The 243,793-nt window shown below is 46.4% G+C and overlaps 1 protein-coding gene and 1 pseudogene across 3 annotated transcripts; both read right to left on the minus strand.

Moving 5' to 3' along the window:
* Positions 1-34,399: 34,399 nt before the first annotated feature.
* LOC127053888 (histone H2B 5-like) lies at positions 34,400-39,510 on the minus strand (annotated as a pseudogene).
* Positions 39,511-108,456: 68,946 nt separating this feature from the next.
* Positions 108,457-243,471, minus strand: FRMPD2 (FERM and PDZ domain containing 2). Of its 3 annotated transcripts, XM_050960056.1 has the most exons (48): positions 243,314-243,471; positions 212,669-212,797; positions 212,263-212,420; positions 210,099-210,164; positions 208,509-208,694; positions 206,633-206,750; positions 204,996-205,121; positions 200,224-200,308; positions 197,543-197,693; positions 196,204-196,275; positions 195,313-195,487; positions 194,422-194,572; positions 194,187-194,325; positions 192,641-192,793; positions 186,832-187,017; positions 185,407-185,563; positions 181,309-181,519; positions 179,490-179,593; positions 177,961-178,059; positions 175,281-175,388; positions 175,052-175,168; positions 173,393-173,628; positions 171,753-171,857; positions 169,989-170,082; positions 169,431-169,516; positions 169,113-169,260; positions 167,240-167,454; positions 163,974-164,072; positions 161,856-162,223; positions 156,953-157,238; positions 156,507-156,665; positions 155,550-155,724; positions 154,425-154,635; positions 149,291-149,328; positions 141,225-141,311; positions 140,700-140,764; positions 138,820-138,981; positions 137,031-137,199; positions 135,982-136,070; positions 134,741-134,770; positions 133,570-133,643; positions 131,732-131,850; positions 123,488-123,636; positions 118,908-118,998; positions 116,559-116,893; positions 111,908-112,123; positions 111,594-111,656; positions 108,457-110,672 (listed from the first exon to the last, which is right to left on the minus strand). In XM_050960056.1, the coding sequence occupies exons 1-48, from the start codon at positions 243,339-243,341 to the stop codon at positions 110,592-110,594; spliced, it is 6,669 nt and encodes a 2,222-aa protein (XP_050816013.1). In that variant the 5' UTR covers positions 243,342-243,471; the 3' UTR covers positions 108,457-110,591. The 3 variants fall into 3 exon arrangements, with proteins under 3 accessions (XP_050816013.1, XP_050816011.1, XP_050816012.1); XM_050960054.1 differs by lacking the exons at positions 134,741-134,770; positions 169,431-169,516; positions 169,989-170,082; ... (21 more) ...; positions 212,669-212,797; positions 243,314-243,471 and having other exon boundaries at positions 169,113-169,203; XM_050960055.1 differs by lacking the exons at positions 123,488-123,636; positions 134,741-134,770; positions 135,982-136,070; ... (36 more) ...; positions 212,669-212,797; positions 243,314-243,471.
* Between the last annotated feature and the right edge of the window lie 322 nt (positions 243,472-243,793).

Genomic DNA, 243,793 nt, shown 5'->3' on the forward strand with positions numbered 1-243,793 from the left:
AGAGGAGAGAGTCAAGCCATAGAACGTCAAAGACACAAGCACGGAAGCACTGCTATTGTGACCCTGAGAGACAGATGAGGATAGAGCTTTTGGGCTAAGTGCTGCTTAGAAAGGGGATTGGAACTGTGAGTGAAGAAACTGTCTCCTGTCTGATTCCTGCTGTGTTCAGAGAAATAGGCCTTCATATATTTTTGGTAAATAAACAGGATTGCACCAAAGAAATACCTGGCTCCATCATTAATTTCTCTTCATTGGAACTACCTGTTAGAGCCTGGAGTTTGGCTAATTGCTCATGTAGTGAAGGAGTAACACTATTACGAGCTGCATTTTACAAATGGCCCAACAGAGTCATGGTGGGATTACCTGTCGAGCCCAGAACCAGGCACCCGCAGAGCTGGGAAAGGGGCCGAGGGATTCTGACAGCCAGTGCATTGTTCTAACCAACAGACTATCTCACAACCCCGCCCCACCCTCCGACAGCAGAGAGCCGAGGGGCTTTTTTCTCTGTGAGTCTGAGCTTAGTGTAGAAGGATGGGTTCTTCCCAGCAATGAACTGAATCGAGAAGCACTGATCAGTTCGCACTGGGGAAGTGGAGCTGTGCAGCGCCCCAGCACTGCCACCATATGGGGAACATGGGCTAGGCAGATTTCCGGTTACCTGGTGGCCTGATCTGGGCCTGAATGAATTCGATCAGTGGTTCCCAAAGTGTGGGGCACACCCCCACCCCAAGAGGCGCATGGAGGAACATTCGGGGGGGGGCACATAGAAGGGTCAGGGTCAGCCTCCATCGGGGGTGGGGAGGGAGTGCCACACTTCCAGCCCCGCTCCACCCCCAGACCAGCTCCATTCCCAGTCCTGTTCAGTCCCCAGTCCTGCTCCACCTCCAGGCCTAGCACCACTCTCATTCCCTCTTTCCCCACCCCCGCCAGGCCAGCTCTGCCTCTAGCCCCGGCTCCTCCTCCATCCCCAGCTCTGCCTTCAGCCCAAGCTCTGCTGCTAAGGAAGCCTTGGCTCTGTGGTCACGGAAAGGGCACATGGATAGATGCCATTACTGGTAAGGGTGGGCACAACTGGAAAAGTTTGAGCACCACTGAATTAGATAACACCAGTGAGTTAGGGACATACGGGCCAGGGGAGGCATTGTGTGAGACCTACAAGGAACTTTCAAAGTTGCAGAGCCAGGGCAAGCTAAAATAGAAGTGACAACTAGCAGCCAAGGCACAATCCTCTGCTATACACACAGCTTGGGTGTGTCATTGTTTGCAGAGCACTATGGAAGGGCTCAGGGGATTTCTCCAGCCATGCGAATGCCAGTGCTTTCAGCTAGGGGCTCACTCACTGGTCAGGCTCATCACTCACAAGCACCAGGAAAGTGAATGATCACATCACTTACACAGATTGCAAATCTCCTAGGGCCAGAGCCTGGCTCTTTCTGCACATGACCTGCCAGGAGCCCTGTCCCACTTGTCCACCTACTTGGGGACATCAGTGCAGGAGCTAGAGAAGTCAGTGGTACTAGATATCCCAAAGGAGAGGGACAGGCTGGAATGGGGCATTGTCCTGGCCCCTCCCCCTTCTCCACAGTCTGCTGAATCAGGATGGGGTGGATAGAGTGCTGGATGGAGCAGTAGAAGCCAATCCTCAGTGTGTTTCCTTTAGCCCCCGCCCGAGGTTTTTCAGGATGTCTCACCAGCTGCCATCCTCATCCAGCTAAACATGGCAGTGGCTTAAGTTGTAAGCCCACAGTGCCTACACTGGCTTGGCACACATTTACGCAGTGTATACCAGGCAGCAATTTAGACCCAGGCTGAGATTTCCAAACCCACCTAGAGGATTTAGACACACAACTCCTGTGAATTACACTGAGAATGAGGCAACCAGACCCCTTAGGCATTGTTGAAAATCTCAAGCCTTAAACCAGACATGGTTGGAATTCATCCCTCCACCCAGAGCATATAAACATTTTCCATGCACCGTACAGTGCATTCCACTAGCTCACACCATACAACACTGCGTCCCAGAACAATGAGTCTCCTTTGGGCAGTGCCAGCGCCCGCCCCGATCTGACCTTTCAACCTCCCTCCTATTCCTCAGCTCTGGCAGCCAAGGTAATGCCGAGTAAGAGACATGGAAAAAAATAAATAAGACATCCTGACCCAGAAAAGCACACTTGGCTCTGACAGTGCGAGTCCTGGCGAAGGGGAAAGTATGTACAAAGCGCGGCCTTTGTTTATAGGGCTTAGTAACTGGAACAGGCCCGAAAGGGAAAGTTGCAAGGAGCAGTTCTAACTACAAGAAAAACAAACGGAGTCCCTTTGCCTCGTTCCAATCTGAAGTGAGATTTCAGTGAGAAGGACAGACCCATGCTCACTTTCCTGACTGAGACCGGCTAAAAGCTATGTAACAAGCAAAAATAAATCAAAGGAGCAGAGGAGGGTCAAGGGTTAGAGACTCAGATTTCTGCCCTCTGTGAGCCTATTCTGTTAGCCCTGTCACTGTCTGAAGTTGCTACAGCTACTGGATCATGAGGCAATGAACTCATAAATGCAGTCAGTGCCAAGGAAGCAGGATTGTTCCATGCTATTAGAGGGAAATCTGCCTGTTGTCATCCATGATGAGAACTTACCAGCATTCCTTGCAGTATTGTTCTGAGAAATGCCTATGGATCTACACACATCCACCCAGACGCAGTCCTCCCATACGTGCTCACATTGCTATGTCAATACATCTTCCTCACTCCCAGTATGCATGCATGCACACGCGCGCACAGACACACACACACACATATTCGTACAATCCTGAGGAAAAAAAAACCCTACTTGAGTAGATCTTCCTTTGGTGTAAATTGAATAGTTCTATGGAAGTCAAAGCGCTAATTTCCACCAGCTCCACTTACAAGATGGGGGATCTTTCTAAAGACCTGCTCCAGCTCAGCAGATGTTATGGGCTTGATTCAGGAATCACTGGATGAGGTTCTGTGGCCTAGATGAGGAGTTCTCAAACTGGGGGTCGGGACCCCTCAGGGGGTCATAAGGTTTTTACATGGGGGGGGTCGCGAACTGTCAGCCTCCACCTCAACTCCCCCTTTGCCTCCAGCATTTATAATGGTGTTAAATATATAAAAAAGTGTTTTTAATTTATAAGGGGGGGTCTCACTCAGAGACTTGCTATGTGAAAGGGGTCACCAGTACAAAAGTTTGAGAACTACTGGCCTAGATGATCATCATAGACTAGAGGTTCATAACAGTCCTTCTGGCCTTAAAATCTATGGGTGAAATCCTGGCTCCACTTGAAGTTTTGTCATTTACTTCACTGGGGCCAGAATTTCATCCTATGAATCCATGAACTTTAAGCTAAGGTTGGAAATGTTTAGTTTGGATAAACAATGAATATTCATTCTCACCCCCTCCGAGTTCATTGGTAAATGTTGCAGTAGCAAACGCAGTCTGAGTAATGGGAACATAGCTCAGCCTTTCTGCATTTTAATTGTTTTGTGGAGAGGCTGGCTGCAGCTCCATAATTAAAGCCTGAGCTGAGGTTTGGGAACACACGGTTAAGGCACCGAGATGACCTTAACTCTGCCCCGTAGCACTGCCATGAAGAAAGAGATAAAAAATCTGAACTCTCTTTAAAAATCAGTTTAATCTCATCTGGGACCACAAACATTAAAATGCCTTAATTGTAACCATATGTTATTGTGTGGCATAACTACAGGGCAGAGTTGAGGTCATTGAGTGCCCTATCTCTGCACTGCTATCCCTTAATATGCCTGGATTTCTTTTAAGTTTACCCATAACTCTATTTTCCTGAGTTTAGTTTGGTTTGAGGATCCCTGTAATGGATTTTACCTTTAATTATGGACATGGACACCGAATTTTAACTTCAGTTTAAACATACTTTTTGTCTGGGAAGAGTATATCTATAGATTCATAGCTTCCAAGGTCAGAAGGCACCATTGTGATCATGTAGCTGGAGCTTCTGGTCTGACCCCCTGCATAACACAGGCCAGAGAACTTCCCCACAATAATTCCTAGAGCAGAGCTTTTAGAAAAACATCCAGTCCTGATTTCAAAATTGTAAGTGATGGAGAATCCGCCATGACCTTTGGTAAGTTGTTCCAAATGGTTAATTTACACTTTATTTCCAATTTGATTTGTCTAGCTTCAACTTCCAGCCATTGGATCATGTTACACCTTTTTCTACTATATTGAAGAGCCAATTATCAAATATTTGTTCCCTGTGTCAGGTACTTATAGACTGTGATCATGTCACCCCTTAATCTTCTCTTTGTTACGCTTAAATAGACTGAGCTCCTTGAGTCTATGTCTATAAGGCATGTTTCTAACAGTTTAATCATTCTCAAGGCTCTTCTTTAAACCTTCTCCAATTTATCAACATCCTTCTTGAATCGTGGGCACCAGAACTGGACACAGTATTCCAGCAGCAGTCGCACCAGCACCAAATATGAAGGTACAATAACCTCTCTGGATCTGGGCCTCTTTGCTTTACTCAAATCTGTTGCTGAGAAATGTTTGGGTATAAGGGTGTTTCTTGGTGGAGTTAAGGCTTCATTTTTATGAGACGTTGGTATTAGTACATTTACCATTTGACTATAAATTAATGAGAATTAATATTTATTTTCAGCACCCTTAGCTGAGAATTTCCAAACATTTGCATGCTCAAATTTTGTAATTATTCCAAACCAAAAACATTTCTTTCCAGAAACTAATTAAAAATATACGTGATGACAACAGTGTCATTCCCTCCACCAATGACTGGGTTACGTATTACAGCATTTTAATGACGACCTTTGCATCCATACCCTCTAGGAACCTCTCCCACATAGATTTGCAGAAAACAGTCATGAAATCTTTCACCCTGCAGCTATTCACCTTGGCCCAGTCAGTTAGCACAGAAACCACTAATGACTTTCTGGGTTTAGACCAGTTCTGTTCAAAACTGCCCCATACACCGATTTCTCTGGTAGAAATAGAGCATTAGAAGTTTGAATTTATAAATTCAAGCCATTTTCTAATAATAATATTCAGTCCATACCTAGTGGAAAAGATCATTCTTTCACTGCTGAACTGGCTGATCCAGCCCATGAGTTTACCCATATCCAGCTTTTCTCCAATGACAGGCTGAAAAGTTAGGCAGAGAGTCACACAAGTGCATCTCATAGAAAAGGGAGCAGTGTGACCTTCTAGCCTGAGCACTGGACCAGTACATAGGAGACCTGGGTTCAATTCCTGCTTCTGCAACAGGCTTTCTGAGTGTTGTTGGGCAAGTCACTTCACTGCCCCATGCCTCAGTTTCCCCTTCTGGAAAATGGGGATACAGCTCCTGACCTCCTTGGTAAAGCACTTTGAGGTCTATGGATGATAAACACTGTAAGAGCCTGAGGTATTGTTATAATAGCCAATATCTATTGCTAATTGGTTCACAATGTCTCCACCTCCTCTTTAACTTTGCAAACACTCAGAGTGTTGCTTTGGATATGTTTATATGCTTCCCAGGGATGGTAGGTGCAGTCAGATGGCTCCCCCCAGCCTGAGCATACCTTCCTCTGAGAGCTGATCCCCTTTCCTGACAGGCTGATTGCCTTTATGCATCACTAGTGCTCTGGCTTCTGCAAAGCCCTGAGCTCTGGATGCACATAAGAAGCATCTCCTCTTCCCTCTACTGCTGCCACTGGGCTCCTCTGCAGCTGTGTGGGGAAATGCCATGGAATCCTTCACATCTCCAAGTACCCAGGACACTGCTGCTGGTAGTACCATCTATAAAGTCAATGCCGTGCCCCTGACACCTTGCTGGGGGTCATGGGTTCCATTCTGACCCTATGGAACCCTGTCCCCCTCACCATTTCCTTCAGCAATCTGGGATTTGTTGGAGTGAGTGGATACAAGTACTGACCCCACTTAGTTTAACAGATGTGTTGAATCTGCAGAGCAGAGACAGGGTCTGTGTGTCTGTGAGACACTGGCTTGTCTAGTTTTTATTTTGAGCACAGGGCACTCCTCTTATAGGCCTGCAGACCTGGGTTCTTGCCGTTCACTTTACAGCATGGGAAATCACATATTTAATTTGTAAAAACACTTGTGACACCAGCTCCTGGACAGATTCCCAGGTGCAACCCAGATATACAGCTCCACCAAACCAGGCTATTGTTCCGATGCTAGACTGTACAAACCAGACTTAAGAAGACAGCTCAGCGCAGTGGTGACTGCTCAGAGTGGGAAGGACGGCACTGTCCCTTCAGTGGCTTATTTCTGTAGCAAACTACCACACGTCCTGCGATAGCTCTGCTGTTCCAGCCAGCAACTGTATGGGGAAGGGAAGAGGGTGGAGCCAAACCTGTGCCCGTTCCCTGCCCACTTTTTATCAGGAGGGAGGAAACAGGCCGGTAGGCCCACTGAGAACCCAGAGCCAAAGCCACATACATTCTTTTCCCTCTTCTTACTCCCTTGTGTGGATGTCTAGTCCAAGTCACAATCCAGTCCTCTGTGCATAAGGCTCACTTTGCCTTCTGCTGCAAAACCACCCACTCTGGGGTAGAATGGAGCCGCAACAACTACATGACAAGATATTTCCAGCAGGAAATGAAGAGGGATAATGTCTCCAGTTGAAATGCAGGGTCAGGTAGCAGGGCAGCAGGCAATTTTCGGGGTTGGAATTCTTCCAATTCACAGTGGCTGTAACTGGAGCCGGGGGAACTTTTTTGTCAACCAAAAAAAAAAAATGATATGCAGATTTGAGTCAGTCAATCAAAACATTTTGTGATTTTGTGTTGAATTTGCTGAATTATTTCAGCCAAGAACGCCCCCCCAATAGAAAATAATCCCCACAACTCAAAATCTTTTGACCTTTCTAAATCAAACATTTCAACTTGTCAATTTGAAATGATTTTTCCCTTCAAATTCTATGTCAGTTCTATTCTCAGAATGTAAAAGGTGAATGCCTCAGAAATGAAACCAAATCTTTCCTTCAACCCAGACGAAATCTTTTTGGTTCACCTTAAAATTCCACAAATGTTGGTTCCAGGTCGTTGAAAAGTGACTTTTGTTTTCAGTTCCCTTCAGCAGAAGAATCAGTTATTCACACTGTAACTGTAATTCGGCAGATGTAATTTGGTACAGGGTCCATGAGCCAAGTCATCCCTGGTGTAACTCAGCAGAGCTCCATTGGCTTAATGGAGCTATAGATCGCAGATTTATACTGGCTGAGGAACAGGTCCAGTATCTTGGTTTTATGTCTTATCCAAAAGACATACCACCAAGTAGCACAGTGCCTCCTAACAGCATTGTCAGGATAGCTCTGGGCCCAGGCAACTATAAAAGGATGACCCCCACTGGAGAGTTTTTGGAGCCCTCAGATGGCCACATGTATCTAAAGGAAGGGGCTGGGCTCCCAAAGGTTGGGTGGAAGGTGTGGTGGCATCTTCAGAGCTGGAGCTCTGGCCCTTTTGTTTTTCTGTGCATTTTAAACCTGAGCTGCTTCCAGTGCCTCAACCCCGCTGTGCTTTGCCACAGAATCTGTACTAATTCAGAGGGATGAGCGCCACCTATTGAATCACTGACAGCATTTCCTGCAGCAGCGAGGGCTTTCCCTGGAGGTCCCCTCTCCACTGATGGACCCAACTGGGTCATGCCTGCGGAGCGCAGATGCAGCTTTGTGCACTTTCATGGTTGTTTCTCAACAAAAATATTTCAGAGCCAAGGAGCTGGAGGATGAGGTGGTTACTATGATTCTGTCCTCAGACAAAGGGAAAATTGAGGTGCAGCCAAGTGAAGTAACGTACCTAGGGTCCCCCGGCAGCCCAGTGGCACAGACAGGAATAGACCTCTTGATTCCCAGTGCAGTGCACTAGCTACTAGGACACACTGCCCCTGAACATGTATTTACTATATACATGAAATAATAATTAGTAATAATGGATGAATAAAGTAATTTCTGTAGAATGTACCAAAGAAATGATTGGTGTTGAAAAAAAAAAAAGCAAACAAAACCCCATATCGTTCTAACTTGGGGAGAAAGTTTAAAATACAGACCCAAAGGCATCCGTCTCCTGAGTTCAAAGGAGTGACACCAAGGGTGAATTTGGCCCAGTATTTTATTCAATTTGTCCACGATTTGTCAAGCTCATTACTTTCCTCCTGCTTCCTTCCCTGTTAGCCCAGGAACAACAGTTCTTTTGCAACAGACATTGGAAGCAGGAAATCTCTGAGTATGTTTCTAATTGTCAGACTTTTTTCCTCCCCTTCTGCTGTTCCTCTTCTTAAGGCAGCACGAGGGGGCTGAATAAGGTGCCACTGGGGAAGGAAAATCAAGGGCAAAGGAAAAACCACACAAGAAGCAAGAAGAGAAGCTTGCAGATAGGTTCACGACCTTAACATTTCTTCTGATTGTCCAGGAAAGGAAGGGAGGGAGAGAGATAGGAAGTTAATATTGGAGCAGATGTGTTCAGAACTCCTGACAAAAACCATCAGAGAACTATGAGGGATGGACTGCATCAGCTACCACATTTTAGGGTTTGTACCTCTCATCATCTGGGGAATACCCCAGCAATGTGTCTGTTATTTGTTCCCAGACAGCTGGGGTAATTCCACCAGGTAAGGGCAGACCATTCAAAGCCCGGCTTCCCAAAAAGATTCACACAACAGAGAAGCCTTGAAAAATGTTTGGTAATGCAAAACAATTTTGTAAGCAAAAACACCACCATTCAGATAAGAGCTCCTGATCACTTATGGTCATTAAAGATCCCAGGACACTTTTCATAACAGTAGACAGGTTAGTAACCGTTGGGTCTTGTCCAGATTTGAATTTGGGTAATCCTATTTTTTTTCCCTAATTCCTCTCCTCCTATCGTCTTACTGGGACAAAGTAATCTACATTTGCTGCTCCCTTTGGATGTAGAAAGTGGCCGGGCCTCTATTTAGATACAGAAAATGTTGATGAATCAATCAGTATGTGGCATACTTCTCCCAAAGTCAGTATTTATCCGGTGCTCTGACATGGAGGAGCAATCTTTCTGGAGACTTAATGCTCCTGACAACTTGTCATTTTATACATTCAACAAGACCAGTGTTATTATTAACGGTGGTGCCTTGGCTAAATTCCAGGTTGAATGATACATTCTTGGCTAGTTAAAAACAAACAAACAAAAAAGCTTCAGTGAACTTTAAATTGGTACTAGATTCTTTTATTTTGGTCCTGTGACAGAGTGCTGGGAACCAGTAGCTGAACCAGCACTCTGATCACTTAAATACCAATTAATTCTGCCCAGTGTGGCTCTGACTGTGCTTAATTAGCAGATTAGAATGGACTGGGGTGGACTAAAGAGCTAATTAGTACACTAGCATGGAGGGTAGGAGGGAAAGAAAGGATGTGCTTGGAAGAGACAGGCTAGTGGAAGAATCTTTAGGTGCAGAGGTTTTGTCTCACTCCTCGGCAGAAGGTTGAGGAGGAACAAGTGTTATAAACTACAGGGTGGTGTTTAGCACCCAAAGATCTCTAGATAGTCTGTGTAGAAAGAGCAGGACCTTGCCCTGTCATACAGCCCAATCCCTATTTCAATTCACTCTGAACTGCGGATGCGCTGCATCACACAGGATTGAGCCCTTTATTTTCATAAAACGTTTAGTGTTGCTGTGCACTGTTGACCAATTCCACACCAGAGGTGACTCCATTTCAGTGGCAAAGTGATCCCCACATGATTGTGGCTCCCAGAATTTGGCCCATAGTTTCTACAATCTCTTTACAAAGTACTTTAAGAGCTTTATTGACAGATGCCACATAGATGTAATATTATGGGAGCTGGTTAAAAAAAAAAAAGCAGGAAAAATATTTCATGGAAGTTTTTTCATCATTTCCCCTTTTTAACTTGGAAATTTGAATTTTGGAATATCATCAAAATTTGAAAAATTTCAGACAGTTGTAATCATCATGGTTGTTTTTTGCATATTAAAAATGCTAAGAGAATTCCTCGGAATGCAAGATGCGTTAACATGACCCACAAATCCCATTTCAAATGGAGGGCAGACAAGAATTTCAAGGCTCAAACCGTATCCCTGATGTGTGCTGTCATGGCAGCAGAGCTCTGCATAATAGCGTGTTCAATCTCATTTTGATACAAGATCACAAAAGATGGTGGCATCTCCGACTGTGATCTGTGGACCCCAGAGATCAATGGAGCCTTCTCAGGTGGCCTCCAGAATGAAATATTGTACACATTGTGCAGTGGGCCTCTGGGAGGTTGGAAGAGAAGATGAGTCTGTGAGTGAACATTCATCTTCCTGAGTGCATCACTGTATAAAAGTCAATGTGCTGCTAGCTTAAGAAGTATTTTCCATCCCTCCATAACCTCACCCACTGCCCAGTCACCTGGATTGCCCTGGGGCAGCAGAATCTGTGCAATTTACAGATTCTCCTTAGTCTAGGCAAATACACTAAGAAGCTATGCAATGCACTTCAACTAAGTAAAAAAATATTCTGAGAGACATGTTGACTCTGTAAATTATAAAGACTTAATTTTTCCAACCACAACTAGCAGAAAATGACTGTGTGAAATGATAAATGGAAAGAAACATTAATATATTTATGGTCTGGCTACCAGTAGCTGTACATCTTCCAGCTTACCCTGCATGCAGCAGAGATGCACCAGGATTCAATGAGCCACGCAGGAACCCCATGGGAGAGGTTTCTAATGCTTGAAATAAATACAACTCAGCTGTTACCCAAATCAGGTACCTGCAACAGGCTCCCCAGTGAAAGAACAGGGTGAGGGAATCAGGGAGGAAAGGAGAGAGTCCAAAGATGTGCTATTCTGTAAAATGATAGTTGGTCATTAGCCAAAAGCAAACATTTCCTGGAATTTTTGAAAATATTTTCGTTTACCAGTTTTTGAAAAGAACTTGTTTGGAAGATGTTCGTTGAATTTTACACTGAAAATTATTTTAAAAAAATGCATTAGTGGGTATTTCTTTTTTTCCCTTTCCCCTCCCTTTTCTCTATTTGCTAGAGGGGGCTAGGTAGCAGAGGAGAAAAGGGAAAGTGGGGGGTGGGGAGGGAAAAAAAATCAAAGAAAGAAAACCAAAAAGTAAAGACAAAAAATGAAAAATATGGAAACCAGAATTTTTCATTTTCTAAAATAGGCACTTTGAAAACTTTCAAATTAAACTTTTTCTTTGAAGTTCGTTCTTTCCATAATGTCTCTCAGTCCATTTCTAGAGGTCTTCCACAATCAGGGCCGGCTCCAGACACCAACGCACCAAGCAGGTGGTTGGGGTGGCCAATGAGAAGGGGCAGCACGTCCGGCTCTTCAGCAGCAATTTGGCGGCGGATCCCTCGGTCCCTCTTGGAGGGCAGGACCTGTCACCGAATTGCAGCTGAATAATGAAGAGGTGGCAGTAAAGCTGCCGCCTAAGTGCTGAGCGCGACTTTTCCGCCCCGCCCCCACTTCGGATGGCAAAAACGCTGGAGCCGGCCCTGTCCACAATGCTAATGAGCTCACCTTTCTGCTGAGCCCAGACAGCCACAGAGTGTAGCTTGTACACAAAGCCTTTAGTTCTTTCCTCTTTTTATGGGTTAAGACCATTCTGCCCATCCAATGAGGAAGCCCAGAAGAAGGGGCCAGAGGGAATTGAGTGAGAGCAAGAAGGCATCAGAGGTCAAGGAAAACACCCAAATGAACATTTCCCACACTGCAACCAAGATCCTTTGCAAGTGGGATGCAAGATGTCTAACCTGGTTGGCTGGGAGAGAGGCTCTGGTGACTCTGTAGCTGGTATTTACATTAGCTGTAGGTCAGCACAGAAGCATGCATTATCCACCATTTCCCAAGTGGGACAGAGGCAGAGCAAGAAGGGGAAATTACAGTGGGACTCTCACCTGCACTGAACATGGAATTAATTCAGGGAAATCCTAGGACCCATGGAAGCCAGCAGAAAGACTCCCACTGGGTTTGGACCAGGCCCTCTGTCCTTCATACCTACAATTCTATCCTTTGATTAAAAGTCCATTTGCTTGCATTTTTTTTTATATACTGCTGCCCATGATCTGCATGGAGGGCATCATATGGCCCCTTCTCCAGAAGCCATTGAGAATTTAAATTAAATAGTTCCAGGTGAACTTGATTGAGAATGTAGCTGACGCCCAGCTGGGAAAGACTGAACTGGAAACATACAGAGTTAGATGGAGAGGAAGATGGTTGTTTCCGGAGGAGTTTACATTCCTGGGCATCAGAGAGGGAGAAAATCTTCTCCACAAAAACATCATGAGAGTAAGAACACAAGTTCAAATACACAGAAACTCAGGGAATTCTGAAAACATAGGATCATACAAATGTAGGACTGGAAGGGATCTCCAGAGGTCACCTAGTCCTGTGCCTGGAACATTGCCCAGCATTGCTGACAACAGCTCAGCTCAGCAGTGCTAGAAATGGTAGGAGCTCTTGTGTAGACAAATTGACCGATGGTTTAAGACCCATGTCATGTAAACCTACTTCAAGCAGGTCTCACCAACAGCAGCAGCCAACAGCCCATCAACACTGGGTCTTCCACTCAGAACCTGGTGGAGCTGAGCTGGTGTTAGCAATGATAGAGAGAAGGCTAGAGAGGGAGTCTTAGACTAGGGGAATATGAGTTAAGTCTTCTCCGTTTTAGCTCCTGCTGCTTCCATTGACTTGCTGTGTGACCTTGAATATGTCCCTCGGGGTCTGCAAGGTGATTTTCTTGTGATGTTTTAATGCTGATGAAAGTTACTATATTGACAGTCCTGGAGACCAAAGTCTTCTGCTTACTCACTGAAAGGATTCAGCATAAGAAATGCCAGTTCCCCAAAGACTGCCAGTGAGACTCAACCCTGGCCTGGAAGGACTGTCTCTAGGATAGAGACACTAGCTTCACCTCCATTGCCTGTTTACTAACTGGCATCTTGGCTGAGAACTGTGAGCAATACAGCCATTGTGATGATGCTTTTTGGGAATGTGGACACTTGTCTTCTAGGAACTGGACTGAGACCACAAACTCATCTCATATGGTCTACTCTATAGTCATAAGATGGTAGTGCTTTTGGTCACTACCAGCCTGGAATGCACTCTGTATTCCATTGACAACTCCTTGAGCCATCTGGTCACCCATAACATTGAAATTTGATATGCAGGCAAAAGCTCAGATATTTAGTATTGTCACAAACTAGGTGTAGTGGGGCATTAGTATTTAATTCATAGAAGGAAACCTAAGGGTCAAGTTTTACTCCCCCTGAAGGCCAGGAGATTTTTGCCATAGACTTGACTAAGAGTAAGATTTGACCACGAGTTACTATTCAACACAAGAGAAATGGTGTTAAGGGTCTGATGACGGTCAACAATTCACCTCAGCAAAATCCATCCAGATTTCTATTTAATTCGGGAATTAATCGAAGCTGTGAAAACACCTAGCATCAATCTAAATGTTTCCACAATATCAAACTGGAATAAACTTCACATCAAAGGACATTACAGTTAAACTCATAACAGTGAGAAAATACAATGAGACCATTGGAAAGACAGGAAGCTGAATGACAAAAACATATCTCCAGACCAAGTGTCTAACGAAAGCTTAAAAATAAGACTCATAATATCTGAGTCAAGATGAAGAAGGCCCATGTGCTAGCTTTGCCAGTAGATCGTTTCACAGAAGACTTTCTTAGCAAGACCTATTTCAAGGAAGTTTCCCCCTTTCCCATAGCAAGGCCTATCTCAACAAACGGAAAGAGCAACCAGCACAAGGCACTTTAGGGAGGGAGGTTTTACATATATTCCATGTAGAATGTATGATTGATCTCAAAGAGCTTCCCGCACTTCTACACTGCAAGCAGATCGACCCAGAAGCTTCTCTTCCACACACCATATAGGCATAACATCTTCATTCTGGTCACATAAACAAGACCCTTCCAAGCTCACATTAGTACCGTCTCTGGAATTTGGACATCCCCACAAAGGTCAGGTGTTACACAATATTGAATGCAAGATCTGGGTATGCATATCAATTGATGTGTATGTGCATTTATCTCTCGGGGTATATGTATAGGAAAATGGAAGGTTTGGGTACATGTACCACAGACTTCTACTAGATGAAATGTCTCAGAACTGCCCCAAAATGGATTACAAGACAGAACTGATGGTTCCATAATTAAGAATGCAACTGCGGGTATGTCTGCACTTCATGTCTGGGGTGCGATTCCCAGCTTGAGGAGGCATACTTGTGCTAGCTCTGACCAACCAGGGGTGGCAGGAGGCGCTAGATACATACCAGGGGAAGGTAGCCCCTTGCACTGCCACAGCTACGCTCTATTTTAGTGACTAGTGACAGGTACATCTTCTCCAGCTGGAAACTACACCCTCAGCTCACACTGTACATATACCATGAGTTTTCATTTTAAGTCCAATTCTGCTCCCTCACCTAAAATCCATTAAAAAATGGTTAATTTGTTGTGAAATCCTTCATGGCATCTCTAGTTACAGGACCTCGCTTCCCAGTGCATTGATTTCTTCTTTTTTTGCTGCCACTGGCCTTTCTTCCCTGTGGGGAATTTAACTTCTTCTCTCCTTCAAAAACCTTTTTCATGTAACCGAAGGCCTGAAGTTTCAAACCTCAGTTATTCAGGCCTTAGATCCATTTGCGCAGTTTTCTCTGGAGGTGAGTACTGGCTACTGTTGTGGAATGCACCAAACTGAGTGAGGTCTACACTGGATGATTCACAAAACCTTCACTGATCATGATAAATGATACACTGGCTCCCCGAGGTGCACAAGCTTGGGAAATCCAATGCAATGGAAGCTCTCCTTAATTAAAGACATTCAGAAGCCTATGGACATTTTTTGTTCAAGTTGATGGAGAGATCTCAAAGGAAAGAGAACAGGAGAGAAAGTGTGGGCACAGTGCTCAACATTTTAGAACAGGTCAGTGAACATCAAACAGCATGAGAGCCTGTGTCTGATTTCCACCAGGTGTCAATGAGGAGTAAAGCCAATGAAGTCACTGGGGTTATAGCAGTGTAAATCACATCAGACCCAAGCCCTGGATGGGTCTCAGAACTGTGGACCCATTCTTCCCACTTGTTCCTTACTCACACAAGTATTCCAATTGACACCCATTACTCATACACAGGAGGGTTTGCGGGATCAGGCTTTGCAGGTTAAATCCTGCAGGCACTGAAATCAAACAGTAAAACTTCTGTTGACTTTGTAGGAGCAGGACTGGCCCTACTTGGAACCTCTAGGAAAGTAGGCTTGAAATTGCACAAGGTTGGGTTTCCTCACTAGGTTGCTGCTGCTCCCATCAGATGTCTCATGAGAACAGCCTTCCTTTCTGTATTTCAGCACTTCCTTTGCCAGAAGGAGGGCACAGAGCCATGCGCAAGGGGAAACCAAAAGTCAACTCCGAATGTGGTTTGGGTTCACAGCAACCTTTGGGGTGAGCTTCAGGGTTTATTTCCAAACTGACTCAGCCATCCCAAGCGTATGAATCTTGACTGGGAAACATTTCTCTTTCTCGTCCTTCTCAAATTAGCTTCTAAATGCAGCCAACTAGGGTTGCCAATTTTGGTTGGATGTATTCCTGGAGGTTTCATCACATGGCATCATCTTTAATTAAAGATTAACCTTTAATTCCTGAAGACTCCAGGACAATCCTGGAGGGTTGGCAACCTTACAGCCAACATTAAACCAGTGTGGGGGCTGGTCTACACTACGGGGGAAAATCGATCTTAGATATGCAACTTCAGCTACGTGAATAACGTAGCTGAAGTCAAAGTATCTAAGATCGAATTACTCACCGTTCTCACGGGGTGAGATCGATGTCCGCGGCTTCCCCTGTCGATTCCACAACTCCGTTCGGGTTGGTGGAGTTATGGAATCGATATAAGAGCATTTGGGGATCGATATATCGCATCTAGATGAGAGGCGATATATCGATCCCCAAGCAATCGATTGCTACCCGCCGATACTGAGACCCTCAGTCTCCGCCCTCCTCTAGTGGCTGGACCTCATAAAAAAGATCTTCACAAGCCTGCTACTGCCCACAAGCTAATGGATCTGGTTCTTTAGCTCCAGGTGCAGAGTCTCATGTGCTTAGATCCAGATCAAGTGGGCTTGTAACAACAGTCCTAGTTGGGTCTCCTGCAGGGATTGAATCCAGAGCCTCTGGACCCAAAAGCATGGGCCTGAGCATGGAAGGAGGCTCCAGTAGTTCAGGCCCTAACTTGGGAATTCTGTGCTCTGCTGCAGACCCCTGGGTGATCTTAGGCAAGGTCTGTCCAGCCATCTGTGAAGGATGATGCTTCCCTGCCTTTCTGGGGTGTTGTGAGGATATACACATGAGAGAGGGGCTCAGATACTACGGTGACTAGGGCTTCCCCCTTCTCCATCAGCCCCTCTGTGTGTGCAGACACATTTATTATATAAATCACTCACACAGGTGGCTGGGCCCTGACACTTGGGGGGTTTGGTTTCCAGAACACTGGCCTCTGGTAGAAAATCCCATTAGCTACTAGTAAGTGGGCATCAGCACCCAGAAACACACAAACCAAGCTAGCGTTCAACAGAGCACGGGGAGTGGTGCTGAAAGGCCCTCGGACTGCAGGGAAATCAATGGAATAAATGGACCATGATTTCAGTGGAAGCAGTAGCAAGGTAATTAGGACTAGATTACTGCTTTGTTTTCTGTACAGCGATTGGCTTGGGGCTGTCTGACAACAGAGGCCTCATGCATTGTTTAAATACAGGACATTCCAATTATTTACTCAAACAGTGATCTGGTGCTGTCCCAGCTGCTTGCTCCATGCTTTAGGGAGTCAGTGGCTACCTGCTCTCCCACTCATTTCATTAACCGCTCCAAATGGCTCCTTGGGGGCTCTTCAGACTTGACTGAAAGGTGAATCGCAGAGCTTCCAAACAGTGTTTTCCCGTTACAACTTCAGATCTCAAATCAGGAACAGAACACAGAATGTGTGGAAGTTCACCCACAGGACTAACACATGTGCTTAAAAATAACAGAAACCGCCTGTGTCATGGCCCACGCAGCTGGCTGGCAACGCCCTTCTCTGGGGAGCAAACAAAGGGGAATCCTAGCTTTCATTGGTGGTCTTCTTTGTTTCCTGATTACCCAGAATTCTTTATATTAAAGGGAGATGGAAAAGTAGAGTTCATTATTGCAACAATTTTGAGTCTGCATCACTTTTATTGCCTCTTCCTTTATCCATCATCCTACTTTCTCTCCAGGTCCTGTCCTCCTAGACATAGCTCTTAGAGGCCTTCTCATTCTCCATAACCTTTTTATTGGGTATTAACTGATTTTTTGTTCCCCTTTATCTCTTTCCCATAAACTCGGACTCACTACATACTCTAGTTTGGCTACCTCTCCATATTCCCATTGCCACTGGAGACCATTGCGTGATCCATTGTGAAGCTGCGGGCTCCATGTGGCTAGCTCATGTTTAAAGCTTTACGAGGCTGCTTCTGCCCTTTAACTACTAGCTCTGTTCATTTAGCTGACTCTCCCTAGACGATCTTACCAAAGGCCTCATTACTCCAGTTGGTTGGAAAATGATTTTGCCCCCCTACAATCAGTTGACAAAACAAAAATGTTTTTCATTTTTGTCAAAAGTTTCCTTTGAAATTTTTCCATTTTTTATTGAAAAAACAAAAAATGTTGTAATTGATGATAACCAAAACATCTTCTGCTTTGGGGCAAATCCTGGAGATTTTCAATGAAAATAGATTTATTTATTTATCGGCTGGGGAAACATCTGTGTAGCTGAAAAGCCGCTTTCCATCAAAAAATGTTTTGATGGAAAATTTACAACCATCTCTAGTCATTTCATGTGCTCCTATTTTTCTGGGTAATTGTGTTTGTGTTTTTATTGTAATGTCTTTTTTATGATTCACCAATTAAGATTCATCTCCAAGTCTGGATCAGAACCTCTAAGCCTAAATGTGAAACCACTACTCATGGGAGGCAGACAGTCTCACTGATGTACTTAGTATCTCATAGGAATGTTCACATTGGATCACACCAGGTGTATCTAGTACAGCATCCCTGCAGCACACAGCAGTTACAGGCAGAATCTGTGAGCTCCCTTGGTTCACGCTTGATGTCTCCTATCTCAGTGCTAATGGTCTAACTCCTCTCACTGCCTGTCTGTTGCATATCCTCAGCAAAGCATCTGGCTCCTCCCCGTGCATCCAGCTTCCCCAGGCAATGTGATCAGTAGTTACCTGGATTTGCTCCCAAGTTCACAGAACCTGACCATTCGGACCTCAGTTCTGCTGCAACTGCTGTTATCACAGGCTCCACAATGCTAAGGAAATAGCAATGTCCCAAGTTGTTGCCCAGGAGAACACAAAGCTGTGAGCTCCACCCTTGGTAGGGGCAGGTGGAGGCAGCGTGTGTTGGAAGGAGGAGTATCTAGAAGAGCACCGAGCACAAAAATTGGGCATGGCTGTGGGACATAATGAAGAAGATAGGGCAAGTTGATTATGAAGAGGTCAGAAGTCCAGGAGAAAGAAACATGCTGCAGTAGAGAAAGTCCTCATGGTCACTGGGGCTTCCTCCAGAGGGGTTTGACAACACAGGAAGAGGAGCAGAGGAACTGGCTCTTGGAAATGGAGTGGGAGGGACTCTCAGGTGGGACAGAAGACCAGGAAGTCACAGGTGAAGGAGGAGGGGACCCTGGAGCCTGCTGAGGGGAGGGCTCAGAAAGCTGGGAGCAGGTGAGTGGGAGAAAGGATTGGAAATGATGAATGGAAGATCTGGAAGATGGGAATTGCTTGGTCGACCATGTAGCGCAGGGCAATATTAACATGCCTTATGCTCTTGGTAGCTAATGACTGAAGTTTGCTAGCATCTGTTTGCTTACGGTGGCCTGTGTGAAATGAATTGGTGGCTGCAGGCCAGTTCTGAGTGGTCAGCAGGGCTGGCGCTTCCATTTAGGCGACCACTAGGATGCTAGGATTTGGGAGGGAGGCAGAGTGCTCCGGTGGACCTCCCGCAGGCGTGTCTGCGGACTGTCCGCTGGTCCCATGGCTCCGGTGGAGCATCCGCAGGCACACCGGCAGTAGGTCCACCAGAGCCGCAGGACCGGCAAGCTGGCCCTGCGCCTACAGTGCCAAAAGCCCTTGCGCCGCTCCTGGTGGTCAGTGTCCAGATCACCCCAAACCCAGCCTCCCAACTGGCACTAATTGGTCCCCTGGGTTGGCACTCTCACTAGAGAGACCACAGACTGAGCTGGCCTGCCTGTCACCCTTGGAGGTGGTCCCTGCGGCTTGGAGTGGAGGCGTCCTAGAAGGGCTGCGTGTGTGGCAGAGACACTTGCTTGTGTTGCGCCTATTCTACAGACACAGGACCACTTTCTGTAGGGTTGTCAGTCTGGTATTCACTAAAAGAAACGTGAGAAAGGGAGAGTCTATTTTGCCATTGCTGTTTATTTTAATCATACAATGAAAACGACAATTTTTATGTAGAAGCCATTAAGGAGGCAGGACACGTTGGCGCCTAGCCCTGGGGTTCTCTCTTTTTGCTGGGCTGTGGCAATGCAAACACGGCCCATCATGATATTTATACCTTTAGATCTCCCATTCAGTGCATTACTAACACGCTGGTGGGCCCCTTGTTCTTGGTTTGTCTATTTCCTTAAACTTTCTGCCCCCTTTTTTATTTTTATTATTTTTTCTGTCATGTGCACGGTTCCCAAAGGTCAATCAGACTTCACGGATAGAGCCATTCTGTTCAGGGGCTCGCAAGCAGCTTGCTTATGAATGAAGAAGGCTTTGTGAACTTCCAGGGACCTGCTGAGTTTTTCTAAAAAACTACCAGTGAGACAAGAAGCTTGGGAAAGCGAAGGCCTCTTACGGAAACAGAAGACAGAGGTGCACTGCCAATAAACTCGAGCTGACATTCCGGTTTGTCAGACTCATGTCCAAGTAACAAGCCTCTAGGAAACAAATGGAGTAGCTATGTGGCCGAGATTGAGCCTTCTGTGCATGTGCACTCAGTGCAGTACGTGTACTGCCACAGCGAGTGGTTACGTCAACAGTCGAGCATAAAGAGTCCATAAGATAAACAGAATAAAGATCAGGGCTTCATGGAATAGAAAAATGAAAGGATGTGACTTAAAATGAAGCCATTCTGAGACAATGCCTGGAATGTAGGCAGCGCAGATACATACCTGGCCCAATTCAGTTTTACAAGGGTGAAACTCCAATTAACCCTCATATACACAAGTGTCAGAGAAAAACCAGGAACCACTGTGCTTATTACCAGACACCCCTCCCCTCCTCCCCAAAAAAATCTTTGCTACATTACAGATAAGCTTGCTAAAAGCAATTCAAGAGATGATGTATCATTAAATACATCCACAAACCTCTCCTGTAAACATTAAAAAGTATGGAAATCACAAGCTAAGGATAGATTTTTCCACATAACCTTAACTCCGCGCCAGTAGTGCTATTAATCACTTTGATACTTTTCTCATATTACATCTGGAGGATTCAGTATATTTCTATATTTTCCAGATGGGGCTGAAAATGAGGTTTTGGTGGCCATGCTAAGCAATTTTAGACACTCCAGCTGAACATAGTGGTTTGAAAGTGACTAAGGTGATAAAAGATTTGATTTGGGAATAATCAGAAGGGCTGGGGGCATCCCTGCTTTTTGTAAAACTGGCTATTCTGCACTGACCATGAGTCACCACTGCGTTACTTTACTTCTAAACTGGTGTCATCACTCAGACTGAATTCACTGGAGTGGCACGAATGGAGAGAATTGAATTAACCCAAGAACCTGGAACTGAAGTATCCAGTTGGGCCCATTCACTTTTCTACCACCTTCATTTTGATTCAAGCAGATAAGATGCATAACTTATCATTTTCACCTGGTTCCTACTCACCCCATTGTGATGGTGTAGACATGCCGACTCACGCCTGCAGCACCTCCTGCTGGTTGCCCTCAGGAATTAGCTCCTTCTCCAGCCAGGAGCACCTTCTGCAGGCAGGTGATCTGCCTGTCCTCCCTGGACCCCGGTGCCTTTTGACTGGGGTGCTGCCCCCTGGCAGTAACCCCTCAGTCTTAGGGTCTCCCCTCCCCAAGGAACCCCCACCCACTATTCCCACCTCACTTTACCTCAGTATAAGGCTACTGCCAGTCATCATCTAACCCCACGCCCTGGGGCAGACTGCAGTAGCAGCCTACTTATCACTGGCAAGGAGGGTTTGGACCTGCTGCCTTGGCCTACCCCTGGGCTGCACTCTGCCCCTCCCAGTACCTGTTAGCCCAATGCTAGGCCGCAGCCTGGGGCTTTCCAGGCTGGAGCTCCCCAGCTTCTCTGCCTTTCCCCAGCCCTGCTCCACTCAGGTACCCTGTCTCTAGCTCCCTGCAGCCAGGCCCATCTCCCTCTACAAACAGAGAGATACTCTTGAGCTCCTGGCTCCCATCCTCTTTATACAGGCCTGATTGGAGCATGGTGCAACTGCAACCACTTCCCAGTCAGCCCAGTTTAGCAGCTCCCAGCCACAACCTTCCCCCAGGGCTGTTTTAAGTCCTTCAGGGCAGGAGCAGGGTAAGCACCCTGCTACAGATGACAACTATCCCCAGCTCCGTGTGCAGGTGGCGGAGTCCCCCACGGTGTGCCAGAGGTTGGTCCTGGCGGAAGCTACCAGGGTCGGGGACCTCCTGGACTACGACCGGGGGGACTGGCTGGATCCCCTGACGCTGGCTTAACGCTTGGGGCTCTCCAGACCTTGTACTCTCCGGTGCGTACTCCAGGAGGTGGAGGCCGCTTTGCCGCCCGCTGCTCGGGCGCACCTCGACCGGGTCCTGCGGGAGGGCATGCCCCGCTCACCCCCCACCCCAAGCCCTCCGGACCTTTATATCGGGCCTCTGCCCCGTAGGCCCGACCAGCCCCCCTGCCCCTTCTCCGCAAGCCGGCTGCACGACCTGCAGCCGGTCCGTTTCCAAACCACGCCAAGGAAACAGCTCTACACTCTCGTGCTCCACACCCTTCACTTCCTCACCCTCGTGCCCTGCCCCGATACGAAGTGGTGGGACATCCTGCCATCTCTGGAGGGTGAGGAGCCCCGGTGGGCCAGCCTCTACTCCACCCTGGTCCCAAGGCCCCCTGGGGATATCAGTTGGCGGATCCTCCATGGGGCCGTGAGCACGGGCGTGTACTTGGCGCGGTTTACCCCTGTCTCGGACACCTGCCCCTTCTGCGGCGTGAGGGAGATCTTGGCGCACATTTACTTAGAGTGTGCCAGGCTGCAGCCCCTACACCGGCTCCTCATTACCATCCTATTACGTTTTTGGTTGCACTTTTCCCCTCACTTCCTTCTGTACGCACTCCCTATCCGTGGCCCCACGAAGTCCCGGGACCTCCTGGTCAACCTCCTCCTCGCCCTGGCAAAAAAGGCCATCCACGCGACCAGGGAGGAGAGGTTGGCCGATGGAGACTCCGGTGACTGTGGGGCTTGTTTCTGATCCATGGTCCGATCACGCATCCGGGCGGAGTTCCTCTGGGCGGCGTCCACTGGCTCCCTTGATGCCTTCGAGGAGCAGTGGGCGCTGTCCGGGGTTCTCTGCTCGGTGTCCCCGTCAGGTTCCCTTCTTCTGACCCTTTGACCTCACTGCTGTCCCTGTTCTTTTCTTAGTTGTCCTCCAAACTCAGTGGGTTCTGTGGCCCTGTGGTTCCTCCCCTTAGGCTGGGGGAGGATCCTTTAGCAGGGGGCGGGCTTCACCCGCCCACTTCCCAGACACCCAATAGATACAGATGACAACTATCCCCAGCTCCGTGTGCAGGTGGCGGAGTCCCCCACGGTGTGCCAGAGGTTGGTCCTGGCAGAAGCTACCAGGGTCGGGGACCTCCTGGACTACGACCGGGGGGACTGGCTGGATCCCCTGACGCTTGCTCAATGCATGGGGCTTTCCAGACCTTGTACTCCCCGGTGCGTACTCCAGGAGGTGGAGGCCGCTTTGCCACCCGCTGCTTGGGCGCACCTCGACCGGGTCCTGCGGGAGGGCACGCCCCGCCCACCCCCCACCCCAAGCCCTCCGGACCTTTATATCGGGCCTCTGCCCCGTAGACCCGACCGGCCCCCCCGCCCCTTCTCCGCAGGCCGGCTGCACGATCTGCAGCCTGTCCGTTTTCAAACCGCGCCAAGGAAACAACTCTACACACTCGTGCGCCACATTCTTCACTTCCTCACTCTCGTGTCCCGCCCCGATACAAAGTGGTGGGACCTCCTGCCATCTCTGGAGAGTGAGGAGCCCCGGTGGGCCAGCCTATACTCTACCCTGGTCCCGAGGCCTGCCGAGGATATCAGTTGGTGGCTCCTTCATGAGGCCATAAGCACAGGCGTGTACTTGGCGCGGTTTACCCCTGTCCCGGACACCTGCCCTTTCTGCGGCATGAGAGAGACCTTGGCACACGTTTACTTAGAGTGCACCAGGTTGCAGCCCCTATACCGGCTCCTCACTAACATCCTCTTACGTTTCTGGCTGCACTTTTCCCCTCACCTCCTTCTCTATGCACTCCTATCCGTGGCCCCACGAAGTCCCGGGACCTCCTGGTCAAGCTCCTCCTCGCCCTGGCAAAAAAGGCCATCTACACGACCAGGGAGAGGAGGTTGGCCGATGGAGGCTCCGGTGACTGTGGGGCTTGTTTCCAATCCATGGTCCGTTCACGTATCCGGGCGGAGTTCCTTTGGGCGGCGTCCACTGGCTCCCTTGACGCCTTCGAGGAGCAGAGGGCGCTGTCCGGGGTTCTCTGCTCAGTGTCCCCGTCAGGTTCCGTTCTTATGACCCTTTGACCGCACTCCTGTCCCTGTTCTTTTATTAGTTATCCCCTGTAATCAGTGGGTTCTGTGGTCCTCTGGGTCCTCCCCTTAGGCTAGGGGGGGGGGATTCTTTAGCAGTGAGCGGGCTTCGCCCGTCCACTTCCCAGACACCCAATAGTACAGATGACAACAATGGAGGAAGTAGAAAGATTCTACTGGCATCTCATAGGTTCTGCTGGCCTCTTTTGGATTCATCTGGTGGACCAGAAGCCATAGGACCCAGTAGCCATGGGAAACGGTAAAGTCCTTTAGCTAGTCTGAATTTCCACTGCTCTGTTCTGAAACCTATCTGCCAACTCAGCTGCTGAAATTTTTGTACTGGAATTTCCACTGGCATGGTGGTTACACTGGCCACTGAGCTTTTAGGGCTAGTGTCCTCCGTGGAAACAGATGGATGTGAGCAAGAGGGCCAGCAGAAGGGCTGTGCAAGACCCAAGGCTCTCATCTGCAACACTAGCTGATCCACTCATTCAAAACTGATGCCTGTCCCGCGGAAGGGGTATTAAACCTTTTTAACCCTGACCTATGTCATGTGACATCTTGTCCATGTATTCAGACTTTAATTATAGTCTCTGAACTGAACTAAATCTGTTGCAAAAATGGAGAACACAAAGCTGCCTGAATTCCTCAGGCTAGAAGGAACTTGGCAGAGGCATGCTCTAGTGGTTAGAGGCCCTTCTGCCCCATTCCCCGCAAGCCAGAATCCTTCACCTCTTCCCCCTCCAGTCCATCCTTATCCTGTCTCTTCCTTCATACACACCCAGCTCCTCATCCTAGTCCCAGTCTCTCCACAGCTTCTCATCCAATCTCTTTCTTCCCCTATCCTACTGGCTGCCAGCACTAGTTTCCATCTCCTCTCAAAATTGCTTCCAGTCCTTCCCTCGCTGGCTTCTTGGCCTAATGCCCTCCTTTCACTAGCCACCCCCCATCAGATCCTATTCTTGTCCCCTCTGCATCCAAGTCAGGCTTCCTTCTCCTTCATGCTGCCTGGTGTATTACAGCATAGGAGAGAGAGAGAATTGTGGAGCCCACTGCAACAGCAGCCCCCTGCTTCCTTCAGCTGGAACATGCTTGGTGAAGACAATCTTCAGAGACTTTAGCTGCCAAACTCTAAGAAATCTCTACTGAGCATGTGCAAAACCGTCTTTCAAAGGCCTATAACTTGGCTAAATTTGAGTAGGTGTCCCTCCGACCACTCTGGAAAATCAAATGGCACATTCCTGATACCAGGGCCAACCCACTGCTGAATTTCATGTTCTCTACTCCAAAGTAGGAGAGTGCTAGAACTTCTCAGTGAAATGATTGCAAGAATTTTTGAACATGGGCAAACCAACTGATATTTGTGAATCTTGTTCTTAGAAACAGCTGAAATATTTTTTACTGAAACTTTCCAAAAAATTAATTGTAAGGCAGGTAACTGGCATGGAAAATTTCAGCCCTAGCAGTTTAAGTTTGTTAAGTTGTAAGTAGACTTTGAAGGACTAGATTTTTTCAGGAAATGTCAGTAAACATCAATTTCACTTTCCTCAGAAATGAGTGAACAAAATATTTCCATTGATAATAATCAAAATTTACAAAGGCTAAATAAGAAAAATGTTGCTTGAGAACATAGGGTTTGATTTAAATATATTTACTTTGTATATATTGACAGGTGATGTTAGCTATTTGTATTTTAATAGTTATAAAGCTTTTTGAATCTACCATCATTAAATAATTATTGTCTGACATCCCCCTAGTTTAATCCCCCCATAATATTCTGCAATTGTGAAAAATTAAATTGATACAAATAAAAAATGCTTAAAATAAACATCAATATTATCCATTGAAACTGTAAAAAAATAAAAATCGAATTCTACCAAGCCTTGTTATAAGCAACTGAAAACAGTCTTACAATGAGAAGCACTGGGCAACCTTAACTATAGACATTACTAGTAAAGCTGGGTGAAATTTTTCAACCAAAACCTTTTTTTCGGTGAAAAATGCAGTTAGGAAACATTGGAGTATTTTGCAAATCCACGCTGATTTTGTTCAGTTGAAAAAATCAAAGGAAATTCCAAAAATTGTGAAATGTTTAGTTTTGACTTTTTTAATGAAACATTTTGAATTTTTGTTTGAAATGACTTTTTTCCCAAAAATTCCTTTACTTATAAAAAATTAAAATGTTAAAAATGCTTAAAAGCAGAAGAAAGCATTTAGTTCTGCCCAAAGCATTTAACTTATTTATTTATTACTTTTCAGTTTGCCAAACATTTCAAAAAACTTTGTTTTCAGGTCAGCCTGAAATGATTTTTCTCCAATGTTTTGGCATTTCCAGTGAACTGATAAATCTGCTATTTGCCCAGCTGCAATTGCTATCTCTGCCACGTGTAACTTATCAGCAGATGATCATTATCAATCATCTTGCATTGCTGCAGGGGTGCCAGCATTATAATAAAATTTGGTCTTTTCTCTGAGGATCTCACAGCACGTTAGAAACATTAATTAAGCCTCCCTCCCTCCTTGCAGTGTAGGTGTTACATCAGTGTTTCTCAAACTGGGGTCACCGCTTGTGTAGGGAAAGCCTCTGGCGGGCCAGGCCAGTTTGTCTACCTGCTCCGTCCGCAGGTCCGGCTGATTGCAGTGCTCACTGGCTGCGGTTCACTGATCCAGGCCAATGGGGGTTGCTGGGAGTGGCGGCCAATAAGTCCCTTAGCCCACGCTGCTTCTAGCAGCTCCCATTGGCCTGGAGCAGCGATCCACGGCCAGTGGGAGCTGCAGTCAGCCAGACCTGCAGACGGGGCAAGTAAATAAACCAGCCTGGCCCACTAGGGGCTTTCCTTACACAAGCAGCTACCCCAGTTTGAGAAACATTGATCCGGTGGTTAGCAGGAGCCGGTTTGCGCCAGTTCGCAGGAACCAGTTGTTAAATTTAGAAGCCCTTTTAGAACCGGTTCTCTCACGCAGGACAACTGGTTCAAAAAGGGCTTTTAAATTTAACAACTGGTAAAGCTCCAGCTCCCAGCCCCTGGCCCCAGCTCACCTCTGCTTCCTCAGCTCCTCCCCTGAATGCTCTGCTCCCCTTCTCCTCCCCCACCCCTGCTTCCCGCGAATCAGATGTTCGCGCGGGAAGCCTGGGAGGGTTCAGAAACAAGCAGTGGCTTCGCAAGGTAAGCTGGGGCAGTGGGGGTGCGAGGAGGGCTCCAGGGAGGGCGGCCCAGCCCAGTCCTGCTCCAGCCAAGCAGCTCCAGCCCAGCACCCTGGCCCCGGTGGAGAGACTTCGGCCTGGCCCCAGCTCCGGCTCCAGCCGAGTGGCTCCAGCCCAGGCCAGCTGAGCGCCCTGGCTCCGGCCAAGAGACTTCGACCCAGCACAGACTCCAACCGAGCACCCCTGCTTCAGCTCCAGCCTGGGCCTGGCCAAGCAGCTTCGGCCCCAGTGGAGAGACTTCGGCCCGGCTCCAGCCAAGAAACTTTGGCCCAGCCCCAGCTCTGGCCAAGCGGCTCCGGCCAAGCGCCCCTGCTTCGGCTCCGGCCCAGGCCCAGGCCCAGCCGAGCAGCTCTGGCCCCAGCTCCGGCCCAGGCTGAGCAGCTTCAGCCCAGCCCTGGCTGAGTGCCCCTGGCCCAGCCTCCAGCGCAGTAAGGGGGCAGGAAGCAGGGAGGGGGTGTTGGAAGAAGGCAGGGGAGTTTGGGGGGGTGGATAGGGGTCAGGGCAGTCAGAGAGCAGGGAACAGGGGGATTGCATGGGGGCAAGGGTCCTGGGGGGGCAGTCAGGAATGAGAACAGGGGTTGGATGGGGCAGCAGGGGGCAGTTAGGGGACAGGGAAGGGAGGTGGATGGGGCAGGGGTCCCGGGGTGGGCGTCAAGGAACATGGGAGGTTGAATGGAGTAAGAGTCCGGGGGGGCGGGCAGGGCCACAACCCCCTCCTGGGGTGAGGAGGAGGGAACCGGTTGTTAATTTTTTCACAGCTCATCACTGCATTGATCTACATAGTACACATTGTAGCCCATGGTACAAAATTGAGGAAGCACAAAGCGGTTAAACAACTTACACAAAGGCACTTACTAAGTGGAAATGTCAGGACTAGAATTCAGGACCCAGAACTCCATGCTCTGTGTTCTAACCACCAATCCACCCTTCCTTGTTTGTTAGAACAAACCTCTATTGTAAAAGTCCAGACGGGTAGCTTTGCTGCTAAGAATTCCCTCTGCACTGAAGTTTGCCATATAAGGGCTCTATAAAAGGAGCAGATTTTGAGTTGTGCCAACATCTATTTTGCTGTTTGGAAGTTATTTGAAATGTAACAGGCACTAATTGATTCAATATTTTGACTGAGGATGTCAGAGTAGCCAAGGCCTTTTCAAAATGGCTTCATAAAACAAAGGCCACAGCACAGCTTGTTCTGTGCATTCAGCTCCTGGCTTTGCAATGTATTGGCTTGGCATATGCCATTCAAACGACACCTTCCTCCTCTGCTTACCTTCTGGGAATGTGCACGCTCCTAACAGTCACTGCTGCAAATTGCACCTTCTCCTCAGGACACCTGTAGCTCACCCTCAGGCACTGGGGTTGCTTTAGCTTTCAAGTCCTCTTGCCTAGTGAGCTGCAGTTATCCCCATGCTCACCCCTTATAGCTGCCAGAGCAGGAAACCCAGCTCTAGTACAGCTACAGGCCTTCAGTGCAGTATTTAGGGAAACCTGAGTTCTCCCTAGCTACAGACACCAGGCTTCCTAGAGCCAGATTGTGCAACTGGTGTGTGTTGTGAGTAAGGGACAACACTCCAGGTAGCTGAGGGAACGCCTTGTGACAAGGATGCCTGGCGCTGAGCCCAAACCCTGCAGCACAGTTGATCAGGCCGTTAAAAGTCCAGTTGGCAGAGCTGGCAGGCTCCCTTCCTGGCTCCGCGTGGCTCCCCGGAAGCTGCGACGTGTCCCTTGGCTCCTAAGTGTAGGGCAGTCAGGGGGCTTCATGCGCAGCCCCAACCCTGAGTGCCAGCTCCACAGCTCCCATTAGCCAGGAACCGTAGCCAATGGAAGCTGCAGGGGTGGCGCCTATGGATGGAGGCAGCATGCAGAGCCCCCTTGCTGCCCTCCACGTAGGAGCTGGAAGGACTTGTCGCCGCTTCCAGGGAACTACCCGATATCAGCACTGCCCAGAGCCTACACCCCTCACCCCTCCCACATCCCAGCCCCCTGGCCCATTCCTGAGCTCCTTTCTGCACCCAAACTCCCTCCCAGAGCCCACACCCCCTCCCATGCCCTAACCCTCTGCCCCAGCCCAGGGCCCCCTCTTGCACCCCAACCACTGCCCCCAGCTTACAGCGTCCCCCAACTGCACTCCAAACCCCTTGGCCTCAGCCTGGAACCCCCTCTTGAACCCCAAATCCCTCATCCTGGTCCCACCCCAGAGTGCACACCTCCAGCCCCTACCCCAACCCCCTGTCTCAGCCAGGAGCCCCTTCCCACACTCCAAACTCCTCGGCCCTACTCCCCAGACTGGAGCCCCCCCTTGCACCAAGAACTCCTCATTTCTGGCCCCACCCTGGAGCCTGCACCCCCAGGTACAGCCCTCATTCTCTCCCACAAAGCCCCTGCTCCATCTCTGAGGCCCTCTCCCACACCCAAATGCCCTCCCAGAGACTGCACCCGAGCCCACACTCCAGCCCCTGTCCCAGCCCTGAGCTTCCTCCCGCACCCAAATGCCATCCCAGAGCTTGCACCCCAAACTCCCTCTTGCACCCCAACCCCATCCCAGCCCCATGAAAATGAGTGAGGGTGGGGCAGAGTGAGCGACAGAGGGAGGAGGGATGGAGTGAGTGGGGGTGGGGCCTCAGAGAAGGGGTGGGGGTGGTGCATGGCCTCGGCAGGGGGCAGGGCAAGAGTGTTCGGTTTTGTACAATTGGAAAGTGGGCAACCCTGTGGAGCATGTGAGTGAGTGGGGTGTGAAGTGTGGCTGCTGCCCTCACCACCTTCATGGATTTTTCGGAAAGACGTCACCAGACTTTCTTGCTCCCACCCTGCCGCAGCGAGAAATTCTCCAGCCTTGCAGCTGCGACTGGCTACACAATCTGAGTCTTTAATCTTTTGATTCCCAGCAGCACCAAACAGCACCCAGGCACTCCCTGCAGCGCCGAGCTCAGGTCAGGCGAATCCCCTTTTCCCCTGGCTCTGGCTCTCCCTTTCACTAACCTGTTAGCTCAAATCCAGGCTGACAAAAAAGAGCTCAGCTAAAATTAACCAACCCAAGCCACACTGGGCTGCAGTGTACAGAGCTGAGCTCAGCACTGCAGGGAGCTAAGAAAATCTACTAGCCAGATCCCTTCCTAATCCCTCTCACTTCCAGGGTTTGATTTCTGAAAAGAGCTGGACAGCTAACCCCAGGCCAAACCCAGGGAAGCAGTAAAGGGGAGTCAAAATCAAGCTAGCTCGACCTTTGATCCTGTAGTAAGGGCTTTGTTCCTGAAGGCACAATGCCCCCTGCCCAATTGGGACACATGGCCCTGTCTCATACCATCCCACCTTCCATTTGTGCAGCTCTCCTCGCTGGCTAACCTGCCTCTCCCACCCAGCCCGCTTCATTAGCCATCTTTCCCTGCATCACAGGGTGTACTACCTACTATGGAGGGGCAAGAAAGAACATGGTTGGGTAAAAACAAGCCCTGGCTAATGTGCTGCTCTCTCCAAAGTGCACATGGCTTTAGCAAAGTGTTGAATTAGCCTCCACAAACTTCTTTTCCTCGCCTGCAGATTATAGTGATCTCAGCCCAAGAAGCCCTGGAATGCGATTCCTTCCGAGGACATGCTCAGTTGAGATGTAATGACATTGACTTGGTGTGCAACAGAATGTAGTAAGAAGAGCATGGAATGAATTAACACTATTGAGCTGCTTGTGAATGATGTTGTGATTATAGATACTGGTGACTTCTTTCCCTGAATGTCACTGTAATTGGCAGTGAAAGTCACTAGATTTGTCACAAGTTCACTTTGACACTTATTTTCTCGCTAAGGAAACCAAAAAGTCACTAAATCTAGTGAGAGAGTAGCTAAGCTGGCAACACTCACACGCAGGCCGTGGCCGTGTCCTCTCCTTCCTCCTCTGTACGCAGGCCAGGCTTCTACCCCTACTTGCACGTGGGCTTTTGCCCCATCCCAGCCCCTTTCAAATGCAGGCCACACCACACCAGATTCCCCTTTGTGTGTGGCCCACAGCTTGTCTTGCTCCCCCTGGTATGTGGGACTTTGCCTATCCCACTCTTTGCTCGTCCCACACAGGGCCAACAACGGAGTCGGGGGGGGAAGCCGGTACAAATTACTGGGGACCAGTGGTCCAGAAGGAGGCCTGGGGCCCGGGGCCTGGTTTCCCCGGCTTCGTCGGCGCTGTTTAACCGGTCCGCCCTTGATGGGGGCCGGAAAAATTTTTTTCACTACAGGTCGAACCCGCTCTCGGCGGCCCTGGTCCCACACACCTAACATTTGTCCCCACAGACAGTCATTCCCTTGCTGGTGTGGGAGCTTTCTCCGCTACAGCTCCAGAACTCTGTAAGTCTTCCTCTGTATCTCCTTCTCTCTGTGCTCCTGAGGGTCTCTCTCCTCCTCCATTTGTCTCTTGCAGAGCTGGGCTAGGAATTCACAACAAATCACTGATGCAGCCATTTTTGCTTCTTTTTCAGTTCATCAGCTGTCCACAAATAAATCACAAATATGATTATAGGGCTAGGGTGACTCTCGCATGAGACTGAAAAAATATGGACTCTTTAGTTTAGAGAAGGTTTGAGGAAGTAGGGACATGACAGCAGTCTACAAACTGATGAATGGTTTAGGGAAGGTAAAATGGGCACTCCTATTAACCCTGACTCATAGGACAAGGAAGAGGAGACTGAAAGGCAATATTTTTAAAAGAGAATAAAGGAAAATTTATATAGTTGTAACCCTTCTGCCAGGCCGAATTGATAGCAGCAAGGGCCGGGTTCAATACATAGGGGTCCCTTCCCTACAATGTAATGCAAAACCAGCTTGAGCCCCCACCCAGTGACCTGGAAAAATCTTACACACACCCCTGGGCGCTTTGAAGAGGCAATGCTTCCCCTCTCACAAGCACAGAGGCTCGGTGTAGCAGAAAAGGTTTAATTACATGAGATAAACAACAAGCACTAAATTGGGAAAACACCTCAACTAGAGTTCCTAGACCAAACCATGAGCAAAGATCCACCCCAGGAAATTGGGCCATGTCCTTTTCCCTGGGCTCTTGAGTCCAGCAACCCCCAAATCACCCCAAGACTCCAAAGTCCAATACCCCAAATGTCCGTAGAGTCCAGCAACCCAAAGATCACCCACAGTACCAAAAGTCCCACAATCCAAAAGTCTCTGTCCCAGGTCAGTGCAGCCCCAGAGTTCGAGAGTCTATCTGCAGAGGTTTCTCCCCCCACCCCCCTGCCATAGCCTGGGTAGAAAGGGGCACCTTACATGGTCCGGGGCCAAATGCCCTGCCTCTCCGTGGGGTTCTGCTTCTGCCTTCTCCACAAACTGCTCCGCTCTACCAGCCACTCCACTCTGCTCCTCCAGCCGTCCTCACAAACTGCTCTGCTCTGCCAGCTGCTCTGCTCTGCTCCACCAGCCGTCCCGTGATCCGCTCCAGACGTCCCCGCAAACTGCTCAGCTCCGCTCACTCCATGGGCCGCTCCACCCATCCCACAGCTGCTCCGCTCTGCCAGCTGCTCTGCTCCACCAGCCGTCCCCACAAACTGCTCGGCTTCACAAACTGCTCCACTCCGTTCTGCCAGCTGCTCCGCAGTATAGCTTCAGGCTCCCCACTAGTTAGCACAGTACTCAGTGCTCTCAGCTCAGCAATTCCAGCTCTTTAGTGATTTCAGCTCACAGTAGGGGAGCCCCAGTGCTAGTGCACCATTAGCCCATAGTGAGTTCAGCTCAGTAACCTGTATCAAGATTCTTAAGCGAATCAAAAACCAACTCTGATATTCCACAGTGGAGAGAGTAGGTGGAACTGGTGCTTCTGGCTCACACAAGGCATCTACACCACCAGATCCAGATACCCATCCCCAGCCTCTCTCAATTCACTGGCTTTTGGAACCAATGTCCTTTGTCTAGCAAGTGCTATTTAGTTGATAGTGAAACCCTTTATCATAAAACAGTTTCGTAGTTCCTCATTTACTTAATCAGGGTGACAACACTTTATTCCTCCTGTCCCAATAACAAAGAAATTGAGGATCCCACAGCTGTGAAAATAACCATTTTAGGCTGCCATGGGCTATGTTAGGCGGAGTGGGTGTGCCTATGCAAACCCACTGAAAATTCTTTTCCACACTCGCCATAATTCACCACCAGATGTCAGGGTAGAGCTCATCCTGACTCTGTTTACATAGTGAATAAACAACCTGTGGAACTCACTGCCACAAGATGTGGTGGAGAGTAAAAGTTTACTAGAATTAAAAAAAGACACATATTTATAAGAATAATGAGAACATCCAGGGGAAATTATGAGGGATATAGACCCTCATACTTTAGGGACTGAGCCAACTCCAATACAGAATTCTCTTCAATTTACAATTGCCCTTTGCTTTACAACAAAGTTGTCTATTTATCACCCTGATCATTCCCTTCCTACGTTCTTTCTTTCTTTCTTCCATATGTTACTATAAGCAACACTGGAAAAATCTGTGAAGTGCTTTAGCTCAAGTTTCACAGGTTCATACATTTTAAGACTAGAAGAGACCATTATGATAATCTAGATTGACCTCTTGTGTAACACAGGACAGAGAATCTCCCCCAGCAATACCTACCTCATAACTTCTTTATAATAATATTTTTGCCTAACCTTTTTTGTAGTCCTCTAGTCCAGTATTTCAAGAGTTTTTTAAGTCAGCATTAATGATTCAGATTTTGTCGGCCAATTCGTTTGATACTCTTGGGTCCTGCACATTTAAAAAGTTTTAACTTCAATAGCTGCTGCTTACCAGCCTCCCTAGTTACTGATGTAGTGGAAAGTAGTTTGTTATCATGGCAAGATACGAATACACCATCCTGCTTCTTTCTGAATGCAGAACAAAACTACGTATTGCAATGTTTCTCAAACTGGGGTCACCACTTGTGTAGGGAAAGCCCCTGATGGAACGGGCCTGTTTGTTTACCTGCCCCGTCCACAGGTCCGGCCGATGGCGGCTCCTACTGGCTGCGGTTCACCGCTGCAGGCCAATGGAGGCTGCTGGAAGCGGCAGCCAGTAAGTCCCTCAGCCCAGCTTCCAGCAGCTCTCATTGGCCTGGAGCAGCAAACCACTGCCAGTGGGAGCCGCGATCGGCCAGACCTGCGGAGGGGACAGGTAAACAAACCGGCCCAGCCCGCCGGGGCTTTCCCTACACAAGCGGCGACCACAGTTTGAGAAACACTGATGTATTGAATAGTACTGCCTCTTCTGCATCACGATTGACAATTTTACCATCCTCATCTGATAGCAGACCTCTACCATTGCTAGGCTTTCATTTGTTCCTGGTATGTTTATAGAGTTCCTTCTTATTGTTCGTAACACTACTAGCCATGGGCTTCTGGTTACCTGGAGCTCGTGAACTTGATGATGGCCTTGGTGGCCTTGGGTATGACTAGCTTGGCTAGCAACCCAGGCGGCAGCAGCAGCAGATGCACGTTGTGTGGTTCACCCGGAGAAGCAGTTGTCGAGCAATTGTTGAAAAGCATCAGAGGGGACGTCTCCTTGCTGATGTGCTCAAAACCATCCCTGACAAAAGCAATCATGATGCCTGTGGTGTTGGCACAGGTGCCAATGTTGGGGGAACCTGCTTCAGCACCTTGCATATAGAGATGGAGTAACTCTCCTTCCTGCTCCTGCTCCTTATCCCCCTTCTTTTGGATCTTGGACACCACTTCCTTGGAGCCCTTCTTGGGGGCAGAAGTGGACTTGGCTGGCGCAGGTCTCCTGAAAGCTGGTTACTCCCTGCTGCCCAGAATTGGTCCTCTCAGCTGCACGTGCATTGGCTCTGTCTGACTCCCAGATTCAGGCCCAGCATGGGCACTCCCTCCAATGCCTCTGTGTTTTAAACTGGAATTTTCAAAGGAGGTCATGGGTGATAGGTATCCAAATCCCACTGAAATTAAAGGGGAGCTAGGTCCCCAAAATCTCAAAAGTATTTAGGCATCTACATTGATTCCTATGGGGGTTAGGCACCTAAATACCCTCAGGATCTGGGCCTACCTCCCTTAACTCCTTTTGAAAACTCCAGCTTAAAAAGGACAAACATATGTCATAGCCAAACCCGTGCAAGATGCTATGGGGCCTTTGTGATCTCATGTAGCAAGAGCACACCTGTTGAGTAACAACTACAATCCCGGCTTAGACAGAAGTAATTCAGAATGGCAGACAGACTCACGGTCCCTGTCTCGTCAAAGGAGGCACTCCAAGCCCAACGGGCTCTTATTGTTTTTCATCCCCAAATCTCCCTCTTTATAGATCTCAGATGAGAGCAGGTATATTGGCCGTAACTCAGGGTCTGCCCTGGAGGGGCAAACAGGGAGAAGCAGGTACAGGGAACTTGCTCCTCCTCCTTTCAGACCTATGCAGGGGAACTAAAAACCCAGCTGTGTTAGCCATGGCTGCAGCTGTGTAGCCCCACCACCCCTAGAGGGGGACAGAGTGTAATCCTGAGTGGGTTACAGAAATGCCCGCACTGACCACCACTTAGCACCAAGGGTCTGGGCCTATAGCTGTGGGACTGCGCCCAGTGTAGCTTGGGGAAATACAGGCTGCACACCTGGAAAGGAGACGTAAGAGCTCTGCCCTAGCCTCAGAAGAGGCATTGTGCTTGCCTGTGTCTTCTGCAAGCAGGCAGCCTCCAGGGACTGGCTCTGGAGAGCTTTGCCTCTGCATCTAAATGACATGAGATCTAAACTATTGCCAAATAGGGACCACAAGTGCCTAGTGTTTTCAGACACCATATCAAGGAGCCCTGTTGATCTTGTGGGTTCTCCAAAGGCTCAGGAGCAATACAGAAGCACACCTGGGTCCTGCCAGCCTTGCTACAGAAATTTGAATGGCCCAAAATAGCCCCTCGCTCTGCTACACAGATGCAAACTGTATCCAAACATATAAAACATGTCCCACATCCAGACCGTGACTTCCCTGCCATGATCAGGAACCTCACAGAAGCAGAAGATTGTATTGCTTATAGCAATCATATCCTAGTCCCATCATCCCTGTAGGATGATATATTGGACAGGAAACACTAAGGACACCAAGGCCTCACAAGATGCTGGGAGTGGGCCTTAATTCTGATACATCTGAAAGCTTCTCTAATATGAAGGTCCTCTTCAGTGCTTTTTTCCTAAGCAAAACTCCCATTGACTTCAGGCCAAGTCACTGGGAGATTCGCTTGGTTGTGACATTAGCAGAGGGCTCTGAGAAAGTTGGGTTTGCTGCTCTTCTATCTACGCTGGATCAAGTGCTATTTTCGACAGTGACTCTTTGGCATCCTGCATGCACCAAGCATTGTTATTCTCTTTCGCTCATTTGGCGTTGATTAAAGAGTCACTGCTGGCATCAGCCAGGCATGAGATTGAAGTTTATGGGGTTCAGCAGGTTATTAACAGAAAAAAATACGGAGCATCAAGAAATAATTCGGGTTTTTTCTGACAGGAGAAACACCCAGAAGCGGAGCCCCTCATTGGATGAAACATTCCCTTCTTGTTGCCTACACAACGTTTCTGTAATTGACAAAACTGACTGTCATCGTTTGAGTGTGTTTGGCTCTCTGGCGGTGGCTTTTATATGATTGAGAATTGACTGGAAAGAAAAGCAGTGACTTTCCCAAGTCACTGTTTCATTCACACACCCCGAGCTGTAGGTATGAGATTACGAGGAGCTGACATGAATGGGGCTCCTTCTTTCTCAGACCTGCTGGAAAACAAAACACATACCGGCATATATTTGAGCAACTGTGAGTTGACTTTGGAGAGGGCTGGTATTTTTACACGATAACAGTCCATTGGATTCCCTCATAAGTCTTTCAGTTCTTCATTACATAAGGACTTTTCCTGAGCTGCAGGGCAATGAGCAGCATGTATGTAATCCCTGTTTCACATTAATGCATCACATGTGCTTCGGATTTCAAACGTCAATATTTTCAGGAGCATACAGTAGGGTTCTTTTCTGTAAGTGGGGTTTGGATTATGGCTCTGACTGCCCTGCACAGACTCTTTATAACTCACTGAGTGTAGGTTTTGCTTTGCTTTCTGTACATTTTTATGTTTGAAAAATGTTAACTTTATATTTTAAAAAAAGTACTACAGTGTTCTCCAGTAACAATCCAAAGCACTACCCTTTCCCACAGTGATACTGCAGCATTTGCAGCTAGGAGTAGTGGTGTGTTTTTTTAAAATGCATCACCAGGCAACCTTAACTTTCTTTTCACATTGTTGTTTTGATTGAACTGGATAGGCCAGGTCCTTATCTATTGTAAATCCACACAGCTCCATTGACTTCAATGGGGCCACTCATCTACACCAGTTAAGGATCTGCCTGCTGATGAATACTAATCTGGCTTCTTTGAGGGAAGCCTATAACTTGGTAATTGTAGTTATATCTTTTCATCAGGCTTGGTTAAGTGTCATCGTTCTCATTTCATAGATTCTAAAGCCAGGATCATCTAGTCTGTCCTCCTGTGTAACATTGGTCATAGAACTTCCATACAATAATTCCTAAAGCAGATCTTTTAGAAAAAACATCCAACCTTGGTTTAAAAATGATCAGTGATGGAGAATCCACCATGACCTTTGGTAAGTCGTTCCTATGGTTAATTACGCTCAGTGTTAAAAAAAATCCACATTATTTCCGGTCTGATGTGTCTAGCTTCAACTTCCAGCCATTGCATCATGCTAGACATTTTTCTGCTAGACTAAAGAGCTATTACTGAAAATCCAGGCTCAGAGTCTTGTGGCGAAGGGAGTGAGCTGGGATCCCAGCCAGAGGGCTCATTCTGGAGTCTCTCAGAGACTTCCTGTGTGAGCTTGGCCCAGCCACTTCATCCCTCTGTGCCTCAGGTCCCCATCTGTAAAGTGGAGATAACCCTCTACAGCTGCCAGACTGCCTTGACACAATCAGAAATGTCTAGGGCACTGAGATGCTTGTTGATTTCACAGAGTTTAAGATCAGAAGGGACCATTAGATCATCCACTCTGACTTCCTGTGTAACCCAGGCCCTTACATTTCACCCAGACACCCCTCTGCTAAGCCAAATGACAAAGCATTTTAGCCCTTAGGTGACTAAACTGTGAGCCACAGGCAGAGATGGCAGAGAACAAGGTACCATCAGTGCCTGAAGCCCCTACAATGGCAGGGAATTCATCAGGCGGGATATGCTCACATGATCTGCACCCCCTGCTGCAGAAGAAGGCGTGTAATGTGAGTTTGATCTATGTTGCTCAGTTTGTATTATGCCAAAGGTATTCCCATCCCACGGGGCTCCACCAGGCAAGGGCTTGGGTGCAGATTTAAGGGCTGACCCATGGGCCAGGCTGCTTAGTTCCTCATGTTGCAATGAGGGGAAGGCTGTGCACCCGGATGGAACTGTCTTTGATGCCCTGTATCCATGTGTGTGTCAGACATTCATGTGCATGGGCATACCCCTCGCCCCGACTCCCCCTTTCTCCTAGGAGCAGTGTGACAGTATGGTTGTGGGAGGGCGCTACTCTTGGGAGGACAGGCAGGAAAGAGCCCTGTTTGCCCTGTTTTCCTTTTTCCTAGTGCAAGTAGTGCAGTAGCATGCTCCTGTTAATTGAGTTGAGGGGAGTGGGGAGAAGTGAGGTGACATGAGCTGTCCGCCATACCTAATCCATACTAGGGTTGCATGGTCTTCGTCTCCTTCAAGTGACTGCTCCACATAAACTGTTAGCGAGTCTCCTACATCTTCTACCTAGAGGAGTTAGGGGGGAATTAGCATGTCGTCCTTACACCTTTAGCTCATCTTATAGCACACGAGATCCTGCATTCAAACCTCACTGATATCCCAAGTGGGCGCAGTTACATACACATGGGCAAAATTCTGGCCTCAGATACACCCGAGCAAACCTAATGACATAAACAAGATCGGAGGGCAGATTTTGGCCCTATTCATCTCAATTATTTCACCTTCTGCGGTGCCAGACCTCAAGGAGCTCAGCGTAAAAAGCATCATGTTTCTAAAGACACTTCCCCACCATTAATGTGCAAGGAAATAATCCGACACAGAAGGTTGTATTTTCTGAGCTAGCCACCCTTCTTTTTCTGCAGTGTGCTCACAACGAAATCCTTGTGAGTGCTCAGCCCAGCAGACGGCTTCTGTTAGCTGCATTTCGCCTGCTGAGCTCAACAAAGGAAAATGTTAATGGTCAGAGCTTGTCAGCAGTGCACTGCCATTCACAGTTAGTTACACTTCACTATTGTTTTGTGTAGTTGTTAGGATACGGATATTTCCACAGCAGAGGAGACATTTCCTGGGCCGAGAGAGCCTGCTGAAAACTGTGATATTCCATCTCAGGCAAACAAAACAACCAACCCCAGAACCTCAACAGAGCAACTTCCAAACAAATACATCCAGGGACAATGTGAGAAATGTCTGTCACTTTTGACTTACCATCTCAGTGTAAAAGCTGCTGTGCCTTTTATAAATGCACATGGTTTATGTGCTTGCACTGTAGTGAAAAATAACAGTACCACATACTTTCCTAGTGCCCTTCATCTTGGGAGCTAAACAGGATTGATGTAGGAAGAAGGATGGCTTTATGGGTAAGGAGATCCAGGACTGGGACTCGAGCAATCTGAGTTTAATTCCGGGTGCTACAGCAGACTTCAGTGACGATGGGTAATCCATTCAGCCTTTTTGAGGGCTTGGCTACACTTGAAACTTCAAAGCACTGCTGTGGGAGCGCTTTGAAGTATGAGTGTGGTCCCAGCGCCGCAGGTACTCCACCTCCTCGTGGGGATTAGCTCCCACTGTTTACACTGGCGCTTTACAGCTCTGTATCTTGCAGCGCTCAGGGGGGTGTTTTTTCACACCCCTGAGCGAGAAAGTTGCAGCGCTGTAAAGTGCCAGTGTAGCCAAGGCCTGAGTCTCCATCCACCTCTATTTTGATTGTAAGACCTTTGGAGCAGAGACTGTCCCTTGCTATGTGCAGGACTCAGTCTAGCACAATGGGACCTTGATCTCAGCTGGAACCACTAGACACCACTGTATTGTGTGTGTGTGTGTGTGTGTGTGTGTGTGTGTGTGAGGGCTGTCAAACAATAAAAAAAAATTGCGATTAATCATGAAATTAAAAAAATATTCATGATTAATCACAGTTTTAATCGCACTGTTAAACAATAATAGAAGACCAGTGCCCCAGCGCCTGTGAGTTCTCCCATCCATCACCCCTGGCCAGTATGGGCTCCCCAGCCTCGCCAACCCTCCATCACCCCCAGCTCCCACTGCCTTCTCCCAGTGCTTAATTTGTATCAAAAGAGGGGGCAGGGCTCAGCCCTGGCACAAATTAAACACTGGACATCTCATGCTGGTTGAGCCCCAGCTCTGAAGGCAGTGCTGCCGCCAGCAGCAGCACAGAAGGAAAGGTGGCATGGTACATGGTGTATTGCTACTCTTGCTTCTGCACTGCTGCTGCAGCTTGTGGTACCTGGAGCTCGGTCTGTGACTCAAGGTGGGCTCCGTGCTATTGCATGGGGGCTGCATCTTGCCAGAGCCCATGGCCCAGCTGCAGCCCTTTCCTTGCTCAGTGGGGCACCATTTCAGTTTTTCATTTGGTTTGAGAAAGTGTGTGTGTGTTGGGGGCAGCCGGGGGGGAGCACTTTCTCTTTAAGCAGAAGACTCAGGAGCCTGAACGCTTATTCAGACAGTAGCAGCTGCTGTTGGCAGCGTTCACTCCTGAGCCAGCAGCAACAACTCAGCAGCAGACAGGGTCCCTCTGTTCCCAGAGCCGGTGCAAGGATATTTTGTGCTCTAGGCCAAACTTCCACCTTGCACCCCCAATCCCTGCACATCGGTTCATTGAGGAGCAAATCCCAATGAGCCTTTATAGGCCCCCAGGGCCAGCCTTCCCAGGGGCTGGCCATGCCCAGGGGCTGCTCCTCAGACCAGGTTCCCCCTCCCTGCCAGAACTCCCCTGGAGGGTGCACAGGTCCCCCGCGAGCCCTCCCCACCACACCCCGGCAGCCCCCACCCTGAGTCCACTCACTGGCTTTGCTGGGCTTGGGCCGCTGCAGCAGCTCAGCAGGGAAGAGCCGCCTTCTGGAGGCACTGGAGAGCCAGAGCATCCTGCTTGCGGCAGCTGTGAGCCCCAGCCATGGAGGAGCCGGCGCGGTGCAGGGGGACAGCAGCCCTGCAAAGGCAGCAGCGCCACTAAAAGGGAGCAGCTGCACCACCTCCCCACCCCTCCTGCCCAGGCTGTGGCCAGGTGTGCTCCCTCCCCCCCGGGGTTCCTGCAGCGGACGCATGCAGGTGGTGGCTCCCATGTGCCCCCCAGCTCCCACCTCACCGCACTCAGGCTCTGTGGCTCCCGGGAGTGTGAGCCACCACTGCCTCTCCCAGAGCAGCTCAGGGTCCCTTGCCCCAGAGGTGGCTCACATGACCGGGAGCTGCAGAGCCCGAGCGTGGGAGGGTGGAGCTGCGGGACACTCGGGGGCCTCTGCCCGCATGCATCCGCTGCAGCCTGCAGGAGCCCCTGGGGGGGCGCCAGGCTGCAGCCTGGGCAGGAGGGGCAGAGGGTGCATCTGCTCCCCCCCAGCGGCACCGCCGCCTTTGCAAGGCTCCTGTCCCCCTGTACCATGCTGGTTCCTCCATGGCTGGGGCTCGCTGCCCCCACAAGCTAACACTCTGGCTCTCCAGTGCCTCTGGAAGGCAGCTCCTCCCTGCCGAGCCAAGGCACCGATTTTTGGCACCCTCAGGGCCGTCCTTAGGATTTATGGGGCCCTATGCAATATTATTAAACTGGTGCCCCTATGCCCAACAGCAACCTGAGCCTGCAGCCTGGCAGGGGTGGAAGGACAAGGCAGAAAAAATAACAAGATGCCTGACCTGTCTCACGATGACAGAGAGTCACAGTTCCCGCAGAGACTCCTGTACCCTCTCCCTCACGCAGAATGGACATGCAGAAGGCACTAACCTTGGGAATAAAAAATGTTAGTCAGAGGTCTTCTGATATGCCCCAAAGTTTGTCAGACATATATTTGCAAAAACTTTGTAGTAAGGGTGAGTAAGCTGTCTTGCTGAATACAACATTAAATATTATGGAACACATGATGCAGCTCTTCTCTGTTTTACATTTTCTTAATCAGTATTTCTAAGCTGATTTTATGTTTTAAATGTACTCTTAAGCCTTCATAAAGTAATCATTCTGGATTACTACATATTTAACTCACTGAAACAGACATTTTAAATTAATCAGTCACAGAGGTTTAGTGTGTTCATAACAATGTTCATTGCTTTTAGAAAAAGGGAACACTAATTTACTGTGTGTAATCTCCATAAGAATACACGTTTATGAAATTTCACCAACTTTAAAAAATATGTTTCCAAAGATTTTAGGCATAACAAAGGATTTTCTATCTTACTAAGGTACTGATTTTGCTGGAGGGTTCTCTTAAAACTAGTTAATCAGATATTCAGAAGTAAAGAAAGGTAAACTCTAGCTATCTGGAAGAAAAGGGCTGTTGCCCTTTAAGGGCTCTCTTCAATGTGGCGAGGAGAGGGAGTGAAGGGAGAAATGGATGGACAGAAAGGACAGGAAGACTTTGGAAGCAAGTTTTTTTTTACTATAGTAATTAAAATGTGTATTTTAGATAAGGGTGGTCTTTCGAAGGATATATTTAAAAAACTATACATCTGACAATCCAAGCATTTAAGGCTAAAGATGATTGTGCATCTAAAAATCTGTGCAAGGATTTTTCAGAGATGTGATTTTATGTTCTTCACCAACTCACTAATGAAATATTTTTACAGTAAATTTTAAACTAAGGTCCTGTAGACTGACATGTCCTGAGTAAATATTACAGTCACGCACAACTGTTTTTGTCAGAAAATTCAGAAACTCACAGTGTATACCTGGGGGGTGGCAAATGCCTGTTAAATGGCTTCATTACCCCTTGAATGGCTCTTTAACAGTTTCAGTGTTGTGCTAATAGGCCTGGCAGGCTGGAGGCTTTTTCTTTTTTAACTACTGGAGCAGCTTGGCCAGGGGTGGTGTGGCGGGTTGGACCCCCCCTTAAGGTGCCACCTGATGTACTGAGTTACCACTGAGCTCGCTTGTTCTGCCCGCCTGGGCCCCCTTTACCCTGTCTTGCTGAGCCAGGCTCTTAAGCCTCCTCTAGCACACACACAGGCAGGCCCACACCCAGCTGCAGAAAGCCACAGACCCTGAGATCAGCTCTGGGAAGACTCAGCTTAAGGGACCTGCCCCAGCACTCAGGTGCCCATCTCCCTGGGAGAGCAGACCCAAGGGTATATTGTCTGGCGCTGTATAAAAAAATCTGCACAGCACAAGCTCATAAAAATTCACCCTCTCCCTCAATGTGAAGAGAGATATGCACAACTGCTTGCCCACCCCACAGTTAGAAATTGCACAAACAGGATTTAATAATAAACAAAACAAATATATTAACTATAAAAGGCAGATTTTAAGTGATTATAAGAGATAGCAAATAGAACAAACAAATTACTGAGCAAATAAAAGAAAACATGAGACTAAACTTAATACACTAAAGAAATTGGCTACAAATGGTAATTTCTCACTCTAAATATTGTTTCAGGCAGATTGCAAAGATTCTTGAAAGCCAGCTGCATTGGCCTGCAGCTTGAAACTTCAGATATTGTTACTCACAGGCTAGATACCTTTTCAGCCTGGGCTCAGCTCTTCTCCCCCGAGTTCACTTCTTGTTTCCAGGTGTTTCCCAGTGTCCCTGTGGGCAGGGAGGCAGAGGAGAACCTCGATGGTGTCACTCCCCTGACTAATATAGCTCTTGTGCATGGTGGGAACCATTTGTTTTCAGTGGAAAAACACTGGTATTCCAAGACGGGGGTCCAGTACCAGGTGACTCAGTCACATGCCTCTGCAAGGTCATAGCAGCCATTACTCGCAGGCTGTTTGGTGCATCAACGGGAAGACTAAGCTGTTTCGCAGTCCATTGTCTTCACTGATGGGCCATCAGCCCTGTCTGGCTTTTTCATGGGTGTACCTGAAAGGCTAGTTGTGGGTGTCACCCAAAGTAGCACATTTGAAATACAGATACATGGTCAATATTCCTAGCTTCAGATACAGAAATGACACATGCATACAAATTGGATAATCACATTCAATAAATCATAACCTTTCCAATGATATCTTACATGAGTCATCTTGCATAAAGTACTTCTTAGTAATGCCATATTCATATCATAACCATCGTTCTATTAAGAATATGGGGTGAAGCGTCACAGGCAGCTCCTTGGGGGGAGGAGGCAAGAGCAGCAGTGGAGCAGGGTGGCAGGAGGAGGGACTCCCCTGCCCCAGAGGCACACAGCAGTGCCCCCCTGAGCATGGTGCATTGGGCAGTGGCTCCCTTGCTCACTCTTCAGGCCGGCCCTGTCCAGCTGGGAGGGGATTGTGCAGGTGGTTGGGGGTGGACTCCTTTCCCCCCCAGAAGGTGTTTAACTGGCTCTCCCAAATTGCCAGAGATCATGTCTCCCTCCCTGCCTGACCACCACTGAGTCCTATCTCCAGAGGTGTGCAATTAATGCTTGTTAAAAAAAATAACAAACACGTTAATAACTCAAAGAGCTTGGTTTGTTTAGCCTAACCAAAAGAAGGCTGAGGGGAGATATGATTGCTTTCTATAAATATATTGGAGGGATAAATACCAGGGAGGGAGAGGAATAATTTAAGCTCAGTACTAATGTGGGGCACAGGTCACTTGTTGGAGAATTCTCTGCACCTTGAAGTCTTTAAACCAGGATTTGAGGACTTCAATAGCTCAGACATGGGTTAGAGGTTTGTTACGGGAGTGGGTGGGTGAGATTCTGCGGCCAGTATTGTGCGGGAGGTCAGACTAGACAAACTTAATGGTCCCTTCTGATCTTAAAGTCTATGATTCTATGACATGCGTTTTTGGCGATTAATTGACAGCCCCTATATATATAAATTTGTGTGCTTTTGGGGCTCAGAGGGGTACATGCAAATCTTCACTGAAAATGATTATGAAAGACTGACCGGAAACCTCTCTAAACTCCCAGGTTATACCCCCATTTCCTTTTCATTAGACATGCATTATGAAGCAGAATGAGCCACACCCTAGCTGAAGATGAGACTTGCTTTCCAATGTAAATCCAGTTTTGCCTTCTTCTCCTCTAATCCCTCTCCTCCCTCCATGGAGTTTCAGATTTGGCATATGTGGCCCATAGCCAGCTGATAATATCTGACCAAATTTGAAGTTATTAAAACAAGTGGTTTCAAAGTCACAGGACGATGGGGAGAAAAACAGATATTTAGGAAGTCCTTCTGTGTTTTTTTGCTACGGCCTTACTACATAACAGATTGAACTAGAGACTTTAAATGAGATTTATATGAAAGAACTTGGTGAAACATGGTCCACAGGTGCCTGATAGCTGTTGTAAAGCACCTTGAAACGTGTTTGATGTCAAGTTAGGAATGTCAGAATCACACATGTGAATCCAGCAAGTTTCCAGAGGGGTCAGCTGTTGTGGTGATCCTTAGCAAATTCACTAGACATTCAACCACAATGTGGAGACAAAAAGAACAGGAGTACTTGTGGCACCTTAGAGACTAACAAATTTATTGTAGCATAAGCTTTCATGGGCTAAAACCCACTTCGTCAGATGCATGCACTGGAAAATACAGTAGAAAGACAAATATACACAGAGAACATGAAAAATGGGTGTTGCCATACCAACTATAACAAGAGTAATCAATTAAGGTGGGCTATTATCAGCAGGAGAAAAAAACATTTGTAGTGATAATCAGGATGGCCCATTTCCAACAGTTGACAAGAAGGTGTGAGTAACAGTAAGGGGAATCCAGATGAGCTCTCCCAGCACTCTCAGAGGCAATGGGCTTGTAACAATCCCTATGGGAACAGCTGGTGGGGTGCAGCCCATCCTCACTCCTTCCACCCTAAAGCAGGCAGTGGCTTTCCCTCTGTTATGATTCTCCCTCAACTTGAAGCATCCCCTGGTGGCGTAGCACAATAATGCCAAGGTTACTGCCTCAGTTTCCCCTCTCAGGCTCCTCAAAGACTCCACCACAAGTCCTCCTGGAATCCAATATTACCCCTACCCGGGGCCAGTTTATTATCCCACAAAGTGCAAGCTGTCCTTGAAAGCCCCAAACCCCCTCCAGGTATCCCCCCCACCCACACACACACAGTGTCTGTAGAAGTACCAAAATAAAGTCCAGTGACACACTTTATACCCCAGCTTCGGTGTCTTTTGCCACTCCCAGCTCTCTGTTGTTCCCCATCTGATCTTCTATCAGACCAGCCAACCCAGCCCTTCCAGCAGGAGTCTTTGCCAGACTTTGGAGCTTCCAAGCTTCTGCCTGGGAATGCTCAGCACCTCTTCCCACTGCAGTCCACCTAAGACCTCTTCAGTCTCCCAGCCCTGGCTGTCTGGCTCAGGAAGGTCTCCTCACCGATCAGAGCTGTCTTCCTCTCATTTATTAGCCCCAGCTGCTGCCCCAGCCTCTTAATCAAATCCACTTGGAATGCACCTGTGCCAGCAAGGGGAGCTGAACTCACTTCCCTTAAAGGACCCAGCCACCCGTGTCCTCCCTCTAGGTCTGTCTGATAAAAAAAAGCTCTTTGATATGGGAAATTTTTCCTTGTCCTTCATATCAGCAGCAGAGGCCTGTGACAGAGGAGCCCCTTTAAGCCCCAAGTACGCATTGAGTCTCAGGGGTGAAATACTACATTCTAATGGTCTTGGCATGTGTTGGACCATGCAGTGATGGTGGGGGTGAGTGGTACCTACACTCACACAGCAGTAATACCACGTTCCAGGCCCTGCTTAATGTTTCCCTGCAAACACACACACATTCTGAGTACGCTCCATCACTGTGTCATGGCCATACTGTGCTGCTCCGCTGGCGGAATCTAGCCCTACAGCTGGAGTATCTGGCCCCAGCAATTCTCCTCCGACTCCAGGCTCATCTGGTGGTAGAGCAGCTTTTACACCATGCCTCCCTCCCAGCATATAATGTGGGACAGAAGCAAATGAAGCATGACCAGGGCTCCCCTATATTCCTCCCATCCCTGACTGTCCTTTCAGTCCCCTGCAGCCATTAGCCACCCGCATGAGCTACAACAGTCCTCAAGCTGCTCTAATTTGTGCCAGGGACCAGAGCACCACACAGAAACCCCAGGATGGGACAGGCACAGAGGTAGTCTCGCACTGCCTCAGTGCAAACACCTCACCCTATTTGGACTGCGGGCTCCTAACCTACGTCATAGCCCAGGAACAGATCCTTTATCCATATCCCATCCTGGCAGGTTCCAAACAGTGTGAAAAGTTCGGCTGTTTCTATAAAATGTGTCATTCATCTCTGTGCTACTGAGTTCAAACAGGGACCCGAAGGGCTTGAAATCTTTGCAGAGCCAATAATTTGCAACAAATCACTTCAGCAAGTGGCTTTGCCTCTTTTCCCCTGCACAGAATATCCAGGAAAAAGTCATGATTTTACAGGTGCATTCCCTGTTCAGGTATGCGTTTGTTCACCTGTTTCAGTCACTCCCTGGCTTGCTACTTAAAATTTGGAATCTGAAACTCAAGCTGAGTTGCTTTGTTGCGATTGGTCACTGAAATCACATGGTATTGTTTCTCTCCCCGGATTGGATGAATGTAGGTCTTGTATCAAATTTCTGGTGAGGCCAGCTCACTTGCACCTTGGTACAAAAGCTTTATGAGATGAGAGTGTGTGCCCTCATTGCATTAGAGAGCCCCTTTGTCTTTTTACTGCTCTATTTCTATCTCCTCACCAAGCCTCCAATATCGTCCTTCTCTCTCACACTTACAGCCCTGGCATGGCCCACCACTATGGTTGTGAAGAACAACTATTGCTGGGGTTCCAGCCATGATAAGCAAAAACAATTCTTACGTTATAGTCTCGCATTTAGTATTTAAGACTCAGGACTCATGGCAGAGAGCCAACAGAGCATGAGCTCCCACTGTGAAATTGTAGCTAAAAAGGTGAAGGCACAGATGTATAAACAGTGTAATATCAAGCGAAAATAAGGAGAGGTTATCACCTCCATACATGGGATTCATGAGGCCATTCCTGGAACACTGTGTCCAGTTCTGGTGTTCACCCTTCAAAACGGAGGCTGGCAAACTGGAAAGGGTTCAGAAAAGACCTACAAGAGTGACCTGAAGTATGCAAAACATCCTTACAAGAGATTTAGAGATTCCTAGATTCCAAGGCCAGAAGGGACCATTGTGATCATCTAGTCTGACCTCCTGCCTAACACAGGCTGTAGATCTTCCCCAAATAATTCCTAGAGCATAAACGAAGAAGCTTAAACTATTTAGTTCATCCAAGAGAAGGTTAAAAGGTGACTTGATCATGGTCTACAAGTACTTACATGGGGAAGAGATTTCTGATAGTAGACAGCACTTGAACTTAACAGACAAAGGCATAAAAAGATCCAGTGGCTGGAAGCTGAAACTGAACAAATTCAGACTATAAATAAGGAACAACATTTTTAACGGTGAGGGTAATTAACCACTGGAACAACTTAACTAGGGATGTGGTGGATTCAATACCATTGGAAGTCTTTGTCAAAGATTTGCTATGGCTCAGACAGGAAGTTCCGAGCTGGATGCAGAATTACAGGGTGAGGTTCTCCAGCCTGGGTATACAGGAGGTCAGGCTTGATAACTGCAATGGTCCTGTGATAGGCAGGGCCCTTCTCAGGAGTCACGCTCAGGCACCTTCAGAGTCCATCCCCCTTTCAAAGGTCTTTTGGGGTTTTGGTTTGTCTTTGTGAACAGCGGAGGCTTGTCAGTTGTTCCCTCTCAGCTGTGCTCTAACAAGAGTCAGCTGCTACCAAGGCACAGCAGCTTTCCTCTCAGTTTGTTTCCCCTTCCTGTGGCCAGCTCTTCTTTTTAAGCTTGCTTCCTCCAGCAGGCTCTGCAGGTGTGTCTATTTGGTAGGGATTAAGCCCAGAGACGCTCATTAGCCTTCTCCTGATTGAGCTGAGAGCATGTCCCATCGCAGGTCCCTTCTGCTTTTAAAGCCTATTCATCTATTAATCTACTTAGAGAACATAGGGCCAGGCACTGTGAAGGGTGCAGGTCTGTGGCAGGATTCGAAATTGGTGGTGGTGAGAGTGCTGATCGTGCCAGAATACAATCTCAAGAGGACAGAACAGGCAGAGACTTCTTCACTGAAGCCCCATGACTCTAGTATGCTTTTGCCATGGATGGATGGATCTTTGCCTGGGCAAAGATCAAGACTTCTTGCTTTCCTCTTTAGTTAATATTTTAGCTTATTTGTTTAGATTTCTGAAGCGCACCCAGTTGTGGAAGTCAGGATGCACATACATTATTTAATAGTACAGGTTCTATGGAGAGAAGGATTGGTAGGGTTTGCTCTTGTGTTGCTTCTAGTATCGTCTTCTGCATCGACCATGTAGCTTGCTCCACTTGGGCCATAAGTAGGGTTTGACCCTGGGACCTATAGAACAAAAGCCATTCAAGCTGTGAGGGAAATGGTTTAGGCATCCTGGGGACACTTTTGAGATTTAAAAAAAAACCTTTCCCAAGCTGAAACAAGACAAAAAGTTGAAGTCTCAAAACATTTAGCAAACCAGCAATCCAAAAATAAATAAATAAAACAGACCAGTTCCATCAGCATGTTTTGTTTTGACGTTTTTGAAATGTTTCATTCTGATTTCAACCTTCTGCATTTTTTACAAAACATTTTTACTGTAATTAAGCTGAAATTTCTTAATGTAAAGCGGTTTTGAACCAAAAAATGGATTTTTTTTGTTTTAAAAATGTCAAATCAGTATGTTTTGATAATTTTGAAACTATTTCTTCCAAACTTTTTTTAAAACATGAAATTTCTGAAAACTTACTGTTTCCTGCAGTTTGTTTTGATGAATCATCATTTTCTCATTTAAAAAAGTCAATGAAAAATTTCCAAACATCTAAAAACAATGAGCTGTTACTACTTGAGGAAAAGGACTAAATCAGTTATCTGGAAGCAGTAACAGACTGATAAAGTATTACATGGAGAAGCCACTAGACGGGGACAAAGAGCCACATTTGCTTAGGATGGGTTAAAAAAGCTAAGCCACAAAATTCAGATCCAGATTCTACATACTCCAGCATTTGGGATTATTTAGATCTGGGATTTTATTGCATCCTATTAGAAAGAGTCATTTACAAAATGTGACTCCAGAATCAGGATTTTTAACAGCCCCGCAGTTTGGAAGTGCTGAAACCAGACTTTGGGGCTGAGTTTTTCTCTCCTTTTTTGGTACATCTTTTCTTGCTGTGCTTTTTTATTTTGGGATTATTTGGTGCTCAGTGGAGACTTTTGATGTCTGAGCATCTAGAAAGTAACTTTTATTGCTAGTCATATTGTGAGCGGTACTCTAGACTTCCTGTTAAATGAAAAGCTACCTCCTTCTGCCTTCCTGACAGAGAGTAGCTGTGCCAAGCCACAATCTCCAACTCTTTGGCTCCCCTGAGGCATGCGGCCACGTGATCATCTCACCAGCACTGACAGATGAAGGTCAACACTTTGGGATAAGCAAGTCTAATGCTCCTTATTTGCACACCTATGAAAAATCAAAGTCGGTCATTCATCTCTTCTGTTGGATAAACACTGAGACTAGCTAAACGCTGCACTCAGTTCTCCAGGGGGTTGTTTTCACAAGACTTCATGTGAGGATTTTTGTTGCTGATTTTGAAAACTTTTCGAGTTTGACTTGCCAATGCGATGTCCTCATTTACAGCCTTTCCTGCATCATAAATCAAGAGATCTGTAATTAAATTGAACAGATAGTCAGGCTCTTGACTAAGCTGTTTATTGAGTCCTGGAAGGAGAAGGAGAGTTGTGGTTTCACAAAGGTCTAATATTAAGTTCCACATAAGTCAAGGAGTTCTCAAGGCTCAGCCCTGCTGGTATTAATGCATGATAACAGCTAGAACAGTACATTAGCTAATAATGATGAATGCTTTACTTGGAAGACAATTCCACAGCTTTGTGGGGTGGGAACACATTTACCTAACCGAGAAATTGTAAAATGCTCCATAGGGAACAATTCTGTGCTGTCAGAGAGATGAACTAGAGGGTCTTTTCCATCTCTTGTTTCTGGGATACTCTGGATGATGTGGTATTTCTTTTTCCCCTCAGTATAACTCCTGTCAAGTGTTTTAGGATGTTTTAAATACTTTTAACCTATTCATCAGTATGACTGTCTTTTTTAACTGCTGCTTCTAGGAGGAGTGAAGTCAAACCAAGCCAGCTGCACAATACAAGGTAACTGGCAGATAGTTGCCCCATGACTGCACTTTTGCTTGTCTTAGCAGCATTTGGCTGGGGCCCCTGTATTGTGGCCCAGCTCTGTCTGGCAGGTAGTCAGTTCAGTATAAGCTCAGGGAGTGTTGGTCTTTCTGCTCTGCATCCTCCCTTAGGAGCTGGAGGGGCTCCACAGATGGACTCATCTAGAGATTTTGCATCCCATGAAAAATTCTCTGAGATTTTTCGCAAAACAATTTCCCCCTCCAAAAATGTCATGGCAGGTCAATCCAGGTGCTTCCTTCCAGTACATTCACAATGCATTGTTGCAATGTTGAACCTTTGTATTTTTATGTTCTTTTTAAATAGAAAACAAGGTACATTTCAAAAAGGAAAAGAATCTTAATTTTTGTTCTGATTTTTGTCAGAACCTAAACTTTGAAATCAATGCAGTTCTGTGAAAAAATTCAGTTTAGCCAAAGCACCATTTTCTGCCAGAAAACTGGCTTGAAAATTGCCTAGGGAACATCCAGAGAGTGTGCCTGGGCCAGGCTAGTGTTAACTGCAGAGTCCTGGGACACCAGATGCCCTGAGGCCGCACCGAGCTCTCTCAGCTCTTGTCTGACCATTCACCTCCTCGCCTTGTCTCAAGCCTGGGTTGTTTGGGGAAGGCTATTGAGAAGGGGATAGTATGGCAATCAAATTTCTGCCTAGGTCCCTGTCAGCCTACGGTTGTATCAGTTCCTCTGGTTCGTCAGCCTCATGCAATGATGTGTGAAGGTCAAGTCAGGTGCTAGAGTAGGCCAGCAGGAAGATGCCATGCCAAGGCTCATTGCATTGCACTGGTTTCCTGTCTGCTTCTGCCTGGAGTTCAAGAGGTTAGTTTTAACCTGCAAAGCGGGAAAAGGTTTGGGAGCTGGCTGTCGGCAGGCCTAGTATCCGCTCTGGATACCACAATGATACTACAGACCAGCTGAGGCAGTCCCAGATGACTGGGTGGCCTGACATTAAAACTACCTCTGGTGATCCCCCCCGGAGCCCACGCTTGCTAGCCTTTCAGGGTTTGTCTAAGCTGCAGTTAAATACCCATGGCTGGCCAAGATCAGCTGACTCAGGATCACAGGGCTCAGGCTAGGAGGCTGTTTTATTGTGGTGTAGACATTCAGGGTCAGGCTAGGGGGCGGTGCTTTTGGACTCTCCCTCCTCATGTCCCAGAGGTTGAACATCTACACTGCAATTAAGCAGCTCCATAGCCCAATCCTACATGCTCAAGTCAGCTGACAGGAGCCAGCCATGGCTGTTTCACTGCAGTGCAGACATTCCCTCAGAGCACGTTATATGGCTTAAATCTTTTCTAGCATAAGACTTCTCTTTCCTTCTCTTTCCATGTTTGCCCTTGATCTGCTGAGCTGTACTCCATCTAGGTGCCAGTGAGATGGGCTCATTATACATTTATTAAAAGAAAAGCAATAAACAAAGCAACAGGTACTCCTGGGTTCTATTCCTGAGTCTGCCACAGCCTCTCCATGTGTCACTTCATCTCCCTAGGCCTTGGCTTGCTTCTGTGAAGGGTCAAGAGACTGGCGTTCTCCTGCCACATGAGCCTGTTACGAGCACAATCCATTAACCCCCTGGGAACTCATCCCAGGATGGGCACAATCAATGCCCCCCTGCTGCAGCAAAGTTCGTACACAGGTGCTTACATTTCAGCATGCACTCACATGCTTTGCTGCACAAAGGTGGATTTAAGCCCATGCTTAAAACCTTGTAGATCTGGGGCCTCAGTTCCGGGCTCTGTACTACTGGAAAGATTGACCAACAGTAGGAGCTTCAGGGAACCCCATGCTCTGCATGTCCCTAAGGCTCTGATTGCCAGATGCTGGGAGTGGATGACAGGAGATGGATCACTCCATAAACTGCCATTCTGTTCACTCCCTCTGAAACATCTGGCACTGACCACTGTCAGAGGACAGGCTACTGACCTAGATGGACCATAGGACTGACCCAGTATGGCTGTTCTTATGCAGGGAAGAGCAGCCAATCATCCAGGGGCTGGAGGCTGGTATTGACTTATGGGAAAATATTGCAAGTGGTAAATAGCTTGGGTAAGTATCACTTGAGTCTATACATACTGAAAAGGTGTCAGTATCAAAGTGGGTGGGGAGCCAGCGCTCATGGACTAACATTAAGAAAGTGAGAACTATTAGGCCATGGAGGAGTTTCTGAAGGGAAGCAAAGGGACTTTGGCAAGCACTCTGCCCAGTCTAGTGTTAAATGGGCCATAGGGAGCGATCGTGTGCAGGCAAGGAAAAGGGCTGAAGAATCTATCGAATGGGGATTTTCCATCTCAGACTTCTCTGACATGTGTCAAGTTGATACATTTCTCACTTGTGATTTGTTGTCTTTGAACGGCTTCTTGAGACTTTGGGTAACTGCTCGGAAACTTTGTGCAGCCTGCCCAAATTTCTGTTTTCCTTTGGCTCACAGGAGAGGAGGAGGAGGAGCTGGGCTGCCCAGGGAACCTACGGAGAATCTTCGGGCTCAGCTCTGATCTCATGTACACCAGTGAAACTCTACTGACTTTGCAAGAGTTACTCCCAATTTACACTGGCACAAGAGCAGAATCTGGCTCATAGATTCTAAGGATTCAGTTCCTTTTGTTGCCCTTTTTTCATACCCTGTTTGAAGCAGTTATGCCAGAAAAGTACTATTATTAGAAAAACTTGAATAAACCTAGTTTAATTTGCATTAATTGTGAGGCGTTTGGGTCTCTTCTGTTCACCTCTGGTGTTGGGGAAGTGCGGAGCCAGGAGAGACATGTTCAAAGGAGGCTGGTGATGTAGGGTGACAGAGATGGAGGGGGTGTGGCAGGTGCTCAGATGGGCCACAGAAAGGAGCCCTAAATAGCCAGTGGCATGTGGCTCCTATTGAGTTCAGGGCTTGTGGAGACAAGGATCTGGAGTTAGGAAGTTAATCTCCAGATTGATTCCAGTTTGTCACAGATCAAAGCATGATATCTTGGATGCATCCTCAGCTCTAGGGAGCCAAGGTCCCTCCACCAGGGACACCCACTCCCTGTATCAGCTGGGACGTGCCTGTGGAGTGCAGCTGTCACATGGGTATGCACAGAGAGGCATTCAGTAAAATAGGTAGCTCATTGAGAGGTTTAACAATAGGCCCAGTACCTTGAAGAGGGTCTTCAGCCTGTCAATGTGCAGCATGGAGCACGTGCGCAATGTTATCTGGAGGAAGCAGATTGTTTTGTATTTTTGACCATCTGGAGCTGCTGGGTGGTCTGTGCAGGTAGAGTGCTGCAGTAGCCTAGATTAAACCCTGTATTATTGTCCTAGGCTGGTGGCCAAGGGGAAAAGGTATGTCTTTCCGGCCAATGGAAGAGAGATAAAATATATTTCTGGTCACTGCGGCTACTTTGGTGCCAGGGGCACGACAGGGAGTTCAAGAGGACAACATCTCGTCAATTTGAAGGCAGATGTCCTCCAATGAGGGTGATGTCATGGCAGATGTCATGGCTTCAACTAGTTCCCTGAAGTGCTTTCCCTTTCCCTTCTGCCTTATTTTGATCCAACTGCTTTCCATCCAGGCCTTTATATCTACCAGGCAACGGGATAGTGGCATCATCTGTGCTAAATGTTGCAAAGTGGGTAGACAGGGCTGGGTGTTCTAAGCAGACTGCTGGAAGCCAATTCTATGTGTCTCTAGTGGACTGATCTGTGGAATATGTTAAATAGGAGAGGGGACAGGAGTGACTTGTCACATAGTCAAGGAGAAAACCTTACAGTAAGATTTTGTTTTTGTAATTCACAATAAGACCCACCATGGCCAGTGAAACATTTAACCTCAGATCATAGTGCCCTGCTAAATAAACAGGTCTTTAGGCTCTTTTCAAAAGGTCAGATCTAGAGAACGTCATAGACCAGGGACCAGACGCAAAGCCCTGGACTCCAAAACTTCTACACCAGTTGGCTCTCTGAACCAAAAAGCCCCACTCAGGGGGCTCCCAAAGCACCTGCAAACTGTATGGCAGGTAGAGCTGAGCAAACTTTTTTTCAGATGAAACTTTTTTCCCCAGCAAAAAATGCTAATTCAGGCCAATGGAAACATAGTGTTGATTTGGCCATATTGTTTCAATAAACAAACAAACAAAACCCCTAAAAAAAATTTCCAATTATCAAAATGTTTCATTTCAATATTTTTCAAAATGGCCCATTTTAATTTGTTCCTTTTTTCTTTAGAAATTTCCTCCAATTTTATTTTAAAATTGTTAAAAAGTTACATTTAAAAAGCTCAAATTCTAAATGAAACTTTTTGAGTTGAACAAAATGTTTCATTCGACCTGAATAAACGTTTTTCGATGTTTTGTTTTGCCAGGTTTATTTAGAAAAAATGCCAGTTCAGGTTGAATGGTAGCAGGTGACAGCACAACAGAAGCAGGGACTAAAGTATGATTTGTATCATGCCACGTGCGATAGGTGTACACAGAGATTCACAGATAGCTCCCTGCCCCCGAAGACATTTCAGCCATTGGTTCCCGATCCTACAAAGCAATGTATCTAGATCGACCCACGTGCCCGTGTGGAATCCGATATAAAGTCCATACTGCTTCACCAGGCCTGTCCCCACTCCCTCTGAGCCTAAAGGGTTAGATAAGCATTTCCCAAACATTTTTGTCCTCAGAACACTTTTTAGCCTATTACGGAACACTTATAATATTATTCTGTAGTCTTCTTTTGTTTTCAAATAAAAAATTGTGTTATTTATGCAAATATCTTGTATTTTATAAAACAAAGCAAAAATACAAATTTAAAATAACTTGAACTAACAATTTCTAACTGGAACGTGTGTATAAAGTAGTACAAAAATCAAGTGCAAGAGTCAAAATCAAAAACAGTGTTCTACTTAAAAAAACTTGTTTTTATGTACACACAAACACCAAACAAATTAGATTTTTACTAGGAAAATCTATTTTTATAAACAGAAATTCAAATTTGGACTTAATGGGATTGGTGTTTCTGTGTTTTTCTATCACAAATTCGCTTAATATTAGGAATAATTCTGGAAAGTTGAATCCTCATGTCAGGCACAGCATCAAGTCTATTCTTGTATTTGGTTTTTGTTGCAGTATAATACGAAAATCCCGTCTCACACAAATAAGTTGTAGCAAAAGGAAGGAGCACTCGAACTGCATGTTTAGCCACATTAGGGTACTCTATTAGACTGCCCCCAAAAGTATTCAGCAGAAGATCCTTAAATTTTTGTTTCAAATCAGGAGTCAGAAATTAAGTCAATTAGGCTTTCATAATCATGCACAGTAAAGCCGACTGGTTTGGCTGTAATTACAAACGGATTTTGAACCCAAGCATCATCATCAGTAGTTGTAGGAAAATATTCTAATAAAAAGGCCTGCAAGTCACGTATGTGCTGTAAAATGGTGCAGGAAACTTGTTCATAGACTGTAGAATTTATTTCAGTCAGAAATTCATGTACCGTAGGGAAGGGGTCGAAGTTATTCTGTTCTACAGAAGATGCCCAGAATTCCAGTTTCTTTTTTAAACGATTAAATTTTATCCACTGTAGTAAAAATGGTCACATTCTTTCCTTGCAGCAACAGATTAATTTCATTTAAATTTGCAGAAATATCTGCAAGATACGCAAGTCTCATTAGCCACGAGGAATTTGTCAGACAGTCATTACATTTTCATCCGGAATTATCTGAAGTGAAGAATACCAGTAGTTCACTAAGAAGCTCGAAAAGCCTCACAAACACTTCTCCTCTGGATAGCCACCTCACTTCCGTATGTAAAAGAGGCGTTTTGTGCTGACTACCCATTTCCTCGCACAAAATTTTAAATAACCTGGATTGAAGTGGTCGAGATTTGACAAAATTGATAATTTGTACTGCTTCATCGAGCACAATTTTCCGATATGCTGGTATTTTTTTTAACTGCAAGTGCTTGTCTGCATAGAACACAATGGCTCTTAGTGCTTTTTGGTGTCACACTTATAATTTGCGTTACAGCTCCCTTCATCTTCCCGATCATTGCCTGAGCACCATCAGTACATACATCAATACATTTTCCCCAACTAATGTCATGCTTTCTGATAAAATTGTTGTTGCAGTTGAATATTTCTTCTCCAGTCAAGATGCTTTGCACAGATTCACATAAGAGCAGATCCTCTTCAGTAATATTATTAAATCTATATCAGACAAATACGAGTAGCACAGCAAGTCCTGAAACGTCAGTGGACTCATCTAGCTGCAATGAATACTCATGGCAAATTTTCAGTCAGCAAACTAGCTCTTTTTCCTCTGTCATCGGCAAGATCTGTAATATGGCATGCAACAGTATTATTTGACAACTGTTCAGCATCAATTTTTTTACCACACTGCTCGCTCAACATGCACGTTACAATATCTTTCACGCAAGGCTTGATAAGTGTTTCTCCAATAGCGTGAGCTTCTCCGGCAAGCGCTATATGGTAACTTACTCAATAAGATGCCTCTGATGCACTTTCGTTGTCTGTTTTAGCAATTTTAATCATCAAAAGTTTACAATTTTCCAAGTGAGTCACACTGCCTCTTGGAAAAAAACTTATATCTTTGTCTTTGTATTCATCCTGCTTGGTTTCCAAATGCCTACAAAGTTTAGCAGGAGCCAATAAACTGTTTGCTAGTATTTTGCAGCACACGACGCACTGCGCATCAGGAACATCTTTATTTCCAACAAACGTAAAACCAAAAGACAAATAACTTTCATCATACTTTCATCTTGATCTTTTAAACACCTGCTTCTTCTTGGTTTTTGATATACTTCGGTGGAAATTCTTTCACCTTGGATAACTCACTAGTACTAACAGATTTTTCAGCAACAAAAGACTGCGATTGTTCATCCGCACTTTGAAGTGTCGCAATATTTTGCTCATTTATTTCAGCCACAGTTGGAGTACCAGAAGAATTTGCTTTTTGTTTCAAAATTCCTTCTTTTAGCCACAAATCCATGCTGATTAGGTTTAGTAACAATATTTAGAAATACTGATTGTCAAATTTTGTTACAAATATTTATATTGTTTTGAGCAAAGCTTGTTTAGTTGTGCTTATCACACACATGGCAAAGGCCCACAGGTTTGAAACGTGTTGAGTGAATATGTTATAATCAACATGGCGTAAAGAGAATGGTGTGTGCATACCGCTGCAGTTCGCGCAGCCTCGAACGGAAGGGGTACAACGTCACTAACTGAAACTTGCCCGAAAGGAGCAAACATCAACATGCTTGAGTGCCGCGTTCTCTTGAAGCCATGATATTCAATACAAGATCTATCAATAACCAGAAAAAGAGTTTTAGGTTAATTATAGTTATTCAAAAAGAGTTGTAAACTATGCCTAATTTAAAATAAAAAAATATATAAAGACCCTTTTTTTTAAAATTACAATTCTTTCACGGAACACCTATTCACATCGTGCGGAACACCAGTGTTCCATGGAACACAGCTTGCGAAACACTGGGTTAGATGATTGTGTATAGGTGCAAGGAGCTCAGTAAGGTAATGAGGACTCAGACGGTACAGGTTCCTGCTGTGAATGGGCACGGTACAGCAAGACACTGGAATCTCTCCTTCCACTCAGGTAGGGCCTCCCAGATTCAAAACCTGAGGTTTAAAGGGTCTCTGGAAGTATTTACAAGGCACACTCGTCTTTCATCTCCTCTCATATACTTTCACAAGAGGCTCTCGGGCCCTTACCCCCTCTAGTGTGTCTGTCAGCTCTTGAAGAGGCAGCAAAACCAAACGAAATTAAAACATCAAAGCAACAGGAAGGCCAAGACCCAAAGTCAAACTTTCCCTTGGGAGGTTTTTGCTCTCTCGTCTTTAATTCTAGAGGGTCGCACACTACGTTGCTTCTGCAAGCCAAGCACATTCCATACCCCAGCAGCTCCTTGCCTTCCTTCAGTCCCCCCACAAGCTCCCTATGGGCAGCCCTCCCATCCCTCTCTATTCCAGGCACTCTGCAGTGCCCCACCCCCTCATGTCAGGGGCTCTGGGTGTCCCCTTTTCCCATGTCCCCCATTCCCTTTACCCTTACCCCAAAGCCAGAGGTGTTTGCTGATCACAATCGCAAAGTGAAGGAAGTTCACTTCAAGCACTTGGTCTTTCTCAAAATTAGTTTGCTAGCAGCCTAAGAAAGGCGCTGTTTGTTAAAGTAGAGACTCCCAGCCTTTTCTAGACAGCAACACCAACCCCTCTGTACAACAGAAAACAGTTCTGAGCTGGCCCCTCCCAAAGTTTCATGTTCTCCTCCAGCTAGCCATAATGAAACTATGGGTAGCTGCAATGCCCCTGGATCTGGTAGTGTCTCCCTATGGGGGAGGGGAGCACTACCCTGACACTGAGTACTCCTGGTCTGGAAAACAAACCACCAGTAGGACACAGGCTGTCTCTGCACAGCAGTCTGCCGTTTTCCACCCCATGAGGTGCCAGACAGCTCCAGGAAGTGCTGGGCGCTATCAGGTCCCACTGAGGGGAGGCCGCTCAGGACTTCTAACAGTTGCGCCTTATAAGATGGAGCCCTCGGAGCTAAAGCAACATCTTGCTCCATTCACTCATTCGAGGGTTAAACTTCATCAGAAATCGCATGCTAATTTCCACCCTTAAGATATTATTAGTCTAAACCATCCGGGGAGTAGTAGAATTGATTCTTCCGTCAAAGAGAATGATTGATAAACTCCATTATATCCACGCAGTTAAATACCTACACTTCAAGCCATTTGACTTCTATCCCATGCTCAGCTGGAGAAACGGCTCCCCCTACCGAACCTGCCAAAGCTATTCTGATTATACTAGCCTGCCTAAAGGCTGTTGGCCAGAGCCTGGTTTCGTGGGTAATCTTCAAGCAAACAAAATGTGGGCCAGATGAGTTGGTGCACGTGTGTCAGGATGGCATGTTGTGTACCCGCTTCCACTATATCCCAGCTGTTGGCCAGAGGATGCCCGGTTTGCAATGCACCATCATTAGTCTCTCTCATTAGTTTCATGCTGCAGGTCACAACAGTCATCCAAAAACAAATGTTTTCACTTACAGGCTGAGAAGCTGACTGTTTTTTTCCCCCTTTCTGTTACTACTATTGTATAAGATAATGGTGAAATGTGACAGATTACATCTTAGAGACTGAAACCACTCAGGGTAGGAAAGTTGGTGGCCTGGGTTCAATATCTGGGTCAGTTGCAGATTCCGTGTGTGTTCTTAGGCAAATCTCTCTGTAAAATGGGGATAATATTCCCTGGCTTCACATCTGTACAGTGAGGTAATGCCAGTAGTGAGCATGAGCTGCTATGGTGAAGAGGGCCATGTGGTATCCACATCGATAGATCAGGAGCACACAGTCTAATCCTATGTCTCAGTGGAAAAACTGCCATGATTTCAGTAGGGCTGGCACAGGCCCTAAGGTTAGAGTTGTCCTGTTACTTCTTTCTTTATCACCGAATTCCTATGGGCGGTCAGTGAAGGGTGTACGAGGGCAGGCATGCGTTTGCAATGATTAATATACTGTATCCTCTGGGATATACCAATACTTAAACTGAAGATTGCACATCACGTCACAGGCCCAACACCCCATCCACTGGGAACACACATAGGATAAGTTAAAAAAAAAACACACACACACACACACAGGAAGAGGAAAAGTGTCCTAGCTGCTCCCTGCAGCCAAAGAAGCTTGTTACAATTTGTTGACTGAGCTCCTTTCAGCTTTGGTTCACAGGCACCCTCGTGGTCTGCTCATTCTTCCTGTTATTCTACAGCAGGCGAAATCAGCCGAGCTGGCAGCCCCAAGGCTTGTACATCAGAGAGCTGGTGGCTTGGCCCCAGTTGACTGACCTCCCGGCACATGGTAAAGCCTTTTGGGGAAGTGACTGGGGCACTGAACGGGGAGAGCCATGGCGTTGGGGGAGCACTGAACAGGGAGAGCCATGGCGTTGGGGGAGCGAGAGAGGGGCACTGAACAGGGAGAGCCGTGGCGTTGGGGAGGGGGCACTGCCAGTGTGGGTGTTGGGCTTTGATTTCGGTGCAGGTGGTGTACTAGGGAGACTGACAAAAGAAAATAAGAGCCACAAACCAGCCCTCTCCCTGCCCCCGGACTAACCCCACACTCCCATGGGGGTTTCATGAGGACTGGGAAATCACGCACATTGTGCACTGGACTTGCAACTGGAGCTGGTTGGATGCTTAAGGGAGTTGAAAGCAGGAGCAAGACAGGGCAGCACGTCTTGTCCCCCCAGTTTTCAGCCCAGAGGGACAACGTGGCCTTTTGTGCCACACTGGGGGGGGGGGGGGTCAAGGGGTCCAACATCCTGAAGCTGCTGCTTATCAGAGCCTTTCACCCCGGTTCCAGCTCAGATCAGCCAGGGCTGAAGATGTGTCACTCTAGCAAGGGAGGGACAGGGCCGCAGAGAACAGCATGGGGAATTCTGGTGGGGTCACCGCCCTACCAGCCTGGCAATCCATCTGTCAGAGTACCCACCCCACCATCATGCAGGAGCGAGGGAGAGACCAATCCCACCAACTCCCCATCCCCCAGCCTGGAGCAGCAGGAGAAGGGAGGCCGAGAGCCCAGAAGGGAGGGGGAAATGCCTTGGCATAGGGGGAGAGCACAGAGAGGGGATTGAGGACTCATGGACAAAGGGGGCAGCAACAGAATGGGCATGACCGAGGGGCAAAAGGCACTGGCAGGGAACCACAGGGAGACAGGGGATAAAGAGGTACATGGTGGAGTGTCGGGAGGAACCTGTGGGAAGCGGAAGGGGAGCAAGAGACTGGAGGCTGGGGGGAGTGCAGAAGAGAGGGACAGGAGACAGAGGCTTCTGGGGGACAATGTGAGAGCAGAAGGCAGGGGAGAGTAAGGGAATCAGAGGTTTGGGGAGAGGAGAAAGATGAAACACAAAAGGGGAGAGGAGAGTATGACTGGAGAGGCAGCGTGGCCTACTGGATAGGGCAGTGGACTGGGACTCAGAAGACCTGGGGTCTGCTCCAGCAGCTGCCTCTGACCTTGGATCTTTGGGGCAGGTCTTCTTGCTATCTTCACTGCACTGTTAGCCCAGTGATCGGCACCAGGCCAGCCTTGCCCAGGTGTGAGCAGCCACCCTGCAAAGCCCAAGTGACCATGTCCTTACTAGTGCTGCACTGTCCTGTATTTGGTGCTAGGACATCTGGGGGCACATCCCAGGGATCTTAGCCCTGCCATGAGCTGAACCACTCTGACAGTTTCCCAGCAATGTGTGGTAGAACTTGTCTGTCCCTGTAGGCATGGGAGAGAATTGTGGGAAGGCACAGGAGGACTACCAGCAATCAAGTAGTTTAGCCAATGTCCTCACTACAAAGTGAGCAGGTTACCAGCCCCAGTGTGAGTAGCAGCTGGGCTTTAGCCTATAGCCCAGCCAGAGCATTCACTACAGCTATCTCCTTTGCATCCCCCCACTCAAACCCACACTTGTAGCACACACCATACAGGTGACAGGGAGAGACAAATCACGTCACTCGCTGCTTCAACCTCCACATCCAAACAGCAGTGCCTGAAAGGAGGCGATTTTACCCAGGAGAGACTTTAAGGGAACAAAACCTAGTTTTGTTGCATGTGCATCTCTGGGGACAATTCAGTTTTTAGGGGAAGAGAAATTTACTGACATTTGACACTGCCAGGATCTGGGGACAGCCTGGAGGCAGGGTATATAACAGACGCACCAGGGGTACAGTGCACAGCTGGGTGGGGTGTGAGCGACAGTTAGGCTGCGGGAATTTTACAAGATGTTCTAGTGTTTTACTAGATTGACTCAGGCAGAGTTAAATTTATGGCGCAAGGCTCTGAAATGGAAACTGTTTGCACAGTCCAGATCAGCCTATTTCGAGCATGGCTTAGCCCTAGCAAGAGGCGCCGCCTCGGAAGCTCAAAGTGGCTCCGGACACAACGCAAGAAATAGGCAGAATTGGTAAATGCCAACTTTTTTGGTTTCACTAACACAAAGAGACTTGAGACCACGGACATGGCTCCCAAGGACTTATAGTGAGACCTGCAAAGGTTGCCACTTCATACCTTTGGACTGAGTGAATTATTAAGGGGCCCTGAAGAAGGGGAAACAGAGGCAAGATGCCACTGAGTAACCTCCAGCCACAAGGGGGTGCTCAGGAGGCAGCCTGGCCCTGCTACAATGCCTCTGTATAGGCTTAGGCTCCTAAGGTAACATTTTCAAAAGCACCTAAATGCCTTAAGTCCCATTTTTAAAAGTGACTAAGGCACTTAGGATCCTAAATCCCATAATATCCATGAGATTTAAGCGCCTTTGCAAATCCTAGCCTAAGGAAGTTGGGAATCCAACTCCCATTAAATGTCAATAGAAGGTGGCTGCCTAACTCCCTTAGGCTCTTTTGAAAATCCCAACCTTAGGCTTCTAAGGGCCTGAAGTCACTTTTGAAAATGGGACTTAGGTGCTTTGGAAAACCTAGCCTTAGGGTCTTGGCTTTAGACTTCCAGTTTTAAGAATACAGCCTGCCAGGGCAGAAGATCCAGCTTCTCCGCCATAAAACCCTAAGAAAGGCCAGATTGTGCCTGATAAACACAAGGCCCATAGGAGCCACACCGAGCTGGGGATGCTCCAGGAATGATTGTGCATCTCAGGAAGACCAAAGGGAATGCACATATTCCACCATCTCCTAGGATACCAAGACATGGGCCCCCTGTGTGACAGCCTCTCCCTGACAGATGAGGAGGAGAGGTGAAAAGCCAGGTCTCTTGCCCATCTCCATTGGGTTTTCTTCTCCATGCCACCAGGGTGCTAGGAAGGAGCAGTCCTTGCATTTGCCCAAGCAAAATGCTGCATGGTACACTATTTTCCTGCACCAGGACAAAGTCAAAATCTGTTTTTTTTCCACCATGATCATGAACATTTTTGAGATCGAGTCAATCATAACATTTTTTTCCAATGTTGAACCTTATTTTAACTATAAATTAATGTAAATTTCTAAATAAAAAAGTTGTTTCAAGCAGAAAAACAGACCTTTGCATTTAGGAAATGTCCAAACTGATGCTTTTTCAGGAACAGCTTCGAGTTCAACGAATATGGACCCATGTGTACAAACTTCATATAAATGTGCCTGAGCAGAGAAGATCCTACCCCTCCTTGTCTCGATCAGTAGCCTGCCTCCAGCAATGGCTAATAACTGGTGGAAGACACTATGCTGCATCCAGGCAAAGGTATAACACTGCCCAGGGGGATGAGGATTGTTCTCTGAACCCTGCACGCTCTCAGCTTATATCTTGAAGCATGAAATTTGATTATCCTCATAATCCCAGGGGACATAGCTATCGATATGTCTAGCCATTCTAAAACCCAGTCACTAGGCTTAACTTGTCCTGCAGCAGAGAACACCATAGGCCAAATATGCTCTGGATACAGTAGCCTCTCTTTCTATATGTATACCCTTTGAATGTCATTGACAGACCCCTTCTCTCATCTTAGGGAATGGGGTAAAAGGAGAAGCTTGATTAGTTTGCCCTCTCTCCTCCCTGATTTTGAATTTCTCAGCCTAATGGTTCTCCTTTCCGGGCTAAATAAACCATCCTGGGTTTTTGCCACTCTCATCAGATGTAAATCTAGCCCATGCCTCTCATCTGGTTATGTAAAAAATGGGGAGGGAAGGCAGATCCCTAGCTGATGTAAATCAGCATCAATCCACTGAAGGCAATGGAACCATGCTGATTTACTCCAGCTGAGGATCTAACCTGTTCTATGTAGACAGTGACACAGCGTGATGATAACCACGCTGCTTTGGAGAAAGTCCAAGAGAACTTCATGTAGAAGTCAGTCGGCATCTGAGTGACATTAGCAAAGACACATCCAGTTCCCAGTTGGGGAAAACATGTCAGCTATAGGCCATAAAGAAATCCCAGATTTCATAAAACACAACACAAAACAGATCAACACTGGCAAAAGAAAGCTGGGAGGTGAAAAGAACGTGCATGTAAAGGAAGCCATGGTAAGACTGCTTTTTACCCAGCCACCTGAATGGCAGGCTGCCTTCAATAACATAAACCCTTGACAAGAATGGAAAGTGCATTTGAACACCAGAATTACAGCAACCACAAATATTTCCAGGCAGATGCCGATGAATTTTGCACCAAAAGTAGAGACTGGAGAGCCTGGAAAGATTCAAGATTGGAGAAAATGAAAGTCAGACACTCTGAAATAACAAATAGTGTCCCCCCAGAAAACTGTTTGAAAGAACAAGCTGGTATATCAGTGTCACTGTTCAGAATCATTTAAAGTTGCACAAAAAACAGGAATTATTTTCCTCAAAAAAAATTTCAGACAAAATGAAAAATGTTCATTTCATTCAAAAGGTTTTGGTTGATTTTGCCAATATTTCATCACAACTATCTGAAATGAAAAAGTTTCATTTGGATTCCAAACAAATGGAATGAAAGCAGAATTTTTTTGATGGGTGGATGGTTGGTTCCCCCTTTCTTCTTCTTTCCCTTTCCCCTTTATAAAAGGGAAAAGAAGAGAAAAAATGTTTTGTTTCAAATTTAAATGAAAATATTTTATTTTAAATGATTTTGTTGAAAAATCAGACTATTTTGAACAATAATCAAAATTACACACATGCTCCATTTTTTCGGCTATGAGTATTTCTCTGCCCTCTGCACCTTTCCCCACTCCCTTTGTCCTCAAATTCCCATTCTGGTTTTCCATTGGATAGTTCTCCTCTGAGCCTTTTCTGGTTGAACACAAACCCAATATCCATTTCAGTTCTAGTTGAACTTTGCACAGTCATACATGTTCAAAAATTATGAGAACTCACCTTCAGAAAGCATGGTGGGAAATATCAGGTCTTCAACAATCTTTCTTTTCCTATCAACCTTCCTCAGTGCTGAAAGGGACTTGGATACCTCCTTGAATGGCTGAGGGAAAGATGTCCTCTTATGATGTCCTTATGACATCATTTGCTGCAGTCAGCCAATCAGAGCCCATGCAGTGCGTGGATGAAGCTTAACACTGAATGTTTTCCCCATGGCTGGCTAAGAACAACCCAGGTTTCAGGGCCCTGCTTTTTGGGGCAAGGTCCCCATGCGTGGAGTAGTATGATCAGTGACAGGACTCACAGCAGAGCCAGATTACTCTGTATTTGCTCTTACCAGAATGAGCAGGCCTAGAATTAAACAGATCTCAAACCATCTGCCCTAGGAAAGTTGAAGGGTCTCAGCACCACGGTGGAAGCAACACTAGAAAAGAATCCACAGGAGCAGTTCTCCGGCAAGGATTGCAGCCCCCCGTAGAGTACTGTACTTGCTGTCAGTCTGTTGAGAAACTCGGCTGCTTTTTCTGGTCTTGGCCACAGCATGAGTGGTTTCTATATGAAATCAGAGTGATTTGTGTGTGTTATGAAATAGCTCAGACACAGAAATATTCCTAAATCATCTTCCATTTCCCTGAGTTCACTCCTAATTTGCACCATCCCATTCCAGACATCCCAAACGCTTTCTCAAGGCAGAATCCTACAAAAAAAATACCCTTATCTCGTTTCGAATCTCCACATTTTAATGGTCAGACTTTCCATATCACCCCAACTGGGCATTAAGCTTTAATAACATGGGGCAGGGCTGCTGGAACTAGAGGTGCAAGGGATGCAGCAGCACCCTGTGCCTTGAAGTGGTTTCCGTCATACAAAGATCGTACAGTTTGGTGCAATGGCTCTCAGCACCCCCACTAAGCTAACTGTTTTAACACCACTGATGTGGGGTCACCTTGCACTGCTAGGGTCATTCCTATGTGTCACAGAGTACATTCTTTTAGGGAGCATAAAGGGCAGGGGAGGAATATCCTGTTTGATCTCTGACTTGCCTCCATCTAGTTCCATGATGCTATCATCAGTTCTTCTAAACCACACGTGGAGTTGTTTAAAATGCTTTGACACTTTTGCATTTCTTTTCGACATTTCTGGGGTTACATGAAAATTAAAGTCTGGGGGCTAAGGAGGCAGCGAAGCTGAAGGACCCCATGGAGACCTCTCCTCCTGCATTTCAATGGGGGTGGGGGAGGAAGAGTTCATCCCACTAGGGAACAGGCTTGTAGCCTGAAATCCCCATGGATTTCCCCAGGTTCTACTTACCAGGAGGCTAGGGCCACCTGTGCAGAGGTCCCATGCCTCTGCTCTGGGTCTCCAGCATACACTCACTGGCACGAGAGCTCCCAGAGCAGTAGTATGTTTCTTCCCTGAGCACTCATGCCATCACCAGTCCCAGCTCACCCGTTCCTCCCCAGTTTTCCCACTTCATGCCCCCTTCCCATTCACAGATCCCAAAGAACCCTGGGCAGGGGCCAAGGGAAGGAAAGAGATGCTGGTCTGAAAGGGGCTGATTCCCCTTTCCAAACAGCATGGGAAGATCCATGTACAGATGAGCCTTTTTACACATGGATCTTAGTTCAAGGCCAAAGTCTTGAGTATATTACTGTGTTATATGCTAGGATACTGCAGAGATGCAAAGCCCTTCTCTGAGTCATCCTGACAGCCAGACCAGGTGGGTGCTATTGGCTTCAACCTAGGATATAAAAAGGGTTTGTGTGTGTGTCTAAAGCAAAGGGAAATAATGGCAGGGACACTGTCCAGGTCATGAGCCTGCTAGGAATCTGATGCAAAGAACCAGCTATCAGGATCTGGTCACTTTTTAAGGTTACCCAAGGTGTCCAGGGTGAATTGCTACCACCTGCTTACAGCGTGAGAGAGCTTTGCTTGTACTCAATAGGGGAAACCTTCCCCAAGTACTGGCTGCTGGCAATACAAGAGTCCCACTCTGGCCTCTTCAAGCCCCACTCTCTCTCAGCAGGCTAGCAATTTTTTGTCTAATAAGGTATTTCTCACCCAATGGATAGTCCAGGTGCTGGGATCCACCTTTCTTGATACACCCTCATTGGCAGAGTTTCTTTTATGTAATGGATCCAAGCTTGTACTCTTTCTTCATCTCTTGCACAATCATAGACCATTGTCTCTTGCCCCAGGAGGTCCCCTATCTCAGAGACTTTTCTTGGGATCTTTTGAATTTGTAAATTCTCAAGCTCCTTCCTGATCCCGGTGGTAAACAAAGTGCAGGCTTCATAGATGTCCATTGTTCTGTGACTCCCCCTCCTTAGGTGTATAAGTTTTACTTCCAATAGATAGTAATTAACAATATCCTCCATGTTGCATAACTCTAAAATTATTTCACATACAAACTTCTTACAATAACCATGGCAATCAGCTGATTCTTAGCATTCAGCAGAGACCGCCCACGACCCCCTTTCATTTGAATATCAAGAAGATGGTCGGACACAGATGTAATATACCTGCCAGGGCATGCTTCAGTCACAATCAGCTCCTGAGAATCTCAAGGAAATATTTGGTCCTACTAAGGCCTGGGCTACAGTAGTGGGGGGAGGTTCGAACTAAGATATGCAACTTCAGCTAAGCGAAGTATCTTAGTTCGACTTACCCGGCCGTCCTCACAGCGGTGAGTCGACTGCCGCGGCTCCCTCGTTGACTCCACTTATTCCTCCTGCCGAGGTGGAGTACAGGCATAGATTAGCAGATCAATTTATCGTGTCCAGACGTGACATGATAAATCGATCCCCGATACATCAAACACTACCCGCCAATCCAGCGGGTAGTATAGGACATACCCCAACTTGGCTTTCACCAGGCTTCACAGGCTTAGTTTGCCAGTTTGGGAACGGACACGTGCGGAGTTTGCTACAGACAGCGCCACTACTGCTCCTTGCATACAGGAGAAAAAAACACATGCTGAGAATTGCAAGATCAGCCTAGCAAGAAAAAGATGAATATGAAGAGTGCAGTTCCAGTCTTCTGTGTTTTCAAGCAGTGAATGAGATTCTGCATCACATATGGTCTAGTGATGGGGAAACCTCCTAAGGTCCAGAATGTGGCTTTGGTTTGGATAAGCATCCAAAAGGAAGGGGTGCCATAGAATTCAGAGCTCATGACTCTCATGCCTTAATGGTTAACCAAAAGATTGCCCATATTCTCCAGCCTACAGCAACATAGTACCCATGCTAATGTGCCGGGACATTAGTTTGGTACTGCCATAAACGGAATAGCATCTGCAACAGAACAACCAGAACCACTGCCACTACCATCTCCATTGCCATTGAGGGTCTCCTATCTGCACATCACACAGATCCCTGGTGCCTTAGCTTGTGAAGCCCAATGAGAGCCTGACGCAATGGGGAATGAGAGCAAGCAGGCATCATACTTCGAGCTCTTCCTGGAACTGGACATGAAAATGCAGTAACACAGACATCTTGTATGCTTGGAGGCCTGAGAGAAGAGATCTTGCCCAAGCAAGCAAAGAAATCAGGACTCCTGAGTGGAGCTACACTGATGACTTGGAGTGGGAAAGCTTGAGATCATTCTGGGCACGTGTAATTAGCAGAGCTCCCAATTACCCTGCTGATAACCCAAGCAGACACTGACCTAGCCAGTAACTCAAGGCTAATATTTTCCCTCAGATAAACTGTTCCCAAGCTCGTTCTCCAAAATACTGGAACATGCTTTGCATCAATATCAGGTTGGCATGGCTTCTTTTCCCGTCAATGTTTTTCTTTTGTTTCCCCTCCTTTGCACAAAACACACGAGCTACATGACCAACAAATGGAAAACTTCACTCAGTAGTGTTAGGAGTTTTTATTTGCTGTGGAGCCCTCCTGCAGATTCCAGCAACAAGCAAGGTCATTCGCTGTACTACCAGTTCTGCTTTCTGCAGCTGGAAGCTGATTTCTCCTGATGTGGGTGACCCAAAAAATACAGGACTTCACCATCCACTGAAGGGGGTGAGCTGCCATCCACCCAGCAGGATGGGGAGAGAGCTGCTATTCCAAGGGCATCAGAAGCAGCAAGGTGAAAAGCCCAGCAATCAGCCTGCCCCAGGGCAGTCCCTCCACGCTGCTAGGGTCACACACAAGTTGCTTGTGCCTGCTGCTTTCCCAGTGGATGAAATGTAATATGCAGCGGTGGCGCAAGTACAATTGCCAGTTGTGGGTACTATCATCAATCACCCAATACACAGTAATTAATAAGCCCTACTTCAAACAATGCCACTGGGGCTTTTTTATTAAATCAAAAGGTCTGTCAAATTCTGACAGATGCGCAACAAATTGAGAGGGAAGAGAGACAGTCTGCCTAGGGGCCCACCCACTCCCTTGCTGGAAGTTCATCTACAGTCGTCCCTTTTGTTCCTCAGCAAAGGATACAGCCTGTCACAAAGAACTGTGAACCCATTTGCTTCTTCAATTCCCATTTGCTTCCCTAGAGGGCCATCGAAACTGAGAGCTCCAGTCTGAATTCCTTAAAGAATTCAGAACATTCGTGACACAAATAGCTTCTCCCCCCACCCCACCCCACCCCCAATCCACCTTCCCTAACTCAGCTACTTCCTCATCTTCACCTTTCCTTCCAAACACCATTCATTATTAAAGGGACATCCCCTACCTGAAATCTAAGCAGTTTTTAAAAATGAGTCAATAGAGGTGTCAGGTTATAGGTCAACCCTCCTAGCAACTTCTGTGATGTTATAATCACATCTTCCTTAAAAAAAAAAAAAAAAAAAAAAAAAAAGTTGTCTCTGTATTGCTGCTGTATGAAAATCCCAAATGGGGAAATGGCTGACTATGCAAAGGAAACACAGATTCATAGACTTAAGGCCCGAAGGGTCCATCATGATCATCTAGCCTGACCTCCTGCACATCACAGGCCACAGAACCTCACCACCCACTCCTGAAATAGACCCCTAACCTCTGGCTGAGTTACTGATGTCCTCAAATCATGGTTTCAAGACTACAAGTGACAGAGAATCCACCATTACACTAGTTTAAACCTGTAAGTGACCCATGCTCCATAGGAAGGTGAAACCCCACCAGGGTCTCTGCCATCTGACCAGGGGAAAAATTCATTCCCCACTCCAAATATGGTGATCAGTTAGACCCTGAGCATGTGGGCAAGACTCAGCAGCCAGACACCTGGGAAAGAATTCTCTGTGGCAACTCGGAGCCCTCCCCATCTTGTGCCCCATCACCAATCATTGGAGCTATTTACTGCTAGCAGTAGCAGATTGACTACATGCCATTGTAGGCTGTCTCATCAGACCATCCCCTCCATAAACTTACCAAGCTCAGTGTTGAAGCCCAGTAGGTTTTTTGCCCCCATTGCTCCCCTTGGAAGGCTGTTCCAGAGTTTCACTCTAATGGTTAGAAACCTTCTTCTAATTTCAAGCCTAAACCTGTTGATGGCTAGTTTATATCCATTTGTTTTTATGTCCACATTAGGGCTTAACTTAAATACCTCCTCTCCCTCCCTGGTATTTATGAGGGAAATTAACTATACACAAAGACTCTGGTTCTCGTCTAACTCGCATCAGGCATACGCTCCTGCAATTCTATTGCCAGTCTCGCAATATTTGGTATTGCTATCATAGCAAACAAACCAGAAACAGAAAGAATAAATATTTATTCTGAGATGTGTGTTAATTGGAACAATAGTAAGTGCAACATTTTCAGAGAGATGCAGACAGGTCCCTTTAAAATCAAGAATCTTGCTCAAATTTTCAAGATAACTATGCAGAACTGATCTGCTCTGTTTCCCTAATTAAATCTTAATTAAGTAATTAAGCTTAATTAAATCTCCTCTGAGTCTGGTGTAAATCAGGAGTAACTCCACTGAAGTCAGTGTGGTTACAACATGTGCAAGGGAGACAATAAGGCCACTTTGGAATCTCATTTTCAGAAAACCAAAATTCTTTTCCCTTAATTAAAGATGTTAGCCAAATTCAGATCTCTGTTATAAGCAAGTAATTCTAGAGTAACTCCATCATTATTGTTTGTATTTATATAACCAAGATCAGGGACCCGTTGTGCTAGGCACTGCACATATACAGAGTAAGAGAGAATCTCTGCCCTGAAGAGCTCATAAAACAGAACAAAAGGGAGAAATAGGACTGTTATGCCCATTTTACAGAGAGGGAACTAAGACACACAGAGATTAAGTAACTTGACCAAGGGCATACAGGGACTCTATGGCAGAGCCACCAATGAAACCTAGATCTCATGCATCCCTAATCACCAGACCATCTTTCCTCTCTATTAAAGGGCAATGAGGTTACGCACAATTTACACCAAACAGAATTTAGCCTCATGCAATTGCATACAATGTCTATTATGCCTTTGCAGCAGCATGAAGATTGGGAACAGGTGATATGGTCTTGGCCAACTTCTTCATACAATGAAAATACAGCCATAAAGAACTAGAGGGGAAATACTTTCCTCCACAGAAATGTGTGCAAAGAAAATATGGATATTCTTAGCTGCAAACCCACTTTCCTGAATTTGGCTGCTTTGCAAAGAAGTGAGAAAGCTCAGAAGGTTTTGGGGGGTGTTTTTTGTTTTTGGAGGAGTGAATCATGACAAGATTCTGGAAACTTGGCACCTTCCTGTCTCCGAGCCCTGGCCCAGTGCCCGACCTGTACATGGAAAGAGTGAAAAGCTTTTCAGTTCCTCCAGTTCAATTGAGGAGGCTTGGGTGCACAAGTTGCTACATGTGCGCTGTTCAGATGTCTCAGCACAGCTGGAAATAGCGCCTGTCACAGAATAGAGGAGCTCATTACTGCTGATGCTGAGCTTCCGAAGGATTAGCTGTCTGGGAGTTTATTTATAAACTGATTAAAGCCGTGACATGGGCCGGACTGGCTAATGCCTGGGTATTCCCTAATGCAGCTCACAGTGAACTGGAGGAAGAGCGAATGAGGAGGCGTTTGAAAGCCACAAGGAAGAGAGGCTTCCAAGCCTGAGGTTTCTAACCCCCCTATTAATCAGGAGTCTTTTCACCACTATATTTTGATTCCACATGGCAGCTGGGCCCATGTCAGGGATCTGGTCCTTCAACAGGGCCCCCTTGGGGTGTGGACAGGCTTGTAGACTCTCTCTGAATCTGGTCACTTGAGTGGGATGCTCAGGAGGGGATGGAGTCTCAGCCCTCCGGCCAAGTCCTTCTGGATGCTCACCCTTTCTGGGGAGTCAGGGGACCACACAAACTGAGGAACAGGCCAATAAACGAAGGAAAAGAAAACATGCAGTCAGCCCCTGCCAGGTTACTGCCTCTCTTCCTTCCGAGAGGCCTTGACGGGCTGCAGTAAGGCGCAGAGTCCAACAGAAGAGAATGGTACAGCCCCTTTCATCTCAGGGGACTTGGGCCATATTTAGGCAAGGGAGTAGATTCTGCCCTGTGCCAGGCCAGGCCTCTCCCTGGGAGCTGGGAAACTCGGCACTCTGCTCCCCACCAGAGCCGCCAGCTACTGAGTTGCACTTTCCCCCCTCTTGAACTCCTCCTCCGTTCTTGACATGACTTGCAGATGCAGTGGGGCAGGGCCACTCTGGCCAAAAGCAATTCCTTAACCCCTTCCTGCCAGGTGCAAGGTTTATATGCCCCATCACAACTCCCCATAGAGAAATTACCTCCCCAGTGCAGCAACATGAGTTTACACCAGCTGAGCATCTGGCCCAAAGAAACACGCTACCCTGTGCTTAAAAAAATGGCACTAGGCACCTCTTGAGCCCATGTTCAATAGTGTATAAAACACACATGAAAGCTCAAGGAAATGACTCATTTTTCATGATACTACAAAACAGTGCAAGTCAAGAGAGCTGCCTCTGCTCTTGTTCTCTCTGGAATGATGCAGGCAGTGAGCGCCTGCAGCTTCCATTGAGTTCAGTGGGATTTAGGGGGCTCAGGATTGGAAAGTTTGGCTTGAATTTATGGGAATTGGAATTCCTACCTACAGGATGATGTGCTACAGAGAACGATGCAAGTGATCGTTGAACTTCCACCACAGCGTGACTGCAGGGTGGGTCACAGATGGGCTAAGTGATATCTGCTGTGTTATTACCATTTTCTAAACGAAGGGTGTGTTTAGGGATGCAGGAACTGACTCAAACCTTCCTTTAAAAGTCTAACCACATTTTCGCCTTCTGAGTTTTATTTTGTTCTTGACCAGAGGAATAGGGTGACCAGATGTTCTGATTTTATAGGGACAGTCCTGATTTTTTGGTCTTTTTCTTATATAGGCTCCTTTTACACCCCACCCCCTGTCCCGATTTTTCACACTTGCTGTCTGGTCACCCTACAGAGGAACAGCATGGGAGACGCATTCTAATCTAGAGTCTTGATATGGGATGATATCTAAATACACTCATGCCTTCAAAACCAAATCTCCTACAATGGCATAGACATTACAAAGAGTGTAAACTCTTGTCTGCAGAGACCGGGTCTTTCAATTGTGTTTGTACAACACCTAGCACAGTGGAGCTCCAGTCCTGATTGAGGCCTCTGGGCACCACGGTTAATATTAAATCAAATAAATTAATTGTTATGAGCTAATACACAGAACACACCCAGAATATGGAAACATACCTCCAGGCGCAAGGACTAAATCCCATAATGAACCCTCTTCAGACCCTACAAAAATAAGAGTGACTTTCTGAATTTGCCAGTGCAATCAGACACCACAGCGTTCTTCAGCATCTCACCGAGCTAGATGCAGACTCCTGGCTTTCCAATTCTATTATGACTCAAAGGATCTCAGTTAAAACAGGTTCTGCAGCTCATTTTGCCCTGGACCTTTCTGGAGGTTCAAAAAAGCCTGGTTTCTCTTTTTGTTAATAATTTTCCTTTTTCACAAATGTCTCTGCAGCCCCTGGTTCCAACAGGGGTCTGAAGTGGACATACTCTGTCAGTGCATCACAAGACCAACTGGGAGCATAGCAGAGTCCCGATAAAACTCCAGCTCCTCTAGAATTCTTTGTATCCTAAACAGTTACTAACAGCAGCTTTAGCTTCATATGATGGCTGCATCCCAGAAAGTCAGTGGGCCAAATTCTGCTCTCAGTTAACCAGCATGAATCTGAATGAACAAGTAAATGGAGCTACTCCAGATTTACACAGGTCCAATTGAGATCAGGATCTATCCCAATGTCTTAGACTACTCTATGCATTTCTGAGAGCAGATGTGTCAGATTTGGTTGCAGATGCAATGTGCCAAATTGATCATCAGTGTAACACCCCAGACTTCATTAGTGTTATGCCAGGAGTGAGGGTGGCAGAACAGGCTGAGGCTTTAGTGGTGTTAAATCATTTTACATGTGTTCGATAATTTAGGGGATACAGAGAAGAGAACAAACCTATCATCATCATGCACGCAATCAAACTAGCAATGAGGGAAATGTCCCTCCACCCATCTGTAGAACTGAATATAAACCAAGCTTTTGGAGTGTCTCCACTATTGGAATGAGATGTTCCTTCACTCCCAGTTTCCAGCTGGGTCTGTAGGCAGACATGCTAAGAAACCATAAGCCGAGACTGTCGCAAACTGCAGCTCACCATGACCAGAGATTGGTCATGTCCCCAAGAAGGAGCAGATGTGTTACAAGATCAGTGGGCACCATCACACAAACTTTTGAGCAGGTGCCTCAAAATGCACCCCCTTTGCTACTGCACATGTCCAAACTTCAATGAACATGCCTCCGGAGCATGTGACAGGGGGCATAAGAAGAATCAGGCCAGATGGAGGTGGATGCAGGAGGGCAGACGATGACAAAGCATTGTACCGCCCTACAAGAGATGTAAAGAGATGTCTGGGTCTCAGCAGCTCTTAACTATCTCCCCCGTTCTGGTTAGCAATGTGTGTTGCTGTTAACATCACAGCTGTGGAACATTATCGTACGCACAGAGGCCCTTGTGGGACTCAAAACAAGCAGCGGGTCTGGTGCTATTCCATAATTAGCGTGAACTTCGGGAAGTGTGAGGCTGAAGAGCACAAAGGTGTCGTGACATCTGTTACGTCTGTTAGCGTAAGAGCATTCTTAGGGCTTCTGTGTGCAGCAGCTAACCCCCGCCCTCCCCCCGCCCAGCCCCTTTTGCCCCGACAGCTTTCCCTCATTAAGGGATTAAGGATGTTATTGTAATATTGGTCATAATGTATACAATCTGCAGCACCCCATCTGTTTTCTGCACTGGGAGGTCTTGCTGATTAGATACCATTTATGTTTGCCTTGGAGATATCCAGGCAGGATACCAAGGGGTTCTTGGACAGAAAGGAAATAACAGAGGGCTGGTGTAATGCACTAATTAAAAACTCCAAGGTCAGGCAAGAGGAATCCAGAATGCCGTGGGGAAATGAGACTCCAGCGATGGACACCACTGCCTTTCTGGTAATGGGGCAAACACGATCAAAGCCTCATGATCATCACATCTCTGCGAGCTCGCCTGGCTCCTAACGTTCTCAGCCAAGCATTGAGGAGAGATGACAAGCTTTACTTAGCACACGAGGGATTGTAAGGAGAGCTAGCAGCTTGCTAGAGCAGGGAGTTCATGCTGTTAGTCAGTTACTGACAGGTCAGAGCTGACTGAGTCAAACCCTCCCCACATTGACCATTCAATTGTCTCATTGTCTTGGTCTGAAGAGCTCTGACTGGATGTGAAAATGTAACATTCGGAGGCAGACCGTATCCACATTCAGTTTTTACTTTGCTTTGACATGCTGGCATGGACTTCCTGTCACATCACTGACAGCAACCCGAGTGGAGGAAAACAGAAGTTAGGAGTATTGTGGTAGCACCTGGTCGGGACTCAGGGCCCTATTTCTCAAGGTAATCACAGACGTAATAAATAGCAGAGCCCCTACCCCAGAAAACACAGAATCTCTATCTAAGAGAAGAGAACTGTTAAATGAAACAAACACACAAGTAATGGAGGTGATTGGGATCAATGTAAGAAGCAGCTGTTACAGTGTGACAGCCGATGTCTTGACCAGCACACTTGCTATTGGGTTCTCCACAGCTGAAAGCATGAGCTGGTACAACTTGAGCAAAAGAGAGAGCACAAGTGAGTGCCAGGCTTGGTAGCTGGGGCTGGAACAGACTCACCTCTGTGCAGAATGGACACAAAGGGGGCTGTGTAGCGCACAGCTGCCTAGCCATTGCCCAGTGTTTAGCAGGCATCATGGCAGAGGTGAATTTTAACGTGAGAGTTGAAGGAAGATAATGCAAGGGCTCCAGCTCCTCCCAGAGCTAATCTGGAGGGTTTAGCAAGCATGCTGGTGCCAGACAAGCAACTGTGACAATGTTTTTTGGTACAAGAGACGGCCTGACCCAAAAGCTTAGATTCTAACTGACCCAAACTTCAGAGCATTCAAAATAGAGACTCAGCACTGGAGTTTGCAAGTCACCCCTGGCCCAGACCTCTCTCTTTCCTACTGCGAGGGGCCCTGCTTTTATCCTGGGCTGGCTCCAGACAGGGCCAGTACAACCATTTAGGCGACCGCTAGGATTTCGGGGGCACCATTTTCTTCGACAGCGACCGCGGCGGCCAGATCTTTGGCCGCTCCAGTCGCCACCGGCATTTAGGCGGAGGTAACTGGGGCAGGGGAGTGCGGGGAGGGCCGCCTGCAGCAAGCAAGGGGGGCGGCACGCAGGGGGACTCCTCGCCCCAGCTCACCCCTGCCCCACCTCCTCCCCGAGCACGCCATGGCTGCTTCACTTCTCCCGTTTTCCAGGCTTGCGGCACCTAAGCTGATTGACGCTGCAAACCTGGGAGGCGGGAAAAGTGAAGCAGCCATGTCATCCTTGGGGAGGAGGTGGGGCAGGGGTGAGCTGGGGTGGGGGGTGTGCCTCAGGGTGGACGGTGGGGAGCTGCCATGGGAGGTGGGCATCTCAGGGCAGAGGCGGGGAGCTGCCACGGGGGGGTGCCTCTGGGCCGAGGCATGGGGGGGGAGGGCACAAGGTGGAAGTTTCGTGTAGGGCGCGAAACATCCTTGCACCAGCCCTGGCTCCAGATCTGACTGCACCTGAACCCAAAAGATGTTTGAAAACCCAGGGCATTTAGCAGCTCAAACACATGTCTGATTGCGAGATTGCATCTTTGTGAGGACCTGAGATGGGGATCCTGGCATTTCCCTCCCCTCTCCCCCAGGAGAAGGTAATGCTGAAGCTCTTTAAAGTTAAAGTTAGAAAGGGCAATGGGCTTATTCCAGACAGAGCTGGAGACTCTCCCAAACCAGCACCCCTCAACTTTGGGGGTCTGGGTGAAGCAGAGTCAGGGCTGAACCCTTCTTGTGGTTGGTTTTGCAGAGTCCCACTGTGAGAGGTCTTCCAGTGCCGATCTATTCCTAACCCTCCCCTCCATGGAGACACGTAACTCCCCCATCTGTCCACAGAGGATATGCCAGCTGAGGAAAGGAATACAGGTGAGTGGGTTTACCTCCAAGAGCAGAGCAGGGCAAATGTGCGCGACTGATTCTAATGCCCCCTTTTGCCTTTCAGAGCCAAAAAACGTGACCCTGGGATTTGTGCTGTTCCCTGGTGGATAGAGCACTAGACTGGGCCCCAGGAGACCTTGGGTCTATTCCTGGCTTGCTGGGTGACCCTGGGAAAACCACATCCCCTCTCTGTGCCTCAGTTTCCTCCATCTGCAAAACAAGTGTAATGCTACTAATCGCCTTTGCAAAGCGCTTTGAGAGCTGCTGACGAAAGAGAGATAAGAGCTAGGTATTACACAACGGCAAGTCCGGGAAGCACTGAAGTACCATGATCTAGACATCAGAGGCAAGGCTGGAGAGTTTATCAGCATGCCCACCATGCCAGTACAGGAGTTTGGGGCCACATCTTCAAGGTATGCAGGTGCCAAACTCCCGTTCTTTTAACCAGGAGCTCAGCACCTAATACCTTTGAGAATCTGGGCCTGGGGCCCAATTTAGCAATGAGATTAGCAAACCCAGGATCACATCCCTTCTCAGTCCTGCTACGAGGCCTCTTTCTCCACAGCGTTCTGCCAGGCCCAAGGCCTCCTTGCAGCGCCCGAGGCAGGACACTCTAATCTGACACAGAGTGCCAAGGAGTCGTGAGCCGGCTAGCTGTTGAGTGTGGTCCGGCTGCCTGTCTCAGTCACATGTTAATCAGGGAAGGGTAATTTGCGAGAGCATTAATGAATACAAATCACTCCCCAGGTTCAAGCCAGGGACCGCAGTCCATTATTTTCTCTCTCCACGATAACAGCCCTGATTATCTCACCATGAGCAGCTCCTGTCAGGGCGCTCAAGGATGGCCACATTTGATGAAGACAAATGATTGCCTTCAAAGGAGCACCGCGCCTTCCCTTGGCTTAATAGCTCGCTGACACCGAGCATGGATTTAATCAGAGCCCCAGCATCTCTCATGCCTGGGCCTTGAAGTTGGGTAATTGGAGGCAGGTGCTAAGTACAATTTAAATGAAATGTCTAGTTAATAAGGACAGTTTACAACAAGCAACTTCTCCCTCTCCTTGGGGAATGTGGAAGCAGCCAGCTGTGCAGAGGAACAGAATGACTTAACTTCTCAGCCCTGCCTTGTTTTCCCCCTAACTTTTTGCTGGCTGCTCCAAGTTTTCCTCTGGGATGATGCTGGGGAGCCACAGGAATTTCACAGCTCAGCACACTTCAGTGCTGAAGAGGGAAGCCAAGTTGACATCCGGAGAGAAAGTCAAGCAAGAGGCTTTGTGGCGGCATCTGCCTTTTGAACACCCCAGCATCCCGGAGTAGAGCTGAACTTGGGAGCAGAGCACAGTGTCTTCCTAAAACACGTGCACTAGCTCAGCCACAAGATATAGGCTGGATGCAGAAATCACTGGGTGACATTCTCTGGCCTGTGCTATGCAGGAAGTCAGCCTAGATAGTCACAACAGTCCCTTCCAATCTTAAAATCTATGCAAATAAACAATTTCAGACTCAATGAACAAGATGGGAAAGCCATTCGCCCACTTTGTCTCCTTAAGGGAGCACAAAGAAAGACTGATGGAGAGGTATTTTTTCCCATGTAATAGCGTGTTAATCTGCAGAACTCACTGCCACCGGGTATTATTGAAGCAAACGGGTCTGCAAGTTTCCAATCAATTATATGAACAATAATTGTGTCTGCCACTGTGATGCTAGAGGTCTCAATTCTCAAAAAATATATTTGAATTAGAAATGGTACAGAGAATGGCAACAAAAATGATTAGTCTCCATCTGAGGAGACATTAAAAAGACTGGGACTGTTCAGTTTAGAAAAAGAGACAGCTGAGGAGAGATGTGATAGAGATCTGTAAAACCAGGAATGATGTGGAGAAAGTGAAGAGTGAAGGGTTATTAACCCCTACACCAGAACCAGGGCTCCCCTGATTAAATGAATAGGCAGCAGGTTTTAAATCACCAAAAGGAAGTACTTCTGCACACAGTCAACCTGTGGAACTCATTGCCAGGAGATGTTGTGAAGGCCAAAAATATAACAAGGTTCAGAAAAGAACTAGATAAGTTCATGGAGGATAGGTCCATCAATGGCTATGAGCCAAGATGGTCAGGGAAGCACCTCAGTGATCTGGGTATCCTTAAGCATCTGACTGCCAGAAGCTGGGACTGGATGACAGAAGATGGATCACTCGAAATTACTCTGTTCTGTTCATTCCCTCTGAAGCACCTGGCATTGGCCACTGCTGGCAAACAGGATACAGGGATAGGTATTGGTCTGACCCAGTCTGGCCAATCTTACGTTCATGCTCAGCCCTCACTCTTTGTGAGACGATCACTATCACAACCTAACTGCCCTCTGACAATCCTGATGGAGGCAACCACAGGCTAGTGCCTCCTCTCACCATGGAAACACGAGAGAGACATGTCCTCACAAGGTGATTTCTGAGATCCACCAAGAAAACAGCCCCTAAAACAAACCTCGTGCTTCTTCGCTGTTTTCCTGCTGCCATCTGACACTAACCTTGAGACCCAGGGAAGGGATCTGAGAGGGAAACTAATGATCAAAGACACATCTGAGGAGACAGTGATCATTCTCTAATATGTTTCGACAGGCCAAGATGCTTGCACAGCCATGACAGTCAAGCAGTGGGCCTGGAGGAGGGAGGGCCTCAGGAGAAGACATGATTGGTGAGGGAGGCGCAAAGACACAGAATACTTTTAATTATACAGAGGGTGGGGGGACTTTTAATTAGCAGTTAAGGACCCTGAGAAGCCAGAGCTGATCTGTTCCTCTTCCAGACCTGAGGGCATAGGCCAGAGCTGAGCCTGGTTGGGTGGATCAGAACCCCCTTCCTCCTACAGGAATTGCCTCTCTGCACTTAACTGGCATTTTTCAGAAGCTCAGGTTAACTTTTTTGCAGCTTCCTCTGAAGTGAGTTTTGCCAAACACCACAATGTGTCTGGCTCAGTCAGAGTCTAGGGGCTCCAGGGACTTTCAGTGTCCCCAACCAGAAGTGGATTAAGGTTTCCTGGGGCCCTGGGCTAGAGCATGTGGGGGGCACTCCCCATCCCTTCCACCTGCAGTCCCCTCAATCTGCGGCCATGCCCACAGCCCCACCCCTTTCTGCCCCTTCCCTGGGGCTCTGCCTTTTCCATCCAGGATCTCCCCATTCTGCCCCCCTCTACTGTGGCCCCTGTCCCCATCACTGCTACAGGCCGCAGAGGGGAGTGAAAGCTCCTCCAGCTATGGGGCTACAGCAGGGGTCCCGGTACTGGGGCTTTCCCCACCACCCCCTGCACTTCTGCAGAGGACCAGGCTTGGGGCACTGGGGGCTTACCCTGCTGCCCCCCAGCTTCTTCCAGGGATGGGGAGTACTGGGGCTTCCACCATCCCCCAGCTTCTGCTGAGGAGCAGGGTTGGGGTGCAGAGGCTTCCCCCACTATGCCCGCCTGCCCAGCACTGCTACCAGGGAGCAGAGTCAGGGAGCAGGGGCTTTCCCTGCCCCACCTGCCTGGCAGCTGGGGGTCTGGGCCCCCACAGTTGGCCAGAGACCCTAGGCACAGGTCCTCTAGGCCCAGTGGCTAATCCACCACTGTCCCCAACTCTCACAATTTTATCATGAGACTCATGAGAGTTGCTGGGTTTCTTTTATTTGGAGCCCAAGCCCCTGGTTTCCTGTGATTATGGGGGGATCTCACTTTCTTAAAAAAAATTTTTCTAGTCCTGTTGGTTGCGGAGAAAAGTTTGAAAACACGACCTCTATTGATGCCAACATGAGAAGGCAAAGAAAAAACAGCCTGTCTCCTTTTAGAAATCTCACGCTTTTTGAGCCAATGTCATGATATTTCGAGCTGGGGATCTGACCCATGATTTCCAAACACAGACTGAGCATAGCCTTTTTATGAGTGAGCCGAGCTGAGTGAATCAGCGTTAACGAATTTGTTGAACATGTTCAGGCTTTGTTCCTCTGCTGGTGAATAGACAGGAGATCAAACAGGATTTCTGCTATGTCTTGCTGGGGCTGGAGAGTGGGGAACCAGGAGAAAGTGTTTTGATTGTAATTACAAAAGCATAACAAGATAAAATGGCTCGACGCTTTACATCCCTCCCAAAGTCATAAGTTGAACTTAACGGATTCCAACTAGAAGTAAGACCCACACTTCTAATAGATTAAACACTGCAGCAGATCCCCAAGGGTCAGGGTAACATTCTCCCTCCCTTGACATCTTTTGTGAAAGCTGGGCTGTTTTACACCAACAAGGACTGCAGGACCCAAACCACTAATCCTGGCCCTACTGAAGTCAATGGGAGTTTTGCCACCAACTTCTGCAGGGCCAGGTTTCACTCTATCAGCCATTAAGGAAATACCCTGCCAGGGGCTTAAGGGAAAAGCCCGTGTCTCCAGTGATCTCAAGTTCCCGCAGATAGCGTTAATCTTTCACTTCCCTTCTTCCAGGCCAAGCTGCAATTCAGCCAGCTGCCTCCCAGAGATAAGGGTTTTTTTCATCTCCACCTGACATGAAAATAGTATCGTACTCACTCTGTGGCACCCAAGTGTAGCACCTAACACAGTGGTCCCCAACGCAGTGCCCATGGGCACCATGGCACCCGCTGGGGCATCTGCGTGCGCCCACGTACTGTCTGGCGGACGAGCATCTGCCAAAATGCCACCAAGAAGCAGCATCATCCAGAGGCATAGCCACCGAAATGCCGCTGATTTTCTGTGGCATTTCAGCGACAATGCCTCTGGACGACGCTGCTTCTCGGCAGAATTTGGGAGGCGACGCCTATTGGTGTTGCCGCTTCTCAGCAGCATTTCGGCAGATGCTCATCCGCTGGCTACGGTCCTCAGTGCCTCGTCGTCCAGCGCCCGCCAGACAAAAAAGGTTGGGGACCACTGACCTAACATTTGTCTTTGTTGAATTTCATTTTGCTGTCTATAGCCCAGTTCTCCAATTTATCACGATCCTTTTGAATCTTAGTTCTCCAAAGTATTGGCAGCCCCGCCTAGCTTTGTGTCATCTGGCCATTATTAGCCTAGATGACCTAGAAGCGAAGGGCTAAGTTGCCCTAGCTAGTTCACTCTGCATGTGTTGTACGCTCCTGTCACTGATGAAGTAAGCTCACTGAATCCATGTCTCTCCTGACTCATATGGAAAAGAATGGTGACATCTAGTGGACAATCTCAAACTTTTCCTTCTCCCTCTCACCTCCCCCGCATTATCTATTCATCCTGGGGGTAAGCAACAAGGGTCTGGTGGAAGTATCCTCAGCTGAGAGATGCTGATCACAAATTTTTCATCAAAAACTTTTTTTTTTAAAGGGTCTTCAATAGAAATAAATTTTAATGAAAAAATTCCTTGGAAATTTTCTGATTCAATAGAAAAATCAAAACCTGAAAGACTTTTGGATTTTGATTAAAACATTTTTTACTTTCCTTAGACTGGATATTTTTTACCAAAATAAAAGGGTTTGGTTTTTTTTCAAAAGCAGACACATTTTGTTTGGTTTTCTTATATTGGTTTAGTTTGCCTTGAAATTGAAATTAGAAATAAAAAGAATTTTTTTTTCCTCTTCCCCCTTCCTTCCACACACAAAACGTCATATCCATCCAAGAGTTTCCATTGAAATCACTGGGATCTGGATCAAATCACCAGAGGGCCAGATCACGCCCTCAGTATGGGCATACAATTCCTATTGAAATCAGTGAGGTTAACACACTGTATAAAGGGCTCTGTCCTAAGTGGCAAAGGATTTCTTATTGCAGTTGCACATAACATAACACAGCTGAGATTTGAAGCACAAGGTACACAATACCAGGCTGGCATATGTCCCCTGGGTCTTGCCACTTGTACTTAGTCCTGCCTTGAGTGCAGGGGACGGGACTAGAAGGCCTCTTGAGGTCCCTTCCAGGCCTATGATTCTAAGGTGTGTCAGCCTTACATCGGAAAGGCACTTGGATCTAATATAGTGCCCGGTTCTGATTTTGGCTTTACAGCAGCATAGCTCTGTAGAGTTCAGCGGAATCACTCCAGATTCAGAGCAAGGAAGGGGAGGGGGAATATGAGTTCCCACAGTTTCCCATAGAAAGGAAACAATTGTGCTAACTGTTGGCAAACGCTAGCTTCATAATGGCAGCCACCGTATGTATCATCCAGTCAGATATAAGGTCAATTCACGTCCATCCCTTCTCCAATGAGATTGAGCCAATGGGCCTCAATCTCCACTGTGATACATTGATTTTAATGCTGATGTAAGCAGGGGAATGGTCCCACTATTGTGGGAACTTTCCTGGCTTATACACTACCCTGGTGAAGTGGGCTAGCGAAAGGATCTGAGTCCTCGCTCCCATTTCCTTTACCCAGAGGCCTTCCTGCCCTCGAGGGCTCCCCTTCCACTCTCCTGAGTGGCAGAGTCCTCCTAACCCCAACAAGGTTGGTCCAGGATTCCTGGGGTGCTCGATCCCCAACCTTGTTGTGGTTACTTAGGGCAGTGAGTAAGGTATCCCCACTCCAGGGTGCTCTCTCCACACTGGGCACTTCCCTGACCCACTGTTCATTACATGCAGTTCAAAGCAAATTCAATTTATTTAAACAGCCATCAATTTTTGGAAAAATGGGAAAGGTTAAAGGAAAACACAACCCTGTTCTGTGGCACAGGGACATCACCAACAGCCGGTTCTGGAATGTAAGGGCAGTTCACAGTCTGTTCCTCACACTGCCCAGGCCTCCTCAGGTCCTGATTGTGCTGCAGGGATGCTGCAGGTCAGGCACTTGCTCTGGGGGTGGCCACACGCTTTCAGGCTCTAGGTCACAGGACTCTTCATCCCCGTTTTAACCCCACCCACCTCCTCGGCGTTATGATCCCCCTCCAAGTCTGGCCTGCAAGGCATCTTGGCTGGGGGCATCTCCCTGTGTTGGGCCTGTTGCCCAGGGTCCCTCTTGCTCTCACCAGCTACTCACTGCACCCGGCCCCGGACTGCTCCAGCCCCAGCTCCACTCTGCCACAGTGCTGCTGGTGCTCTCCTTCAGCTCCTTGGGCTGCTTCTCTGCCAGCCTTGGCTCTGGTTGCTGCAACTCCCCGCACAGCACAGGTCTCTGCTCTCTGGGCTGCTTCTGTGGCTCTCTCTGGCTGACAGGGCTCTGCTCCCCAGCTCATGCACCTGCTCTCTCCTTAGCTCGGCCCCACTCTGTCTGACCCAGGCAATTCCGGCTCACCCAGAGGACGGACACCCTCCCCTCACCTCCTACCCGCCCTGTCAATCAGGCTGACTTTTTGCCTCTCCCCACAGGCATTGGCCTCTCCCCATTCCCCCTCGAGACTGTCAGTCTCAGAGTCCTGATTTCCCATCGACCCTTCCCTTTTCTCGTGGTACTGGGAACTAGCCAACCAAAAAACCCCCACTGAGTTTCAGTAAGGGGCCAACATACTGGTCCCCCTACTGGGGTAACTCTGCTGGTGAAATGCAATGAAAGCTCAGCCCTCACACTCCCATTCAGCAGTGACTTCCCCAGACAAGTAAGTTACATGCTGAGTCAGCCTGATCAGAATGCCGGTACAAGTGGCAAGACTCAGGGGACACAGGGCAGCGTGATAAGGCACAAGCAGCAGCTGCCTCTGAAATTGATCAGGAACCTGGCAGCCGCTCATTAGAAATCAGGTTTGGATGCGTGACTCCAACGTTTAGCTCTCAGAGATGCACCTGAAAATGATCACGAAAGGGTGGTGACCGCTATAGAACATATGGAACCCTGCCTTGAGTTTATGCCAGTCTGGGAAGCGGGGGGGGGGGGGGGGTGGGAGGAAGTGCTGCTGTGTTAAAGGTGAGCAATTCGGTTGTGTTTGTGCCCTTAGACACAGGAAGGAGGATGTAACCTGTTCCCATTCCCACCTTTTTTTCCCCTTTAAGCCTAGAATTCTGAGGACTCATCACTGCCCTTCACTTTATAGCACCTTCTCACAGTGTCATGGAAGGGACAGATGAGTCTTTAATAAAGACAACGCACCCAGTGCCTGTCAGGCACTATATTAAATCGGTGGCTGGAGGCTGTCTCACCAGCCCAAAAGGACCAATTCCTCAGCCAAGTCTATACCCAGCCCATACCTCCAGGCACAACTTATTGGTCAGACACAATCAGGGCCGACTCTGGCTTTTTTGCCGCCCCAAGTCAAAAAAAAAAAAATCTGCGGGGCGGCCGGAGCGAGGGTGCAAACTTTCGGCTAGTGGGACTCCCTGTGCTGCAGACATGCCCCGGGCAGTGGAGTGTGTGCCCAGTCTAGCAGGAGGGAGGGGGAGGGAGCGGAGGGGAAAGAGAGAATGGGGGCAGCCAGGGCTTCCTTCAGCCAGGACGCTCACCACTTGGCCCCCCGTGCCACGCTGCCTGCAGGGAGGGCTCTGCGCCACTCTGGTCGGTGGGGAGGGAAGGACGCAGGCTGCCGGAGACGGCTCCCAGCAGGGCGCTCCCCTCCTCCGCACCGCCGCCCCCTACAGGGCAGCCAGAGTGACAAAGTAAAAAAAAAAAAAAAAAAAAAAGGGCTGCCGTGCCACCCTAGGTTTGGGTGGAATGCCGCCCCTTAGAATCTGCCGCCCCAAGCACAAGCTTGCTTGGCTGGTGCCTAGAGCCAGTCCTGGACACAATGCTCTCAAGTAACATCAAGCAAAGAAAAGCCATTCCCCGGGCCAGTGCTGGTCGCAGTCTCCAGCAGCTTTCCCCTGACCAGTCTCCCACAGGTCTGCCCTCCCTGATATCTTCCCCTGCCCTCCTCCTCCTCTCTGATCATAGGCTGCTCTTCTATCCCATCAGGCCTGGGTTTGGGGTACATGCGCCCCATCCTGTGACCCTTTCTTCCCCTGGAGAGGCCTGACCCAAGCGCAGCACGGAGACCCATCCTCCTTAAAGGGCCAGTTCACTCTGCAGCAGAGCCCATAAATAAAACAAAGGCCTCCCTGCCTTCTCTAAGGGCTTTAAAATCCTGGCATGAAAGGCAGAAGAGTCAGAAATATTATCAACCATCATCATCCTCTTCTTTACCAATGCCTGCTAGGGTCTGCAATAGGAGGAGAAATAAGGTGCAGGAAAGAAAAAATAGAGGAACCTAACAAAATGATTGGCTGAGTTTTTCAAAGGGGATTGTCTGGGCCAAGCCAGCGTCCCACTGCAAGGCCTGATTTCCAAAGGGGGATGCTCAGCACTTTCTGCAAATTAGGTCCCTTTAAGGAGTCTCAGGTCCCACCCCCTGATCACTAGTCCCTTTTAAAAGTCATTGGCTATTGCTTTGGTCCACTTGCTATTTTGTATTTCAGCAAGTAAGGGCTGGAGGCAAGGGCTAAAGCAGGGGTTCAGGGTGAAACTCAGTGACTAAGATGGGGCAATTGTGCCTAGTGGGTAGAGCAAGCATTAGCCCTAGTGGTGAGAGTAATTGTTGGCACCAAGAGTCAGAACCAGAGTCAGATGCCAGAACCGAGCATCCCAGCCAGAGTCAGGGATTGGAGCTGAGTGTCAGAGCCAGGGCAGGCCCAAGGGTGGGCACAAGGCAGGTGCAGAAGCTATCACAGTCCTGGGCAAATGCTTTGAACAGCTACTGAATGGCTGCTGCAGCTGAGCTTAAAAGCTGCTCTGTGGACTCTTCCCTTCAATCAGACAGTGCAGCCAATCAAGCAGCCTGCCACAGGCCAGCTGTGCTCATTAGGCTGCCCAGTGACTGGCTCTGGTACAGGCCCTGATTCCTGACGGTCTTGGCCCCGTTGAACTCAATGGCAAAACTCCCAGCCCCTGCAAGGTAATCTGGATTTCACCCAGGTTTAAGGTTCCCTGTTCCACAGGGCTCTGCCTCTTTCTGCTCCAGCCCCAATCTGCACTAGTGCCACAACAAGGAACACCATTGCCGTCAACCTTATCACCAGTGCCAGCCCTCCTGTGTAGCCCAGCTGCCCACCTTCCCAGGAGGCTCGGCCTGCCACTGTTATGTGCCACCATGGCCCTATTGTTAGTGCTAGGTGAACTCATTCATTCTAGTGGGCCCAAAACACATATCCTGCATGTGGCAAGGTCCTCTCTGATACGCCATTGGCAGCACCCCTGTTACCAGGGGCTATCACTGATAAAGTTTGCAGATGACACAAAAATTGGAGGAGTGGTAAATAATGAAGAGGTCACTGACTCAGAGCGATCTGGGTCACTGGGTGAGCTGGGCACAAGCAAACTGTTTTCTAATATGGCTAAATGTAGACATCTGAGATAAAAGAATTTAGGCCTTACTTAAAGGTTGGGGGACTCTATCCTGGGAAGCAGAGACGCTGATAAAGATTTGGGGGTCGTGGTGGATAATCAGCTGAATACGAGCTCGCAGCATGATGCTCTGGCCAAAGTAGCTAATGCGATCCTGGGATGCATAAACAGGGGAATCTTGAGTAGGAGCAGAGAGGTTGTTTTACCTCTATCTTAGCACTGGCGTGACCGCTGCTGGAATCCTGTGTCCAGTTCTGGTGCCTCCAATTCAGCAAGGATGTTGATAAATTGGTGAGGGGTCAGAGAAGAACCACAAGAATGATCAAGGATTAGAAAAGCTGCTTTATAGAGATAGACTCAAGGAGCTCAAGCTATTTAACTTAACAAAGAGAAGGTTAAGAGGTAACTTGATCACAGTCTATAAGTACCTACATAGGGAACAAATATTTAATAATGGGCTCTTCACTCTAGCAGAGAAAGGTCTAACATGATATAATGGCTGGAAGTTGAAGCCAGACAAATGCAGACTGGAAATAAGGTGTACATTTATAACAGTGAGAGTAATTAACCATTGGAACAATTTACCAAGCCCCCCCTTCCTGCCCCCCCCCAGCAGCACACTCACCCCCACCACTGTCACTACATGTGCTCTTAGGGTCCCTTTCAGGTCCAGGAATCTCCCTCGTCTCACCCACAGTGGGTGCCGGGGGTGCTGTGTGCGCCTTCTCCCTGCTGTTGCCCCTGACCGTAGCCTCAGTAGGGGCTGGGGATGAGGCTGCCTCCTTGCTCAGCATGTATCAGAGAGCATTGGAGGCCACCGAGACTGGATTCCTCCCCAGGAGGAAGGGGGTGGCTGGAAACTTGTGCCCTGCAGGGACAGAACTGGCTCTGCTGTGAACTCTCTGTATGACTGAAAGCAAGTCCATTGTTCTGTTAGTGCCCCATTTATAGAGTAGGGGTAATGCCAATACAGACGAATATAAGAACAGCCATATTGGGTCAGACCAAAGGTCCATCTAGCCCAGTATCCTGTCTTCTGACAGCGGCCAATGCCAGGTTCCTCAGAGGAAATGAACAGAACAGGTAATACCTCCTCTGCCTCTCTAGTATGGGAGCCCTTAAGGGAAAGGCTCTATCTTGCTGGGTGTTTGTATGGCGCCTGGCACAGTAGAACCTTTCAGTGCCCTGTCATGTGGTTATTAATAATGACAGGTTCCTCTGCTGACCCCAGGCTGAGTTGGTGTTGAAATCCAAGGCTAGATGAGCATGCTTTAAAATCTCATTGCTAACATTTTGCAGTTTTGGACCCAGCTCCCAGCTAATCAGAAATGCCTGCCCCTGTCTGAGTTAGCAGCAAAAGAAAGAAGAGTTAAAGTGAAAAGTTAAAGCAAAGGGCAATGATATGAATTCAAAGAAATTTGGACGCCATTTCTTGATGCATTTGGATAAAGAATCCTGAGATAGCGCAAATACCAGACTTCCATTCCACCTGACCTCTCTGCTTTTGCCCTCCCTCTTCCAGCCCCACCCTTCACCTTATTTTGCTGATTTGTGTATCTTTTTTTGTTTGTTTTTTCCCACCTTACCACGTTCTATCTATATCCAGTACTGCTGGTTTTGCATTGTCTGGTTTTACAGCTTTCGCAAGTAGCATAATTGCCCAATTTAATCGGTGATGTGGAATGTGCAGCCTTTGATAAATACGGAAGCTGTCAGTCAGTTTACCTTGTTGTATTTCTTATTGTTTCTTTATGCCTATTAATAAAAAATGACTCTCAGAAAAGAAGTGCCTGCACCAAGGCAGAGCAGCCTTTGGTGTGCATTGCGCATGTGTTCTGGGTGGGGCATAGGTGCCAGCCAGGCCCACTCAGTTCTCAAGTTAAGGACCCTGTTTCCTGCCTTGATCAACGCTTTCCATAGAACAGCAGCAGCCTCCGTTACAGCTGCATTTTTCCCGCATGAACTGTTCCTGTTTCTTGGTGTCTGACAGATGGTGCTCATCCAAGGACATTGGCACCAACCAAGCTTACAGCAAGTAAGTACGGCAACTACTGATAGGTGGACTAGATGGGCAGTGAAGAGCTCACTACATTTGGGGTTTGGCAGGGAAGGAATCTGTCCCAGCTAGGAAGGAGGAGGAGAAGGGGATGACTAGAGGCCTGCTGGTACATTTGGATGGGAAAGGGGATGCTCCAAATCAGAGGGCTCATTTCCAAGGGGGCTGAACCAAGAGAAGAAGGAGGAACCATGGAGTGAGCAAATGAAACAAGGAGAGAGACCCTGGGCCATGCTGGTTTGTGCTAATGAGCTAAAAGCCCTGGACAGGAAGTGTATAGTTCCCATTGTGCCTGTCACTGGGTCAGAGCTATACAGCCCTAGGGTATCTTCGTCTTATTTTACATTGAACGGTTTAATTTGCACGCTAAGTAGCTGCAATCTTCAGAGCAGGATCTCAAAGAGACCCCGGGTCCCAGGCTGCATTAATTGGTTTGGTGCATGACAGACAGAGCAGCAAGTTCTGTGCTAGCCACCTACCTCCTCTGAAAGTGCAGGGTACAACTTGTACTGCTGGGACAGGAATGAGACGTGGGATCCAACCACAGACAATGCATAGCCCGGACATGAGCAGGTCTCACCTCTGAGATGCACCTCGGGGGCCTGCCACTTTGATAACCTCTGCCAACACTTGAAGGACTTGTCAGACCATCTAGTCTCACTGAATCAAAGTGAATCAATCTCTGCCTTTGATTCAGTATCCGCACATCAGCACCATCACGACAGACAACTTCAAAGGTGTCCACCCTAACGTGGACTCCCTAATTGACCAGAATAAGCTATATAAACTTTTTATAGCTCTATCTCTGCCCTAGGGGGGGCGACATTAATATAAATAGATCAGTTCCAAAACCTACATCATTTATTGGTGCAAAAGTGGTGTGTAAACCAGCCCTTATTACAAGTGCATTTATAAGGCACGTGCCCATCACAAAGCCTCTAGGCAATTAAAAGAACAAATTAGTAACTGATTTCCAGTCCTGTGCTCTGTCTGTTTCAAGTGCGAGCACTAACGATGGGTACGTCTACACTGCAATCCTAGGGTGTGATTGCATCTTGTGTAGTCGTAGCTGAGCTAGTTTTTAACTAGCTAGCTTGTGGACTGGAGCAGGCTTCAGCACGGGCTGTACAAGCTTGCCAGAAACTAGAGGTAATTACTAATGGAGCTAGTTCGCACTGAGGCACATGCTGCCAAGGCTGCACTGCTCTGCAATCCGAGCCAGCTCAATTAAAGCTCTCTTAGTCTATGGCCTGGTCTACACTACGCGTTTAAACCGATTTTAGCAGCGTTAAACCGATTTAACACAGCACCCGTCCACACTACAAGGCCCTTTATATCGATATAAAGGGCTCTTTATATCGATATAAAGGGCTCTTTAAATCGGTTTCTGTACTCCTCCCCAACGAGAGGAGTAGCGCTAAAATCGGTATTACCATATCGGATTAGGGTTAGTGTGGCCGCAAATCGACGGTATTGGCCTCCGGGCGGTATCCCACAGTGCACCACTGTGACTACTCTGGACAGCAATCTGAATTCTGATGCAGTGGCCAGGTAAACAGGAAAAGCCCCGCAAACTTTTGAATTACATTTCCTCTTTGCCCAGCATGGAGCTCTGATCAGCACAGGTGGCGATGCAGTCCCAAATCCAAAAAGAGCTCCAGCATGGACCGTGCAGGAGATACTGGATCTGATCGCTGTATGGGGAGACAAATCTGTTCTATCACAGCTCCATTACAGAAGATGAAATATTAAAGCCTTTGAAAAAAATCTCCAGGCTACACAGTGCTGCATGACAAGCATAACAGAAAGCCACAGAATCAAATGGACGCTCATGGAGGGAGGGAGGGGGTACTGAGGACTCCAGCTATCCCACAGTCCACAGCAGTCTCTGAAAGCTATTTGCATTCTTGGCTGAGCTCCCAGTGCCTGTAGGTTCAAACACATTGTTCAGCGTGGTTCAAGGTATAGCTCGTCAATTTACTCCCTCCCCCCACCCCATGAAAGAAAAGGGAAAGAAATCGTTTCTTGACTTTTTTCAATGTCACTCTATGTCTACTGAATGCTGATGGTAGACACGATGCTGCAGCAGTGAAGAGCAGTATCCGCTCCTCTCCCCTCCCTGGTGACAGACGGTACAGTATGACTGCTATCTGTCATCACCATCAGCCCCTGAGTGCTCCTGGCTGGCCTCAGGTGAGGCTGGCCGGGGGCGCCTGGGTAAAAATAGGAATGATTCCTGGTCATTCCCAGTAGATGGTACAGAACGGCTGGTAACCGTCCTCATCATAGCAACTGGGAGCTGAGCTCCATCAGCCCCCTCCCTTTCCTGTGTAAAGAAAAGATTCTGTACTGCCTGGACTATCATAGCAGCGGGATGCTGGGCTCCTCTCCTCCGCACCGCTTAATGTCCTGCCTGGACTGTCATAGCACTGGGAGGCTGCCTCCCCCTCATTTTATCTCACTAACAAGTCACTGTTTCTTATTCCTGCATTCTTTATAACTTCATGACACAAATGGGGGGGACACTGCCACGGTAGCCCAGGAAGGTTGGGGGAGGAGGGAAGCAACAGGTGGGCTTGTTGCAGGGGCCCCCCCCGTGAATGGCATGTAGCTCATCATTTCTGCGGGATCTGACATGGAGCAGCTGTGCTCCTCTGATACACTGGTTCTCTAGTACACTTGCCCCATATTTTAGGCAGGACTGACTCTATTTTTAGAAACCATAAAGGAGGGATTGACTGGGGGAGTCATTTCCAGTTTTGCCTTTGCGCCCCCGGCCGACCTCAGCCAGGGGCACCCATGATAGCAGCAGACAGTACAGAACGACAGATAACCGTCTCTGCTATCATGCAAAAGCAAACGAATACTGCTGTGTAGTGCTGCAGTAATACCTCTGTTAGCGGCATCCAGTACACATACGGTGACAGTAAAAAAAAGCTGAACAGGCTCCATGGTTGCCGTGCTATGGCGTCTGCCAGGGCAATCCAGGGAAAAAGGGCGCAAAATGATTGTCTGCCATTGTTTTCCCAGAGGAAGGAATGAGTGACGACATTTACCCAGAACCACCCGCGACAATGATTTTTGCCCCATTAGGAACTGGGATCTCAACCCAGAATTCCAAGGGCCGGGGGAGACTGTGGGAACTATGGGATAGCTACAGAATAGCTACCCACAGTGCAACGCTCCAGAAATCGACGCTAGCCTCGGACCATGGACGCACACCGCCGAATTAATGTGCTTAGTGTGGCCACGTGCACTCGACTTTATATAATCTGTTTTACAAAACCAGTTTATGTAAAATCGGAATAATCCCGTAGTGTAGACATACCCTAAGTGAGCCTCAGTCACACCCTGTGCCTGCAATGTAGACATACTGTAGATGTTTCTAGTGAAGAGACCTTAGCAGAGTGGCTAAATGCTGCTGTAGCAGTACAAATCCACACAGCCAATCTCCACTTTAATCTCCATTTCAAGGATCTCAGAAACACCATCCCTGGGAGCAGCTGAAACAAGGGTCCCCCCTCCTCCAATTCTTGCTCAGGGCAAAGGCCTGACTATCCAGGCGAAGGCTGCACCAGAGCTAAAGGTCAGGAGAGTGAGGGGGGAGGAGGATGACCCGGGAAGCCAGTTTACACGTTTGAGAACCTGCACTAAAAATGCCTCAGCCGGAGGCAGAGCTTAAGCACCAGGCTTGCACTGGTATCAGCGCACTGATACACAGTTACCCTCCCACCAACAGCACAAGAAGAAGAACTCCACATGGAATCCTCCTGAGGGTCGAAATGACAGTCTGGACCTATACACTGAATGCTTCCGTCGACGTGCACAGGCAGAAATTGTGAAAAAACAACATCGCTTGCCGCATAACCTAAGTCGTGCAGAACGCAATGCCAACCACAGCCTCAGAAACCACCCTGACATTATCATCAAAGAGGCTGATAAAGGAGGTGCTGTTGTCATCATGAACCAGTCTTACTACCAAAAGGAGGCCACCAGACAACTCTCCAATACCAAATTCTACAGGCCACTTCCCTCAGATCCCACTGAGGAATACACTAAGAAACTGCGCCATCTACTCAGGACACTCCCTACACTAACATTGGAACAAATCAACATACCCTTAGAGTCCCGACCAGCATTATTCTATCTACTACCCAAGATCCACAAACCCGGAAATCCTGGATGCCCCATAATCTTGGGCATTGGCACTCTCACTGAAGGACTGTCTGGATATGTGGATTCTCTACTCAGACCCTATGCCACCAGCACTCCCAGCTATCTCTGTGACACCACTGATTTCCTGAGGAAACTACAATGCATTGGTGACCTTCCAGAAAACACCATCCTAATCACCATGGATGTAGAGGCTCTCTACACAAACATCCCACACACAGATGGAATACGAGCTATCAGGAACTGTATCCCTGATGATGCCACAGCACAACTGGTTGATGAGCTCTGTGCCTTTATCCTCACACACAACTATTTCAAATTTGATGACAATATATATCTCCAGATCAGTGGCACCGCTATGGCCCCACAATATGCCAATATTTTTATGGTCGACCTGGAACAACACTTCCTCAGCTCTTGTCCACTCACGCTCCTTCTCTTCCTACGCTACATTGATGACATCTTCATCATCTGGACCTATGGGAAAGAGACTCTGGAAAAATTCCACCACGATTTCAACAGTTTCCACTCCACCATCAACCTCAGCCTGGACCAATCTACACAGGAGGTCCACTTCCTAGACACCACGGTGCAAATAAGTGATGGTCACATTAACACCACCTTATACCGAAAACCTACCGACCACTATGCCTACCTTCATGCCTCCAGCTTCCATTCCGGGCACACCACACAATCCATTGTCTACAACCAAGCACTGAGGTACAACCGCATCTGCTCTAACCCCTCAGACAGAGACCAACACCTACAAAATCTCCACCAAGCATTCTCAAAACTACAATACCCGCACGAGGAAATAAGGAAACAGATCAACAGAGCCAGATGTGTACCCAGAAGCCTCCTACTGCAAGACAAACCCAAGAAAGAAACTAACAGGACTCCACTGGCCATCACATACAGTCCCCAGCTAAAACCCCTCCAACGCATCATCAGGGATCTACAACCCATCCTGGACAATGATCCCACACTGTCACAGGCCTTGGGTGGCAGGCCAGTCCTTGCCCAAAGACAACATGCCAACCTGAAGCATATTCTCACCAGTAACTGCACACCGCACCATAGTAACTCCAGCTCAGGAACCAATCCATGCAACAAACCTCGATGCCAACTCTGCCCACATATCTACACCAGCGACACCATCGTAGGACCTAACCAGATCAGCCACACCATCCTTCATTCACCTGCACGTCCACCAATGTAAAATACGCCATCATATGCCAGCAATGCCCCTCTGCTATGTACATCGGCCAAACTGGACAGTCTCTACGGAAAAGGATAAATGGAAAACAAATCAGATATGAGGAATGGCAATATAGGAGAACACGTCAACCTCCCTGGCCACACAATAGCAGATCTTAAGGTGGCCATACTGCAGCAAAAAAACTTCAAGACCAGATTTCAAAGAGAAACTGCTGAGCTTCAGTTCACCTGCAAATTTGACACCATCAGTTCAGGATTAAACAAAGACTGTGAATGGCTTGCCAACTACAAAACCAGTTTCTCCTCCCTTGGTTTTCACACCTCAACTGCTAGAACAGGGCCTCATCCTCCCTGATTGAACTAACCTCGTTATCTCTAGCTTGCTTCTTGCTTGCATATATATAGCTGCCCCTGGAAATTTCCACTACATGCATCCAACGAAGTGGGTATTCACCCACGAAAGCTCATGCTCCAAAACATCTGTTAGTCTATAGGGTGCCACAGGATTCTTTGCTGCTTTTACAGATCCAGACTAACACAGCTACCCCTCTGAGGCTTGCAAATGGTTCAGCTAAAAACACCCATCAGGAGGAAATAAAAGAGAGCTTCATAAAACCAGCCTGTGAAATGTCCAATAGGAATTTTCCATTTGTAATGTCAGATCATTTCTAAACAAGACTGAAGCCGGAAAAAACTCCTCTCAATTCCAAAAGCTACCAATGCTCCAGTGTCTAGGCACTGAAAAGGACCACAGTTAATGGTGTAGTATTTGTTATGGGCCAATAGGTGGCAGTCTTTACTAGCTGTTATAATCTGGCAACATTGGTGGTATTTACATTTATTTACTAATTGTTCTGCCATGGGAGACAATCATCATTAATGCAGGCCACGGCCCCCAACCTAGAAGACACTTAGGGAAAAGAGGCTGAACATTACCCCCTGGGTTTTTACATAAGTTCTCAGGTAGCTTATTCAAGGTGTTACTGTAGGCAACCCAGGTGTCTAACATGCCAACCCCAATATTACTCACTGCACACGCTATCTTTTAAGCCAATCTGGGTTATCCTTTCTCAAGAGGACAAAATTGCCCCCTTCTCTCAGAGGTAGAGATAAAATCCAGGGTTCCTGAACTCCAATATTCTACTGGTGCTTGGAGAATAATTGGGTAACCCACTGGGAAAATGTGTCCAGTAGCTGGGCTACAGTAGGGTCAGTATTTACTCCTGTAGCTTAAGCATTAGTGTCAAAGGTAGGGCTCTGAAGATCAAGGGATTCAAACCTTGCTGGTGTTCTCTGTGGGGGATGGCATTATTGCATGTGATTCACACAGCAAGACCTCTTCACATCAGGTTACTTTGATCAGTAGTATATCGAGGTGTAAATCCCCAAAACCTGCGTGTTTTGCACTTGCAGCATTTGTTGCACAATGCTAGTGTAACCCTGCTGCCAAGCATTTTTGTGAACAAAAACAGGTGGGTTTCAATTAGCTAGGAGTTCCTGCTGAAAACCTAAACACTACTGGATTGAACTCCCCTGCAGAAACCTGGGGAAATTAATTTACATCCCCTGGGCACCCTTGATATGCTTCCCCTTACAAAAACTGAGCTTAGGGATTTCAAACAAAGAGGTCTTTACTGGGGGAGAAGGAGGAGAAGGTAGAAAGGGGGACAGAGAATAAACTTGGGAAAGCCAGCAATTAATAAGTCAGCAATATCTATGAGATCAGACTCCCCCCACCCAGGGTGTCTAGGCAATAGCCTTAGCCTCAGTCCTCCTTTCCTGATTGTGAAGACTCCTGAGGCAATGCCTTCTACCATTAGGCACTCCCTTCCTCTACTTATCCAGAGCCCAAAACTCAGGCAGGTCCACCTCCAGTCCCAAAGAGCAGTACTGCCTCCAGGCACTTTACCATCTAACCCAGCTGAAGCAATTGCAGTGTTGGTGCTAGATATGGAGACATGCACTACAATCCCTCAAACAGGCAACCGTTCTCTGCCAGTTCAGCCCAAACCATCTTACCATCATCTCTCACCTTGAAGCTGCCTTGAAGACATCTGCAAAGTCTCCTCCTACCCAGGAAAGCTGGTTTTATGCTATTAAGCTGCTTCTACAACATCTCTTTTTTCAAAGGTCTTCAGAAGAGTTCAATAGCATATAAGACTCTGAATAAAATCCTTGCCCTAAAGAACACACTTACACCAAAAACTAACAATACCTCTCTAGTCTTTGTGGGTTTTGTCCAGGCTTTGTCACCCAACCATAACAGACTGTTCTTTCAGTTAAAGGGACCACTCACCTCATTCACATTTGGTGCAGTTCATTAGTCATTTAGTTTTCTGATAGAGACAATAAGGTTGTATTATCCCCAAATATAAAACTTACCTGAATTTTGACAAAAATGCCCCCAAACTGTCACATAATAGAAATGCAAATGAGGCCCGGCCAACTCAGTCATTTCCTCTTGCTCACCAATAGATGGAAGCAGAGAGCTCCCTCCCCTAAGAAACTTTTGTCCCCTTCGTGTTCTCAAGCAGCTCTGAGCTGTTCTTCTCCCTGTTTACCAACAAGTGTCAGTAGCAAGCTCAAGACTCTCCAGGCCTTCCAGCCACAGGGCTTAACCTAATGTAACCCGCTGGTCAGTGTGTGTTTTATATGTTCCCCTCTGTGCCTAATCTATAGAGGATGTGAGGCCTTGACAGCTCTTGAGTTTGAGGGCCTGGCCTTTCAGCACAAACTGTAAAGATTCCTAGTTCTGGAGGTCACTGCCCAGCCTTTCTGTGATGGGTTTGATCACAGAAACTCCCTGGGGCTGCCAACTGATGTGCCAAGACTACTTTTGCCCCTGCTTTCCCTGCCAGCTTAGGACTCCAGCACCCTGTCTTGTTGAGCCAGACACGCCTGTCTGCTCCAACACAGACCCAGAGTCTGAACCAGCTGCCCCAAAACTGCAGACTTAACTGAAAGCAGCTTACAGAAGTGTTCCGGTCCTTAACACTCAGATTCCCAACTCCCAATGGGATTCAAACCCCAAATAAATCTGTTTTACCCTGTATAAAGCTTATACAGGGTAAACTCATAAATTGTTCGCCCTCTATAACACTGATAGAGAGATATGCACAGCTGTTTGTTCCCCACCTCAAGTATTAATACATCTTCTGGGTTAATTAATAAGTAAAAAGTGATTTTATTAAATACAGAAAGTAGGATTTAAGTGGTTCCAAGTAGTAACAGACAGAACAAAGTGAATTACTAAGTAAAATAAAATAAAACACGCAAATCTAAGCCTAATACAGTAATAAAACTGAATACAGAAAAAATCTCACCCTCAGAGATGTTTCAATAAGTTTCTTTCACAGACTGGACACCTTCCTAGCCTGGGCACAATCCTTTCCCCTGGTACAGCCCTTGTTCCAGCTCAGGTGGTAGCTAGGGGATTTCTTATGATGGCTCTCCTCTATGTTCTGTTCCACCCACTTATATATCTTTTGCATAAGGTGGGAATCCATTGTCCCTCTCTGGGTTCCCACCCCTCCTTCTCAATGGAACAGCACCAAGTTAAAGATGGATTCCAGTTCAGGTGACATGATCACATGTCACTACAAGACTTCATTGCCCACTTGCCAGCACACACGTATACAGGAAGACTTACAGGTAAAACAAAGCCATCTACAGTCAATTGTGCTGGTTAATGGGAGCCATCAAGATTTCAAACCACCATTAATGGCCCACACTTTGCCTAACTACAATGGGCCCTCAGAGTTATATTTCATATTTCTAGTTTCAGATACAAGAGTGATACATTTATACAAATAGGATGACCACACTCCTTAGATTATAAGCTTTGTAATGATACTTTACAAGAGACCTTTTGCAAGAAGCATGTTTTAGTTACATTATATTCACACTCATCAACATACTTTTATAAAATCATATACAGTGCAGTGTCACAGCCCAGCCCTTAGTGTTGGCCAAGAGGGCATCTAGCCACCATCTTTTTAGGTGTCCCACACCAGTGGGTTAATATGTAGTGATGAGTAAGGCTGCATGTCTGTCATGGAGGTCACAGAAGTCATGGATTCTGGGACTTTCTGCATGACTTCTGCAATGCCTGAGCCGGGCAGCCCCTGGGCCAGAAGCAGCAGTTTGGGTATATGGGAGGGCTCAGGACTGGGGGTTGGAGTGTGAGGTGTCACTTACCTCTGGGGGGCTCCCTGGATCCCACCAGGATGTCCCTGCAGCTCCTAGGTGGAGGGGCCAGGGGCTCTGTGCACTGCAGTTCCCGGCCAATGGGAGCTGTGTAGCTGGCGCTTGTGGCAAGAGCTGTGTGTGGAGCCCGCCTGGCCGCCCCTCCCCCTAGGAGCTGCAGAGACATGCCAGTTGGAGCCAGGTAGGGAACCTGTCAGCCCCACCAAACCCTGCCCCCAGCACCAGCAGGGGTCCCTGCCTGCCCCCCCCCAGCACCCCGGTGCCTCTGGACCACCTCCCCAGAGCACCTGCAGCCCTCTGGCCCACGTTTTAGCTACAGGTATATAGTAAAAGTCATGGATAGGTCAGGGGCCATGAATTTTTGTTTACAGTCCATGACCTGTCCATGACTTTAACTAAAAATACCTGTGACTAAAATGTAACCTTAATGATGCAATCAGTATCCCTCAGACTGGCCAGGAGGGGGGCATGCAGTGGGCAGACTTGCTGGGTGGCCAGCTCCTGGCAGTATCTAACTTCCAGAAGGCCATGAGAGTCTGTGGAAAGTTTTAGGAAGTGAGTCCCAGATCCTCAAAGGTACAAAGACACCTAACACCCATTGATTCACCCAGAAAGAAGGTGACAGCATACCTCTGAGGAGCTAGGCCTGAGCGATGACCCAGGCTCCTTCACACTGGTTCCCTCCAGCTGACAGAGATGCTGCCATGACTTACCAGAGAGGGCTGCTCTGGCTGTACTTACTTTTAGTAATTTGTAAGCAGGGATCAGATGTTACAGCCACCAAGAACTGACTGAGACCTGTCTCAGCTTCTCACACCTTCATGAGGCTCAGCATAGACAGAAGCAGTGTCAGTAGCACAGTTTCTCCCTCTTATTCCCAGGCTGGGGCAGCCTCTACTTCTCCCAGACTCTAGGATCACCAAAGCTGGAGAAATTTAAGCAGATAACAACTCTGTTTAGTGGCAGTTACGGCGGTGGTAAGACATGGCCCTTGCTCCCAAACTTTAAAATCAGGGAAATCAGAAGTTAAGAAGAAAAACTTGTGCATTCATGTCCACCTCTGTTTTGCCTGCAACTCTATTGATATAAACCCCAAAGTCGAATGCAATAGGACTCTTCTCCTCACCCCCTCCCCAAGTTTGGGGGTGGGCAGGGTGTGCATTCAGGGCTAGAGAACAGCACAGCAATCCCTAGCGGAGCTGGACTCCGTAGCCAGCACTGCATTACGACAACCATCACTATTCATGGCTCTGTACATCTCACCATCCATGTATCAACCAGCCATCTGTGTTACGGGGTATGGCCAAGGTACAGAACATACACTCCCTTGTCTCACCACTACCATTCACAGTCAGACACTTGCTATTCCCTAACTCAGGCCCCAAGTCAGTTTGTCCATGACAGATGCTCAGGCTGGGCCATAGGTGCCTCCACAACACTGGTTCCCTGGCACTGCACCAGCTGCAGCACCAGGAGCTTCCAACAGCCATCAGTTCATCGCTGTTGCCGGCTCATTCCATTTTCAGTGCCTGTCACAGGCACCTTTATTTAAATGGCTCTGTCACCTAAAATACCCCCAAGGCACTGTATTGCATGAACAATAATACACTCTAACAGCTGGCCCAGCGGCCCAGCTGTGAGACATCCCTGCTTCCCATCTGCTAAACCTAGCCCCATTCCCCCACAAATCACTATAAGTAGCTACCTAGAAGAAGGGGGTGCTAAATGGTCATGGATATGTAACCCTTCTGCCCCTCTGAGTTGGCAGCAACAAGGGCTGGGTTCAGTATGCAGGGGTTCCGTTTCAGTAACACAATGCATAACCGGCTCGAGCCCCCACCCAGTGACCTGGGACACTCACATACCACACCCCCCTGGGCACCTCTAGGAGGCAATACTTCTCCTCTCGCAAGCACAGACTCTGAATGCAGCAAAATCTTTTTAATAAAGGAAGGAATCAATGCGGCATCCCATTGGAGAAACACCACAAACAGGGTTATAACACACCATAAACAAAAACCCACCTCCAAGTATGTTTGGCAATGTTCTTTTTCCCCTTAGGGTTTTAAGTCCAATCACCCCAAAGTCCAACAACCCAAAAGTCTCTGGTCAATGCCACCCCAGAGTTCGAGAGTTTATCTGTAGAGGTCCTTCCCCCCAGCCTGGGTAGAAAGGGGCACCTTACGTGGTCCGGGGCCAACTACCCTGCCTCTCCGTGGTTTCTGCTTCTGCCTTCTCCACAAACTGCTCCGCTCCACCAGCTGCTCTGCTCCATGAGCTGCTCCAGTTCTCCCTGCAAACTGCTCGGCTCCGCTCACTCTGTGGGCTGCTCCACCCGTCCCACAGCTACTCCGCTCTGCCAGTCGCTCCGCTCCACCAGCTGTCCCGTGATCCGCTCCAGCCATCCCCACAAACTGCTCCACTCCGCCAGCTGCTCTGTTCCGCAGTATAGCTTCAGGCTCCCCCACTAGTTAGCACAGTACTCACAGCTCAAATAATTTCAGCTCTTTAGTGATTTCAGCTCTTAGTGATCTCAGCTCTTAGTAGGGGAGCCCCAGTGCTAGTGCACCATTAGCCCAAAGTGAGTTCAGCTCAGTCACCTGTATCTAGATTCTTAAAGGAATAAAAAAATCAACTCTGACATTCCACAGTGGAGAGAGGAGGGGGTGGAACTGGTGCTTCTGGCTCCACAAAGAGACTGCACCACCAGGCACAGATACCTGTCCCCAACCTCTCTCAATTTACTGGGTTTTGGAACCCATGTCCCTTGTCTAGCAAGTACCACCCAACTGAGGTTGAGTCATTTCTGTCACAAAGCAGTCCCACAGCTCGGCAGCCTGGGATGGGGTAGGCGTGCCTATGCAAATACACTCTCTGAAATTCTTTCCACCAGATGTCAGGGTAGAGCTCATCCTGACTCTGCTTACATCCTGTAGGCGTGCCTATGCAAATACACTCTCTGAAATTCTTTCCACCAGATGTCAGGGTAGAGCTCATCCTGACCCTGCTTACAGATATACCAACCCACACAGGGAGCGCTGTGAGCAGTCACAGTGGGACCTGGATGGTCCTGAATGGTCTGAGGGAAGGAGATTCACAAACCACTACCTTACCACTGACCACAGATTGAGTCTCAGGAGAGCAAGCAAGGACACTCCAGCTGAGCTCTGTTGCCTTGTAGGACATAAGGAGAAAGATGGTCCTGCAGGTACCTTGCTCTCACATGATTATGGGGGACACTGGCTCCCTTCTGTCTCTAGCCAAATGGCAGACTTGTGCCTACCGTGGTGACAAAGGAAGGCTGAATTTAAGGTTAAGGCATTGAACAGGAAGGCTGGAGATCTGGAATCATTTCCCAGTTCTGTCACAGACTCTCATGACTGCAGGTCATGACTGCAGGTCATCTAACCTTTCAATGCCTCATTTCCTCACATGTAATAAATCTTCCTTCCCATGTGCTGCTGTCTTGTCTCCTTAGACTGTGAGTGCTTAAGTGCTGGCACTGTCCCTTGCCACATATAAGAGCAGCACCGAGCATGATGAGGCCTTGATCTCTGCTGGGGGGCTTCTTGATTCTACTGGAATATAAATAACATTAAGTCAATGGGTGTTTTGCCTAAGCAAAGACTGCAGGACTGGGCCCATCATGTGTGTTTGACTAAGTTCAGCCTTGGGAACAGAGTGCAGTCCATGAGGTTCTTGCCTAGCATGGCTGCGTGTGGTGTAAGAGTCATGGTACCTCAGCTCTGAACCAGAAGATTCATGTGGCAAATGAGGAGCCTAGTTACAAAACTAACAGAGCAGGAATGCCATTGATTTAGACAACAGAGAAACCACTAAGTTAGAATACAGACAGCATATTTCACCCCAAAGTAGGTGGAGAATGACAGGCTGGTTGTAATTATATTTAGGGACTCTTCTCAAGGATTATTAGAACTAAAATCAGTCAGTTGTTTCTTATTGCAAAGAAATATTGACTACTGAATTAGCAGGGGGAGGAAGCATGATCCATTGTATTTCTTTCTGATAAACACCGTGGAGCATCAAAGTAATCATTTCTCTGCTTTGCACTGTTGATCAGCATTTTTGAAAGGGAAATTTGCACAGAACTACCACAAAGGCTACTCATCCAAGAGCATTTCTCACAGGCCAGCTGCAAATTCCCATTTAGAATGTGATGTACACTGAAGACTTAAGTCCTTTCTTACAGCCATGAGTACCTCTCTCAGCGAGCTCTGCAAGCGCAGTGAATGTATTTTATGAGAGTTGGCAATAGGCAAACAGATCTGTGGCATCAGGACTATCCCTAAAAGGTGTTGATGTTAGGGGCAGGGTGGCATGTGCCATTCCAGCATTTATCTTCACTCAGAAGCCTGCTTTCCATATGCCTGCTGATCCACAGCAGCAGCTTTGGCCTTATAACTGTTCTCCCCTCTTTTCTTCTAGAGGTGGAGCAAGTGACAAGATGGCTGCCATTCAAGAGCAGCCTTTGGAAACAAGAGGAGGCAAATAGTGGGTAAGGAAAAAAGCCAAGGTCAAAACTTTCAGAACGTGGGGATCTAAAGCCCAGATGTTCAAAGGTATTTAGGCTCCTGACTTTCACTGATTTTAGTGGATGTTAGGCACCTAAACACCTCTGAAGATGTGGATCTAAAAGTCCATATTCAGGTACATCATGAATTGAGGTGTCTAAACTTAAATTTAGACTCTTAAGTTTAAAAGTATTGACTCTCTCACAGCTGAAGTTCCTTGAAGTTATACTGGACTTAGATGATCTTCCAGCTGCCATCTTAGGTATATCTATGTAGGTGCTTCTATGGGCTCCACCTTCATAGTATCTGAGCACCTCATAATACAGCAAGCAGACCTATAAGGTAGAGAAATGCTGTCCCATGGCATACATGGGGAACAGAGTCCCAGAGAGGCTAAGTGACTTGCCCACAGTGTGATGAATTGGGGCTGTATCTGGTCAACTGATGAATTCTGATTGATATTGGGAAGTCTGCTCTGTCATGAATGCCTACGTGTATGAGGATCTGCTGTTGTTTCCAGGTCCTGTAGCAATACACCCCAGACCAGCACAATGGGAAATAGTTAAGGCTAATGACAGCACTTAACCCTTACAAAATGTTATGCTAAAAAAGCATCTGAATCCTTAGAAAAATGAGTGTAGGAGACTCCCCTGAAGGGTTGGGGAGAGGTAGGAGCAGTGGAAAGTTACCAGGAGGAGACCAGAAGAGGCCAGGAGACCAGGAGGGTTTAAAGAAAGAAACACACAGGAACAGGGGCCAGACAGGAAGAGCTAGTGAGAGGAGCAGGAGAGATCAAGAACAGAAGCTGGGCAGAGGCTCTGTGAGGGAGAGAAAGACCAGCTAGCATGCCACAGCCTGCCTTCCTGGGCCCAGATGTTCCCCTCAGGACTCACAGGGGAAGGATGAGCTGCAAAGGGAGGGCCACTGTGGTTTCAGATGTGTATTATTTTGTATGAGCTGTACTCTGATGAGCTTTACAGGATGAAGGATAAAAGAGCAGAAAGGTGGTAGACTGTGCAAAACATGCATACGTTGACTGTGTCATAACTACTGCATACCCTTATGAGGGTTAAACAGTAAGCCATATGCTCAGGGCTGGAGCTTCCATTTAGGCAACCTAGGCTGTCGCCTAGGGCACCAGGATTTGGGAGGGCGGCATTTTGCTGCCCTCGGTGGCAATTCGGCAGCGGGGGGTCCTTCCGCACTCTGGGTTGTGAGCAGCAGTTCTGCGGCAGGTCCTTCACTCGCTCCGGGACATGCCTAAGTGCCCCGAAGACTGGGAGAGCGGAAGGAACCCCCCGCCGCAGAATTGCCGGGAGCAGGGAAGGATCCCCTCCTAGGGCGCCAAAAACCCTGGCGCCATTCCTGCATATACTTCCCACCTTTCGGGGGGGGGAGCTCTGAGAGAGGGCTGGGGTTAAGTAGGAGATCACTGGTGCAGGTGGGCTTGGGCACCGTGTTTCTGAGGAGGGGGGTAACACACATAATCAGAGCCCAAGAAATGACCCAGAGAGGAACCAGTGCTTCAGTCTACTGAGGATCTATGAGCTTGAAACATCCAGGGGATGCAGAGCACAGAGGCTGATATTCCCCTCCCAGAGGTCCTCGTCCATAGCTGAAAGGGGACGCTAACTAGGGTGTGCAACACAAGATCTCATAGGACAGCTGTGGCAAAGCAGGGAATTGAATCTAGGTCACTTAAGCCCACTGGCTAGTCACTGAATCACTGGACCATCCAACCTCTCTTGAGCTTGGCTTTTAGCCATGTTGAGGGAGGAAGGTGAGGAGACGTTGTGCATCAGTGCCCTTGGGAGCAATGGGGGAACATACACAACAGCAGCCTCTGCTGCACCCTTTACAAGGGTGCAATGTGTACTCCTCCAACCACCAGGGCTACTCCTCCTCAGGCCTCCTCTCTCTGGCACCTAGCGGGTGTCTGGGGCTGCTGTGAGCACTGGATTCCTCCACTCCCTGAACACCATAAGCAGCAAATGTGAACAGGTTGTGCCTATGCCTTTGCATTCTCTGCCCCCAGATGATTGCATGCACAACCTATTCCTGGCCATTTGCAGCTTGCTCAGTATGTGTCCACATTATCCCTCTCTCGCCCCCTGGCAGGTGCCCACTCTGCAGCATCGACCTTGTGCCAACAACTCTGCTGATGTCCCATGAAATGGAGGTGCAGTCCAGGCCCTGTCCAGATGTGCATAGTATTAACTGAAGTGGCTTTAGGTCTCTCAATGAACAAGGCCATATTTTCTGTTCTAGTTCTGATGGCCATTTGTTGTACCTCAGACTGCGGTTTCTGGAGGGCTAGCTTTCTCCCACCATGCTGGCCATGCTAAGCATCCCAGAGGATAGGAAGACCAACTCTGTACAACGGTGTAGCCCTAACACTAAAGTACATTTTGCCTGTGTACGGATGGCAGGATTGGATCCATTACTACAGTACTTGTCGCAGAGGTTAAGATGTTGAGGAATCAATCTTTGACAGCGTAGGAACACGGGGGTTGTCAGAATGGATTAGACCCACACAGAGCCGGCTTTAGGAAGTACGGGGCCTGATTTGAATACCCGGCGGTAGTCCAGGTTTTTGGCAGCACTTTGGTGGTGGGTCCTTCACTTGCCCCAGGTCTTCCGAAGCACTGAAGGACCCACCATCAAAATGCTGCTGAAGACCCAGAGAGAGTGAAGGACCCACTGCCAAAGACCTGCAGAGAGTGAAGGACCCGCCGCTGAAGTGCCGCCGAAGACCCGGACCGCTGCCGAGTGAGTAAAAATAAAAAAGTTAGGTGCTCTTCTTTAGGGCGCGGGGCCTTCTTAGGCACAGAGCCCGATTCAGGGGAATCAGAGGAATCGGCCTAAAGCTGGCCCTGGACCCACATCCATCTAGTCCTTTCTCAGACAGTGGCCAGTAGCAGCTGCTTCAGAGGAAGGTACAAGAAATTCCACAGTGGGGGCAGATGTGGGACAGTATGCCCCCAGGGAATCACAGACATGGAGGGCTCAAAGGGACATCAAGAGGTCATTTAGTCTATCCCTCATGCTGAGGTAGGATTAGGTATCCCTGGCCCTTCCTGGACAGGTGTTTGTCCAACCTGTTCTTAAAAACTTCCAATGGCGAGGATTCCACAACCTCCCTAGGTCACCGGTTCCACTGTTTGACTATCCTCAGAGCTAGAATGTTTCCTTCTAACCCCCAGGATTTAGACGTTGTTTTATGCCCCAAGGCAAGAGGGTTTATATCACTCCCAAACTCTCTTGTTGTTCGTTTATCTCTACTCTTATTATATCTATTTCATAGCAAGAGACTGAAATGAAGTGCAAGCCGGTTTTGTCAAACATCTCTTACTTTAATATCCCTGTAAAACAGGAAACATTTATATGTTCAAACAGCTGCAAAGATGATGCACACGTAAAAAGTGGAGCAACACAGGGTACCACCAGGATTGCCTTTACAAGTCCAATAGGCTTGTTCACAGCCATGTTTGTACAAAGTCCAGAACGTTTCCATTGTGGAACTAGTTTAAATCAGTTTAGTACAAAAAGTGAATTGTGCATTAGGTTGTGCAATTTTATCTTACATAGCAATACATGTACAGTGCAGTAAATAAAACCAAAGTGAAAGGCCAAAACCCAATAGAGGTAACAGATTTATGAACATTTGGCTAACGATGCTTGACAAATCTGTGCAAATAATGGCTACTCTAGATGCAGCACTCAGACAGTAAAACAAATTCATAATGTATGGAGAATAATGCTTTCTAGAAGGCTCAAACTCAGTCAATTCAAGTTAGAACACCAGGTTCTGTTCTCATTTACAGCAGTGTAAATCTGGAATTGCTCCAATGACTTAAAAGGAGTTCTGGATTTCTATCACTGTGACTGAATCAGCATCTGGCTTATGTTGTAAATTCTACTCCCAGTTACCCTTGAGTTAGTCCACTGTAGCTGGGAGCAAAAAGGAGAAATTGACCAGGAATCTTAGAATAACTTTATAAGGATGCATTTTTCTGAAAGTCAGGCTTTTAAGTTGTATTTAATGCCATATTTGTCTTCTGCCATAAATCTATCATTCTGATCCATAATAAAATGAAACAAGAGTATTTATTATTATCTTATAGCTTGCAGAGTGGCTTTGTATGCAAATACCTCTTAATATTACTACTGTCTTGAAGTCAAGGAAGCAGTTTTTATACACACATTGCTGTTAATATTTTTCACCACTGTGTTGCCTATTTTTAACAGAAGGTGATCTTCTGTTGCATAGCTAATAATTCTACTTCCATAAATATAACCCTCTAGGCAAACGAGTTACAATAATATCATAGCAGTAGTTTGCAATTTACAAACATGAACAAATGAACCCCCACAACGCCCCAGGCTGTGAGGTAGGTAAGATATCCCAGAGAGTTTTCCAGTTTAATGCAGATTTCAGTCTCACAGGATGAATTGGAGGGGAGGGGAGGAGAAAACAGGAGAGATTTGCTCAAACTGGAACTCTCAGAAAATGAACCAGCTTTCACAAAAAAGTGTATAGTACAACAGCGCTATTTAATGTTGCTCAAGCACCAGATTCAACCCCCCTACCCCCAAAATCAATGGAGCTTTCCATCAACTTGAACTGGAGTTGGATCAGGCCCTAAATAAGCGACTATTAGGTAGTAAATCAATGGGAAGGGAAGAATTGCAGGTTTGGTGTGACAGTTATATTACACACACTCACAGAGCAGGCTTAGTAATACTTTCCTTTTGACATGGGTACAGAATGAAAGGAGCTAATGAAATCTACATAGCTGATATCGCTAGGTGAAAACAGTCCTCCATTCCAATTGTTGGAGCTCTCTGCCCGCTCTAAAAGTAGCTCACTAGAGCTTTGGGGTCATGTCCCGCCATCAATTTATTTATGAAAACTTCCACCTAAAGCTAGAATGATGGCAGAAAATGGCTCTAAGTTGTTCAAACAACCAAAAGCAATTGAATTGGCACCTCCCCTTGAGAGCATCACTGGGAGCAGAGAATACTGATTCAAAATACAAGAGCAAAAGTCTAGAGTGACATGGGAGAGACAACTGAACTTCAGCTTGAAACAGTCATGGTCTCAGAGCTTCTTAGCTGCCCTTCCAATATTAAAGCTAACTGAATACAGCTGCAGTCCTTGACAGGGTACGTTACTTCCTAGCCACCAGCCAAAGATATTCTCCTGGCCACCAATATGCTGTTATGCAGAACATCCAAATTACTCTCTGTGGCAACTTACTGGTGATGCTGATCAATTCTCCAGCCAGTGAGCCAGTGTATAAATAATTTACCAACCTACATTATGCTGGTTTAGAAACGCTTTAGAAATCAACATTTCCTAACACAGCGTGACAAGCAAGATAGTGCATGCAGTACAGCGCCTGTCCATGCCGGTCTGACAGCCCATTAGAATAAGTCTCAAGTAAGAGGGAGGTCTCCAAGACGAGTGGCAATAGCAGAGGTTCTTATTGGAGGAGATGGGATTCCATGGCTTCAATGTTCTGCAGCACTTGCAGCACTACTTCGTAGCAGAACAGGTACTGGTCCTGGACACGTGGAGAAAACAGCATGGAGTCACCCAGTTACATTCCGTAGACACATGCAAAGGACTGCCTGGCTTGGGAGCACGTCTGTAACATGAATATAATCTAGGGCTGCATGAAACTTAGGGAGAGCTTCCTTCCTCTTCCTCACCCACTCTCTTGCATTCTGTCCTCCTTAGCCTTAAGGCCAGTGCTTAATTTCTAATGAAAAAGGTACTGGGGCTCAAGCAAGTTTTTTACATTCAGAACTGGTGCAGCAAGCCCAGAGGTGCCTGGGCTATCAACTGCCAGGACCAAAGGTCCTGGGGCTCTAACTGCCGGGCCCAGAAGTGCAGGGGCTCAAAATGCCGGGCCCAGAAGTGCCAGGGCTCTGAACTGCCGGGCCCAGAGGTGCCGGGGCTATCAACTGCCAGGCCCAGAGGTGCTGGGGCTATCAACTGCCGGGCCCAGAGGTGCTGGGGCTATCAACTGCCAGGTCCAGAGGTGCTGGGGCTCTAACTGCCAGGCCCAGAGGTGCCGGGGCTATCAACTGCCGGGCCTCTGAACTGCCGGACCCAGAAGTGCTGGGGCTCCGAACTGCTGGGCCCAGAAGTGCTGGGGCTCTGGACTGCCGGGCCCAGAGGTGTTAGGGCTATCAACTGCCAGGACCAAAGGTGCTGGGGCTGTCAACTGCCAGGCCCAGAGGTGCTGGGGCTATCAACTGCCAGGCCCAGAGGTGACAGGGCTCTAACTACCAGGCCTAGAGGTGGCAGGTCTCAGCCCTCGCAAGCCCTGGAACAAATTAAGCACTGCTCATGGCCCTGATTCAGCAGAGCGCTTAAGTACATATTTAAGTCTCATGAACTTCAATGGAAGTGAAGCATGTGCCTTGCTGAATCAGGGACGTTAGACAAAATTAGCCTGGTCTCAAGGTGGAGATCTTACCTTAGTTTGAATCATGCCAAATCGTTGATGCCTCAGCTCTCTCACTATCTGCTTGATGTTGAACTGTCAGGAGAGAACAGTGTTATTTCATTGCAGGCCAAGTTATTAAAAAGAACATGCTCAATGGGGAAGTGTAAGGTTGTCCCTTCCCTGCTTTAGTATTAATTATTGTCCCTACACTCAACAGGAATCTGAACCTAATACCATTTCCTTTTTACAACCAACTTGAGTTGATTTACATTGGGGCAAATTGGTGTCCCTCCACAAATAAGCCCATGGTAATATTTATAATGATTTGGTTTAGATATACTCACACATAGATCTTTTTCAATGCAACTCAGCAAAATATCAATACAAAGCAGAACCCCGCTCCTTCCAATCCCAGCGCTGCAGTGGGCCGTTATGGGGCCCGTCTGGTGAATTTTTCTCATGTAGCGAATGAATTTTACGAGATGCTCTATCAGTCTGGGAGTACCGTGATCTGGCCAAGTGGTAAACTGCAAGTGTTTTACGAAGCGTCTCTCTCCTGTCTGGAAGAGAGCAATCACCGATGTCAATTTCCTTGTAGGAGTTACTCCTGTAAAGTCAACCAGAAAACTAAGGACTGTGGCTTCCCATGTGGAATAAGCAATAAAGAAAGAGAGACCCTGCTTTCAAGACAGATAGGGAGAGACTAGGATTAACCATTCTAAACAATCACAGAGACATTGTGGCACTTTAATATTTTTAAGTGCTCTGAGATCCTCAGATAGGAAGGGCTATGAAAGTGCTACAAGTTATAACAAACCATATCCTGAAGCTTTGTAAGAACTTTGGCCAAATGTTAAAAGTATTAAAATTTCAATTTCAAGTAATCCTTTTTCCTTCCTATACAACAGGCATTTAATGTCTGATGTGCACTTTGATTTCTTCAGCAGTAATTCATTGTTGCACCTGTATAAGTACTCTTGGGCTCTTGGAGGTTTCACACAGGCATTAAAGAAGAATAAATAGGTTTCCATGGGTCAGTGTCTGATCTTCTTTATGCCAGTGTAAATGAGATCAGATTCTTTGGCACAGTCTATTTCATAGGTCATCTAGTCCAACCCTCTGCTCAAAGCAGGACCAATCCCCAGACAGATTTTTACCCCAGTTCCCTAAATGGCACCCTCAAGGATCAAACTCACAATCCTGGGTTTAGCAAGCCAATACTCAAACCACTGAGCTATCCCTCCCCCCTTCCTCTTCATGTTTTGAGCATTGGGCATCTGCACTGATTTTGTAAATCTGGCCCATAGTTCAAAGGTAATGAGCTAAATGTGTTACAAAGCCTGCAAACAACTGCTAGGTAGAGATCTCTACTTCAGTGTTTTCCATAGTGCCTATCACTGTTAACAGCCACAATGGGCATCCTGGGATACTGAAGGAGTGGATGATGGGGATACTGCTTTGGACAAAAGACCTTCACCAGAACCTTCACCCAGAACTCAAAATGAACCATTTGGGCTCAAAACTGTTCCATTAACTTTTGTCCACCCCATGTGATCCCTGCATCTCATGGTTCTGGCTAGGGCAGACAGTGAAATGTCCTGGAAAGATCACCCTAACTGTATGTCTATGCCAGGGATCCCCAACGCGGTGCCTGCGGGCCCCATGGCGCCCGCTGGGGTGTCTAAGTGCACCTGTGTACTGGCTGGCAGACGAGCATCCGCTGAAATGCCGTCGAAATTTGGCGGCATTTCAGCAGCAATGCCTCTGGATGACGCCGCTTGTCAGCGGCATTTTGGCGGATGCTCGTCTGCCGCCATGGTCCTCTGTGGCTCATCAGACAAAAAAGGCTGGGGACCACTGGTCTATGCCAAATGGAAGCAGGAAGGACTGCACGTCTTGCCCAAGAGCCTGTTCTCATCCAGCAGATTCAGGAATCTCCAAACGTTTGGACATCACTAGGGCCCTACTAATTCACAGTCCATTTTGGTCAATTTCACAGTTATAGGATTTTAAAAATGATAAATGTCATGATTTCAGCTATTTAAATCTGAATTTTCACGGTGTTGTAATTATAGGGGTCCTGACCTAAAAAGGAGTTGTGGAGGGTTGCGGTACTGCTACCCTTACTTCTGTGCTGCTGCTGACAGTGGCGCTGCCTTCAGAGCTGGGCAGCTGGAGAGCAGTGTCTGCAGGCCAGAAGCCCAGCTCTGAAGGCAGTGCCACGGCCTGCAGCAGCACAGAAGTAAGGATAGCATGGTACGGTATTGCCACCCTTACTTCTGCTCTGCTGCTGGTGGGGTGCTGCCTCCAGAGCTGAGCCCTCAGTCAGCAGCCACCACTCTCAGGCCACATAGCTCTGAAGGCAGTGCAGAAGTAAGGGTAGCAATATCACAACCCCCCTAAAATAACCTTGCAATCCCCCTGCAACTCCCTTTTGGGTCAAGACCCCCAATTTGAGAAACGCTGGTCTCCCCCATGAAATCTGTGTAGTATAGGGCAGGGATCTCAAACTCAAATCACCACAAGGGCCACATGAGGAGAAGTACATTGGCCTGGGGGCCGCATCACTGAAACCTTTTCATACAATGATACAAAAGTATGGTCAAAAATGAAAAACATGAAGAGCAATATAGTATACTATTAAAAGTCAATGGATTAACTTTTTTAAAACTGTAATGCGAAAAGTCAGTGCTAATTTTGACAGTCATTTCATTTTTGGCCACTTAGCTGGCAGTGTTTTGCATCAACCAGAGCATCAATATTAGATTTGATATCCTGAGACGAAACCAATCTCAGTGTTGCTTGCAAATGTTCGTCAGTGAGCCTTGACCTTAACACAGATTTGTTAATCTTCACGGAAGAGAAGAACTGTTCACATATATATGTAATTCTAAACATTGCCATTGTCCTTGCGGAAGCAGAGAATAACATGGGAAATCTTTCTTGTGAAAGAAACCGGTAGAATTCTGGAATTCCAACATCTGTAGACTTCTGCTTCCAAATGGTGTCACACTGAAGCTCCACTAACTCCATCTCCATTTCCTTTGCAACCCTGTCAATTTCCACAGCAAAATGGCGTGCAAAAAAGTTGAAAACGTGGTTCAAGTGCCTTGAAATCTTTAAACCGCACATCAAACTGTTTGTGTAAGTTAGAAATGATCTCTGCATATTCTTTCAAGGATTTGGGTTCAACTTTCCCTAAGGAATTCAGAGTCGAGAAATGGACCAAAATTGCCAGCAGTCAGGTGTTTCCCCCACAAAGTAAGCTTGACTTTGAATGACTTAACACTGTCATACACTGTGCTATCACCTGTTTTCTACCCTGAAGCTTCAAGTTCAGTGCATTCAGGTGATCAGTTATATCTGCTAGAAAAGCAAGGTTGCTGATAAAAGTGGAATCAGCAAGCTGTGGAACCTCCTTGTTTTTCATTGTCATGAAGGAATCAGTCTCCTCTCTAAGAGCAAAAAAACGCTTCAAAACATTTCCATGACTCAACCATCTAACTTCAGTGTGATACAGAAGTTCCCCATATTCGCTGTCCATACATTGACTTCAGTGGACCCAGGATTTCACTCTAAACAAGTAGGAACAAATCTGGCAAACTCCTGTTGAGACAGATCCTTTGAGGAGCTGAGCATGCCCAACTGTAATTTAGGATGTTCCGCTGGTACTTGCTATATTGCAGGATGTTGCACAAGTGAAGATTTTCCTAAGTAAAAATCCTGAATCTCAGGATTTGATATATGGTCAGTATTTTTTAAAAAATATATAATAAATCAACAACTGGCAGACCTTTATAGACTATAGGATTTCTATTTAAGTATATATAATAGAGTATCTGAATTTGAATGTATCTTATTTAAGACGCTGAAGTTAACCCAATGTATGAATTTAAGTTCAATTAATAAAAATCTTAGTATGTTTGCAGACAATTCACAAACAGGAAGAAGGCTATAATGACTGAATAGTTTATGCAACTCTGCTGTCAAATAAGTGCCTTCTCCTATTATAATGAGAGCATAAATGTTCCCCCATCTGCCCCTGGCCCCACCCCCACCTCACCCCTTCCATGAGGCCCCGCCTCTGCCCTGCATCTTCCCACCCTTTCCCCGCACCCATTCCAACCCCTTCCCCAAAGTCCCTGCCCCAACTCTGCCCCCTCCCTGCCCCTATTTCAACCCCTTCCACAAATCCCTGCCCCGGCCCCACCTCTTCTCCTCCTTCCCTGAGCGCGCCGCATTCCCGCTCCTTTCCCATCTCTCCTGGAAAATCCTAAGCACGGCCAAACAGCTGTTTGGTGGCGGGAAGCGCTAGGAGATAGGTAGAGGAGTGGGAACATGGCACACTGGGGAGGGTATGGGGGGGTGGGGAGGAGTGGAGTTTGGCTGCCAGTGGGTGCAGAGCATCCACTCACTCCAGCCCCGGAGCACCCACAGAGTCAGCACCTATGGTGGTCTGCAGGAAATAACTCCGCAGGCTGCGTGCGTCCTGCGGCCGCGTGTTTGAGACACCTGGTATAGGGTAAAAGTACACAGAAGACCAGATTTCATGGTCCGTGATCCATTTTTCATGGCAGTGAATTTGGTAAGGCCCTAGACATCACACATAGCTGCTTCTCTGAACTGAGTGCGGATTGCCCATCAGTGCAGCCAAAGAACTGCTCCCACACCCGCACAGTTGTCCTTACTGAGGACACAGATTTATAAAGGTTCTAATATGAGAGCATCCTGCAAGTGCCCTCAACACCCACTGCTGTTAAAGGCCTTCAGTCCCTGTCCTGAAAACTGTCAGATCCACTGTTTCTGCCCAGAGCTAAGGAAAAATCACCCACTCTATGTGCACTCATATAATTCAGGTTTTGATAAAGCTGAAAATAACCAGAAAACGCTACAGAAGAAAGTTACTCAACGCTGCTCTAAATACTGCCAGAGAGATACAATAAGTAGTATCCGAGTCCCCCTCTTTAGGCATACAATAAAATATATTTAATTTACCTGCTTGTTAATTATTTCTATTATTCGGATGATAAAATATTCCAAGATCTGGTAGTTGTCCAGCCTCAGATGGAATTCACTGAAGTCTAGAGAGTGCTGTGGAGGTTCAGGCCAGTATCTGTGACACTTGACTTTTCCAAGCTCTACTTCTTTCGTCATCATGGCAATTACATCTGACTCATTCTCCCAAATCATTTGCCAGAAATCAGCCACAGTGCAAGGCAGAGGTCCTTGTGTTGAAATATAGAAATGTTCCTCTTCTCCAATATGCGTTCGGATGTAACTTGCATTAATATAGCCCCTGGTTGCTCCAAGAGGAACCCGTGTCGCATCATCTGGACAGAAAGAAAAAGTCTTCTGAAGTTTTGCTATTTCAGCTGGCGATCCAAATTCATGTCTCCATCTAGGACCTAAGGGGAGCTTGAACATCAGCCAGTTGAATGTTGTCTCAGTGATATTCATGGTGCATTTGGCTGGCCAAGCAGCGCTAATATCCCTGCTAGCAGGCAATTCCTACAATCATATTATATGATTCATCTCTTCCTGCTAAGAACTATATTGTTCCTTTAAGGCACTTCTGTCACAATCTGACAAGCCATATAACCGGGTCCTATGGTAATATTACAAAGCACTGCAGCTCACCCTACTGTTACCTGAACCAGTACCATATGACACTGTAAAGTTTCTGTAACACAGGGAACTTAAAAAACTTGTACTATTTCTCCAATATTACAGAACACTGCAATGCAACATATTCTGTATTTTTATTCCCATTGTTACAGATTACAAAGAGATCTGTGTGTAAATGAAAATGGTATAATGCTCTGTTAATAGTGAACATTCTGCTGTGGCAATCAAGTCTTTATTCCAGAAGCCACCTCCAATTGGTAGGGAAACTTTTGTGCCTTGCTTGGATTGATCAATGGTGGATTTGGGGTCTGCACGTTGGAAAAGAAAATATTTATATTCTCTGATGCCTGGGAACATAGGAAAGAATTTTACCCCTTTTGGGGGGCCTCAATCATGCTGGGACAGAATTTCACTGTATCACAGTCAGCTGACTGGCTTTAAAGTGCAAATCTTCCTGTGCAAAATTTATGAAGAGGTTCTATGGCAGGAGTGGGTAAATTTTTTGGCCCGAGGGCCACATTGGAGTTGCAAAACTGTATGGAGGTCTGGAAGCCTGTGCCTCCTGAAACAGCCTGGCTCTCACCCCCTTTCTGCCCCCTCCCACTTCCCACCCCGACTGCCCCCCTCAGAACCCCTGACACATCCAACCCTCTCTGCTCCTTGTCCTCTAACCACCTCCTCATGGGACCCCCCACCCCTAACCGCCCCCCGGGACCCCACTCCCTATCCAACCCCCCTGCTCCCAGTCCCCTGACTGCCCCAACCCCTATCCACACCCCCATCCCTGGACAGCCCCCCCCCGGGACCTCACGCCTATCTAACCCTCCCTGTTCCCATCTCCTGACCCCTATCCACACCCTCACCCCCTGACGGGCCCCCCGGGACCCCATTCCTATCCACACCCTGGTCCCCATCTCCTGACTCCTATCCACATCCCTCCCCCGACAAGACCCCTGGGACTCCCACGCCTATCCAACCCCCCTGTTCCCCGTCTCCTGACACACACACCCGAACCTCCACCCCATCCAACTGCCCCCTGCTCCCTGTCTCCTGACTGCCCCCTGGGCCTCCCCAGCCCCAGCCACCTTACCATGCTGCTCAGAGCAGCATGTCTGGCAGCTGTGCCGCCTGGCCGTAGCTAGACATGCTGCAGCTCTGCCCTGCAGGAGTGCGCAACCCCGCCACCCAGAGTGCTGCCTGTGTGGCGGTGAGGCTGCGGGGGAGGGGGGACAACAGGGGAGGGGCCAGGGGCTAGCCTCCCAGGCTGGGACTCAAGGGCTGGTCAGGATGGTCCTGCGGGCCACATGTGGCCTGCGGGCCATAGTTTGTCCATCTCTGTTCTATGGAGACAGAGAAGGGACTAAATCCCGCATTTCACCTCCCACGTCTCCTGCTCTCCTGGGAACAATGTCTGGGGAATCTAGACAGCAGCAAATTAATTGGCCTTACTCTTGCCCTACTCCCAGAAACGCACTGTAGAGGGGAAGAGGAGGGACCTCTTGTGGAGCTAGGCTCTGTATCAATGAAGGGGTCCAAATCTCCTGCATAAACCTCACCAATTCTACCCACTGCCCATGTACCATATTCCACTGTTTCTGGAGCCCCCCATGACAAGAGGAGGGGCTGGATGTGCCTGTTATAACTCAGCCTACCAGCTGTTTTCCTTGGCTCCCATGTATTCTTTAAGTGTTTTTAAGGCCCTTTAGTGTACTTGCTTACATGGAAGGATATCTCGGTATCTGTTTTTCTCCCGGTTTTCTGGCGCTTTCCCAACTCGGCAGCCATCGAGCGGTTTCATGTGTTCTAAAGCCTAGATCAAAGGTAGACAATCAAGACACTTCATTTCCTGCCTCCAGAGAGAAGCTGCAGGGTTAGCATTAGGACTCACCATTAATGTATGTGACCTATGACTAGGAAACAGAGTTTTGTTTGGAATACACTCAATATGCCCTACTCTATATTTTCAGGTAAGACGGAGGCCCAAAAGCCAGGCGCTTTCATTTCCCATCTTCTAAACACTTTGAGTGACCCAGTGACATTCTTCAGCCCCCAAGAGTGAGTATTTCCAGGGATTTCCCACAAGATTTCAAACAAGGTCCTGACCACAAGTGTGATAAATGAAGGGGGAGGAGGGGCTAGCTCCCTTTTATGGACACTCAGCCAGCCAGTAGCTATAAAATACCTCTTAGTAGCAGTTCTCTAATTGCTCTACCTGTAAAGGGTTAAAAAGTCTCACTGCTATGCATAGGTAAAAGGAAGTGAGTCAGCACCTGGCCAAAAGAGCCAATGAGAAGGCTAGAACTTTTTTAAATTGAAAAAAGACTCCCCTTTGTCTGTCTGTCTGTTGCTCTCCTGGGGAGAGGCAGACAGGCAGCAGCTCTGCTGTAAGAAGCTTGGGCCAGGTATCAAAAAGTCATCAGTATCATACCTAGAAACTACTCATTTAAAATGCCAGATATGTAAGTAGATCAGGAAATGTCTAGGAAGCCACAATTAGTTTTATCCCTTTTATTTTGTTATGGCTTGTGGATTCCTCTGTGCTAACCCCAGGTGCTTTTGTTTTGCTTAAGTAGCAAAGAGTCCTGTGGCACCTTATAGACTAACAGACGTTTTGGAGCATGAGCTTTCGTGGGTGAATACCCACTTCGTCAGATGCATGTCATGCATCTGACGAAGTGGGTATTCACCCACGAAAGCTCATGCTCCAAAATGTCTGTTAGTCTATAAGGTGCCACAGGACTCCTTGCTGCTTTTACAGAACCAGACTAACACGGCTACCCCTCTGATACTTTGTTTTGCTTGTAATCTTTAAGATGGACCTCAAGAAAGCTATTCTTGGTGCTTAATCCTCGTAGTTGCTCTTTTAAAATCTAGCAATAGCCTGAGTTCCCAGATGTATTTTCTTTCTTCTTTTTTTTATTAATAAAATTTACGTTTTTTAAGAACAGAATTGGATTTTTGTGTCCTAAGAGGTTTGTGCACATATTGCTTAATTAGCTGGTGGCAACAGCTGATTTCCTTTTTTCCCTCTTTCTCAGCTCTTCCCTGGGGGGGGCGCGAGTGTGTGTGTGTGTGTGTGAGAAAGGGCTTGAGGGTACCACACAGGAAGGAATTCCCAAGTGCTCCTTTCTGGGCTCTCAAAAGGGTTCTGCACTTGGGTGGTGGCAGCATCTACCCATCCAAGGTCAGAGAAAAGCTGTAACCTTGGGAGTTTAATAGCAGCCTGGATTGGCCAGTATTAATTTTTAGAATCCTTGTGGGCCCCCACCTTCTGCATTCCAAGTGCCAGAGTGGGGAATCAGCCTTGACAACATGTCATTAAAGATCCCCTGGCGTGTTAGTGAAGGGTGTGTTCATTCTGGTGTCTCGGCCACATTTCAGCAAAGATAATGAACAAGCTCTTGACCTAGGAAACGCTTGTAGTTGCTAGCACGGAGCAGATGTCACATTTCCATCCCAGCGGTGGCTACATTTCAGTGATGGGGAAAGTGATATATGTAGGGCACTGTTTGTTCATAGGTATAAGGTTTAACTTGATATAACAGACACAACAAAGAACAGGAAGATGTCAGTTAAGGTAGTTTCATTGACACCTTTTTGCACTTTCTTGTTAGTTGCTTTTCCTGTTTACATCTTTATTGCCATGGCTTGAGTTACACCAACTTGCACTCTCCAGTACCTACTTACACCCCATTATTGACTTATACGCTACACTAGAGGTTATCAAACTTCTTTGATGCCCACCCGCAACTCCCTTCTGACAATAAAAATTACTACACAACCCCAGAAGGGGGGACTGAAGCTTGAGATTGCCTGAGCCCTGCCACTCTGGGCAAGGGGCCTGTAACCTGAGTCCCGCCACCCAGGGCCGAAGCCAAAGCCTGAGCTCTGGACTTATAAGAGTACCATGGGCCCAGGCCTCATTCAGACAAAATGCAAACTGGTTTTGAATGTGAACAGACCCACAGGACTCAGCTGATAGCTGCGTAGGACACTATGGCCAAGAGTGACCTAGAACACCCTCCTGCCTGAGTCACTGATAGATAGGAGCTTCAGAGGCTGTTGGGCTTTTGGGATGGTTAGCAAACACTACACACTTCTGTCAAACACCCTTGTGTTGGTGGGATTGTGTTACCGGACGGCAAGAGCTGGACAGGAGGTAAAAGGAACAAAGGAACATATAAAATAGGAATTACCAAGGAGACCAAGAGCAATCACCAGATTCTGCAGAGGAAGGTCCAACCTTGTAACACACAATTATAGAATAACTTGTCCGTAAGGGAAGTTCATGTCTAGCCCCCATTGGTCAATGGTTGGCTTATGCTCTGAAGCAGGAGAGTTTATACCTTTTACCATTTTTATCCCAGATATTGTAACTTTGCATGTTATTATCCATAGAAGTGTCTAATCATCTTTTGAATTCACAGAATCATAGAACTGGAAGGGACCTTGAGAGGTCATGTAGTCCAGTTCCCTTCGCCACGGCAGGACTGAGGCCTTGGCTACACTTGAGAGTTACAGCACTGGTGGTGGCTTTACAGCGCTGTAACTCACTCCCCGTCCACACTGGCAAGGCACATACAGCGCTGCTTGTACTCCACCTCGACGAGAGGAATAAAGAGTATAGTGCTGCTGCTGCAGTGCTGGGGTGCCAGTGTAAACAGTGATTAATCTTACTACGCTGTAACTGACCTCCAGAATCTTCCCATAATCCTTTTAAGTAAAGATAACTCTCTTTGTTTTGTTGTGATGCCTCTGTTTGTTTTGTTGTGAACTCGGCGCTCCGGGACCTGCTTATCAAAAAAACAAACACAGCTCCTGTTTGCTATGAACGAGCAGAGGCAGGGAGCTTCCTTTGGAAGGCCCCAGCTAGTGTTTGCTTGAAGAGAGGGGGAAGGAAGGGGCTTGCGGAGAGAAGCAGCATGGCGGGCGGGGGGGGTGGGATCGGTTTCGGAGCAGCTGCATATCTGGTCTGTGAGGAAAAAAACAAAGAGGGCTGTTTGCTTTCGATGAGTGAGAGAGGGGTGGGGGTGGGTCGGAACTTGCAAGGCAGGGAGCTGACACAGTGTCGGCTCCAAAAATCCACTCTCTCTCTCCCCCACGCTCCCTGTCACACTCCACCCCACCCGCACCCCACTTTGAAAAGCACGTCGCAGCCACTTGAACGCTGGGATAGCTGCCCATAATGCACTGCTCCCAATGCCGCTGCAGATGCTGCAAATGTGGCCACGACAGTGCGCTGGTAGCTGTCAGTGTGGACAGACTGCAGCACTTTCCCTACTCAGCTGCACGAAGACAGGTTTAACTCCCAGCGCTGTACAGCTGCAAGTGTAGCCATACCCTAAGTATTATCTAGACCATCCCTGACAGGTGTTTGTTTAAACTGCTCTTAAAAATCTCCAATGACAGAGATTCCACAATCTCTCTAGGCAGTTTATTCCAGTGCTTAACCACCCTGACAGTTAGGAAGTTTTTCCTAATGTCCAACCTAAAACTCCCCTGCTGCAATTTAAGCCCACTGCTTCTTGTCCTATCCTCAGAGGTTAAGAACAGTTCTTTTGCCTCCTCCTTGTAACAACCTTTTATGTACTTGAAAACTGTTATCATGTCTCCTCTCAGTCTTCTCTTTTCCAGACTAAACAAACCCATTTTTTTGAGTCTTCCCTTATAGGTTGTTTTCTAGACCTTTAATCATTTTTGTTGCTCTTCTCTGGACTTTCTCTAATTTGTCCCCATCTTTCTGTGAAGCTTTTGGCCTCAATGGTCTCTTGTAGCAAATGAGTTCCACAGGTCAATCGTGCATTGTGTAACAATGTATTTCCTTTGATCGATTTTTATTCCTGCTCCCTGGGAGCATAGTCAGGAATTCTTCAGTCTGATGCCACCCCTGGAATCCCCTCGACACAACAGCACATCAGACCTGAGAGTGCTCTGCCAAAAAGTTAATACACCTAAGCTGATTCCCAGTTGTGTCAGTTGGAGATGTACAAATACCCTCCAGCCAATAGGGTCTAGGGACATAGGGAAAGTGCCATCAAGGTGACTGAGCCCTTCCCTGCATGGAAAGAGGGAGAGTTGCATGTGGAAGATCTCCTTTAAGCACAGATCATGGGGCATAGTCTAGCTGGGAGTGATTCCCAGACCCAATGGAGTCAGAAAGGATCACTCACATCCACAGATCTCTCCTCCAGCTGGTGGGGACATGCTAATCCTTGAGAGATTTTTTTTTTGTACATACAACTCACTTTCCCAGCTGTGCCAAACACTTAGGCCTACAAAAGTAAAGCAGCACATCTCACCACAAACTCTTTCAGGATCTCTTGCTCTTCAATCTGCCTCTGAAGGTTCTGGATCAGAACTCTGAGATGAGACCTCAGATCTACCCCAGTCAGCGACGGCATAATGTGAGTAAGCTGAGTCAGCTCGTCTTCAGAAACAAGTGTTCTGCCTAGGCATTGACAACAAAGAAGGAATGAGTAATTTTTGTAGTGCAATGCGCACACACTGCTGGCTTTGAAAAGGAGGGGACTGCTAGTCTTCAGTGCCTTTTGCCACCTACTTTTTGGAAGCAGAACCCAGAAGCAGTTTCTCAACCTTGTTTATGTTCCCAGCTGACACAAGCATAAGTCAAAACCCTGGAAATAAACCCCCAGATTTCATGGAAGCTGGATCTTGAGCCATACACTGCAGTTCATGGCCACGTGCAATGGCTAAACAGCCTAGACTAAATACAATGTTACTGCAGAACTGTATACTTCAATGCCTGCTTAAACTCCACCCACATCTTCACTGTAAATCCTCTACTTTGTACAGCAGGGGATGGCAACCTTTCAGAAGTGGTGTGCCAAGTCTTTATTTATATACTCTAATTTAAGGCTTCGCGTGCCAGTAATACAGTTTAACGTTTTTTAGAAGGTTTCTCTATAAGTCTATATATTATATAACCAAACTACTGTTATATGTAAAGTAAACAAGGTTTTCAAAATGTTTCAGAAGCTTTATTTAAAATTAAATTAAAATGCAGATCTTATCAGTTTAGTGTGATCCTTGCCCTTGCTTTTCCTTGCTGAGCTTTCCAATATCTGGTGGCACGTATGTGGATACTTTAAGCTGCACACAGGCTTCTGAGTGATCAGTTGTTAACCAGCTGGCAAGAGGTCAGTGGCTGCAACCCCAGATCGGCAGCTGAGGCAAGTGGAGCTGGCGGCTGGTAGGGCTGAGCAGAGCTGGAGGCCTGGAACCTGTTTGGCAAGGGGTCTGCGCTGGAACTCCAACCAGAAGCAAGGTGAGTGAGGCTGCAACAGGGACCCTGGCTGGCAAGGGGCCAGCAGCCGGAACCCCAGAGCAGCAGCTGAGTGGCTCAGCCCACCGCCACTTTGGGGTTCTGGCCACTGGCTCCTGCCAGCCAGGGTCTCAGCCCGCTGCCAACCTGGGGTTCCTTCACCCAGGCCAGCAGCGGGCACTGAGTGGGACCAGTGGCAGGATCCTGGCTGGCAAGGGGCCAGCAGCGGGAACCCCAGAGGTTCCTTCACCCAGGCCAGCAGCAGGCGCTGAGTGGTTGTAGCCCTACCTGAGATAGGTGTCCCAATTTGAGACTGTGGTCCACTTAGCACATGGGTAAATGGTTAAAAATCCTGCATAAATGTCAAATATTCTTACATGAAACACTGCTACTTTAAAGAAATATGAAGACTCACATTTGCTCTATCTGAACTCTCGTGCAACAATACAGTGAGTCTATGTTCAGACTGCTGGTGACACTGGAACCAGAGTTGCTGGGGTGAGTTACTCTGTGGCTTGTCTTTATGAATGTGGTCTGCATATACTGAAATTGAGGGACCCTGCCTTGATTTGCCCTAATATTTCAAGGCTAGGTCATGACTTGGACTAAGCACCTGTGCTGGGGAGTAAATACTGTTTACACTTCTGTGTGTGACCTAGGGTCTAGATACACAGAAGTTAGTAGCTGCTGAATGCTCATTTACTGTCCCAGCCCAGACCAAGAGAGAGGGTAGTAGGCAGGGAAGACTTATACCCTTCTGTGTCTAGTGGTACATGAGGCAACTCATTTTTCCCATTGCTGTCAATCTGGAGTAAGGTGTTTGACTCTATCATAAATTGTCTCCATGATGGCAGCATCCTTTTCAATTGTCCTACCATAGGTCATTCCTTGTCCTCCACACTTTCTCTTCCTTCCAGGTGGAAACCAGTCTAAGATATACTTTGTTTTTCTGCCATGGGATGGCCTGATGACACAGAAGCCATCTCTGCCTAACTACTGAGTCTGCAGTCTGCTGACTCATTCAGCACAGCACTTCCACATTGGTCACACAATTTCTCCAATGAATTCATCTCAAACAATACGCATTCAGTTCCCTGCCACGTTTCTGAGGTATACAGTAGTGTTGAAAGGGAAATAGCATTGTATCGCCTCCTCTGACTCTTCCAGATGCTTGATAAATGGGTAAAGCATCCAAAAGCTTTACTGATTCTTGACTTCACTTCTTCAGCGAGCTGGCCGCTAGCAGATATTGCACTTCTTTGATAGACAAAGTCATCCACTCCTTTGTACTCTTATCAATCCGCCTGCATTGACAGCATTCTCTCCTATCTCCATGGCCTTGGTCTTCCGCTTACTGATACAAAGCCTCATTTTAGCAGCATCTGCTTTTATGCTCATAAAAAATCTTTTCGTTCCATCCAAGTTGGTAGCCAATATCACTACATTATCTGCAAAACTGAAGTCTCACAGCTCATCTCTTGCCCAAGCAATGCCCATGTTCTTGGCAACAGCCATCACTTTTCTCATCACACAGTCTACGACAATGCAGAAGAGAAGCAGGGGGTCGTATGCAACCTTGCCTTACACTAGAAACTATCTTAAACCATTTGGCGTCTCTGCTTTGTGTCCAGATGCAACACAAAGTTTTTATCAAAGTAATAATCTTTGCTGGAATTCCCTATTGTCTCAGGATCTTCCAGAAGACTTCTCTGTGTACACTATCAAATGCTTTCATAAAATCAAGTGGGCAGGAAATGGATGATGTTTTGGCTATGTGCCCCTATGCACCAGTCAACAGAGCTGAGCCTGCACTGGGCGTGTCGTACTCTGCTGCTGGTAAAAACCACCCATCAGCAAATCACTGCTTCTGCAGAGGAAAGGGAAGCTGAGTGGGAACTGTACCTTATAGCAGTGTCTCTGAGATATTCCCAGAGTGGCGCAGCTAGGAGTCATGGGGACTAGTAGGTCAAAGTGCACCAGGGAACTTTTAGTGTGTGGTAGCATGGTGTCCACACGGATAGTTAGTGCATGGCATGCTAGTGAGCTGCAAATTTACATCCTAGCTTGCAATCAACTAAGTGTTCATCTAACAAGCCCTCAATCATCACCATCCCTTGCTCAAGGTATTCTTCTTCATTTGGGATAGGAGCAATTGAACTTCTCACAGGACAGATAAGGCTGAGTCCTGCTGTGAGTAGGGGGTCTTCTGAGGCCTTTGGAGAGAGGTTCAGCCCTTGATGCACCAAAGGATTTAACTTCAAGTGCATGAGCAGTCCCATTGATTTCAATGAGATCACTCACACACATAAAATGAAGCATATGTTTAAGTGTTGGCAGGACCAAGACCTTACATTAGAATTGGTTCTTTTCCCCTTTCTTTGTTTCCTTCAGTAGTCCCTGTTTGTGTTTTTGGATCAAGTTTTCAGGTCCTCTTGTAACCCTGAGCATTAAAAGGCCTAGTATGAATTTTGTAGCATTGTACTGGAATTCATTTCAGTGCTTCTCCACACTTTGTGTGATATTGTCTTTCTGGTGAATTACTGTATTTATCCTTGGAAACGAATTTAAAATGAAGATGAAAAAATTAGTGCATAACTTGTAACTCTTCCATTGTGCCCATAGAACCTTCCCTTTTGCATTAAATAAATCATAAATGTAATAATTCATCATCACTTGGAGTCTTTAAAGTAAGACTGGATGTCTGTTTAAAAGAACTGCCCAGAGGTTCTGCTAGAGTATTCACCTCTGCAGCAGGAAATAATAATTCCCTGCACTGCAGGAATCAATGATGAGATTCTCTGGCTTGCGTTATACACGAGGTCAGACTAATTGATCTAATAGCCTCTTCTGGCCTTAACCTCTATTACATCTCTTTCAGTAAAACAATGTAAAGAACTGGCTAGTGTGAATGTGTACCACTGCCCCCTAAGTGACAAAATCAAGATTGCAAGTCGAGGTGATTAAATAGGGTATAACTGAATTTGTTCAACAAACTATCAGAAGCCTGCATCCCAAGAAAGGGGGAAAAAGTCATAGGCAGGAGTGGTAGACCAAGCTGGATGAGCAAGCATCTCAGAGAGGTGATTAAGAAAAAGCAGAAAGCCTACAAGGAGTGGAAGATGGGAGCAATCAGCAAGGAAAGCTACCTTATTGAGGTCAGAACTTGTAGGGATAAAGTGAGAAAGGCCAAAAGCCATGTAGAAAGGGAATTAAATTTCCTTGTGCAAAGAGAATTAAAACCAATAGTAAAAGGTTCTATAGCCATATAAATAAAGAAGAAAACAAAGAATGAAGAAGTGGGACTGCTAAACACTGAGGATGGAGTGGAGGTTAAGGATAATCTAGGCATGGCCCAATATCTAAACAAATACTTTGCCTCAATCTTTAATGAGGCTAATGAGGAGCTTAGGGATAATGGTAGGATGACGAATGGGAATGAGGATATGGAGGTAGATATTACCACATCTGAGGTAGAAGCCAAACTCGAACAACTTAATGGGACTAACCTGAGAGGCCCAGATAATCTTCATCCAAGAATATTAAAGGAATTGGCACATGAAATTACAAGACCATTAGCAAGAATTTTTAATGAATCTGTAAACTCAGGGGTTGTACCATATGACTGGAGAATTGCTAACATTGTTCCTATTTTTAAGAAAGAGGAGAAAAATGATCCGGGTAACTACAGGCCAGTTAGTTTGACATCTGTAGTATGCAAGGTCTTAGAAAAAATTCTGAAGGAGAAAGTAGTTAAGGACATTGAGGTCAATGGTATTTGGGACAAAATACAACATGGTTTTACAAAAGTAGATCGTGCCAAACCAACCTGATCTCCTTCTTTGAAAAGGTAACAGATTTCTTAGACAAAGGAAACGCAGTGGATCTAATTTACCTCAGTTTCAGTAAGGCATATGATATGGTCCACATGGGGAATTATTAGCTAAATTGGGAAAGATGGGGATCAATATGAAAACTGAAAGATGGATAAGGAACTGGTTAAATGGGAGACTACAACAGGTCATACTGAAAGGTGAACTGTCAGGCTGGAGGGAGGTTACTAGTGTAGTTCCTCAGGGATTGGTTTTGGGACCAGTCTTTTTTAATCTTTTTATTACTGACTTTGGCACAAAAAGTGGGAATGTGCTAAAAAAGTCTGTGGATGACACAAAGCTGGGAGGTATTGCCAATACAGAGAAGGACCGGGATATCATACAGGAAAATCTGGATGACCTTGTAAACTGGAGAAATAGTAATAGGATGAAGTTTAATAGTGAAAAGTGCAAGGTCATGCATTTAGGGATTAACAACAAGAACTATTGTTATAAGGTGGGGACGTATCAGTTGGAAATAACAGAGGAGGAGAAGGACCTCGGAGTATTGGTTGAACACAGAATGACTATGAGCCACCAATGTGATATGGCCATGAGAAAAGCTAATGCGGTCTTGGGATGCATCAGGCATGGTATTTCCAGTAGAGATAAGGAGGTGTCAGTACTGTTATACAAGGCACTGGTAAAACCTCATATGGAATACTGTGTGCAGTTCTGGTCTCTCATGCTTAAGAAGGATGAATTCAAACTGGAACAGGTACAGAGAAGGGCTACTAGGATGATCCGAGGAATGGAAAACCTATCTTATGAAAGGAGACTCAGAGAGCTTGTCCTGTTTAGCCTAACCAAAAGAAGGCTGAGGGGAGATATGATTGCTCTCTATAAATATATCACAGGGAGAAATACCAGGGAGGGAGAGGAATTATTTAAGCTCATTACCAATGTGGACACAAAAACAAATGGATATAAACTGGCCATCAGGAAATTTAGACTTGAAATTAGAGGAAGGTGTCATAACTGTCCTACTCAGATGTGTACCTTAGAGTTCAGAACATGAAAAGCCAGCATGAAACCTCCAAACTTATTTACCAGCTTGGATCTGATATCGCTGCCACCAGCCAGAAGATTCCAGTGTCTGGCTCACTCTGGTCTCCCCAAAACCTTCCCTGGGGGACCCCAAGACTCAGATTCCTTGAGTCTCACAACAAAGGGGAATAACCCACTTCCCTTCTGCCTCTTCCCTTCCAGGTGTTCCCTCCCTGGGTTCCTGGAGAGATATACAGATTCACGCTCCGTGAATCTAAACAAAGGGATTCCACCCTCTTTACCTCCCTGCAGATTTCCCCGCCCTGGGTACTCTGGGAGATTCCCTGCTTCAAGTCCTTGAAACACAGTTACCGAGAGATCTAATCTCTCTTCCCCCTCACCCAGAGGGTATGCAAAGTCAGGCTTAGTAAATCTAACACAAAGATTTTCCCCCTCCCTTCGTTTCTTAGCCTTAACCAGTGAAAAACACTCAAACAGGTCTTAAAAAGAAAGCTTTATATAAAAAGAAAGAAAAAGGACATAAAATGGTCTCTGCATTAAGGTGACAATATACAGGGTCAATTGCTTAAAGGAAAAAAATGAATAAACAGCCTTATCCTAAAAGAATACAATTTAACACATTCCAGCAACTACACACATGTAAATACAAAAAAAACAATATAAACCTATTGTCTTACTATCCTTGTACTTACAACTTGGAAACAGAAAATTAGAAAGCCTGGAGATAGAAAGATCACTCTCAGAGCCGAGAGGGTCACTGAACCAAGACAAAGAACAAAAAACTCACACCCAAAACTTCCCTCCACCTAGATTTGAAAAAGTCTTGTTTCCTGATTGGTCCTCTGGTCAGGTGTTTGGTTCCCTTTGTTAACCCTTTACAGGTAAAAGAACATTAACCCTTAGCTATCTGTTTATGACAGAAGGTTTCTAAACATCAGAGGAGTGAAGTTCTGGAACAGCCTTCTAAGGGGAGTAGTGGGGGCAAAAGACATATCTGGCTTCAAGACTAAGCTTGATAAGTTTATGGAGGGGATGGTATGATGGGATAGCCTAATTTTGGCAATTAATTTATCTTTGACTATTAAATAAGCCCAATGGTCTGTGATGGGATGTTAGATGGGGCGGGATCTGAGTTACTACAGAGAATTCTTCCCTAGGTGTCTGGCTAGTGAGTCTTGCCCACATGCTCAGGGTTTAGTTGATTGCCATATTTGGGGTCAGAAAGGAATTTTCCTCCAGAGCAGATTGGCAGAGGTCCTGGGGGTTTATCACCTTCCTCTGCAGCGCAGAGCACAGGTCACTTGCTGGAGGATTCTCTGCACCTTGAAGTCTTTAAACCACGATTTGAGGACTTCAATAGCTTAGACATAGCTTAGGGCAGTGGTTCCCAAACTTGTTCTGCCACTTGTGCACAGAAAGCCCCTGGTGGGCCAGGCCGGTTTGTTTACCTGCCACGTCTGCAGGTTCAGCCGATCGCGGCTCCCAGTGGCCGTGGTTCACTGCTCCAGGCCAATGGAAGTTGCTGGAAGCAGTGGCCACTATGTCCCTTGGCCTGCACAGCTTCCAGCAGGTCCCATTGGCCTGAAGCGGCGAACCACAGCCAGTGGGAGCTATGATCGGCTGGACCTGCAGACACAGCAGGTACACAAACCGGCCTGGCCCGGCCCGCCAGGGGCTTTCCCTACACAAGCGGCAGAACAAGTTTGGGAACCACTAGGTTAGGGGGTTGATACAGGAGTGGGTGGGTGAGATTCTGTGGCCTATGTTGTGCAGGAGGTCAGACTAAACAATCATAATTGTCCCTTCTGACCCTAAAGCCTATGATTCTATGAAATGGAGTGACATTATTCAAATCAATTAGGTAATTAACTTTTTCCCCTTTATTTGCTCAGTTTGTAGATCTGGTCAAATCATATGCAATTATAAACGAGGAGTAATTGATTCAGTAAATTTAATTACATTGTTCAACTAATAATATCTCCATTGGCCCAGCTCTGGTCATAGACCCTGTAGTGCTAACAGCAAATGGCGATTTCTTGTTAGCTCAAGTTATGAGGGCCTGTACTGTTGGAGCAGGACAATCTAAGCTCTATTCCTGCCATTATCATGAAGTTCCAATGGCCATAGCATGCAGCATAATGATGAAAGTTGTGTTCCAAGAAGCCACAGGTGGGATAGACAGAGAGGGCCTCAGCTAGTGTCCTACTATTATTTATATCAGTGTAGCATCTAGGGGCCCTACTTGCAGACCAGTAGTGGTAGGCACTGTACAAACACAGAACAGACAGTTCTGGAATGGATCTAATTCTATCGAGCTCATTAAAGCTATACTGGGACTCTGGGTCAGTATGTTAAAGAAAAGAGAGAGCCTTTCACACGTTTACCTCTGGGTAGAACGGAAATCCTCCAGGACACTTCATCTTCCTCACTCATCCAGCTGTCAGTCTCAGACTCCTGACTGTTTGTTCTAAGGCTGCTCTCACACCTGGAGTATTTCTGTGATCTGTAAAGCAACATTCAGTTAACATCCTAGCTGGGAGTGGGAGCCACCACTACAGTGAAGGCTGCATAAGTGCTTGAGTTCTAAGCTCCTTTTTAAACCACTCAGCACTTTCACTAACTTTCCGTTTTCAGGCACTGGCACGTGTTTTGGATGTCACAAGTCCCCCGCAGCAAAGGGTCTCTTTGTCTGTAGCAGTGTCTGTAAATACAGCAGCTAAAAGTATCTGCTGTTAAATTTATGGAGCTTAATTTTAAAAGGCTGAGGAGACCTTATATGTAAATCCAAACAACTCTTTAACAACAGTTAAAGCATGGTAAAATTATGAGCAACTGAAAATAGAGTCTTATAATAGAAGAAGCGTTAACCTATCTTAGCTAATAGGCAGAGCTGGTAGGAATTCCTAAAATAAATATCCCCCAGAGTGTTTTACAGCATGGAACAGAGATAGCCATGAATAGAAAGTCCTAATCCAAACACTGCTTAACTTTGGAAAGTCTGGATCTGAATCCGAACTTTGAGGCTACTTTTAACTCTTCAATGGGCCAAACCAAAACCCCAGATGTTAAATCACACTAAATTTTGGGAAAGTTTGAATCCAGATCCACACTTTTAGCTAGAACCCAGTTCCAGTGTAAATGGTGTATTCCATGTACGTTGAAGTCTTTAAATCATGCTGCGAAGTCTTCAGTAACTCAGCCAGAGGTTATGGATCTATTTCAGGAGTGGGTGAGGGTCTGTGGCCTGCAATGTGCTGGTGGTCAACCTAGATGATCATGATGGTCCCTTCTGGCTTTAAAGTCTATGAGTCTAGTATAGAACTAAACATAAGAAATGTTAGCTCATCTTGAACTACAACAGACCACAATGAAACAGGACTAGCAGGTCACAGCAGGGTCACATTCTCACCTCTTAACTACACAAAGACCAATGCCAGATACAAATATTTGTCTTCTTTATCATAGCTGTTAATTTCAAACAGAAAAAAAACAATTCCTATGCCTTTAAGTGCAAGAAAATCACACACAATGTCTTTCTCTGCTTGTATGAGGGATGGGCCCCCTAGTGATCTTGTGAAAAACACAATCTACCAAACTTTCTATCAAAATTGCAGCTACATACTTTTGACGGTTATGAAAATGGCTGATTAACATTTTCTTTTCCAGTTCACGTCCATGTGTGTCTGCTGGAAAGTGGGGCCAACTATTTATTCAACCATATGAACTCATTTTTCTGTTTGTGAATTATCCCCAAATAGACTTATATCAATGGGCTGCTCAGATGAATTAATTCATTATTCATGATCTCTGTCATGGGGAATTGTTTCTGATCACAGATTCCATGACTTCCAAGGCAGAGCCAAGCAGAACCAGGGACACCCAGCAATGTCAATGGCAGCTGAGAGTGCTGAGCATGAAAATCTGACCACCTGGTGCTGCACACACAACATAAATCTTAAGATGATTTTTGTAAGAGTACAATACGCCTTGATGTTCTTGTCCAAAATTCCCCCTCTCGTCACTGTTGGCGAGGGGGGCTTGTTGGCATCCCCATTCCAGAGGTAGCTGCATTTCAAAAGTGCTGAATAATTATAGCTTGGGACTCACTATGGGATGGATGGTGCTATATATATCTATGATATTAGGATTGCTCAAAGAAATAGAAGAACAAACTGGCCATGCTGTACATTGTCATGGATTTTTATGTGCTGGAAAGACTGACCTGTCTGCATTTGCCTCAAACTCCAGTTCAGTTGATTGACTTTGCAGGGAAGAACCGCATTTACTTTCTGAATCCTGTGGAAACAAAATAAAACCATAATGAAAAATTAATGGGAGGAAGCATTGAGAATATCGTTAATTTTATCAATAAATTTGTTTCTTATCTGACAAAAACATGTCCCTTGTCAAAGCCAGAAAAGGAAAATGGAAAGTTTCCTGGTTAAAGATACATGCACAAATCTCAATTTAGCATTGCAGGACCTACTCAGTGTAAAAAGTCTCTTCAGCTGTATTTGCAAGCTCCACAAGAATCCAGACAACTCTGTACAAGTGCACATCCTAGCATGCATCATTGAGATCTGGAGGGATCCATATAAATTATTCCTCTCTGCTCTCACAATGAGAGTACAGTCACATACAGGATTTACGATCCATGCCATGCTCTCTGTCTCCCATGTACTATATTAACTGGCAGCAGGAAGCACCATTGGATGAGCATGAACTACTGGCAATAACTTGCTTTTTATCCCAGGCACAACAATGCCAGCTGTTAGTGGCACGGAACAGCTGGTCTATGGAAAGAACACTTGACTGGCAGAGAAAGCAGACACTTGATTGCTCTCCAGATGGAGGAGAGAGCTTGCATATTAGTGGCTAATTGTACAGTTCCAGAGTGATAATTGGGTTCTGCATTTAGATTATGATACAGAACGTCTGCCTTTATCACATGCAAATTGCTCCTTCTCAATTGTAACGTATGAGAGAGATTTACTTAGATTTCAGTTCAGGATGGATTTATTCTCATTCTTTCCCTAATTTGTATTTCAGATGCAATCAGAAAACCATCTTTGCATGTTACAAAGTATAAACTGTTGAATCCCCGAAAGTACCTCTATGAAAGTCACCATCTCTGTCTTATTGCCATATATTCAGGCTTACTTTCCCCCATCAGAAATGCAAAAGAAGCATGAATTCAGTAATCCAATTTCTACACCTATGGACCAAATTGAGTGGAGAAAGCCATGGGGGTTTTTGTTGGTCTCTTAGCAGAGAGAAGATATTTTTCTTTGCTCCTTTATTCATCCATTTTTCTCAGTACTTTGTCAGTTTCCAAAGCTACCTGTTGGGAGCAAATGGCAGCAGTGGTTTTGAAAGTAAAGCATATACACTACCTGCTTGAAGAAGACTGGGCTCAAGACATGCTGAAAATAACCAAGAATAAGACATAATTTTTAGGCTGTCATTCAGCAAAGAACTTAAATGTGGGTTGAATGCTAAGCATATGCTTTGCTGAGAAGGGAGGGACTTAACCATATGCTTAAAATTAAACAAGAGCTTTAATATATTGCTAATTGAGGATTTTATTTTATTTTGGGGCATACTTATTTGCTAGATCATACACACAGCATAAGTGTGAGCCTGTATTTTAGCGATTTTGGACAGTTAAGTTCCAATCTTCATTCTAATCCTTCGCTCAAAACTTTGTCAAACAAATTCCTCCCACTCTGAAATTTTCTCAGCTCGATTCAACTCAAAGATACCTTTTTATTTTTTTTTAAATATGAGTGAAATTGGTTGAGCTATTTTTTTTAATCATTTGAACATGGAAAGCATTACATTTTGGTCATTTTTTTATCAGCAATTTTACAGTTGTATAACTAAAATATGGCTGAAGCTACAAAACTTGGCATATTTGGTAGACCTTGCTGAGGCTTAGAAACCAACAGGGGCGGCTCCAGGCACCAGCGCTCCAAGCGCGTGCCTGGGGCGGCAAGCTGCGGTGGGCGCTCTGCCAGTTGCCGCTAGGGTGGCAGGCAGGGTGCCTTTGGCAGCTTGCCTGCGGAGGGTCTGCTGGTCCTGCAGCTTCGGCGGACCTCCCACAGGGGGTCTGCCAAAGCCGGGGGACTAGCGGACCCTCCATGCTTGGGGCGGCAAAATGTCTAGAGCCGCACCTGGATACCAAACTAAGGAAGTTAAGTTTAGCTGTTTCAAAGGCAGCAATTGGAGGTCAGTAAGGTGCAACTTTTTAATATGTATTTCATTAAAAAAAATGACATTAAAAGAACGTTAAGGTTACAAAGTCAAACATTCAGAAGTTAGGAAATGCCAGAATAAAGGTTGTCTCTGCAATCTGAATTCAGCCCCCTTGTGTATCTGTTTTATGAGACAGTCTTTATTTACAGGATCACATACTATGTTTTTTCCCTATGACCCCTGCCTCAATACGGAGCTAACAGTTCTGCCTATAATAGCCCATTCCCTTCAGCATGGTTTATTGCTTTATTAGAATATGATCCTCCCCAGAGGAGTGGCCCATTAACTGATTTCTCTTCATTTCCCCAAACCCATGTCACTGAGACACATGTAAACAGGTCACCAGGTAATGTCTAGAAATTCCACTCAGGCTCTTCACCTTGCTGCACATCTGGCTGGATTCCTCTTCCCCTCCTCTGAAAGTGAATGAGTGCTCAGCTTCTAGGTTTCCCTCGCTACCTTGTTCATCTGAACGCAAGAGAGTGAGAGCAAAGAAAAAAGTCTTTAGAATCTGAAAGGCACATTCCTCCTCTTCTGTGCAGTGTGACACCGGCAGCTGGGCCGTCGACATGGAAAGCCCATCAGCAGAGAGCTACACAAGCAGGCACTAGATGTAAACCCTCCAGGCTTCGGACAAGTGAGCTTCTGGCTCCTCCAACTAGCAGATACAGGGTGCAGTCCTACCCGCACTGATGTCAATGGGAGTTTTGCCAGAGACTTTGTGGAGCAGAATTTCCCCCAGGCTTTGTATCTGGCAGCTCTTCCCCAACTGCCCCACTTATCCCAACTCCCATACCGGAGATGAGAGGGGAACAGGTCACCTCTTCCTTCCAGGCCAGCACCTAAAGCAGCTTCCGAGCCCTGTGGAGAAGAGACTTTTAATGTTACTTGTAGGCTGGGCTCGTACCCTCAGCCTGACACTCAAAAGGACCAGAAAAGAGGGGGGAAAACATAAACCAGCTGCTCCCTATATCTGACTCCAATTCACAGGGGTCACCTGGGGGCCATGTCCCTCATGATCAGCCTAGCCTGATGGCCCCCCGTCCCCATCTGTCCTGCCTCATTCCACCACTGCCGCCAACTGTCACACCCTCTGGTAGAACCTTCTCCCTCGGTCTCTGTGACATCGCTGGCTGGCACCCCACAGCACCCAGCCTGGGTGAGAAACCTCTCCCTACCTGGCACACCGGCAGTACAGTCTCAGCAGCATTAGGGGAAGGATGGGCCAGCACTTAGAGTGCAAGCAAGTCAGAGCAGAGAATCAGGGGCAGTGGGCCCAATTTTACTCTCATTTACAGTGGTGTAAAGCAGGAGTGACTCCTTTGAAGTCAATGGAGCTATACTGATGTCACCGAGAGCAGAGTCGAGCCCAAGCACACAAAACTGCCTACTTTGAACATGCAAGGAGTGGATCGCGCTAATGCTTACCCGACTGGGCTGTTGTGCTCTGGAGGGAAGAAGTATCACAGTGGCTGCCTGAATAAGCCCAATGCAATGCCGCGCTTCGGCAGACAATGAGCTGAACGGTGCCTTGAGCCTTGCGTAAGAGGTCGATCACTGTATTGCGCGTCAAACCAGACACTAAATCTCCATTCACCTGGAAAGCACACAAAGACAAATGCCTTTACAGTCCTGGAGCAGAAGGGTTTCATATTGCACACTGGCACGGAGCATGTGTGCACACCTCTCCCGCAGCTCAATTGGCTCTGATTGTCCACATCCCCTTCACTGTTAATAACCCAGTAGAACCTCTCTCCTAGGTAGGCCTTTGCACAGAGCCATACCACCAGACTGCCACCACCCTCTAGGAACTGACACATTTTCAGTTTTCCATGTTTTACCCCTTTATCCAAAGGAAAGAAGAGAGAAAGGGAGCTGTGGAGATGAAATATGAACAAGAACAAATTTAGTGATTTGGGATTTTTTCAGCTTTCTGTTAAAAAGAGAGGAAAATTTGCGGAAGAAAAACAAAACAAAGTCTGCAAACGTTCAGTTTGGAGCAAGAGGCCATTTTCTGCTGGAAATGCGTGACCGCCTCTTCAGCGACCCACCTCCTGTGCTCCCTGGGATGCCCTCCTGCATCCCTCCCAACCTTCCTGGCAGTCGGCCCCAGCCCAGACAGGAGTCCCCCCCATTCTTGACTCCTCTGTCCTCAAGATTGCTCCCTCTGTGAAATCCCCACCATTTCCTCTCTCCTCCCCACACTTGCCATCCCCAGCCCTGCCCCCCCCAAAAAGCCTGGGATTAAGTGGGGGGGGAGGGGAGAAAGGAGGAGAAACCACAGCTCCTGCCAGTGCTGCCCCTCCTGGCATGGCCAGACTTCTGTTCTGTAGTCACTCAGCCAAGACTGGGGTGTGGAGGGGAGAGAGGAAGAAGCCAAGGCAGGCAGGGAGTTGAGCTCTGCAGAGAGAAACCCAGCAGGGGACAGAGTGACTCCTACAGGCAGCAGGCTGAACTGCAGCTGCATTCCACCTACCTGAGCCCAAGGACATGTTGCTCCACAAAGCAGCTTCAGACTTTCCTCTTTGCCTCACTTCACTGCCTGCCCCCACTCCCCACCACTGACTCTTCCAGCAGCCAGCCGGAAGTTAGAGAGGACACAGATACCACAACTGCCTCATAGGCTGGAAGTTGTGGAGGGCAATGTATCTCCCCTTCCCCACAATTCTGCCTATGCCCATCTCTCTGGTATCTGGGTCTCTGTCAGCCTGGCTGTTTAATTAGCTATTATCATTACAACAGCTGGTATGTGCAGTCTCTGCAGAGAGTTGCTCAGCATTTTGGTCTGGGGTTTTGCTGACTCAAGCTAATTCATTAACAGAAGCCACTACAGAGAGGCCAGCTGATCTGAGTCATGTCAGAAGCAGGCCAATCCTTTTCCAGAAACTAGCAGTCTAACGCAGGCAATAGCACAGATACGCCCCCTCTGCAGTAACTGGTGCCTGCCCTTACGGGAAGCACTATGTCTGGGAGTGAGGATCTGCAGGGTTTTGTAGATGAGGAAGCTCAGCTGCAGCCAGGGTAGCATCCCCCAACCCCCGAGAGCCTTCCCAAACTTTTAATATTTGCCCAGGCAGGTGGCAAGTCACGGGAACCCCCATTATGATCTGATTACAGTGATCATGTCCAGTGTTTGGTTATGATTGCACAGCGTAACACAAACTCTCCCTAAGCTTCCAGGGAAAATCTAGACCAAAGCAGCAAAGCCAAATGTTACCTTTAGTAAGATGTCACCCACTTGAAGCCTCCCGTCGAGATCAGCGATACTTCCTGGGCTGATGGCTTTAATTAGGATAGCCCGGCCATTTCTGCCACCTACCAGCGCAAATCCCAGGCTCCTGTTGGCTGTTTTCTCCAGCTCAATCTTAATGATGCAATCCTGCAACACAGAAGGGCTCTGTTCAAAATGGAGCTAAGTCAGTAGCCAAATGAACTGACAGTGATCGTGACTGGAAATTCCTAATGTGCCCTTCACCCTACAGGATATCAATGGGCTTTACAATTTTTACTCGATGATGGTATAAATTATAGGGCAAATTCTTCTCTTGCATAGACACACAAAGGGACTTAAATGGCAGCTGCACACACGTACCAAAGAGATGGTATGATAGATATTTCCATTAAAAATAAACTTATTAAAAACAATGAAAGTGTCTTGAAGGGAAATCCCACCCACATAAACCCTTCAAAGCAAGAAAATGTCTAGTTCAAGTGTCCTTCTTTAAAAGGTCACATTTCACTGATGGGTAAGTCACATATACCTCCAACATGTACAGTAACAAAATCCACAGCCTCTCCACTGGACTATAATGCAAAACCTTAGCCTCAGCAACACCACTATTCATGTCTGTTAGGCATTTGTGCACCAGTAGATAGTATGGTGAGTTACTTTCACAGGCAAAAGTTTGAGGTCAGAGTTAAGGTTTAGGTAGGCAAACTTATATCAAGTGCAATGCCCTGGAAATGTTTAAATTTTGTCCCTGAAAAATATGTAGAGTACATTGATAATGAGGCACATTCTCTAACATTTGTGGCAATCTGTTCCACTCCAAAAGACAAAGAATTGCTCTTCAGAAATATTTGAATGAGCTACTCAGATACAGATGATGATGATGCAGGAGCTGAGATTGAGATGATGTAGGAGAATCCAGTGATTGGGGTGGGGGGCGGGAGGAGGTAAGCTTCATCAGAAGAAGGGAAGTCATTCCAATTTCCCCTTGAGTTTGGTGGTTGAATTTTAACAGGAAGCTCCCAGAAGCCCCCTCCAGCAAACCACCAGCTGCATGACACTAGCAAATACATTGCCATAAAAATTTCACCCTCAAAATGGGCAAGGTTAATTCCAAACCACTTTGCAGTCCTGATATTTTTGCAGAAATGAGTATCTGCAGTGAGATGTGGGAAATGTTGTCCATTTCAGTGGGAAGACTGATTTTCCTGTGAATACACATTTCTAATCTGGAAATTTAAAATTTCAAATATGTCACCTCTTCTGCTAGCAAGTCAGACTATATTTTTAAGATAAAGCCATTTTGGATCAAAAATATTTGTAAAATTCCACAGGTTTATCACACACTGGACCAGTTTAACAATTTCATACTGACATACAGAAATCTCACGTTCCAAGGAGTTCTGGGGACTCTCACACTGTGAAGGTGTTTAACAGCCCTAGTTACTTTCATTTCCGCAGAATTACCACCTGTACTGTTAAATCTCTAGTGTCTGTGCCATTTTCCTTCTCTGTTCAGGCTCGATCCTGTGAGGAGCTGGAAACACTAAACTCCTTGTGAGTGCTCCCAAGAGGGCACTGTGTATGATCAGGGTTTTTTATACTACGGAGCCAGTAATATAGCAATATTACACATAGAAAAACAGCAGTAGAGGGACTCAGTCCTGTGAGCGGCTCAGCACCTTCAAGCCAGTGATCGCTCTGCACCTCACAAGCTATAGCCCTCATGGAATATGCTTACACTTGCAATGGAACAGAAGATAAAGCAAATACATTCAGTGTCACTGTAGAAAATCCCACTGCCAAAATCTGTATCGAGATCCTTCTGCTCAGCAGGCTGCCTTTCACTTAATAAAACGATGACTTACCTCATAATCTGCTGAGGCAGATGTGCTATGCTCAACCCAACCACTTTCTTCCTCCGAGTGCTTTGCTGTGAGAAAACAGGATGGGTTCTTACAAAGCTGCATTAGTGGTACGTTTTACAGTGTAACACTGGACATCGCACTACTATTAGACATAACGCAAGTTATTTTTGTTTTCACAAGCAAAAGACCACCACCAAAAACTCACTCTGCATGTACACCGTTTGCTTGTTTAGTTCCACTTCTTGAGCTGTTAACTGAACCCTGTGCCTGTCCTCTACTGTCCTTTTACCTCCCACATAGCAGTTTCCCAAGCAACCCTTAAAGCTGCACGTCACAGGAAACATCAGTTGGACAATCGATAATGTACAAAAATGTTCTCTGATACTCCAGGGGAGGCCGTTTTGCTTACTAATAATTAATCTTTTCCATTCACAGCCAGAAGCACCTCAGATTTTCTTTTTCTTTGAAAGAGATGGCATGAAACATTACAAAGCTAGATTGAGAAATGCCAAGTAATTTCCTTACTATGTTGATGGGGTAGATGTTGTTCTTGGAGACTCATGTTTTCACTTGAGAGAGATACTTTGACTTCCTCTGGCACAGCAGGTGGCTCTAAAAAACAAGCGTGTAGATTTGCTATAGCTGATAGGCACCCTGCTAAATTTAATGTATCTGAGAGAGTGCAGACTAGGGTTTAGATTAGCCAACTAGTTGCCAGGACTTCTGGATTCTAATCTCAACTCCAGTACTCACTCACTGTATGACCCTGGATGAGACGCTTGGGGTATAATGCAATGAAAAACCCTTGGCTGGCCTGTTCTAACCAACTCAGGCTTGCATGGGGCTTGGGCTGCAGGGCTGTTTCACTGCAGTACAGACTTCGAGGCACAGGCTGAAGCTTGGGCTCTGGGACTCTGCGAGGTGGGAGGGTCCCAGAGCTCCGGCTCCAGCCAGGGGTGTCTAATTGCTGTGTAGACAGAGTCCTTGTCCTGTGCTTAAGTTTCCTCATTTGCACAGTGGTATAATTAATACTTGCATAACTCACGAGTATGTCATGCAGTTTAATCACCATAATTAATGTTTTTAAAATGCTGACAACAAGCACAGGGCAAAGTTAATGTTATCTTTGGTGACTGCGCTCAAGTCGGGCCAATTTGCTAAGGGAATGAATAGTATGTTTGTGAGTGTATATGTGAAAAGGCAATGTATGTAGATATATAGCTTTACAGTACACTATATTTCCTAAAAAAACAAGGAGGAGTCCTTGTGGCACCTTAGAGACTAAAAAATGTATTTGGGCGTAAGCTTTTGTGGGCTAAAACCCACTTCATCAGATGCATTGAGTGGAAAATACAGTAGGCAGGTATAAATACACAGGCTAGTCGTCGCTTACAGACAGCCCCCAAACCTGAAGCAAATACTCACCAGCAACTACACACCACACAACAAAAACACTAACCCAGGAACCAGTCCCTGCAACAAACCCCGTTGCCAACTCTGTCCACATATCTATTCAAAGGATTCCATCACAGGCCCTAACCACATCAGCCTCACCATCAGGGGCTTGTTCACTTGCACATCTACCAACGTGCTATATGCCATCATGTGCCAGCAATGCCCCTCTGCAGGTACATTGGCCAAACCGGACATCTCTATGCAAAAGAATAAATGGACACAAATCAGACCTCCAGATTTATAACATTCAAAAACCTGTAGGAGAACACTTCAATCTCCCTGGACACTGAAAAACAGACTTAAAAGTGGCAATTCTTCAACAAAAAAACTTCAAAAACAGACTCCAATGAGAAATTTAGAATTGGAATTAATTTGCAAACTGGACATCATCAAATTAGGCCTGAACAAAGACTGGGACTGGATGCGTCACTGCAAAAACTAATTGTCCTCTGCTGATACTCACACCTTCTTGTCAACTGTTTGCATTGGCCTCATTAGCACTACAAAAGTGATTTTCCCTCCCTAGGTATTCACCCCTTCTTGTTAACTGTTGAGAATAGGCCACTTTCACCTTAATTGAATTGATTTGTTAGCAGTGACTCCCCACTTGGTAAGGCAACTCCTATCTTTTCATGTGCTGTGTATTTATACCTGCCTACTGTATTTTCCACTCCTTGCACCAGATGAAGTGGGTTTTAACCCACGAAAGCTTATGCCCAAATAAATTTGTTAGTCTCTAAGGTGCCACAAGGACTCCTTGTTGTTTTTGCTGACACAGACTAACACAGCTACCTCTCTGAAAACTATATTTCCTGTTCCTTTCTGGCTTTGAGTTTTGCATTATTATCCCTTAGCAACTTTCACTGGCTTCACTATGTGGGTTTTTTTTATGTTTGAATTATATAAGCAATAAATGTTCTACTGTGTTATTATGGAACTCAAATAATGTAAATTACTACATTCATAGGCCAGAAGGGACCACTATGATAATCTAACAAATATCCTTATAACACAGGCTATGGGACTTCCCTGTAAAAATTCCTGTTTGAAATACAGCAGATTTTTAAGAAAAATATGCAATCTTCATTTAAAATTTTTCTCTGATAGAGAATCCAGCACATTCTGAGGTAAATTGTTCCAGGAGTTCCAATTGTCCACACTGTTAAAAAATTGCATATTATTTCTAATCTGAAGTTTTCTAGCTTTAACTTCCAGTCATTGGATTTTTTACACTACTGGCTGCTCGATTGAAGAGCCTTTTATTATCAGTTTTTTGTTGTTCATGTAGGTACTGTGACAGACCCAGGCCAGTGTGGTACAGGAGTCTGGTAGAGGGCAAATATACTGGTCACTGGATGAGTAGTTTTCTGTTCCCTGAGTGACCAGAGCAAGGGCTGCACTGGAGTAATCAGGAACCTGCTAGAACCAATTCAGGCAGACAGGCTGATTAGAACACCTGCAGCCAATCAAGGCAGGCTAATCAGCGCATCTGGGTTTAAAAAGGAGCTCACTCCAGTCAGGGATGGGGGAGCCAGAGGAGAAGAAGTGTGTGTGAGGAGCTGGGAGCAAGAGGCACAAGGAGCTGAGAGTGAGAGTGAGAGTGAGAGTGAGAGTGAGAGTGAGAGTGAGAGTGAGAGTGAGAGTGAGAGTGAGAGCTCCTGGAGGACTAAGGAGTACAAGCGTTATCAGACACCAGGAGGAAGATCCTGTGATGAGGATAAAGAAGGTGTTTGGAGGAGACCATGGGGAATTAGCCCAGGGAGGTGTAGCTGCCATGCAGCTGTTACAGGAGGTACTATAGACAGCTGCAATCCACAGGGCCCTGGGCTGGAACCTGAAGTAGAGGGTGGGCCCAGGTTCCCCCCAAACCTCGCAACTCCTGATCAGACACAGGAGGAGTGACCCAGACTGTGGGGAAGATCACTGAGTTGAGCAAATCTGCCAATAAGCACAGGACCCACTAAGGTAGAGGAGGAACTTTGTCACAGTACTTATAGACTGACCAAGTCACCACTGAACCTTCTCTTTCTTAATCTAAAGAGATTGAGATCCTGAAGGCTATCATTATAAGGCATGTGTTTCCCCCTGAATCCTTTAATCATTCTCATGGCTCTTCTCTGAACCTTCTGCAATTTACCAATATCCTTCTTGCACTGTGGCCACCATCATTGGACACCAGTGGTCGCACCAGGGCCAAATACAGAGGTAATAAAACCTTCCTACTTCTTCTCAAGATTCCCCTGTTTATACATCCAAGGATTGTATTAGCGTTTTTGGCCATCGTGTTGCACATAAGGAAGGTGTTACCTTGTCAACACAATAAATGCACTGAGAAGCAAATTATTATTATTTTTAAAAGGGCTTTGCTAAAAAGAATCATTTGGGATTATAAAAAGAATATGTAATCATGGAGATGAAATTTACTGCGCCTTTGTGTCACTTATCATCACAATAATAAATCTATGGAAAGAGAATAACTGGTTTTGAAAGGGTCCTGGGAAAATTCATGGAAAGCTAGAGTCTCACTAAGATGAATGAAATATGGGCTGGTGAGACACTTTGGTCCAGAAGTGAGTTTTTCAGGCCTTCCTCATATGGATAAAGATTTCAGGTAGCCAATCAGGTATCAGAAACATCATCACTTGACTTAGGCCTCATCTACATTCAGGTTTTGCATCAATTTACCTAAAACAGTTGAAAACCAGATTTGGTTACATCCATGCAGCTCCCTAGTGCAGATGCAATTACAGTGCTAAAAAGGGATTTATAACAGCACAGTTGGTTTCTTTTTTTCTATCAGTGTGGTTACACTGGTGCAGTGTAGACAAGGCCTTAGATGACCAATCACATTGTGCAACAGTGAAGTATGGATAGAAAATAGTCAAAACCGTCTTAGTGAATCGTTTGCAATCAACCCAGAGACTAAAATATGTTTGCAGAAAACTTCCATCCAAACTGTCTGAACAATGAACAAATTCACTGAAATCTGAGCATGGAGAATTCAAACATGGGTTAAATTCCCTGAACAAAATTATTCTTGGCCAATAGTTCACCAAGTTCTTTTGGTAAAGTGCTGGTAATTCTGTTCTCACTGTGGGTGTGATTTTAGTAGAAATAATAAATTAAAAGTGGTATTTATCCATTGCATATTTTAAAAAGCGAAGTATCAACATAGACATGTGGTTAGTAAGATGAAGGCAGCTGGGAGATTAAGGGAGTTCACCAGCGAAGGAATGCAGGTAATTAGGGTTGTTATTTTCCTTCTCTTAACTTGCAGATACTCTACAAGGAAGAAGTCACAATAGGAGGAAAATGGTGTGCTGCTAACACCACTGCTAGCTCTTCCTTTGCCTGCAGGGGGGCCCTGGCCAAATAGGTGTCCTCCTGACCCTGGCAGCTTCTATCCAGGTCCTTGTCTTGACTTGCTGGGAATACAGCCTGCATGTTCCTGCCAATGAAAGCCAGGCATGAAGAACCACCTGGTGTGAGAGGTGTCTATTGCTGGAGTCCCTCAGGAAGCAGGTAAGGGAGCTGCAGGAGGAGATGGTACATCCATGTAGCATCCAGGAGCATGAGATGTCCAGGATGGAGGATGTTAGCTGACTACAGATTGCTACAGCAGCACCATAGAAGGAAGGCGCCTCTGCTGGAAGGAGACTGGCTGCCGGCAGCCTCAAACAGTAGACAGTGCTCCACCCCCATCCAGGTTCCCCATCCTTCACAGTCAAGAACCAGTATGCTGTACTGGCAATAAGCAGTGAAGGGCAGACCCCAATGGCTGAAGAGAAGGTGCCACCTGCCCCCAAAGCGGAGAGGGTCATGGCCATCAGACCCAAGAGGAGGAGGCATAGGGTGCTTGTGGTCTGTGACTCCCTTCTGAGGGGGCTGGAGACATCCATCTGCAGACCTGACATGAAGTCCCAGGAAGTCAGCTGCCTGCCTGGAGTCCACGTACAAGACATTATGGAAAGGTTATTGAGACTCTGATCCACGATCCTGGAAACATTATCCCTCTAACCAGTGCCTCATGCTGCTTATCCACATGGGCACTAATAAAACTGCCAGGTACGACCCTGAGCAGATCAGCAGTGACTACAGGGCTCTGAGGGTGAGGCTGAAGGAGTTGGGGGTGAGGCTATGTTCTCGTCCATCCTCTCAGTTGAGGGTAAGGGCCTAGGCAGGAGCACACATCCTGAAGATGAATGCATGGCTGTGCAGATGGTGTCGACAGGTGGGCTTTGGCTTCCTTGACATGTGATGCTGGGAAGAGATGGAGTCTGCCTGACTAAGAAGAGGATTAGCATCTTTTGACACCAGCTTGCCAACCTTGTGAGGAAGGCTTTAAACTAGGTTCAAAGGGGGGCAGATAAACCCATAGATAAGCACAAAAAGGCGACTTTAACAAAGGGTTAAATGTTGGGGGAGGGAGCAGAAATTTTTTTTACAATAGAAGTCATGAAAGCAATAACAAGGAAATCATTGGGGGAATCTGCTCTACATCTTAGATGTCTGTATACAAATGCAAGGAGCATTTGGAATACACAGGAAGAACTGGAAGTATTAGTACACAAGCTAAATTATGACTTATTTGGCATCACAGAGACTTGGGGGATAAATCTTATGACAGGAATATTGGCATAGAGGGGTATAGCTTGTTCAGGAAGGACAGGCAGGGAAAAGGCGAGGAGGTGTTGCACGGTACACCAAGAATATATTAACACTTGTTCTGAGGTCCAGCAGGAGGGGAGAGGCAGAGCAGTTGAAAGTCTCAGGGTAAAAATAAAAGTGGAAAAAGAGGGATGTCATCATGGTAGGGGTCTCCATCAAATCAGGAAGAGGAGGTGGATGAGGCATTTCTAAAACAACCGCAATATCCAAAGCACAAGACCTGCTAGTAATGAGGGACTTCAGCTTCCCAGACATCAGTTGGAAAAGTTAGAGGGCAAAATACAAATTTTCCAGTAAGTTCTTGGAAGCTATTACGGACAAATTTTTTGTTCAGAAAGTGGAGGAAGTAGCCAGGGAGACAGCCATTTTAGACTTTCTTCAGACCAACAGTGGAATTGGTTACAAATCTGAAGGTGGAAGGCAATTTGGGTGAAATTGATTCTAAGGAAAAGCAGAAGCAAAGGCAGCAGAATAAGGACAACAAATTCCAAAAAGCAGACTTTAATAAAACTCAGAAAACTGGTAGGTAAGGTCCCAGGGGAAGAAATGATAAAGGAGAGCAGTCTCTCAAGGAGACAATATTAAAGACAAACTGCAAACTAACCCTGTGAAAAGGAAAGATAGGAAGAATAATAAGAGACCAATATGGCTCCATCGGGAGCTGTTTAATCACATGCAAAACCAAAAAGGAATCCTACAAAATGTGGAAACACGGACAAATTGCTCAGAGGGGAATAAAAGAATAGCATAAGCATGTAGGGACAAATACAGAAAGGTGAAGGCACAAAAAGAATGACACCTAGCTAGGGATGTAAAAGGTAATTAGAAGAGGTTCCTTAAATACATTAGGAGCAAGAGAAGAGGAAGGAAATTGTAGGTCCTCTACTTAGTGGGGAAGGAGAGGTAATAACTGATGACATCAAGGTTTTTAATGCTGATTTTGCATCAGTCTTCACTAAAAAGATTACTGGTGATCAGACACTCCACACAATTAATTTAACAATGAGGGGGAAAGAATGCAAGCCAAACAGGGAAAGAACAATTTCAAGAATATTTAGATAAATTAAATGTATTCAAGTGGCAGGGTCTGATGAAATTCATCTTAGGGTACATAAGGAACCAGCTGAAGCAATCTCAGAACTATTAGCAATTATCTTTGAGAACTCATGGAGGATGGGTGAGGTGCCAGAAGCTGGAAAAGGCAAACATAGTACCTAACTTTAAAAACAGGAACAGAGAGGATCCAGGGAGTTATAGACCCATCAGCCTAACTTCAATACCTGAAAAGATACTGAAACAAAGGATAAACAATCTATTTGTAAGCACCGAGAGGACAATAGGATTAGAAGAAATAGCCAGCATGGATTTATCAAGAACAAATCATGCCAAACTAACCTAATTTGATTGCGTTACAGGCCTACTAGATGGCGAGAAGCTGTAGAGATGCTATATCTTGATTTTAGTAAGGCTTTTGACAGAGTCCCACAAGACAGTCTCATAAGGAAACTATGGAAATGTGATCTAGAAGAAACTACTATAAGGTGGGTGCAAAACTGACTAAAAGACCATAATAAAAAAGTAATTATCAATGGTTTGCAAACTAGGAGTGCGCATATAGAGGGGTTCCACAGGGGTCTGTTTTGTGTCTGTTACTTTTCAATAGTTTCATTAATGACTTGGATAATGGAGTGGAGAGTCTGCTTATAAAGTCTGCAGATGACACCAAGCTGGGAGTGGCTCCAAACACTTTGGAGCACAGGATTAGAATTTAAAACCACTTTTAGAAATTGGAGAATTGGTCTGAAATCAACAAGATGCAAATCAATAAAGGAAAGCACAAAGTCCTGAATTTAGGAAGGAAAAAATCAAATGCACAATTACAAAATTGTAACTGTGTCCAGTTCTGGGTGCCTAATTTGAGGAAAGATATGGACAAGTTAGAGAGATTCCAGAGAAAAGCAACAAAGATAATAAAAGGTTTAGAAAACCTGTTTTACTTGGAAAGGTTAAAAAACTGGGCATGTTTAGTCTTGAGAAAAGACGACTGAGGGGTGACTTGATAACAATCTTCAAACGTGTTAAGGGCTGTTCTAAAGAGGATGGTGATCAATTGTTCTCCATGTCCACTAAAGTTAGGATGAGAAGTAATGGGCTTAATCTGCAGCAAGGCAGATTTAGGTTACACATTAGGAAAAACTTTCTAACTCTAAGGGCAGTTAAGCTCTGGAACAGGCTTCGAAGGGAGGTTGTGGAATCCCCATCACTGGAGGTTTCTAAGAACAGGTTGGACAAACACCTGTCAGGGATGGTCTAGGTACTTGGTGTACTTGGTCCTGCCTCAGTCTAGAGGATTGAACATGATGATCTCTTGAGGTCCCCTCCAGCCCTACATTTCTATGAGTCCATGATTCCCACATTCAAGTCTGTACTGTGAACCCATAAATAAAAATATAACTAGCATTACTTACTATTCTGCTGCTTTGTGGGAACCACTGGATTGCCATTTCTGCCAAAAAAAAGAAAATTTTCTGAATGCTAAGAATTCCAGACCTTGCAATGTAAGTATGAGTACTATATGTTTAAAAGGCATATAGTTTAGTAATATTTTTTACATCTGTACTTTCATTATTGTTGTTTTTAAAGAACTTACCTTTAATGAATGTATAGATTCTTATTCCATATTTATCCAACATCAATACTCCTTAATCATATATGTTTGAGAAAGAAAGCACCTGTTATATATTGTCTGCCCCAATGTAGAGACATCCACAGTGCATTTGGTTAAATCCAACCTCAGTTCCCCATCTGTAACATGTGGATAATAACCCTTCATTTCATTTACCCTTTGTTTGGCTTGTCCATTTACATGGAAGGCTCTTAAGAACAGGTGGTGTCTCTACGTATATAAATGTGCATCTCAGTTGGGGCCTTTATGTGCTACTATAATACAAATAGTGGATAATAATTAATTATTCAAGCTTAACGGAAATCCTATTGGACATACAACAGACTCACTAGTCAGCTCTTTAAGCAAGATAACTCTTTTTGGTGTGTTTATATTATTTGATTTTCCATCTGAGATATCTAGGAGTTGTTTCGGGGTATCATGCTATAGCCCAGGGGTCTCAAAGTCCTGATCATTGGACCATCTGCGGCCCGAGAACCTCTTCACTGCAGCCCGCAGAGGAGAGACACATGCAGACACACTGCCAGCAATGTCTGCTGCAGGCACCGCTCCCTGCAGCTCCCAGTGGCTGGAGGAGAGGGACAGAAATACCATCACTAGTTGCCGGGCAGAGTCAACCATGGAGGCAGCATCACTAGTCGCCAGGCAGAGTCAGCCATGGAGGCAGCATCATTAGTTGCCGGGCAGAGTCAGCCATGGAGGCAGCATCACTTTTTTCCATGTTTTTTCCATAAACATGTCAAAAATACAGAACATGGCTATCTGATGCACACCTTGCTGCAATCCTGAAGGTTTCAACTGCTCAGTCACTGGGGCCAAACATCAACAAACTGACAGAACTGAAGCTTTGCCAGGTGTCTGGCAAACACTAAAACTTGCTTGCAGGTGAAGAATTGTACACAGTTATATGACAGTTTTATTATTTCTAAGAAATTCAAAATAAAAAATACAATATAAAACGTTTTCTTTTCTGAACACCATCTTCAGTGACATTATTGGCTCACTTAGGAGGATTTGAGGATTGGCACTGTCCCTAAGGTAAATTGAGTTTAAGACCTCTGCTATAGCCTGTGCAGGGCTTCATTGAATCAGGGACCAAAATAAATTCAAAGTGCAGTCAAGACCTGATGAGAGGGGTGTGTGCCACAGTTTGAAAACGTCAATGCTAAATAAAAGGCAGAAATCTGGGAGGGTAAATGACCCCACATGCCTCCCCCTCCATTTTTCTGCCCTTGCAGCTTTGCAACCAGGGCAGCTTCCCCTCTCACCCTGCCCTGGTTACGTCCCTAGTCCAGCTGCAGCATAGGAAACCACAGAAGCGTAAAGTCAGGTCTTGGCAAGTATACAAAGGAGTAAATGCTTTTTAATTACATTTTTAGATGGGCCTGAACAACCCATGACTCTCAGGGTAGTTACAGGGCCAGCGCTTCCATTTAGGTGACCAAGGCAATCGCCTAGGGTGCCAGGATTATTGGGGGGGGGCGGCATTTTGCCAGGGGGACGGCAGGCGGCTCCGGTTGACCTGCCGCAGGCGTGCCTGTGGAGGGTCCGCTGGTCCCATGGCTCCGGTGGACCTCCCGCAGGTACGCCTGCGGCAGGTCCACCGGAGCCGCGGGAGCAGCACGCGGGGCAGTGAAATGGCCATGCGTCTAGGGCGCCAAAAACGCTGGCGCCGGTCCTGGACAGTTAGACCCTGATCTCACTTGTTGAGTCTCTACAGATTGGTTTTTATTTCAGATCTTGTACTATTTTCTTTGTTTTTAAGCATTTCACTTCAACTTTAAGAAAAGAAGGCAGTAATTATAGATGGTTGGGGTCACTGAGTTTGGTTTGCACCTGCTAAGAGCAGAAGCAGAGGAGAAATTCCTCTCGGGCCCCATTTACTGCATCTGTAAGATGCTTCAGAGTCCAGCGATAATGCTAAGAGCAACACCAAGGAAGAGAGTGCATCCTACATACCATCATTTTATTCTGTTGATTGAACAGATGGGAACAGGCCAGTGATATTCAAACCTCAGTGTTTCCAGAGCCAAATTAGCAATCAACATTACCCAAAAGAGCCACAGTCGTGAATTCATTGGTTCATTTACTATAGTACTATAGATTCAACAGCTCTTCATGAGAAGGAAACATGTGATCATAGAAAAAGCAGCCTGACTGGTTAACAATGAAATCACACAGTGTTTTAATATCATATGCTGCAAAAAGTCACAGGAGACATTAAAAAGCCACTTGTGGCTCCCCAGCCTCAGTCTGAGTATTACTGGAATAACCCATCCAGCTCCTAACCCACTTTTCTCCTCCACCAGGCAAAATCCCTCTAATGCCTATCTCTGCAGTAATCTTTTGCTAAGAGATAACTAAATTACTACCTCCTAATAGATGGGTAACCCAGGAGAGAAACATTAACTACAAATTACAGTTAATCTGCTACTAGATCAGAAAAAATGACCACTTCTCCTGATAAGCAACAGACCCAAACTGAAACCACAAACATTCCTGGGAGTTTGGATCTGAGTCTGAACTTGATGACTGGGGCCAGTTCTATCAGACAGATCTGAATAGGAACACTGGGAAAGCTTGGATCCAAATCCAGATGAAACTTTTCTGGTTGGATCCATAGCTACTACAAATGTTTGCCAGCGAATTGTTCTGCCATGCATTCAGCGTAACGACATGGCACTGCTCCACAGGACAGACTGACATTCTCATCCATGCCAATTAAGGCGCATTAGAAAGTGATGGCTTGGGAATGGATGTGGGCTGAAAATGAAGTGATGGCTATCTGCTCCACCTAGGAGAAGACTGGTTTGTCCATGGCTCCTTGTTACCTTCACCACCACCTTCCTCATGTCACAGCCATCTATGTTAGAAAACACCTATACCACCTCTCTCATGCACTGCCTGCTGGGTAATAATAAACAAGGACTCCATGTTTCTAATAATAAACTGGTTCTTTATTATGACAACTATTTACAGAGGTGCTGCAATTGCAGCAGGCATGCCAGCCATGTGCACATACACTGGCTTCCTGATGCCTCCTGTGAGCAATGATAAGCCTCGAATCCAGGCTCACAGGAAGTGCTCAGACCACAGCTGCCATCTAGCAGCTCACCTGAACAACTGGAGAAGGGGGCCAGCAATGCTGTAGCTTGCATGAAGCTCCTGATTGGGGGAGACATCCAGCTTCACTGATTGGCTGGGAAGCCCTACTTAAACCAGAAAGAGGCAAAGGAAGTTGTCTGAGCAACTAGAAGACTCCTTGGCTGGCTGCTACCACAGATCTTGCCCACTTGCCTTCCTCCCTGTTCCTGTTCTCCTTATCCCAGACCCCGTCAGTTCCCAGTTCCTGCTTTCCTGCCTTGATCTAGGTCCCTGTTCCTACGCCCTACGCTGACTCCAGCTTTGACCCCTGGCTTGGCAACTGGATTTGGTTCCAGGCTCCTGATTCTAACCATTAGGCCTGACTGCTGATGCCCGAGTCCCTATACCTCCTCCAAATCTTTCTCTCCTGGAAGCTGTGCTCCTCCCTCTAAGTTCCATGCAGCTGCTACATTTCCCAAAGTACATTTAAAGTACTAAGGAGAAGTTTGTACTAAGATAATTGGCCTGAAGGTCACAGCCAAGGAATAATTGGATGGCCAGCCAGTTGGCTGGGAGGAACTTGAACTCGAGTCACCTGGGATGATCCACCTACAACCTGAGAGTTCACACTGGTACTTGTTAATCAAATACGGGGCAACACGCTGGGGTGAGTGAGGTGCTTCCACCAGTCATATTATTTCTTAACCCCCTGGAGGAAGGACTCTGAAAATGAGGGTCTCTCTGCACTAGCCATGGTCTAGAATGAATTCTGCCACCTGGACTAGAAATATTTTCCTTAGTAAATGATTCACCAGCAATTATTTTAATATTTAAAGTAATTTAGAATCAAATCCTCCCTTATACCCCCCTGCAACCCCACTGTCTTCAGAACTTGGCCCTCTAGTAATAACTAGCTCAGTGAAATTACCTGTAAAACAATGACATCTAAATTGGAGATTCCCCCTCCCTCAGGAACCTGAACTCAGCCTACACTGTGGAGACCTTCCATGTTCTGAAAGACTGACCCGAGGCACATTTGGGCAGCCCAAGTCAGGTCCTACATTTTGTAACGAACTCCTTCCCTTCAGTTCACCCTCTATGATTCCATTCATGAATGCGGTCTGTAATGGCAAAGGACTGAGATGAAGTTTTCAGACTGAGATTACAAGCTTCTCTTTTTCAGATGCTACTGTGTGTTGGAAAAACTGTGTTAAGATTACATGCTGTTACTTTAAATTGTAACGGTCCTGCTTGCAGGCTAGGGGCTCTGAGGAAAGTTGTGTGAACTGGATTCTCTTTGGGAAGTCTGCAAAGAGCCAGCCTAGAGTAAGGTGGGTTGAATTGTGCCTGCCTGCCTTAGACAGCAGCCTGGTTTGTCTCACTCTGGTTTTCGTTGTGGTGCGTTAGGGTGCTGGATTCCAAAATATAAAGTAGTGTTACATTTCTTACTTCCAGAAAGCAAAAAACCAAAACACTTTAACTTCTCTGTGAGTGTGTCATGAACATAACAGATGCCAACACATCTGAAAAAGTGGGGTTTTTACCCAGGAAAGCTTATGTTCAAATAAATCTGTTAGTCTTTAAGGTGCCACCGGACTCCTTGTTGTTTTTAGGGATACAGACTAACACAGCTACCCCTCTGATATTAGATGCCAACACAGCAATATGACTTGCTACTGAGAACAAGACTGACCTCTCCCACTCACACCACAGAGCAGCGGAAACGGGGAGAGAGGAGCAGCAACAGACTAGGAGGAAAAGAGGGAGATGGGGTACTGCACCCTGCACTAACCCACGGAAGTCTCATTAAAGCATCACAGAGTCAGATTTACCTTATTGCCCTGATGCAGACATTGTGGCTGGCAGCCTCACACACTCGCACTGCATCGTCCAGGCTGAGGCCCTCCGTCCATAGCCCGCAGATGTAGACAATCTGATCCCGTGGCTGCAAGCTGCCTTCTATGCTGGCGGGAGAGCCTGGCACGATCTCAAGCACATAGATATCCTGCAATTTGCTCCCGGCTCCTCCTGTTAACTTCAAGCCTGGAAGGATACAGATAAGTGTATTGTGTCTAAGTGGTTTCTGAACGTTCCTTAGCATGAGACTAGGACAGTGGAACAATCTCCCACAAGAGACTCGTCTCCACTGACGCTAGGCTGGACAAAGCACTGGATGATATCCTGTAGGGAACAATCCTGCACCAGCTGGACTAGATGTTAGAGCACAGGCTGGGGCAGTGAAAAACAGGGACATGTTACTGAGAGAAACGTAAGAACAAAACAATGAAGGGCCTACCCGCACCCAACTACTGGAGTGTAGCACTTGCTATTGGATAGTTATTGAATTCAGACTAGCCAAGGTACTTATACGGCTCTCATTATCTCAGCACCACTCTTTAATTGATTTAACCTCAGTACTTTTGTGAAGCAGGACTATTATCCCCATTGCACAGATGAGGAAACTGAGGCACGGAGAGATGAAGTGACTCACCCATAGTCACACAAGAAGTCTCGGGCAGAGCAGAGAATTGAACCAAAGACCCAGGCTAGCACCCTAACCACCAGACCACCCTTCTTCTCAAAAACACACTTGTGTTTTTTTGGTCTAATGCTGCTTCATGTATCTCAGCTGATGGTAGACGTCAACATCTAGGCCTCTGGCCTAAGCCCTTGACATCCAAAAATCTGATATTAAAGAGATTCCCCAGAAAATATATCTAAAGCCAGATCTTACTGCCACAACAGGTTTTGCCCTGACTTCAGGAGCAGCAGTGTTCAGCTCCCTGTGTGATAAACAATGACCTATAGACTTGGGCCAGCCTGAAGAATGGCATTGGGAAGCTGGCAAGCTAACCCACCAGTGAACAAATCTAGGAATGTGCCAGTTCTCATGCAGCTTACCACTAGCACCGTCCTGGCCTAAAGAAGGGGCAAATTTCAGTCTCGGCACCACATACCCAGTTGTCCATTGTCGCCTTTCGTGAGGGTGATTTCAGGAATCTCATCTGGTCTAATAGAGGCATGGAGGTCCTCCTTAACCCGGCCAACCACCAGGCTCAAATCGTGAGAAGAGCTGTGCAGCAACGCCAGGGTTTTATCAAAGGAGAATGCTGTGACGTCAACTCCGTTCACCTAAGAGACAGACAGGAGCTATAATCATGTCCTAGGTCTTTTATTAACTGACCACACATTCCTTCCTTTTACAAAGCTTGGTATACAGGCTTCAGGCAGTCTCCAGTCTGGTCTGACTGAGTTGTTGTAGCATTCACTACTATAAAATTCTCTTTTCAAATAGCCTTTCCATGCATTTTGCCCTGATTTGTTTCTTCATGATGTATAATGAAAGTGTGAAAGACATTTTTTAATGTCTTTCTCTTTCTTTTTACATTAGAAATATCAGCTCTTGTCTACCTTATTTTTGTTGGAGGCCTTTATGGAAGATGGGAGAACTAGCAGGATGACATCAGGAAACTAGGTATGGAAACCCCAGATATTCAGAGGGGAGGGAGAATCTAGTCAGACTTTTTAAAACTCATTGGGGTTATTTTTGTTTTTGTTTTTTGTTAACATATTTAACTCAAAACACCTGACGTACACTTGCAGGGAAAGCTGCCTTTGTTAAAGATTCAAACATTCCCAATACCCATCAGTTTGAGGACTGAAAAACCTCCTGCTCCAATTCTCTACTCCTCCAAGGAAGACAAGGCTTAACACAACAAGCTGAGGAAGAACCTTCAAAAAACTAGGCTTTGTTTATACATCAAAGGAAGCAAACTATTATGTTAATGTAGCTTGTTACATTTAATATAGTGAATGAATTAACATTTCTGGCATCTTATACTCCTGCTACAAAGCAAGACGACACTGGTCTACTAGCGTCTGTTCCTCCTTTTTAATTCAAAGGATTTCTGTACCATAATGAGTCTGTCCCCTCTTCTCAGTCTTCCATCAGACAGGGCAGGCTCAGCCAGGATTTCCTCCACATACAGGCAGTTGTCCAGTTTGTTAGGAACCACCGTGAATCCATAACAATTGTTCTCCGATCTTGTCACAGTGACAAGCACCTCCATTTCCTGTCAAATGCAGCACACAATGTGTTTTAACACCTTCCTTTCTCATGCCTTCTTCTTTTATGTTTTAGATACAAATTAGGGGACAGATCTTCAGCTGGGAGAAATCAGCATCAGTTGTAGCTACACTGATTCACAGCAGGTGGGATCCTGGCTGCAGGTCTTTAATGCACCAAGCAATACACAGATTCAGTGTTTGGGACCTGGTCAGAGCAGACTCTGTATTTTGGACTGTAATAAAAATAAGGGTCACAGCTTATGATAGGGCTATTACAATAGTTATCACTTACCATGGTATATTCCTCTTCCTTCTCCTCACCGTCTAGTTCCTCAAAGTCCTCCCACTCATTGTTGCTATTGCCCAGTTCTCTGGCAGGGAAGGGGGCCGAGAAAGGGCCACGTGGCTGTGGGGTGGCGATAGTGGTGGAGGCCGTGTCTGAGCTCCCGCCACATGAGAGAGAGATCAGAGATGTGGAGCTGAGCGTGAGATACTCCTCATCAGCTGGGGTGGGGGAGAGATTGTCAGGGATGCAATAGGTGCTGGCGAGGTCATCGTCACTCCTCTCAAAGGCAGGGCTGGGAAAGAAAGAAAAACCCATATGATTGCAGGGCAGGAAGGACTTGCCTCCCAGATACTTCACCAGCAGGACTCTGAAACCTCTGCTGTAGGTAAATCATCTCCCTTTTGTCTTATCTAAATACTTATGATACTAAACTGCTCTCCATGGCCTCCAGGAAGTATATAGCTACACAATACAAGTAATCAGTCATGAGAACAAGTACTGCATTTTGTACACTTACCCAAATCATTTCAGGCTTCAAAATTTGTCTGTAAAACACAGATACATTTTTCACAAAGCATTTTGCACAAAATTTTCCTCATTTTGTCACTAGTTCTAGTTTTTTTATTAAACCGGGAAGAAAGAGTCAATAAAAAAACTTAGCTCTTATCTAGCACTTTTCATCCCTCGACATCCAAGTGCTACACCAAGGAGAGTAGTTTCATTATCCCCATTTTACATATGGGGAAACTGAGGCACATGGAAGCAATGTGACCTGCCCAAGGTCAGCCAGCAGGCCACTGGCAGAACTGGGAACAGCACCTACCTCTGCTGAGTTGCAGTCCAGTGCTCTGTCCCTGAGGCCACATTTTCAATTATCCTCCTAGTATTATAAATTCATTCACTTGCCTTTTAAAAAAAAAGGATAAGCAAATAACTTGTCCAATGCATAGTATGAATTTGTATTGCAACGTCTCATCAGTTTTCATCTCCACCTTCTCCTTATTTGAAAGGCAATGCCTAACGCATACAATTCTTTGCATGGCAACCGTTGTTCATGGGACCAACAGGTATGTTATGATGAAGCAGTAATCTCTCTATAGTTAAGGTGGTAAATAACTTTCCATTACAAGCCCGCTCTTGACCCCATTGATGTAAATGATGTAAAAAAAAATGATGAAAAAACATTTAAAACAATCTCAAAATGGGCTTTGATGTGTGTCATTTACAAAGAACCCTGTTTCACAGAGGATAGATATTTTATTAATAATAATATCTTTCAACATTCTCCCCATCCCTCTGATTACAGATTACTGTTGCCCGGCATTCAAAAGCAAGTGAATAAATGCAACTAAAAGGAGTGTAAGTCACTCTAGCCTTTCCTATCTTAAGCCCGAGAGCCTAAGAGCTGAGTTTTGTTTGAGCTGCTATCTGTGATTGGCCAGAAAACTGAAAAACACAGAGAACGCTTCTTAGCTCATGTGATCAGTCCCACTGAGATGGTACAGACAGCTGTTACGTGGAATGTCCCTGTGGAATGAAGACCCATTCCCATTGGCTCCGGTAGGTTTCCTGGTAAGAGTAAATGAGGAAGAGTTTGGAGGAGCGAGGTGTGTATGCAGCTCAATGAAGAGAGCAATAGCGCTTTATTAGCTCGTTGCTATAGAGAGAAAAGGGAGAGGATCTGGCCATATCAAATAACACTGCTACGTGGGGAATGAAACAGACAGTGTGTCAGTGCACGTACTTCGATAGGGTGACAGATGTTTATGATGTGCTGGAAGAGCACCTTGATGATTTAATGAAATATTTAAGAAGGGCAGCACACAAGGTCTGGGGAGAAGGAGGAGGTCACAAGTTTAACAGAGATCTCAACCATTAAGCATATGGCAGAGGCTGTGTTACTTGACAGTGAGGCACTGGGCCTGGAAGGTAGTTGGCAGAGCTACAAATGCTCATAGCAATCAGCCAAGTAATGGTTCATACCACTGCAAGCAACGGCTGCTTCTAGCCCATCTCTCTGGCACCAGGGAAGACACCGAGATCCTGACCCTGCTCTCCCTTACATAAATCAGTAATTCAGCCGAAATCTATGGGCTGGATTCTGCGTAGCCTGTGTATAATGAGCACTACAGCTGCAGTTTCCATGGTAATTCTGGGCATGTCTACACTGGAGCTGGAAAGTATAATTCCCAGTTAAAGGAGACATACCCACGTTAGCTCCCATCGAGCTAGCTTGCTAAAAATAGAGGGTAGCAGCATGAGGGGCCAGCTGCCCATAATATGTATCTAGGGCACTGGTCAGCAACCTACAGTATGCGTGCCAAAGGTGGCACGCAAGCCGATTTTTACTGGCATGCTACTGCCATCCGGGGTCCCAGCCGCTGGCCCCGCTCAGCCCCTTGCCTGCCTGAGTGAACAGAATCCTAGGCCGGCAGCAGGCTGAGAGCAGCCGACAGCCAGGACCCCAGCTGGCAGGAGCTGGTGGCCGGAACTCCAGATCATCAGCTGGCTGAGCCGCTCAGCCCGCCACTGGTCTGGGATTATGTCCACTGGCCCCTGCCCGCCAAGGTCCCTGCCGCTGGCCCTGCCCAGTCCGCTGCCAGTCTGGGTGAACAGAACCCTGGCCAGCACCAGGCTGATCGGGGCCAGGACCCCAGCTGGCAGGAATCGGTGGACAGAACCCCAGACCGGCAGTGGGCTGAGCGGGGCCGGTGGACAGAACCCCAGATTGGCAGTGGGGGTGGTAGATGGAACCCCAGACCGTCAGCATACTGAGCTGCTCATCCCACTGCCGGTCTGGGGTTCCAGCTGCCAGCCCCATTCAGCCCGCTGCCAGTCTGGGGTTCTGTCGGGGGGCCCTGTAAATGTAAAAATTATTTTGGCGCAGAAACCTTACATTACTGAAGACTTGGCAAGTCACTTCTCCAAGGTTGCCGACCCCTCATCTAGGGTTTCAGATGGAAGTGTACCTGGGGCAATGCACGCCATTGTGACTGCACTTCTGTTCCAAGCATGGCAGCTCGATCAGAACTAGCACAAGTACATCTCCTCAAGTTGGAATTTACACCCAGTTTGAAGTGAAGATGTAATTCCCCAGACCCTGCTCATCAGCAGGCAGAATCGAACCCGGAATATCTGAAGCTTAATGCATGAGCCTCTACTGCATGAGCTAATGTGGCACTTAGCCAAAGCTGTAACAGACTCATTAGTGCCACACCAAGCTGGCATGGGTTACATAGGCATAACGAAAGTTACATCATCCTAATTCTCCAGGCATTTTTACTGGAGTTGATCTAAAAATGTAATTCTTTCCCATGTGAAATTGTGAACAAAAAACAACAAAGATGAGTCCTTGTGGCACCTTAATGAGTCCTTGTGGCACCTTAGAGACTAACAAATTTATTTGGGCATAAGCTTTCGTGGGCTACAACCCATCTGATGAAGTGGGTTATAGCCCATGAAAGCTTATGCCCAAATAAATTTGTTAGTCTCTAAGGTGCCACAAGGACTCCTTCTTGTTTTTTGCTGATACAGACTAACACGGCTACCACTCTGAAACCTGTGAATAAAAAGTCTTTTCTCCAGTGGGAAGTTTTGAACCAATGGGAAATGAAAATTTTCATCCCATTTCAAATTAAAATGACAATTTGGTTCAGTTTTTTTAAACAGAAGGCTATCTGAAGTTGAAATGAAATAAAGATCATCCTTTTGAATGGACATTTTGACATAAAGTGTCAATTTTGTTTAGGTTTATTTAAACCCAGAAGCTGAAACAAAATGACTTTTTAAGTTGATACCAAACTAAAATTTCTGTTAGACTTTTTTCACAGGAAAAAATAAAAAATCATCATTGGAATTGCCATTTTCCTGCAAAATCTTCCATTTTTGATTAAACTATTTTCCACCAGAAAAACTTCCAACACAACAAATACTGATTGGCTCAAGTTTTCACACTAGAAATGCTCGAATGCATAAATGCACAAGAGCTTTTTGGGGAATGGGTGAGCTAAAGGTGGTGTGGCGTTGCAGCCACCCCCTGAATTGACCCTGAGCAAGGGTACTAGAATCCCTGAATTTCTGGTACTGTCATTGCTGCTAAGGGAATCTGGACAGCCACACCAGGATCTCAACTGGCTGTATGTGAGAATAGGCACAAGCACCTCCTAAAGCAAATATCTCATAAAACAGAAGAAGTGGCCCTCTGGAAGAGCTCTCACTCTTGTGCTACAGTCCCAGAGCTCCCCCCGCCATCAGCAGCAGAGCACTCATTTCACGGCGTCTCCTCTCCCATTTCTTTTGAGAAGGGGAGGACGGCTAGAGAATTTCACATTGCAGAATGGTACCTGAATGAACTTGATATTCTTTCCTCTGTTCTTTTAACAGCCTTTCCTTTCTTTAAAAATTGTACAGAATCTGGAAATAAAATCTTATGAACACTTTATGCTTTTAATTGGTGAGCTTCCCTTTGTACTTAGTACAATGGGCTTGGAAAAGACCATGGGCCTGATTCTCATTTACTCTGTAGCCCTTTAATACCACTCTGATAGTACACAGAGACCTTAAACTAGATCTCAATTACTTTATTTCCCAGTTAAGTCAATAGGGTCCTTCTGCTGAGTTCAGTGGAAGCTGAATGAGGCCCTGGCTAGACAATGCAGTTTATTTCCATAATGCATTATTCATTCAATTCTCTCACAATGCAGCTTATTGCACAGTTCCAGGAAGGAGGCGGGAGAAGGTGGAGACAGCAGGCTGGGACAGGCATGAACAGCTGGTAAGGGGAAATCTTAGTTAATTAACACAGCAGTTAAAAGCACAGAACCTTGTGTTTAACCCCCAGCACTTCACTTGGGTGCAAAATTCTAAGGGCCAGTGAAAGCAGCACAGGGTGGAGCTCCGCACTTCTTACCTTTCAGCCCTTCCGCTCTCACATGGTGAATAGCAGTTCTGCATCACTTCTTCCTCCAGAGACAGGAACATCTCAGAGGCAATAGCTTCCCGACGCCACTTCCAGAGGTGCTTGTAGGAGCACTCACTGTGGGCTCCCAGCCTGTCATGTGGCTTCTCTTGGGAAGGTTCCGTGTCCTGCTCCTCAGGAGAAAAGTTCTCCTCCTCAGGAGGGTCACCACAAGAGGCCACTGCTTCAGAATCCATATGGTCTTCCAGTTCTTGAGAGGTACTGTCCCTCTCACTAGCAGCGTGAGACGCACCACTGCTGGGCTCTGGAGTAGCTGGTGTCACGGTCCCAAACTCCTTAACCGGAGAAGGCACTGGGGTCTATCAAAACAACAGAGAGGGATTAATCTAGCTTCACCTCCCTCTCCTATCACTCCTTCACCATCTTCCTCTGTTACAGGCTAAGAGGAACACAGTGGAGCCAATATCAACCAGCTCTCCATGCAGGACACCACAGTGCTGGTGGCGTGGTGGAAGAATAGCTCTGAGAGACACTATAAATAGCTGAATCTCCAGGGAAAGAAGGATGTGGAAAATACTTTTCCCCAGTTAACGTATTGCTAGTGGGAGGTACTCGACTCCCCACTCTGGAGACTAGCCTGGAAGTTCTCTTCAGCAAATAGGTGCAGTATGAGCAGCAGCAGGATACATTTTCGGGCCCCATTCTCCTCCCCCTTTCACTGCCCTCTGGTGTGTGGACAATCTCCAGTTAGCAGTAAATGGCTTCCAGCTAATTTGACCCCTGTGCAGCAGAGTGCAGAAAGAAGAGCAGACAAGCCCCTGAAGCACAGTAGTGTGGGGATCTGTTTGTCCCATGGGGACTATTCTAACAGCCATCTCCAACCACTCAGGCCCTCTGGCAGTGAAGACTGGCATGATGGGGAACCACAGGGTGGTCAGCCTGGCCTGAATCAAATCTAATCCAAAGGCCTGTGCACCAAGAGAGTGCTTGTGTGTGGATATGAGATGTGGTACAGCACAGGAGGAGTTTGTCTGGCACACCAAATTTCTCTAGTGTAGACAAGACTATAGAAGGAAATTAGATTCATTAGATTCAAGACTATAGAAGGAAATTAGATTCAGTTCATTCATACTTTGGCCTTTCTGATGTCCCTGCTAATCAGTACTAGTCATGACAGTGGTTTCTGAGAGGCGGACATCTGCACACAGGAAACTGGACTTAGACCACTGGTGGCATTCCATGAAGTTCACTAACTCGCAGCCTAGAGGTCAAAGGTTCAATATCTCATGTCCAATCTCAATAACGGTCCAGTCTACTTAAAGCTCCAGATTAGCACCCAGAAAACTGCTGCTTAGAACATGTGCAATGTTTGGCCTAGGCTAGAATGCCACAGTTCTGTCCCAGAACACTGCAATCACCCTTTGACATCCCACTGGTTCAGTGCTACAGTGCCACAAGAAGATCAGACTGGAATCACCAGCGGGGCAGAGCTGCTCCCCTCTTACTACTCCGGCTACTGAGAAAGTCGCTGCTGAATTGTGGGAGCAGGGTTTGTTGTTGGGAGAGCGTACCAGGGCGGGCTCAGTCGCGAGCTGGTTCAGCACTCTGCCACTCAAATCTCCACTCGTTTATATTAACTGAGATTTGAAGGTGGGCAGCTGACAAAGCAGGCCAGTTATCTGAGTGGAGAGACAGTTAAGGGGCTCACTGGGTGGAAGCGTCCCCAGCAGCTAGCACTATATAAGCACACAGGAAGGAAGTGCTGCGCAGAGAGTGGGGGGCCCAGAGGAAGGTAGAAGTAAGTAGGATGAGCTGCTGCTACTGTCCCTTCCCCAGAAGCAAGCAGGGAAGCTCGCTACTGATTGTAAATATAATATATTCTAAAGCACAGCAGTGGTTAAGACGACTTGGTGGTTTTGGTCAATGTCTGAAGCTGGAAAGTTCTCTCAGGGGAGCACTCCAAGACAGAAAGTAAAGGAAAAGAACAGAGCTGCCTGACGGAGGGAGGAATAATCCATGTCCTTCTTGTCTGAGACTCACTAGCAAGTGCTTCAGTGAGAACTTCCAGGCCTACGGATGCAAGTGCAGTACTAAGAAGGCTTGTCTTACCAGTGCGCTCTGGTCTATTTCCGGAAGAAGACCTTTCGGAGGCCTGCAGAGAAGAAGCGTGACTTGTCGAGGAGCTCCTCTCAGCAAGTGCAGGACATCCTACACAGGGGAGAAATGCCGTTAGCCTGGTATGGTAATACACAGCCCCCAAGCTGCAGCACATCCCTCTCTGCTCATGACTGAAGGAGCAAGGTTAGTTGTGCCATTAGTCAGCAGCTAGTGCCCACAATCACTGCTCTAGGACATGCATCCGGTGGCAGAATTAGCCCTTTTATAGTAGCTCAGGATCTGGCCTCCCAATGGCCACCTGGATTCAATGGCTCTTTGCTTTCATTGCAGTGATGGGTGTAAATTACACCCAAGGGGTATACACCATGTAACCTATAACTTAGTTGAAAAAACAAACCCCTTGGGCACAAACATCCACTCTCGCCCGGTTTCTCTTGATTTGGTACCTTCTGTAAGAACTGCAGCCTTGCTGGAGCCCTAGGCATAACTAACAGTGTAAACCAAAGGCTGTGAACCACAGCAGGCCTGGCCTTGGCAAAATAACAACACACCAGGTATTGGCTAACCAAGTAAGCACATTCCTGACCACAGAGGATGGTGCAAAGACACCCAGAGTTCTCAAGTAACTACGTAAACAAGTTCCCAAGGGATGGCACAGGAACACACTGGCCCCTCGTAAGATAAGGATGGGATGACAGGATAATGGTTGAGGATGTTTTGTTCAAACTAGCAGGTACAAGCAGAAGAGTGGTAACTAACCATGTCTGGAGTGTAATGCATAACTTTTTTGTATCAGTGTATAAAAGGAGAAGTCATAGGAGGGGCATCTTTGCACTCATCGAACAAGTACCTAAAAGGCCAAATCTGGATTTCTGTGCACAAACTGAATAAAGGGGCTGTGCATAGGGACACTACACAGGGAGCTGGAGGGGAGGGAACACTCTTCTTCAAGCCAGGGGCAGGGCATGACATACATCTGCAGCCCTCCACAGTCAGCTACCACAGCTGCTGCATGTGGGTTTTGGACCTATGTAGTCTCAGTTCAGATCTGTTCAGATTGGCCACAACACAATTTTTTTCCTCTGCAGACCTGCTGCAGAGGCCTCAGAGGAGTGGTGCTGATTGGTACATGGAGTTAGGGGAAAATCCCACTGCCTGGATGGACTCTCTGTACTCTGACTCTCCACTCATGGAAGAACTGTGCTGAATCTGCTGCATTTGCCTCTGCCTGTGCCTTTCCCATGCCTGGGATGATCTGTCCCTAACAGCGTATGGAAAGGATGTCTAGCCAGTTACGGGGAGGCCATTGACCAGAGGGGATGTGAATTAAGCATGTGGACAGAATGACTGAACCAGCACAGAACATCTTAGCCCCAGCCTTGCACACTGCATAGCGAGCACTTTTCCTGCCCCAGCTGCATGTTGAAGACCTTGCTCTAATGCTACAGTACAGGTTACATCATCATACATGAAGGATGGGCAAACCTCTTGGGGCCTGGAATTTGAACAAGAACTGAGATGCTAGGATGCTCTTCAAAGCCCTGGGGGATTTCTAGCATGGCCTGCTTCTAACCAGACTGAGGATGCTGTGGGAACAGCCCCTTCCTCGAGCCATTCCCACTTCCTGCCCTGGCTAAAAACTGGAAATGCAGAAAGGAGAAAAAAGCCACTTTCCCCCTTCAAACTTGTTCTCTGGGCAAGAGAGGCCTGTCTGAGCTCTGCAAGGGCCTTGTAGAGCCCACCAGGCATGCAGCCCCCTCCCCACTCATGTTGTCAGCAGCAGCAGCAGGCAAGATGTGCACTTTGGGGGCAGCAGTAAGGGGAACTACAGAGCACACTGCCTGAAAGCCCCCTTCCATACACAAGGCAGAATGTCTCCGGATCCCTCAGGCTGTCAGCACTTTGCTCCTCCCTCCCAGCATGCCTCGCTCTCAGAGGGACGAGGACTGGAAGAGCCATGGAAGAGGCTTTAAAGTGTGATTCTACCATGGAATATGGCAGCTGGGGTTCCATATTCCTTATATCTCACTGATTTCCGGGACAGAGCATCCCCGTTTGCCAATCAAACTATGTTTTTTCCTGTAGCTAGCTGTGCAAACTCAACTAGGATCTGAGAGTCAAGCTGGGCTCTCTCTATCTTGGCCATCAGTAGTGGCAGGGAAGATTGGATAGGCCATATTACGTTCACTACCTTCCGTTTATGCCCTCAATGACGCCAGTGTTAACCCACTTGGCCTTCCTCAAGTGTCACTGGAGGACTAATCTGGCCTCCAAACTCTTTCTTATGACGATGAAGCAAAAACTGGAGAGGACCTAGCTTGACTCTCCAATCCCAGGTGGCGTTTGCACAGCTATCTGTTTTCAAACCATACTTTTAAATGTCACCTGAGCAGATCTGAACTTGAAACCAGTGCGACATGGTGAATACGGAACTCTATGGTGTCATTTATGCAAGGTCATTTTTTAACATAGCACCTGAGTAAAGCAATAATATACACTTCTATAGCTCCCTCCATCAGAGAAGCTCAAAGTAGGTAAGTAGTGTATTATTATCTTCATTTTACAGATGGGGAAACCACTGCATGGAACATTTAAGTGACTTGTTAATGGTCAGAAAGTATCAATGGCAGAACTGGGTACAGAATGCAAGTCTTCTAATGCCCTGTCTCTTGCTAACCACACCGCTATGCTTTCAATAAGAGCGTTACATAATATTACCCATCATCCGTGTTCAGCAATAGGCAACCTCATTAACCATGGTTTCACTCATGTAGATCTATCAGATGATTTCACAAGGAAAGAAAATATTATATTTTGAAAAATAAACAGTCAAGATAGAACTGAGATCCAAATCCAAACCTATTGGTGTAAATCTGGAGTAATGTTCACTCAAGACAAAGGAGTTACTCCAACTTTATATCATTTTACTGGAATCTTGCACATGGTATTTAGCATGACATTATAAAACACACATGAACCCGAGGGGAAAGCGTGCCAACTCATGTATCTAAAAGCAACACAGACTGCAGCTAATTAAGTAACTGGTGTGTGTTTGCCAATAGATTTTGTATGTCAATAGTGGAGAGCAAGGACATTAAATAGTGAAGGAAATTCTGCATAACGATTTTATCCAAACTTAGTAGAGTGCTGCCTGTACTGAGCCCTTTGGGCAAGAATAAAATGGTGGGGTGAAACTTCATTCACACTTAATTAATATGTTACACAGCGGGAGGCCCATGCAGAGCCCTGCTTGGTACCTGATACGAGAGTCCTTGAATAGGTTTCTCATTAACAGCTAAAATGACGTCTCCGACTTCAATCTCTCCATTCTCTTCAGCTGGCTGCCCTGGAAACAGTCTTTTGATCCTCACAATCTCTCCTCCGAGGTGTTCGCAAGCCTCTCTTTCCATCTGCAGAAAACTGAAGCCGAGGCCTCCCGAGTTCTTCATCAGCTTGACTTCAAACGTATTATCTGTTCAAAGAGGGGACAGGAACCTGAGTGTGCTGCACAGCGCTCGCATCCCATAAAGTGCCGTTCAGCTCTGAAAAGTGCCTATATAAAAACGACGCCCTCTGCCTCAGCAGATCTGCTCCTGATTTGTAGCACTAATTGAGAGGAACATTGCCTTGGGGCAGATGAGGACAGACTCTGCACCTGGTCTGGGCTCTCTGTAAATAACATTTATAGTATATTTACTGAGCCTAATTCAGATGTCACTTGCACCAGCATCAGTCAGGAGTTGTGGGGGGGGCACTAGAGTAAATCTAGGGTTGTGCAGAACAGAATCAGACCTGTTGTTTTCTTACAGACTAGAGAGAGGGACATGCCCTCCTCCCAGACATATAGGGCTAAATCCTGGCTTTTGCCTCAAGAGGGGTGCTGGGAAGGAGGTGAAAGGGCTGGAGAGTGGCAGCACCCTGTTGACTGAGTACTTCTGGGGGAACTGAGAGGGGGACCTGCTAGACCAGGTGGGCAAACTACAGCCTGTAGGCTGTATCCAGCCTGTGAGCCGTTTTAAGCCAGCCCATGAACTTCCGCTGCTGCCAGCTCGGCCCTGCTCTGGTGCTCCAGCTGGGGCGCCAGGTCTGGGCAGCACCACATGGCTCCTGGAAGCCACGGGATGGCCCTGCTCCAAAGGTCAGGGGCCACTCAACACCTAGAAGCCAGAGAAGTGACATGCCACTGCTTCCAGGAGCCACTTGAGGTAAGTGCCGCTCGGAGCCTGCACCCCTAAGCCTCTCCCCATGCCTCAACCCCCTGCCCCAGCCCTGATCCCCCTCCTACTCTCCAACCCCCTCAATCCCAGCATGGAGCACCCTCCTACACCCCAAACTGCTCACCCTCAGCCGCACCCCAGAGCCCACACCCCCAACCAGAGCCCTCATCCCCTCCCACACCCCAACCCCCATTTTGTTAGCATTCATGACCTGCCATACAATTTCTATTCGCCGATGTGGCCCTCAGGCCAAAAAGTTTGCCCACCCCCGTGCTGGACCATCAAAGAAGGGCAGTAACAGTTCTTTTCAGCTCTGGTTTCCTGGCAGGGTAAGTGCATCATAGGCCACACCCCTGACCCGGGCACTCCTCCTTTAGCAAGAGTGACATGGCCACTCTGTCTTCGTGCTCATAGCAGTGTGTGGGTGCCCCTGGCATGAAGATGCGGTGGAGGAGGAGAAAGGGGCTGTTTGCCCCATCCTGACTGGTGCACCCCTGCACAGGGAACCATTATTCATCCCTTGATCAATTAACTGTGCATATGTAGTGCTTCAGCCAGAGGATAAAGCAAAAAGTGCCACTTACAATACCTGGCAGGCCTGATTTTGCTCTTGCGTACACCAGGAGTCACTCTACTGACCTCAACAGGGTTACACTGGTGTAAATTAGCTGGTGTATCTGAGTTGCAACCCAAAATGCTTCAGAAATAACAAATTCATTTAAATCATGGCACTAGTATTACCTGTTATGCTTCTATTTATTCAATATGTAGTTACACTGTATAATCTGCAGGAAATATTCTGGCATATCTTTTTGTGACCAGTGCAAATCTTGTATGATCTTCCATTCACTTCTTACAGAATGGAATGAGTAAGTGGGAGGAAGACACCCTGGGTGCCTTTATCATTGCTCACCATCTGTTGCAAAGGAGTAGCCCTTGGGACCGGCTGACAAGGGCGTTGCCAAGGAAACAATCACAGATTTCTCCTCTGTTCTGTCTTTAGCAGCTGGACACGGCTCTGCAGATTTGTGACGTCCCCTTTCTAGAAGCAGCCTGACAACCTAGCAAGATGATGGACAAGTTTCCCTGACACTCTGCATAATCAGCATTGGCTTTTCATTTCTCTCTAACTAACAGAGCAGAAAATAAAAGTTCCTGGGCCCAGTTCTGCCACCCAGACTCACATGAAATAGCCCCTTACGCCATCATTGAGATCTCCCCTTCTACAAACCTGGCCAGATTTCTTCAGGCATTCCACAGCCTGCTTGTGCGTGATGCCACAGAGGCTGGTCCCGTCCACCTCCAGCAGCCGATCACCTGGGGCAGACAACAATCGGGGCAAGTTGCTTTGACATTTTAATCTAACAGGGATGACCTACCAGCACTTTGCCAATTGTGACTGATCTTGGTGAGTTAGGCTTTACAACTGTATACTGTTACTGCTGTGTTTGCAGTATTTCCTAGATAGTCCTTGTAATGAGAGACCCTTCAGATTATGCACTGATGTGATCTAGATACCAAAAGCAACACTAAAAGATGTTCGCAAGTGGAGTCACTGAACATATATTTGAGAACCACTGGTCAAAGTTCCCTAATCTACAAAAGGACACCAAGTATTGCCAGAGTGAGCTACAGGGACTGCATATTCTGAATCCCAGACAGCTGGAAGGTAATAGTTTTGTTTGCCCCTCCAACTTGTAACTGTTAACACATTTCAAAGACCCCTAGAGAGAATGCAGAGCCAAACGTTTAATTCTGCAGAGCAGAATTGTACTGTCAAATGTCCTACCTTTTTTTATTTGTCCATCCTTATCAGCTGGTCCTCTGGGGATAACTGACTTCACGTATATTCCACCATCACGCACGCTAGTGTTGATCCCACCCTGCAAATATTCATCCACCATTTACATTAGTGCCTCAGCATGATTTTCTCCTCCCTTGGTAAAATCAAAACCATATTTTGATGTGTTACCAAGCAAATTCTGAACAGAGTTTTTCAGAAATCAACAATGGCTTCAGAAATTGCATATTTTTAAAATGGGGGTGGGGTGGACTGGAAACAGATACTACTCCCCCACTTTGTACCTAGTTTATAACATGCTCCTCAAAGCAACAGCCATGTCTTATTCTCTCTGTAAAGCACTGGGCAGATCGATAAGGCTACACACAATTATTTAATCATATTCATTCATAAACACCTCCCCATGCCATTGGGAATGTGGTTACATCTCAAAGCCTGCTAACAGCCCCAACTCCCTAAATCTGTGCAATGCACTCAACGGCTATTAATGTTTCAGAGGAGATATAAAAACAAGGTTGTGACTCCTGACCACTTGGAGCCATTCACAATCCTACGGCACTTTCCCTAAGAAGAGAAATGTGAGTCCTCAGGCCCTGGGTAAATTCCAAACTCACTTAATTCCATTCTGCCAAACCACATCCCTGGGCAATTTCAAGTGGACAAGACTGGATGCCTTTCTGGAAGATATACTTTAGCCACAAGTTATTGGGCTCACTAAGTATCAAGGCCATAGGATGGGATTCTCTGACCTGTTATACACAGGCCTGTGTTATACATAGATGGTCGTAGCAGGGGCAGATTAGTCACTGAGTTAACACAGCCCATACCCAGGGGCCCCGGTCAACTGGAGGGCCCCCACAACCTGATGTGCTCTGCCGCCCGGCGCTCCTGCTAGGGAGCAGGGTGGGGGCGTTCCTGCCAGGGAGCAGGGTAAGCCCCCACACCCCAACCCTACTTCCGGCAGGAGTGCCAGGCAGAGAGTGGGCCAAACCCCAATCCATTTTGCCTATCAAGAGTGCCGGGAGGAGAGGACTGCAGGCAGAAGGGGTGGGGAAGGGCCTCCACTTGCTGTGACTCAGGGCCCCACAAACCCCTAATCTGCCTCTGCATCACAGTGGTCCCTTCTGGCCTTAAACTCTATGAAATCTATGACACACTATTAAATGGCTGTTGCTTTCCATCCCAGTGGCAGCTGCATTTCAGTGGTTGGTGAAGTGATCCCTGGATCTATAGGGACGATTGATTAATTCCCCAGATGCAGTAGGGGGTGTTATCTCCCAGTGAAATAACATTCAGCATTGCCATTTTTGCCCACCCTGGCACATCTGAACTAGGGAAGGAAACATTATGTTCCCACTGAGATCCCATGGTAGCCTCACTAGTAGATGCTGTCTAGGGAATACTCTGAATTGGTGCATTTCCCAGATGCATTGGCCAGGCCCCTCCCTGGCATACCCTGACACTTTCAAGCCTGCAGCTGCATTACGGTTTCAGGGAGCTTATGCTGCTGTGACCTTTATCCAGGCTGACCTTCTGCCACTGCAGCTCCTCAGCCCGGGTTCTAATGGTGAGAATTGGGATGACTAGAATCCGTGGTTTATAATCACTTCATCAAGCACTGGGATCTCAGACTGAAATTCATGTGCTGGGTATCGCTATCAGTACATCTTCCTTTAGAGCTGCACTTTGCCATGTGTACCAGGTAATGTCACAGTGTTAAGGATGCATTGCAAAATCAACAATAATACTTGCAGTGACACTGATTCCAAGAGTCCCGTCTTCTTTAACCAACTCCACAGAATAGATTTCATCTGAATTGCTTTCGGCAGATGGTGGAAAGTGAGAGGAGCTGGCTTCCTGTCTCAAAATATAAACACTAATGAGACTGTTACATGGGAGGTCAAAAAAAATATTCCAGCAGAAATAAAGGGCTCAATCATGCTCTCATTTACGCCAGTGTAAATCCGAGTAACACCACCTATATCCACAGCATTCCTCCAAATTTACACCAGCGTCACTCACAGAAGAATGTGGCTCAAAACGTAAGCTGTGGATAGACAGGGAGGTCAGTCAAGGCTAGACCCATAAGATTTTCTGTCTGGTTTTCTAGAACTGGTTGAAATTTTCTGCAAAAACGTCAATCAAAATCTTGACATTTTCACAAGAAAAAATAGGGGGGAAAACCCCAACAATACAACCTTTTCCCCTAATTTTTGACCAGCTCTAGACTTGGCCAATATTTCCCAGTTTCAAAATTTTGATAAACAAAAGCAGAAGATTTTAAAGCAAAATTTTGCCTTGATATTTTCCCCTCATTTTTTGACCGAGGGCCAATGGGCAGAAAGCACAAGGGGTGCACAGATTTTACAGGGATCCCCTGTGTCAGATATAGGCATAAAAGTGCACTGAGGGGTGGCATGTGAGGTGTCTGCTGAGAGTCAGTAACCCAATGGTCACCGTAATTATTACAAAATGTATGTGTGGGTAATATTTAAGGAGTTATGTGTCTATAATGAAAATATGTTCTCAAGGTCTTGGAGTTAAGGCAGGTCACCAGGAGGTGATGTACCTTGGAAATGTTCCTTTCAGACAGGAGGCAACAGACACCTGTCTCCCTGCCTGTCCACTTGTGCTTTGTATGCCTCATACTGTATGCCTATTTGGATACTGAGCAAGTAATGAAATGAGAGACTGTGAAATTGACAAGACGACACAAACAGCAGCGGGTGTCCTGTTTATGAATAAAGACAAAGGATTGTTCTTGTATATTTTGGAGTGTGAGGAATCATACTGAGTCCTTCACCTAGGAGGCAAGCCAACAGCATGTCTATCTCCTGAAAGGAGGGTCACACCCAAACCTGACTCTAAAACGCTGCAAGGATTTTGGGTGAACAATACTCTACTAGACATGAGAATATCTTGCTAATTAAATCTAGGCTCTAGAACGTGTGTTATGATTTTGGTTTATATGTAACCATTTGTTTCTAATATGCATGCTTGCTCTTACTTGAATCTCCATGCTTTGTTAAAGAAACCTATACTTGATTTCACTATAAACATATATAAGTGCTGCGTGTTAAGTGGAGCGGTGATCTGAGGTGGAACTGGTAATCTGCGGTGTTTTGTTCCATTGGAAGCAGCAAATCTGCAAATATTGTGAGTGTGCAGTGGACCTATAAGGCTTGCTAAGCACTGGCATAGGTCACCTGAGGAAGTTGTGGAATTGCTATCATTGGAGGTTATTAAGAACAAGCTAGAAAAACACTTGTAAGAGGTGATCTAGGTTTACTTATTCCTGCCTTTGTGCAGGGGGATGGATACTTCCACTAACATTTCTATGATTCTTTATTTGACGTAGTGTCACAGCTGAGCAATATCAAAACTGTGGTTACCTCCATATCCTGACTGTCAACTGAAAGAACAGGAATCTTGGGACGCAATTTTGGTGCTAAATTCCAGGAAAGAACCTTCTCGAGTTCATCTGTATTTATGTCTAGTTCTTTGGAAGGTGCTGTATGACAGTCTTGAATCCTTTTTCTTCCACTGTCTGCACAAGAGATCTCAGACCCACTAGTGCTGTTTTTTCTCGACAAATTCTTCTCCTCATTCAGTCCTTCTTCAGATATGTCTACGAAAACAGACCAAAAACAAACATTGCCAGCTGCAAAAATGTGGAGAGAAAGATATTATTATGTATTGGCACAGCAGGAGGAGTTAACTTCAAAAGTGGCTTGGTCCTGAAATCTCAACAAGATCTACAAAACAAGCCATTGTGGAGATAAGCATTTCTGCTTAGAAAATGTGGGGCAAGTGTATTCATTTCACCCTTGCAGGACTCAAAAATTTCAGAGAATATTTTGCTGAAACTTTAAATAGAATAAACCTTGTCCTTGCACTAAGATGGAGCATGGAGACTTTTAGCACAAAAAGAATTTTTAAGAAATTTATTAGCTCCTGAAAGAGGCAAGAGTGGATGGGATTTATGAAGGAAATCACATTTCAGTCTTGACTATTTTGATTGATAATGCAACTGCTTTAACAATCTGTAAACATTTCTTACCTGTATCATCTTTTTTGATACAACTAATCACTATTTATTAAATACTGTAGTTTTTTAACGTAAGCACCTTTTCTTAACCAATGCAGATAACAGAACATCTTTAGGATTTTATGATTTTAAACGTCCAAAATTTTGTTGTTGTTGGTTTTTTTCCCCATTTTTGAGTGAATTGATTGCTGGTCTGACAGCCCCGGGGACTGAATCTCCTTATAGCTATAGAACAGGTAAAGTACACAGCTGGTAGCAACCATGTAAGTTTTACAACAGAACCCTTCTAATGTGCCTCAATACTGCCCTAGAGGGAGCACCAAGAGTGGATTAAAAGAGGAACTTTCATCTCTATTCAGGCTCTTATACTGTGCCCTTCACCTTGGTATATGAGCTCCTGATTACCTGGATGCTGGGATCCAGGTCTGATAAAGCAGTTACTCTATGAGACATCTAGACCCTATGGGAATGCTGAGAGAGAAAGATCCATTAGATGGAGGAGGGCCAAAGAGGATGAGTTAGAGAGCTGGAGGATGAATTTTAAGGTATCTATGGGGGCACTGATGTTCTCTGGGAATGCAAAGTATGGTGCATCTGGGCCCTGGTTAGTTTTAATCTGCCGCTTGTAACCATCTCTATGAGCCCAGTCTCAATGGCACATTCATTTCTTGGCCACTTACGAGGGGTGGTTTGCGAGGTGGACACCCACTGACTAAGAACTGGACAGTGGGATCAATCCTGAGTCCATAGAAGTCAACGGCCAAGTTCCCATTGACTCTTGTGGTGCTGGCTCAGGTCCTTAGAGCATCAGCTCATTTCACAGTGACTGCTGAACAGCTGTCCCGGGTATCTACTTGTGGTCACATGCACTCACTACCGAGCTGGGCTGAATTCTGACCTACAGTTAAGAGGCAAAAGCCTCCAAAGGTATCCCATTACCAGTGCCCTGAGCCAACCACTCCCATGGCCCATAAAACCATTCACCTCCCAAGCCCTATTGTACCTTTGGGTTGAGAGATGATCAGTTCCACGTCATCAGGAGAATTCTGTATAATTTTAACCGCGGTATTAAAAGAAACACCCTCGAGGCTAACATTATTCACGGAGATGAGTCGTCCCCCTAAGAACAGGATTAAAACAAAACACATCAGGAGGAGGCGAAATAAGGCCAGATCAGTCCATTTTAAACCATGAAAGCATTTGAATTCTAATTAAAAACCGGGGACGGTGACCTGGTTTGATATGCCCAGCTCTGTCTGCAGGTCCCCCGGGGATAATTGATGCGATAAATATTCCGAGGTCTAATTTCCCCACATTTTCTCCTCCAATAATTACAAAACCTGCAAAAATGAGATAGCATGAGAAGTTGGGAAAGCTGGTGTTAGAAAAATGAACCTTAGAAGAACAAAAGCATCTTTTCCATTGCCATATGTTATCTACATGCTCTGGGGAATGGAGCTCTTTGATTTTGCCTCATCGAGGCCCTGGTTCGGGAAGCAATTCAGTTTGCATTTAACTTTAAGTATGCACTTTTTTTTTCATAGATTCATATATTCTAAGGCCAGAAGGGACCATTGTGATCATCCGGTCTGATCACCTGTATAACACAGGCCAGAGAACTGCCCCAAAATCATTCCTAGAACAGATCTTTTAGAAAAACATCCACTCTCGACTTAAAATTTGTCAGTGATGGACATTGTTCCGATGGTTAATTACTCTCACCCTTAAAAACGTACACTTTATTTCCAGTCTGAATTTGTCTAGCTTCAATTTCTAGCTGTTGACTCATGTTAGACCTTTCTCTGTTAGACTGAAGAGCTGATTATTAAATATTTGTTCCCCACTGGACACAGCAGTTCCAGTAGCAGTTGCACCAGTGCAAAATACAGAGGAAAAATAACGTCTCTTCTCCTACTCAAGATTTCCCTGTTTATGCATCCCAGGATTGCATTAGTCCTTTTGGCCACAGCGTCACGCTGGGAGCTCATGTTCAGCTGATTATCTACCATAACTCTCAAATCTTTTTCAGAATCAATGCTTCCTAGGAAAAAGGCCCCCCGCCTAGTTTGAGTATGGCCAATATTCGTTGTCCCTAGAGGTACACCTTTACATTTAGCTGTATTAAAACACACAGTATTTGCTTGCATCCAGTTTACCAGGTGATCCAGATCGCTCTGTATCATTGACTTGTCCTCTTCATATTCACCACTCCCTCAATTTTTGCGTCATCTGCAAACTTCATCAGTGACAATTTTATGTTTTCTTCTATGTCATCGATAAAGATGTTAAATAGTGTAGGGCCAAGAATCAATCCCTGGGGATCCCGTTTGATGATGATTCCCCATTTACAGTTACATTTTGAGACCTATCAGTTAGCCAGTGTTTAATCCATTTAATGTCTGCCATGTTAATTTGATATTGTTCTAGTTTTTTAATCAAAATGTCAGGCAGTACCAAGTCAAATGCCTTACAGAAATCTATGTATATTACATCAACTCTATCACCTTTATCAGTCAGACTTATGACCCACTGACTTTAGCAGCAAGTGCTTAGGTGCCCTTCCAGAATAGCGGTGCTTTCCTGAATCAGGGCCCCGAAGAGCCATGCTCCCAAGTCAAAGAAGCCAGTGTTTCCCAAACTCATCAGTGGGTTGCAGGAAAAGTCCAGGTCGGTTGTGCCTCCCTGGAGGTGTTCATCCTTCCCCCGTGCTCTCACTGCCCCTGTGCAGCAAGCAGCAGCATGGGGAATGGGATCCAGGCAGCAGCAGCCCAGAGGAAGCACCTCCAGGATATGCACAGGATGGGGACAGATTACTGACTGCCAGCTCCATCCATTTCCTCAGCGCTACTGCTGCTTCCTGGACCCAGCTCTCACTTCCTCTAGGCAGCAGCATGGGGAACGGGAGCAGGGCCACAGAAGAAGCGGCCGGAGTCAGCAAGCAGCCAGTCAGCAGCCTGATAGTGACTGCAGCCCCTTGGTACAGCTGGGAATAAAACCCAGATCTCCTGAGTCCCAGGTCAGTGCTCTAAACACTAGACCACACAACTGTGCTGTCTGGATCCAGAACAGATCTCTCACAAGATTCAAGTTTGTTTGGATCCAGGCTTCAGTTTAGGGCTTAGCTCTAAATAATAATTCTGTTTACTCTAAGAACTCCCCACTTGGTTGTCAGCTGGTTTTGAACCCAGAACTTTCAGTACAGATCTCTGTTACTTAAGACTTCAAAAAGTAACTGTGTTAGCTGTCTGCAGCAGTAGGCTGCTACTCTCTAGTGGGACAATATCGAACAGTGGATGCATTACACACTTTGTCAGTGTGTTACATAATATAATATTAAGGTTGTACAGTCAGGCATTTAAAAGTCAGATAATACCCAAGTTAAGGTTGCATAGTCACTATGCAGCTAAGTAAGCGACATATATAACTGCACAGTGCATGCATTCAAGCCACATGTTGGCATAAAATGCTAAACAAAAAAAACCTAAAAAAAAAATCAAATTTCCTAAGTGACAGATGTCTGTCCAGAACCTAGCGCATTTGGTTCTACACCCAATGCCTACCCAATGAGGCCACCACAAACTTCTGTGTGTTGGTTAAACCTGATGAAAAACTGGCTAATAATGATGCTTTGACATTTTTAACCAGCGGACCTCAAAGTGATATGCAACCATTGGCAGTCACATTGGATCAGCAAGATCAAGGAAGCTACTGACTTGCCCAGTTTCACACGGCAAATATCCTGTTTGCTTATCCTGTTTGCCAGATTTATTTTTCTAAATAGATGTCTAAAAACTGTATAGAAAGAAAGAAAGAATCTAAAGGCCTATATACATGCTCGGACAGTAACAAACTAGTAACAAACATGCTGGTTACATGCTGGTAACAAACATACCATTCATGCCCCTTACTCACCAAAGCCATTTTTAGGATCTCGTTTCAAAGTGACACAAATGATTTCTCTTTCTAATCCAGCCAGTGCATTCTCTCTTTGGTTGATTGGGGAACCTGGGGCTGCAGAAACAAAACAGCTGGAATAATCAGACAAGTGCAGACAAGGGGAGGACACTTACATTCTTTGACCATTCAGGTGTTTAGGGTTAAGACGCTTTCCTCTTAATTTCAACATCATTATTCCTTTTTTTACATGAATATGCTGCAGATGAGAGGTGCTAGATGGAGAGCCCTGTAGACTGGCGTCCTGTATGTAGCTACAGAACAGGTAAGCACTACAGTGCAAGCTTCCCCCACAATGTCCCACCTATACATATTTCCCCTCACTTGGAGGGACCACTTCTATTTAGATGGTCAGGGACCATCTTTTTGTTCTGTTTGTACAGCACAAGAGGGTCCCAGTCTATCACTGGGGCTCCTAGGCTACTGTAATACACCTGGAAATGTACTGTGCCTTGCACGGTGGGGGCCTGGTCCGTGATTGGTTCTATGATAATACAAAGAATAAATAGCAGTAAGGGGGAGGGGCCATGCTGGGATCTTTAAAGGAGTTTATGGGAATTAGGTATCCAAATCTCACTACGCCTAAGGCCTGGGGTCATAAAAGGGATTTAGCTTTTGCTGCACTCAGCATTGCAACACCTAGCAGATTTAGCAGCCAAAGTGTCATCGACTGGCAATGGGATTTTGGCAGCTAGCCCTGTTGAAAATGAAATTTCGGCTCCTAAATCAATTGCCATGCCGAGTGCAGCAATGCCAAAGCACTTTCTCAAATCAGGGCCTTCATCTCCATGCCCTTCCTGCTGGCTAAGGAGGCAGGTGCTGTCATGGGATCCAAACAGCTCCAGACGTCACGATGGCTTTTTGGTTGGGGTCACTGGTCGTACCATGTCACTTACTGCAAAGTGAATATTGAAAATGTGACTCTGTTCTGAAAAGGGGCTGTATAAAAATAACATCTTTGTCTTCATCAGATCACCCCCAGCGTGTCTAAGAGTCACAGCTGCTGATTTCAGTGCCTAACATTGATTTCTATGGCTTTTTACTCCTGCAGTGCCAGCACAGGCATAGAAGGGGGAGCTGCGTTCTCTGCCGCCTCACGCATCAATTATAGAATTGCTGTTATATTTCCACTGGAAGGCCAAATTCCACCCTTACTGACATCTGTGCCACTTCATGTCAGGCATTTAGATACAGCTAAGCAACCTCACTGAAGAGAATGGGGCATCACTGGAGGAACAGCTTGGCCTGCCAGGCCCTTACTACTAGTGTCGATGCAGGGGGAATAAAGAACCCAGCTTGAGTCGCTGAACCCAGGGATAGTTTGCAGGCCTGGGCGTGAGAACAACGATCCTTTACATTGTAAAGTGAGTACACCTGATCTGCCATCACTGAGACGTGATGAACCTGGAGTCCCATGGTGCCAGTTGTTATGTTTCCTTTTCAGATCACTGGTGCACTCCGAGTGCGTCACAGACTAGCATACTCACTGCTGGCTGTATTCGGAGTTGAATGGATAGAGAGATAGTCATAACTCCGTCGTTTGTCATTCAAACTAATGTGTACTTCTGACTGAGACAATCCAGAGTGGGAGCTAGGGGCAACAAAGGAGACTGACATTAATGTAACAAATTGACAACAGCACTCTCCATCTTCAAGAAACTTTCCAAAGTCAGTCAGAACCAAGATGGGAACAGAGAAATTCCTGGCTACGGACATATGGCTCAGGCCACTAGATCTCCTTATCAGAGAAGACTGGGCTTAGTCTGGCTGGCATTAGCGTTCAATTGATATCCACTACTCGACCGCTCATTAAAGGACTGTATGGGGTGTCCACTCCACACAAGCCCTGAGCAGGTTAATGTCGGCCCAAAGCAGCCAGTTAATCATGAAAACAACAAGAAGTCCGGTGGCACCTTAAAGACTAACAGATTTATTTGGGCATCTCTCAAGTTTTTTACCCACAAGAGCTTATGCCCAAATAAATCTGTTAGTCTTTAAGGTGCCACCAGACTCCTTGTTGTTTTTGTGGATACAGACTAACTTGGCTACCTTGTGATAGTTAACCACGGATGCTGCACCTGGAGGGGAACCATGAATTGCTAAGCATGAATGGCAGGTAGAGCCCAGCTCGGGGAGGAGTTGGGCTAGGCGTGTAAAGCCAGGAAGTGAGAGCAGGGAGGAGGTCTGCAGTCACTCCCTAGTGGGAAAGGGAGCTGGCCAGGGACAAGGAGATAATCCAGGGGGAGAGTAAACACTGGGTTCCTGCCCTGGACTGGGGAGTCCAGCGAAAGGCCAGGAAAGGGATCAGAGGAAGCTCCCAGAGATAGGCAAGGAGGAGTAGAAGGGGTCTGGGGAAACAGCAACAAGTTCTGAGACCGAAGGTAAATGGGTTGCTCTTTGTGTCTGGAAACGAATATGACACCAGTTCTGACTCAAGTTCTTACTTGTTAGATTGTTTGCTCTGTGTCTTCCTCAGTGTATGTACAGCACCTAACCCAATAGAGAACCTATCCTGATGGGTGCGGCCTTTGGGCATGAACACAATACAAATATTAATGGAGGGTACAGGCTAGTTCTGAAACAAGGGACCTGAAAGAAGTCTGCAGTGACCTGAAACAAACTAGTTAATTTCAGCCCAAACTGCAGCAAAGCCTACGGACACTGTTATTATGACTAGACCATGCGGTGTAGAGCAGAAAACTGGTGCTAAACAAATAAGTCCCCTGCCCATGGCACAAGCTGGTAGAGAAGAGGACAGCACAGAAGCAAGGCGGTGGGTGGTCATTATAGGTGGAATGGCTCACAAGTTAACATCTGAAGGGAGAGGTTGCACTTTGGTGGAAGCATATTGTGAAGTGAGGTTGTATGACACTACAGAAAAGGCCAAGTAACTTTAACCACACAAGTCCAGGCAGAGTTCCCAGCATGCTCCATATAGAGTATGCACACATGAGATCTATCTCTTTGCCTTTATTAACTTAATTAACAATAAAATATAAACCTAAGTTTTCTCCTAAATTTAGCTGCTTTCTAGGGTTTCTCACTACAGGATCTCTTCTGTGTTTGCCCCTAGTCCCCTCTGGCTCAGATATTTTCAAACCTTTATATGCTCCAAGATTGGAGTTAATAGGACCTTCCTGATCTGACATCACAGTAAATCAGCAAAAGTAACACTGCACCTCCATGCAGGGTCCTAGCATCTGACACACTATCAGACAAAGATTTTAGGTAATAATCACAAGCCCAGTTGTTGACCAACATCTGCTTTTTAGTCCCATTCAGAGGAAAAGGCCAATTTAAACTCACCTGCCTAGATTGCTTTTGTCCCCGATCCCATTGTTGGTTTCCACGCTGAGATTATCGCAAGACTTGCTCAACATCCCAGCAGACATGTGCTCCAGGTTAGCCCCGTACAGCACATTTTCCGAGCAGGACAGTCTCTGAATCATGGCAAGATGTTCGCGCTGAGTTGCATAAGCAGAATTTGATTTGACTATTTCCATAAACCTGCTGTCCTCTGAGGGAGAAGGGTGAATGAGAAAAAGACAAATCCACTGACTTTCTTCCAGCCTTTTATGTTCAGAATTGCTTTCTGTTAAGCCTTTTCAACATGCCAGCCATACAAAAATAACCCATCATATATAGTTGTTCTGATATTCCTTAAACAATCGAGAAGCTGGAGTGCGAGAAAGGGTTTTCAAGCATTTTCTATTATATCACAGGAGGTATTGTGTTTTTCATTTGGATTTGGCTTTCATTCATGTGAACTTTGCTGCAAATTCAGTCTCCACTAAGGAAGATGCAGTGTGCAGACCCATTAAACCTGCATGCGTCTCTGAAATGTACATTTAAAAAATCTGTCAATGGAACTGGAAGGTTCTGTCTGCAGAGGTCTGGAGCAGCTATGATCAGCTGATGCTCACCTGTGTCATGGGCCACCAGCCCAATACATGTGTATCTGAGGAGACATGCTCCCACAACATCAGAGAGAGATCAGGTCATCAGCCCTGCACACTCTGTACTAGTGAAGAAGGGATTATTTTGGTGGCAGTGAATGACATCTAGCTTTGCACCTCTAAGTGAAACCACCAATTCCTTATTGATAGCCAGATTTGGGGACTTCAAGAAAGGATCTGCAAAACTGGAGAGGGGTCAGAGAAAAGTAATAAGAATGACTGAAAGATTAGAAAACATTCCTTATTATAGTGCTAGACTGAAGAAACTCTAGCTTAATAAAGAGATGGTTAAGGGGTGAGTTGATCACAGTTTAAGCATCTACATGGGGAACAACCATTGGATAATGAGCTCTTCAATTTAGCAGAGAAAGATCTGAAACACTCCAATGACTGGAAGCTGAAGTTAGGCAAATTCAGACTGGAAATCAGGTGTCAATTTTTAATAGTGAGGTTAATTAACCATTGGAACAACTTACCAAGGATTGCAGTGGATTCTCCATCACTGGGAATTATTAAATCAAGACTGGATGTTTTTTCCTAAAAGCTCTGTGCTAGGAATTATTGTGGGGCAGTTCTCTGGCCTGTGTTAGGCAGGAGGTCACACTAGATGGTCCCAGTGGTCCCGTCTGCCCTGAGAATTCTATTAATCTATTTACATCCCCGCCTCCAGGCCCAAGGAAAGTCTGGGTATAAGTTAAAACTGATGGAGTCAATATTAATTTATTCAGGTTCCATCTCAATGGGTTGGAATACCCCTTAAAGTGGACTTGGGGGCAGTTGATAGTTAAGGACGCACCTAGAAGTACAACAGAAACCCTGCTGCCATGACGATGTGGGTTGCAAGTTCGAGGGCTGGAAATCAATATGGCTGCACATTCCCCACTCTCTCCCCTGTGTGACCCTGATCTCCAGTGCCTCTCCCTACTAGACATTTTTGTAGCCCTCTGGAATGTTGCTTTTTAGTTTCATTACACCTAGGCTGCCCGTTTCCTCGGTAGGTTTGATCAGAGGCATTTGTTAAGAGGCACTGAAAGGGTTAACTGTCCATCTTCTCAGCAAAGCCTGAGAGTTGCCATAGTGATGGCTGAGTCGGGAGCTGCATTAAGATCTGCAGAAAATGTGGCAGATGCATCTGAGCCAGGCAGCAGTAAAAGGACAGATCTCCGAGCCACGCTCGGATTCTGCCTTGCTAGGGAAAGACTTGCGCTGGGTTGCAAAGAGGGTCTAATTCTGAACAAGGGTCACTGCTGCCTGCCTTCAAAGAACCAATCCATCCAGGAGGACCCACAAGGAAAAGATAACTCTGCACTCAGGATCCACTGCCCCAGCCCATCAGGCTAATCACCTGCACAAGACTGAACAGTCTGTGATTTGAAAGGCTTGTAATCAGAGCTTGCATTATAATTTTCCTGTCTCCTAATTAATTTTTCTCCCTCATATCTTGAATGTAATCATTTTCATTACAGAATATTGCTGCTCAACAAGCCTGATGGTGCAATCTCAGGTCTCATTTGTATACTGCAGATCACAGCTTCCTGGCATTAAATCAGAAATAAAAGGGGGTTTCATGGACATAAGTAGGGCCCTACCAAATTCGGGGTCCATTTTGGTCAATTTCACAGTCATAGAATTTTAAAAATCATAAATTTCATGATTTCAGCTATTTAGATCTGAAATTTCACAGTGTTGTAATTGTAGGGGTCCTGAAGCAAAAAGGAGTTGTGTGTGGGGGCGGGGAGTCACAAGGATATTGTCGAGGGGGTTGTGGCACTGCTACCCTTACTTCTGTATTGCTGCTGGCAAAGTGTTGCCAATAGCCACTGCTCTTCAGCCACCCAGCTGTGAAGGCTGGGCAGAAGTAAGGATGGCAATATCACAACACCCCTAAAATAACCTTCTGACCCCCCTGCAACTCTCTTTTGGGTTAGGACCCCCAATTTGAGAAACACTGGTCTCCTCCCTCTCTCACTCCATGAAATCTGCATCGTATAGGGTAAAAGCACACAAAAGACCAAATTTCACAGGGGAGACCAGAGTTCACAGTCCATGATGCATTTTTCGTGGCCGTGAATTTTATAGGGACCTAGACATAAGCTGCCTTTCTGTTACTTTCTAACAGGGCTGCAGGGACCCCCACAAGAGTTTTTCGGGGCCCCTGGAGCAGGGTCCTTCACTCACTCCAGGGACCCTGGAAAACTCTCACGGGGCCTGGGCTCCTGGAGCTGCTTCTGCTCTGGGTCTTTGGCAGCAATTTGGTGGTGCGGTGTCCTTCCACTCCGGGACCCACCGCCAAAGTCCCCTGAAGACCCACAGCGAGGGGGTCCTTCCACCCTGAGACCCGCTGCCAAAGTGCCAGGTCTTCAGCGGCAATTCGGTGGTGGGGGGCCCAGGACCCCTGAATCCTCTGGGCGGCCCTGCTTTCTAACACCTCTGCAGAGTGATTTCCTGTTAATTAAATTGTGCAACAAGAACTTTGACTCCTATGAAAGAATTTTGAAAATAAACTGATTAAGATATTAACCATTCTGTGCCCATGATATAACCTCATTGCCCAGCATGCAACACTTCCACTTGAGAGGGGGGCAGTCTGACCTAATGGCCAATACACTCGTATGAGATTCAGGGTTCCCAGCACTGCCACTGACTCACAGGGCCAAATCTGCAGCTTACAGAAATTGGCATAACTCCATTGAAGTCAGTGGGCCAGATCCTCAGCTGTGAATCAGTGTAGCTCCACTGAAATCAATAGAGGTATGTGAAAACTTGGCCAAGTTATTTCCCTCTCGTCTCTGCCTCAGTTTCCCCATATATTACATTTACTCACTTCTTCAAAATACTTGGAGAGCTGTGGATGCAGAGTGCTATATAACAATCATAACATCATAGAAATGTCAGGCAGGAAGGAACCTAAGAAGTCATCAGGTCCAGCCCCCTGAGCTGAGACAGGACCAAGTAAACCTCACTTTTGGTCCTCACTCAGGCAAAAACTCCTAATGGACTAATTTCCGCCCTTGCACAAGTAGGCGTAACAGCCATTCACTGCAATCGAACATGTCTCTGCTTGCCCCAGGGCTAGATCTGCTCTGTTGTACTTAAAATTCCCAGCAGGGTTCCTGCAGCTAAGCATAATAAAGCTTATTTCATACTAACCCAGTTTTATGTCGCATGTCACCAGAGCACCTCCCAGAGGTTAATTCAGCCTCACAGCCCCCAACCCCTGTGAGGTCAGGAAACATTACAGAGGGACAATTGAGTCAGAGTGAGATGAACTGATTGCACAAGGCCCATGGGAAGTTTGTGGTGAAGCCAAATGGCAAACCCAGATCTTCTGATTCCCAGCTCAGTGCCTACCCAGCCAGCATCTCTCCTCTCCTTGAGTTTCCTCCATTCCTTACCAAATCTGCCCTTGCCTATTCCCCGTGTGACAGACAGTATCTATGACACTCACCAGACGAAGCTTGCTGAAGCTGCCTGGAATGCATCTGGGCATTAAATTTGTGCTGGGCAGAGCAGAGGTCCAGTATATATTTACAAGTCTTTGCCGTGTCAGTGACGAACGTGTGTTTTTTGCCACTGAAGTTGCTTTCAATCATGAACTTTCTTCTCTAAAGGAAATAAAAATGCACCTTTCACTTTATATTCCACCCAGGACATTACCCAGGGGAATGCAAAGCTTCCCGATAGAATCATATTCGTTTGTCCAGGCATATATCTGGCCTGGCTCTGTAAGTGCAATGAACTCCTTCCACAACTCTGATATGAGTGAGTGGGGTGTCATTCATTTGCATTTCGGTCCTATCCTGACATCCATTGAAATCAGTGGGACTTCTGATATGGACTTCAGTGGCAGCAGGATCAGTAGGTTGAGAAAACTTGGACCTAAGAATGATGACATTTTAGCCAGTTGGACTGCAGACTGCAAATGCATTAAAGGGGCAAGCAGGCTAGTGGTGGGAAGGGAGTGGATGGCTGCGTGGTAATTGGCTGATATACTTCTAATGTCAGAATGCCATGGTGGGGTGGGGGGTGGTATTGCAGTCCCACAACACTGTTCCTAGCACATTAGCATATAGAGAGGCGGGGGGGGGACATAGAGAGGGATCTGAGAGAGGAAGAGACAATTGCCACAGTGGCCCAATACAGCAGCAGAGGGGTCAAAAAAAGGGAAAGGCGGAGAGGAGATGGGAGAGAGAAATGGATATGGGTTAGAGCAGCAGGCTACCAGGTGCCTGATAGAATCCCTCTGCTATGACCCACACTGAGGGCTATGCTAGAGTCATGTGAATAGCTGTTTGTTCAGTTTGGCAGCCGAACCAAAAAAGTTAAAAAAAGGAAAAATTCATTTAGGGTCAAATGAAATATTTTGTTTCATTTCTGGGGGTAGGGGGCATTAACACATTTTCACATGGTTTTATAGGAGGTTTTTCTCCAAGATCTGGCCTTGGAATCTATGGAAATAGGGGGAAATTCCAAAACAAAAAATTCTGACATTCCCCCCCCAAAAAAACTTTCCCTTCCTCCCTCAACTGAATCGGCTCAAATTTGTGAACAGTTTTGATTGACCTCAATATGCATTTTTGTCCAAAAAAGGTTTTGCATGAAAAATGTTCCCCAGGTCTAGGTTATGCAGGGGGTGAACATCAGCCCCTAGAAGCGGGTCAGAACTCAAGATCCAACCATCACTGAGCATTGGGATGCTCAGAACCTCACAGCTGGATCTCAATGTTTTTTGAACTGGGTCAAAAATGGGCATGTCTCGTGCATAATGATTCTGAGCATGGCTCTGAAGTGGATGTTTGCATTTACTAAAGGAACAGACCGAGGAGGAGTAACCCAGAGCGGAGGGGTAAGAATTCAGTGGGATCACACTCACATGAGCTGAAATCCTCTCCATTTCCCTCCATTGAAACCTTAAACTGGCAATTCTGGTGTGGTTTTTCATCTCGTACACAATGATGCCCTTGGCACAGATTCCCAGGACAGTGTCCCCTCCAGCTGCCTTCTTCTCTTGGGACACTCGATGGAACAGCACCCCATACTCCGGGAGTTGCTGAGTCACCTTTGCAGAGAGGGAGAGGGGTGCACTTACTTGGCGTTATGTGCAATGAAGGCTAAATATCACACAGGGCCCAGTGCTGTGATCCCAGGACTTGAGCAGAAAGGATCAAACCCAAGGGGAACCAAGGCAGACGACGTGGAGGGGAGATGCTCCCACTCTCTTTAAGCCTTGGAAACCCATTCAAAATTCTCATCCCAGCTCTCTCACTGACTCAGCATTTGATCTAGGGGATGTCAGGTCACCTCTCCCTGCCTCAATTTCCCATCTGTAAAATGGCCATTAACCCTTCCCCCCTGCCTCACAGGGGAGGCTGTGAGGACTCGTCACTTGTCTGTACAGTGCTCTGACAATTACAACGGATGCATGTACTCAGTGTCACTGCTACTTAGACACAGTGCAGATTCCTGAGTAGAAGTCTGCTTGGGGGTTAATGCCACTCCACGAACATTCAGTTTTGTTCCTTCCCACCTTCTTCTCTGCACCTTTGTTCCCGTGATCAAACCACAAAAATACAAAATGCATTAAACACACTGATAGTGCTAAAACTGCTAAGCAATTGATATCAGGAGTCAAGGCTGCCCTGGCACTATGTGGTTGTGGAATTTGCTTTATGCATCATAAAGAACCTCTGGAAATCTTAGCTGTTAAGGAAAAAGCAGCTCTCTGCCTTCAGTAATCTCACTCAGAGGTACTGCTCCATGGTTCTTCTTTCTTTCTTTTTTTTTTTAAATATACATTACAAGCTACTGATCACCTGGAAAATTCAGCTCCAGGGCTCGCTAAATTGTAATTAAAGTGCAGGCCAAGCCTGGCAGCAGCTTTGGGGAGGGGAATTTGGTTCCCACCAGGACTCCACTGAATTCCAGAGCAGTTGTTCAGCCTCATGCCCTTCCTGCACAAGGAGCGGGAGCAGTGCTTCAAAGATCCAACACTGCAGCCGGGGGGACCAGCACTGTCCATGCCCTGAAGCTGAGTATGTAGGCTGGAGTAGAGTAGGAGAAGCACCCAATTGTCCCCTTATTCTACAACCCCTCACCCCAACATCTTTACACCTCCTCACCCTGCCACAACATGTTCAACAATTATCCTGGGACTCAAATCTTACAATCCCTTGCAAAGGGCTGGTGGAATATGGCAAACCACAAGGTGATTTTTCATCCATTTTGTGAGTTGTAGGCCAATGCAAGGCTGAGAACTTGTGGTCTAGTCCATCCTCCTGCAGGCCAATCCAGCCTCTTAGCCCAAGCTTCTCAAAAGATTTTGGGAGACCAACATGAGTCACTTTAAAGGGGACTGGTTTTCAGAACGTGCTCAGTGTCTGTCCTTTGAGAATCAGAACCGTTTACAGTGAGTCGAGATGGGCACACAATATCTGAGGCCTTCAAAACCAATAGCTAAATCTTGGCCTTAATCTAAATCCCATATCATATTGGGAGGAAGAATTTGCATGTCCTTGCTTTACGCAATAACTTTCTCACCATGTGTATGGCATGTTGGTGACACTTTATACAGACATCATCATTGAAACACAGACTAACAAAGCCATTTTTCTACACTGGATTTTCTATGCATGATGGGATGGTCATTAATCACCATTAAGAAAACTAACACCAGGAGAATCAACAAACAACATGAAACACCAGTAATCCTTAGTATCAGATGGCCAGTAATCCTCAGTATCAGATGGCCAGAAAGAATTCACAAATGAAGAACTCCAGAGGATGACAAAACAGAAACTGGTAATACAGGAAATTATGGAACAAGAATTGAGATGGCTTGAACATACATGGAGGAAAGACTGAATAACATAATGAGATGTGTTGGACTGGAACTCTCAGGGCAAGAGGGGACGAGATAGACCAAGGATAACATGGAAAGGCACAGTAGAAGCAGAATATCAAAATGACATGAGAAGACACTGAGACTGCAGTAGGAGACCTGCAAAGATGGAAAGCAGCAGTGAAGGCCCTATGTTCAGGGCCATCCTTAGCCATAGGCAGAATAGGCAGCCGCCTAGGGCACCACTAGGTCTGGGGGCACTGCTCTGCAAGAGCCTGAACAGATGAAAAGCAGTGGAGCATGTAAGAGCAGGGCTGTTGGTTCCTAGAGAGAGGAATGCAGCACAGTCTGAGGGAGGGGATTGGCTGCTGGTGTCTCTGGGAAGGGGTAGGGGAAGGAAATCACGTGTGAGTGTAACTCTTTCCCCTGGTATGAGGTGAGGCAGGCTCTGCGGCTCTGGCAGTATCCTTTGTTGTCCCCCATAACGTCCATTCTTCTCCTCTCTGCCCCACAGAGCAACCCCCCATTTCTTCGTCCCTCCCCATGGACCACCCCTCTCTTCCCCCTCCCCTTCATCAGGGCTGGGTTGGTGAGGTGCTGGGGGGAAGGGGAGGCTGGCTGGCTGCCTGCTGAGGAATGAAAGTGAAAGTAACTTACTTCCTCGGCAGGCAGCCAGGATTGGAATGGTCTCACAGGGCTGGCTGGGGGTAGCCAGATAGCATGTGCGAAAAATCAGGACAGAGGGTTGGGGTAGGGTGAACAGATGTCCCACTTTTATAGGGCCAGTCCCAGTTTTTGGGTCTTTTTCTTATATAGGCTCCTATTCCCCCCCTCCCCCGTCCTGATTTTTCACACTTGCTGTCTGGTCACCCTAGATAGGGGTAATTGGTGCCTATATAAGACAAAGCCCCAAATATCAGGACTGGCCCTATAAAATCAGGACATCTGGATCTGATCACCTTAGCTGGGGAGCACATCTCTCCCCTGGGCTGGCAGTGATCCATCTCATCCGGGAGGAGCTGCACAGGGCAGGATGAGCTGCTGTGGCTCCATGGGTGCCCTGTCCCTGAGATCAGATGCTGTGCTAACTTCACCATGGTCCATTGGGCTGGCGGTGGTGCCCATTGGTGTGTGATCGGACCTGAGGGTTTGCTACTGCTGTAGCCACTCCGCACCCCAAGAGGTGGATTTTGGGGTCCTGCAGTTTTCCATCTATCTCCTCCTCTACTGCAGCTGTTGGACCAGCAGGCTGGGGGGTGAGCCAAGCATGAAAGCAGTACTGTGTTGCCATTTAAAGTGTCATTTAACAACTTTGTTTGCCAAACATGCTTACTAACAATCCTGAATTCAATTTCAATATATTTTTTTTAAAAATCAATATCTTAGCCAAAAACAGAAAATTAAGTTGTTGACAATTATTTGTGACAAGTTTGGTATGGGGAAGGGAGTGGACCAGTTTTCATCAGAGAAACAAAAAATGTTGACTGACTTTCCTATAGCCCTGTTACTGCTAAATAGAGCCCTCCAACAACTGTAATATGCTCATCTCCTTACTAATGTATAGAGCAGGGGTCGGCAACCTATGGTACACGTGCCAAAGGTGGCACGTGAGCTGATTTTTGATGGCATGCAGCGGCGAGCTGAGCGGCTCAGCCCGCCACTGCTCTAGGGTTCCAGCTGCTGCCCCATTGATACCCAGGGTCTCGGCCGCCGGCCCCACTCAGCGCTCACTGTTGGCCTGGGGACGCCCAAGAAACCCCAGGCTGGCAGTGGCTGAGCAGGCCAGAGGCTGAGATCCCGGCTGAGCCACTCAACCCACTGTCAGCCTGGGGTTCCATTCACTCAGCTGGCAGCGGGCTGACGGGACTAAATTCAATGAAATAGGAAAACAAGAGCAACTAATGACAAAGTGCAAGAGCCTAGAGCAGCGGTCCCCAACCTTTTTCGTCTGGTGGGCACCAGATGAAGGACCGTGGTGGCAGACAAGCATCTGCCCGAAATTATGCCGAATTTCGGCGGCATTTCGGCAGATGCTTATCTTCTGGCCAGTATGTGGGTGCACTCAGAGGCCCCTGCGGGTGCCGGGACACCTGCGGGCACCGCATTGGGGACCCATGACCTAAAGAGCCTCCTGAAGCACGGTTATCGTTTTGATTTAAATGGACTTGAACTGTACGAAAAATTGAGTTGTTGCCACATGCAAACTCGATGATGGACATTGTACAGTTTATTCATACCAGCAAACTTGTTCACATATATCCTAATGTGTACATTGCCACTCGTATTCTACTAACAATTCCTGTAACAGTAGCATCAGGATAACGGAGTTTTTCAAAACTAAAGCTCATTAAAAACTATCTTCGCTCTACAGTGAGTCAGGAACACTTGATTGGTCTCGCTGTTCTTGCAATCGAACAAGACATCACTTTGTCTTTGTCATACGATGACATTATTACTGATTTTGCAGCCAAAAAAGCCAGAAAGATTGCTTTTAAATAAAAACTAATCCTTGTTTCAATACCTCTTCATATAAATTTCCAATAAAATGTTGACAAATTAAAAAAAATTGATATTATTTGCATGATTCTGTCAAATCAGAATTTTTTCTATAGTGCTACTTCTTTAGTGCTAGTCCATCAGCATTACAGTGTGCTTAATTAAGTTAAACTGGTTTTAATAACATGCATGTGGCAAATTTTCCAGTACTGTAAGTTTATGTTTGTGTTGCTAAGAGCAAGACAGGCACGGGGGCACCAGTTTAATAATCTCGTCTAGGGCACCATAAATCCTAAGGACAGCCCTGCCTATGTTCCACATGAAATTGAATGGCAGAAGAGAGAGAGAGAAATCAGCCCATCTAATCAATTCCAGTGACAGTGTTAGACAATAAACTAACACAATTAAGCAGCTACTCAGCTGAACTGATTATATAAATAAAGGTATAAGTCACTGCTGCAAAACAGCTAATGTTCAGAGAAACTCTGATCCCAGATATTTCAGATGTAAGGGGAAGGAAAAGACAAGGCAAAAATCACATACACAGATAACCCACACCTAGGCCAACGGTGTGTTGTAGCCATGTTTGTCCCAGGATATCAGAGAGACAAGGTGGGTCAGGTAATAACTTTTATTGGACCAACTTCTGTTGATGAGAGAGATGAGCTTTCAGGCTACACAGGGGCTCTTCTCCAGGTCTGGAAATGGTACCCAGAGTGTCACAGCTAAATACCAGGTTGAATAGACAGTTCATCCATTGCAGTAATGGGGAGAGGGTTGCAGGAATGGACCCCAGAGCAACTAAAATTTTCCCAAAGAGAGGATCTTGCTATCAGGAGAGTGTGTGACTGGAAAATCAACTGGCAATTGCAGCCACCCTAGAGAGTAGCATTCCCTCGCACTACCACTGTGAAAGCTTTCTGGTCACAATGGGAAAGCTCGGAGATGAAATATTGTATAGGAGATGGGAGAAACCAGCATGTGATGGATACAGGTACCTGCCTCTCGCTCCTCTCTGCCCCCTCGCCCCCCTGTCACTCTCACTTAAGGCAGGAGAAAAGTGGAAGTGCATAGCAATAGAGCAACCGCAATCAGCCTTTAGGTGTCTTGTCAGTTTATCCATAACTCTGAATGTCCTGTTTTTTCCTGGTTGCTTTGCTAACTCCAATGTCTTGGAAAGGACTTCTATCCCTAACCTGCTGATACATACTCTCAGCTTGCACACATGTTCTGCCACCTTTCTGATATCATATCAGACCAGTGACAGGGAAACAACAGCCCCAGGAGAAAGAGACAGGGCCCTTTTACTGCAAAATAAATAAATAAAGTTGGACGTTTTGGAGGATACCCTTAAAAATTCCAGCTCAGCTTCATCTTCAAAGAGGGAGTGGTTCATGCGGTGCAGCTTGGCGAGTTCTCGCTGTATGCACTCCAGGGTCATTTTCTCTATCCGGCTCGCAGGAACGTAGTCTTCAATGCGAAAATAGTTCTTCCCATGCATCTTCAGGAGGGAAATGGAGAAACGAGAGGGGGAAATGTTAGTTCCCAAGGAGCTGTAGATAGGGTTGAAAATACAGTTCACACAAAAGCAGAAGAGATGTCGAAGGGAGGGTGCAGTGATCTACAGCGTGCAACATCACACATGCCGTGGGGCCCCATTCTGGCTTTTGCTGCCGGAGGCACGACGGAAGCGATGGAATGCAGAGTCATAGTGGGCAAATGCAAGGAGACTACCTCAGGGAAGTGTGAGGAGCACGGCTTCTCACATCTACTGCACAAGCATGCAGAATCTCTCCCTCTGCATGCTGGCCTCTGGGTACTAACTGGTTCATGAGGGGAGAAGCTCTGGCTTTCATTGCTCTTGGAGCACAATTAGTTCTAGGTCAGCTAGCCCACATGCTTTCAGGAAACCAGCCCCATTCTGTCTGGCTCCTGTGCAGGTGTTCTTGGGAGAGGGAGGAAGAGAGGTCCCCAGCTCTTCTTCCTCCTTTCCTTCCCCCAAGACAACTGCACAAGACAATGCAGAATATAGCCTACACTGTAGTCTGGAAACTCTGTCTATATTGTCCAGTGTACATGGCAACATGTAGTGCCTCTGCTCTCTGTGTACTGCCTGTGGCCAGAGACAGCAACCATTCTGTCTCAGAGTCACTGCAGCTGTTACTGAGGAGGACAACACCCCTAGTAAGCTCCCTATCATGGGTACTTTACTTCTGCTCTTTCTTGACTTTTATATTAGATTAAAGAAAACAACAACAGAGACTGAGAGCCAGATCCTCGGCTGGTATGAATCAACGTACTTCCACTTCAGGTGATGGAGTCACACCAGCTGGAGATCTGGCCTGGACTTAAACAGCTGCTCTTTGTATATGGAAAAAACATCATTTATTGCACCCAGGGACTGGACAACTGGTTCAGAAATATCTACACTGACATCCCTGTATCTTTGCCTCTTCCTACAACTCAGCCCAAATGGCAACTCTTAGAATGAGCTGAAATGTTCAATTCCAATCTCTTCCTTATTTTTTTCATCTCTGCAAGTCCCTCTGCACTTCTGAGTTGCATCCATGGCTGGAATTACTCTGGAGATCTTCTGGGATTTCTGGCCTTACCACGCAAGCAGGAAGTACCAGGAATCTCCCAAGAAGGACCAGTCTCCAAGATTTCCAGCCAGGCTTGGCAGATTCAGGAATGCTGCATACTCAGGCAAACTTTAGGGACAACTAATCTGAATCTGAAATGTGAATCCTTTCGGGTTCACTCACTCTACTAAGAAATGCCAGCAGAACTGAAGTGAAGGTGCCATTTAACTTGCATCTTAACTGTAAGAGACAGGAAAAGCCGCACAGGCTGATGGCGGACACCTCTGAGAAGAGGTGTATTATTTACCGTACCTCAGGAGCATAATTTCCAAGTTCCGCCTGCAAGGCTAAAGCACCTAACTGCAGGGAGGTCTCGTCATTGCAGTACAGCCGCTCCTCCAGAATATCTTTACGAAGCTGCAGGTAAAACTGATGTCTTGTCAGACCATGTCTGGAAAACAAGAGAGACTGGGAATGTCACGAGCTTCGAACTCCAATATTAAATGCCACCTTCCTCTTTGGCTGACGATGGAACCCTAGCACTTACTGGATGATGTTAAAGTGGTTGACAAAGAATTTTATCCTCAGAAAGAGCGTGAAGTTAATGATGAAGGTTTTCTTCTTGGGTTGGTCATTCCAGCCCTCTGGGGCCACTTTGTAGAGTTTGGTCTCATCATCCAAAAAGAAAAACTCTTTACCTGAAATGAGACATTGAGGTTTCATGATGTGCGAAGTAGAAGGAGACCATTCAATGGAGCTGAATTCTGCTGTTTTTCATCCACCCCTTGCACCCCTCCCTTCCTTCAGCAGATCACCAGGAAGGGCTCAGAGAGTCAGAGACCACAGCTGCCTTCCACGATGGTTATTCATGGCTTATTTCACCCTGGAAATACCCAGGATAACTCCCTGTACAGCTATCCAGATCTTTGATGGGGCTGGCCCTTTGTTGACACTCAAGAGGTGGGGAGGGCATAAAAAGATCCTGACACTTAACACAATCCTCATGCTGTGAGTGTAAGGACTGCTCCCTACCAGTGCTCTGTGGGTGCTAGCCACTCCAAAGGGCCAGGGGTGGGCTCTTTAAGGGGAGTAGCTGAGATTACACTCCTCCTCTGGACAAGAATGCTTTTGGAGGCATGTGGCCCACCTGAAGCACAGAGCTTCCTGGAACTCCTGATAGGGCAACAAGGCTCTGCCCTACTTCAGGATAAGTCTGGGTCTAAGGCCTTATCTACACTGAGATCACGTAGCTGCACTGGTGCACACTCCTGCAGTGGACACGGTTTACACCAGAGGGGCTTAATCCTGTTTGAAACTGAACTTCTAAAATGCCTTCCACCTGAGGAACTCAAAGGGTTCCACTCACATTAATTAGTACAGGCTAGCATGACTCCCATAGTCATGAGCCACTGTGCAGCCACTAGACATGGCCATGTACCTTTCAGGTAAGCTAAGCCAAAGTAGAAATGTTCCACCAGGTTTGCGTAGGCCACGACCGTATTGAAGACATCTCTCGCCTTTGACTTGATGTCACATTTCACCTCGAGGCACTGCCCGCTGAGCAGAATCACACTGAGGTCCCTTTGAGACAAATAGGATTTCCCTTTTTTAGTCTGAAAACACAAACCGGAGAGTTGAGAATGAGTGTCGTGTTTATGCAGAAACACCTGCTGGATTCCTGGTCTCTGGGTCTCCTGGTCCCATGGCCCAGCTGAAGGGAATCAGTTGCAAGGACTGCTGCTGCCTAGTTATGTCACAAGCATTTCAAAATTCTCAAAAATGTATGGAGTCCCCAGGCAAACAGACAACCATTTCCAGACAGCGTCTGGGGCTCTTTCAAGTTGGACCTTAGCTCCTGGGGTTCCAGTACTTGTTTATTTCATAACATTGATATTTCTGTCAGGATTTTTACCAGAACATCCCTGCTATGTGCTCTCAGCCTTAGCTCCAGCTTAATGAAGTTTTTTGTCTGGGAAGTACACTACAAGTGTTCACTGCGTTACCATAGGCAGCATAGTGTACATGATGTGCTGTGTAATCTCAGAGGACATCTATCCTCCTCCCCAAAGTTTTGCATCAAAATGACCTTCCCTAACTGAGACTTGATGGATGAGGCTCCATCAGTTTCACTCTGACTGCAGCACCAGGGATCACAACATAGCAATGTGAGGTGCTCACCTGTCTTTAGGTTCTCAGTATGCTACCTCTGGCAGGACTCCCATCATGGGGAATACCAGCCTGGGAATTAAAGGCAGGTTTTACAGGATAGCATGGAGATTTAATCTAAGAGTCATCAGATCAGGCCAAAATTCCAAACTTTCATATTTACCACAATGGATCCAGGCAGTTGTAAGGTCACTGGTGGTTCACTGGACAGAATGATAAATTCTGGCCCTGAAAACTGGGAAGAAGCAATTTAGAAAGTTAATAAAATGATTCATTCATATTCTGAAGATCCCAGCTCTCTCTCTACACACACCCAGCAAAGCAGGGACATGAACCTGGCCCTTCTACATTGCAGGTGAGTCCCTGGCCTCCAGGCTATTGGCTACAGCAGGGAGCAGCTTGCTTCCTCATTTTGCACAAGAAGGCCCCAGTTTCATCTGCTGCAGAAATGGGAAATTTTTGAACTCTCAAAATTATTTGTAGGCTGGGAAAGCCCTGCCGAGCCCTACCCTTTACACTCCTTCAGCAGCCAAAAGGAGTGGGACCAGCCGAGGCAGCTCTAGGTCTCCCACTCCGATGCAGAGAAGCACAATAGCTTTTCTATCTTTCCTTCACTATTGTTTTATACTTATATTGTCAGCTGTATGGGGCAGAGAATCTTTTTGTGCTACGTATGGACAGTACCTAGCGCAGCTGGGGCCAGTCCATGACTGGGGGCTCTGAGGTGCTACTGTAATATAAACAGTAAATAAATAATAGCTTGCCCTGTCCATCCACTTCACACTCCCTCTTTCTTTTCTCCTGCAAAGAGTTTCGTTGTGTGATTATTGGATTCCAATTACGAATCTGACACACACACACCAAAAAAATCTAAATTCCACTGTAGAACAATTTTTTTTCTCTCTCTAACAAGCTCCAAGTGCTGACGCACGTGGCTATTGATCTTCAAAGCCCTGCCACTGCTCAGGCCTGAGACGGGAGGGAATTTGAATTCTCTGGGAGCAGCAGCACTGATTTGAAAGACAGAAGAAAGAGGATGACAGCAGCAGCCCAAGGGGCCACGCAGGCAGCAACAAGCTTGAGTTGCTTAGAGGAAGTCTGAAGAGTGGACCTGGCATGAAAGAGATAAAGTAACCTGAAAAGAGAAGCGTATTTCCCAGCTCCACAGAAATCTGCGTGCCAGCATCTTTTGCTGCAGCATTATGGAAACAAAACCACCCAAATTAAAATAGTGAAAAGCTCCTCTCTCTGTGTACACAGGCCGCTGAGCAATTGACAGTTCTGGAGGCTGACCCCTCTGCTCTGCATAAGGATACCACCCTCAACCACAGGGTGCGAAACTTCCTTGCACCGGCCCTGATGGTGCGCCTTCTGGGCTTAGCCATTATGGGAGATCATTCGAATGATCTGAGTCAGCTATCCAATAGACCCTACACCGTTAGAGGCAGGTATCTGTGCAGGCTTTACATTTTGCAATCAGTGCACTCATTTTCACTAGTTACCTTTTCTTTCCTTTGGAACAAGCACCTCAGAGATGCAGCAGCTGCTAACGAGTCCTTGGCAGACACTGAGAAGGTAGAGCCTAAATTCAGAAGGTTGGGCTTGTTGTTCTTCTGAGTTCCAGCAGGGATTTCATCCACAGCACTTGCTGATCTTCAAAGGAGTGAGCAATATTTCAGATTGTGTATCCAGAGCAACGGACAGAGAGTTTAAAAGTCTTTGAGTGGCATTGTCTTATGCAATAAAGGACAATCTCCATGATCTACAAGGCATGACCCCTACAGAAAAGTGTTATATGGATAAAACTGTGAAGGTTCTACAGAAATTAATCTAAAAGCCTATAGGATTTAAACAGAGAATGTGTTCCTTTCTATACTGCCTGGGCGAGATCCTCAGTTTCTGGAAATCAGCATAGTCCCCTGAAGTCAGTGAAGCTATTGCCAGTTTACATCAGCAGAGGATTTGGCTGCAGGTTGTTTGAATTATCCTCAAGAAATCTGCAGCAAGGATGACATTTTCTATTAAATTCTACAGGGGAAAGGGTACCATTCTTCATTACTTTCTATAGGCTATTTTCAGGACGGGAGACACTGAATCTAATCAAATAATTGAGGTTTCAGACAATCAAGGGGATTGTCAGTGTAATTAACAGATGTTGAGCGCTGTGGAAAACCGAGGTTCAGATAATGACAACAATACTGGAGATTTAACCCTTAAAACACTGATGTCATCCACGCTCCCAGACAAATGTACACTTAGCGGAAATATATAATGCATATGCACTTTTATATATAGGGAATGGCCAATGCAAGCTGTGGATATGAAGGTTTTGCTGGCATTAGTTTGGGTTAGTTGTGTTATTAACAAATGGCAAAATGGTGAGTGAGCTTTGCCAGCCATTCCAAACTTCTATTCCCACCGCGCTATCATATATTCTGTATATACCACATGTATTACAGCAAATCTATTTGAAAGATGTTTCCAAAGATTTTTAAATGTTTCCCTGAGAATATATGCTGTATCTTTTTTACCGTCAGTCCAGCCTCAGAGGGAGAGAAAAATTAAAGCGAATGACCTAAAATAGCTTTTCTAGACATAAAAATGTCAGGAGTTTGAAGCCTAATGCCAAGCATAGTGGGTCCAGTGGGAAGATGAGAGTCTCTCCTTGCCCATGGGAGAAGGCTGCCATTTCTCATCCTGCAGGGGGTGAGATATCAGACTTCAAAGCTGTGACATTTTTATGTACAGGCTGGAATCCTGCATACACTCGTGGGCATGCTTGATTTGAATACCCTGAGTAGTTCCACTGAAGTCAAGGTAGCAAAGAATCCTGTGGCACCTTATAGAAGTCAAGGTGGCAAAGTTAAAACACACGTCTATGGGCCATCAGGATTAGAGTCATAGATCATAAACTCATCATGGGCCCAGCACTCTATATTGCCCATCCTGGCGCTAGACCTTAGACCATAGTAATTTGGGAAGTGATTCCACCTTTGAGCAGAGTTAACAATAACTGTGTCAGCATGTTGACTTAGAATGCCCTGGCAGGGATGGCTGATTGGGAAGAGGGCCGGTGAGGTGCTCAAAAAGCACAGGATAAATACACTGATCAATTTAACATGTGACTATCACCTCTACGTGATACCAATTCCCCACAAAAATCACTGCTGTCCTGGAGCATTCACTGCAATGATTTCTTACTGTACGTACAGGGGAACATGGAGTAGCTCACAGCTCTGGTAATTGTGGTTAACTGTTGGCTGTTTAATAGGAAGTTCAATAAGTTTACTCAGGACGTGATTAATGGAGAAATCTAAATGCACCACTTCCCATGGTTCTGAATTAAGTCAATCACGCCTGATGGCAGGAACTCCTGTTTAACTGGGACAAGAATTCTGCTTAACTAGAGTACCTATCATGGATTAAGGGGTATGTAAATAGGGGATTCTGGTCTTTGTGATGCTCAGAGGCTAACCATTCTTAGGCCTTGTCTGCACTTGGAATTAGCCCCAACTGCAGTTGCAGCATGCAAGCCCCCTGCTTTAGACATCCTAAGACAGGTAGAGGTGCAGCATACTCTGTTTTCAAAAAGGAATTAGCTCCAGTGATGCAAATCACAGCGTCCCTGGTCTACACTTGGGATTTGCACTGGAGCAGTCACAACTGGCTGCTGGCCACCTATGGCTGAATAGAGGCCAATCCCCCAAGTACAAGCCCCATAGTATTCTGCTGGTGGCATCTGTTGGTTACCTTTAACTCTTCAGTGAGCCAGGGGGGTTGAAATAGTGACTCAGTCTGAGAATCTATAGGAAAAACTAACATTACTCTGAAAACCATGTACTGCAAACTCGGCGTATCAAGGCCCATCTCTTATAAATCAGACGTCTTGTACAGTAACATCAGCACAAGTTGGGGGCCCAAACCTGAAGTCTTTGCTCCATTTTCCCTTCACCTTTATTCAGGAAAACACTCCCTGAAGGGAATGAGAGGTTTTCTCTGAGGAAGAACCGAGCAGGAGTGCAGTGAAGTCTTCAGGATTTGGCTCTAGATGAACAGTGTCTGCTACTACATGGCTAACTGATCCAGTTTCTCCCTGTAGTTTCACACTGGCTCACTAGATCCCCTGTGCCTCCCACAGTCATAAAAAGGTCAGTCTTTTAAGGGCAAAAACTTTACTGATTACCTGTTAAGGAAGAGCTTATAGCTACTGTGTGTCCTCGATCCAATCTGGTTTGGGTCCCACGCCTGCTGTGCCTGCGGAGCTCTCCCTAATGTTAAATCAAGGGAATATCACAATCACAGTCACTGAAGCAGTGCCAAAGGTGGCAAAAGCTTGCTTTACATAGGGAGGCAGAAGGATGGGATGGGGAGCAGGGGTGGGTGCTCTGCCTAGGGAGCAAGGAGGGGAGCTACTGAGACTCAGAGGGGTGGGACAGCCGGCTCCAGGCTGGGAAAGGGGTCCTGGCGGTTCATGTCTCACTTTTGCCAGCCACCAGGTGTAGCTGCTCCCAGCTCCAGCCCAGTCACCCCGGTTCCCACCTGCTCCCCAGCCCAGTCACAGGCACCATGGTGGCTGCTCCAGCCCCTCCACGTCCAGCTCTCACTTCTACCACCCTCCTACCTAGTGCATGTATTCGTTCCCAGAATGCAGCAGAACACACTTGTGGGTGGAAACATAGATCTGCCCCCTCCTCAATATTTCCATTGTGAGGGCACTAGCCCCAACCGCCCCCCAATTCCATCTCCTCTGAGGCGAGCACAGCATTAGATCCTGGGACAATATAGCAGGGAGAAGATCGAACTGGCTGTCCTGTATCCTTGTTTGCGGGACATAATAAATGACTGCACGACAGAGCTGGCTGAACACCGCATTAACAGCGTCAGTGAATAATCCTTCGTATTGGGACTGGCTGTTTGGTTCAGCCCTGTCTGAAGCCCTTGTTATTCGCTGTTCGTGGACGTTCAGACAAATGAGTTTGGGGGAATGGCTGTTTGTGTGTGAATCCCTATATTTGCATGAATATGAGGGTCCTGTGTGAAAACAGGAGCATTTATAATTCCACTGATAGTCCTTATTCTTCTGTTTAAATGTTTTCCAGTCATCCGATCAAAGAAGAGAAACAATATTATGTGACATAGGTCACCAATCACACCCCAGCAATACAAAACAGCTGAAGTGAACTGTTTGCAGGCTATTTGGCCAACATTTGCAGAAACTATTTGGTGAATACTTCTGAATAACTAATACAAGCACAGAAACCAGGGTTTGTTGAGGAGTGATTTGCAAATGGAAATGAGCTAGAGGCGAGCAGGGTCTAATTCCCTCCAATTATGGGGGAGCTAAAATCAGGTGCAGCACCAGAAATGAGTGTTACTATCGAGGCCTCTTTCTAAATAGCAACACAAAAATACAAAGTTGGATTTCAATAAAAGAGCCGCCATTTGAAGCATTAAAAAAACCAGTAACTCGGAAATCTACAGTTAACGTATGTTAAATACATAAAGCTGAATAGCCACAAACTTTGTGGATGTTTGACTCTGAATCCAGACACAAACTCTCTGGGTACCTCTACACTGCAATAAAACACCCTGGGCAACAAGACTCAGAGTCTGGGTCAGCTGACTCGCATTGTGGGGCTTGGGCTGCAGGGCTACAAATAGCAGTGCAGACCTTCAGACTCAGGCTGGAGTTCAGGCCACCTTGCAGAGCCTGGGCTCCACCCTCGGTCTCAATGTCTACACTACTATTTTATAGCCCTGGAGTCTGAGCCCCTCGGTCGGAGATAGCTGACCTGGGCCATTCACAGCCATGCTGCTGGTCTTTTATTGCAATGTGATTCCTGGTCCCTTGATACACAATTCTAACTATTAAAATCTTTCTAATGAAAATCTGAGCCACCCGCTCACAAGACAGGTCATACCATTTTCAACATGTTTGGGCATTTGGAGCAAAAATATTAAGAAAATTAATCACTTAAATATAAGCCTGGTGAAGAACAGCAACAATGGCAATATGCAAAAACAAACGAATACGTAACTATAAAAAATGAGACTAAAGAAATCAAAGTGTATTTTCTCAAACAGCAGATGGCAGTATTGCAAAGTCAAGCTCTTTGGGTGACTCAGAGGCAAAGATGCTGGCAGTGAGAAATGAAAGACTATGAGACATGTCTGATATCAAGGCCAGATCCTCCTCTGATATCAGTTAACATAGGCCCATTGAAATCAACATAGATGAGTTGATGTACACCGGCTGAGGTTCTCAGGAGGGCACGTTTACATTCCTATCTGATAAGACAGCCTTGCAAGTCTCTACTAGGGTGACCACATGTCCCAATTTTATAGGGACAGTTCCCAATTTTGGGGTCTTTTCCTTATATAGGCTCCTATTACCCCCCATCCCAATCCCTATTTTTCACATTTGCTGTCTGGTCACCCTAGTCTCTACTTGCCCGCTCGCTCAGGACAAGTTATCTGTATGTATTCTTGACAAGCACTTCAAATACCCTTAGCTTTTCATCATCCTGGTGGGATGACCTGACTAGTTCACAGGCCTTGATGCCATGCTTTTAGCACAAATCAAGTCCATTCCTTGTTCTGCAACAGCCTTCCAGTAGGAACAGTGGGGAGAAACAATTTATCAAGAGTCATCATAAAATGAGTTACATTTATGAATGGGATTATATGATGGGGTTGCTTGTGATTGGATTTGATGACCCAGGAAGTCCCATCCAGTCCCATATTCCTGATTTAAGATTAGCATGTGGCTCTTGAAGAAGTTGCTTCCCATGAACAATGAATTTTTAAATGCAAATGAGCTTCCAGAGTACAAGCTGGAATACTAGCAAAGATCACTGAGGATATGGATCTCCCTTGATTGTGGTGGTCTTTTCCTGGACTGTAATAGCCTCATGGGGAGAAGAATGTCTTTTTTGGATATATTATCCTGGGAAAGGATGGCTATGGTGAGCAAACTCTCCGAGTCTAGTTGTGTTACTTTATATATTGTGCTTTTAGGACCTGCTCCTACAAAGTGCTGAGTACCCTCAATTGCCACGGATTCAGCAGGAACTGAGTGTATGCACCATCCCAGAGGACTCAGCCCTTGGTTCTAAGCATTACAGCCACGATTTTCAAAAAGGGGATAGCCTCTAAATCTATATTCAGGCACCTTGATAAGTAGTGGCTCCCACACTGCTGCATCCATGGTCTGTTGTAAGTTTATAATGACTACAGTTTTGGAGCTTTAAGTATCCACCTCTCTTCCAGGAAGGAAGGATCTTTTTTTCCCCCTCAGTGATGAGGCGAGAGGGGTGGATTCTGTGCTGTGCATCTTAAAGGTGCACCCTAGAACTCTCAGCCAGAGAAGTGGGAGGGGGAGTAAGGGGGCATTAAGACCCTTTTACACCTCCCAGACCTGGGCTGCTCTGGGAGCTGTAACAACTCCTGGCCCAAGTTAGACAGTCTGAGGCACGTCTGATTGTGGACAGATCTCTCCTGCTACCCTATGGGCCTCAGTGCTACCTCGATGCCTTCTCCCACTCCCAGCCCCACTCAAGACAATCTGTTGTCTAAGGCAAAACTTCAGTGGGCCGCCCTCCTCCTACCTGCCTGCCTCAGCTCAGCCACTGCAGTCTCTCTGCCCATTGCTGATTAACAAATCCTATTGCAACGCTGCCAGCGAAAGGAGAGCTGTGCCACCAGACCCCTTCCTCCAAGAGCCCACTGCAATCCAGATAAGTTTGTCACCAGTCAGGCTGGGAAGGGCCTCTCTGAGACACTATCCCCCTGCACTCTGGAGTGTCCAGCCCAGCCCACCAGCACAAATGTCCTTAAATTAGAGCTGAGTTGCACTGTGTGTTATCAGTAAGGACACATGCTGCAGGCTGCTCCCAGTTTGCACATTGCTCCATGCAGGCGGCTCTGCTCTAAGCTGTGCCCTGGGGGTAGGACTGAGCAGGTCCCGGGAGATCAGAATTTGGGGGCTCTCCCAAATGACCATGGTGCTGAAGACTCTGAGCCAGCTGTGACTCCCTTACAACCAGCTTCCAGGAGCAGTTCAACAGCAGGGGTCACACACAGCAGCCCTCTGACTCCAGTGGGGGCAGGATTGGGCATAGAGCTGCACTCAGCAGCTTGATCTCCCCTCTCCCCTGACAGCCAGGGTCCTGGAGACCCCGTGTACCTGCCCCAGCCACCTGCCCCAGTCAGTTCCGCTCAGGGCAGGAGCAGATTGTTACACACACTTGCAGGCTCTTCAGCCTTAACATTCAGCTTGTTCTGCAGTAGGCCCTCTGTCAGCCCGTGCTCTGTGGTTGGCCGGCCTGGTTTTCAGCATGCTTGCTTCAGGGGGGTGACCGCTGAAAGGGGCTTTTCTCCACTGGGGAGTGGGACAGCTCCAGCCACCTGGGCTGAATGGAAAAGAGAAGAGTGGCCACAGGGCAAGGGGACACAGAGGGGACGGAGATGACAGGGGAAGGAAAGGAGGTATAGAAAGGCTGAAGAGGGAAAGGGGCAGGTGGGGAGGCTGGAGGGGGAGCCGGGATGTGTGCGGGGGGATCCCCAGCCCAGCCCAAAGGCCCTGTCTCATGCAGCATTCAGCATGCTGGCAGTCACCAGCACGTAAAATCTTTATTTTTACATAAAATGTTCATCTGCAGCCCTGGCAGCACCGAGCAAGCAAGAGATCCAGCTCAACTGGGGGCAGGGGTGGGAGAGCAGCTTCTACTATTTCAATTGCTTTTTACGCACACAGCTCGCCATACACAAAACAGAACCAGCAAAGTGGTGTCGATAAAATTTCAGAATCAACCAACTGGTATTTGCATGTTTGCTGGCACAATATTGACCGTTCAATACCTTTTCTGATTTCTGCACAGGGAAAGCTGGAAGTCAGTCTGGAGGTGACCTACTGCAAGGATAAATCACAGTAACCATTTCAAAGTAGAACCCTACCTCTCCTGCGGCCCCTGTTTGACAGTATCAAAGATGTGCTCTCCGAAATGCTGCTGGAGTCACAATAATCCACAGAAAGTTGTCTGTAATCCTCTGCTGACTGACTATAATTTAGTAACCTGGCCCCTGTGTTTGGAAACAGAAAAGAAGCCTGGTAAATCACCATATTCTCTTTTGATTCTAAAATTGCTGTATCCAAGTGCCCGCTTAGCTATCACTTGGTCTTGGCTCACTTTGATCGAGTCATCTTTGCTGTTGAATGTCTTGAGCGCTTTTCACTTCCATCACGAAAGCATTCACCATCCCTTGGAAGAGCTGCTTCTCTTCCCTTGTGCTTTTTAGAGCCCTACTCTGACAGTCCCTACAGCCCCTTCAGTGATCCCAACCAACATGAGTCTAATGTACATATTATTTCCCTCAAGTTTTAATTGAAAAGCATTAGGAAGGTTCAGGTAGCCAAGGAACAAGTTCTAGCTACTTCTGTCCTCCAAAGTCACACGTCCGAGAGAACCCAGCTATTTCCCTCAGGAGTGCTCCATATTGAGTGCCAAGATACAGATCCACCATATAGTGCAACTGCAGCAATTCCCCAAGAATGGTGACCCAAAACATCATGAAGTTGCAGTCGCTCTTTGCTTCTATTATAGCTTACCCCTATCCTTTTCCCGGGCCTTACAACTTGGGGTGGTAATTTTTAAAGCGGAAAAATATTCAGTGAAATGCACCCTCAATAGAAAATGCACCCCGAATGTTCACACTTTAAAACAATGAAGGTACTGATTTAGCAAAGCATTCAAGCAAGTGTTTAACTTTAAGCATGTGCTTAATTCTATTGAAGTCAATGAGACATAAGCATGTGCTCACATGATTTGCTGAATAGAGACAGGGCTATTCGTATGTTGTGCATAAGAGCTTGCTGATTTAGGGGCAAAACCAGGACAGAAATACATTGATATTAACTTCTGCTGAGGTGAACATCAAGATTTATTGACCTGAGAGGAAACAAAAGGACATGAAGCCGAATTCAATATTTATCTTACAGCAGAGTTTTACCCGGAGGGACAATAACATCTTGAAGTTCAGTTAAAGTGAACCATGAAGTCAGGATGCATACATTCTGACCAGGGATCCAAAAGGATGAATCCCACTCGCCTTTCTCAGGTGGGTTGTCTAGTTGGCTACAGTAGGGCTGCTTTCATGGGTATGATGAGCAGAATTTGGCCTTGTTTCTTAAAACTACTCTAGGAGTAATAAAAGTAAGAGTAAAAAACTTTTTGAAAGGAAGATGTATGCTGACCTTTACTGGGCTATTCAAGAAGGAAAGATGTGGATATGCTCTTGAAATGGCTTGAGCACAGATTCAGGGAAAACTATTCGTCACCTTTGAGCATTCGGTTGGATACACAGAGTACCAAAACAATTTTTTTTTGGTATAGTGTCTTTCATGCAGACCGTTTACTTTGCATCTGTAAGCAGTGAAAGTCTTGCTGAGTTGTCACAGATTTTTCTCCATCATACACTCATTCAGAGGTAAAGCAGTAAATATCATATTCAACTCTATATATAATTGACCCAACGTAATTTGAAACAATTCACCTGACCCTCTGAGAAGCGCAGTGTAAACCAGAAACCTTTACCTTGATGAAAATTCAGCTGGGAGGGCAATGCTGAGCTGTCAGATGCTTTCTCGTGCAGCCTTTTCCTTATCACATGGCTTCTGTTCAGCTGGCTGTCTTCAGTGGCTACCTGTTCTACCTGCAAACCAATTACACTGCAAGTCAATGTCAGCAGACCAGGGGACTGCAAACATTCATGAGGAAGTGCTCCTTACCCTCAGCTTGGTCTAGGCTCATCAGTGACACTGTATGTGAGTGTGTGTTAAATAAATGATACCTCCTATTGGGGTTGGAAATAAACTATTTGCAAATGGACTATTGGACTATTATTAACTAGAGCTGATCAAAAAATGGGACATTTTATTTGAAAATCTCATTGACTTTCTCTTCCATTTTTTTCCAGTCAAAATGTCAAAAAAAGTGCTCCTTGAAATCGTAAACTCTTGAAAACAATTTATCAAGCTTATTTATTAACCCCACCACCTTTCAGGCTTGATTGTGCCTTTACGGCCCAGCCCCATGGCAAAGGAGGTGCAGGGAGCTCACAGATATCTGATATAGGTAAGATGTCTTTGAGCTCATAGAATGACATAGACCAGAGTGGCAAGTGGAAACTCTTTATACAGGGGGCAGCATGCTCTCCTCCCTCATGAAGCCAGTTCCATTGGCCAGTGTGAAGTCTCACAGCCTGTGGAAAAGCTACTATCACTGTGGCATTAGCCTGGAGCGTGAAGTCTGGGCAATGATCCCATGGAGACTGGATCTGTATCTCTCTATGCGTGGAGGTACATTGTATGGGGAAGCCTCTTTGCCTCATCCACACGGGCACACACCGACACAAGGCCACTGTCAACTGCTCTAGAGGCAGTCTCCCAGAGGTCCCAGCACTCTCCTAGCTAGTCTCCCTCTATTCATCTCAAATTAACCCAATCCATTAATTTAACATAAAAATCAGACAACCAGCCCTAAAACTTCAGGGCTTTCAATCTTCCTTTAGCACCCTGTCAGCCTGGCCTGAGACTCTTGCCCCTCTGCTACCATAGGCCTTTCTGCTTCGCTGTCTCACTCTGTTCTCCTTGCTTTAAAGCAGGGCTTGTTTTCCTTATTGGTCTCAGCTGTGGCTGCATGCCGTCATGATTGGCAGTGCTGGCAGCTGTGCTGGCAAGTGGTCAGCCTGGTTGCCTGAAAGTGGGGAAGATGCTCCTCTCCCTTCTATCTATGCCCAGATGGATTTGTAAACCCCAGGACAGCCACAAAATCTGGTTTGGGGGAAATTAGGACCAGATCCTACTTCCTTTACTCTCACAAATATTCCCTCTGAAATACAGTGGGGTTACTTGGATGGGTAAATCCAGCAGGATATAGCCCATAACCCACAGCACAGTTGCTTTAAAGGTACTTAGCTAGTCTTAAAAGTCATACAGCATTCAAGGTTTTCACCATGCTCTGGGCTGGAGCTTTTACATCTGAGAATCCTAGGAGTGATAATATTGCAATCCTGGGATTGGGGCCATGGCATCCCAATGTTGACAATACATTGTATTCCTAAAACTTAATGGTATCTGGGTATAATTTTCAAAACTGCCTACCTCTGTGACTTAGGAGCCTAAGTCCCATTGATTTTTCAGGTGCTTTTGGAAAAATTCACGCCTGCTTCCATGGTGTCAAAAATATGTAGAAGCCTAATAGAAAAATGCAACCTAAACACTGAAGAAAGTACATGCACCTTCTTCCATGACACAAGAGTCACTCATTTAAAGCCATCACTGACTTTTCACAGGCTGTCTTGTTCTAAAATATTCGACTCTACTGTCCTTACTCCCTGCCCCGCCAAAAAAAAAAAACAATCAGAACTACTATATTATTGTCACTGCTGGGAAATAAAAGAGGTACTGACCTCAGTGATGCTTCCGAGCACAAATTTGACCATTCTCTGGATGTAAACACTTGCAGGAGAAGAGGAAGATTCCTTCTGGTGCACTTCACATGCCTCCAAAATGGACTCTGGGGAAAGTCTTTTATGTGGCAGATCTTCACACAGCTTTAGCAGCAGGGCATGTAACTGATCACTCAGCTGAAGGGACTGAGACAAGAAAGAGATAATGGTAAATAATAGCTCTCATTTAGATAAAACACTGTAAAATGCTCCATGAACTAGGGCTGGAATTTTCTGTGGGACCTTTGAGTTCCAATGAGAATTCACTTAATTCCCTTAGCCTCTTGGGAAATCCCAGTCTAGATACATAGAGTACCACTGAAATGAAGCCACCCGGGGAAGGAGGATGTCACTGAAGGTAAATGTCATATATTATGATTCAGAACAGTGCATAGAGGGGGAGATGTGGCTACTGACAGCAACTGTGGCTGCTCCACAAATCTGAAGTTCAGATCATTCATTTTTAAAATCTCATCCTTAAGCTGCATGGCACTCTATCATATAGTCTCAGAAGGGTCAAGAATTGAGCTACTCAAATCTATGTTTCTATGGAGACCAGATATTTAAATTCTACATAGTTATTTAGGTTACGAGCTCCCTACACTGAGACCATGGAGAAGTAAAACATCCTAGAAAAGGAGCTCAGATGGATAAATACTAATAGCTTCCCATATCACCAATGCACAGTTAATAGCTCGGAGGACATGTTAGTGAAACAAGAGTGCCTCCTGCAAATCTTTGAAGAGACACTGAACTGGCTGAGCAGGAAATGGAAACGGTTGGCTACTAATAGCAGTTCTGGTGGTAAAAATCTGCCCAGGGCACAAAGAGAGATTGTTAGTCACTTCACAGCCATCCCATGCTTTGAACAAAAGTCACCTTCATTTGCACAGAGCTGTGTGTCCAATACTGTATACATACAGGTCACCAAAAAGATTCAGATGTGACTTTCTTCAGCACAAGAACATAAAAACGGCCATATTAGGTTAGACCAATGGTCCATCTAGCCCTGTAGCCTGTCTTCCAAAGTGGCCAATGCCAAGTGCTTCAGAGGAATGAACAGAACAGGGCAATTATTGAGTGATTCATTCCCTGTCGTCCACTCCCAGTTTCTGGCAATCAGAGGTTTAGGGACACACAGAGCATGGGGTTGCTTCTCTGACCAGCTTGGCTCATAGCCGTTGATGGACCTATCCTCCATGAGCTTATCTACCGGTAATTCTTTTTTTGAAACCAAGCTTGAAGCTCTATTTATCTTATTTCTGGTATGAAGGAAATTCCCCTCCTCTTGCCTCGAGGAAGGGGCTAGGGAATCCTGACTCTTAAAAGAAAGATACAATTCAAATGCAAATCCTGGATTTGGATAATCCTAAACTTTGGCATCTGACTCTGAATTTCCCAGCTGGTCCTGGTCTCTCTAATGGGCCAAGCCAAAACACTAGCCACAAACTTCCCACCTGGACTATGGAAAGTTCAACTCATACCTCCCAACTTTCCAACATGCCAATGTCTGACAAGATTAAGGAGAACAAAGATATTGATATTACTGACCTGGTTTGGAGGAACCTGATAGTCTACTGACCAATAGAGGGTCATTCCCAACGAATACACCAGCATCTGGCAAACAAGAACACCCAACCAACAGTTATGAATTATATGTCAACAATTACAAAGAACTCGCCTGGCAGTGAGATCTCTGAAGCTGTGAGCCGAGATTGGGACTTTTAAAGCTGGACTGGATAGAGCACATGTACATGTACAATGGGACACAGCCCTGACTAGCAAAGAGATGGAATAGGTGGGACATAATAGATCTTCAGCTCTATGGGCCAGATTGTCTCCTATGCATGAAAACACATGCTGGAGATGGTTTGACAGGCTGGCGAGCCAGCAGCTGACCCATGTCCTGGTCACTTAGACACAAACTAGTTCCCCAGAGAAGTCCTAACTGAGGGGCCAAAGACAATTACCTAATCAGACTGTGGGCTGATGTGCTCAGGGGCTACTTATCCCAACAGCTGAGAAGGTGGTTGTAAAGCACAAAAAGAAAGTGCAGAGGAAAGAGAGGGGCTAACAGGGGAAGCCAGGCCTGTAGCTGATGAGATTGCCTCCTCTCCTTGAAGACAGCCCTGAGGATTACAGTGCTGCATTAGGACTGTGATGGCAGCGTGGTGGTAGGAGCATCAAAAAACACTCACAGAGGGGTTGGCAATCAAGAGGCATCCAAGAGTGTTTGTGAGTGATCCCAAGGCAGGAAAGGAGCCTCTGCACACCAGCTGGGGTTGCCAGTCACAGGGGTGCATAGATGCTGTTCGCCTTCCCCTAGCTGGTGGGATTCCTGGAGCACAACACTGTCAGCGTCCCTCACCATAGCATCAGCCAGGACAAGATCTGGTGCATATTCCTGTCTTTGGAGCTAGGCCCCCACTCGCCAGGGAGCAAAGCTGCTCTACAGCTTGCACAGGAGAAAGTGGGTCCATTCACCTCTCTTTCTGTGCTTGCATAGCAGAAAGTCTGATCCCCATTGCTATATGTCTTTTCCCTCAGCTCTGCCACAGCCATTTCCTGCACTTTTAGCGTCCTGAGGAGGTTTCCGTTCTGTTCTGCAGCCCTGACATTATCCTTGTTTATTACCAGCTGTGATTCCACTTGCCAGCAGGCTGCCACAAGAACAAACCTGGTAAAGATGTCTATTAAAATGTCTATTAGTCCCATCTGCTTCAGAGGGCCAGAGCTCAGTTTGCAAATCACCCCAGCAGAGCAAAGCTGCCAGAGATATCCATTTTGCAGGGTGTCTATTGAACAGTTATTAAGCAAAATCCATCTGGATGATTAGCACATTCCTGTCTCATGTTTATATAGACAAGCTGCTTTCAATTAGCCAGGTTTCATACAGTCATTGATTTATTAGGGGGAGTTGACTTTAAGAGACCATTCTTCTCTAGCCTTACTCTAGGATCTCTCTTTGCCATGGAAGGATGGGAACCCGATCCATGCAGAAGCCCTATACCTCCACCTAATGGCTCCTGGCTCCCCACAGCTCTGCCCAGCTCCCTGACAGCCCAGATCCAATGAAGCCAGTGGCTGCCTCTAGGACCCCTTCTTGAGCAGAGAGGTGCCTCAACTAGAACAGTCCTACAGTTTCTGGCACACAGTGAATTAGCCCATTCTGCCATCAGCCCTCCTGCTCTTTCTATATACCCCAAAATGGCAGGGGGTCCTCTGTGTTAGAGAGTGCTGAGGAATAGGCAACCCATCCAACAGGGAGATGTGAGATAAGCATGGAAGGACCCTCTGGATGTGAATCAAGGGAGCACTATCCTCCCGCAGTATCTGACATTAAAATGACCTTATTAGATAAAAGTCTTTTTTTTAAAATGTTCCTTTCACAATGTGGGGTGACTTGGATGCAAATCAGATGGGATGAGATGGCTGGTGCAGATCACTTTGGCCCATTTCCACCAGACTCGTGGGGCCATGGGATGATGTTTGAGATTGCAGTAGAATCTCAAATGCCTCTTGATTTCAGGGGGGTTCTGGGTTCCAGGCAAACCTTTCTCGCAGCCTTAACTACAGTCTAGCTTGGTTTTGTTCACTGCCGTTGTGAGAGGGAGTCTGATGTTAGATGCTGGGTCTGTTGTGCTGACACATTTGGACCTGGGTATTTTGTCTAACAAACTCCAAGGTACAATCAGGCTGTTCAAAAACCCCTCACCTTTGTCAATCCAACATGCTTGTTTTCACTCTGTCCTTGGAGCAGTTCTGGTGCCCTGAAAGGGGCAGCCTCTTGGTGAGACATATTGTCTTGGAAAGACAAACTTCCTCTGGCTGAAAGTACCATTGACCATGGGCAAATCACATGGTTAAGTGGATCTGAAAAACAGGACCAGCAGGAAAGCAGGGTTAATATTGTTCAATTCACTCTGCTAGGACAATGAGCTTCTGATGCAGTCACATTTTAAAAAGTCTCAGTCTGTTTTGAAGGATCCTGTCTTTCCCATCACTGCTCTTTGTTTTGGTAATGGGGAATCCCATGAGTCCTTCAGAACAATATGAATGTTTCAAGGTGACCAGTGTAGGCAGGTAAATGGACAGCTACCAAAACATAACCATCCACTCACCTTTGTGCAGGTCCTGGAGAAGATTTTCTGTGCCCAGATGTAAGAGAGCCCATATATCTTCCTCCTCCAAAGGGCTTCCCTTCAGCTGCAGAACCTCAGCCAGAGTCACACATGAGATGCTCATCCTTGCTACAATAGAAACCAGACAGCTAGAGCTGACTGAACTGTTCAGAATAAATCACATTCATTGCACATTTATCCCCTTTTCAGGGTAGCTAACCATTCATGAACCTGATTTCTTAGACCTTGGGCAGCATCACCAGATTGTTTGGGGCGAAAGATTTCCATCTACCAGATTTTTTGTGGAAGTGACTGGTATGGTTATTCATTATTCAGGAGGCTTGAGTGGTCACCTGAATCACATGGCATCATTTCTGCTCCCTGATTGGATGACTTACAATTTCTAAATAGGAGGCATGGCTGAACAAAGCATTGTTTCTGTGATTTTCCCTAGGGAGGTGGTGGATGGGCGAAGGAGGGAGCATCTGAGAGTGAGAAAGAGCTGGAGAAGAAAGAGATGCCATGAGACAAGAAGGTCTATTAAATGTATGACATTTAAAATTCTTTCCTTGTGCTTTTTTGCACAAGAAAGAGCATAATATCTGGCTATCTATATGGACCCAATATTAAAGAAATATCTGCGTTCCTTCCTGCTGAAGGAGAGGTGAACATAAGAACGGCCATACTGCATCAGACCAATGGTCCATCTAGCTCAGTAGCCTGTCTTCTGATAGTGGCCAATGCCAGAGGGAATGAACAGAACTGTCAATCATTGAGTGATCCATCCCTTGTTGTCCACTCCCAGCTTCTGGCAATCATAGGCTAAGGACAGCCAGAGAATGAGGTTTCATCCCTGACCATCTTGGCTAATAGCCATTGATGGACCTATCCTCCATGAACTTTTTTGTACCCTATTACAGTTCCGGTCTTCACAACATCCCCTGGCAATGATTTCCGCAAGCTGCCTGTGTCTTGTGTGAAGAAGTACAGTGAAACCCTGCTATAATGCGCCCCATGATAATGCGAATTCAGCTATAACGCGATTATAAGGTGGCTCTGGCCGACCCAAGCAAAAAAAAAAAAGGGCCTTCCCCACTGCCTCTTCCTCCCTGTCCCTGCTTCCCTTTTTGAAGAGAAGAGCCATTCTCCTCTCCAGCTGCTCCTCGCTCTTCCTCTGCCCCTTGCACATCTCCCTTGCTCTCCCCAAGTGTTTCCCTCTCTTGCTGCATGGTTGAGAGCCCCCGCTGCTGGAGCAGGCTGACAGCTGGACTGGGAGGGATGCTACAGAAACAGTGGCACGAACTCTGCTCTGAATATCAGCAACTCCTCAGTGTCAAATGCTGCAATCGGCTCTCCGGGTGGAGGGGACTCAGCTGAGCGCCTTTGTACAGATCTCTCAAGAGCCGTTCCAGCCCCAGTCTGCCAGGTCCCAAAACTCTGGTTTTCAAAGTCCAAACCTAACCATTCTCAGGCTGGTTCTGGCTTGTTTAATAGATTGATTAGCTCGTGCTGCCACTAATTATTGCTACACCCTTTCAGTTACCGTTATGGGCAGTTCACAAGTCATTTTCTGCCCAAGAGAAACTGACCAGCTTGAAATGTTAAATTTTCGTAACCCCGCTATAATGCGACCCCACATTTATGGCGATCAAATTTTTGGACCCCAATTATTGCGTTATAACGGGTTTTCACTGTACTTCCTTTTGTTTGTTTCAAACCTGCTGCCTATTAATTTCATTGGTGACCCCTGGTTCTTGTGTTATGAGATGGAGTAAACAACACTAACTTATTCACTTTCTCCACGAGTCACAATTTTATACACCTCTCTCACATCCCCTTTTTGTTGTCTCTTCTCCAAACTGAAAAGTCCCAGTCTTATTAATCTCTCTTCATATGGAAGCCATTCCATACCCTTAATCATTTTTGTTGTACCTTTTCCAGTTCTAAAATATCTTTTTTTAGATGGGGCGACCACATCTGCATGCAGCATTCAATATGTGGCCATACTATGGATTTATATAGAGGCAATATGATATTTTCTGTCTTATTATCTGTGCCTTGCTTAATGTTTTCCAACATTCTGTCAGCTTTTTTGACTGCCACTGCACACTGAGTGCATGTTTTCAGAGAACTATCCACAATGACACCAAGATCTCTTTCTTGAATGGTAACAGCTAGTTTAGACTTCAACACTATCCATGCTGATGAGGCAGATCTCCTACCGCCTTGAGAGCTGTGTTTTTTCCTTCCTCTCCCCTCAGAAGATTGAACCGAGAAGGGTTTGGAGGCTCTCAACAATTCGACAGCTGACAACAACTGAGGTTTGGAGCTCAGGGTGGACATAGCTCACGAGTTTCATTCTCTTTCACCAAGCGAGACCGCATGGCACAGGTTTCCAGATCTAATGACAGAGCTGTCTTTATGGTCTTTGTGTCAGCAAACTCTGAGCACCCCTGAACACGAGATCACTGCTTGAGGGTCACTAGAAGTGAGCCTAGCTGGACAATCACTCAAAGGAGAAAGAACAGTTACTTACCCTCCTGTGGGCCTTTGAAATGTGTTGTCTATATCAGAGGTTCTCAAACTGTGGTCTGCAGGATAGTCCCCTCTAAGGTGTGCGCCTGGGTGGCCGCACACAAGAGAATGAAGGGCCACCCACCTAATTAGTGAAGCTGCGCAGGCGTGGCTCCATTAATTAGGTGCCTGGACCCTGAAGAAGACACACATGTAAGGTGAGGTGGTGGCCTTGGGGAGAATAGGGGGCAGGTGGAAGGGGGCAGTGGGGTGAGAAGAGGGGGTGGGGGCAATTTGGGACGTGCAGAGCTGTGGTGGCCAGAGAAAGAAGGAACTTTCCCCAGCTCCAGGGCTGCGGCTGCCAGGGGAGAGACAGCCCTCTTTCCCAGACTCAGTTATGCCCTCCTTCCCAGACTGCTATGGCAGGGGAAATATCCCCATCCTTCCCAGACCCAGTTTGGGGGCTGCCACAGCGGAGAAGAGAGGGACCCCCCTCTTTCCCAGACCCAGCTCAGGGGCTGCCGCAGCAGGAGAGAGAGGGCACATCCATCGCATTAGAAAGGTAAGACTACCGATAGTAAAATATGAGTTGTGTGCTTTTATTTGTGGAACAAAAACACATTAATTATTATTAAGGGGTTTTTCATATAGTGCTTTTATCCAAAGCGCTATACAATAGTTAGCTAATGGTACTAACAACATTTGGAAAGATCATTAAGTGGTCCACCAAGACCCTCAGCAATTTTCAAGTGGTCCGCAAAAAAAAAAAAAGTTTGAGAACCACTGATCTAGATGGATTCCACAACCTGCCTTTCTTCCCTGCTGCTGCGAAGTCCTAAATCACCTGGAATTTGGAAAGAACTGCAGGGTGATTGCAGCCACCCTGCCCTTTATGCCTTAAGCTACAGGGCGTCACAAAGTATTTGGGGCGCAGGCGCAGGCCCAGCCCCAACAGACACTGCTATTCCAAAGAATCTGATCTCACACACATAGGGTGCACCAGGAATAGAATACCTGTGGACAGTCACTCAAAGAAGTAGTCAAGGTTGCCTGTGCAACTTTAATTCTGACCCCTGTACATAGGCATCATTACCACACAGGTTCTAATTACATACTGAGCACGTACTATTCCTTAAACAATATAAATGCATGCATTTTTTTTCTACAATTGTCAATACACGTATGTATCATTTTGTGGCACTATTCAGTGCAGGCCAGACAGTCATTTACATACAAGATGCACCTTACAAGGCTGTAACAACCCCTAGATGATCACAGTGACTTATCTCCCCTGTGAAGCCTGACTTCATTCAGTAATACACCTCACAAGAAGTTCACTCCACAGTTCTAAACGTCACACAGCCTATCTTCCTTCCAGAGGCAGCTTAACAAATAGGGAATGTTCAATAATGCACTCCTCATATCTTTCCAGGAATTACTTTTCCTTGTATACCAGCTATACACTTCTTCTTTGGGCCCAAAATATGTAAGTTACACTTGTGTACACTCGCTTGTTCTCAATGGGCCAAATTCAGAGCTGATGTGTAAGAGAAGGTAAATTACATTGATAAGCAGATGTTAGTCTAAATGAGTCTAACTTACTTTTTATGGTGTCAAAAGAGGGTATGAATTACCTCAGTTTAGAGTCCTTTATAATCATTAACAGTGAGATTCACCTTTGAATATACTCTGAAGTTTTTAATACCCTTCCAGCTCAGACTTTCTCTTAGAAACAAGCAGACGTACAAAAATTCACATTAGACATTCTAATCACCATCTTAACTCTAACTCCTAAGATTTAACTATCAAGAGTCATAGCATTTCAATTTATAGATTACACATAGACTGTTAAAAAAGGTTTAAAACTAAAATTACAGCCTATTAAGTGCAAATAAATCCACAGTAATTATAACTGCCTCGCACCAAACTACACATGGAAATCTATGGCATACATGTACTTTGTTGAAATACATTTCAAGGTCTATTGCGGAATACTAACATTGGAGTTATTTTGACATTACACAAAGAACAGTGTTCTGTATCTAATATTGGTATGTAACTAAGACAGATCTTTCTATAGTACATCTTCTGCTATACATATACACCCTATACAGTGTATATGTATATATATCTTCTGCTAAAATTACTCCCAATACTAGTTTTATTCATTGTCCTTATGTAAGCTGTGCTTATAGCACACCATAAATATCCAAAAAATTGTTGGACAATTGTATTACATAGCAAGATTACAAGGAAGGAAGAATTAAGGTTTCTCTTAAAATGTTTAATGTGACTTTTCACATCTATCTTCCAGGTGTAGTAGGTGTTCGGGCCAGGAGTCAGAAAAAATGGCCACATCATCGAGGTAGGCAACTGCAAATTCTCCCAGTCCAGCTAGTAGACCATCTACCAGCCTTTGGAAGGTGGCGGGTGCATTACGAAGGCCAAAAGGAAGGACATTGAATTCATACACCCCCGCATGGGTGACGAATGCTGACCTCTCCTTGGCAGGTTCATCTAGCGGTACTTGCCAGTACCCCTTGGTTAAGTCTATTGTAGAGATGAACTGGGCCCGTCCCAACTTCTCCAATAGCTCATCGGTGCGTGGCATTGGATAGTTGTCCGGACGAGTTACCGCATTTAGCTTACGGTAGTCCACGCAAAAGCGTATTTCCCCATCTGGTTTGGGTACCAGAACCACTGGAGATGCCCATGCACTGGTAGATGGGCGGATTATACCCATCTGTAGCATGTTCTGGATCTCCCGTTCTATAGCAGCTTGGGCATGAGGAGACACTCGGTAAGGTGGGGTTCTGATTGGGTGAGCATTACCTGTATCAATGGAGTGGTATGCCCGTTCAGTCCGTCCTGGGGTGGCTGAGAACAATGGGGCGAAGCTAGTGCACAGCTCCTTGATTTGTTGCCGCTGCAGACGTTCCAGGGTGGTTGAGAGGTTCACCTCTTCCACGCCACCGTCTTTTTTCCCGTCGTAGTAGACACCGTCAGGCCACTCAGCATCATCTCCCTGGACTGTAAACTGACAAACCTGTAAGTCTCTGGAATAGAAAGGCTTGAGAGAATTAACATGGTACACTTTAGGCTTTAGTGAGGAATTGGGAAATGCTATGAGGTAGTTTACAGCTCCCAGGCGCTCTTGGACCGTGAATGGCCCTTCCCATGATGCTTCCATCTTATGGGCCTGTTGCGCCTTCAAGACCATAACCTGGTCTCCTACCTTGAAGGACCGATCTCTGGCATGTCTGTCATACCAGGCCTTTTGCGCTTCTTGAGCATCCTTTAGGTTCTCTCTAGCAAGGGCTAAAGAGTGTCGGAGGGTGCTTTGTAGGTTGCTTACAAAGTCCAGAATGTTAGTTCCTGGAGAAGGCGTAAACCCCTCCCATTGCTGCTTCACCAACTGTAATGGCCCCTTAACCTCGTGACCATACACAAGTTCAAATGGTGAAAACCCTAAACTGGGATGTGGTACAGCCCTGTAGGCAAACAGCAACTGCTGCAACACTAGGTCCCAATTATTGGAGAATTCGGTGATGAATTTTCGTATCATGGCCCCCAAAGTTCCATTGAACCTTTCAACCAGGCCATTGGTTTGATGGTGGTACGGGGTGGCAACCAAGTGATTCACCCCATGAGTTTCCCACAGTTTTTCCATGGTCCCTGCCAGGAAATTAGACCCTGAATCTGTAAGGATGTCAGAGGGCCAACCTACCCTGGCAAAGATGTCTGTTAGGGCCAGGCACACAGTGTTAGCCCTGGTGTTGCCTAGAGCGACTGCTTCTGGCCATCGGGTAGCAAAGTCCACTAAAGTCAGTACGTACTGCTTTCCTCTGGGCGTCTTTTTTGGGAAAGGGCCCAGAATATCCACAGCTACTCGCTGAAATGGGACCTCAATTATGGGGAGTGGCTGGAGAGGGGCCTTGACCTGGTCTTGAGGCTTACCCACTCTTTGGCATACCTCACAAGACCGGACATACTTGGCAACGTCCTTGCCCATCCCCTCCCAGTGGAAGGACTTCCCCAACCGGTCCTTGGTTCTGTTCACCCCAGCATGGCCACTGGGATGATCATGGGCTAAGCTTAAGAGCTTCCCCCGGTACTTAGTTGGAACCACCAACTGTTTTTGCGGCTGCCATTCTTCCCGGTGTCCACCAGAAAGAATTTCCTTGTACAAAAGTCCTTGGTCTATAACAAACCGGGATCGATTAGAAGAGCTGAGAGGCGGTGGGGTGCTCCGTGCCGCCGCCCAAGCTTTCTGAAGGCTGTCATCTGCTTCCTGCTCAGTCTGGAACTGTTCCCTTGAGGCTGGGGTCACCAGTTCTTCCTCAGACTGTGGACTTGGGCTTGGTCCCTCTGGAAGCGATGTAGGTGATGGGGTTGTTTTCGTTGCTGGTGAACCGCTCTCTGCTGGTGCACCTGAGGGTATTTCAGGCTCTGGCTGAGCCTTTTGGGTATGGCTGTCTGTTGCTTCTGCCAGTTGTGGCTCGCTGGCGCCCACTGGCGTTGAGTTTGAAGAGGGGGTTTCACTTGCTGGTGCTGGTTGCTGTTCCAGTTCCGGGCCTGGGACTGGAGATGCTGTGGCTGTTTCAGTGGTAGGCATGGAATCCGGGTCCACTACCTCTGTCTGGGTCTCTGGTAACACAGACGGGGCCTCTGTGGACGGTTCAGGAACAGGAATGGGTCTGGAAGCTTGCCTGGTTGCTTGCCTGGTTTGGCTACGTGTAACCATTCCCACTCTCTTGGCCCGCCTCACCTGGTTGGCCAAGTCTTCCCCCAGTAGCATGGGGATAGGATAATTGTCATAGACTGCAAAAGTCCACATTCCTGACCAGCCTTTGTACTGGACAGGCAGTTGAGCTGTAGGCAAGTCTACAGCTTGTGACATGAAGGGGTAAATTGTAACTTTGGCCTTTGGGTTGATGAATTTGGGGTCAACGAAGGATTGGTGGATAGCTGACACTTGTGCCCCCGTGTCTCTCCACGCAGTAACCTTCTTTCCGCCCACTCTCAAATTTTCCCTTCGCTCCAAGGGTATTTGAGAGGCATCCGGGCCTGGGGATCTTTGGTGTGATGGTGGTGTAATGAATTGCACTCGCATGGTGTTCTTGGGACAGTTGGCCTTGATATGTCCCAGTTCATTACACTTAAAGCATCTTCCATCTGATGGATCACTGGGCCGAGGTGAGTTACTGGAGACTGGTGAGGTTGAAGGGTAGGGTATCTGTGGCTTTACTTGGGTGGTATGTGGGGTCTTTGGCTGTCCTCGGTTGTAGGGTTTATGGTCTGTGTGCCCCCTGGGGTAATCGTTCCCCTTGACAGTAGCTTTCTTGCTTTCTGCCAGTTCCATCCATTTGGCTCCAATCTCCCCCGCCTCAGCGATATTCTTGGGGTTTCCATCTTGTATGTACCGTGTGATGTCTTCAGGAACACCATCCAAGAACTGCTCCATTTGTATGAGGAGGTTCAGTTCTTCCAAGGTTTGAATGTTGTTTCCTGTTAGCCAGGCCTCATAGTTTTTTGCAATGTAGTAGGCGTGTTTGGGAAATGACTCCTCTGGTTTCCACTTTTGGTTTCTGAAACGCCGACGGGCATGATCTGGGGTTATCCCCATCCTGTATCTGGCCTTGGTTAGAAAAAGTTTATAGTCATTCATTTGGTGCTTAGGCATTTCAGCTGCCACCTCTGCTAAAGGTCCACTGAGCTGTGACCTCAATTCTACCATGTACTGGTCTTCGGGAATGCTGTACCCAAGACAGGCTCTTTCAAAATTTTCCAAGAAGGCCTCGGTGTCATCACCTGCCTTGTAGGTGGGAAATTTCCTGTGCTGTGGAGCAATATTTGGCGCCGGGTTGTTAGGGTTGGCTGGCACATGCAGCCCAGCTTTTACCAACTCCAGTTCATGTTTTCTCTGTTTTTCCTTCTCTTCATTCTCTTTTTGTTGTTTTTTCCATTTCTTTTTGGTGTTTTTCCATTTGTTTTTGGTGTTTTTCCATTTCTCGGTGGTGGGCCAACTCTTCTTCTGCTTGTTTCCTTCGGTAGGCTATCTCTTCTTCTTCTAGTTTTCTTTTGTGTGCTGCCTCTTGGGCTGCCTGTTCTCTTTGGAAGGCTGCCAGTTTCATGCTTTCTTCCTTTTCTTTCATCTCCATCTCTTTTTGTTTTATTTCCAGTTGCTGTTTGTGTTTTTCCATCTCTCGCCTGTGTTCAGCTTCTTTGATTTGTTCTTCGGCCTCAATTTTTGCCTTAGAAGTCATGGTTCCTGTTTTCTTGGGTTGGGGTGCCCTCCGGTGTTTATCTTCTGAACTGCAGGTTCTGTTGCCTCCTGAAGTCTGCCTAGCAACAGTGCTTTTTGTTCTTTTCTCTCTCTAGCTAATGTTCAATGAAGGGAAACCAGAAAAACCACTTTATTTGCATGCATATAAGTGCTGGTATGACTCTCAATGGGAGTGCTATTGTGTGACAAAAGACTGTTAATAGTCCTTAACGACTTCTGCTTAACATGCAAGCCACAAACTGCGAGAGAGAGCAGAAAAAAAAATTCTCTCTGGTTCCCTTTTAAAACCAACTGCTTCTCTCTGCTAAAAAGCCCTTAGCAGAGAAAAGAAAAATATAATATTTCTACTGGCTTCTGGGTTCTGTCTGTCTCCCACCAGCTGCCACTCATGTTATAACCTTAGTCCCAGATTTGGACCTTAGCGTCCAAAATATGGGGGTTAGCATGAAAACCTCCAAGCTTAGTTACCAGCTTGGACCTGGTACCTGCTGCCACCACCCAAAAAATTAGAGTGTTTTGGGGCACTCTGGTCCCCCTGAAAAACCTTTCCTGGGGACCCCAAGACCCAAATCCCTTGAGTCTTACAACAAAGGGAAATAATCCTTTTTCCCTTCCCCCCTCCAGGTGCTCCTGGAGAGATACACAGACACAAGCTCTGTGAATCCAAACAGAGTGAATCTCCCTCTCTGTTCCCAATCCTGGAAACAAAAAGTACTTTCCTATTCCCCCAGAGGGAATGCAAAGTCAGGCTAGCAATCCAACACACAAATCTCCCCTTGATTTCTTCCTCCCACCAATTCCCTGGTGAGTACAGACTCAATTTCCCTGAAGTAAAGAAAAACTCCAACAGGTCTTAAAAGAAAGCTTTATATAAAAAGAAAGAAAAATAAGTACAAATGTTCTCTCTGTATTAGATGATACACACAGGGTCAATTGCTTAAAAGAATATTGAATAAACAGCCTTATTCCAAAAGAATACAAATCAAAGCACTCCAGCACTTATATTCATGCAAATACCAAAGAAAAGAAACCATAGAACTTACTATCTGATCTCTTTGTCCTTACACTTAGAAACAGAAGACTAGAAAGTAGAACTACTTCTCCAAAGCTCAGAGCAAGCAGGCAGCCAGAAACAAAGACAAAGACACTCAATTCCCTCCACCCAAAGTTGAAAAAATCCGGTTTCCTGATTGGTCCTCTGGTCAGGTGCTTCAGGTGAAAGAGACATTAACCCTTAGCTATCTGTTTATGACAATGGGATTGAGAAATTTTTGGGTCTGATTCCAGTTTCACTGATTCCAGTTTTACCTTTGTGTAACTCCACTGACTTCTCTAAAGTTGCTTCTGATTTTTAAGTGAGAGCAGAATTAAACCGTTTTGCTTTCTGCCACCTATCTTAACATCCAATTCACATGCACACATGAACATTATAAGAAAAGAGCATTTCTTTAGGACAGATTCTGCCACTCATACTCATGTTGAGCAGCACCCTCTTTAGAAACAATAATTGGACTACTCATGCTACACAGTGTGAGTAAGGGGAGCAGAATCTGGTCCTTAGTGACCCACGCCCAAATAACCTTAACTCTGCCCCTATGTTCTGTTAATCTTTTTCTGTGCCTTTTAAAGATGAATTTTGGGGAATGCAGTAAATGCTTGTATTTTCCACATGAAGAAATTGAAAATGTGATAGATAGAACTTATTTGCATAACTGAGATTGTACATATCTGTTCAATATATTAAGTGTGATAATTTGTTATGACACTACCAGCTGATGTTTTAGCATAAAGGACAGAGTATTATGCTCCTACATAGGAGTTAGGAGTAGGATATGATTTCATTACACATTAGCTTTGTGTCTCATGATATGGGTACATGGCATTGTTTGGCCAAGTAGGAAAACACTGCTGATGGCAGTGGTATTCAGATAGTCTGGAACTGTTAACATAGCTTTGTTTTCACAGACTGTATACGGTTGCACAGAAGCACACACTTTGCATGCATAAGCATGAGGTGTTAACTCTGCATGCACAGTTATGAGAGCAAGTTTTGCAGGCTATACATGCCTTCTGTGTGCCACTGAGTGTGGTTCCATGGGGCTCCCAGCACATTGTTCTATGTGAGTCGGATATAGGAACTGCCATTCTGGCAAAGGCTGGTGGTGCACCTAGTATGCTGTCCTGTCTTGCCAGTAGGCAACATCAGATTCTTAAGAGGAAAGTGCAAGAAACTCCACAGTGGACAATCACCACAGGGGCAGTTTCTTCCTAACCCCAGGCAGTTAGAGGCTGACTTGTATCCTGAAGCATGAAGGCTTATATTCCTCAGCATGCTTTATCCCATTGAACGAAACTGCAGATGTTTTCCTTATTCACAGAAGAGTCTAATTCTTCTCTCGCTGACCCCATTGTTATGCTGCTATTGACTTCAGTGGAACCACTCCAGATTCACACTGGTGGAAGCAAGATTGAATTCAAACTGATAGATGTCTCATCCTGTTTTGGAATCCTGCCAAGCTCTTGTTCTCAATAATCTCTTGTGGCATTCAGTTCCACAGGTTAATTTTTGTGTGTGTGTGTGTGTGTGTGTGTGTGTGTGTGTGTGTGTGTGTGTGTGTGTGTGTGTGTGTGTGTGTGTAAAATATATATACATACACATATAAAGGCTATGTATCGGGTGGGTAGTGGTAGGAGAGTGGCATGCTGGGGAAGGGTGGAGAGGACAGATTCACCACAGTCCGTATCCAGCCACCATTGCCATCCACAGAGTAGAGGTACTGGAGCTAAGGATGGTACTGCACCTTTGTGTTCACCCCACAGCCTGAAAGCGCTGGCCTTTTGGGACACTCCTGTGTATAGCCCAGTTGCCACAGCTGCTTGCTTTCTGCACAGAGAAGAGTTTGGTAAGTCCAGCAGCCTGTTCCTCAGCCAGCTTTTTCTTTATAATGCAGTCTTCACCAGGTCGCTCTGTATATGCTTTGGTGTTCTGCATTATTTTCACTCTGTTCCAAGGGGCTCTGTGCCCCAGACTCATTATCTTCCAAACCGGAAGCCACTGTATTGGCAGTAAACTGAGCCCTCAGTGCCCTCCCCGTGGTTTTCTCAACCAACTTGTTGACATTTCAGATGGGACCCAAAATACTAATTTTAGTCTACGTGGCTTCAAGGGACAGTAAAGCTTCTTAAGGCCTAACCTTAATTAGAAAAGCCAGACAAAATCTTCTTAATCTAAGCCATCTCCATTCTCTCCTAGTAATAAATTGCTGGGGCAGCATTTCATTTAACTCTGCGGTACTGGGACTCGGCAGCCAGTTCAAATCCCCAATGCTAGAGTTAAGATGTTCTCCTCACCATAGGGTTAATCCACCATGCAGTTTCCTCCTGAAGAAAGCTGCTGTATCTATTTTAGATGGAAACACTTCTGCCAAGTTAGTTCAGCATAGATGCTTCTAACTAGCTTAAATGGCTTAATAAACTAATGCGGAGGGTCAAGGCCACCCCTGGTGGCACCCGGCCACTGAAGCAAGTGGAGTGACACCAGTTCTACTTAACCTTCAGAGGACACGTTTCTCTGGGGAATCAGGCACGTGTCCCGGATTGATATTAAGCATAAGTTAAATAAATTCTGCTAGCACTGAGGTGCACAGTTCTCTAAAGAAAGTAATTAGGCTGTGTGGGCAGGGACATCAGAATCACTTTAAAGGGTAATAAATTGTTGCTTTAATGCTCCTTTTCACTGCAGAGTCAATGCTTAAGCAGTGTTATTTTAAAAGCAAATTAGCAATTGATTTTTAAACACATAACCAAAGCGCTGTTTATTTATGGAGTGCACTTTTGATTTTTGACTTTCAGGCTCAGCAGGAAGTGATATTTCTGTACCATGCTGGAAACAAACACAAAACTGCCCTTATTTTCAGGAGTGTACGCATTTTGTCTTTTTCCAGCCAACCTGGGACTTTTACATAAATCAGAGGAGTAAAAAGGAGCTATTCTCATTGTAGTGCCACACGTGTGCCTGGTCCTTCCAATCAATGAAAGACATGATCCATGCCCCAGGGGGGTTCAGTCTTTAGTTGGACATAACACAGGTGATAAGACAGAATGGTTAGGTTAGGAGGAAAAGCAGACAAAGTTAACAACTGTGCAGGCTGAGGTTCTAATAGCTCACAGTGACTTCATATAATAGGAAGTGAAGAAGAGTGAAATTAAGCCTCCAGGGGGAATGGAGGTCAGCAGAACGTAATCACCCACATGGGAATTTGGCCAGGACGCTGATGTTAATATCCCTGCTCTGTGAAAAGTAACAACGGACATTTAGCACCTAATCCTGCTGCAACTGAAGTCAGAGACAAATCTTCCATTGACTTCAGTGGAAGCGGGGGGCAGCTCCTTCACCTCCAAACACACAGACCTCAGTCTGGAAAAATCAGCGTGAAGGACCCTCCCCATCCAAACCACCATGGCATAGATTCACCCATTGCATAATCCCCTTGAGATTAATGAAGAATTTTGTCTCATATATGTGTGTAGCTCTCAGTAGTGCAATGTGAACAGACCCTAAAGGTCCTTCCCCCAGTACCCACATGTTTATCATATTCCCTTTTATTTTGATATATTTCACATTGTGACCACTGGGGGTCTCCTCCTATGCACACATCTATCTCCCTGTGAACATTCATGAGATTTGGGGTCAATGAAGGTAATAGACTTGATTATGCAGGATAATGAACTACAGGTTTGTAGCTGAATATGACACTTCATATCAATCAGCTACTGCTCACTTCATACGCCAGGATCACTTTACGTGCAATTTGGCTTTATTAGATTTGACAATGTGATTCAGTAGCATGTAAGGGAACAAGCTCACTTTTGTCAGCCTTCTCCTTTATTTTTGCTGTTTTATTCACCGTGTAACAGAGGAAAGAATTGCAAATTATGATTCCCATGTTAGTGAAACAGGCTTTCCTTTGGCAGACACAGCTAGGTGGATTTAAAAACCCAAGAGAATGGGGATATTTAGAATCCTAGCTAAGTGAGAGGCATTTTTCATAAAAGCCTATCAGGGGGACTTCACTAGAGATTTGGTTCAGCTGTGAAAGCGGTTTCTATATAATAAAGGCACTGTTTGAGCCATGTCCTTGATAATATAGTAAAAGGCAGCTGAAAGAGAGACCACAGGACTCAGTCAGTCCTTGGCAAGGTGCTGGGGGAAGAGTGGGACTCACTGGCTCAAATGTTTCCCTGCTGTAGCTTTAAAGGGCTTGTGCCAGGGATGAATTTGGCCCATCAAGTTATTTGAGCAGCCTGAAAGAGACCAATAACCAGGCGGAAATGAACAGTGAGACAAATGCTTTGTGCATAAATGGCGGGGGGTGGGGGGGAGTGGAATTAAAGAATCCATCCCAGGCTACAATCCAGCCCTCTGTGAACTGACAGGGGACTCTGCCTTCTCCAAGCTATCTCCCAACTCTCACTGCCAAGGAGCTATTCCTGGAGAGTGCCTTGCCTTTCCTCTGACCAGGCCTCCAGTCTCCAGCCCTGCTTCATCACTCCATCCCCTACAACTGTGAAAGATCTGAGATAGGACCTCCAGTAATGTCAACAAGTGAGATTGCTGCTTTGTCTAAACACACAAGTTCCACCAGTTTAACTAACAGGGTTTTTTAATATGCAATGTGGTTGTAGCTGTGTTGGACCCAGGATATCAGAGAGGCAAGGAGGATGAGATAATATCTTTTATTGGACCAACTTCTGTTGGTGAGAAAGACAAGTTTTCGAGCCACACAGAGCTCTTCTCCAGGTCTGGGAAAGGTACTCCAAGCATCACAGTGAAACGCAAGGTGAAACACCTCAGAACTCCAGTATGAAACTGGAGAAAAGCCTGTTGAGAGTCTTTGGGATAAGTTTAGAGGAGAGAGCAACAAGGGTGATGTCGTGGTGGGCATGCGCTATAGACCACCGGATCAGAAGGATGAGGTAGACAAGGCTTTCTTTGGACAACTAAGTGAAGTTTCCAGATCACAGGCCCTGATTCTAATGGGGGACTTCAATTAACCTGACATCTGCTGGGAGAACAATACAGCAATGAACAGACAATCCAGTAAGTTTTTAGAGAGTGTTGGGGACAATTTCCTGGTACAAGTGCTGGAGGAACCAACTAGGGACCATGGTCCTCTTTACCTGCTGCTTACAAACAGGGAATAATTGATAGGGGAAGTAGAAGTGGGTAGCAACCTAGGCAGCAGTGACCATGAGATGGTTGAGTTCAGGATCCTGACAAAAGGAAGAAAGGAGAGTAGCAAAATACGGACCCTGGACTTCAGAAAACTAGTCTTAGACTCCCTTAGGGAACTAATGGGCAGGATCCCCTGGGAGGCTAATATGAGGGGGAAAGGAGTCCAGGAGAACTGGCTGTATTTTAAAGACGCTTTATTGAGGGTGCAGGAACAAACCATCCTGATGTGCAGAAACAATAGCGGCAACCAGGTTGGCTTAACAATGAAATCTTCAGTGAGCTTAAACTCAAAAAGGAAGCTTACAAGAAGTGGAAATTTGAACAGATGACTGGGGAGGAGTATAAAACTATTGCTCTAGCATGCAGAGGTGTAATCAGGAAGGCCAATGCACGACTGGAGTTGCAGCTAGCAAGGGATGTGAAGGGTAACAAGATCGGCATCTACAGGTATGTTAGCAAGAAGAAGAAGGTCAGAGAAAGTGTGGGACCCTTACTGAATGGGGGAGGCAACCTAGTGACAGATGATGTGGAAAAAGCTGAAGTACTCAATGCTTTTTTTGCCTCGGTCTTGACAGACAAGATCAGCTCCCAGACTGGGCAACACAGTATGGGGAGGAGGTGAGCAGCCCTCATTGGTGAAATAACAGGTTAAGGACTATTTAGAAAAGCTGGACATGCACAAGTCCATGGTGTGACGGTGCCACCCATAAGGCTTTATGGAAATATGCTTAAGAATGTGTATATATATAACATAACTAGAATGTGTTTTATGCTACATACACCAGGTAACATATCTCTGTAAAGGTCATGATCTACTGAATCTATTAATCCTATTTGTATGCATGTATCATTTTGTATTCGAAGTTATGAATATTGGCTGCTGTAGCAGGGTGGACTCCTGCTCTGGGAGAGAAGGGGTTAAAACAGCCCTGGCAAGGGGCCGTAGCTGGAGCCAGAAGCCTGGGCTGATGGCAGGAGTGGCTGCAGCTCGGGGCCAAGCCCCAAACTGAGCCACAAGGCTGTATAAGAAGGCCAGGGGAGCCAGGGGCAGAAGGAGTCTCTCTCTGACTGGAGAGAGAGACAGGCCTGGCTGCTTGGGAACTCACCCAGGGGACCTAAAGGAAGGCAGGGCTGGGGGAAAAGCTTTAGGAGCTGGGAAGCCCTAGGCCAGCAACTCGCCAGGCTGCAGGGCCTAATTCTAGGCCTGCAAGGTACTGGGCTTGCAGAGGGGCAGCCGGAGGGTGGGTAAAGGCAGCCAGGCCAAAACCCCTTTGCCTATGATGAGTGGCTGATACTGCAGTCTGCCCCAGGGCATGGGGGCTAGACAATGACTGGGCAGTAGCCAATACTGAGGAAAAGTGGGGATAGTGGGGTGGGGTTCCCCTGGGAGGGGGGGGAGACCCAGATAAAGGGGCACTGAGGTCCAGGGAGGGGCCCAGGGCCAGCAGAGGACAGGTGGATCACTGGCTTGCAGAGGGTGCTCTGTAGCGGGAATTGAGCTAATTCCCTGAAGCAACCGGCAGGAGGTGCTGCGGAGGTGAGTCCACACAGTTACAGCAGCATACTTGTTGATTCTAAGTGGGCTGTAGTGAAGCAGTTGGTCAGCTTCCTGAGAAAAGACTATTCTCAGTAAGTGTCCCATCAAGAAACACTTAAGCCAACAATGAACTTGGAGACACCAATCCACATCTGGACTTTCCTAGGAATGTGGCTTGGCTGGTAAGGAACTCAGTCATGCACGGACATGCGACTTGCCCAGGTGACTCCAGTACTCCATTTTGTAGCTGGACTTTGCATAGGAGAGAGGAGGGGGTCTTCACCCACAAGAGATAGTCTATTTAAGCTCAGGAGAGACTCTCCATTTTGTCTTCAGCTGGCTAAAGAGAGGGCCTTTCTACCCCCAAAGATATCTGAAAAAAATTGGAACAAAGGACAGTGACTGCAAGGGGGGTGAGTGATTGCTGAATCCAGACTGAAAGGAGATTAGTCTATAAAAGGAACCATTCTGGAACTGGTGAGGATCTTATCTGTATTCAGTTTCTTATTGTATTAGACATAGATTTGTGTGTTTTATTTTACTTAGTAATTCACTTTGTTCTGTCTGTTACTACTTAGAACCACTTAAATCCTACTTTCTGTATTTAATAAAAATCATGTTTTACTTATTAATAAACCCAGAGTATGTATTAATGTCTGGGGGTGGGGCAAACAGCTGTGCATATCTCTCTATCAGTGTTATAGAGGGCGAACAATGCATGAGTTTACCCTGTATAAGCTTTATACAGGGTAAAACATTTATTTGGGTTTAGACCCCATTGAGAGTTGAGCATCTGAGTGTTAAAGACAAGAACACTTCTGTAAGCTGCTTTCAGTCAAGCCTACAGCTGTTAGGGGAGGTGATTCAGACATGGATCTGGGTCTGCAGCAGGCTAGCAAGTCTGGCTGAAACCAGGCAGGGCACTGAAGTCCTAAGCTGACAGGGCTGGAAAGCTGGGGCAGAAGCAGTCTTGGCATGTCAGTTGGCAGCTCCCAAGGGGGGTTCTGTGATCCAACCCGTCACAATGGCGTAGTCGAGCAGGGTCTGTGCACAGTGATTGGTTTGAGATACTGGTAGTGATATAAGTGGTTCACATTCTAGTTATGTTCTATATATATACACACATTCATAAGCATATTTCCATAAAGCCTTATGGGTGGCACCATCACACATGGATCCAGATCTAATTCCACCAAGGGTGGTGAGGGAGTTGGCTGATATTTTTGAAAATTTGTGATGATTGGGGGAGGTCCCAGACAATTGGGAAAAGGCAAATATAGTGCCCATATTTTAAAAAGGGAAGAAAGAGAACCCAGGTAACTACAGACCAGTCAGCCTAACTTCAGTTCCCAGCAAAATCATGAAGCAGGTCCTCAAGGAATCCATTTTGAAGCACTTGGAGGAGAAGAAGGTGATCAGGAACAGTCAACATGGAGTCACCAAGGGCAAGTCATGCCTGACCAACCTGATTGCCTTCTATGATGAGATAACAGGCTCTGTGGATGTGATATATCTTGACTTTAGCAAAGTCAAGATACAGTCTCCCACAATATTCTTGCCAGCAAGTTAAAGTAGTATGGACTGGATGAATGGACTATAAGGTAGATAGAAAGCTGTCTAGATTGTTGGATTCCATGGGTAGTGATCAATGGCTCGATGTCTAGTTGGCAGCCAGTATTGAGCGGAGGGCCCCGGGGGTCTGTCCTGGGGCCAGTTTTGTTCCATATCTTTATTAATGATATGGATGATGGGATGAATTGCAAGTTCACAGATGACACTAAACTCAGGGGAGAGGTAGATATGTTGAAGGGTAGGGATAGGGTCCAAAGTGACCTAGACAAATTGGAGGATTGAGCCAAAAGAAATCTGAGGTTCAACAAGGACAAGTGCAGAGTCCTGCACTTAGGAATGAAGAATTCCATGTACTGCTACAGGCTGGGGACCAACTGGCTAAGCAGCAGTTCTGAAAAAAAGGACATGGGGATTACAGTGGATGAGAAGCTGGATATGAGTCAGCAGTGTGGCCTTGTTGGCAAGAAGGCCAACGGCATATTGGGCTGTATTAGTAGGAGCACTGCCAGCAGATTGAGGGAAGTGATTATTCCCCTCTATTCGGCACTCATGAGGCCACACCTGGAGTATTGCATCCAGTTTTGATCCCCCCACTACAGAAGGGATCTGGACAAATTGGAGAGAGTCCAGTGGAGGATAATGAAATGATTAGGGGGCTGGGGCACATGACTTAGGAGGAGAGACTGAGGGAATTGGGGTTGGTTAGTCTGCAGAAGAGAAGAGTGAGAGGGGATTTGATAGCAGCCTTCAGCTACCTGAAGGAGGATTCCAAAGAGGATGGAGCTGGGCTGTTCTCAGTGGTGGCAGATGACAGAACAAGAAGCAATAGTCTCAATTTGCAGTGGGGGATGTCTAGGTTGGTTATTAGGAAACACTATTTCACTAGGAGGGTGGTGAAGCACTGGAATGGGTTACCTAGGGAAGTGGTGGAATCTTCATCCTAGAGGTTTTTAAGGCCCGGCTTAACAAAGCCCTGGATGGGATGATTTAGTTGGTGTTGGTCCTGCTTTGAGCAGGGGATTGGACTAGATGACCTCCTGAGGGCTCTTCCAACCCTAGTATTCTATGATGAGCATAAATAGTCAGCACATAATATAAGGGACCATGCAAGGTACAGTGGCCCGTTTTAATTAATTTAGTTACACTGGTGCAAAGCCCCGTGTGGACACTCAGTTGATCTGCAACTGGCTAATACTGATCTAGTTTAATTAAGGCACTGAGCTTTGAAGAAGCATCTTCACTTTTGGGTGCCATTCCAAATCTAATAGGATGACTCTTTTGAGCATCACCTCTTTTGATGAAGGATAATTCCATCACTCATTTTTAAGGGCAGTCCTAGACACAGGTTAAGGAGGCAGCTGCCTCTGGCACCATATCTGAGGAGGCACCTACAAAGCTACTCACCAGCAGGACAGTCCTGGACCAGTCTTCTTTAGCTATGATGTTGCTGGCCTTCTCATCTACCCCTTTCAACAAGTGTCCTAAACTTCTCAGCTATGGGCTGCAGCAACCTTTGGGTCACCTTTGCATTGTCTGCTATGGCATGATTTTTGAAGCACAGCTGCAGTAAGGACATGGAACTTTAAGCACTCACTGTAAATGAGTGGATAGAAACAAGGGGACTCAATACAGGTTAAAGGTGAATCTCCAATTAATATCAGGATTGGGCCCAAGGACAGCATTTTGGAAGAAGAAATGCACCATCCTATACGGTGCTGTAAGCACTCCACTTACAAGTCCAAGCAGGACCAAATACTGAGCAGGTAGCAGGAAGGGAACTTGGAGAGATCTTTCCTAACGCAGTGACAGAAACCAACTCCAGTCTTTATGTTGAGGGACTGATTTTATTGCCTTTGAAAGATGTGATTGTCAGAGAGGTGTCTTACCAGTCTAAGCATCTAGTCTGCGACACCAACACTCTCCACAGCCACAGGTTGCAATTCAGTCAAATCAACCTTCATTCTTCTTGGGGTGGATCGGGTTGGAAATATGTATGGGGAGATGAAACTTTAAAAAGCCTAATTCTGTGAAAGGTCTCACAGTGCTTCCTGTTACATACTCAGATGCTACAGTTCTGGGGTGACATCCCATCCCCTTTAAGTCAATGGCAAAACTCCCACTGACTTTGATGGAGCCAGGATTTCATCCATCCTGCCTGTATACAGACTTAGCTCAATGGATGGCTGTAGCTCAGTGCTGCTCTGTGTAAGCAGTTTGGGAGGGAAGGGACGGTATAAATGTAAACTACTTTAATTGTTGTTTTAAACAATTCAGGGCAAAGTTTTCCAATCCAGATGCGCAAAGTTGGGCTTCTAAATCCACATTTAGGGTATGGCTACACTTGCAGCTGTACAGCGCTGGGAGTTAAAGCTGTCTTCGTACAGCTGTGAAGGGAAAGAGCTGTAGTGTGGCCACACTGACAGCTACCAGCGCACTGTTGTGGACACATTTGCAGTGGTGTTGGGAGTGGTACATTATCGGCAGCTATCCCAGCCATTTAAGTGGCTGCAAAGTGCTTTTCAAAAGAGGGGGGAGGGGTGGAGTGTGACAGGGAGTTTGCAGGGGAGAGGGAGAGAGGATTTTTGGAGCTGACACTGTCAGCTCCCTGCCTTGCAAGTTCTGACACACCCCACCCCTCTCTCATTCACTAAATGCAAATAGCCCTCTTTGTTTTTTTTCCTCACAGACCAGATAAGCAGCTGCTCCAAAATGTACCCACCCGCTGCTGCTTCTCTCCTCAAGCAAAGGCTAGCTGTGGACATTCCAAAGGGATCCCCCTGCCTGCCTCATTCACAGCAAACAGGAGCTGTGTTTGTTTTTTAGATAAGCAGCTCTAGGAGCCCCGAGTTCACAACAAAACAAAGAGAGGCATCACAACAAAACAAAGAGTGTAATCTTTACTTAAAAGCATTATGGGAAGGTTGCGGAGGTCAGTTACAGCGTAGTAAGATTAATCACTGTTTACACTGGCACCCCAGCGCTGTTCTCTTTATTCCTCTCGTCAAGGTGGAGTACGTGCAGCGCTGTAGGCAGGGAGGTGCAGCACTATATGTGACAGCGCTGTAACTCTCAAGTGTAGCCAAGCCCTTAGACACCTAAACAAGTGGCCTCATTTTTGAGCAGCAGTTCACTTCCCTCCCTGCAACTCCCCTACCTCCCCTCTCTAGTCTCACCTTCTCCTCATTCCCACACACCCCGCTTCTCTGATCTAGTTCCCACCGCTTTGCCTCTCTCATTCTCTGATCCCGGAAGACTTTTATAATGTCACACCCCTGGTCTGCACTGGGAAAATGTGTTAATTAATACACCATTAGCTAACTCATTTGCTAAACACACCTCATTCTTTCCTGTTAAATGCCTTGTGCACACACAAAAGCCTGTGCTGATTTTGCAAACAGGCATCTCCGTGAAACAAGGAGCTCAGAAAATCCACCCCTGGGCCTGAAAATTCATGGGAGGCTGGGGAAAAAATTGAACCACAAGCAATATCTGATTTAGTACAAACAAATATATAATGCTGAGCCTTCCAAACTCTCAGAGAAAATCCTTCCAGCCGATCTCAAACACCCAATTGTGCAGATATATCGGATACTCCAATTTAAAGTTAGAGGGGGTAATAAACAGGGCAAGGGTGGAAGTCTAGACTCAGCCATAACTCTGAAGCTACTACCAGTGCCTCCGCATTAAGTGTATAGTTTTGAGACATATTGATAAATGTGAATACACACAATTTTTACAACTATCAAAATTAGTAGATTCAAACTTATACATATACAAATTAAATGCTTATAATTTACAAGAAAATGTCTGGAGCTGGATGTGGAGGTGGGGGAGTGGATGGAGGTGGAAGGAGTCTTCTTAGGACTTAAATCAGGGTCTCAGGAATAGAGCTGGCTGAGGAAACAATCAAGTCTGCTTTGTTTTGAAGTTTACACTCTCAGAAGAGACAGCTTCAAATAATGCTGAAACCTCTTGATGCTCAAGACTGCAATATAGTTGCTGCTTCACGTGCAGCAGTGCCATCGAAGTTGTTAAACCACTGCTGTATAAGCTAGCATGCAACTACGGGACCTTTAAGGAGCAGAGACAGTTGGGGGTTGTCATAAACAGATAAGAGTTAATAGAACAGAAGTACTTCATATCTCTTTTGCCTGTAAAGGGTTAACAAGATCAGTGAGCCTGGCTGTCATCTGACCAGAGGACTAATCAGGGGACAGGATACTTTCAAATCTTGAGGAAGGGAAGTTTTTGTGTGTGCTGTTAGAATTTGGTGGTGGTTCTCTCTGGGTTCTGAGAGTGACCAGACGTGCAACCAGGTTTCTCTCCAATCTCCCTGATACAGGTTCTTATAGATTCAAAATAGGAAGTACTAGGTGATAAGGTGAGTTAGGCTTATGTTTGTTTTCTTTATTTGCAAATGTGTATTTGGCTGGAAGGAGTTTAAATTTGTATTTTGCTGAAAGGATTTTACTTTGTACTTGTATACTTAGGCTGGGAGGGTATTCCCAGTGTCTATAACTGAAAGACCCTGTAACATATTCCATCTTAAATTTACAAAGATAATTTTTACTGTTTTTTCTTTCTTTAATTAAAAGCTTTTCTTGTTTAAGAACCTGATTATTTTTTTTTATTCTGGTGAGACCCCAAGGGACTGGGTCTGGATCCACCAGGGAATTGGTGGGGAGAAAGGAGGGAAGGGGGAGAGAGAGGTTAATTTTCTCTCTGTGTTAGGATTACTTTCTCTCTCAGGGAGAGTCTGGGAGGGGGAGAGAGAAGGAGGGGGGAAGGTGGATTTTCCTCTCTGTTTTAAGCTTCAAGGAGTTTGAATCACAGTAATCTTCCAAGGTAACCCAGGGAGGGGAAGCCTGGGAGAGGCAACGGTGAGGGAAAGGGTTTACTTTCCTTGTGTTAAGATCCAGAGGGACTGGGTCTTGGGGGTCCCCAGGCAAGCTTTTGGGGGGACCAGAGTGTACCGGGCACTGGAATTCCTGGTTGGTGGCAGCGCTACAAGTACTAAGCTGGTAATTGAGCTTAGAGGAATTCATGCTGGTACCCCATCTTTTGGACACTAGGGTTCAGAGTGGGGAATTATACCATGACATGGTGTGCAGCGTGTGGGATAGATAGATAGATAAGATAGAATCCAAAAGCCAGTGAGGTTTTTATTTCTCTCCCTGCTAGCTATCTGCAGGCAGACTGAGAGGTTTGGGTTTAAAAGCAAAAGCCAGTAGGATATTTTCTTTCTCTTTCGCTGCTAGCTGTGTGTAAAGCAGGCTAGAAGAGATTGTTTTTAAAAACAAAAGTCTGCAAGTTTTTTGGTCTCTCCCTTCTGAGTACGCTGAAGGCATAGGCATTAAGTTTAACAAGGATCTTTGTTAAACAAAGGGACTCCAGTTGTGAGTCACCATATACGAGCAAAACACATTTGCAAATGAATGTTTGTTTTTTTTTTTTTTCTTTCTAACTCTGTCGGGAATAGCTAGGTAGAAGGAGTTTAAAAAAAAAACTCTGTTGCTAAGCAACCCAAAGAAGGGAACAGAAAAGCAGCATTTCAGGCAGTAAACACCAGAGGGCGCCCCAACACAAGAAAGCAGAAAGCATGACTACCAAGGACACCCTGAAACAGGAATGGGCAAAACTGGAGGCAGAGGAGCAAATCAAAGACGCAGACCACAAGCAAGACATGGAAAAGAAACTACAAGAACTAGAAATAAAACAAAAAGAGATGGAGCTGAGAGAAAGAGAAAGAGAGGCTGCCCACAGGAGAGAGCTGGAGATAAAAGAGAGTGGGAAAGAGAGAGGGAAAGAGAGAGAGAGCATGAACTGGAATTAACATGGGCTAAACAGAATAACACAGCCAACCATAACAACCCTTCTCCAGTTATTGTTCCACATCCCAAGAAATTTCCCACCTACAAGGCAGGTGATGACACTGAGGCCTTCCTAGAAAATTTTGAAATAACCTGCCATGGGTACAGCATCTCTGAAGACCAGTACATGATAGAGCTGAGGCCACTGCTCAGTGGACCCCTAGCAGAGGTGGCGGCTGAAATGCCTAAGGAGAACATGAACGATTATAAACTTTTTCAAACCAAGGCCAGAATCAAAATGGGGCAACACCTGAACATGCCCATCAGAGGTTCAGAGCCCTAAGGTGGAAACCAGATGTGTCATTCACCCGACACTCCTACCACATTGGAAAGAATTATAATGCCTGGATATCAGGAGCCAATGTTAAATCTCTGGACGACATACACCTCCTAATACAATTGGAGCAGTTCTTAGAGGGTGTTCCTGAGGAAATAGAAAGGTACATCCTAGATGGGCAGCCCAAAACTGTAACTGGGGTGGGGGAGATTGAAGCCAGATGGGTGGAAGTGGCAGAAAAGAAAAAAGCTACTATCAAGGGGAGCGAATATCACAGGGGTCACACCGACAAACCCTATACCCAAGGGCAACCCAAGACCCCACTTGCGACCCCACTTGCAACCCCAGGAACGCCGCTGACCCCCTATTCTCTCACCTCACCAATCTCCAGTAACCCACCTTGGCCCAGTGACCAGTCAGCTGGGCGATGCTTCAAGTGTAATGAACTGGGACATATAAAGGCCAACTGCCCCAAGAACCCCAACCGAATGCAGTTCATTACACCACCATCACATCAAAGATCCCCAGGCCCAGATGCCTCTCAAATACCCTTGGAGCGAAGGGAAATTTTGAGAGTGGGCGGAAAGAAGGTTATCACGTGGAGAGACACGGGGGCACAAGTGTCAGCTATACACCAATGCTTAGTGGACCCCAAATTCATCAACCCAAAGGCCCAAGTGACAATTTACCCCTTCATGTCACAAGCTGTAGACTTGCCTACAGCTAAACTGCCTGTCCAATACAAAGGCTGGTCAGAAATGTGGACTTATGCAGTCTACGACCATTATCACATCCGCATGCTACTGGGGGAAGACTTGGCCAACCAGGTAAAGTGGGCCAAGAGAGTGGGAATGGATACACGCAGCCAAGCTTCCAGACCCATCCCTGTTCCTGAGCCGTCCACAGGGGCCCGGTCTGTGTTAGCAGAGACCCAGACAGAGGTAGTGGACCCGGATCCCCTGCCAACGACTGCAACAGCCACAGTACCTCCAGTCCCAGACCTGGAAACGCAACCAGCACCAGAACCATTGCCAGCACTGACGCCAGCGCTTGCAAACGCATTTTCAACCCCAACGCCAGAGGGCGCCAGCGAGCCTGAACTGGCAGAAGCAGCAGACCACTATATCCAAGAGGCTAAGCCAGAGCCTGAAATACCACCTGGTGCACCAGCGGAGAGCGGTTCACCAGCCACGAAAACAACCCCATCACCTACATCGCTTCCCGAGGGACCAAGCCCATGTCCACAGTCTAAGGAAGAACTGGTGTCTCCAGCCTCCAGGAAACAGTTCCAGACTGAGTAGGAAGCAGATGACAGCCTTCAGAAAGCTTGGGCGGTGGCACGGAGCACCCCACCGCCTTTCAGCTCTTCTAACCGATCCCGGTTTGTTATAGAACAAGGGCTTTTATATAAGGAGAATATTTCTGGTGGACACCGGGAAGACTGGCATCCACAAAAACAGTTGGTGGTTCCAACTAAGTACCGGGAGAAGCTCTTAAGCTTAGCCCATGATCATCCCAGTGGCCATGCTGGGGTGAACAGAACCAAAGACCAGTTGGGGAAGTCCTTCCACTGGGAAGGGATTGGCAAGGATGTTGCCAAGTATGTCCGGTCTTGTGAGGTATGCCAAAGAGTGGGAAAGCCCCAAGACCAGGTCAAGGCCCCTCTCCAGCCACTCCCCATAATAGAGGTCCAATTTCAGCGAGTAGCTGTGGATATTCTGGGTCCTTTCCCAAAAAAGACACCCAGAGGAAAGCAGTACATACTGACTTTCGTGGACTTTGCTACCCGATGGCCGGAAGCAGTAGCTCTAGGCAACACCAGGGCTAAAACTGTGTGCCAGGCCCTAACAGACATTTTTGCCAGGGTAGGTTGGCCCTCCAACATCCTTACGGATTCAGGGACTAATTTCCTGGCCGGGACCATGAAAGAACTGTGGGAGACTCAGAGGGTGAGTCACTTGGTTGCCACCCCGTACCACCATCAAACCAATGGCCTGGTGGAAAGGTTTAATGGAACTTTGGGGGCCATGCTACGTATATTTGTGAATGAACACTCCAATGACTGGGACCTAGTGTTGCAGCAGTTGCTCTTTGCTTACAGGGCTGTAGCACATCCCAGTTTACGGTTCTCACCGTTTGAGCTTGTGTATGGCCACGAGGTTAAAGGGCCATTACAGCTAGTGAAGCAGCAATGGGAGGGGTTTACACCTTCTCCAGGAACTAACATTCTGGACTTTGTAAGCAACCTACAAAACACCCTCCGACACTCTTTAGCCCTCGCTAAAGAAAACCTAAGGGACGCTCAAAAAGAGCAAAAGGTCTGGTACGATAGACATGCCAGAGAGCGTTCCTTCAAGGTAGGAGACCAGGTTATGGTCTTGAAGGTGCAACAGGCCCATAAGATGGAAGCATCATGGGAAGGGCCATTCACGGTCCAAGAGTGCCTGGGAGCTGTTAACTACCTCATAGCATTTCCCAATTCCTCCCTGAAGCCCAGAGAGTACTACATTAATTCTCTTAAGCCCTTTTATTCCAGAGACTTACAGGTTTGTCAGTTTACAGCCCAGGGAGGAGATGACGCTGAGTGGCCTGACGGTGTCTACTATGAAGCGAAAAGTAACGGTGGCGTGGAAGAGGTGAACCTCTCCACAACCCTGCAACGTCTGCACCGGCAACAAATCAAGGAGTTGATGCACTCTCCCGTGAAAGTTTCCCAAAATCAACTGGTTAAAAATTGTCCTTACAATGTGAAAAATCTTGTAGTTGTACATAATTAGTAGCATATGTAAGGGTGCATGTGTTTAGAACTCTAGAATAAACAGATTAATAGGGAGAAATCACTGCCAGTGTGGTTCCACACTGTCAGCGATTTGGGGGGCGTGTCATAAACAGATAAGCAAGAGTTAATAGAACAGAAGTACTTCATATCTCTTTTGCCTGTAAAGGGTTAACAAGATCAGTAAGCCTGGCTGTCACCTGACCAGAGGACCAATCAGGGGACAGGACACTTTCAAATCTTGAGGAAGGGAAGTTTTTGTGTGTGCTGTTAGATTTTGGTGGTTGTTCTCTCTGGGTTCTCAGAGGGACCAGACGTGCAACCAGGTTTCTCTCCAATCTCTCTGATACAGTCTCTTATATGTCCAGAAAAGTAAGTACTAGGTAGATCAGGCGAGTTAGGCTTATGTTTGTTTTCTTTATTTGCAAATGTGTACTTGGCTGGAAGGAGTTCAAATTTGTATTTTGCTGAAAGGATTTTACTTTGTACTTGTAAACTTAGGCTGGGAGGGTATTCCCAGTGTCTATAACTGAAAGACCCTGTAACATATTCCATCTTAAATTTGCAAAGATAATTTTTACTGTTTTTTCTTTCTTTAATTAAAAGCTTTTCTTGTTTAAGAACCTGATTGTTTGTTTTTATTCTGGTGAGACCCCAGGGGACTGGGTCTGGATCCACCAGGGAATTGGTGGGGAGAAAGGAGGGAAGGGGGAGAGAGAGGTTAATTTTCTCTCTGTGTTAGGATTACTTTCTCTCTCAGGGAGAGTCTGGGAGGGGGAGAGAGAAGGAGGGGGGAAGGTGGATTTTCCTCTCTGTTTTAAGCTTCAAGGAGTTTGAATCACAGTGATCTTCCAGGGTAACCCAGGGAGGGGAAGCCTGGGAGAGGCAACGGTGAGGGAAAGGGTTTACTTTCTTTGTGTTAAGATCCAGAGGGTCTGGGTCTTGGGGGTCCCCGGGCAAGCTTTTGGGGGGACCAGAGTGTACCAGGCACTGGAATTCCTGGTTGGTGGCAGCGCTAAAGTACTAAGCTGGTAACTGAGCTTAGAGGAATTCATGCTGGTACCCCATTTTTTGGACACTAAGGTTCAGAGTGGGGAATTATATCATGACAGGGGTCAACTCATCTACCAATGAGACCTCTCAACACATGAGTTCAGTCTCACTCTCAAGTTCAGTCCCACTATCTAACTGGCTGGTTTTTTGCTCTGGTGAAGACACTGGATGACCATCACCCATTGGACACAGTGAACAAGTGCCCCATCTTTTCATTCCCAGGAAGTATCACAAAGATGCACTCTGCATCTGCTGAAGCCCTTGAATGTATTTCACACCTTTCTATTAACTTGTCAGTGTTGCTATTTCCATACAAAAGAAAAAAGTCTCACATTACTGTCTCATTACAACCTATAGAACTGTAACATGCAAATTAGCTCTAGAGAAAAAGTAATGCTTGGGTGAGTTACTTTTTGTGTTACAGTGGTTCCCATTAGAGATGGCCAGGTCAACAGCTTAGATCACTTCTAGTCCTATATTATGGAGGTGACAGTCCTGGCTTCACAGTTGAGTTAATTTTTGTACCTGAAGCAGACATTCCATCTCCTTTTTATATATTTAAAAATATCATATTCCCCCCCAAGTTAAAGCACACGCTCTTTGAGAGTAGAATGAATGTACTGAGAAATTACAAATCTATTAAGTAGTTTGAGTTAAAAGTAACGCAAAATTGTTCCTCTAAGAAATGTAGCTCCCTGTGAATGTGAGAGTGAGAAGGATGGAGAACCTGAGTCAAACACTCCAGCTGCCACGCTCCACTGTCACAGTGCAAGTCAGCTCTAAACCCAGTTCAGTTGTCCAGTATGTTCCGGCAGCTTTGTGCAGCTCTAGAATGCCATAAAGCTGCCAGAACACACAGGTGAATATGGTCCTAAAAGATCAGCATTTTAAAATTGATACTACATATCTTCAAAACATCAGAACTATCATTCTTGTTGGGTTTCTTGTTCATGTATGACATTTTTAATAATTAAAAAACTCCAAATTAATTCTCAAACAGAAACCATCTTGAGACAGAGCTAAGAAAGATGGTACATATCAGTAGTTGAAGGTAAAATACTTTGAAGAGGTTGAAATTATCCCCAGAACAATGCCCTTTAGTGCCATCATGAGGGGGGAAAATAGAAAACATCTGTGCCTTTAAAAATAGTTTCTTCCCACCTCCCTTTTGGCCCAATACCTAAGTAAAGGAGAAATAACATTAATTCCAAAGTCCTCTCAGAATATGTATATTAAGGACTGGCTCCTGTCATTGTTTTACTTCCCCCAAACATCTCTCATAAAGAGCAGATGTATAAGGAGAACCTTTGAAGCAACCTATTTAGCTGTTGGCCTACAGTTAAATCCACATTCTAATGCATGCCAAGATTAACTCTTCAGAGATTTGCTCCCCATCCCTACAAGGCCAGCTGTGAAAGGGCAGTAGAACTCACATAGTACAGTATTATTTCTCTTTTCCACTTGTGGATTTTTATGCATCAAAAGATCCACCTCTCTTCTCTCTAGGCTGCTGTCTTTTACCAACACCTTTATCATCATAATTCTTTGCAATAAGGTGGTGTCATCCCCTGGATAGCATACTGGACTAAGAGTCAGGAGACAAAGATTATATTCCTGGCTTTGCCATCAGCTCTGTAAGCTTGGGAAAGTCTCTATGCATTAGTATCTCCATCTGAGAATGGGGACCATGAGATTTATTGTCTTTGGTAATGTATTTTGATATCTTTGGATATAAGAGTTAAGGGCTAAGAATAATTATTAGTTGCACTCCGTTGGGGATCTTTCATCTAAAGATTTCAAAATGTTTTACACTTATTAGGTATGCCTCACAACATACTTGAAAATAAGGATTAGCCTTATTTAACAGATGGAGAAACTGAGGCACAGAGTAGTTAAGTGACTTGGCCATGGCCAAGTACTGAGACAGTAGCAGAGATAGAAACAGAAATTGGGAGTTCTGGTGCCTTTTCTGCTCTAACCACTAGAAAACACATCCTCCCTTTCTTGAGTCTGTAGTATAATGGTTAAAAAAATTATTGTGCATTACAAGTCCATGAACAGTAATAATAGAGTCTCTCATTGAGTTTGACAGATGAGCTACAGTCATTATTATTATTATTATATTGTGGGTACTGAGACCAGAAAATATAATTTAAAATGGTTTTATGGAGCTTTTTGAGTTATGTCATATAAATGCAAAATTATTCAGCATTATCTGTGCCAAAAGAACAAACAACATTCAGCAATTTCTTTTCCTTCACTTTAAAGATTTATATCCAGATTCAGCCCTGGGATGGATGTTTCCAACTTCTGTTGAAGTCAGTGGGAGCTGAGCAAAATCTGGCCATCCTAAATGACTGTGTTTAATACAAGCAACCATCCTGTTACAATCTAAGCAGCTAATGGTCTGTGAGAAAAGAAATTATCTTTATTCTAAAAGCCAGGGTAGATATTAAATATTGTGTCCTAAGCAAGAAAGCCTCCTATTTCTTATTTAATCAATAATGATATGAAGAGAAACATACAAGAAACTACCTGCGACAGATGCTGCATCCAAAATAGTCCAGAATCTTGGATATCTTTCCCTGAAACCTGTAGCCTAAGTCTTCATAGCCACAAACTTCCCAGTGAAATGCAGGGTTGGTTTGTTTTTTGATTTCTTTCTTTCTTTTTGCTGCTCTGTTTATGTTTCGTAACTAAGCACTCAGTAGTCTGGCAAGTGGCTAAGCAAGTGAACAATAAATTCCCTTCTCTCAGTTGCACGCCCAGCCTAGCACCTCCTAGGTTGGAGCTGAAGGCAACAACATGGCTGCTGTGTGTTGTTTATGCTTCCCTCTTTTTTTTTTTTTTTTTTTTTAGGACAGTTCACTCTCCAGTTGAAGCAGTCAGCTTTTATAAGCTGGCTGAATGGGAATCTGTTGGGCCGTGGGCATGTAAGAACTCAATTGGATTACCTGACGCATAAGGCAGCCTTAGCTCCAAAGCTCAGCGGCCAGTCAGCAGGC

Source organism: Gopherus flavomarginatus, chromosome 6 (assembly GCF_025201925.1).
Source record: "Gopherus flavomarginatus isolate rGopFla2 chromosome 6, rGopFla2.mat.asm, whole genome shotgun sequence".
Lineage (NCBI taxonomy): Eukaryota > Metazoa > Chordata > Testudines > Testudinidae > Gopherus > Gopherus flavomarginatus.

Excerpts from the sequence above, each read along its gene's own strand:
- FRMPD2 (XM_050960056.1), bottom strand. The coding sequence starts at position 243,341 with ATGCAGCATCTGTCGCAGGTAGTTTCTT. Across the intron at positions 210,165-212,262 it reads AGCATGTTGGATTGACAAAG|ATGCTGGTGTATTCGTTGGG; the intron begins GTGAGGGGTTTT and ends CTTGTTTGCCAG. Across the intron at positions 157,239-161,855 it reads GAGAGCGGAAGGGCTGAAAG|CCCTGCCTTTGAGAGGAGTG; the intron begins GTAAGAAGTGCG and ends TTTCTTTCCCAG.